The 243,793-nt window shown below is 44.2% G+C and overlaps 1 protein-coding gene, 1 long non-coding RNA gene and 1 other non-coding gene across 9 annotated transcripts; all 3 read right to left on the bottom strand.

Annotated features, from left to right (window-relative positions):
- Positions 1-1,480: 1,480 nt before the first annotated feature.
- Positions 1,481-118,394, bottom strand: LOC137464306 (ubiquitin-associated protein 2-like). Of its 7 annotated transcripts, none has more exons than XM_068175593.1 (17): positions 118,309-118,394; positions 104,578-104,717; positions 99,304-99,381; positions 98,328-98,438; positions 81,867-82,020; positions 79,420-79,497; positions 57,040-57,094; positions 55,744-55,847; positions 37,529-37,578; positions 23,010-23,077; positions 20,435-20,633; positions 19,273-19,477; positions 9,833-10,104; positions 8,577-8,740; positions 6,621-6,828; positions 5,391-5,430; positions 1,481-1,683 (listed from the first exon to the last, which is right to left on the bottom strand). In XM_068175593.1, the coding sequence occupies exons 2-17, from the start codon at positions 104,674-104,676 to the stop codon at positions 1,496-1,498; spliced, it is 2,073 nt and encodes a 690-aa protein (XP_068031694.1). In that variant the 5' UTR covers positions 104,677-104,717; positions 118,309-118,394; the 3' UTR covers positions 1,481-1,495. The 7 variants fall into 7 exon arrangements, with proteins under 7 accessions (XP_068031694.1, XP_068031698.1, XP_068031700.1 ...); XM_068175597.1 differs by having other exon boundaries at positions 8,583-8,740; XM_068175599.1 differs by having other exon boundaries at positions 9,992-10,104.
- Positions 9,049-9,131, bottom strand: LOC137464329 (small nucleolar RNA SNORD121A). Its single transcript, XR_010994191.1, has one exon. It is a non-coding gene; the product is annotated as a small nucleolar RNA SNORD121A (small nucleolar RNA).
- A 51,404-nt stretch (positions 118,395-169,798) lies between the features above and the next one.
- Positions 169,799-171,965, bottom strand: LOC137464296 (uncharacterized). The gene is made up of 3 exons (XR_010994161.1): positions 170,982-171,965; positions 170,533-170,618; positions 169,799-170,233 (listed from the first exon to the last, which is right to left on the bottom strand). It is a non-coding gene; the product is annotated as an uncharacterized lncRNA (long non-coding RNA).
- Positions 171,966-243,793: the final 71,828 nt, after the last annotated feature.

The raw sequence follows: 243,793 nt of genomic DNA, 5'->3' as shown, positions 1-243,793 counted from the left end.
TGAAGACCCAGACTTCGAGGGACCAAAACAACTGATTTACAGGATGAGGGGGGGAGTTGAAATTAAGCAGAAAATACCCTTAGTTTGAAAAGAATGTTTGAATTATGTATGAGATATATGAATATGCAATGGGCTATTGCTTTTAAGGAGTAATCCTTTGTTAGCAAGGTGTGTTTTGTGGCAGAGTGCAAGGCACCCAGATGTCCATAATTCTTTGCCTTTTATTGTCTCTTATTATCCTAATTTTCATTACTATTTTCATTACTATTAAACTTCTAAAATTTTAACACAAGTGAATGGCGGTTTTCACAACCAAGTTCCAGCTGCCAGAGTGTGCCAGCCACCTTCATCAATGGAGCTGCTGCCACCACTGGAGAGAAAAGAGGGGGGAGGGTTGCTGTTATCTTTGTCTTTCCACACATGGCTGTCTGTGGAGGGTGCCATCTTGGGGGAGGGGTTACTCTGCCATTTAAAAATTTTTCCTTGTTCCCAGGGAGTCTGCGAGATTCCAGCAATTTTCTAACTAGTGACTATTACTATTATTATGTTTGCCTGTTTCTGTTTTGGTTTTTTAGTAAACTGTTGTTTTTTCACTTACATCTACTCATATTTGTGAGAAACGACCTGTCACTTTTAAAATTTTAAAGGTTTATTAAACCTTAACAAAATACAACAAAGGACTGAATAAGGAAAAAGGACAGTGCACTGGGAATGTGTGACCGTCTGCCATGAGCTTGTCTACAAAACGGCTGCTCCGCCTTTTATACCCCCTGGGGTTGCATCAGGCAACCTTGGCCTCTCCTAAAGTTTCTCAGTCAACTCTTCTTCACCGTCCATTGGAGGAGACTACTTTCTTGCAACTTGATTGGAGGTGAGGTGTTGTCATGCCGCACCCCCTAGCAACAAGCTTTTCCCATTCCCAACTGCCCCATGCAAGAGGCACATGTACATGCACTCCCTCCACATGTCTCGGACAACCCTGACAACCCAGGCTGTCTGGTGGAAACAATACAGAGGGGGGAAAAGAAGACTATGGGGAGAACAGAGGATGTCTAAACAACAAACTACAATAACATAACTAGACATCAATAAAACTTCTCTTAACATATACACAATGTTCATCCCTTAACTGCGAGAGCCAATTAAGTAATGGTTAATTAATTAACCATTACTCATCGATAACAATATTCATCTCTCCTTATTGGTGGAAATGTATTGGTTAAAACTAAAGAGGAGGTAACTTATTTCAAAGTGTCCACCTCATAACTTGTCTTAAACCAAGACAACCATGGGCAGCAGCTGCTCTATCATTAAGAGGCAGCCCAGAGCTCATACTTTGTAACCAGAAACATCCTAGCCTATTCTGAATCTCTTTCCTATTTCTAGTTAATGTCAGAAAAAGAGACCCTGGTGCCTGACAGCCTCATACACAATCACCCTTATGTCTGTCCTTTCCTGACAATTGAACCCCTTTCCGTTTATCACAACTCCTACTTTACCTGCTTAACTGTGAGAGTGAACTGCTGGCCAGATCACTGGACTGAGGCAAGCTGGGTAAAGAGCCTGCATGCTGCGAAGCTGAAGGCAGAAGTGAAGCAGTAGTGGACACCATGCTGGGCAGAGAATCAGCAGAAGGTAGCGAGGGAGAAGGCTCTGTCTTAAGTGCAGGAACTGATGAAGTAGCTGCAACAAATTAAAAAAAGACATTCAAAGACAAATTCCAGCATACTTGACATCCTAGCCTGGATTCAGGAACATAACAGTGTTCTCCCCTTGGTTTACAAAAACCTGACCAGTAAGAACCAATAACAGTATCACGAATCAGGCTATTAATGAAAATTCAAACAGCAACATAACTATCATTTTTTCCCTTTAGGCTCTTTACCTACAGTAGATTTATAATTTTCAATGCTACGTGTGTAGCAAACTAGTCTTCTGCACTTAAACTTCCACTATCTGGATTACTGCCTTTTGCTCACAAGTCAATCCTCACTTTAAAATTCCTTGCATTTGGTTCCACAAACAGAAGTAATTTGTGCTGTACAAATCTGCTTTTACCTACAGCTCTGCTTCTTCATTGCAACCTACACAGCACCATTGATGTTCAATACTTGGATCGCTGGAGTACAAGGGAACATATAATTTATCAGTTTGGAGAACTGAGTTAAATGCTTAATGCAGTAGAATAAAAGAAGCTATGACAAAAGGCCACAACTGGGTACAGCATTAAGCACTTTTGATGGCTAAAGAGTTGTCAAATATTGTTTAACTTTATGTGACCTAGATAACAAAAAGCTTTAAGCATGAATAGTGCTTTTTCAGGTACACAGAGTAGAACTTGTTTACCATAGATGTACCTTTCCAAATGATCACTATACTAAGACACTGAACAACTTTACTGCCCAACAGAATACCCAGCTGTTTCTACACTTATCTCTTGTTCTCTGAAGATAATACGCAGAATTAGAGGCACTCATTTACCAATAAAAGCAAGAGAGAGTTGAGCCCTGCCTTCTGCTGGACCATGCTTCCATACCACATTAGAGACCACTAGCCAGTGGATCATCATTAACTGGCAATGCATGTAAAGACAATCTTAGAATGGTCACAAAAGAAAATTCACATATACACTCAGAAGGTACACATCACATTTTGTTCAAGTTACTGGTTTGCTTTCCTCGCTAAATGACTCAAGTCAGGTTGCTGGATTGCTATACAAACAGAAATCAAGAAGTCTTGGCCTTGGGAATAAGCATGAGGGTACCTGACAACAGAGAAGGAAATTCTATAGATCAGGTTCAAGACCATTTAAGGAACCTGAAATCCATGGGATCTAAAGACAGACATCTGTGGGTCTGGAGGGAACTGGCAGAGGAAGTGGTTAAGCCACTATCCATCATGTTTGAGAAGTCATGGCAGTCCAGTGAAGATTCCACTGACTGAAAAAGGGGAATGTGGTGGATGAGAGAAGAGTGACTGACATCATCTTCCTGGACTTGTGCAAAGCATTTGACACTGTCCCGCACAGCATCCTTGTCTCTAAACTGGAGAGACATGGATTTGGTGGATGCACCACATGATGCATAAGGAGTTGACTGGACAGTTGCACTCAAAGAGTTGCAGTCAAGGGCTCAATGTCCAAGTGGAGACTAGTGACAAGTGGTGTTCCTCAGGGATTGGTGTTGGGACCGGTGCTGTTTAACATCTTTGTCAGTGACATGGACAGGGGGATTGAGTGCACCCTCAGCAAGTTTCCTGAAGAGACCAAGCTGTGTGGTGCAGTCGACACACTGGAAGGAAGGGATGCCATCCAGAGTGACCTTGACAGGTAGGCCTGTGCAAACTTCATGTAGTTCAACAAGTCCAAGTGCCAGGTCCTGCACTTGGGTCAGGAAAATCCCAAGCACACATACAAGGTGGGTGGAGAATGGACTGAGAACAACCCTGGGGAGAAGGACTTGGGGGTCTTGGTGAATGAAAAAATTAATATAAACCAGCAGTGTGCACTTGCAGCCCAGAAAGCCAAGTATATCCTGGGCTGCATCAAAAGCAGTGTGACCAGTAGGTCGAGGGAGGTGATTCTGCCCCTCTACTCTGCTCTTGTGAGATCCCCACCTGGAGTACTGTGTCCAGCTCTGGAGACCCCAACATTGGAAGGAGGTGGACCTGATGGAGTGAGTCCAGAGTAGGGACAAGATGATGATCAGAGGGCTGGAGCACCTCTCCTGTGAAGACAGGCTGAGAGAGTTTGGATTGTTCACCCTGAAGAAAAGGCTCCAGGGAGACCTTGTAGCAGCCTTCTAGTACCTAAAGGGATTCCAAGAGAGCTGGAAAGGGACTTTTCACAAGGGCATGGAGTGACAGGACAGAGGGGAATGGCTTTAAACTGAAAGAGGGAAGGTTTAGATTAGATATTAGGAAGAAATTCTTCCCTCTGAGGGTGGTGAGGCACTGGTACAAGTTGCTCAGAGAAGCTCTGGCTGCCTTATCTCTGGAAGTGTTCTGGGCCAGGTTGGATGGGGCTTGGAGCAACCTGGTCTAGTGGAAAGTGTCCCTGCCTATAGCAGGGGGTTGGAACTAAAATTGAAATCCCTTCCAACCCAAGCCATCCTATGAACTAAGAATATTATCAGCACATGCAGAAGGGAAAATATCAATACTTTCAAATGTTAAAAAGAGAAAATACATAATAGTTTGGATTCATGAAATAGATACATGGAAGAAGACTGATTCCAGTTTATGTGCTTGAAATACAGAAAAGACCAAAAGTGTTCTCAAAGGGGAACTGGCTCAGAAAAAGGGACTAATAAAGCTGTTACAGAATAATTACAAAAACATTAGGAATTCTCAGATCTTTGTTTTCCATAACAAAAAACCCAAGTCCTGCAGTGAATTTCATACATTATTCATTAATTATGTACACAAGAGTAAGAAACTTTTCCACTTGAAAAGTTGTTTTTATATATAACAATCTTTCAAGTGGTAACTCTTTGGGCATATACACTCCTCCTGCTCATTTAAATTTAACTTAGCACTAACAAAACATTGTTTATAGGTTTCAATGCCCAACTTCTTTCTACTCAGAAGTATAAAAAAACCAGTCTGCCCTATTAGTGACCTACCTGAAGACATGCTTAAGAGGAAGAAAGACTTAGTGTTGGAATTCCAAAATATGTTAATTCACACTGCTGCCCTTGAAAATTTCCACAGAGCAGCACAGGTCAGAAGATTGAATACTAGAATTTAATTTAATTATTTTAACTCCAGGAATAGAGATGTAGGGATGCTACAAGTAAAATACCACATTAGAACCTGGCCAAGATGAAGATAACAGTAATGCCCGTATCAGAGCCAGTATTATGTTATTCTTACTCCACTGCAAGAGAGCAAGGTACCTGGCAGAGGGAGCATGTTAGTCACCCTTATTCCCCATGGGCTTCTAATAGGGCACAAGTAGCACTACACCCAATGAGAGGTGCATTCCAAGAATGTCACTTTGTATCATTACAGCTAAATCCTATTCATAGCTCCCCAACTGAGAATTGGAAGAATTACTAATACATTTTATATGAATTTTTAATTTTATATTTTATTTTCTCCTAATTTTGGCAGATAAATTCCAAAGAAAGCAGCAGCAAATCAGCTTCTTTAATTCTAAGATTGCTTAGGTTTGTAGATTTAATAGAGCTGCTTTCACACTTCCGTTCTAGTCAAGCAGCAAGTATTATATCCTATGGAAATAGAAAATAAACTCAAAAGAGTCAGTAATAAAATAAACAGTGAGAACAATATAAAACCTTAAACCAGACATCACTGCTACAGTTGTGCACACAGCAAGTAGTAAGGAAGGAACAGAAAGTCCTCTGCACAACCAAGCTTTGGAAACTTACTGTCAAGAGTTGCCTGTGTTCTAACACTGCTGTGCCCATTCTGTAAACAAAGAAGAAATTGATAAATAAATTATCAAATAGGAATATTAAATTTTCAGACCAAACCACACACAGAACTTGCTTTATACAAAATTCTATATTCATTCTAAATTGAAAGACCAAAAAGACAGAAAATTGCCTTTTTTATAGCCTTTAACAAAACCACATAATAAAGTTGTCTCGAGTGTGAGGTGTACTGAACATACAGAATCCCATATACTGCCCATAATACACCCATCAGCTGGAGACCATCCCATCTACTGTATATAACATAAACTTCAGGTTCACACCGATATGAAAGAAAGAATTGCTATAACATATAGGAAATTGTTGTGTTTTTGATCTAATGCAACTCACAATTTTAACTATCCAAGTTACACAGAGATGCCAATCTTTTTCCACTGAAAGATAAGACTTGAGATGCATCAGTTGTTTTTTTGGATAACGCTGGAGTACAGAAGTGGATAGTCTATGCTTGATCCTCACCAGTAAATACGAGCTAGTGCTCATTTCAGACAAGTGTGACTGAGCCATTATATAACAAAGGCCAGGAGTAAATAAACTTACAAACTCTCACAAGTTCCTTAAATATTTGATAAAATAAATTATCTTAAAAAAAAACCTACATTCCATATACAAATAGAGTAGGTGCTTTTGAATATCTCCTGAGACTCTCTCTGTCCTAGATTAGATCTCTCCTTATGCTTTTTAAAATAAAAGATGAAACTAATTTCAACTGCAGTTTAAATCCAACAAAAGAGTAATGTTGGAAGGGCCACAAACAGTTTGGGATTCATTTTCTAGGTGCCATATTAATTTAATAAATAATATACCTTTGGAAAGAAATAGTCAAGTTATGGCAAAATACCATGACTGATATTTACATACAGAAATAGTTCCTTTTTTAAAAACTAAGCTTCAGGGAAGGAAACTCAACTAGAATGTTAAGTGTTACTAAGAATAAAGGTCAAACAGCAATTTAAGATGTCAAAACCCATAAAAGCAGAGGCTCTTATATCCCATATACAAGAAATGGCTACAAAATAGGAAAAGAAAAAAACACATAATGTACTTGGGAATCAAAAATAGCACTTGGCTTGGTTAAAATATTAACATATTTGGGTAATACAAGTCTAGCACCGATAAGAATATTTCCCTTTTTTCAAAGTCTTATTTCAGAATTTCACTCACTGTAACTGCAACAGGGGTTGGTTCAGACAGAGCCATGGAGCTTTTGTACACTATCCTACTAAGCACAGAAGTCTGCTCATAGGAGGAAGTTGTTACTGGGTTAGTGCTCTGGGATGAGCAGGTCAGACTGGAAGAGCTGATGGCAGAGGTTGTATAGGTGGACTCCTGTACTGTATTGGATATTGGCAGAGAGGTATTCAAAGGATCACTGGAAAAAGTAAAAATTATTTATCAACATGGCAAACTACATCTCAAATACCTTTGAAAATATCAGCTCCTATATAGTTATCTAGAACTACCTCAAACATGGAGTCAAATATACATTATTTATACTAGAAAATCTAATAATGAGGAAAAGTATATAATTTTACTTTGGTCCCCAGTAATCACTGCTTCAAAACCATCCACTGCACTAAGCACCATTCATCTTCCTTTTGCCAGCCCAACCAAAACAAGAATTTACACACAAGCACTTTTTTTGGTCATGTTATTTTCACCTTCTCAAAGGATATATTAATGAACATAAACTCTTTTTTAAACAAGTAGATCCATAAAGTCTGGTATGTGACAAGAAACACACAGTCTCTTTTAACAACAGAATTCTGTCATTAAAGTAGCAGTCTAATAGAACTATGCAAAGAGGAAAAATACTTTAAAATATGCAGGATTGTTTTACTTTCTAAACAGCTTGCTTTTTTTTTTTTGTTTACAGAACTAGAAATTAATGTGAAAGTTCATTTTTAATAATATTTCTGATTTAACTTTGGGAAAGTTCTTACTGAAGCCAATTTTTGAATGAATAAGGAAGAAAAAAAGGGTTACTAGTATGTTGGCATTTATCATCATTTATCATTGGCCATTTTAGTATTTCAGTAAGAGGTTCTGCATAATGAAAGACCGGCTATTTTTCTCATCCCATAGAAGCATCAGATTTGTAATCTGGTGCCAATCTACTAATACACATTATATGGCCCAAAGGTCATCTCTCCTGGACCAAAAAGCAGAAAAAAAAATTGCGTTGTGAGGAACAAACCCTCAAACAAATTTGAAAATCAGGAAAATTAAACATAAAATAGCAATTTTATAAAGGGTAGCTTAATTATAAGGTTATATACATTCATGTCATCTCCAGCTTCATACTGACCCATCCAGGGAGATTTTGATTGTAATTAGAAAATAAATTTCTTCTTTAAGATGTCATCCACAGAAAAGACTTCACAGAATCAATTAGGTTGAAAAAGACCTCTGAGATCATTGAGTCCAACCTATAACCAAATACCACCTTGTCAACCAGACCTTGGCACTAAGTGCCATATCCAGTCTTTCCTTAAACACCTGCAAGGATGGTGACTCTACCACCATCTGGGGCAGCCCATTCCAGTGTCTAATCACCCTTTCTGGGAAGAAATTCCTCCTAATGTCCAACCTGAACCTCCCCTGTCACAGCTTAAGACTGTGTCCTCTTGCCCTGTCCCTTGTTCCCTGGGAGCAGAGCCCAACCCCCAAGTGGTTCCACCCTCCTGTCAGGGAGTTGTAGAGAGTGAGAAGGTCCCCCCTGATCCTCCTTTTCTCCAGGCTAAACATCCCCAGCTCCCTCAGCTGCTCCTCATAGGACATGTACTCCAGACACTTCACCAGTTTTGTTGCCCTTCTCTGTACTCACTCCAGCACCTCAATGTCCTTCCTGAATTGAGGGGCCCAGAACTGGACACAGGACTCAAGGCTTGACCTCACCAGTGCCAAGTACACGGGAAGAATCATTTCCCTGGCCCTGCTGGCCACATTATTGCTGATACAGGCCAGGATACCTTTGACCTTCTTGGCCATCTGGGCAAATGTTCGCTGTACATGTCATCATATTTCTCCCGCTCATTACATGGCAATTGTGCCTTGACGTTTTTGGCACAAACTTGACCCCTTAAAGAAGACATGCAAGAATGCAGGAGGGGAACTCACATATACTTGACAGATTTTGAGTACAAGCTATTGTTGGTTGCCTGGCTGGTATTCTCACTGCTTGAAGTTGATCCAAATTCTGTGAGCATAGGCTCTGATCCAAACTGAACATTTAATCCTATCACATCTGCTGATCCAGGCATCTCCACTGCAGAGGCAGGAATCTTAAAGGAGGAAAAAACCCAACATAATTCCCTTGCATGCACTATCTGTATTAAAGATATAAGTAACTGACAGTCTTATCCCTTAACTACAGGCTTCTTCAGCTACTGGCTCAGCCTTTGCTGCTAACTAGATCTGTGACAACCCCACACTTTACATAAATTAACTACAATATTGGAACCTGAAATTAATTCATTGATTCTGTGCCCTGATCTGGAGCTGAAAGAGTATGCCATACTATTCTACAATATCAAAGTGTCATCTGTGATCATCCCCGTCAGCCAATATTCATCTTGTGGCTACTAAGTCAATCCAAAAATCATATAGTAATAGTCATTTTCCACACAGAACAATTAGATATGTGCTTGCAAAAGACATCACTGTATTTTGAACCTAAAACCTATTCAGCTTTGAATTTCCTGCTTTACAAACAAGAAACAGACCATGGTCTTTGCTCTCCTTCTCCCTAGAAACTTAGATATAGAATTATTAAGGTTGGAAAAGACCCTTAAGATCAACTCCTACCATTAATCTAAGTCCACAATGAAACCATGTCTCTAAGCACCACATCTACATGTTTTTTAATACCTCCAAAGAATGGTGACTCAACCACCTTCCTGGGCAGCCTGTTCCAATGCTTGACAACCCTTTCCGTAAATAAATTTTTCCTAATATCCTGTCTAAACCTCCCTGGACGCAATTTGCGGCCATTTCCTCTTGTCTTGTCAATTGTTACCTGAAAGAAGAGACAGACCCCCACCTGGCTCCATCCTCCTGTCAGTTGTAGAGAGGGAGAAGGTCCCCCTGAGCCTCCTTTTCTCCAGGCTAAGCCCCCCCAGCTCCCTCAGCTGCTCCTCACAGGACTTGTGCTCCAGCCCCTTCACCAGCTTCATTACCCTTCTCTGGACTTGCTTCAGAGCCTCAATATCCTTCCTGAATTGAGGGGCCCAGAACTAGACACAGGACTCGAGGTGTGGCCTCACCAGTGCCAAGTACAGAGGGAAAATTGCTTCCCTGATCCTGCTGGCCATACTATTGCTGATACAAGCTTTTGTATGCTTATATGTTTACTATGGACAAACTCGATTACTCACCTTGGATGCTGGAGTTATCCTCCGTTTTGGTGGTTTTATCTGCTTCTGCTGGGTTTGGTGGGCAGTCACTTCTGGGTTATCCATAGATATAGTGGGGAGCTGTAACATTTTGCTAACAGCGGTAGAGGTGTCTACTGGTAATGGCTTGTGGAGTTTTACCTGGGAGAAGGACTGCAGCCCAGGAGGAGGAACAGGGGCTGTCTGTGTTTGTTGTTGCTGTTGCTGGGTCAGATGGATTAGAACTGGGGATGGTTGAGGCTGTGATTTCAAGTCTGGTCAGTGTTGGGAAAAAGAAACATCAAAATTAAAGTATCGAACTCTGCTCTTCATGCTTCTACCCTTTATGAAACAATTTGGGTGACCTGACACACTGGACAGCTATGATTTTATAGAGCATGCAAGTCTTTTTCAGACATCACACAAGTTTCATACTGAACATTACCACTGTAATAATAAAGCTAACACTTGATATTCACTACTTTAAACAAAAACAGCTGTGGGCAAGCATTATTTAGAATCATTGAAATGTTTAGGTTGGAAAAGACCTCTAAGATCGAGTCCTACCACTAACCCAGCACTGCCAAATCCAACACTAAACCATGTCCCTAAGCACCACATCTACACAGCTTTTAAAATACCTCCAGGGATGGTGACTCCACCACTTCCCTGGACAGCTTGATAACACTGTCCGTGAAGTAATTTTCCCTAATATCCAATCTAAACTTTCCCTGGCACAACTGTTTCTTCTTGTCTTGTCATATGTTACCTGGGAGAAGAAACTGATTCACATGTTGCTACAACCTCCTTTCAGTTAGCTGTAGAGAACAATAAGGTCCCCCCTGAGCCTCCTTTTCTCCAGGTTAAACACCTCCAGACCCCTCAGCAGCTCCTCATAGGATTTCTTCATTGCACTTCTCTGGACACACTCCACCACCTCAATATCTTTCTTGTAGTGAGAGGCCAAAAATTCAACACAGGATTCGAGCTGTGGCCTTACCAGTGCCCAGTACAAGGGAATGATCACTGCCCTGGTCCTGCTGGCCACACTATTGCTGATACAGGCCAGGATGCCATCAGCCTTCTTGGCCACCTGGGCACACACTGGCACATGTTCAGTTGGCTGTTGACCAGCACCCCCAGGTCCTTTTCTGCTAGGCCACTTTCCAGCCACTTTGCCCCAGCCTGTAGCACTGCAGGGGGTTAGTATAGGTACGCAGTTTGTGGTAGTTGGGAATGGGGCTGCTGCCGAGCTTCATCCCTAATGGGCTACAACTGAAAAGCAGGTGAACAGTATTGAAAGCAATGAGACATGGGATGCCGAGGTGTACTGACCAATCATGAAAGGGAACAGAAAGCACACAGGTGCAATGCATGAACAATGAGGGGTATAAAAGGTTGGGCTAAAGAACACAAAGGGTAGATGCTTGCAGCCTTCTGAAGTGATATGATGTTACTCTGTATGGGGATACTCTGTGTATTGTGGCCATCTCAACTGCGGCATGTGCTGTGGCATATGCTGCGACAGGTTGGTGTGACCTGGCACTTGGCCTTGTTGAACTTAATACCATTGGCCTCAACCCATTAATCCAGCCTGTCCAGAGCCCTCTGCAGAACCTTCCTACCCTCGAGCAGATCAACACTCCCACCCAACTTGGTGTTCTCTGCAAATTTATAGACCTAGCCAACAGTATACCCATTCAAGCCATGAGCAGCCAGTTTCTCCAGGAGAATGTTGCGGGTGACAGTGTCAAAGGCTTTACTGAACTCCAGGCAGACAACATCCACAGCCTTTGCCTCATCCACTAGGCAGGTTGCCCTGTCATAGAAGAAGATCAGGTTGGTCAAGCAGGACCTGCCTTTCCTAAACCCATACTGGCTGAGCCTGATCCCTTGGTTGTTCTGTAGGTGCCATGTGATGGCACTCAAGGTGATCTGGTCAATTACCTTCCCTGGAAACGAGGTTGGCTGACAGGCCTGTAGTTCCCCAGATCCTACTTCCAACCCTTCTTGTGGATGGGCATCACATTTGCTAAACTCCAGTCTTCTGGGACCTCCTTGGTTAGCCAGGACTGGTGATAAATGATTGAAAGTGGCTTGGTGAGCACTTCTGTCAGCTCCCTCAGTACCCTTGGGTGGAGCCCATCCAGCCCCAAGGACTTGTGTGTGTCTAAGTGGTGTAGCAGGTTATTGACCATTTCCCCTTGGATTATGGGGGCATCATTCTGCTACCTGTCTCCATCTTCCAGCTCAGGGGGCTGGGCACCCAGAGAACAAACTGGTCTTGTTATAAAAGAGTGAAGCAAAGAAGGCATTGAGTACCTCAGCCTTTTCCTCATCCTTTGTCACTATGCTTTCCCACACACACAATTAAGGATATTCTCCTTGTCCTGCCTTTTGCTGCTGATATATTTATAGAAACATTTTTATTGTCTTTTATGGCAGTAGCCAGATTAAGTTCTAGCTGGGCTTTGGCCCTTCTAATTTTTTCCCAACATCCTTGTATGCCTTGCAAGTTGCCTGCCCCTTCTTCCAAGGATGACAGACACTTTTTTCCTCCCCAAGTTCCAGCCAAAGGTCTCTGTTTAACCAGGCTGGTCTTCTCCATCAGCTAGTCTTCTGGCACATGAAGACTGCCTACACCTTTAGAATTTCCTTCTTGAAGAATGTCCAACCTTTCTGGGCTCCTTTGCCGTTCAGGACTGCCTCCCAAGGGACTCCATTAACCAGTCTTCTAAACAGGCCAAAGTCTGCCCTCTGGAAGTCCAACATAGCAGTTCTGCTGACCCTTATCCTCGCTCCTCCAAGAACCCAAAACTCTATCATTTTGTGATCACTGTGCCAAAGATAGCCTCTGACCACCACATCACCCACCAGTCCTCTGTTCACAAACAGCAGGTCCAGCAGAGCACCTCCCCTGGTTGGCTCAGCAGCTGTGTCAGGAAGTTCTCTTCCACACACTCCAGGAACCTCCTAGACTGTTTTTTCTCCACTGTGTTATATTTCCAGTACACATCTGGTAAGTTGACATCCTGGACAAGAACAAAGACTAGTGATAGTGAGACTTCTCCCTGTTGCTTATAAAATATGTCATCTGCCTCTTCATCCTGGTTGGGTGGTCTATAACAGACTCACACCTGGATATCTGCCCTGTTGGCCTTCCCTTGGATTCCTCCCTATGAACCCTCAACTGTATAATTTCCATCATTAAGCTCCAGGCAATCAAGACACTCTCCATAACATACAGGGCTACCCCACTGCCTCTCCTTCCTTGCCTGTCACTTCTGAAGAGTTTATAGCCATCCACTGCAGCTTTCCAGTTGTGTGAATCATACCACCATGTTTCCATGATGGCAGCTATGTCATAATTTTCCTGCTGCACCATGGCTTCCGGATCCTCCTGTTGTCCATGCTGCGTGTGTTGGTGTAGATGCACTTCATTTGGGCTATTGATCCTGCTGCCTTTTTGGGGGGAGAAGAAGCTCCAATTCCTGTGTGACCATTCTCAGGCACTTCTGGGATTTCTAACAAACCAATAATCCTTGTGTCTTTGCTGCCTCATGGATCTCCATCTGATGTCATTTAGGTTTTGCCTTTTTTTCTTTTATAGGTTCTCTGTATTCTTCACACATATATTTGTATCTCTGTAGTCTGTTTTATTAGTGACTAGTTTTCCCAGTACTTTTCCATGGCCTTTCCTTAGGCAGAAAGACAAAACAAATTCCACAACTCCAAGCCCAGGGAGGTACAAGGCTCCATGCTGTCTTGGTTCTTCCTGGGAACCAAGGCCAAGAACAACTCCTTGAGATACATTCTCACGGACAAAGTACAACTAGTGCTGAAGGGGGGGCTCCAGAGAAGGGGCTTGACCTGGGGGGGAATTGCATCACCACTTGTCCTCCTAACTGGTGCTTTTTATCAATTATGCTAATTTCCTAAAACATATAAAAATGTACTCACCTCTGCAGGGGGTGGGCTTTTGTGGACATCTTCCCATAACTGCCTCTGAAGGCCTTCAAATAAAGATCCCCTTTTATATTACCTCCTTACTAAAATTATCTCGAGTTTCATTTCCAGGTTGGGCAAAAGGCAGCACATCCCCTACCTCCACTGAGATGGCAGACCTAAGGACCTCACTGGCACAGTGTCCCTCAAACACTGGTGTGCTGCCCAAAGGCTTCTCTCTAGTGAGCATGGGTTTATCCCCTTCCCTCTTCAAATCTAATTTAAAGCTCTCTCAACAATCCTTGCTAACTCCTGTGCAAAGATCCTTTTCCCTTTTTGAGACAGGTGGACCCCGTCTGTTGTCAGCAGGCCTGGTTTGTGTAAACTCACCCATGATCACAACGAAACAAAATTCTGCTGGTGACATCAGGCTCGGCGCCAGGTATTGATCTGCTGGCTTTTCCTATTTCTTCCCTCATCATTCCCTGCAACTGGAAGGACAGAGAACACTTCTTGTGCTTCGGATCCCTTAACCAGTCACCTCAAGACCCTGAAGTTTCTCTTGATTGCCCTCGGACTTCTTGTTGCAACTTCATCACTGCCTACCTGAAAAAGCAATAATCCGAGTGTCGTGCCAGCATAGAAAGCTTTCTCTTCACATCTTTTACCTGGGCCCCAGAGAGGCAGCAGACTTCTTAAAGAAGTGGGTCTGGTCTGCATGTGAAGCCTTCTGTTCCCTTCAGAAGGGCCTCTCCTATGACAATAACCTGTCTTTTTTTCTTTATGGAAGCAGTTTTGACACAGGGTATAGGCTGACTTAACCTTGGTGACATCTCCATGCTAGATGAACCACTGTGCTCATTATTGTTCAGCTCCACTTGCAGAGCCTCATACCTATTATGCCAGGGCACCTGGGGAGGTGGGGTAGTCACAGATGAGATATACCTGCTGCATTGGGTAGGAACTTGTCACCATTACCCCTTATCCTTTAAGTCACCATGTTAAGCCAAGAAGAAAGAAGATAGGGGATCTTCCCTGTCATGTGCCTTGTCTGACTGGTGGCCCTGTCCCAGGAAAGGTAGGGTTTGGTTCCAGTAGCCTCTCTCTTGCACTCCCTGATGCTCCTCAACCTACTCACTTCCTCCAGAGTTCTGTCACTAAGCAGAGGAATTCCTCTAGTTGGGCACACCTCCCACAGGTGTGTTCACTACTGCTGTCCAATACTGGTATAAGGGCAGGGCACACCCTGCAGCCTGACACATGGGTGGCAGCATGTTCCCACCAGAGCTCTGTTTAGGTAGCTGTTCCAGTCATGGTGTGCGCAGAGCTTAGAGAGGTTGGCTGTGGCTGTCTGCCAAGTGAATATGATTGCTCCCTGATTGAGCTGGCAGGGCCTCCTGCACAACCTGCTGTACCACTACCTGTCTTAAGCACCACAGGGGGAGGTCACCATTACTCCTGGCCCTACCCATGCCTCGTAAGTCACTCTCATGCAAGCTCATGGCTCCTGATGGGCCTCTGTCTTGCTTTGAAAAGACAAGTGTCTGCTAAGGAAAGCAGAAGCCTCCCTTCAAATTAAAAATGTAAACCCCCTCTCTCCGAATTATTATAATTTTGAAATTATGGGCCTCTCAGGCAAAGATATGGGAGTAGGAATAACAGTTCTTTATTAGGAAAAAAAGAAAAAAAAAAGAAAGAAAAATGCAGTAATACTAAACAACATTGACAGAGTCAGAATACGACCTGACACCTTGTTGGTCAGGTTGTTGGTAGCAGTCCGATTAAATGGTGGCTGCAGTCCTCCTGGAGTGACAAATGTGGTTCTGTTGAAGCAGTGATCCTGTAGAAGGGTGTAGTTTTCTTCTGAAGGTCCAGTGCTGGTGTAGATGGGCCTGGACTTCCTCTGGGAATCCAGTGGAGAAGAAAGCTGCTCCTCTGGGAATCCAGTGGGAAAAGGCTGCTTGTGGTGTTCCAATTCTCAGATTATATCCATCAATGCTTGGCTCCTCCTCCTGGGCGGAGCATCTCACAATGGGATGATGTAATTTTATCAGTCATGCAGTGACACTCAATGGCCCATTAACAGAAGATATCTTACCAGAGGGAGAATTGGTCATGGAAAAGATAAAGAAAACTGCCCCACTTGGTTTTAACAGGTGGCCCAATTAACAGAAGATAACTGTCCCACCTCTAACAGATGGCAATAGAATACACGCCCCCAGCCACATCTTGAAACCGAAGACAGTCTTGATGCTCTCCTTGGGTTTCCCCAGTTCAGGACACCATCACCAACCACTTCCCATAGATGCCCTGCTCTGCTGCAAAATGCATCTGCACCTGAGCTGCTTGCCTTGGCTTTCTTAAAAAATATAAAAGCAAACCTATTTGTACAGTGATGTAACATTATCATACATTAGGCCCCAAAAAATGTTTTTGATTTTTTTAGTCAAACACTGCAAGTTTTATGGCAATTAATTGTGACAATAAAATGTGATTACTTCTGAGGGGGTCTAGAGTTGCAACTTATTGGTATTATGCATTAGGATTCCCCTTCCCCTACAAAAGAAAAAATTTTCAACAGAAATAGGAAGTCATCTACCATCTCAATATGGCTGAAAGTCAAGAGACACTGGATGTTGGCAGGTTTTTTCCCAAGACTTCCCCTTTGATATTTTCAGACACTGAAAGTATCTCAGAGCACTGGTCAACAACTGTAAGAGATGCACGCATTTGCAGTGTGAAAGTTTTTTTATCCAGTTGAAGTGTATTAGAAAGCAACTTAAAATGTACATAAACATTTTCTCAGAATTTCTGCATGTCAAAGATTATAACTGCTACCAAATTGGCTGCTTATCTGTCTAGAAACCTACACTCACACAGCAGAGAGATACAAGAGCTATCACTCTTCATAGTGAGAATATTGCTAGGAAGTACACTGTAAAACCAAGTTTGTGTCATTTTTGCGGTTTCTACTAATTTTACTCAATTAAATGAAAAATACATACAATTATGAATATAAAAAAATGGGTAACCTGCATCATTTTCAGCACACATAAACTTTACACTGGGAAGGAATGCTGAGATGTAATGCACATTATGAAGAAATTATGTAGTACTCATTCAAAATTCATGCAATGATGAGAAGAGAAAAAATTGGGGAAAAAGACAAAATATGATACAACCTAGAAGCAGCATAGGCACACTGAAAATAGGTATTTTCCAGGATTTGTTGAGAAAAAAAGTGTACTGTTTTTGGCTGGGTGTCATGGTTTGACAAGGAAGTGAATTTTCTCAGGAAGTTGGGGTCAAACCAATCAGTGTTCAGGTTTGGATATTGGCACCTGGAGTGACCACTGAAGGCATTGGACGCACCTCTGAGAACACAGGGGGTTAAAAGCAGAGAACTCCCAGGGGAACCCTCTCTTAGGTTCCGGTCAGAGTGCAGTGCAGAGTTCCCCCGCCCAGCCTGTGGCTGGGTGGGGGAGGGGAAGCCATGCAGCCTGGGAGAGGTAGGCCCAGGGTGTGAAGGGACTGGAACCAGGCTGGCCCCTGTGGACGGAAGGGTGGAGAAAAACTGAGATGCCTTTGTTTCCCCCCCCCCCCCCCCCCCCCCTTCCCGAAGGAAAGAGACAGAGAGCCTGAAGGCACCTGGAAATTTGCCAGCAGAGGAGAAAGTGAAGCAGAGTGGGGGGGGGAAGGTGCCCAGCCGTGGGAGTTGGAGTTCTGGGCAGCTGAAATTTCAGCCGTCCTGGGAGCCCGAGACTTTTAACCCCTTCTTGGACAGTGAAAGCTTTGCAAAATGCTACTCCTCCTCGATTTGAAAAAGAAAAGAGAGTCTGGGACCTGAGATGTTAGAAGAAGAAATCCTAGATGGGAGGAGATGATGGAGTGGCTTTTGGCTGGACTTTCTTGTATAGCCATAGACTGAACCAATTTCTCCTGCAACAGACACTGCATTTTTAGGGGGATGCAATGGTTGGAGCCAAGAGAGTGACCTGCTGCAGTGATGAGGAGGGTGTTGTGGTGCCCTCTGTCTTCAGGAAGAAGATTTCTGTTCTTGAGACCCTCGGCCCCAGGGGAGGAGAAAATGGGGGGGGACTGTTGTCCCGAAAATGAGAAACTGAACTGTTGTTCTTTTGGTCCTTGGCAAAGCATCCTTAAAGGAGCCCTATGAGCAGTCTCGGTCCATGCATGGTGGTGAGAGCACTGTGACATGGAAAGGAGGGTGTCACAATGGCAGATTTTCTCCGGGTGGTGCCATGTGTGACATGGAAACACAGGAGGTCGAAGCTGTGTTTCCTCGAGGGGTCTATGGTGCAAAAGAGACTCCTCTCTCCCTTGATGGACTGAGCATTGATTATCTGAAGGGTGGTAACTTGATTGAGGGTCCAAGTTGTGTCTCACTGTGGTTTGTTGGAGTTTGGGTGGGGGGAGGAGGAATGTTTTGGAAAGTTTTCATTCTAGATTCAGTGTGTGTCTTTTATCATAGTAGTAGCTTAATAAAGTTCTTTCCTTTGTTTTTAAGCTTGAGCCTGCTCTGCTCTGTTCCTGATTGCATGTCACAGCACTCATTTGGGGAAGGTGTATTTTCATGGGGACACTGGCAAACCATGACACTTGGGTAGAGTTAATTTTCTTCCCAGTGGCTGGTATGGGGCTATGCTTTGGATTTGTGCTGAACACAGGGTTGATAATATAGAGGTGTTTTTGTTATTGCTGAGCTTACACAGAGTCAAGGCATTTTCTGCTCCTTGTACGGCCACGCTGGGGAAGAGGCTAGGGGTGTATGGGAGGTTGGGAAGAGACAGTTGGGACAGGTGACCCAAACTGACCCAAGGGATATTCCAGACCATGAGACATCATGCTCAGTATATAAGATGGGGGAAGAAGGAGAAGGAGGAGGACCTTTGGAGTGATGGCATTTGTCTTCACAAGTCACCATTACACATGATGGAGCCCGGATTTCCTGGAGATGGCTGAACAGCTGCCTGCCCATGAGAAGGGGTGAACAAATTCCTTAGTTTGCTTTGCTTGAGTGTGTGGCTTTTGCTTTCCCTATTAAACTGTCTTTATCGCAACCCATGAGTTTTCTCACTTTTACCCTTGCAGTTGTCTCCCCAGTCCCACTGGTAGGAAAGGGAGTGAGCAGCTGCACAGGGCTTGGTTGCTGGTTAGGGTTAAACCACGACACAAAGTCACAACAAAATTCAACTTAAATATTCAAGCATATTAAATCAAAGATGTCATTACATGAAAGTTCAAGAACCTCTAAAGATTGAATGACATTTATAGATAGACTTAAGCCTCTCAAAACCTAGTTTGTGATATACTTATAATGTCTATTACCAGCAACTAAGTGTAATACAATGCTGTAACCAATTATATAATTAGGATTATGTTTTTTTACAAAAGCTTTTCATTTAAGGCCATTTTAAACTGCTACTGGCATTAAGACATCTTATAGGCTAACAGAGAGAAAGCTATATCAAAGCACTTACCAAACTGACTAAGAACTGAAGCCTGGGTAATGGGGGGGTTTTGATCCCAGGATAATGTGGTAGTGGTAGTAAAACTATTATTGTTTTGTTGAGAGGTAAACTGACCCAAACCTGGAGATTTCAATTGGTCCAAGATTTGGGATCCAATAGAGTTTGTCAGTTTAGGAGACCCAGGTTCTCGAAAGCCAGGACAAAGAACTGCAGACTACCAAGAGACAAAAAAAAACAAAGAAAAAAAAAGGGGGAGTGGAGTTGAGTATTTAATAAATAATTTGAACATAACCATAGGGTCAATGCCTACAGCTGCTATTTGGCAGCAACCAAAACCTCTTCAGTCCTAGATTACTAATAAATCACAGAATTGTTAGGGTTGGAAGGGACCTCTGGAGATCATCCAGTCCAACTCCTTGCCAAGGCAGGGTCACTCAGATCAGGTGACACAGAAGCAGGTCCAGGTAGGTTTTGAACATCTTCAGAGAGGGAGACTCTACATCCTCCCTGGGCAGCTGTTGTAGTGCTTTGCCATCCTCAGTGTAAAGAAGTTCTTCCTCATGTTGAGGCGTCACTTCTTGTGCTTTAGTTTATGACCAATAACAAAATCAGCAGTTGGAGCATATGACCAGACCCTCTCTGGTTATCACTGATATAACTTCATCACTGACTACAACAATACTGATTTACTTTAATCCATGCATCTTAAAATAGCATGCATTTACTAATAGGTGCATTTATTCTGTGAAAATCAGTTTAAGTTCCCAATTTCAAGCTCTCACTATTGACTCAGAAAAAATCAGGTTTCCACAAAAAGCAGTCAGATATGTGTTTGCAAATAACAAATCAAAGTTTTCTGGCATAGAGCTCTTCACTATAAGCAAGTGATTTCATCCTAAATCAGCATGCAGTAAAACATCCACTCTCTACTCAAAAATTAATACAAGTACTTCATGTGAAGTGAGAAACAACTACTTGGCAAAACCAGAAAAAAAGTAAACTTTATTTTGTGTGTGTGAATGGAAGGAATGAAATTAAGAATTCCTTCAACATTTCCAACCTGAATTTTATAAATACCGAACCATCTCATTAAATGGCCAGTACTAGAAAAGTTACTTAACCTGAAATATTTACTCATTAGGAATATTTAGAAAGCATAAGATATTTTTACCAGACTTTGAGGAGAATAAGAGTCTACAGCACTGGAGCTGCCCGTTCCTGATGCCATCTGGGTGCTATGCTGAGAATTTGTGAAGACTAGGGCTTGGCCAAAGGTCTGTTGCTCGGGAGCCTCAAATGAGTTGCCTTCTGTCTCTTGGGTAAGGGTCACAGGCTTTTCAGGCTTTTGAAGCAGTGTTACCAAATCAGTGCTGTAAGACAAAGTAAAGTTTGGCTGGAATAAACACAATGATTAGATTGTGCTGAAACTGAAGAAAGCATGAATACTAAAGCTGCCATATGTCCTGGCTAGTAAGATAAGCATATATTCTATTTGCCATCTGTTGGAGGTGGGCAGTTTTCTTATCTCTTCCAAGAATAATGTCTCCCTCCGGGAAGATATCTTCTGTTAATGGGCCATTGAATCACTCACTGCATGACTGATGGGGTTACATCATCCCATTGTGAGATGCTCCACCCTGAGGGAGGAGCCAAGCATCCCTACCTGCATAAAATCAGCATTTTTTGGGACATGAACGCAGCATCTTTGCTGGATTACCAGAGGAAGACCAGGCCCATCTACTCTATCACCAGACCTTCAGAAAAAACTACACCCTTCTACAGGACCACCGCTTCAGCAGCATTTCATCTGCCACTCCAGGAGGAGCAGCCACCATTTAACTGGACTATCACCAACACCCTGACTCCTCAGGGTGTCAGGTTTCTGACTCTATCAGTAGTTTTGTTTGTACAAATTACTTTTTTAAAATTTTGTTTTTTTCCTAGTAAAGAACTGTTATTCCCATTCCCATATCTTTGCCTGAGAGCTTTTTTATTTTGAAATGGTGGTAATTCGGAGGGAGGGGGTTTACCTTTTCCATTTCACGGGAGACTCTTGCCTTCCTTCACAGACTCCTGTCTTTTCAAACCAAGACGTCATACCAGCAACAGAATTATTCTGCTAGCTGAAACTTACCACTACAGCTAGAATATAAATTCTTTGGTCTCATTTAAAACATTATCAAATGTATATCATCATGTATCACATAAATAACCTATATGATTAATATAACCAACTAACTGGAGACAAGTCATAAAAGATACATTGTGTTTAAGCCGATCCCTTCTGCCAACTCTTTATATATATATTGATACTCCACATTCTCTGTATAACACAAAGAGCAAGGGATCAAAGTCCTACCTCTGTATGGGGTAGGTATACAGACAGTTAAGAATTAAGTCACATGCAGCAATTGCATATGTGATGGTATGGAAGTCACAAGAGCAGTGGAAATATAAGCTATGTTTCTTAGATAGTAGGCACATATCCAAAATTACCATACATACCTGAGCAGGATGAGAAATGTGACTTTTCTTACATTTAACATGGCCTACTAACACTTACACATTTAACACAGGTTTATCCAAAGAAAGGCAAAGCTTTCAGACAATAAAATAAATCTACTCAAAAAATTGACTTAAGTTTATCCTAAATATACCACAGGCTTGGGCTGAAGAGCTGCTTCCAGCACTTTGATTAGCATAGATTTTTTAATGTCCAAGCCTTTCTTATGGCAAGTAAAAAACCAAACAAACAACCAAAACAAAAAAAACACAAACCACAAAACAATTCACCAGAACTTGAGCTGATGAACTAAAATATTTTCTAAGATAAATTGAGGGACATCCACTGGAAGAATATTTGCATTAAAACAACGAACATGTGAGCATATCACAGAATAGTTAGGTTTCAAAGGGACCTGTGGAGATCATCTAGCCCAACCTTCCTGCCATATCACCTTTAAGAAGGAAAGGAATGGAATATACACTGTAAGCCAACTGACACCATGCCTCCTCCATGTCACGCCCATATTATAATGAAAATTTTGCTGCAGTCTGAAGTATAGCAGTACAGCTGTATCAGGATGCTTGGGACCATTAAGCCATCTAGTTTTCAGATCTCATGCTATCCAACTACACAAGTCTTCATCATACAACCTTAACCTGCTCTCTGAGGCTAATGCAGGCAGCTGATTCCACATAATTGGCCAGGCCAGGCATTTGGTGAAGACAAAGACAAGCAAAGGCAGCAACTGCCATATTTTTCATTCTCTAGCTGAACTCTATATCATCAGTTAAGGCAAATAATTGTGATGGCAAGGTAATTTTCCTGGTAAGCAACACAAGCTTTTCTGTCAACATATTTGTCAAAGCACTAAATTCTGAACACTTTCTACATCTACAAGGGCAGGGTTTTCATTTTCTGGACAGCAAAGCCAGAGCTTCCTTTTCAACAACAGCAGCACAGTTTTCTTACCAGCTATTTTTGTTCCTGCTAGTAAGCAGTCTTTGTGCAGAAGTCAGTATTATGTTCATGGATTTGCTAAGTTTGGCTCCACTTCTGTAGTAAATAATAGGTAACACAGGAACCCACGAAAGCAAGACTTTCACAATTTTGAAACTAGCTTGACCAATCTCTGGCCAAGGCTGCCCTGTGTTTTAGTCAACATTTTATATGTGCAAGCTAGCATTGCTTCAACAAGCAGAAAGTTTTTAAGGTATAGAGAAACTATGGAAGAAGATCTTACCTTTGCCTAGGAGTCACATGATTCTCAGCTGGAACAGAGGAAGCAGTGAAGACTTTTGTTTCAGAAAGCTGAAAAAATGTGTAGGGGGGAGAGTTATTTTAATCATACACATGCTCACACCAGTACTGTGACATCTTCATAAATTCCATCTTGGTCGCACACTTTTAAGATAAAAGTAAAGTCAAACTATCATTACAACCAGTTATGCTGCAGCTGTGCTTAAAAAGACAAAAACATGCAGTCGAACTTCAGCAAAGTTTTCTCCACAGAATTAAGTACCAATTTAATTAAAGTGTTAGGAAATTTGATCTACTGAACACTGAATGGTATACTAATGTAACTACAACAGTTTGGGAAATAGTTTAACTAAAAACTATACCAGTAGAAAGTAATTAATGTGACAGCTGGTATATCATCAGTGTGTGGACATAATTTAGGACTCCATAGAGCAGCTCTGATAAATCTCGTTGCAGAAGTCTAACACATTGCACTGTTCCCACTCATTTCATGTATCGCTGTTTTACATTTTAGCTCACATCATTAGTGGAAGCAGGTTTGCACTCAGGTATGTACAATACCTGTACAATACGTGCAAACCAGAATAAGTGTTAAGCTACTATAGGTTTGGTTTAACAAGGTAGAGATATGACTGTATAATGGTTATATTTTAAATTAAATTTGCACAAAATCACCCTTAACTACTTTGGTGTAGCTCTGTATTTAGATTTAAGAATAACTGACTGTCACGGTTTGACACTGGCGCGATGCCAGCGCCCCCATGAAAATGTACTTTTCTAAATAACTGCTGTGAGATGTGATCAGGAACAGAGCAGAGCAGAGCAGGCCCAAGCTTAATAACAAAAAAAAGAAGAACTTTATTAAACTACTGCTACTATAAAAACTACAAACACTAAATCCTGGATGAAGACTTTCCAAAACCCCCCTCCTCCCCCCACCTAATTTCCAAACAAACTCAACAGTGAGACACCACCCGGGATTTTGATCAAGTTGCCACCCTTCAGATAATCAAATACTCAATCTTTCAAGGGAGACAGGAGTCTCTCCTGTGCCACAGACCCCCCAGGAAACACAACTGCCACCCTTGTGTTTCCATGTCACACATGGCACCACCCGGAGAAAATCTGCCATGGTGACACTCTCCTTTCCATGTCACAGTGCTCTCACCACCGTGCATGGACAGACTGCTCATAGGGCTCCTTTAAGGATGCTTTGCCATGGACCAAAAGAGACAACAGTTCAGTTTCTCATCTTGGGACTACAGTCCCCCCCATTTTCCCCTGGGGCTGAGGGTCCAAGAATCACAGAATCACAGAATAATGAGGTTGGAAGAGACCTCTAAGATCATCAAGTCCAACCTATGCCCTAACACCTCAACTAGACTATAGCACCAAGTGCCATGTCCAGTCTTTTTTTTAAACACATCCAGAGATGCTGATTCTACCACCTCCCTGGGAAGACAATTCCAGTGCTTTATTATTCTTTCAGTGAAAATTTTTTTCCTAATATCTAACCTATACCTTCCCTGACGTAGCTTGAGACTGTGTCCTCTTGTTCTGTCAGTGGCTGCCTGGTGGAAGAGACCGACCCCCACCTGTCTACAACCTCCCTTCAGGAAGTTGTAGAGAGCAATAAGGTCACCTCTAAGCCTCCTCTTCTCCAGGCTAAACAACCCCAGTTCCTTCAAACGTTCCTCATAGGGCTTGTGTTCCAAGCCCCTCACCAGCCTCGTTGCCCTCCTCTGGACACGCTCAAGCATCTCAATATCCTTCCTAAACTGAGGGGCCCAGAACTGGACACAGTACTCAAGATGTGGTCTCACCAGCACCGAGTACAGGGGAAGAATGACCTCCCTGCTCCTGCTGGTTACACAATTCCTAATGCAGGCCAGGATGCCGTTGGCCTTCTTAGCTACCAAGGCACACTGCTGGCTCATGTCCAACCGGCTGTCAACCAGCACCCCCAGGTCCCTTTCTGCCTGAACACTGTCCAGCCACACTGTCCCCAGCTTGTAACGCTGTAGGGGATTTTTGTGGCCAAAATGCAGAACTCGGCACTTAGACTTATTAAACTTCATACTGTTAGACTCTGCCCATCCATCCAACCGATCTAAGTCTCTCTGCAGAGCCCTCCTTCCTTCCAATAGATCAACACAAGCTCCCAGCTTAGTGTCGTCTGCAAATTTACTAATGAAGGACTCGATGCCCTCATCCATGTCATCTATAAAAATATTAAATAGAACTGGTCCCAGTACAGACCCCTGAGGGACACCACTGGTGACTGGCCGCCAGCTGGATGCAGCACCATTCACCACCACTCTCTGGGCCCGGCCATCCAGCCAGTTCCTAACCCAGCAAAGAGTGCTCCTGTCCAAGCCATGGGCTGCCAGCTTATCCAGGAGTATGCTGTGGGAGACAGTATCAAAGGCCTTGCTGAAGTCTAAATAGACAACATCCACAGCCTTTCCTGCATCTACCAGATGAGTTACCTGGTCATAGAAGGAGACCAGGTTGGTCAGACATGACCTACCCTTTGAAAACCCATGCTGACTGGGTCTGATACCCTGGCCATCTTGTAAGTGCTGTGTGATAGCACTCAGTATGAACTGTTCCATTATCTTACCTGGTACTGAGGTCAGGCTAACTGGTCTGTAATTACCAGGATCCTCCTTCCTACCTTTTTTGTAAACGGGTGTCACATTGGCCAGTTTCCAATCATCTGGAACCTCACCAGTGAGCCACGACTCCTGATAAATGATGGAGAGCGGCTTTGCAAGCTCATCTGCCAGCTCCCTCATCACCCTAGGGTGGATCCCATCTGGTCCCATTGATTTATAAATATCCAAGTGTCCTAGCAGTTCTCTGACTGCCTCCTCTTGGATAACAAGAGGACCATTCTGATCCCTGGCACCATCTACCAACCACTGAGGACAGTTGTCTTGAGGACAAGCTGTCTTGCCACTAAAGATTGAGGCAAAGAAAGCATTAAGCATTTCTGCCTTTTCTTCATCTTTAGTTACTAGCTTGCCTGCTCCATCCAATAAGGAACCGAGGTTGGTTATACCCTTCCTTTTACCATTAATATATTTGTAAAAACTTTTTTTATTATTTTTAACAGAAGTTGCCAAGTTAAGTTCAAAGTGAGCTTTGGCCTCCCTAATTTTTTTTCTACATGCCCTAGCAGCTCCCTTAAATACTTCCTGAGAAATCAGTCCCTCCTTAAAAAGATGATACATCTTTTTTTTATTTCTAAGTTCCTTCAAAACCTCATTGCTCATCCAGACTGGACGTTTGCCTCGTCTACTCATCTTTCGGCACACAGGGACAGTCTGTTCTTGTGCCCTCAAGATCTCTGCTTTGAAGCACACCCATCTCTCCTGGACTCCTTTGTTTTTAAGGGCTATTTCCCAAGGAATTCTCCGAATAAGTCTCTTAAATAGGCCAAAGTCTGCCCTCCGGAAGTCCAGTGTAGAGATCTTATTGATATTCCTCCTTATTTCACCAATTATCGAGAATTCTATAATTTCATGATCACTGTGCCCCAAGCGGCCTCCAACCTCCACATCACCTACCAGTCCATCTCTATTTGTGAACAGTAGGTCTAACATAGTCCCTCCCCTGGTGGGTTTGCCCACCAGTTGTGACAAAAAGTTATCCTCCACACATTCTAAAAACTTTCTAGATTGCTGTTTTTCTGCTGTATTAAGTTCCCAGCAGATGTCTGGTAGGTTGAAGTTACCTACAAGAACAAGGGCTGATGATCCTGAAACATTGTTCAGTTGTTTATAGAATAAGTTATCCACCTCTTCATCCTGGTTGGGTGGACGATAGCAGACTCCCAGTAGGATGTCAGCCTTGTTGGCCTTCCCCTTAATTTTTACCCATAGGGACTCAACTTCATCATCAATAGTCTCAATACCTGTGACATCCAAAACCCCCCTAATATAAAGGGCAACCCCTCCACCTCTTCTCCCTTTTCTGTCTCTTCTGAAGAGCTTGTAGCCATCCAGTGCAGTGCTCCAACTATGTGAGTCATCCCACCACGTTTCTGTGATGGCAACTACATCATAGTTCTGCTGATGCACCATGGCCTCCAGCTCTTCTTGTTTGTTACCCATGCTGCGTGCATTGGTGTACATGCATCTCAGCTGGGCTACTGATTTCTCCCCTAACACAGTCTTACCACCCTTGGGCCTGCTTCTAGACAGCCCAGCTGCATCCCCTTCCCCCTTCAAACCTAGTTTAAAGCCCTCTCAATAAGGTCTGCCAGTTCATGAGCTAAAAACCTCCTGCCCTTAACAGAGAGATGTATCCCATCTGATTACAGTAGAGCAGGTGCCATAAAGGTTGCTCCATGATCAAAGAATCCAAAATTTTGCCGATAGCACCAACCCTTGAGCCATTTGTTAATGATATGAGTTTTCCTATTCCTTTCATTATTTTTCTCTGCCACCAATGGGACTGAGCAGAACACTACCTGTACACCTGTCCTATCAACCACATGACCCAGTGCCCTAAACTCCCTTTTAATCACCTTGACACTCCTCTTTTCAATCTCATCACTGCCAGCCTGGAGTATCAGCAGTGGGTAATAATCAGAGGACCGAATCAGCCTAGGAAGTCTCTCAGTGATGTTTCGTACCTGGGCCCCAGGGAGGCAGCAGACCTCCCTGTGGGATGGGTCAGGTCGACATACGGGGCCCTCTGTCCCCCTCAGAAGGGAATCACCTACTACGATTACCCTTCTTTTTTTCTTGACATTAGAGGTGGTAATCGATTTTTTAGACAAGTCATAATTGGGAGGCTCACTGGGTAGATAATTTTCTTCTAAATCATCCATCTGGCTGTCTAGATCCAGGGCCTCATACCTATTCTGAAGTGGCACCTGGCTAGGGGATGGGGGTCAGGAGGGATTTTTTTTATTACCACCCCGAGCAGGGATCCATTTCCACTCCCCTTCATCTACCAGGTGCCCCTCTATTGCCTGAGAATGAGAGACATATGAGCCCTCTGACTCCTGGTGGGCCTCCCTTAAAGATGTAAGGGCTGAACTCCACCAGTCTATTTCCCTTTCACTATCCCTGATACTCCTTAATCTTTCAACTTCCTCCCTAAGCTCGGCCACTAGCGAAAGGAGGTCATTCACTTGTTCACACCGTAGGCAGGCCTCCTCCACAACACCCCCTGAAGCCACTGATAAGCTCAAACACTCCGGGCAGGAATGGGTCTGTACAGACACATCCTTTTTGGAGGGCTCTACTTGGTCACACACACTTGTACCAACCACAGATTTTGACCGGGTTAGAACCATGGCTTAGGAGAAAGCCCAAGATCAATCAACCAATAAAAACAATACTTCACCAAACTAGCAAGAACCTGCAGCCCTGCCTGTTTGCCCTGCCTGCGCGAACTGCTGCGCAAACTGCTGTGACCTGGTTTGCCTGCTCCTGTTCGCCGCGCTCCGGGTCGCCGCGCTCCCCAGAGGTCTCTTATAATGAGTCACTCTGGAACAAAGGAAGCTCCACCTCCTGTTCCTGAGTGGCTCACAATGCAAGCCCCTCACCTGCTCAGCGTTTTTATAATGAGTCACTCTGGAACAAAGGAAGCTCCACCTCCTGTTCCTGAGTGGCTCACAATGCAAGCCCCTCACCTGCTCAGCCTTTTTATAACGAGTCACTCTGGAACAAAGGAAGCTCCACCTCCTGTTCCTGAGTGGCTCACAATGCCAGAGGTCTTCTTCTCCTCTTCTTCTTCCTCAAAGACGGAGGGCTTCTCCACACCTTCTCCAACTCTCCTCTGTTCTCTCTACTCCTCTGCTGGTAATCACTGAAACAGGTCTCTTGGCACACCAACGCACCCCCCTAAGTGCAGCTTCTGTCAGGAGAATTTGGTTCAGTCTATGGCTAACAAGAAAAGTCCAGCTACAAGCCACTCCATCATCTCCTTCCAACTCAAGAATTTCTTCTTCTATCATCTCGGATCCCAGACTGTCTCTCTTCTACTTCAAATCAAGGAGGAGTAATATTTTACAAAGCCTTCATTTCCCAGGAAAGGGTTAAAAGTTCAGACTCCCTGGATGGCTGAAATCTCTGCCCAGCAGCCGATTCCCAAGGCCAAGGCTGGGCACCTTCCCCCCACTTCCTTCTCCTCCGCGCCAGCAAAGTTACAGGTGCCGTCCGGACTCTTTGTCTCAACCCTCTGGAGGGGGGGAATGACAAACACATCTCCGCTTCTCTCCACCCTTCCGTCCACAGGAGCTGGCTCGGTTCCAGTCCTTCTACCCCTCAGCTCACCTCGACCAGGCCTCATGGCTTCCCCTCCCCCACCCAGCCCCATGGCTGGGCAGGGGAGGTCTGCACAGCACCCTGACCGGAACCAAAGAGAGCGAGCTCTTGGGAGTTCCTGCTTTTAACCCCCTGTGTTCTCAGAGGCGTATCCCTATCTTCAGTGGTCACTTCAGGTGCCAATATCCAAACTTGACCACTGATTGGTTTGACCCAACTTCCTGAAAAAATCACTTCCATGTCAAACCACGACACTGACCTATTCAAATATGCAGAAAGAATCCCTCTAGAATGTGACATTTTAATGTGGCTCTTCCAGGAAATTATGCATTTTTAATTGCTAGCAGTCCAGTTTAAAGGACATCACCGATATGAAGTAATATCATCTGCCATCCCACAGGCAGCTCTACTGAAAGCACGTATGTCTCTGTACATAGTCATCTAGGATTCTTCTACAAAACATTTGATTTAAGTAGGATGTGGAAGGTCTGACTGGGAGCAAATCACTTACTACTCAGAGGCAAAGTTCAAATGTTTCATGTGCTCTCCCCTAGCACTACACTGGGTCATGAAAAAATTAGTACCACCACAATTCCTCCCCTCCATTTCCTTCCCTTCCTGCTAATACAACATATTTTAATACCATCTTTCTGGAACACAACTCTGTCCTGAGCATAATGCTGCCAGTCTGCAACTCTATGTACTGACCAAAACAAAGAAGGTTCAGCTCAAGCATATTTCCAATTTAAAAGGCTGTTTCTCTATTGCTCAGCTCTTTTCCCACCATACATGTTATTTTATAACAATGTGTACTGTACTTTCTGTGGTGTTATGAGACTCCTGCATTATACGGCACAAGGAGGTCAGCTAATGGCACAAGCAGCAGCTTATGGTTTGCAATCTCTTGGGTAAACAGCATATTCTTTGTAACGTCAAAAGTTTCTTATGCTCACAATACCCAGGATAAGGCAAACCATGGCCAAAACACTGATGAATACTGAAAACTAAGCAAATCGAGGAGCCTGGGGATGTTTGTTACAATGCAAAAGCATGCCTGACGTGAGAGAGGAAATGTTCTCTTCAAGTGAACCAGCATGCAAAATAGACATCTCCAACTACCAGCTTGGCTACACTGAAGTCTACACTACACCCTGCATCAAATTCACTGCCACAAGCTCCAAACACCTAATTCAAAAGTCTGCTGGGATTACAGCATTTGTCCAAACACATACTTTGTGCAGCAGCAGCTGAAAAGCTTTATTACACAGATGTATTTAGTATTTCTTAGAAGTAATATCAGCTCCTAACAAAGTTATTTACGCTCACTGTAAACTGCACTCACAAATCTTTCACTGAGGCTCTGGCATTTTCCCAGGACTGAATGAACAGCTGTGAACCATTTGCAAGCAGTGGCCCCACAAGGGTATTTCCTCCATCTGTAGTGAAATGTCTGTGCTTTTAATCTCCTGTTTCTATGATAAAAATCATTCTCCAATCACCAGACATAGAATATATTTAACAACTAAGCTACCACGTCCTATGGACAGTTGATAAGTGAGGACCACAAGAAAATATACTCTGGTATACTCATAAACATTCAACAGCAACAAATCAGAAATAACAAAACCTGATTAGTGTTTTGACATGATGTACTGAAGTTAAAGAAATTAAAACAAGTTCTTGTGCTGCTTCCTGGTAAAGGAAACACTCCCACTAATTTGTTTTAAAGTGTTGCCATTGTTTCAAATAAAAATCAAAACTACCAATATGATATAAAAAATGTTTGCCTTCAACCACTTTCCAGCAATTAGTATGTATTCTATTTCTTCCCTTCTGATAGTTTCTGTAGTCAAACTTAATTTTATTTAGCCAGAAGAATATAATTGCAATTTTAAGAGGAAAACCCAGAGCCATCTATAGTACCTCAATATTTGTCTGGTCCTTCATTGTCCATACAACTTCCGATTTTCTCTGCAAAGAATTTCCTCTATTTAACAGCATACTGACAACATACTAGTGGCAGAAGCTCTCTGGCCACAGAGAGCAACACACAACTTTCCCAGGCATTGTCCTGGGGAAGGCTGTGAGAAGATCAGAGAAAAGAATGATAAACAATTCTTATCTTCACTTGCTGCACCTGTTTTTGTGAACATGTGGAATGTGTTATGGAGATTTGTTTAACAAAGGGTGGTTTCTTAATTGGCCAGTGGTGATGGTGTTTAGATTGAAGGACCAATTGGGTACACCTGTGTCGTGACTGTCTGTAAGGACGATGGGTTTCTTAATAAGTATAGTATAATAAAGTGATAGATAAGCCTTCTGAGAATCATGGAGTCAATGCTAATTATTACCTGGCTGGGGGCCTGCGACGACATATACTTGCTCAATACTCACTACTAAAGATAATTACCACTCCTGTCTAGTAATTAAATCACAGAAATCAAACTGTTCTCAGGTCAAACAACATGAAATTTCACTCACCTGCACCTAACTTGTACTTGACTAGGGAACACCACATTTAAACAAAAATATTCTTCAAAAAAACACCTGGTCTTTACCTGCAGACAGCAAATACATCAGCTTCCTTGGTTGTTTCAATCATTAGTCATGCTGCTAGAATTGTTTATAATACATTTAAATGCATGGATTCATTTTCCAGCCACAGGTTCACATTATGCCATTTTCTGCTAGACTAAAACAAGAACCAATTATATGCTAATAAAGTAACCTTTTCAGTTTCAGTAAACTAAAAATCTCACTCTCAAACACCAATACTATCAGTAAATATTTTCATCTATTTTCCACATGTTTTGTTTTGTAAAAGCAATGAATAATTGGATGCAGTATTTCAGAATCAAGATCAGGAGAGTCCACATACTGAAATATAAATCAAAAATGTTTAAGAGACATGGAAGAGTGCCTAAAGGCAAAAAGACTACAGTAGGGTTTTTCTTTTTGCCACAGCAACACCTCTTTAGGAGACCATGCTGAGCTGTTCTTTTTTCATCATCCGCTACAATGCTGAAAATTTTTCAGTTGCTGCTTTCCAGTCAGCAGCTCTTTGTTCTGGAGGTGTGCCTTTATTCCTATTAAAAAAAAAAGGACACTTGGCTATATTAAAGTATTTTTCATTTGCGAATGGGTCAAGTCTAGCAATGCTTCAGATTTCTGTATGACTGGCTTACTTTTAATGGCCATTCAAAAAAATTTTTTATTTCTCACAAATATTATTCAGCAGTGATCTTATTACTTTCAAATAATTGATAAAGACACTAGATGGCATCTGGCCTGGGACTGGATTACTTTATAGCACTCCTAGAAATGCCCTCCTGCAAAAGATTTATTGGCTAAAATTTTCATGGCAGCTTTCAATCCACCTAATGTGTTTCATGATAGCATGTAATTATATGTTCTGGTTTGAAAACAAAACCAGTGAGACACTCCCAGTCAGAAATACAATTTATTAGGAAAAGTGAAGAAGAAAACAAAATACATGCAATAATACAAAAGAAAAACCACTGACAGTGTCAGAATACAGCCTGACACCCTTTTTGGTCAGGCTGTTGGTAGCTGTCCAAATTGAAATGGCTGCAGTCCTTCTGGAAATCCAGCAGAAAAGCCTGAGTCTGGTGTCCCCAAAACCCAGATTATATCCAGTTAGGAATGCTTGGCTTCTCCCTCTGGGCGAAGCAACTCACAATGGGATGCTGCAACTTTTATCAGTCATGCAGTGACATTCAGTAGCCCATTATCAGCAGATGTTTCCCCGGCAGGAGAATTGGTTGTGAAAGGGGTAAGGAAAACTGCTCACTTAACAGAAGACAACTGCCATACAGATGGCAAATGGAATACATCTTGTCTTGCAATGTGGGACATATTTAGAACAAAAAATGTGGATCAAATCTCTTAAAAGGACATACTCTATCTTTGCAGTTAATTTGAAATTTACTTAAAGATCAATATCAGGTTTATTTGAAGTGGATCTATTTTCATACAACTACACTGAATGACACAAGGTGCATTCTTATGCTTCCTTTTTTTTTTTTTTTTTAATCAAATGAATACATTTTACTATATTTTTTTCCCCAGGGATGTTTTGGGCTAATTTGCCTGCAATTCACTATTTAATTCACTCTTTCTGAACATCAGCACATTAATAACTTTCTGCTAGGTTACAGGGACTTTTCCAGCACAACAAAATGAACAAAAATTAAGAACAGGCTAGAGATTTCATTTGCTGTTCCTTCAAGATTCATGCACAAATTACTTGGGTTTGACTGGGTGTCCTAGGTTGACTGTATGATGCTTTTACCACAAATCATCTGTTCTGTTTATGCTGAATAATAAGTTTTGCACCTTTAAGACTTGTTCCAGGAGTGAAGGGGGGGAGAAGAAGTGCGGAGTTTGTTTCCAGAAACTGCACTCACTCCTCCACATTCCTCCTCCTGGACTGTGTTGTCTGCGGACGGACAGACAGCAAGACAGAGTTCTCCTTTGCTTTTTAGTTAGTTTTAGCTAGCTGAGGCAAAGAAGTTCCCTGGACTGTGGCTTTTTCTTTTCTTTGGACCTGCTCAAACCTGCTCTGGACTGAACACCAAGAAGAGCACCAGCAGCTCGCACCTGTGGCTCAGCGGCCTGGGCCTGGGCCACAGCATTTCCAGCGCCGGAGGGACTGATAAGAGACTGAGTGAGCCAAGCTGCAGCCTGGGGGGGGGGGGTTTTCTGAGTTTGTCCCTCTTTTGGAGCAGCAAGAAGTTTCATTGTTTAATATTGTTTAGGCTTTCTTGCTTAATAAACAGTTTTTTCCACTTTTCTCCAAGGAAGTATTTTTCCCAAACCAGTTGGGGGGAGGGGCCAATTGAATCTGCCTTCTAGAGGAACCCCATTGGGGGTTCTCTCCCAAATTTGCCCTGAACCAGGACACTGGGGGGACTTTACGATGCTTGTATCCCAAATCGTCTGTTCTGTTTATGCTGGATATTAAGTTCTGCACCTTTAAGACTGGTTCCGAGTGCAAAGGGGTAGAGAAGAAGTGTGGAGATTGTTTGCAGAAACTGCACTTTCTCCTTTGAATTTTTTCTCCTTCTCACAGACTGTGTTGTCTGCAGCACAGAGAGGGAGAGAGCTCTCCTTTGCTTTTAGTTAGTTTTTCTTTTGCTAGCTGAGGCAGAGAAGTTACCCGGACTGTGGTTTTCCTTTTTCTTGGAACTTTTCAAACCTGTTCTGGACTGAAAACCCAGAAGAACATTGGGAGCTCACACCTATGGCCCACCAGGGCCCAGGACGCTGCATTCCAGCACTGGAGGGACTGATAAGAGACTGAGCGAGCCAAGCTACACCATACAAAAAGGACTTTCTGAATTTTCCATCTCTTCAGGACAGCGAGAGGTTTTATTGTTTAATATTATTATTATTTTTTTCTTTTATGCTTGTGATTACTTTGCTTGTTAAATAAACAGGGTTTTTTTCCCACTTTTCTCCAAGGAAATCTTTTCCCAAACCAGTTGTGGGAGGGGCCACTTGAATCTGCTTTCTAGAGGGACCCCTTAGGAGATTTTCTCCCACATTTGCCCTAACCCAGGACAGATAGTTGATTACCTAACCAGCATTGCTCAACACCCCTCCTGTATTACAAATGCTGCATTGTACCAGACAACAGGGGTAATACCAAGGCCATAAATTTTCAGTATCCTTAGCCCTTAGTTTACTTCTAGCATATACTGCAGAAATAGAGGACAGGTTTAAAGAAGGTGCCAGCTTTTGCTGACAGTAATCAATACAGAAAACCTATGAATTTTAGAACTTCATTTAATTTTCTTGATAGACATGTCTCTCTCATTAGGTAAGGATAGAGCTTTCATATCTGTTATATGAAACATTCACACATTTCCAGGAATTACACTGACATGCCACCCTAGAGGAGGATGCAAAAAGGATGACTTCCAAGACAATCGCTTCTGAAAATAAACTTGAAATAATGGATGTTCATATAAAAGATGAAAGACTTCTTAAAAGCTAAGTTTTCCTTTCCATGTTTCTTGCTATCTAGTTTCTTTTCTGAACTACTTAAGCTTTAATATAATAGCTGAAAACTTAAAATCATAAATGTGAATTTCCTGCATGATGATCACAAATGCCAAATATATTGCAGACATGAAGACATCTCCTGCCTGTTAAAGAATGAGAACCCAAATTCTTGTAAGTACTTTACACAACACATCATGATGAAACAACAGGAATGAAGCAATTAAGTGCCAACTTCAGCATGTTACTAGCTCCTTTTTTAAGATTATGAACATGAAATGGACTAAGTGGAACAATTATGCAGATTTAAAACAAAAAGCATCAAATTAGGAGTCGAAAGGTGATAGTAAACTTCAGCACTTAATTACATAAATGTCTTGTGGTTATGGTGTTATAGTTTTGACATGGGAGGAATGTAAGAAAGTGATTTAAAAGCTTTTTGTGTCACAGTCTATTGAACCATTGAAGAGCTGAACATGCCTCTGTTCAGCCCGGGAAGCCTGCCAGACCCTGTCCCAGGCTGGGCCGGGCAGGCTCTACTGCGGGGGGCCGGGCCCCTCTACGGGGTCTCCGGAGGACTCCGAGCCCCGTTCTGACCGGGCTGGGCCCCAGCAGCTGCCAGGCAGGAAGGTGGGGGAGGCTGCAGAACCCTGGCCGGAGCAGGGCTGGCTGCAGCTGTTAAGATCTTACCATCAGATCTCCTCCCCCCACTGCGGCTGAGACCAGAGGCAGCCCTACAGCCGTTCAGAGTGGCCCTGCGACTAGAATTAAACACAGAGAAAACCAAAAACCAAAAACCAACCATAAAGCCGATCCTGACAGCCCCAGCCGCAGCTCCCACCACAAGTTACCGGCAGGTCAAGTGACCATTTGAAGGGCCCAGGTGACATGTTAACTCTTTCAATACTTCAATCCTCCCTCGAGTGAGAGAAAGGAACAAGATGCAAACATGTAAAAAAACAACATGGAAACACCATAGTCAGTGAAGAAGTTAAGTCCCAGATGGGAGGCATGAGGAGATGCCTTAATTTTAAAACCAAAATCCTCTTATAAGTTATGGAAAAAAGACTCTTTTCCCTATAACACATGAAACTATAGGGAGATGAAGGGTTCAAATTGATATTGAGCAAAAACCTCCATACTAAAATAAGCAGATGTTAAATAATTATGATCCCATAAGAAGTTTGAACAGAAAAAGAGGGAAGAGCAGTCCTGTACCCCCAGGAGAAGATCTCTGTTCCCAGGAATGAAGATGATTTTAGAAATAAATAATGAGAAATTTTACCTTTAACCAGCTCATCTTTAAACCAATACCCCATAAGTCAACATAGCCCATAAACAAGCTGTGGGAAGGCTTGTGGCAAATGAGTAGAGGTTCACAATAGCAGATTTCCTCCGGGCGGCTACTATTCATGACCAAATTGAGAACCATGAAAAAACTTTTTCCTCTTGTGGAGAAGTCTCCATAACATTAACAAGAGGAACTTCTCTCCCTAAGTGAACTGAAGAAAAACTATTTTAAAAGTAGTAAATGAACTAGAAATTTTAAGTTTTGTTTCTTTACATTATCAGTGGAAAAGAAAAGGTTATAGGGGGAGGAGAAGTGTTAGGAAAAGTTTGTCTTAATTCTTACTACTTTTTTTTTCTTTTAATTACTGTTAATAAAATTTTCTTTATACCCTTTCAAAGTTTTAAGCCTGCTTTGCTTTTCTCCTAATCCCATCTCACAAGAAGAAGTGAGTACATTAGTATTTGACCAACACCGAAACATAGCACACTCTTTATTACATTAGACCAGAAAAGCTTAAAATTAGAGAAATCTTAAATTAACGAACCAAAACCACTACATATGGCTTTAAATCCTTAAATAATAGGGGGAAGTATGTGGTTAACACCCACCAGCATTGAGCAGTGCAGAATTATATTTCACAAATAAATAATTTGGGATAAAACTTAAAATTTTATTATCTATGTAGTGTCCACCAAGAAAAAAGTAAATATTTCTTGATTCAATTTTATTCTAAAAAAAAACCTGATATAAATATATTTTAAACAGGAATTGCAGCAAAAACACAATAAGAAATATCGCTACATGCATACAAAGTATTACTTCAAACATTTAGTTTTTGAAGACAACACAGAAAGTCTGAAAAGGGTAAATAATCAATTGGTCTACCTAACAAGGCACACTTACATCTTCATTCCAGTCTGCAGTCCATTCTTCTACTGAGTTTTTCCATGTTCCTATTGGAATTAGAGGAAGGAAAGAAAACAGTTACAAGCTAAAAACACAATGTCATTTCAATCATTCTGCTTTATAAGCAATCCTGTTTTCATTATTCGTGGAACACAAAGCAAGGAGATAGTGGTTGGAAACATGGGAAGCTCTAGAAAACTGTTTTGCAGATTTACAGTTTTGGGAAGTGGGTTTGTTTATTTTCTCATTTAATTTCTGATTTCAGGTATTTCTTAGCCACTATGGTACCAGACATAATTTGCATGAACGCATGTGTCTACCCAGTGATTAATTGCAAACATTGGAAGCACTTCCTCCTATGACAGTGAGAGGTTACTCAACCCTCCCATGAGATCTCCCAGTTTCATGCACAAATTCATACAAAGCTTGAACAAAACATGACCACAACATCTCCTCTACCATCCATAATACTACTGGCAACATACTCAAATTCAAGACGTAAACTACAGCTCTGGAGGCTCCTTTCCAACATCTTAACTCTCTCCTATGAGCAAAATAAGCCCAATACTCTCCCCTGAGAGAGGAATTTTCTTTTAAAACATATAATTGATATAATGACAGCAGAAGAGTAGCTGCAAAATGCTTTGTCCTGCAACTTGTCGCAGAGTTTTTTTGGCAAACACTGGAGGACAGCACACAGCCCACAGCATCGAGCAACAGGAAAACTACAGGAAACAATCCAACAAATGCAAAAACCTGATCCATCATGGTAGTTGTTTCATCGTAGAAGGCAATCAGGCTGGTCAAGCATGACTTCCCTTTAGTGAATCCATGCTGACTGCTCCTGATCACCTTGTCCTCCATATGTGTAGAGATGGCCTCCAGAATGAGGGCTTCATCACCTTTCCAAGGACTGAGGTGAGGCTGACTGGCTGGTAGATCCCTGGGTCCTCCTTGCTCTTTTTGAAGATTGGGGTGACATTTGCTTTCTTCCAGTCCTCAGGCACCTCTCCTGATCTCCACAACCTTTCAAAGATGATTGTGAGTGGCTTTGCTATGGTGCCTGCCAGCTCTCTCTCAGCACTCCTGGATGCATCCCCTCAGGGCCCATGGACTTGTGGATGTCAAGTTTGCGTAGGTGTTTTCTGGTCCAATCCTCCTTGACCAAATGAATGTTTTCCTCCCACCATTCCTTTACCCTGCTCTCCTGGGTCAGAGATCCCTGAGGGCTGGTCTTGTCAGTGTAGACCGATACAAAGGCGGTGTTCAGTAACTCTGCCTTCTCTGCATCCTCTGTCACTGGGATCGCCCCTGGATTTAGTAATGGGCCCACATTATCCTTAGTTTTCCTTTTGTTATTGTTGTATTTGAAGGAGCCCTTATTGTTGTCCTTAATATCCTTGGCCAGATTTAATTCCAGATAGGCCATGGTCTTCCTCATCTAATTTCTACTTACTCTGACAACCTCTCTATATTAATTCCAAATGGCCTGACCCTGCTTCCATCTCCTGTGTGTTTCCTGCTTATACTTGAGTAGTGACAGGAGTTCTTTATTCATCCATGCAGGTGTCTTGCCACCTTTGCCTGACTTCTTGCTGATCGTGATGCATCATTCTTGAGCCTGGAAGAAGTGGTGCTTGAATATTGACCAGCATTCTTGGACTCCCCTGCAGGGCCCATTCCCATGGGATTCTTCCAAGAAGATCCTTGAGGAGGCCTAAGTCAGCTCTCCTGAAGTCCATGGTTGAGATCTTACGTGCTGCCCTGCATCCTCCTTGCTTGATACTGAACTCCACAATCTCATGGTCACTGCAGCCAAGGCTGCCCCCAACCTTCACATCTCCAACAAGGCCTTCCCTGTTTGTCAGTATAAGGTCAAACAGCCCACCATTCCTTGTGGGATACTCCAGTACATGTGATAAGAAGTTGTCATCAACGCTTTCCAAGATCCTCCTGGACTGTTTTTGCTTCACTGCGTTGCTTCTTCAGCAGATGTCAGGGTAGTTAAAGTCCCCCACAAGAACCAGGGCCTGTAACTTTGAGGCTGCTTCAAGCTGCCTGTAGAAGGCCTCATACACTTCCTCCTCCTGCTAAGGCAGACTGTAGCACACACTCACAACAGTGTCACCCTTACTAGCCTGCCTTTTATCTTAACCTATAAGCTCTCAACTTGCTCATCATCCACCCCAAGACAGAGCTCCATACATTCCAAATGTAGCCTCACAGAGAGGGCAACTCTATCACCGCACCTTCCTGGTCTGCGTCTCCTAAATAGGGTGTGGTCCTTCATGACAACACTGCAGTCATGTGAGCTATCCCAATCACAATGAAAGCCTTGTGATTGCACACAGATCTGTAGTTCCTCCTGTTTGTTTCCCATACTGCATGTGTTGCCATACAGGCACTTTATAGAGGTATTTGAGTGTGCCAATATCCCAGTGGAGGTGCAAGGGAATGTCCTAAGTCTTGTCTTGTGGTTACATCTTTGGTTGCTTGTGCTTGTTCAAGGCATCCCCTCTTTAGGTCTCCTTTTGCTACTTGGGTGGTCACTATAGCTCTCCCCTTCCTACACTTTATCTGTCAAGCCTAGCCCTGTCCCATCCATCTCCCTTCCAACCTAGTTTAAAGCTCTCTCAATAAGCCCTGCTAACTCCTGAGCTAAGAGCCTTTTTCCCCTTTGAGACAGGCGGACCCCATCTGTTGCCAGCAGTCTCAGTGTTGTATAAACTGACCCATGATCAAAAACCCCAAAATTCTCCTGGTAACACCAGTCTCAAAGCCACATGTTCATCTGGATGATTTTCCTGCTTCTTGCCCCATCATTCCCTGCAACTGGCAGGACAGAAGAGAACACTACTGGTGCTTCAGATCCCTCGACCAGTCATCCCAAGGTCCTAATATCCCTCTTGATGATCTGCAAACTTCTTGTTGGGAATTCATCAGTACCCACCTGGAAAACCAGTAGCAGGTAATAGTCAGTGGGCCATACCAGACTGGAAAGTTTCTTGGTGATGTCCCTTACCCAGGCCCCAGGGGGACAGCACATCTTCCTATGGGTTGGGTCTGGTCAGCATATCAGGTCCTCCATTCCTCTCAAAAGGGAGTCACCAATGACTACTAACTTTTCTTAATTGAAGAGGTCATGATGAGGGGGTAAGCTCCCTTGCCCTAGGTGACCCCTCCATCTCAGAACCACCTTCATCCCCATTCTCCTTTCCATGGTCCTCATATTCCGGGTTCTTGCACCTATTTGTATAAGGGCACCTGGGAAGGTAGGGTAAGTCGGGAGGGGATTTACCTGCCACCCCGAGCAGAACCCTGTTTCCACTCCCCTCCATCACTAATGTCCCCTCCTCCCGCCTGGTGGTGAGAGGGTAAGGGATCCATTGCTTCCCCACCACCTTTGGGAGACTGAATCTACTTAGAATAATACTTGGGATATTTTCCTGATATTCAATTCAAACATTTATCTGTTATTCCTACTTATGATCATGGTTCTGTGAGTTTATTCTTTTTAAATACTGAACATAACCCATCACCCTTTTATTAGTTTACTTAAGCTGCTATGTTTATTACTTTAGTTTATTAACATTCTACCTTTCCAACGCAATCCTTCCAGTTTCAGTTATTTCACTGCTCTTCTTTGCACTAAATCTAGTTTACTAACGCCTTCCTCCTATTGATGGGATTCCAAGTCTGATCTTGCCACAAGTGCAATTTCCTTTTAGTCCAAAATCCACCTTGGCATTATTGCAACTCCATATATCCTCTTCCCAACCTTCCCCCAAGGCTTGCAAAGCATCGCAATTTAAGAATTCTCTGGTTTGCACTAAAATTAGGCTATGTATTTTCAAGGATCCTTGTCATCGCAATTCAACCTAGATGGTCATCTATGACTCTTTCCTGTTTCCCTTAGTAACAAGTCTAGTTTAAAAAAAGTTATAAAGCCAATGAAATGTATACTACATATTTTTGGTAATTCTTCAGCTATTTCTCCAATTCCTCACTTCCTGTCACACTATTTGATTGTTTTTTTAATAATCAGCCATAGATATTATCTCAAAAATAATTTTATTTTGGTCTATCCCAAACTTATGTAATAATCCTTTCCTTCTGGATTGCATTCACATTCTAGAATAACCTGTAAGTTTCCTAAAATGTTCCTTCTGACTTTTGCAGCAGTCCTAAAAAAATTCCAACAACTTCCTTGTAACTTTTAAGCTACACAATTCCCTTCTTCCCCCACTATAATTTTTTTTCTTTCATGTTGTTCTTCAGTTTCAAAGTTATTTAAGGCTGCTCATAACCAAGATAATAACAAATGAAGTTTTTCTGTTAAATTTATGAAACTATTAAAGTAGAAGTATCATTAAATTGCCAGAATATAATTTTTTATAACTTACTTTGAGAAGCGACCACCTCCAACATAATTTATTTACAAGAACTGTTGTGATTTGAGGTTCAGGATCTCCCATGGATTTGTACATTACAAAAAAGGCTTAGAGACCGAACTCTCAGCATGCCTGTAAGTAAATATCAATCATTCTATTCAAGTTTATTCCCTTTTGAATAAGGACTGGTGGTTTTGTTTCATCCTACTTGTCCCTTCTCTTTACCTTTCAGTTGTACATTACTTCTATAAAAATTAGGATGTAGAAAACCCAATGCTGAATTATTTAAAATACAATCACACTTAAACATTATGAACCATTAAAGATTTGCCCTTTACTCTTTCTTTTTTTTTTTATTTCAGCCAACAACACTAAATTTTACCTCCACAGAACCAACTAGCTTTTCTATAGGATTATACAATGGTGCACCTAGAAACACCTTTCATTCAGGCTACTGCAATTCCTCTGGCACCTGCAACAATTCAGGACAAGAGGTGCTAGAGTGCTTTCATAGAAGGTATGGGGGCAAGTACATTTTGGAAACAAATAGTGTAATTATTTTTAGTTGAAAATGTTAATGTTGATAATTTCCCAGCAATGGCTTAAAGAGGAAATAGCTAGTAAATACTCAAAACTTCGCAGAGTTTATATTTGCGTGGTATCTTTAGAAAACATTTTAATATGCAAAATTGGTTTTGTTTCCCCAGGTAGTTGCCCAGTAATCTCCTTTTCAATGTAACTGCAGATGTAAGATACTAATTCTCCATGTAGCCAGTATGTGCTAATTTCTTTTTTTTAAGATTAAAGAAGAAATAAGACTGAATAATAAGGAATAAAGACAGGGATTTACATCCTGCCCTTCCTCTCACTGTATATACTTATCTGAAATCCTTTGCAAGCCCACTGAAGGTTATATGGGTTTCCACACAAACATTGCCCTCATTCACATCTTTAGTAACTCCACATTGGTAACATAATTATAATCGAGTCTGTTGTTTTGTAACTAACTGTCCTGGCTTGTAAAATAAGCATGTATTCTATTTTTGCCATCTGTTGGGAGTTAGGCAGTTTTTCTTATCTCTTTCAAGAACAATGACACTGCCAGGAAGATAATCTCCTGTTAATGGGCTATTGAATTACTCACTGTGGCTGGTAAGACTAGTTACATCATCCCATTGTGAGATGCTCCACCCAGAGGGAGGAGCCAAGCATCCCTGCCACCATAAAACAAGCATTTCTGAGACAACAGACAGCCTTCTTCGCCGGATTTCCCAGAGGAATCAGGAACCAGGCCCAGCTGCTCCTTCGCCGCATCTTCAGAAAGGACCTACACCCTTCTGCAGATTGCCGCTCCAGGAGGAGCAGCCACCATCTGGCTGGACTACTGTCAACACCCTGACTTCTCAGGGTGTCAGGTTTTTCTCACTCTGCCAATTTGCTTGTGCTAAATTGCATTGTGATTTAGTTTTTTTCCTTCCTAGTAAAAAACTGTTATTCCCATTCTCATATCTTTGCCTGAGAGCCCTTTTAATTCTGAAATTGTGATAATTCAGAAGGAGGGGGTTTACCTTTTCCATTTCACAGGAGGCTTTTGCCTTCCTTCACAGACTCCTGTCTTTTCAAACCAAGACAGATTTTGGCGCCCAACGTGGGGCTCGAGGGCATTGAGAAAAAAAGGGATTAACAGTTCTTAGGTAATTTAATTTTTAAGTACCACCATGTGGTCTAGTTTTCCCTGGTTTGGGTGGCATGTGGTCGCAAGTGTATACTTCCCATTTACAGGCCCTTATCTAAATATGGGTCCTATAACTAAGGCTACTGTGTCTGTTATCAAGTTTGTCCTCTGGGTGAAGGATTCATGGATCTTTAATTTCCTCTTGATGGCAGGTACATGGATTCAGAGCTATCACACACTAACTGCATGTTTTTGGAGTTACTTTAATAATGGTACCTACTGTGAGGAAATGACACGGGGGGAAACTTTCTCCCAACCTTTTAACCATCTTTTTGGGTCTGCTCCACCAGTTTTCGAAGGGTTAAGATCCACTCTAAGTGCTAATGATATCATACAATGGGTGGTGTTGCTGATATGCCTGTTATGTTTAGCACTCAGAGATAAGAGAAGATTAACCTGGATAACTACCCTGACACCTACACCAGAGACTAAAGATGCTGCTGCAGAGACTGACACTACCCCAGAGACTGGAGATGCTGCTGCTCCAGAGCCTGACCCTGCCCCAGAGCCTGCCTCAGAAACGAACCACCCAGATTGGGTGAGGGTGCTGGTTAAGGAGATGCAGGAGATGCAAGAGATGCTGAAGGAGTGCATTTCACCAGCTGGTGAGAAACCCGCCCTTTGCCTTGAAGAGGGACAGTCTAATAGTACAGCTGTGGAACCCACAAATGTTACAACTGTCCAGGTTCCAGCTGAACCACAAAGGCAGTCACAGCCAGCAGCAGTTGCCCCGGTAGAAACAAGGAGGTCTAAGATGAAAGCAGAGCACCCAGATAGGGGAGGGCCCTCACAACCCACAGGGGAGCCAGAGGTTGCAATCATCACCGAGTCCCTGACGTACAAAAGTCTCCGTAATCTGCACAAAGACATTGTGCGACGAGGGCGTGAGGCTTATACTACCTGGTTACTCCGGGTCTGGGACCTTATGGGTACAGGCGTGCAGCTGGACGGTGGTGAGGCAAGGAACTTGGGACCCTTAACCCAGGACTCAGGTATGAATCAGATTTTTGTAAGGGAGCCAGGATCCCTTTCTCTCTGGGAGCGGCTTTTAATGAGTGTCAGAGAGAGGTTTGTCCACAGGGAGAGAATGCAGAAGCACCACCATAGAATGCGCTGGAAGACCCTGGAGGAAGGGATCCAACAGCTGAGGGAAGTGTCAATATTGGAGGTACTCTTTGGGAGGGATGGACAACATAATAATGACCCCGACAAGGTCAGGTGCACAGGGCAAATGCTGTGGAGTCTGGCAAATCTTGGGCCATCTCAGTACACCACTTTCATTGCAACAATTGATGCTGACACTAACCGAGAGACAGTGGGCTCTGTTGCCAAAAAACTTAGGAATTATGAGAGTATGATTAATGGCCCAATGCAGGCTCATATCTCAGCTGTGATTAAGGAGTTCAAAGAAGAGATGAGGGAGGAAATGAGGAAGGTTAATGCAGCACCCATACGAGTCACAGGCCCCAAAGTCAGACCCCAACATTCCCCAGCTAGAGAGAGAGGGTACACCCCAAGGGCTAATCTGTGGTTCTTCCTGCGTGACCACGGGGAAGACATGGGGAGGTGGGATGGGAAACCCACTTCTGTCCTGGCAGCACGGGTCCGTCAACTCAAGGAGGGAAACTCTAACCGGGGGAGTTCCACCAAGGTGAAGGTAGCCTCAACCTCCCATGACCAAGCTTTTGGGTACGATCTGTCAGATCCCCTTGAAGGGACCTCTAGTATGTATACCCAGGAGAGGAATAATAACCAGTGTTAGAGGGGCCCTGCCTCTAGCCAGGGAGAGGCACGGGAAAACCGGATCTTCTGGACGGTGTGGATCCGATGGCCTGGCACATCAGAGCCACAAAAATACGATGCCTTAGTTGATACTGGTGCACAGTGTACCCTGATACCATCGGGACATGTGGGGGCAGAGCCTGTTTCCATTGCTGGTGTGACAGGGGGATCACAGCAATTGACCCTGGTGGAAGCTGAGGTGAGCCTGACTGGGAAGGAGTGGCAGAAACATCCTATTGTGACTGGCCCAGAGGCCCCGTGTATTATGGGCATAGACTTCCTCCGGAACGGCTATTACAAAGACCCGAAGGGACTCAGGTGGGCTTTTGGCATAGCTGCTGTAAAGGCAGAGGACATCAAGCAATTGAACACCTTGCCTGGACTGTCAGAAAACCCGTCTGCAGTAGGACTCCTGAGGGTAGAAGAGCAACTCATGCCAATTGCGACCTCAACAGTGCACCACCGGCAGTATCGGACGGATCGAGATGCCGTGATCCCCATCCACAGGATGATTCGTGAGCTGGAGAGCCAAGGGTTGGTTAGCAAAACCCACTCACCCTTCAACAGCCCCATCTGGCCTGTGCGCAAATCTGACGGAGAATGGAGATTGACTGTGGACTATCGTGGCTTAAATGAAGTGACTCCACCGCTGAGCGCCGCTGTACCGGATATGCTGGAACTGGAGTACGAGCTGGAGTCCAAGGCAGCGAAGTGGTATGCCACTATTGATATTGCTAATGCGTTTTTTTCCATTCCTCTGGCAGCAGAATGCAGGCCTCAGTTTGCTTTCACCTGGAGGGGCGTGCAGTACTCCTGGAACCGACTACCCCAGGGGTGGAAACACAGTCCCACTATCTGCCATGGACTGATCCAGACTGCACTAGAAAAGGGTGAGGCTCCAGAACACCTGCAGTACATCGATGATATCATTGTGTGGGGGAGCACAGCGGCAGAAGTGTTTGAGAGAGGTAAGAGGATCATCCAGATACTGCTAGAAGCTGGCTTCGCCATCAAGAAAAGCAAAGTCAAGGGACCTGCCCGAGAAATCCAGTTCCTGGGAGTGAAATGGCAAGACGGACGGCGCCAGATTCCCACTGAGGTCATCAACAAGATCACCGCTATGTCCCCACCAACCAGCAAGAAGGAAACACAAGCTTTCCTAGGTGCCATAGGTTTTTGGAGGATGCACATTCCCGAGTATAGCCAGATTGTGAGCCCTCTTTACCTGGTTACCCGCAAAAAGAACGATTTCCACTGGGGCCCTGAGCAGCAACAAGCCTTCACCCAGATCAAGCAGGAGATCGCTCATGCTGTAGCCCTTGGCCCAGTCAGAACGGGACCAGAGGTCAAGAATGTGCTCTACTCTGCAGCCGGGAACAATGGCCTGTCCTGGAGCCTTTGGCAGAAGGTGCCTGGTGAGACTCGAGGTCGACCATTGGGATTCTGGAGCCGAAGTTTCAAAGGGTCCGAAGCCAACTACACCCCAACAGAGAAGGAAATCTTGGCTGCCTATGAAGGAGTTCAAGCCGCCTCGGAGGTGATTGGCACGGAAGCACAACTCCTCCTGGCACCCCGACTACCAGTGCTGGGGTGGATGTTCAAAGGAAAGGTTCCTACTACCCACCACGCCACCGACGCCACATGGAGCAAATGGATTGCTCTCATCACACAGCACGCCCGTATTGGAAACCCGAATCGCCCTGGGATTTTAGAGATAATTACGAACTGGCCAGAAGGTGAAAACTTTAGTCTCACTGACGATGAGGAGCAGGTACAAGCGACAAGAGCTGAAGAAGCTCCACCCTATAACCAACTACCAGCAGAGGAAACACGTTACACTCTTTTCACTGACGGTTCTTGTCGCATCGTAGGGATGAACCGGAAGTGGAAAGCAGCCGTATGGAGCCCCACACGACAAGTTGCACAAGCTACCGAAGGAGAAGGTGGATCGAGCCAACTTGCTGAACTCAAGGCCGTTCAGCTGGCCCTGGACATTGCTGAAAGGGAGAGGTGGCCAAAGCTCTACCTTTATACTGATTCATGGATGGTAGCCAATGCTCTATGGGGCTGGCTGGGAAGGTGGAGGAAAGCCAACTGGCAACGTAAAGGAAAACCAATCTGGGCTGCTGATATATGGAAAGACATTGCCTCTCGGGTGGGGAAACTAACAGTGAAAGTCCGTCATGTAGATGCCCATGTCCCCAAAAGTCGGGCTAATGAGGAACACCGAAACAACGAGCAGGTAGATCAGGCAGCGAGAATAGAAGTGTCAAAGATAGACTTAGATTGGCACCATAAGGGGGAGTTGTTCCTGGCTCGATGGGCTCACGATGCCTCGGGTCATCAGGGCAGAGATGCCACCTACAAGTGGGCACGAGACCGAGGGGTGGATCTAACCATGGACAGTATTTCTCAGGTTATCCACGACTGTGAGACATGTGCTGCCATCAAACAGGCCAAGCGGGTAAAGCCCCTGTGGTATGGGGGGCGGTGGTCCAAGTACAAGTATGGGGAGGCCTGGCAGATTGACTACATCACACTGCCCCAGACACGCCAAGGCAAGCGCTACGTGCTGACCATGGTGGAAGCCACCACTGAATGGCTAGAGACCTACCCTGTACCTCATGCCACTGCCCGGAACACCATCTTAGGCCTGGAAAAGCAAGTCCTGTGGAGACATGGCACACCTGAGAGAATTGAATCTGACAACGGCACCCATTTCAAGAACGGCCTTATCAACACCTGGGCCAGAGAACATGGTATCGAATGGATATATCATATCCCCTATCATGCTCCAGCTGCCGGCAAAGTTGAACGGTGCAACGGACTCCTTAAGACTACCCTGAAGGCACTTGGTGGGGGAACATTTAGAAACTGGGAAAATAACCTGGCAAAAGCAACCTGGATGGTCAACACCCGAGGATCCATCAATCGAGCTGGCCCTGCCCAGTCTGAACCCTTGCACACAGTAGATGGAGATAAAGTCCCTGTGGTACATATGAAGGGTATTTTAGGGAAAGATGTTTGGATTAATCCCACCTCAGGCAGAGACAAACCCATCCGTGGGATTGTTTTTGCTCAAGGACCTGGTTACACTTGGTGGGTAATGCAGAAAGATGGGGAAACCCGTTGTGTACCACAGGGAAACCTGGTCTTAAGTGAGAACTGAGTATAAGATTTCATTGTGACACAGATGGAAATAGAATAAGGGGTGGATAATGTCCTGGCTTGTAAAATAAGCATGTATTCTATTTTTGCCATCTGTTGGGAGTTAGGCAGTTTTTCTTATCTCTTTCAAGAACAATGACACTGCCAGGAAGATAATCTCCTGTTAATGGGCTATTGAATTACTCACTGTGGCTGGTAAGACTAGTTACATCATCCCATTGTGAGATGCTCCACCCAGAAGGAGGAGCCAAGCATCCCTGCCACCATAAAACAAGCATTTCTGAGACAATAGACAGCCTTCTTCGCCGGATTTCCCAGAGGAATCAGGAACCAGGCCCAGCTGCTCCTTCACCGCATCTTCAGAAAGGACCTACACCCTTCTGCAGATTGCCGCTCCAGGAGGAGCAGCCACCATCTGGCTGGACTACTGTCAACACCCTGACTTCTCAGGGTGTCAGGTTTTTCTCACTCTGCCAATTTGCTTGTGCTAAATTGCATTGTTATTTAGTTTTTTTCCTTCCTAGTAAAAAACTGTTATTCCCATTCTCATATCTTTGCCTGAGAGCCCTTTTAATTCTGAAATTGTGATAATTCGGAAGGAGGGGGTTTACCTTTTCCATTTCACAGGAGGCTTTTGCCTTCCTTCACAGACTCCTGTCTTTTCAAACCAAGACACTAACATAACAGCACTGTAAGTTAAGGGAAAAAAATTGAACACTAATCCTTGTGATTAATAAGCCAAATCAAAAGCTCAAATTTGTACAACCTGCTTCCAGTCCCACATCTTGTCTGCCACTCCTTCCCCCTACCTCTATTTCCATCTTCCTTCCCAGCACTTTCCTCTATTTTAAAACTATTACCTCAGCTGCAGCATCCTCTAATAACCCCCAAGATGCTTTCCAACACAAGGTTGAAATTGTTTCCGACTTGGACAAAACTAAATAATTAAATTTTAAAGCCTACTCTTTTTCAAGAAAACTTTTTAGCTCAGGGACTTATTTCTGACATTCCTACAGTTTGTCTAAAGAAAAAAACACAAACAAAACACTCTCCCTATAGTCATATATAGAGAGATGTAGAAACATGGAAGATAAGGGGCTAATGTGTGTGCCTTAAACACCAATAGCTGGATGTCTGTGGAACCAACCAAGGATTGTTGGTAATGACACACTGTGAGAATGAACAGGATGTGGCTGGAAAAGGGGCCATATGGAGGTAGGGCAACACTTTCCTGGGACAAACCTCCTTGTTCTAGTTCCTGGAGATAAGCACGACACAGTCCAGCACAAGCACAGGAATGAGACTGAGAAGAGGCCATGGACGGGGGGGGGGGATGGGGGGGCGATGGGGGATTCAAAACACCAAAGACCCCCGGAAGCTGCCTGATCCATTTCCAGAAAGGTCTAGAAGAGACTGTGCATGAGAACTGATTTGCATAGAAACAAGAAACTTATCTCCAGGATGGGGAAAACTTATCTATAAAAAGGCACCCCCACAAGTGCCAGGGTGACTGGTGATTTCTTTCTTTCTCCTCCCTCTTTACTTCATCTCTCTCTTCCCTTTCACCCTACCCCTTTATCCAAAACCCACTGCCGTGTGCTTATATAGGAGATTAGGGACTAACACACCAATTTCAAGCCAAATGTGTAATTTACAAATAAATCTCTCTAAGCTTTTGCAGACCTTCTGATTTTTGTTATTCCTTTCAACCATGAACATTAACAAATCTTGGGTGCTCCCTTTCCCTTAAGGGTGGGATGTCACAAGAGACATTTTTGTTTTGTCAGTTATGGTACCTTTTCCCTTTGCCTGAAAGTAAATTAAGATTAGCAGTAAAAAGGTACTTTGCACCCCAAAAGAACATTCATGTTTAACTAGTTTACTTTCAATTTCCATCAACCAAATGATTTTGCAGGAACTCCTCACACTGACACTCACTCATTCATACCCTTAAGAATCACTAATCTGACAAGGACAGGGAAAATTCCCAAATGCCTTCTCACACCTTCTCCGTACCATGTTCCCCAACTTTTCATACATACCTCAAATTGTGTTACTGAAGTTCAGAGCAGTTCTCAGTGACATATGCACAGCCTAACAGCAACAATGCACTTGGCATCCAAACTGAAGTTCCACATGTCACTTTGGATTCCCACTAATCTATTTTCTCAGTAGTACACTCTTCATGTAGACACATTTGTACTTTTACTAGGATCTGTTTACCAACACCAAGATACTCTTATTCCTAGGCATAATTCTTCCATTACTGAAAACTGAGGAGATGCCTACAAGAAGGAACAGTTTGCCAAAGGGAACACACATGAAAGCTACCTTGAGTTAACAGAGAGAGTCACAAAACATTTGAGCTCACTTAGGAAGTGAAACACAAGTCAGTCATGTATAAGCCTTACAGTTGCATTCATTAATAACTAATCAGTGAATCTTCTACCTCTGGTCCAGTCTCCTCATGCCTTCCTTCTCTATCTTCTTTCTTTAGCTAACCTTATTGCTTCTGCAATACTTGTGACAACATACTTTGTCCTCTGCTACCATATAGCAAACAACATTATCAGTATTCCTAGGTGGAATTTACAAGTCATTAGGCATTCTTCTAACTTATCTGTTAAACTTATTTGAAAAATTAACATCAATGACAGTAAAAGATGTGTTTCTGTTTGCACTATAGCATCAAGTAATTTCAAAAGTAATTCCTAGGAAAGATACCATAATTTGGCTAGTGCTCCCTTTCAGCAGCTATTAATATACTCAAGGCCACTCTCCCACACTGGACTAGAAGGGACTCAGAGTGACAAAACAGCTGCATCATAGGCCCTCCTAAATTCTGGGCCTGTTATTGTCTTCTCTGGTTAAGTGAAAACTGGCTTATATGAAGTTTAGAAAGCTGCATCTCAAAAGGCTCAGCTCACAGCAGAGCCCAACAGAGCACACTCTGGCCTCCAGTCTTCTTCCACACTTGACACAGGTTGATGAAAAATCATCTGAGTAAGCTTCAGCAGTAAAGAGATCAGAAGTTACCCTTTGCTGGGGTTAAAAAAATTCTCATATTACTCGATGGTTCCCAAGTGTGGACAATAACATACATAAATTTCTCCATCCTGATGCAGGGTTTCCTGTGTCTTTATCTCCTGTAACAGAATACAGGAAGCAGAAAGGTATCCTGTTTTACCAGTCACAGAGAAGCAGGTTGTGGACATTCTCAGAGAGAAACAGTTTCCCAGGCATCATCCTGGGGAAATTGTGAGAAGCTCAGAGAAAAGAATTAAAACAATTCTTATCTTGGTCTCTGCAGCTGGTGTTTGTGAACATGTGGAACATGTTCTACGTGATGTTTATGGAAAGATGGTGTTGTTCCTAATTAACCAATGGGGTGACAGGTGTTATTAAGAACCAATCAGGTTCCGGGTGAATGATGTTGCTTATAAAAATGTGAAGTTTTGTGATAAAGTGAGCTTTTATGCCTTCTGAAAATGCATGGAGTTGTGTTGCCGTCATTCCCATTCCTGACTCAACAGTGACAGCAGGTCACATTCTTCATTTCTGAATTGCCACAAGATCACTGTTAAGCAGTTCCTTTCTAAACTAGGCCCGTCTCTTGTCTTTAGCCAGGAGTGTGTACTTCACATTTGAAACTTCATACAGAAACACACAGCTGCTTCTATCTTCAGACAGGCTGATTCCTCTTTTGGCTTTCATTCAATTGCTTACTTATGCTTTAATTAACAATTCTCTTCAAAGGTAGCAGATCTTACAATTCTTCTCCATCCTAGAGACTCACATTCTTATATTACACAGGTGGGGCTGCCAAAGCCATCCCAGTGTCACTGAGTGAATTCATATTTGTAAATGTTTTTTCTTTTTCTACTTAAATATTCACACCCTACTGTTCAATGCCCATGGACCAATCACTTTTAGTAGGACTTATGTGAGATATGAGTTGTTTAGCTTAATAAGTAAGTTTTAAATAAGAAGGAGTCATTTAAGAGTTATAATATTGTGTGATTTAGTATGCCGTTTGCTTTGCTTTACTTGCTTACCATGAGTAGCTGTATTTGCTGAAGCCTTAGGCTGCAAGCTGTATTTTCACCATAGATATTCTTTTGGCTAGAACAGAGTTCACTTTCTTAGTAATTTTCCTAGTAGCTGGTGCAGTACTGTGTTTTGAAGGTATAGAAGCCCAGAGATTTCTTTGTTCTGGGTGCCTATTCAGAGACAACCAGCTCCAGCTGACCTGCTGCTATACCACTCTATTAAACTACTTATTTTTATTAAATCCAGCACCTGAGACTGCTGTGGAAAACCTAAGGTTGAGCCTGAAAAAGAAGGAAGTGCACCCAAGAGTAGGTGTGTATTAAAATTCCATTTGTAGACTTATTGGAAACAGAGAGGGGTGTGTGGCCTGATCAGTGTAAACTGCACAAGGAGACAGGGCTGGTACTTGGCCTGATCAGAGTAAAGTGCAAAAGGATAAATAAGTGATGGGAAATATACCCGACACAGAAAAGAGGATGCCCTTGACTAAGGTACTACAAAACTGGAAAAGAATTTTGGTACAGCAAATTATCAAAAAGAAGTACACAGATATTTTATATTGAGAAGACTGGCCATTTATAACTAGAGATGGAACCCTGGCAGAACAGTGGCCACTGCAAGGGACCTTTGATCAGCACAGACTTACCTTTCTGCAACATAGACTAAAGGATAGGTTCCCAGGACAAATGGATTACTGATACATTTGGCATGGTTGGGTGTGAGAGAAAAAACACCCAAGTCAGGTGGGAGATGAAAGAGGTATCACCAAAGGTAATGCTTGCAGTAGCTGAGCCTACTGGCCCAGACAAGCCTCAGATAATTGCTCTGCTGGCTGCCAGACTCTATCCTATGCTTTCTAGTGTCTTGCCTAATCCTGCTGCCATGTAACAGAGGGTTGTGGTTGGAGCACCACCTGTATTGCAAATATTTACTAAACCACCTTGGAATCCTGGTGACTTGGCTCTATGTGGGAAGTAAAATGCCAAGACTAAGGAAGGATGCTGAGAAACGTACTCAACTATTTTCCAATATATGCACTAGATACAATCCAAGCTAGGGAGATACTGAGGTGTTGCTTAGAAAATTATTCCAACCTGATAAAAGATAACATAAATAATAAGGATGCTAAATTGGCTCAACAGGCAAGAGGTGACAGAAACCCCTGGGCAGCAAATAATCCAAACTGGGACTATAACAACTACTCACTTTTTCATCTACCAATTCCCTAGGGCTGCTCTCAGTCCATTCTCCACCCACCATGTATGTGTGCTTGGGATTTCCCTGACCCAAGTGCAGGACCTTGCACTTGGACTTGCTGAACTACATGAAGTTTGCACTGGCCCACCTGTCAAGGTCACTCTGGATGGCATGGATACAGCTCAAAATCTAACTTTGATAGAGGCAATCAGCAAGAGAAAAGTTAATTCTTCCAATGCTACTAACTGTTGTTTAACAGTCAATTCCAGTTGTTGTGTATGGTTGGACATGGAATTTCAAGTAAATAGAATATATGTTAATGTGACATGCAAAAAAATTCACTTTCAGCTAGGTATGCTCTTGACTAGAATAGACTTAATTTTCTTCTCAGTAGCTGGTACAGCGCTGTGTTGTGGATTCAGTATGAGAATAATGTTGATAATACACTGATGTTTTAGTTGTTGCTACATAGTGTTTACTCTAAATCAAAGACTTTTCAGTTTTTCATGCTCTGTCAACTGAGCTAGTGCACAAGAAGTAAAAATGCAAGTGTTGAATGGTGGATGCTGCTGCCTATTATCTGTTCCCAACAAACCTCTCCTGTAGAAAAACAAGTTGGGTTAATATTCAGGCAATGCAGTCAGACCCCCACACAACATTCACCACAGCTGGCTCAGTGAGAGAGGCAAGAAAGGCTCTTTTTACAAGGTTTTATTCCAGCGAAGTAATCACATGAGGCTGAAGGGGACCCAGTGAGAAAGAGAACAACCATATGGTGCAGGCAGCTTAAGAAGGGGAAGGGGTGGGGGGCAGAGCTAAGGGCAGGGCAAAGGGGATTAGTCTCCAGGGGAGGGGAGGCAGCTACCAGTGGTATCAAGCCAGTGAGGCGACAGGGAAAGGGGAAACCAGTGGAAGTTGCAAAACACAAGTCCATGTGGAAGTCTGTCTTTTCCCCCCAGGAGGACTAACTCTATGGTAGGTAGTTACTGCCGTTGCCAAGGCAGAGAACTTGGGAATTGACTGAGAGGAGAGAGTTCATGGGATGCTACAAAGAAGTACAAACCAGAAGATAAAAAGGCTACAGCCATCAGCAGAAGTTGTGACTTGACAAGATAAGAACAGTTAGTGGCCTGTCTGTGTGGACACAGAGAAAGAACAGAATAAAGGGTTATAAGACCCCAGACCAAAAATCACCATTGGACCAAGAGGTGTGTGCAAGGTATGTGAAGAATGGGTGAAGAACATGTGCATAGATTACGTGGGCATAAAAGTCTAGGGTTTTCTTTGTTTGGGGTCCCTCTCCAAAAGCACTCAGGTCGAGTTGACCTGCTGCTATACCACTCTTAAATTATTTTTATAAAATCAGATGCCTGAGACGCTGCTGTGGGAAACCTAGGGTCAAGCCTGAAGAAGGAGGAAGCACACCTGAGAGTGAATGTGTGTTAGCAAGGAGTCGAAAGGGGCACCCATTGGTTCACTGGAGCTGCCTATTACGAAGGAACTCTGGTCTAAGCAGTTAAAGTCTCAGGTGGTATGTGTGTGACTCCTTGAATGGTGTGAGAATGCCCAGGCATTGGCTTCTTTAACACAGTTCTTCACATACAAGACTCTTCCAATAACTCTTCAAATCCCTTTGTCTTTCAAGGGTTTGTTAGCATTAAAGCAAAAAAGTTGCAAATTGCCTTCCCTTCATTCTAACAAGAGAGTCAGGCTAGAGCATGTGCTCTGCACATTAGTAGCAATTAAGCTATAAAAAAGAACTAATATCTGTGTCATGTGAAATGTATTCACATTTTCAGAAGTTAACTGAACACTAACAGAATGGTTATTTCAACTGCAATTTGCTACAGGTCTTAATTCCAATCCTTCTACTTCTTGAAGCATCTTACCAGTTCCATCATCTGCATCATTCTGACCAGTCTCCCAGATCTCTGATTTTGTCCCAAAGCCATCAGTGGCAGAAGACTCCATATAGTCTGCAGGGTTAAATGTCCTAGATTTTTAAAAGTTTAAAAATGGAAGAGAACACACGGGTCATTCAATGAACATAGATGTCATCATTTTTATCTGAAGTTGCATTAGGTTTAACTTATTGATTTCCACATAATCTATCTTGATAGTTTTAGTTTCAAAAAATTTTCCTCTGTGAGCAGACACAGATAAAAGAGGGAGAAAAGGGGAGAAAAAAAAAGTGAAGAGACTGAAAAAAAATTACTGTAGAGAAACTGAAACAAACCAACAATTCCTGAAATAGCAGTTAACAGCATACCTACTCCTCCAGTCTTATAAAGCATTAGTTTATATGCACAATGATAAGCCTCTCTCAGGTGATAGTTTCTCAGAAGGTGGCTTACTGATGAGAAACCAGTATCATGTCCTTTCAGTGCACCAGACCTGTGCAGGACAGGAGTCAGAACATCAGTAAGACTATTTCAGAATGCACTCTTGACACCAATGCCAAAATACACAGATGAAGCTAAAAGGTCAAAAAGGATCATTGAAGAAAAACCTCTTTTCAGTTTATCATCTACAAGTATGAACAGGAAGAATTATCAGAAAAGTAGAATTAGCCTTCTGTTCATCATGACATCAATGGTGTTACATGAAATGTCATTAAAGGCAAACACTGAGTGAAAATAGTGGAGGCTACACTTCATGAAGCAAGTTATTCCACCAAAACTGAGAACAAACTTTAGAGCTGCTGAGTAACTTCTTTTGATTTTGTCTTAGGGTCAATGTACATCCAAACAGCTAAAGCATGAAACCTCAAAAACAGGAGAAAGTTTAGAACCACTAGTCTTCCTGGTTTATATAGAACTTGAAAGTTCTACATTACATTGAAACAAATATATATTTTAAATTGACCTAGAACTATATGCACCACACAAAACCTTTAGTCTCCAAGACATGACTGATGGCTGCTACTGAAAGGTACAAATGGGTTCCCCAAGTTTGAGATATTAACATTGAGTGAACTCACATTAGGTTTGTATAGGTGTGTCTAGGTAGAAATACTGGTTTAAGACAAAAATAATCCATTAATAATCTAAGACATTTTAAATTTTTGTATCTATACAGGTTTATCAAACATACAGCAATATTAAGACACTTAGTGGCAACACTGTCATTTAATATTGCCAGTGAATTTGATCCTTGCCAAAATATGTGCTCTGTGTGTTTCTTACCCCATGCCTTGGGCTGAAAACCTCCCTGCTCCTCTCCCTCTGCCACGTCCAAACCCTAGGAGAGAAAACACCATTTAATAGCAACAGCAGAGGAGCCACCAATTTCTAGTCTGTCACATTAGAAAATATAATGGTTGAAAAAAAAAGTACTGTGGTTAAATATAATTTACTTGCCAAATTTCCCTAACACATGCAAGTAAGCCACAGTTCATATAACATTTTGTGTTTCAGTAGGACTTGCAATTCTTTGCTTCCTTTTCTGTATCTAGTGAAGTAGCTCCAAATGCCAAGAAAAAGAATTTACCTAAAGAATCATCCCATGAGACTGCTATTGCCAAATCATTAGACATTGTTCAAAATTTCATTTAATTTTTCCCTCTTGCCTAAATGCTTTAAAATTCCAGCCTCCCTGCATACCTTGATCTCTCAAGAAATTCTATCACTTCTTATCTGTGAGAAGAAAGCTTAAATATTCCATTTGCTTCCTTCTCTGACTCAGCCCATCCCTACCCTCCTGTGCTTTCACCAACCTCTTCCAACACATTCCTTCTGTTTCCCCTTTAAGCATAACTACTGGCATTATAATAATCCAATTAAAATTACTCAAACTTCCTTGTTATTACCCACAAGAATATTAATTTCTATTTTAACAACAACAAATATTTGTTGCCTCCAATTTTGGTAACCAACCTCAGTTTACAAGCTTCTTAATATAGTGAATGACTTTATTTTTGCATGTTGCATAGGGCCAAGAAAGCATGAAAATTTTTGTATTACTTAACCATCCATAAAGCACATGTCTATGCAAACTGTTAGAAACTATTTCTTACATGCAGCATATTTCTACATAGTTTTGGTGGATTTTTTTTATTTTTTATAACATCAGTATCTGAGGCTTTTTCAGTTTGTTGGGATTTTTGAGGGAGACCATATATATTATTTGGTATTACAAGAGTTGCTGCTGAGAACAAAGTGATGTTTATTTTAATGACAAAATTATGTGGTTATAAAAAGTCACTGAACAACTACAAGCTTACCAGAACACAAAAGTTATAATCCTAAGTCACTGATATACTGGTTGTCCAAACATCAGAATTACCTATGAAAGGCTTCACATTTGGATCAAAATTACCCCTTATTTTGAGGGGACCATCTAAACTGAATAAACAGTAGCTCCAAGACATGGCAAATTCAGTTTAGAAAGTTCCTATTTTAATGACTTTCCTTTTCATTCCCTTACCACTTGTTCTCCTCCTTGCCCTAGTTCACTATCCATGTTTTAAAAGACATTTCTGGACTGCTAAAATACTGTGGTTGTTTGACCTTGGCTGGAGGTCAGGTGCCCACCAAAGCTGCTCTTATCACTCCCCTCCACAAATGGACAGGGGAGAGATCACTCACCAATTACCATCACAGACTAAACAAACCTGACTCAGAGAAATTTATTGAATTTATGATCAAAATCAGAGTAAGATAATGATAATGAGAAGTAAAATAAATCTTAAAAACACCTTCCCCCCACTCCCCCCTCCTTTCCAGGCTTAAATTTATTCCTGATTTTCTACCCCCTCTCCCCCAACAGTGCAGTGAGATGAGGAATGGAGGTTACAGACAGTTCATCACATGTTTCTGTCGCTACTTCCTCTACAGGTAAAGGAGTCCTTCCCCTGTTCCTGCATGAGATCCTTCCCATGGGAGACAGTCCTTCATTAACTTCTCCAGTGTGAGTCCTTCCCACAAGCTGCAGTTCTTCATTAACTGCTCCAGTGTGGATCCCTTTCATAGGGTCAGTCCTTCAGGAACAGGCATGGGTCCCCCACGGGGTCATAAGTCCTGCCAGCAAACCTGCTCCAGCGTGGGCTTCTCTCTTCATGGGGCCACAGGTCCTGCCAGGACCCTACTCCAGCAGAGACAACCTTCTTTTGGGCATCTACCTGCTCCAGTGTGGGGTCTTCCACAGGTTGCAGGTGGGTTTGTGCTCTCCTGTGGACGTTCATGGGCTGCAGGTAGACATCCTGCAGGTCTTCACCATGAGCTGCAGGGGAATCTCAGCTCTGGCACCTGGAGCACCTTCTGCACCTCCTTCACTGATCTTGGAGTCTCCAGCACTGTTTCTCGTGTATTATCACTCCTCTCTTCCTTGGATGCAATTACTTCTGTGCAATATTTTTTCCCCATCCTTAAATATGCTATCACAGACATTACTACTGCCACTGATTTGGCTCGGCCTTGGCCAGTGGTGGATTTGTCTTGGAGCCAGCTGGCATTTGCTCTGTCAGACATAAGAGAAGCTTCCAGCAGCTTATTGTAGAAGCCATCCCTGTAGTCCCCCCCTCCCCTTGCTACCAAAACCTTGCCATGCAAACCCAAGGACTTCTTAGAAATATCAAATTAGAAGGATAGCTTTATCCACATTTTGATGAAAGGGTTTACCCCTATTCTATACAGGATGACAACCATGTAAACCTGCAGAGGAAGGATTTCCATCTAGCAAGGCAGAACAACAAGAACACGGAAGAATGAAGTCTGACACTAGGCCATTTCCCCCTCTTTAAACCCTTCACAATCATCTGGAGAGAAGAGACAGAGATTAGGAAAGGGGTAACAACTGCAACCTGGCAGTTGCCATCCCTCTTCACTGAGCCCACACATGGAGCTGTGCTCTTTGCTCTGTCATAAACAGTGTCCCAGACCCGGCTGTACCCATCTGATAACTCAGCCTTCTAAACCTCCTTGCTCAGCCTACCTCTTCTACTGCTCTTCTCTCCTTCACCCACCTAAAATCCACAATCTGGGAAGCTGATCCATGGTATTACAGGGTTGCAGCTTTAGAAGTGAGTGCACGCTGGATTATCTTTCTGCCTAGTAAATATTGGTTTTGTTGTGAATTGCGGTGAAAAATCAAGACCCCACAATTCTAATAGAGATTTGTAGGGAACGGCATGTTTTTATTTAGAGCGCTGGGCACACACAGGGATTTCCCTTCAAAGGGCATGCGCGCCCCTGAGAACTCCCGATCCTTTTTTATTACTCTTACGAATTTACATATTCATAGAATTTCACAATAGGTTTATGTATATTCATTCTGCTGATTTTACGTTACACTTACAGCTAGTTACACTTATACTCAGTTTTTGTCAGAAAGTACAGAAAGAACTCCTGGGTCACTCTGCGCTGTCTGTTTCAAGGTCCGAGGAGTTTTTCTTATCTCTTTAGCTTGGAAATTTGCATTCTTTCTCCTTAGCTGGGGCAGTTTTGCTAGTGCTGCAGTTACTAGACTAAACAGCATATTTTACTTATGTTAGCAAGCTCAAAGCGGCACATTTCACCTAAATCCAAATGGATTTTCTACCCCATTAAATTTTTACTCTGTTTAATCCCCCCCTTTCCTGCATGTAAGTAAATTCTTTTACTTAATGCAAATCACTACAATAAGTGTCCCTTAATGCTTTACCATATACATTTGATAAGGAGTTTAAAACAGCTACTTCTTGTAGTATTCTCCAATTCCAAATTAGCAATATGAAGGATAATCCTAAACTTCAATAACAAAATTGCAAATGCCAAAAATTGGAATGATTTTTAGTAGACAAAATAAAATCACTGTTATGGATTTTTTAAAACATTACAAGCAATTCTCAAGCATACACAACTTTTACTAGTATATACAAGCACAGTTTTCTGATCAGTGACTGGATGAATCTCAAAGTGGCAATTACTTTGTTCAGTGTCAAGACACACATCTTGAGTATTAATGCTATTGCCTTCACAAATGAATCCTTGTTGTTCTCTAGTAACACAAGATTCTAAGTTTACTGTTTGCCACTTTTCATTCACTTTTCGTGCCCACACCCTATGCTCTGATGGGTAGAGCACTGTTTTTTATTATTTAATCCTAGTGCAATGATGGGGTGGATCACATGAACAGTGGCATTACATATAGTAAGCACAAAGGCAGTGGCCACATTAGAAGCAGGATCATAGGTAAAATTTACCATAGTCCACCAGGATTGAAATTTCCTTTCAAAATCAATCACATTATCCCAGACAATCTTTTGAATTTCAGCTGGAAAATCACTTTCATTTCCTTCCCATATGATCAGGGCTGCTGTTGCCTGCATCCATAACTGTGCTTGTATACAGCTGAAAGCTAAAGACACATTATCTTGAACTGTACTAAGCACTTCTACTATTAACTTGTGGTCTTGGTTCCTGGCCTTTTCCCACTTTGGCAGTACCTTTGAAATCTGCCACTGGCTGGTTCCTAATGCCAATGGAGATGACTGCTTCAATTCTGTTAAACTACTTGTTGCAGTGGCTAGCTTGTTCATCAGTATTTCTGAATCAATTCCATTTAAAACTCCTAATCCTGTCCCTAATATCTTAGATCCCTTCTTATTCTGCTCCTGAGGTGTATTTGTCTTTGTAACCACATTGTCCAGCCCTCAAAAGATGTTCTTAGGAAAGAGGAGAAGGCTGGCTGGATTTCTGAGATGTTAATTTGCATTAGCAATTCAACACGTTTGCGAGACCACTCTGGATTGAACAACAGTTGCTGTTGACCCATATTTATCACTACGTATGGGCCTATTTCATATACCTTAGGTTCAAGTGTGGTTTGGATCTGAGCTGCCTGAGTACTGGTGTGAGTTGTATGTGGTATAACATCTATTTTAAATTTAAATGAGAGTCCGACTTCATCACGAGCCCACAGACAAATCACTTCTACAGGCTGAATTAATGTGAAATTACACCAACAATCTAATTTACTTGGGCTATCACAAACCTCCCGGTGCCTGTATACAGGAGAGGCGGAGACACTAACTTCCACAATTCTTGTTACTCCTGCTTTTCATATACCTGATTCTCGTGGATTACTACAGTAGATAGGTTTAAATCTTTTCTCTCAAAAGGTTCCCCCATGGATCCAGTATACTGATTAAAAGCCTGGGATCAAGGCCATTCAATATCAGTTTGGATAGAGGTACTTTCTAATTCTGAGACTTCAATTATGATTATATACAAAACAATTCTGTAAATGAAATTACAATCTACCCCTGGCCGCAATATACTCATTTTGCCCGAGTAAGTTTTACTCTCAGTTCATTGTCTCTTGGTGTCAATTTTCAAGGGGGTTCTGGGGCCTGCTTCATTCGAGCGTGGTGGATCCAGGTATTTTGCTTCTTAATCTTGATTGCGGTGAAGGTGGTGAGAAGCGCCTGGAATGGTCCTTCTCACTGTGGTTCCAAAGTCTTTTCTGTAAGAGACTTAATGCTTCTGGCCACCCTGAAAATGTATTTGTAAATACTGATACTCCCCTTTCCTTGGGGGTCTTGAAAAGCCAATTTACCACTGCTGTCCAGATCTATGGCCCCTCCCAATCTGACCAAGTTTTGTCTGGGTGTATTCTTGGGGTTAGTTTGGAGGCAAGGATCACACTGTCAGTTCACCTGAGTGATAAATTCCTGGTAATGATCCTTTCAATCAGATATGTGTTCTAAAAAGCCTGTGGAAGTTACCACTTAAAAGTCAACACTTCATTTCGATGCACTCTGTAACACTGGCAATCTTGGTCATTCTGGGAAAGGAGCCACGCTTTATAAAAGTTTTTAAGTAGTTAGGCCCCAGTGTGTTTTCTGGTGTTCCTCCCTTACTAGTGACCACACGGGAAGGGATTACCAGCTCCCTTTCAATGGTAGCCCACCCCTCTTGGTTATATGTCCCTTTTGATTAGTATTATTATATTCTGGCTTACCTTTAAGGGAAATCTGTCCATAATTACCTCACCTTTTTTTGCTTTCTTTGCCTTTCCATCCACCAGCTCATTTCTTTTCCCAATTTTGAGCTCACTCTCTGGTGTGCTTTTATATGCATACTTCCAGCATCCGGATTATCTCTTCAGCAGTCCCCTCTCTCTCCAGATAGCTCCATGTGTGTGCACAGCTCTGAATGCATTTCCAAGGCACAGGTCAGTGTGATAATCTCAGCCTTCTGCACAGAGGTGCCTGTTGGTAAGGGTCCAGATTCTATTACCTCTCTGCAGGTAGTGACTGCATATCCAGCATGTCGCTTTCCACTGGCAACGTAGCTACTCCTGTCAGTGAACCAAGTCTCTGCAGCATCCAAAGGAGTGTCCTTTAAGTCTGGGTGGCTGGAGTAAGTAGCTTCAATAGTCTCCGGGCAATCGTGGTGTACTGCTTCTCCCTGATTTCCACTGAGAAAAGTTGGGTTGACAATGTTAGTTACCACTCTCTCTATATCATCTTGTTCTACCATGATGGCCTGGTACTTCAGGAACGTCTGTGATGAGAGCCAGTGGCTACCCTTTACTTCCAGTACTGCGGACACTGTGTGGGACACTAGTAAAATCAATTTCTGTCCCAGGGTAAACTTGTGTGCTTATTAAATATTCAGCACTACTGCTGCTACAGCTCTGAGGCAACCTGGCCATCCTTTGGCATTGCATCTAGTTGCTTGGAAAAGTAAGCAACTGCCCTCTGGTATGAATTCAAGTCCTGAGCCACATGGGAGAATAGGAAGAATAGCTTACTTACATCTGGAAGTCCCAAAGTTGGAGTTGACATGAGGGCACTCTTTAGCTGGTAAAAGGCCCATGTGACTTTTTTTGTCCACTGGAGATCTCTATCTGAAAAACAGTCCATAATTATAAACCCTCAGCTGGCACCACCCTGCCATGCCTGTGCCTTTTCTTTAATACTCTGTATCCTTGGAGTTCTAGGAAATTTGAAAGTCTTCTTTCTTCCTGTGGAGTTTCCCAGGATTCTGGATCTTTGCAAGTTGTTCTCAAAACAGAGTGGGGGATTTTGAATCCTTGAGGCACATGGACCATGTGAGCTGGGTTTTGCACCTGCTTTTAGGGCTTTGCTATTCAAATGTAAAAATTTTCTGGCTGACTTTGTGGATAGGGAGGCAAAAGAAAGCATCTTTCAGATCTAAAACAGTAAACCAGGTTAGTTCAGGTGTTAAACAAGTTAGTAAAGTATATGGATTTGCTACCGCAGGATATAAATCCTTTGTTATCTTATTGACAGCCCTCAATCCTGTATTATCAATTATTGGGCTAATTTCTCCCCTATCTTCTTTTTCGGGGGGCACTGCTTAATTCTCACTGCTTGTTTCCCTTCCTTAAGCTTGATTAGTATGGGGGGCATTCTTCGCCCTCCCTGGTACATCAGAGGCCCATACCCCTGAAAAATACTTGTCCTAATATCTCTTCACTAATTTCCTCCTTATTTTCAATGGCTGTTAATGTTAAACTTAACACCTCTATGTACTTTTGATCATTTACCTCCAAAGTAACCTCCCCATTTTGGAATGTAATGGTTGCTTGTAACTGCTCTGACAAGTCTCTCCCTAAAAGTGCCTTTGGAGAATTGGGCATATACAAAAACTTGTGACTACTCCATAGTTTTCCCAATTTATATTTCAAAGGTTTGCAAAAATATGCCTTCTCAGATTGGCCAGTTGCTCCCCACACCACAACATAATCATTTTCCACAGGTATTAATGCTTTATTTAAAACTGAATATATGGCCCCTATATCTACTAAAAATTCCACCCTTTTCCTTTCTCCTGGTCCCACTGCCTCTCGCAGAGGGCTGTTACCTCCTAGTTCTGGATGAGATTGGACTGCCAGGAGGGGGATAGGTTCGAGTGGGTATACTTTTGGAGCCTGAGTCATCTTCCCTTTTGGGGAGGTCCTCCTCATCCTCCCTTACCTTAGGAGGAGCCTTTAACAAATCATGTATTTCATTTTTGTGTCCCAGCATGAAAAATTTTGTCTGATTTCACACATCGCTGCCTTATACTGCATGCTGAACAACACGTTTGATTTGCCTTCTCTTTGCTCTGTTTTCTTTTTCAAGAGCTAACACCAGTGGGTCAGAGGGAACTCTGAACCCACAGTTACTCTGTCATTCTCAGTGATTCTTTAATGTGAAAAACATATCAGCATACAAGACCTCACCTTATTTGCTTTCCCATCTTAAAACAGCACTGATTGCAATAAGGTATTATAAATCTTTTTATTTTCCGAGCCGCCCCTATTGGTGGCTTTCTTCCAGCGAGTGCCCCCCCGCTCCCCCCCATCAAAGGGGCTAGTTCAGGAACCTCTTTGCTCTGGTTAGTTCTCATTCCTTATACTATTTTGCTTCCACCCAAGCCTCACAGTCTTTTCTCAGTTTTTCTCACACACAGACCTCTGGGCGGCAGATATCAGATGCGATCCTCCACACACAAGCTTTAAGATCTCAGGTTCTGAATTGGCTTGATCAGGAGCCTTCAATTTACACTTGGGGCATAGAACAGCAAAACAAGCCCCTTTCACAAACTCTGCATTGTTGCATCGCGGTTTGGGATTTAGGTTAGGGGTTCTGATCTGTTAGCTAGCTGTGTTCTGTGTACCCCCACGCACCCCCTGTGTCTGTTCCCCTTTCCACCCCCCCCACGGCTGTTCACTCTGGGTCCCTGGCTGTTAGAGCCACTCCTGTGACCACTCCCCGTCCTGCCTGGAGGGTTCAGTGCGCCTCACTCCGAATTCCCATCCCCCGTCTGCCCCAGAGCCTGGGGTCTGCCCCGGCCGTGTCCCGTTGGGTGCCGTGGTCCACGTCATCGCCACGGCACCTGCCCCCATTGGGCGGGAGGGTCCCTGCTCTCCTCGCTCTCTCCCCGATATAATCCCGTGCTTCGGAGTGCCCGAGACTGTGTTTCCTCACGCGCAAGCTGGGAACGGGTCGCGGCACCTCGGCACAGCTCCCCGCGGCAATAAAAGACTTTCAGCCTTCCAAGCGTGGGGAACTACAGACGTTCCTTCACTCTTTACTGGTGTCTCTCGCTCGCAGTGGCGAGAATCCACTGGCACCCCCACCCGGACTGCGGCACGAAGCCGAGTCTGGAAACACGCGGCAATCCCAAGTCCCGGAGGGATGCGGTGCTGCTCTAGGTGCCGGAGCTGCCCGGGGACAGGGAAAACACAGTGAGATGCTGCCCTGCATTGCAATAGTACTCATGCAAGGTGCCAGCCTCTTAATACACCAAAAACTTCCGGGAATTGCCTGCAGGCTATTCCGTTTATCACTTTGGCGTCTATCACTTAACCTCTATGGCGGGTTGTTTTTAATCCAGACTTACTATATTACCAGCTGAGGTCTGATAAAGCCCCTTTATATAAACTCATTTGTCTCCTTTATTTAAACTCTCTTTTACAAAATCTCAGTCTTTTCCTGTTCTCTTCCCGCATAATCTAATTAAAGCATTGTTTCTACTGACATTTATTTTGCTGCCTTGCAAAAGGCTGTGCCTGTTATAGTAAAAACTCTGATATGCCCACAAACACAGACCCCCCCTCCTTATCTCAAATTCACGAGAGTCAGGGCTTAAGTTGCTGTGGGAGAGAAATTCCTGGAATTCCTTTAATTTGCTTTACCACAGTTAAACATAAATCACCATACTGTAGCTTTTCTGCAGAAAATGCTACACTTGTTGCAAACAAAATCCTAAAATCTCCACAAACACAACCCTACAATCCCAATAATCAAATTACCACAATGCGGGGGAAAGAACCACACAAACTCACTGGGAAAGGTGGCATCTCTTAAAGTGCCCACTTTTCTCAACACAACACAGCATACAACACCTCAGCACCTATCCACATCAGCTTCCTCTGGTCCCCACACACTCTGGACACAATCAGAACAACACCACACAGTAAAATTCCAGGAATCAAGTCCAAACCACTGGGGCAGAGGAACCCCCTAAGTTTGTCTAGCTATGGTTAAAATGTGCACAGTCTACACAAATCTACACAAATCACCACCTTTAAACACAGTAAACATCCCCACCCACGTTTCTCCACTTGTTCCACTTCTCCGCGGGGAACTCCCTTCCCCCACAGCCTGCCCCAGCTGGCACCTCGGGCCTCACCTGGCCGCTTCAGATGCAAGTAAAACTTCCCCCCCCACGCCACGGGTACACTCACTCCTTCGTTCATTCACTCCCTTTATACAACATGCACTCACACGATTACAAACACATTAACCACTCAATGTCCGGACAATACAAGCATACAAACTTCGGGTTCACTCGACTCACCACCAGAGCCGCTCACTCGTGGTCGCTCTATCGAACAATGAACCCGTCTCCACTCCAGCCACCCTTATCAGCTAGACTGCCTGCAGGCATAGGATCGAGGCTGGGCACTCAGACATCTCAGAGTGACTTATCAGCAGTCCTGTCTCTCTCTCCCACGAGGGCCCTTTCAATACATACCGTTTATTCGCACACCAGCAGGTCGTTGTCTGTCTCTGCAGGGGGAAAGACGAGGCAGAGCGGAGCCCCCCTCAGGGAAATTCTCCGGGGCGCACCAAGGAGGTCCGTTCTCCCCTCTGCCCCTGCGAGGACAGAAACCCTCCTGCCTGGCTCGCCAAATGAATTGTGGTGAAAAATCAAGACCCCACAATTCTAATAGAGATTTGTAGGGAACGGCATGTTTTTATTTAGAGCGCTGGGCACACACAGGGATTTCCCTTCAAAGGGCATGCGCGCCCCTGAGAACTCCCGATCCTTTTTTATTACTCTTACGAATTTACATATTCATAGAATTTCACAATAGGTTTATGTATATTCATTCTGCTGATTTTACGCTACACTTACAGCTAGTTACACTTATACTCAGTTTTTGTCAGAAAGTACAGAAAGAACTCCTGGGTCACTCTGCGCTGTCTGTTTCAAGGTCCGAGGAGTTTTTCTTATCTCTTTAGCTTGGAAATTTGCATTCTTTCTCCTTAGCTGGGGCAGTTTTGCTAGTGCTGCAGTTACTAGACTAAACAGCATATTTTACTTATGTTAGCAAGCTCAAAGCGGCACATTTCACCTAAATCCAAATGGATTTTCTACCCTGTTAAATTTTTACTCTGTTTCAGTTGGTTTTCTTAAAAGAGCAGAACCAGCTAGAAAAGTTTACTTGGGGACACTGTACTTCCTACAGCTATCAATACAGTATTAAACACCATTTACTAATGATGCACAGGGGAGAGATCAAAAGGTTTTTTACAAACTCATCTACAAGACTGACTAGGAGCTGCAAATCACAGTAACAGTCAAGCAGAAATATTTTTGAGTGAGGCAGACATTAGGTACAAAGAGAGTAGCTGGAATAGCTAGCATGAAAGTAGAAATAGATTTTAGAAGAAGTCTCCCCAGCCTCCCAAGTGCAAAAGTCTGAAGTCTGAAAAAGTAACTTTAGCATATTGCACATAAAATGAAGTTTTAGCAAACAAGGCATATGTACAATATCATACCAGGATGGGCACAATAAACTACTGGCTGAAAACAGCAATAAGAACTTCTAACAATTTTAGAAACTGCTAGAAAAACATCATGTTGTTCATGAAGCTCCATGCACAGTCTAAGACTACTAGTCAGCAAGGCATTTTCAAAGTGATCTGGTATAAAAAGTTAATCCTGAACTTGAAGTTCAAGTAGATTCCCTTAACTTCATAAAGCTGTGTCTATGCCTTCTGTCAAAACTGAAATTAAGTTTAATCAACAAATGCAACAAAAAGTATTCTAGTGAAGACAAAAGAGCAGTACCAAACCAGCAGGGATAGCATAAAATTCAAATCTGTAAGACACTTATGAAGAACTGATTCAAAATATGGGACAGTGAGTACCCATTGCTGAAAGACCACACTGACACAGAATCTCATACATCATGGTCATTAATGCAAGATGCCGGTGGGAAGAGCTGATATTCTCTGACACAATTGAATCACTACTATAGTCTTAAATTCTCATGTTCAGAAATTTACTTCACTGCCAAAATTAAAACATGGCCTTAAAACAATTAAAAGGCACACAGCCTTCTAACATAGAGAAGTTAGTTAGGAAGCAACTGTGAATGACCATCAGGTATTTCCAAACTTTTGCTACTTTTAAACAGTCACTAAAAGGTCAGTGAGCAAACAGAGCTTCATGCAATTCAGAGCAGGAACCCATATTCTGAGCATGCAATCCCATAGTAACTTAAACCCATTTAAATCAGAACTACTACAACAGAAGTTTCTTACTAGTGATCACAATTCTGCTCTTTCCTGCACTAAGCTTTGCACATACTGTCAAAAAAGTGAGCACAAAACCACCACCAGAAAAAAAAATTATTAGGTCACTGTTGTATCGGCTCTTCAAACCAGTTTCCCACATGCTAAATGCCAGAAAACTAGTTACCTTTACACAAGGATAAACCACCAAAACCCCTGTTGTCCCCAGGTACCATGATGCCTGCCTTATTTAATCTTTTTTGGCTTGGTTAATTTTAAACTTAGATCAATCCTCTAATAAAGTGCAAATGTACCAAGAGGCAGACAAGATCAATTCTTCCCTGCAATAATGCCAGTTTGTGCTTTTAACATAAAAAGTATAGCTTTAACACTACTCTAAAGAGATGCATAGATATGATTTATATTACAACAGTCAATGTTAACTAATTATTTTTTCCTGTGGTAATTCACATTCAGCAATTTTTCTAACAACATTTTTATATACTGACAAAGAGACAAGTGATGTGGCAGTAGCTCATTAAATCTTCCACCAAGTCTGAAGAAATAGACTTTCTTACAATCAATCAGCATATTGAGCACAAAAGCAAATAATGGAATCAGGCAAATAACAAAATTACACACACCTCCCTCAGTTGACTAGGTTCACATTAGCCACCACTTATTCAATTTATCTTTTTTATTTCTGGAATGAATTATTGAGAAGTCAACCTAAGAAGGGAGTGAGATTTTGTTTCCACTAAAACACACTGGGAGTTAAAAACACTTATAATTACACAATCAAGACTTCACTCTGGTACCATCCATGCATAGAAAGAATTGTTCATCTCATACACAACTATTCTTCCCACAAAACAAATGCACACTACACGGAAGCATGAAAAAGGTGCGTAGCATCGCAACTCAGATTGGAACACTCCATTAACTTAATAACCTAATCTGTAAAAAATCCAGTTTGTTGAGCTTGCAGACCTAAATCTTTCCACTGCATCATAAATGCTTTATTTTGAAATTCAGATTTTCACAATGACAGGTTTAATGAGGTGAAGACACTTTAAGGTTAAGAAATAGGCTTAAGAACAGTAAGGGAACGCAGACTGTAAGTGCAGGCAACGCCTTAGATTTGTGCTTATCTCTGACTACACAATAATCAAACAGTCCTGGTCTCTGCTTTGGAAATACAGAGCCAGCCATCCTCCCAGCAGACACTAAGGTGACAGAAGTTTAAGCTTTGCAAAGAGATAAGGAGGCTAAGTATAGAAAATTCATATTCTCAGTATTCCATATTACCAAACAAACACTGAAGTTATATTCAATATATGATAATATCTTGATATTAATTATATATACATTATAATTCAAATCATTTTGTCTTGTTAGTTATCATAAACCTAGTAGCATTAAATCAGTTTCATAATATAATGCATGTACTCTAGTAACCATTTTTAGAATCAGAATAATTAAGGTTGGAAAAGACCTCCAAGATTAAGTCCAACTGTTGACCCAGCACCAGCATAACATCCCCAAGTGCCACATCCACATGTGTTTTGAACACTTCCACTTTCTTGTAGTGAAAGGCCAAAAATTCAACACAGGATTCGAGCTGTGGCCTCACCAGTGCCCAGTACAGGGGAATGATCACTGCCCTGGTCCTGCTGGCCACACTATTGCTGATACAGGCCAGGATGCCATTAGCCTTCTGGGCCACCTGAGCTCTTGTTCAGCTGGCTGTTAACCAGTACCCCCAGGTCCTTTTTTGCTGGGCAGCTTTCCAGCCACTCTGCCCCAAGCCTGCATTGCTACAGGGGGTTGCTGTGACCCAAGTGCAGGACCTGGTCCTTTGCCTTGTTGAACTTCATACGACTGACCTCAGCCCATTGATACAACTTCTCCTGATCCCTCTGTAAAGCCTTTAAACCCTCCATCAGATGAACACCAACTTGGTGTCATCTGCAAACTTACTGAGGGTGCACTCGAACCTCTCAACCATTCATGGATAAAAATATTAAACAGGACTGGCCTAAACACTGAGCCTTGGGGAACAGCACTAGTGAACGGCCTGTAGCTGGATTTAACTCTGTTCCCTGCCACTCTGAGCTCAGATATCCAGCTAGTTTTCTACCCAGCTAACAGTGTGTCCTGGGGTGACTTTATGATGCTCATATCCCCATTTGTCTGTTTAGCCCAGAAATAAGTTTTGCACCTCTAAGATTGGTTCCAAGAGTGAAGAGGAGGAAGAAGAAGCACGAAGTTTGTTATCAGAAACTGCACTCGCTCCTCCACATTTCTGCTTCTGGACTGTGTTGTCTGCAGACGGACAGACAGATGGCAGGACAGAGCTCTCCTTTGCTTTTAGTTAGTTTCTAGCTAGCTGAGGCAGAGAAGTTCCCTGGAGTGTGGTTTTTCTTTTTCTTTGGACCTTTTTAAACCTGCTCTGGACTGAACACCCAGAAGAGCACTGGCAGCTCACACCTGTGGCCCACTGGGCCGGGCTGGGCTGGGCCGCAGCATTTCCAGCACTGGAGGGACTGATAAGAGACTGAGTAAGCTGAGCTACAGCCCACGAAGGGGACTTTCTGAGTTTGTCTCTCTTTTGGAGCAGCAAGAAGTTTTATTGTTTAATATTGTCCATTTTTGTGTGCAGGTGAATTCTTTGCCTGTTAAAAAAACTGTTTTTTCCACTTTTCTCCAAGGAAATATTTTTTCCCTGAACCAGTTGGGGGAGAGGCCGCTTGAATTTGCTTTCTACAGGAAAACCCTTTAGAGGTTTTCTCCCAAATTTTCCCTAAACCAGGACAAATACAATTCTTGGCACCCAAGGCGTAGCTCGAAAAGTGGAAAAAACCTGTACTGATTGCATTTTGGTTGTGCTTACTCTGTATTGGGATAAAACAGTCAGTAGCCATGTTGCTTGAATTCATAATGTCTCTTGGGGCAGAGGACTTCATGTGTTTCTTGTCCCTAGGCTTTTTTGAGGTCTTAATACCTTTCTGGTCCCAAGGATAATTTTCTTATCCAGAAATAGCTCCAGTATTGTCCCTAACATGTAGTTATTACAGTAGAGAGGCACGGATTAGAATAGTTATTGTTCAGGGCTTGGTGATAAAGATTTAAAGGGAGTTTACAAAGGTACTGGAGTCTTAAAGAGAAGTATGGTTTATGGCTTCTTCGTCCTACCGTGCGTCATAGTTCCAGTAGCATGTATTGGAGGTTTATTAGTAATTGCACCCAGTTTGTTAGAGGAAGAGCAGGGGATGAGCCCTTTCCTTTCCTTTCCTTTCCTTTCCTTTCCTTTCCTTTCCTTTCCTTTCCTTTCCTTTCCTTTCCTTTCCTTTCCTTTCCTTTCCTTTCCTTTCCTTTCCTTCTTTGAATCTGTTAAGTCACTTTTGGAGATTGTTCAGTTTCCCCTGAATGCCAAGGTACCACCTTCCTGGTATTTCATCTGGTAAGCTTCCTTTATATGGTCTGCAGCTTGTCTAGAGTGAGGGCTGGTATGTCCAGAGGAGCTGATAAGACCCCTGACCCAGGAGTAGACCCAGGCGTGGAAAATTCTGAGTGGTGTGGAGAATGGGAGGATATGGGCCAAACCCTGAAGGAATTTTCTGACCCGATAGCCTCAGATTTTTTTAAGTGAACAAATACAGAACCCAGCTGATATGGGGAAATACCTGAAAGAGAAGTGCCATTATGAGTCTAAGGAGAAAAAGATCATTGCAATAAGCTGGGCCCTGGCTTATGCTTATCGCACACTGCTAGATACTGTAGAGCAGCAGATAGAGGCAGAGGGCAGGGAGATAAATCAGCAGCTACCCCGGTCACTCAGGCTGCAGCCAACACCCCAGCTACTCAGGTTGTAGCTAAACCAGACAGTGAGCCTAAGCCTGTAGCTAAACAAAACAATGAGCCTAAGCCCACAGCTAAACCAGACAGTGAGCCTCAACAAATGGCTGTTGCTCCTACCACGACAGGCAGAAAACACATATTTAAAACCGATCAGTGAGTGGACGATGGTAATGATCTGGGAGAAGGACCCTGAAAGCTAAGAACTGACACAAAATCAGAGGTCACTCTTGAGTCCTTTTCCCTGAAGGACCTTCATGGCCTAAGAAAGGATTACACTCAACGATCTGATTAATCTATAGTTAGTTGGTTAGTCTGTCTTTGGGATGCTACAGGAGAGGCTACAATTCTGGATGGTACTGATGCAAGGCATTTAGGATCCCTGTCACATGATCCCGTCATCGACCAAGGAATGATAAGGGGGGTTAACCCTCACAGTCTCTGGGCACAGGTCCTGGGAAGTGTGTCACAAAGATATCTGTGGGCAGATGATCTCTATATGCAGCAAACCCAGTGGAAGACCATAGAACAAGGGATTCAACACTTGAGAGAAATGGCAGTGGCAGAGATTGTCTTCTCAGATGACCTAGACACTGTAAATCCAGACTTGGTACCATGTACATCTGCGATGTGGTGAAAACTTGTACGACTTGGGCCACAAGAATACGCTTCTGCTTTAGCAATAATGAAGCGCGATGACTGGGATGAGACCGTGCTTGATATGGCGAAGAGGATTTGATCATATGCAGATGCCATGCATGGCCCACCACATGCAAGAATTGCAGCTTTGGAAACACATCTGCAGAAATTAGAAGACGAGATAGAGGAGAATCACAAGAAACTCAGGGAGGAGATTAAAGAGGACCTTCTCCAAATCTCAGCAACACAGATCAGAGGTTCTGGTACCAAATGTAGACATCTCCCAGATGGGGAGAGAATGTCACCCCACGAGCTCAGCTGTGGTTCTTCCTGCATGATTGTGGAGAAAACATGCAGAGACTTCAGCAAGGCCTTTGACAGTGTCTCCCACAACATACTCCTGGAAAAGCTGGCAGCCCACAGCTTGGACAGGAGCACTCTTTGCTGGGTTAAGAACTGGCTGGATGGCTGGGCCCACAGAGTGGTGGTGAATGGTGCTGCATCCGGCTGGAGGCCAGTCACTAGTGGTGTCCCTCAGGGGTCTGTGCTGGGGCCGGTTCTGTTCAATATTTTTATTGACTACATGGATGAGGGTATTGAGTCTTTCATTAGTAAATTTGCAGACGACACTAAGCTGGGAGCATGTGTCGATCTGTTGGAGGGTAGGAGGGCTCTGCAGAGAGACTTGGAACGGTTGAATGGATGGGCAGAGTCCAATAGGATGAAGTTTAATAAATCCAAGTGCTAAGTCCTGCATTTTGGCCACAATAACCCCCTGCAACGTTATAAGCTAGGGACGGTGTGGCTGGACAGTACCCAGGCAGAAAGGGACCTGGGGGTACTGGTTGACAGCCAACTGAACATGAGCCAGCAGTGTGCCCTGGTGGCCAAGAAGGCCAATGGCATCCTGGCCTGTATCAGGAATAGTGTGGCCAGCAGGAGCAGGGAGGTCATTCTTCCCCTATACTCAGCACTGGCGAGGCTGCACCTTGAGTAGTGTGTCCACTTCTGGGCCCCTCAGTTTAGGAAGGACATTGAGATGCTCAAGCACATCCCAGAGGAGGGCAACGAGGCTGGTGAAGGTCTTGGAACACAAGCCCTATGAGGAACGACTGAGGAAGCTGGGGTTGTTTAGCCTGGAGAAAAGGAGACTCAGAGGTGACCTTATCACTCTCTACAACTTCCTGAAAATTGGTTATAGTCAGGTGGGGGTTGGTCTCTTTCTCCAAGCAGCAACTGAATGAATGAGAGGACACAGTCTTAAGCTGCATAAAGGGAAATTTAGGTTGGATAGTAGGAAGAAGTTTTTTATGGATAGAGTGATAAAGTACTGGAATGGTCTGCCCAGGGAGGTGGTGGAGCCACCATCCTTGGATGCGTTTAAAAAAAGACTGGATGTGGCACTCCGTGCCATGTTTTAGTTGAGGTGTCAGGGCATGGGTTGGACTCGATGATCTTGAAGGTCTCTTCCAACCGAGTCATTCTGTGAATTCTGTGAGATAGGATGGAAAATCTACTGTTGCTCTGGCACAACTGGTGCCTGAAGTGAAGGAAGGCAAGGCTCAGAGAGGAAGTTCCACTAAAAAGGAAGCCAGCTCCAGTAGCCCGTAGCCAAAATGCCTGGTATGATGATGATGATGACATGTCTGATCCCCTTGAAGAAACCTCCAAGACATATGCCCAGGGAAAGAAGGATAACCAAGCTTAGAGGGGCCCTGCCTCTAGGCAGGTAGAAGCTAGGGAAAACCATGTTTTTTGGACTGTGTGGATTCGTTGGCCTAGCACATCTAAACCACAAAAATAAGAGGCCTTGGTTGTGTCCCAGATTGAGATGCAAGATGTATTCATTTGCCATCTGTATAGCAGTTATCTTCTTTTAAGTGAGCAGTTTTCCTTATCTCTTCCACAACCAGTCCTCTCTCAGGGGAGACATCTGCTGATAATGGGCTATTGAATGTCACTGCATGAGTGATAAGAACTATAATATCCCATTGTGAGATGCTCCGCCCAGAGGGAGGAGCCAAGCATTTCTACCTGGATATAATCTTGAGTTTCTGGAACACCAGCATGGCTTTTCCTGCACTGGAAGGACAGCTGCCTCTTCCATTGCAGGAAGACTACACCCCATTTTTTACAGGATCACTGCTCCAACAAAACCACACTTGCAACTCCAGGAGGACTGCAGCCATAATTCCCAATTGGACTGCGGCCAACACCCTTACTAATAGGGTGTCAGGTTCTATTCTGACTCTGTCAGTGTTGTTTTAGTTCACTGCATTGTTTATTTTATTTATTTATTTGTGATTTTTCTTCCCTAATAAAGAACTGTTATTCCTGCTCCCATATTTTTGCCTGAGAGCCCCCCTTAATTCCAAATTTATAACAATTCAGAGGGAAGGGGGTCTACATTTTTCCATTTCAGGGGAGGCTCCTGCCTTCCTTAGCAGACACCTGTCTTTCCAAACCAAGACAGGTTGACACTAGTGTGCAGTGCACATTAATCCCATTGAGACATGTGGGGGCAGAATCTGTTTCTATTGCTGGCGTGAGAGGGGAATCACAGGATTTTACTTTGGTAGAAGGTGAGGTGAGGTTGACAGGAAATGAGTGGAAGAAGCACCCTATTGTGACTGGCGCAGAGGCCCCATGCATTTTGGGCACACACTTCCTCCGAAGTGGATATTTCAAAGACCCAAAAGGATTGAAGTGGATGTTTGGGATAGCGGCTGTAGAGACAGAGGGCGTAAAGCAATTGAACACCTTGCCTGGACTATCAGAGAACCCATCTGCTGTAGGACTCCTGAGGGTGGAAGAGCAACGTGTACCAATTGCCACTTTGACAGTGCACTGCCGACAGTATAGAACAACTAGAGATGCCATGATCTCCATCCACAAAATGATCCGTGAGTTGGAGAGCCAAGGCGTGGTCAGCAAAACCCACTCACCCTTCAACAGTTCCATTCAGCTGTCTAGTGACGAGCAGTGTACAATAAATAGTAGCCAGGGCCCAGCACACTGCAACAAGTTGCTCCCTTGTGGAGCGGTCACAGCACTGTCCTTGCAAATATTCTGTCACTTTAACAGGATCCTATATTTGTTCAGGGGTGAACTTCCCAACCATTGGTGCAGAGAATTTCCCCCAAAAGTGGCTAATTTCCTCCCACATTCCATGCCACTCATGACTATCCATCTACCCTTATGGCAGATCTCTGAATAACCTCCCTAGATAGCTCTTTCTTGATTCTGAACATGGTGTAGACCACACTGAGGAGACCTGGCAGACTTAGCAACAAGAAGAGGCTTTCCTTAACATCCAAAGGAAATTGAAAATTCTCAAAAGCTGATGTAACAGGCCTAAAGGAGGAAGAGGGGGTAAAAAGCTGGGGAAAATCATCCTTCCCTGTTTCCCCCACAGGCTGGGTATGATTATTAATGAATTTCCAGAGGTAGCACCCAAGGCCATGACAGGAGAGCAGCACTGAAGACACATCCCTAATGGCCCTCATTGCCCTTGATGTTATAATGTCATAAACTGATATTACACAGTACAGCAACAAAGCAATCCTGATCCCTTATCCCTGCTCTGAGAAGGAGCACTGTGATGGGCACATAGTGCATATACAGAAACACATACAGGGTTAGGTACCACAACCATGTGAACAGACCAAGCAACATTGTGCCCAGTGGCTCCATACATAATATAACAAATTCTTAGATCAAAATTGCTTCCCAACAACTCTGGGCAAGTCTATTATCTCAACCCTTCATGCCTCACACTGGGTGTCAATTAAAGGCTGTTGTGGTTTAGGAGCAGCACTCCTTAATTCAGAGTGTGTCCCATTTCCCCTCCCCATTCGCTCCTCCCCTTCAGTGGGAGATAAGAATGGCAGAGATTACGGGTTGAGATAAAACTATTTACTGGAAAAAGCAATGAGATAAGAAAATGAACAGTAACAGCAACAATACTACTAACAAAAGTGTACAAAAAGGGGGTGGTTTGCATGCAAAAAACCCAAAATATCCCCACATTCATCAACCAACCCAGTACTGCATAACTCCCAATACAATGAACAAAATGGTGGGGGGACACTCCATGTGCCATCTTTTTCTTCCCGACCATAAACCATGTCCCCCCTCCTTCACAGAAGTGAGAATCCCTTACTTCCACTCCCTGGCAGTGATATGAGTAGTATAGAATAACAACCTAGGCATGCCCAGATGGCTCCAGGCTCTTCTCCCTCATGACAACTGCAAGAAAAATAACTGTCCTGGCCAAAAACCACAAGAGGTTTGCATTAAAATTTAATTAGGTATTTCCTACCACAGAATACACATGCTTGTAATATAGTAATACTGAAGTCAAACAGCTTATCCCAGACAGTTGAAAACATTTCATTAAGATACTTTTCTCACATGAATGCAGAGTCTAAATACTTGGTAGAGAGATACAGTAATACTTTGTACACTAAGCCAGTGAATGAAAATTGGTTGAAGTTGTTCCTATTTCTTCAGTCAGATAGGTCAGTGTTTTGGCTTAAGACATGATATTCATCTAGAGAGCTACAGTGTTGACAACAAAAGCAGTGTATTGTTGATAAGGTTACAAAGCAAAAAACAGACTGCATTTAAAGTTAACCTCTAAGTTTCACTCAACAATTTAAAAAAAACTCCTTTATATTTATAATTTGAGTATAAAGGATTATTTTATAAAACAATTAACTGAAATACTTGCATTCCATCTATTAACAGTGCTAACATACCAAAAAACTATACCTGTGATCTATACCACACCTTCCCCCGCAAGTCTACCACTCTACACACACCATTTGGTATTTGCTGATTCACGGGTACAACTGAGTCATTTTTGCAATCCTTTAGAAGCTACATGTCTTTGCATGTTTCCATTCCTTCAAGATGCAGATCTGGAGACAATGAAGCTGGATATGCCTGTCTTTGAATGCCTCATTACTGAATATTCCAAAGAAGAGAGCCTTTTGAAGGCATAATTTTTCACCAATCAGACATTACTTAAGTACATTAGTTCTGCTATGCACTTTCTCAATTTAATTCACTTAATACCCACTTCCTCACATAATCTGCACTGTACCCAAGTTATTCATTTTCATTCCTCCTGCTCTTAGAAGAAACAAGCCTCTTTCCACTTCAACCTATGAAAATCAAACCAACTACACATCCCTTGATTCCACATCAAATCCATTATCAACACCTTTCCTATCTCTTCTACAGGATAAGACTGTTGTACCTAAGACTCTGCAGTATTCTTTTTCCGCAGATCTCATCAAGTCCTCTATGCTGAATTCCTTCTCATACCAAAAAGCCTCTAAGGTGGCTTGTACTTTCTCCGATTGGCTACCAAAAACAGAAGGCAAGCCTGACAACCAGATCTACCCCAAAAAAACAACACAAGTACACATCAAATCCTTCCCTGAGAGCCATACAGATGGAATCTTGTGCTCTCCTGCTGCCAAGGTACATCCTGCAGAGCCCAGCATACTCCCACTCTCAAAAGGCTGACATGAGTCAATCTGGGAAAACAGGTCTCCATAGCCAGAGCACACAAGCCTGCTACATAGGAAATTACCATAGAAGTCATCTGTGTCAATTCTTTTAAGTTGTTCTGAGACCAAGACATAACAAGGGGCAAGGGAGAGGAATGTACCTAAATTAAAGGTGGATGAAATGCTTATGGAATCAAAGGATAACCAACAAATGCTTAAAAAGAAGTGCTTAAAGAAATAAATGGGAGAGTTTGATTTCAAGATATGAAATCATTGGTGCCAGTCCTGCACCAATACTACCATCTCACCTCTCCCACAGCTACGTTTCCCACGGTCTGAAGGCCTGTCTCCTTGACTGTTGTCCACTCCATTTTCTTCAGCTCTGACTGTGGAGAGAAGACAGCTTAAGAGACTCACGCATGAGACAGTATAGCCGTCTGCTTAACCTAAACCTCAAAAAAAAGGGCAAGATTATAATGTGGGCTGGTTAAGAGATATCAGTCAGCCCTCTTCTTCTGCAGCCTAGCTACAAGCAAGTTATGTTTACTTTGTGCTACACCATTAGGAAGAAAAATATCTAAGAGGAAAATGTCCTTCAGCAGACACATTTCTGTTAGGTTGGGGTTTTGGGGGAGGGGAGAAAAGCAGTGTTTTGCAGCCTACACTATTAATTATGGCCTCACATCTTTAACAATGTAGGAAAAAAAGCTGCCTCATACTATGCTTCCTCAATAACAGGCTGTGCGGCAACAGTCAAAGAATAAAGAACAACCAAGAACACCAACTCTTTTGTCTGCCCATACCATATACCTGTACAACCAGGGAAACTTAAAACAACTCTCCTTTGTATTTAAATCAGAAGGATAATAACCAGGTGAAGGTGAGGCACTAGAAAAGCACACTGCACCTTAACTATTTCACAGGAAACTCCTGAGGAAGTGCTCCAAAAGATGGCTAGCTCTTTGAAGGAAGGGAAAAAAAAAAAAGACTGACCATCTAAAACACTGTTGAGATTTTGTACTACACAACTTTTCCTAATGGCAGCAACAAAACCAGTAATGCTTGCAGTGGGAGGAGATATCAAGACTTGGTAACAACTTGAAACAAATCTTTAATTCCAGTTTCCAAAAAGAGACAAGCAGCATCTGGCTCTGTCAAAACTTTTGCCCTTCACTGTTGGGAAGGATGAAAGTTTGACAAGAAAGTCTCACAGATATGTATGCTGGGCAGAAAGATTTTTGAATGTAGAACCTGAGAATGAAATAGAGATGGAAGCAAGTTTTGATATAGAAGAAAAGAATTGCTGAGCCAGTCTTACTGGATAACTAAGAAGGCAAAGGGTATGTTAGTTAGAAGGGGTTTTTATGGCTTAGAGCAAAGGATAAACCCACCACAAACAAGATGTTTTTACCAAGCAGAAAGATAGCACAGGCAAAAAAGACTGCCAATGTTGCAAGTAGAAAAAAGGTCTCAGAATTTTCCACTGCAAGAAAACTGAAAAACAACTTCTAGCTTAAACTGTAATGCACTAACTTTTAGTGATTGGAGAATAGTAACGTGAATATGGTAATTATAGTAGCTATGATAGACTATAGGTAAAAGTTAAGGTATAGACTGGTTCTTCTGTATTAAGATGCTCAGCAAAGAAAAGTATATAATGCATTGCAACCAAAACTAAAGAGTCTTCGGGCTTGCCTGCAGCTGGAGCTGACAGCTGTAAGCACAGGCTCTGTCGCCCATGACCCTGGACTTCTGTAACATCTTAGACGTAATAAACTGCATTTTGAAGAGCCGCCTGGAGTCCCGCATCCCTCATTACGGCTCTTACACTTCACTTTCATTTTGATGGATCAGAATTAATTTTTTCTAAACATAGCTACAAGTTTTATTACTATTTTTTCCTAACTTTGACATTATTTTACAAAGATTCACAATGTCTTCACTGGAACAATATTTGAAGATATTACAATAATTAAAAGAATTGATGAATATTGCAAATTTTTTTTCCTGCTTTTAAGTCAAAAGCTAAACATATTTTTTCATTGGTGTTTCTCTGCTCATCTATCAGTGTGTATGGCCCTTACAGGCAATTTATATAGCTTTGATACTGCTGATAAAACTTAAATAGAAAAAAGCAATGTGCATCCAATGGTGATCTAATGTGATGCTACCTAACTTGGAAACATCAGTTAGCTTTTGTACAATGTATTTTTGCACCTGTATAAGCTGTAGAAAAAATTTTAACATTTCAACCCACAAAGAACTTTCTGTGTTGTAGAAACTCACATTTGGTTGGCTTATGAGTAACATATGCTAGAGAGTAATAATGAGCCCAGTCTTTTCATTCCCCTTTATAAAAAGATGAGAACATCTTCAGGTTCTCCCACTCATAAAAGGAGATGTAATCAAAACTGCATATTTTTTTCATTAAAAGAAAAAAAAGTGTATCAGCTGTGCAGCAACATACTTGCTTCTCAAGCAGTTTTACAGAGAGTCAATTCTCAAACTTAAAAAAAGAACAGCAATTTGTACAAGATCAATTAATCAAAAAAGGACAGAAATTTAAATTTAGTGTCTCTAAATAAACACAGACAGAACCAAATCACAGACAGATCGAGCATACCTGTTGCATAGACGATCCCTTCAGTGCTGAGCTATAGCTCGGACAGACTTTATTCCATTAAGCATTTGCTCTTAACCAGTTTCAGCTGCAAAAAAAAAATCTGATTCTTTAAAAATGAACCCAAATACATACACTCTCGGCCACGGCTGCCTCCTCTTCCCCATCTGTTGGAACTTCCCCATCCACGGCTCATTTCTCTGTCTCCTCGTTTCTCTCTGTTGCCTTTGTTTTCCAAAACTTCTTTTCCAAGGTTTTTCTTCTTTCCCCCTACAATCTCCCAAGAAGTCTATTTGGAAAAAAAAAAAAGAGATACAAAAGTCAAAAAGGAAGAGACAGCTCTCAATGTATGCTTCTACTTCACATCCCTCCAGTTCATGGGAAAAAAACAGCCATACATACATATTACACTGATACAAATGGAAACATAAGTTGCATTTTTTGAAAGAAATAAAAAAGAAACAAGTTTTAAGAGTTGGATTTTCTTATGGAATGTGAGAATCGCAAATATTTCTGGCTATAATGGACTTTTACTAGTTGAAGGAAGCCTAGATATGACCACAACACAGAAAATCTGCAAAGCAAGCAACAGTTTCCCTCTCAACTACCTCCATAAATCTAGCAAGGGAGTATGTACAGAGCTATTCTTTTCTCCAAAGGAAATGCAAAAATGTTTATAAGTATCATTGAACAATAGACAGTAAATACGTGGCCAGGGGGAACCATTATGCAGATGTACTAGAATTCAAGCACCAAGATACAGAATGGCAAAACAATAACTTGGGAAAACTGGAGCTTTAGCTTTAATATTAAATTCTACCCTTAAAATAAATTCAGAGATCATATCAGCTCTATAGAAATTGAAAATAAAACAACTAAAACACTTATCAGGAATAGCACAGCAACTCATATTACGCAAAAGCACAGTCTATTGAGCTGTTAGCTGCAAAAGAAAGAAGAAGTGTATTACGTGCAAACCATTAAGATGGCAGATAAGTTTATGTATATGCCCCCATCTCTAGGGGCTTTTTGTCTAGGTAAGTTATTTGAGAGGTAAAATTGCACATGCAAATGAGATGGCATCAACTGTGAAGCACTACAAAAAGCCATGACCTCTGACAGGCACCTGGATTCAACAAAAAAGGTTGGCTATCAATAGTCTCAGGTTCTGTCCTATCTCTTCTCAATTCAGACAACAGCAACTCAGCAGCCCTCATAAGGTAGGCAATGATCAGATAGTCCAAGATGCCTAGAACTGAGGAAACTAATTCTATTGAGAAAGCAGGTAACAAAGCAGTTTACAAGTATAAACTCAATGTTTCAGTATCTCCTTTGAGACAATAAGTACTACAAGAATAGTTTGTTTGGTTTTTTTTTTACATGATATAGGTGAGAAAGAAGGCTGAAATAACTTTTCAATTTTATCCCCAGTATAGAAGACTATATCACCATAAACCAACTTAGGTGAAGTACAGACAGCACAGATTACAAGTACAAAACTATGTGTTTGAGCAACACCACATTATTTGTGAGGCAGAAAACTATTTCCCCCAGTAACTATCACATGGCTTCATCTGCCATAGCCTGTGTAACTGTATTATGTATTAAAATACTCCTAAATATTTAGTTATTTCACAGGAGCAAAAAACCCAACCTGCACTGACAACTCAAGAACCAAATCTATACATTTCAGAATGCACGACTACTTTACTGATGGGCATGGTGCCAAAAATCTTGAACCATTGCAAGAAATACCCAAAACTGGGTGAGTCTGCAAAGCTGAAGAGGAAGAGGTGACCGACGACATGTGTTGCACCGATCAGCCCCTCGTGAACAGAGGCACCTGGGACCTCCGCTGGGACCCCCGCCAGGACCCCACAGCGCCCGCACGGTCTACCCGCATTTGGACACGGTCTATTTCCCCGGAGAGGTAACAACCTCTCCCCACGTCCTTCTGAATCGGACTGGGTCCGCAGTTTTGCCCTGGTAGCTTGGGCCACCGGGCAGGGACGGATCCCCCAGCGCAGCAGACAGTTTGTGCTTTGCTGGGGTCAGGTGCCAGTGATTCCATGATGGGAACAATGCTTCTAAAGAGGAAGCCGCGATTTTCTCCGTATGGAGAGACCTGATTTAAGGGACTCTCTGTGTTGGATGATTCACTCTGTGAATTGTTAGTATGGGCCAAGGCTCATGATTTTCCGGTGAGTGTGGCTGCTGCTTTCAGCCAGATCCTGTGGCGGGCGTTGGGTGACTGGCTCGCGGAGGCATTTTTTGAAGGGGATTTTGTTGCACCTCAACTTATGACTGTGTGGAGACCCTTGTTTGCTGCCATTCCGGCCTGGGACAGTGCATCAGAGAGCAGGAGTTCAAAGGGCAGGGATGGTGCCGGCGTGTTGGGGAGAAGATCACAAGACTGGCCAGTGGTCAGCTTCTCTCTGACTCTGCGTGGGCTGGCGGGGGGCTTGGGGATTCTCTGCGGAACCCATCTCTCATCAGAAGATTGTATTCCACCGGCAAGCCCTTGTTCATATCTTTTTGGGAGGTCGCTGTCTCCTCTTTCTGCGATATTAACACCACCGAGAGCGATAGCCACATCTCAGCTGTGCCTGGGAGACGGCGGTTCTCCGCCTGTGCCACAATCGACCCCTCCATCCCTGACGGTCCAGCTCTCCCCTTTCCTGCGAGAAGTGGCTGGGGGGTCGCGGCGGTGATCGCTTCCACTTTTTTCCCCCTGCACACTAGGGACTGATTTTCTCGTGGCCGGCAGAAGCCGCAGTTCCAGGCTCACGGTTCCCCCCTGATTCGCGGGAGGGGGCGGGGTTGGCTTTGGCATCAGCGGCCACCACGACAACACTGGTCACTCCATCAACTTCCTTGTCATCAGCCACGGAGCCTGCACGGCTGTACTGGCCACGCCCATTGTCGATGCCTGTCGGCGAGTGCCCGCTCCAGCCAACGTCACGCCCCCAGCCGGTTTCCACCTCCTTTTCTATGGCGCCTGCACAGACAACAGCTACTGTGATGATGACTCCAGCACCGTCTCTCCGAATGGTAAATCCCACAGCGGGAGCTGTGTCTCCTTTTGTTCCCCTGCCCTTGGTTGCGGGGCGGCTGCCTCCTCCTCGTCTCAGTGGCCAACTTGGTTGACTTAATGCCATTTACACCTTTGCCAGTGCAGCCTGCGGCGGCGGCGGTAGTGCCACCGGCCACACCGCCCATCGGCCCGTCTTTGGCCACACCATCCGCAGCTGGGTCCCCGGCCGCGGCACCACCAGCAGCCGGTCCCCCTGCGTCTGGTCTTGTACCTAGCCCTTCGGTCTCGCAGCCCGTGGTTGGCCTCTCGGATCCAGGCCTTTTAGGTGATCTGCCACCCCCTGTTACCTGCTGGCTGTCCTCCGCTTCCCTAGATGAGGACTCGGACAGCGATGACGACCAACGGCCAGTCCCCCGGCTGGGGCGTGCTCCAGTGGTAGACTGCCAGCACCGACAGGTGGAATCATTGTCCGCCCATAACCTCTGGACTTTGCCTCCCTGTTGGGTGACCGTGTGCCCCAGGAATCCCCGCAGCTTTTCGGACGCAGTCAAGGTGCGAGCTTCAGAAGCTGGAGGTGGGGGTCCTTTGGACAGGGTGGGGAGGCCACGATGGGCAGCTGATGACACCCCACTTGCCTCGGGGGGTGGGGCCACAGGTGTTGATCAGGCGATTTGTCCAGCATCTGAGGGAGGGGCACAGGAGGACCGTGTTCTTCCATAAGGCAAGGTGAGCACTCCTCCCATGTTTAAAGCTGTCTCAAGTTCGGGACTCGCCAACAAGCGTGATGTATTTGCCTGGCGGGCGATACAGGATCTGTGGGACCAGGTTGCAAAATATGGCCTTGGCTCTGAGCAAGTTATACAGGCTCTCAGAGTGATAAACAGGGACCTGCTTGCTCCATTTGATATTAAACATATTGCTCAGGTGCTGTTCTGGCCTGTGCAGTATGTGATGTTTCAGAAGTAATGGACGCAGGCTGCTGCAAAGGTTGCGGCAAGCAATAGGCTTCTGCCTCAGGCTGACCCTAGGTATGGTGTGGGGGTGGATGCTCTCCTCAGGGAGCATGCCTTTTCCAATCCTGATTTTCAGGCTACCTGGGATACTGCTGTTCTTGAGCAGTGTCAAAGGGTAGGATTTGGTGCATTGGTGAAGACCACTGAGGCGGCCTCCCCCACACCACAATGTACAACGATTGTACAGGGACCAGATGAGCCTTTTATGCAATTTGTTGAGAAGGTTTTTGCTGCCCTGGAGAGGCAGGTTGAGGATATTACCTTAAGGGAGAGCTTCTGCAAAATGTTGGTCCGGTTCAATGCGAACAGTAATTGCCAGAAGATCATAAATGCTCTTCCAGGTGACCCGTTGGTGAAAGACATGGTCAAAGCATGCGTTAAGACGGGTGCTGTGAACCACAGAGTGTCTACTCTGGAGGTTGTTACACAGCCAGGTGCCTTCAGGGGGCAGACGACGGAAAAGGGACAAAAATAAGGGCAAGAAAAAAACAAGGTGCATATGGATATTCTCAGTTCAGTCAGAGAGAAAAAGAGAGGCTTTTTCTAACCAGGCGAGAGCCTGGGAAACAGTTGGGAAAGAATGTAAATAATTCTCTAATCTCTCTTCTTGTACACATTGTTTATAGATATGTTCTGCCACTGTGCGTCACTCACTGCACACCAATAGTGTGAGATGTTTTTACTTTAAGACCAATGAAATTAGTCTGCACTATGTTCTCTCTCTATATATAGCGGTGCATTTGAAATAAATCAGTTCATTTCTTTGCCTTCTAACTTGGAGTCCTTCTGTTCCCGTCCTGCTCAACAGCAACAGGTGCACCCAAGCCGACAGGTACGGGTGGCACCTTCTTGTGCTCTTGATGCCTAAAGGCAGGTCATTGTTCAGACCAATGCAAGTCTAAATATCATGCCAATGGCCAGCCTTTGGCAGGCCCGGGAAATGGGAAGAAGAGCACTTAGAGGAATTGCGCCCTGACACAAGTGATTCCTCAGAGCACAGTGCCGGCTCAGGCTTGCCTAGCCAGCTCAGAGGCATCACCCACGGCTCCACTGGTGTGGATGTATGTACTGCTGGCACAGTCGCCCTAGAATCCTGTTGTGAGCATAAGGTACCTTTGGACGTGCTTGGACCTTTGGGACAGGGACTGGGCGCGCTGCTTGTGGGGAGGTCTAGTGTCACCCACCAAGGAATCTGTTGACCTGGGAGTCATTGACTCTGACTTTTCAGGTCTGATTTTTGCCATGGTTTTCACACCCTCCCCCCCCCCCCCCCCCCCGTTGCTATTCCGGCAGGGAATCAGAATGCTCAATTTGTGCTTTTTCAGTCATGTGTCCCCAGGTCTGACCTGCAGACTCGTGGGAGTGGTGGCTTCGGATTCATGGGACTGCCACGAGCCCTCTGGTCTGTGTCCATTTCTGCTCAGCAACCCCAGATGGCGTGTACCCTGATCCTACTGGGTGCCCACCCGCCAAAGATCGAGCTGCAAGGCTTGATCAACACGGGGGCAGATGTGACTGTCATCTCCCTCTCCGTGTGGCCTCCTGTGTGGCCTTTGGCCCCTGTGGGAACACCCGTTGTAGGGGTGGGAGGTCCAGCATGTACCTTGATGAGCCAACACTTCGTGCTCATCGGCAACGCAAAGGGGCAGGTGGCTGCAGTTTGACCCTATGTCGTTTCAACCCCGATCAAGCTGTGGGGGCGGGATGTGTTGGCTGCCTGGGGGGTGCGAATAGGGACGCATTTTTAGTTGGGGCCACTGTGTTGAAGGGTGAAAGATATCCAACACTCCCTTTACTGTTGCCCTGTTCTTTTGAGAGTTTTAAAGTTCTTCTAAAAGTTCCTATGCCTTCTGATATTTACATATTTCAACTGAGTTTTCTCAAGCATGTTCACAAAAATAAGGATTGTTTTACATTCTTCTTTGTGGGTGGAGATAATTGATGGAATGTTGGTTTGACCAGTGTGGTAGGAGAGGTGGCAGTTTCACCCTCCAATCCACTGTCACTTTTGCTATTGTATATATAGAGGAGTCAGAAAATAAAATTTGCTTTTTTGGGTTCTTTTTCTTTCCTTTTACATCTAGCCTGCTTCTGTGAGTTATTTCATGTCGCAGTGTGACATTTGGTGATCGCCATGTGCAAGATAGCCGTGGGTGAGGTCTTTTAATTCTCTTTTTCTTTTTTCTCTCTCTGCCTGCAGTGCTTGTGGTCAGGACAGCCCTTGTGGTTTCTATGGAGGACTTCCTGGTCTTGGATGTCTGGGAAGCTTTTCTGGAGAGAAAGAGGGCTTCTGTTCTTTGGGATGGCTTTAAGCAGCTGTTATACTAGGGCAGAAATCATGGGCTCTATTCAGCCCCTGAGGAGGCATTCTCCAGGGAGACGTGGGGTCTCCTGGGAGAACACCTCATGGGCTCTCTCTCTGTTGGTTATAGTGCAGGCGTGGTGGCAGTGCTCCTGAACTGGAGACGGACTGATAAACTTTGGCAGGACTCCAGAGCCCCAGCCTCTGAACAGGGTGACGCTGAAGTCTTTTTGGAGGCAGAGGTGAATGTTGAGTCTTTGCACGGATCAGTGCCGGCCCCGTCCCTTTCCGTGCCCAGGGGGCGGCGGAGCGGGGTAGGGACACCTCCTCTGTGTGCCTTTCTGGTGCTCAGGGGCTGTGAAGAGCCCCTGGCTCAGCCTCTGGCTCTGCTGGAGCCTGATTCAGTGACAACACTTTGCCCGAACTCTGGGGTTTCCACAACGTATCCCTTGAGGGTGGTGGGAGCAGAGTCAGCCGTTTCCCCCGCACTCTCCCGTTCGGGGTCCACATCATTGATCGAATCTGCACCTGCACGCCCTGCCGGGAATGCACAGGCAGAGGAAGCCGCCGTAGGCGGGACATTGATCGACTTTCTGTCAGACCCCACCCTGGCCGGTGGATGGCCCGACCTGCTCCATCCCCGAGAGCCGGTGTCTACTGTCGGATTGTGCATCCCCGGGCAAGACTCTTTTGCGTGTGGTGCCTGATGGCCCCGTCTCCGGGCAGCCTGTGCTGGGTCCCGTGGCTGGGGTATCGAGTCATGGCGCGGCTCTGCGAGCTGCGTCTCTCTCTGTGCAACGCTCTTCCCCCGTGACAAGAAAGGGTGGCCCCAGGGGGGCCCTGGCGGGGGCTGGCCCATCTCCACCGCCCATCCCTCCTGCGGCTACCAGGGCGGCAACAGGTGCGGGCACTGCGGTGGTTACCTTTGCAACAAAAGGTGACATGGCCAGCGGGAGACCCGTGTTGCCCCGGGGCCGTGGGTCTTCTTCCTCAGACATGTGGACGCTTCCGCCGTGTCAGGTGACTGTACGTCCGAGGGAGCACGAGCAGTTTTGGTGAGAAGTCAAAGCTAAGGTCGAGAATGTGCTTGATTGTGCCTCTCTGTGTTGCCTCCCGTGGTGCGCAGATGCCTGCTCTGGCCCTGCTGATGCTGCAGGGGAAACAATATTGGGGGCTGTTGAGCTGACTCCCAGTCAGTCATCTGCTTCTGTCCCTGCGGAGTCCACAAGGTGGGACTTAGCAGGTGCTGCCACCTTACCAGGGGGTCTCCAGGCTTTCCCTGTGCTCAGGGGCATTGCTAACAATGCCAATCAGCCTTTACCATTGAAACCTTTGATGGAACTCTGTGATAAGGTTGGAAAATATGGTCTGGGCGCTGTAGAAGTTATGCAGATGCTTCTAGTGTTTGCTGTGATTTGCTGACACCTTATGATATTCGAAGCTTGGCTCGTGTTCTTTTTCAGCCTGTAGAATATGACCTTTTTGAGTCTAAATGGACTCAGCTGGCAGCTAGAGCAGTGGAACGAAATGCTAGGTTGGGCCAACGGGATCCCAGACGTGTGATTGGTACTGATGTGCTGCTAGGCACAGGCAATTATGCTGATCCTCAGGGGCAGGCTGGCTTTGCTCCCCTGGTGCTGGATCAGTGCCAGACAACAGGCATGGCAGCGTTGATTCAGACCATAAAAGTGGCTGCTCCAAAGGAGTCATTTGTGACTGTTGTCCAGGGAGCTGATGAGTCTTTCCTACGATTTGCAGACAGGCTGTCTGCTTCTGTGGAGAAGCAGGTGGGAGATCCTGAGGCAAGGAAGCTTTGGATTAAACACCTTGTGAGAAACAATTGCACTGCTGACTGTAGGAGAATCATAGAGGCTCTTCCTGGTGATCCTTCTGTCCCTCAGATGGCAGAGGCCTGTACAAAGGTAGGCACCTCAGGTCATAAGATGGCTGCCTTGGCTACTGCTGTGCAGCTGGTCTGGGTAATGTTGCAGAGCGGGCAGCGACAGCAGGGGAATGCTCAGGCCAGCAAGAAACAGAGAAAGAAGGGACAGCAGGTCGCAACTCCCTTGTTTTTGTGTGGTCGGTGTGGAAGGCCAAACCATACTGCAAATGTCTGAAAGGCGATTGTGCATGCTAATGGCCAAGTGTTGCCAGGCTCAGGGAACGGGAAGCGGAGCGCGATGGAGAGACGCGCCCAGACACAAGCTTCTCTCCAAGCCCTGGAGCCGATGGAGGTCTGCTTAGCCGGCTTGAGCCAGCACCCGCAGCTCAGCAGGTGTTGATGTCTGCACAACAGCAACAGTTGTCATAGTTTCGTGCAAAATATACAAGGTTCCCCTGGATGCTGTTGGTCCCTTGGGTGAGGGCATGAGTGCTCTCCTTATGGGGAGATCTAGTGCCACCCTTCAGGACATCATGGTGCACATGGGACTCATTGATACAGATTTTATGGGACAGATTTCTGCCATGGTTTTCACACCCACTCCCCCGTCACTATCCAGAAAGGGACACAAATTGCTCAGTTTGTGCCTTTAAAGTCTTCTGTTCGCAGGACAGTTGATCGGTCACAAGGTGACGGCGGCTTTGGATCCACTGGGCCGCCTCAAGTTCACTGGTCTGCTGTCCTGACCGAAAATCGTCCCGAGATGCTGTGTACCCTGTCCATCCCTGGCGCGACGCTGCCAGAGATTCGTCTCTGCGGGCCTCTTGACAGCGGCGCAGACGTCACAGTTCTCTCCCTTGCTGCCTGGCCCCTGGAGTGGCCCTTGGATCTGGTGGAGACGCCTATTGCGGGATTGGGAGGAACAGTGCATTGCTACATGAGCCAGCAGCCCGTGATGATCACGAACCCAGAGGGACAGACGGACATGATTCGGCCTCATGTTACTTCAACTAGTGTTAACCTCTGGGGGAGGGATGTTCTGTCCGCATGGGGGGTGCACATTGGAACGGATTTTTGGTGGGGGCCACTGCGATGAAGGTCGCAGACTGTCCCATGCCTCCTTTATGGTGGCTGGTGGACAAACCCGTCTGGGAGAACAAGTGGCCCCTCCCTCGAGACAAATTAGTTGCCCTTCGAAACCTAGTGCAGGAACATTTGGACCAGGGTCATCTGGAGCCTTCTCCCAGTCCCTGGAACACTCCTGTCTTCTGCATCAAGAAAAAATCTGGGAAATGGAGGTTGTTACAAGACCTCCGAAAGGTCAATGCCATGACGGAAAGTATGGGAACATTGCAGGCGGGCATGCCGTCACCTACCATGCTTCCTGCAGATTGGCCGATCCTCATCGTGGATTTGAAGGATTGTTTTTTTACAATTCCTTTGCATCCTGATGACAGACCAAAATTTGCCTTCTCGGTGCCAGCAATCAACAATGCTGAGCCCGCACAGCAATATCAATGAAGAGTCTTGCCCTAAGGAATATGCAATTCTCCAGCCATATGCCAATGGTATGTGGCCCATGCCTTGTCTGGAGTTCGCAAGAAGTTTCCTGGTGCACGTCTGTATCATTATATGGATGACATTTTGGTGGCTGCATCCACCCAGGATGAGCTACTGAGGATACAGCTTTGGTTGCTTAATGCTTTGCATTCTCATGGGCTGCAGGTGGCCCCAGAAAAGGTTCAACAACAACCTCCTTGGAAGTATTTGGGGGTCAAAATTCTGGAACGGACAATCCGACACCAGGAGGTGCAATTTGTGCATTTGGTGAAGACACTGAATGATGCCCAGAAATTGGTACGTGTCATCACTTGGTTATGTCAGTACTTCGGACTGACCAACGCACAACTGTCTCCTCTGCTTGATTTGTTAAAGGGAGACTCTGATTTAAAGTCGCCTCACACACTGACCCCTGAGGCACGTCAGGTGCCGGAGGAGGTTCAGCAAGCTGTTTCTGCTTGCCAGGTTTATCACATTGATCCTTCTGTTGATGTCACAGATTCACATCCCACAGGCATCATTGGCCAATGGAGTGACAAATGGTCCGATCCCTTAAACATCCTGGAATGGGTTTTCCTGCCCCATCAGCCGCACATAATCAAATACCGGCAACAGTGTTTGCAATTGATGGGTGCATATCCCGCAAAGATCGCACTGCTGGTACAGCTGGAGAATTTGGACTGGAGCTTTGCACACAGTGTGTCCCTGCAATGTGCTCTGGAAAACTTTTCAGGGCAGATCACTTATCATCTGTCCAGTCACAACCTACTGCAGGTAGAGAAATTCACACAAATCTCTTTGCGGCCCAAAAATAGTCAGGAGCCAGTGCAAGGACCCACTTTCTTCACTGACGGTTTGGGGAAAACAGGAAAGGCCATTGTTACTTGGAGGGATGGATCTGAGTGGCAGGTTCTAGAAGGTCATGAGGATGGATCAGTCCAATTGGTTGAATTGAGGGCTGCTGTCATGTCATTTGAGAAATTTTCCCAGGAACCTTTCAGTTTGGTCACGGATTCTGCCTATGTGGCCGACATCGCACAGCAATTGGGTTATTCAGTTTTGAAGGAGGTCAGTAATCCTGCCTTGTTTCATTTATTGAAGACCTTGTAGTGTGCTATTCAAGCCTGGGTTCATCCGTACTATGTTCTGCATATAAGGAGTCACACCAATTTGCCAGGGTTTGTAGCAGAAGGTAACGCGAGGGCTGACAAGTTGGCTAACCCAGCATGGGTAGCACCTCAGCCTGACACACTCGCGCAGGCCAAGGCATCGCATGGGTTTTTCCATCAGAATGCACATACCTTGCAGAAGCAGTTTCAGCTGATGCCAACTGAGGCTTGGGACATTGTCAAGTCGTGTGATGACTGTCACGCGCTTGCTGCGCCTTTGCCAGCAAGGGTAAACCCCAGAGGCCTCAAGACCTTAGAGCTTTGGCAGACAGATATCACCCAGATTGCCAAGTTTGGCTGGCTCGCATGCCACTGTGGACACATTCTCCTCTGCGATGTGGGCTTCTGCTCACAATGGAGAGAAGGCCCGTGATATCCTTGCCCACTGGAGGCAGGCCTTTGCCGTTCTGGGCATACCTTCTGCTGTGAAAACCGACAATGGTCCTGCTTACGCATCGCAGAAGGTGCGGCAGCTCCTGTAGTCATGTGGTGTGTAACACAAGTTTAGTATCCCTCATTCTCCGACTGGTCAAGCTATTGTAGAATGTGCTCATGGTACTCTGAAGCGGGTTCTTCAAAAACAAAAATGGGGAAGGCAGGGTGAAACCCCGCACAGTCGGTTGGCAAAAGCTTTGTATACCATCAATCATCTTACTGTGCCGCAGAATTCAAATAACCCTGTCATTTTGAATCATCGCCTCTCATTGCAGGCTTCGTATGAGACACATCAGCCTTGAGCGAAGGTTCGGGTGCAGAATTTAGTCACCATACAGTGGGAAGGTCCCTATGACCTTATCGCTTCAGGGTGTGGGTATGCGCATATATCCACAGATACCAGGGTACACTGGGTACCCTCGAAGTAGCCTGGTATGCCCTCACCCATAATGATCCCTGCGGGATGGGAGATCTTGGTCATTGATCTGAAGGATTGTTTTTTTTACGATTCCTTTGCATTCTGATGATAAGTCAAAGTTTGCCTTCACAGTGCCTTCAGTCAACAATGCCAAACCTGTGTGGAGATATAAATGGAAGGCTTTGTCATAGGGCTGATGCAATAGCCTGACTATCTGTCAATGGTATATGGCTCAGGCTTCGTCCGAGGTTCGCATTCAGTTTCCTGATGCGTGTTGTTATCATTATATGGATGACATTCTGGTGGTGGTACCCGCCCAGGATGAGTTGCTGAGGATAGGGCCTCAGCCGTTTGCTGCTCTGCATGCTTACGGGCTGCAGGTGGCCCCAGAGAAAGTTCAGCAGCACCCTTCCTGGAAGTATCTGGGGGTCAAAATTCTTGACCAAACCATTCAGCATCAGGAGGTGCAATTTTCAGATTTTATTCAGACCTTGAATGATGCCCAGAAGTTGATGGGTGTCATTGGCTGGTTGCATCCTTATTTGGGACTGACCAGAACAGAACTGTCCCCGTTGTATGACACTTTGAAAGGGGACCCTGACCTGAGGTCGCCTCAGGAATTGACCCCTGCAGCGCGACAAGCGCTGGAGGAGGTCCAAAGGGCTGTTTCTGCTCGTCAGGTTCATCAAATAGATCCTTCCATTGATATCACTGTCTTCATTACCAGTCCAGATTTTCATCCTACGGGTATCATTGGCCAGTGGAGTGACAAGTGGCCTGATCCCTTGCATGTTTTGGAATGGGTCTTTTTGACCCATCAGTTGAAAAAGACAGCGCCCTCATTGTTCGAGCTGATTGCTCGTTTGATAATCAAATGCCGTCAATGGTGTTTGCAACTGATGGCTGCCAATCCCGCAGCAATCATTCTTCCTGGTGAACAGGAAGATTTTGAATGGAGCTTTGCTAACAGCACTGCTTTGCAGAGTGCGCTGCAAAACTTCTCGGGGCAGATTGCTTATCATATGCCTCGCCATAAGTTGCTGCTGCTGGCAAAGACAACGGGTTTGTCGTTGCGGCCGAAGAGCAGCCAGGTGCCAGTGCAAGGGCCCACTGTCTTCACTGACGGTTCTAGAAAAACAGGGATGGCCATTGTTACTTGGAAGGATGAATCTGGATGGCAGACACTAGAGGGCCATGAGTCAGGCTTGGCCCAACGGGTTGACTTAAATGCCATTGCCATGGCGTTCCAGGAATTTTCAAGTGCCTCTGAATTTGGTGACTGATTCCACCTATGTTGCGGACATAACCAAGCGTTTGGATTGTTCACTTCTGAAGGAAGTCAATAACGCAGTTTGGTTTCAGTTAATGAAAGCCTTGTGGAGTGCAATTCAAACCCGAGTCCATCCGTATTACATCTTGCACATTCAGAGTCACAGCAATTTGCCGGGTTTCATAGCAGAAGGGAATGCCAGGGCTGACAGGTTGGCCAACCCTGCGTGGGTAGCGCCTCAGCCTGATAAGATTGCGCAAGCCAAGGCATCGCATGATTTTTTCCATCAAAGTGCACATACTTTGCAGAAACAGTTTCATTTGACGCCAACTGAAGCTCATGACATCGTCAGTTCTTGCGCTGACTGTCATGGATTCGCTGCACTTTTGCCAGCGGGGGTGAACCCCAGAGGCTTAAAGGCTTTGCAGCTTTGGCAAACAGATGTCACTCACATTGCTGAATTTGGCCGACTCAAGTATGTGCACGTGTCTATTGACACATTTTCTTCCACCATGTGGGCCTCTGCTCACACTGGGGAAAAGAGTCGCAACGTGATTGCCCATTGGAGGATGGCTTTTGCAGTCTTGGGAATACCTTCTTCTGTGAAAACTGACAATGGCCCTGCCTATGTCCCGCAGAAGATGCAGCAGTTTCTACACCTATGGGGAGTGTCACACAAGCTTTGTATCCCGCACTCTCCAACGGGCCAGGCCATTGTTGAACACGCTCGTGGTACCTTGAAGCATGTTCTGGACAAACAGAAAAGGGGAATAATGTCTGGAGAAACGCCACATAGTCGATTGGAAAAAGTTTTATATACAATCAACCATTTGACAGTGCCATAGAATTTGGAGAACCCTGTCATTCTAAATCACTTTCTCTCATTGCACTCTTCAGGTGAGACGCACCTGCCTCGAGCAAAGGTCCGGATACGGGATCTAACCACTAATAAGTGGGAAGGCCCATACGACCTTGTCACTTGGGGTTGCGGGTATGCATGTGTTTCCACAGATACTGGAGTGCGATGGGTACCTGCAAGGTCTGTCCGCCCTGACTTGCAACACTAAAACTGGAATGTGGCCAACAGGCAACTTTTGCATGATGACCAAGATGATGTCCATCAATCAGATGGCCCCTCCACGAGTGGGGAGTGAACATTTCATCCTGCTTCTGAAAAAAGAACTGTTTTGTATTAAAATAAGTACATGATTTAGGATTGTTAGCGCATTTTTTTAAGAGAAAATCACAAGATCCAATCTCTCTGACCATTTTTAATCAGCATCCGATTAAGGAACCTCTGGAGCTGTGTTTGTCCTCTTTCCTGCAAGGGGCCCCGCAGAGGATTACAAACACCGTCTCCATCTTTAAACAAAAAGGGGGACCTGTGGATGTGACAGCCTGGTCAGAGAGCAAGAAAATGGAATTCATTTCCTCACAATGGACTTGTGAGACTTTTTAGGGAGTTGTAGAGAAACAATGATAACTTGTTAGTATAAACAACCTGCAGGTGGTGTTTTCCTACTCTGTTTTTCTGTTCCTCTCAGGGACTGTTTGTGAGAAAAATGGTTTTGTTAATTAGCCAATCAAGTAGAATGTGTCAAACCTAGTTATAAAAGAAGAGAACTTTCGTATTAAAAGTGCTGTTGTGTGAACCAGCCTGTTTGTGGATTTGTGTAATTTCTTGCTCAACAGTAACACAACGTTACATCAAATCCACAGTTAAAGTGTTCTGGAGTATAATGGCCTTCAAGTTGGAGGCCCACAAATTTGCATGAAGTTTATACACACTCTGATGAGAACCCCTTCTAATTAATACTCCTTCCTTCTTGAGTCCTTCAAATTGTCTGTATGTTTGAGTTGCATTTTGTCTACAAAGTGCAGTGGGTTCAGAGGGACTTGTCAAAAGAACAACATATGGATATGATGCTTCTAATTGATAAATGAGTTCAGAAAGTTTCTTCCATGCCATGATCACTTATAAAAAATTTGCTAGAGTAAGGAAGCATTTAAAATTCTCTATCAGTCAGAAAACTATTTTCAACTAGAAAATGGCAAATATGAGAAGTACAAAAGAACAAAAAACCAGCACATTACCAACAGATTTAATCATGAGATGCTCTCTTTTATTCCCAACTTGACAGTTTCTTCAGTATTATATATTTCTGTGTTTTAGATGACCTCAACTCTGATAAACAAAAAGGGGATAGGAAAGAAAGTCCTCTCAGTCAGAACAGTATATGTTCTAGATTTAGGGTGTGTGGGGGTGGGTTTCCTCATTAACAATAAGACAGACCACACATCCTGACAAATCACAGGAAATACATAATGTTCAGCATTAAGAAAGGAAGTCCAGGTTTCTTTCCCAATTTAGATGAGATGGAATCTAACTTACTGTCTTGGACAAACTGTAAGAAGTCCTTCCAGCAAAAGCTTAAGCTTCAGCAAGACATTTTCCTGGTATCTCTTGGGATAGAAAATTGCTGTGTAACATTCTAAACAATATTATTTGTTGTTATATACACATTGTTTAGTCTCCTCTTTCTGGTTTTCAATGAAGTTATGCAAATGAACAACAGTGAAAGGATACTTGTATCCTCTTTTGCCATTAGTAGTGCTGTCAATGCAACTTTCAGATGTGGAAACCTCCTCCAAATTTAATACTGACAATGCAAACCTACATAAGCTGCACAACTTAAAATATCTACCTGCACTTTAGGTTTATAAAGATTATCCTTTGAGGCAAACAGACTCAGGTCTCATGGTTGGGAGGTGCTACTGATGCTTAAAGTTTTAGCTTTCATATTTTCCAGATTCTGTACTGCCTTAGTGTGTGACTAAAGTGTTAGTAAGTTCGCCTCACAGTTTAATTAGACAAAACAATCCTTTTCCAGCCTGAGAACCAAGGACACCGTTGCAGCTTCGGGCCCAAAAAAGTATAAACAACAGCAAATTGAGGAGAGCAATCTGGGAGGATGGGACTTCATAACCTGAAGCTGTAATTGGACAATTAACCCCAATGAGTAAATAGACCAAAACTTATAAAAGTGTAGAAAACTCATGACTGGTCATCCATCTTGCGTCCATCTTGGGTAGAGCCATGGCTGGGCTCTTGTACTGCCCAAGGTGTATCCTTTTAAGGCCTTTTAATACTTACTTTATTCCTTTAACACTGTCTAGGCTCTGTTCCAGGTAGCCTCTCTAGGCATCACTACAAACATTGCAGCAAAAAACAGGCCTGTGTCTGACAGAGCAATGATTTCTGCTGCAGAGTTAAAATTATTGTATGTAAATGAAAACCAAAAGATTCTGCAAGAAACCAGCTAAACACCTACAACATTTTCAAGGTTCAGCCTAGTCTATGGTATGCATGCAGCAGAAAAGCTGTCCCGGTCTCCATTTCCTTCAAAAGAATTTGGAGGCATGGAAATTGAAAGCTTCTAAAATGTGACTTTCCCAATCACTTCTAGGAAGTGGAAACAAAAATCAGCTTAATAGGAAAGTGTCTGAACTTACCGTGTCTGAACTTCCTTCCAGCAATATGTTAATTGCTCTGTTCATGTCCCCATTACAATCATGTAGTGCCACTATGCACTCATCCTGGTTTTTCCCCGTCACTTCCATAAGCTGGCAGTAAGAGTCAGACATGTTAAAATATTCAAATTATCTTTGTAAGAAAATAAGAGTTAGTATCACCACAGATTCAAAAACGTGCATAAGCTACTGTGTCAGAGCAAACTAAAATCCTAAATAAAGGTAAACACAAATTAAATTATAAACAAGAAAGCACTCTCTCACTTTTTTTTTCCCTTTAACTTTATGCTTGGAGATTTCCTATGCAGAACTTAATTCTTGTCCTTCCCACCAGCACAGCTACAGCCATTATTGATGAGGGTACTATGGCTTCAGGAAGTACAAAACTTCACTTCTGGCACATCACCAAAACAAGTTTATAACAACAAAACCACTTAATGCTTCAGAGGAGGTTTTACGAAGGAAAAGTCAATAAAGCTGCATACACAGCTCTGAGAGGTCAAATTATTTTTAAAAATAATATCTCAATTTACCTTTAAGCTATGATTCTATGATTTTTACTTTTCCTGAAAAACAACCAATATATTGGCAAACTCAGTTTACACAGGTGACATTTTTCCCATGTGTGTGTACACATGAACAACCTGAATGCACTCTTTATTCTGACAATTATTCAATTGTGACCATACTAAAGAGATATAGTCTGTAAGAGATCAGCACAGATGAGTTTTGGCTTAAAGGCCAAAGGAAAATACACCAGGTATAACCATACAGTCATAGCTATATTACCACACAATTTCTTGAAAACAGACTTTACAGGGCAATAAGAGCACCTTTTTCTAGTTAAACTTTTATCCTTGTGAAAAAGGTTTAATCTAAATCAGAAACATGCTCTACCTCCAAAACACAAGTCAGCATTGTTACAGAGTATAAAAACTCTGTATCATAAGAAACATACTTGTTTCACTTTATCTTCAAAATCTGTGTCATTCTTATCGTAGATCATCTGAGCAAGGCGAATTTGTTCTGCTGTTGCCTGAAAAACAAACATCCAATAAAGTACACAACATTTAACTATATTTTTTAAAGTATCTCCTAGTTATCACAATCACAGAATACACAGAGTTGGAAGAGACCCACAAGGATCATCAAAGTCAAACTCCTGGCCCAGCACAGGACACCCCAACAATCCCACCCATGCCTGAGAGCATTGTCCAAACCCTCCTGGAGCTCTGGCACCCTTGGGCTATGACCATTCTCTGGGAAATCAGTTCAGTGTCCAACCACCCTCTGGGGGAAGAATCTTTTCCTGATATCCAGCCTAGCCCTCCCCTGACACAACATCAGGCCATTCCCTCGGGTCCTGTCACTGGTCACTAGAGTTTCACTTTTTTTTTCTCTCAAGATTCTCAAAAAGAATATACACAAGCACAGCAGTGCTACAGGGAAGGGATTAACATCTCTATGCCCATTTTATAGTTAAAAAGTTAGCTAGAACAGAAGCAATTTCAACATATTCTAATATGTTTGAACCACAGTTATAGCTCACCACATAGACAAGACAAGCATATAATAGAATTTACCACAGAAGCTTACACTTTGATATTTCTTTTATTTAGTATCTACCACTCCAGAGATAGTTTTATCATAACATACTGACAATGGTATTTCTACATTTACTACATCTCTGATGATCCCTGTTCACATCACCTTCCACACCTCTCCCAATAACCACCTGACTGTAGTTTTATGAGCACAAGACTGAGTCATGCCTCAAGATTATGCTCATAAACGGCTGAACTGCCTTTTTTAATAACTGAATACTAGTCTCTGAAAACTGCTAAAAAATCTTGCTCATGACAAAATATTTGGTGCTTTTGTAACATTTCTGGACAACAAATCCATGCTGGCAACTTCTCCAAAAGCTGAAAGACTAAAATGGATGGATGCAGTAAAGAGCCATAAACCCAAATAGGCTATGGCTACCCTAAAGAGAAAACTACTCAAAAACATTAACGGCACATCATACGGGCCACTCTTCATAGTGCGGCATCTGCAGCCTACTTAACTGCATTCCCATGAAAATACCGAAGATAACTGTATGCTACATGAACTTGGACCTCATTTGATTTCTGCCCAAACAGAAGAGGCTACTATTTCATGCTAGAGAAGGCTGATACTGAAGAGAGCCAGGACCCAAAATGCAAGTTGATGTATTGCAGAAGACTTCATTACTGAGAAGGGCACCACATCATCCTCTGAAATCCTTGACAGAAAGGATTAGGACTAGGCAGTCTCACTTCACAGGATACCCACATGAAATTCTGTACCTCACAAGTTCAGACTTAATCAGTCTCAAACTGCTTCATTTATTGAGTTTACCACAAATGCAAGCTTTAGAGAAGATCACCAAGTGTAAATCCTGAGTTTAAAAAATTATTCCACCATAAAACACCAGCTGCTTATTGGCTGAGAAGTTACTGCAGCTGTCCCAGTTCCTTGAAGGAAGTAATATTTGCTTTGCTCAGAGTCAATGTTCCAAGACAATCAGGATTTGTAACTGTCCTAGGTGACCTAGATGACCCAAAAAACCTCATGTATTTCATATCTTCTCCATGCCAACCTGCCAAAGATTATTATTCTCTAAGACCTGACAACCCAGGAAGTGAAATTTGTGTGTTTTACCCCAGTTCAGGGAAACGAGGGGGGCTGGGTCCTTTTAAAAACAGGGAATGCACACCAATGAGCCCTCTTGTTCTCTCTGGGCTCCCAAAGGGGTTGCCTTGGGCAGGTTTCCTAGTCACAACCCACAAAGCTGCATTTCGCAATCTGAAGCTACTTCAGAGCAGATTTTGAAACACCTTTGCCACTGCTGCCTGCTGTTTCACGAGGAGGGGTCGGGATCCTTTCTTCATGAGTTTTTCAGCTGCTACTCCAGTTCCAGCCACCTGCCATTCGCCAAGGAGGAGTCAGACCCATTCTCCACAAGTTTTCCAGCTGTTGCTCCAGTTCCAGCCATGCCAAGGAGGGAAGTTTCTTCCAGCGTTTCAGCAGCATTGAAACCTTTTGGACAAAAATAGGATTTTTTCCCAGGTTTTGCTTTGTCCCTGTCCCCTGTTGGTTGTTGATTGAGGGAGAAGGGAGTTGTGGAACAGCAGACTCAGTTGCTGTGCTGATTTTCCTTTGTTTTCTCTCTCTGCCAGTGGTCCAGAGAAGGGGGCTTCTCCACTATCTTGTCTTTGTCCTCTAGGCTATGTGGGCTGCTACGGCTGCCATCATCTTGGGAGGAGGGGGCTTCTCCACCATCTTGTTTTCTTTGTTCCCAGGGGGACGAGGTGACTCAGCATCTTTGTATCTAGTGGTTATTGCTGTTTTTTTCTTTTTAATAAACTGTTATTTTGTCACTTATATCTTCTCATGTTCATTTCTCCTTATTGGTGAAAGGGGAGTGATTAAAACTATGAGAAGGTAACTCATTGTGGAGTCTCCACCCCATATAATTGCCTTAAACTAAGACAGTAACAGAGTTAAATACTCTGCACTACTTCACATTTTCAGTATCATGCTGACAGCTTCATATGTCAATCAGTAACACAAGAGGAGAGCCTGCTCTGGAATTCCCTGTGCCAGCCCTGGTGCCGCCCTCCACAAAACCTTCCGGCATCAGTGCGGTGCTCTGTGTAAAGGAGCTTGCTCTTGGTATCTATTGAGAGCTCAGCAGAGAGCAAAAATAAAAGGTCTGCTGGTTTCAGAAATTAAGTCCTGATGATCCATCTTCTTGCTCTGACTTAAGCCTCCTCATGCCCACAGCAACTTTTTAGCTAGTGAAGAGATTTCCTTTAAAGATATCCAGAATACAAACATTCAATGTAATTTCTATAGAGACATGATGGGATATTTGACCAGAAACAGGAAACCATTGAGATTCATTGCTTCTGTAAACCAACTTTTTTCAAGTCCATGTTAGAAGACAAAAATATACAAACTTTATAACACTATCAAATGAGTAACAATATCTTTAGTTTTCCTGTGTAAGGAGAAAGCTTAGAAACACAAGCAGGTGCAATATCACTAACATTTATGCCAGTGGATTGCACACAGATAGAATTGAAGATTCAGAAGAAAAAAAAACTCAACAAAACCCCACAAGATGTGTTTACGAAACAAACACCAAATTAGTGTCACAAAAAGTTTTGCACTTTTTTCCCCAGTGTTTCTTCTTCATTTTTAAGGCACCATTGTCACAAGTGTCATTGTAATATCCTATAAAACAGTATAATTAAGTTTTAATTGCAACTAAGAAAATGGTAGCATCTTAAGACAGCTAGAACTTCACTCAACCTTACAAGATACATTATCTTTGCAGCATAACAGAGTAAAGGAAATTTTTAACAACTTTGAACTACCAGAAAACAGAAGTATGCAAAACACAAAGTGACAGTAATAGGCCCGGATCTTAAAATAAAATAGTATATTTATTATCCAGAAACAATGAAAAAGAATTGTGATGTAATTTCTTAAATAACTTAAATGATGATCAATGTGACTATGACAATGAAATCTCCATTTGAGAAAGTAACATAATTCTACATTCAAAAATGAATCAGTGGTAATTGAATAGTATCATCCCACATGTTGCTGTTGATCTGTAAAGCCTAAGGAGGGAGGTTCATCTGATCTAAACAATAAAAATATACGGTGCACTAAAACATATCTGCTGTATATTAAACAATCATCTTTTCCACTGAAATGACCAAACCAATATCTATTATGCAAGAGGTAGAATAAGTGGAAAAAAAATGCAGAAAAAGGTCTAAGACTTAATGCTTAAAATCAATGAATCACATCAGTTGCAAATATACCCTAGTGATAGTCAGTACAACCTCCCACTGAGAACATGTCCCATCAGAGTAGCTGCTTGAGGCCAGATAGAGATCCCACAAACTCTCTAATCTATGACAGTGTTTGTGGTAAACAATTTTTTTTCCCCATTTAACAGCTGGAATTTCTAGTGTTCCAACTTGTGCCATTGTCTCTGAGGCTGGCTTCATCTTTTTTATAGCCTTTCATGAGGTATCTGAATAGAAGACAACCTGGCCTTGCCTTCTTAGGAATGAACAAATCCAGTTCCCTCAGTCACCACTCATTCATCCTGTGCTCCAGTCTCTCAACCATCTTCACAGCTCCTTACTGGGCTTGCTCCCATTTGCCAATGTCTGCCTTGCGTTAGGGAACCCAAAACTGGGCAGAGTACTCCACTGTCTGGCAAACATCAAAAAATGGGAACCCATCACTTCTGTCAACCTGCTTGTTATACTCCTGCACACTTACTTGTTATAAAGCAAAACCAAATTCAATTTCATTTGTTGAAAGTCACTTTCTAAACCCACACATTAGCATGAACCACCACTATGCAAAGCACTGTAACACAAGGAGATAAGAGCATGAGATCACATAATTAATATTGTACAGAGCAGAAGAGCCCTTCCATGTTAAAGATCAGTCTAGAAAATAAGACAATTTCCCAGGGGATCACCTCTAGATTGAGAACTGAGGCAATTCTTGAATTGAATCAAATTTTGAAAAGTACCTGACAAAAGAATAATGAGTTGCCAGGAACAGAGACGTTTTGCACTTTAACCCAGACAAGCACACAACTTAACTATTCTGCAGCTGAGAATACAGACAATGGGGTAAGAGCTTAATTTAGATCTTGCAGATACTCAAAATAACTTTAGTCTGCTAGTGGACAACCATCTTAATTTCACTTTGTGAAGGCACTGCACAAGAAGTTTAGGATTTTGTGACTTCTAAATATGCTGAATCATGCTGTAGAACACAACATGGATCTAACAAAGCTTTTCCCACCCACCCACCCAAATTCCTCTATTGACCAGAAATTTTCTAGCATCATGAGGCTGGCATATGAAAGAGCTGAACTCTGAAGACACTAAGGTAACAGGACAGAAATCCTGACAGGGATAGGCATAGAATTCCTCGCTCATGGGAAATGTTGCTGAAGAACACAAAGCTCCTTAAGAGACAAGAATACAGGGACAACTTAATGCTGTGCTGGATAACTAAGCAATTAAAGCAAGATATCAAACAAACATACTTTTCCAAATAAGACCATAGCCCCGCCCATCTTTTCCCAGTTTTTACTGACTTAGGGAAGAAACAAATCATTGCATGCTCACTTTCAACTCAAAGAAGATTATATAGTAGCACGTACCTGTACTACTTGTTTCTGTGGTTGTGTTGGCTGAGAGGTTGAAATTTGCATTTTGTCCCTAGTACCCCGGGTACGTTCACTGACCACCGAAGTCATCATATACAGTATATACAAAACAATGTATGTACAAAATAGAAAATCTGAAAGGAAAAAAAGAGTTAAGGCAGGGTATTGATTCCATACTCCGATAATATACAAATGTAGTAGATTGAACTCTTCCTGCCTTTACCACAAACTCTATACAGAGACTCCTGAGAAAGCAGCTTCAATACACTATTTTTTTTATTTATTGCAATCTTTACAGTAAAGGGGTAAATGAAGTGGATAAAAAGCATTTTTGTTAACTGACTTTGATCTGTCTAGATCTCTACTTCCAGACAACATCTGGATCTCAGAGCTTTTCCCAGTTATTTAACATATAGACATATCTGCTACTCTGCTGAAATTCCAGCTCCAGCTGGATCACTCCTTAGATTTCTTTAATATCTGCTGTCTTGTTTTGATGCCTAGAATTTAACCACTCATACCCACTCAGAATGCTAACAGAAGTCACATTCACAACTCAGGCCATTCCTTTCGTCCCTTTCATTAAACTGCTTTCCTGCACACATACATGAAGTCATAGACAATGTCCACTCTACTTCCCACTCTCTCATTCTCTCTTATAAAAAATCATGATCCTTACCTTTAAATACAGCCTTTGTAGCCAATATTTTTATGTTCTCCCTCACACTTAAAGAAATTATTTACAAAACTACCTATTACCCTGCTTTAAACATACATTGGTTGTATGGCAACAAAAGAAAACAAAAGAAAACTCAAACCACACACACCTACCAGTGCTATCCCATTTGTGGTAGTCAGCTTTCATTCTAATTCATTCTCTATCATTACAATTACTTTGAAACAAGAAATTTTTTATTCCCCCTGTGTTTTTACAGCATCTGGCACAAGGTTAATTGACAAGTATGGCTTATAGTTACTATGATAACTGGAAACAGATCTTGTGACTAGTCAGGTCAGAGTTGACTACCTGGTTTCTGTCCCACGACACTGGGAAGTAAAACCTGCAAATTTAGGGAACTAAGGACAACCTACAAGTGGTGTACCTGGGCAGGAGGAGATGTGCAAACAAGCAGCAAAGTGCTTTTACTGCAGCCCAGAAGTATGAATGTGCCTCAGCACACAACTTGTTAGGGCAGCAGCTTTGGTGCAAGCTGCTCACTGGCATTCACAAGGAATGGGTACTCAACAAATAAAGTATCAATCAACTCATCACAATTTGAGCATACCACAATAAGCAATGAAAAAAATAAAACCAAGCACCCTTAATAGAGAACATGACAGAGAGCACTAGCCTCTCTGAAAGACAAGCTAATAACTTCACCTATGATAGTCTGGAGTTAGCCCACTGTGATTTAAGATATGTTAACTCCACTAGGTCTCAATTTGTTGTTTAATCCATGCTTGTTTTTCAGGACGAAAGGATACTTAAAGGAAAAAGACATGCACACAAATATTTGAAACACTCCTGGGGGGATGAAGCAGCACAGGAAGATCAGCTTGCTGTGAAAACAGCCCAAACAACCTGAATATAACAAGATCTTTAGAGAATGTCCTCATCTTGCTGACTGCAACTCATGAGCAGCACAATTTGGCAACAGGTCTGAAGCAGAAAACTAGTGATGGTAAGAGCATCTTCCTGGCAGCAGTATGAACTTGCACTTGCTTCAGACAACTGTGGAAACACACCCCCAGTTTGATGATCTCCATCAAGCCAACATGGGCATGTTATAATCTATTTCAGATGTAATACAGTCATCTTAAAGCACAATTGGCAGTAGACACAACAACCAGCCCAGCCCCAGCACAAGAAGCAGGTGAAGGGCCCTGCTCCACCACCAACAGTGCACTGACCAGGGCAACATTGCACCTCCCTGGCACGGACATACCTTCACCACACCTACTTTAAAGTACCATAGCAACAGGAAGGAGGAGGGCAGTTAGCAACTGCCTTCAAATTACCATAGTAACTATAATTTTGAGCATTAAGTGGGATATTGCTAATAAGATGGGGATGTAGCAGGATGTTCGGTCTGGAGTGGGGGTAAAACAACTTGCACAATACCCTATTTGCAAAGATGCCACTGGTGAATGAAGAAGGGGGGGTCATGCAGCTTTTGGTGTTGAAGAAATGCTGAAACCAGCCTGACTCATCAGCCCCAAAGGTAAACATCCTGATAGTGAGGTAAAAATATGGCAGACCTGGTAAAGTACCTGAGATAAAGGAACCAACAAGTGATAGTACTGATAACTTAGCTAAAGTTGCTGAGCTGACACAGCTGGCCCAGAAACACGACTGACAGTCAAACACTAGCATAAAAGCCCAGGCAGGGTCTTCTAACATATCCTTTCTTGAAGTACACGTGGAGATTCCTTCCTTGAGTGGGGATGCCCCCCAAGGTTATTCCTTGAGACTGAGCAACAGATTTGCCCACAGTCATTGGTATGGGTAATATCAATCTCTACTTAATAATTGTTTTTTCTAGCTTTAATATAATTGCTTTAAAGACAGTGCACCATACTAGTTAAGAGTGTGGTGGTGCATCCCCTCTCCACCCTCAGGCCACACTATGATCTGAGAAATGCTCATTAGGCCTTGGCTTTGACAGCAGCACCTGGGCTGAGGTCCTCTTGAGCTTATCAGAAACATGGTCTGCTCCCAGAAAGCAGTGCTGTTTAAAGAGCTCCTGCTTTTTAACAAACAGCCTTGGAAACTTATTTTTCCTGCCTGAACAACCATCCAAGTGGACTAACATTTGTTATTGAACTTTCAAAGAAAGTTACCGCTCCAAATTGTGGCCAGGATGGAAAATTACTATGACTAAAGCCCACTCTCTTGAAGCCCTATAAACAGCAGTCCAAAGTGAGACCCTTTGAGCTCTCCTGGACCACAGCCAGCTGTGACCAGCAACCTCCCTCTGAGTGGGGCCTCTCAGAGCCAGCAAACTCTCAAGCTTGCTATACTTGGAGGATCACTGAATGCCAATGACAGATCCCAGGCTGATACCCCCACTCCTCAAGGCTCAACCCTTCACCCACTGAGAAGATGCAAAGGCATCCAATGTGAGTACATCACTGATTTCAAAGGGAATTTTTCACAGGTATATACCTTGTACATATTCTTTAGGTCTCTGTGTGTGAGTATGCTATAGTAAATGGACTAGGAATGTTGCTCTCATACATTCTCAAGTACTTTAGATTTGTAGGTAAATTGGCTGGTGAGTTACTATTCTGCTATAGTAAATTCTACATTAATCCTTAGTTAAATTGTTTAACTTCAGCTATCAATTAAGTGCGGTTAAAACCTTTGGGCCTAAACTGTTCGTCAAGTCTGGGGCACAGTTTAGCAAGGGGGTCTACTCTCAACTTAGAGACTCAACAGAAGAGTCTTATTCCTTTTTATCCTTACCACTTGGGTAGCACAGGTTTCAAGCCAGAGGGAGTGGTCAGGGTGAGCATTTTGCATGTAAATCACTCTCTTTTGTACACTTTTGTTATTAATATTGCTACTGTTACTCTTAATTTTATTTCTCTCATTGCTGTTTCCAGTAAATTTTTCTTATCTCAACCCTTGATCTTTACCTTTCCTGCCTCCAATTCTCCTCTACAGCAACCCACAGGGGGGAGAGGGGAAAGGGAGGGGGGAAGAAGCAGCAGCATAGTTTTAGTGGGAGCACTAAATTGGAGAATACCATTCCTAAACCACAGTACTCTAATCACAAAGTTACTCAGGATTTCTCTCAATGACAGGGCTGGGAAAAGGCTGCAGGATACTGCTTCATGATGGCATGACTACTGTACATGTACAATGAGTGTAGATTTTACTGCTATGCAGTAGCATGATATAAGCATGAGAAAAAAAGTGGAGGAAAACAAACATGTCCTATAGCTGTTGTCTAAAGCATTTCACCACCTTTATTACTGTGTGGGAATCCAGAGCATCCCTCTGGCTGCCCTGGAAGGTCTGGGACCCTGGCAGGGGGTCAGGAACCCCCCTGTACAGAGCCCCGAGAGACACTGTCTCTGATCTCTATCCATGGAAAAGATTTTTCAGTCTTTCAGGATGAATTACAAGTTCTGAGTGTTTAAGTAGTAATTAGTGTGGCACGGGTGCAAAAGTAGAATTTTAGGATTCTAGGTAAGGGGTTCAAAGGAGGCAAGATGGAGGAAACTGGGCGTGCCTTGTCCTTTTTCTTCTTCTTCATGCCCTCCAGGTTTCACTGTGGTGTTGGCATTTTTCTATTGGTTTAGGCTGGGGGAACACTGTTCAACATGGGTGATAGGTATTGGCACATTATTGTAAATATACCACACATAGTTTTTGGTATATAATGTTTGTAACATCCCACTGAGGGGCAGAGCCCCGCACACTGTCCTGCAAGACAGACCTGCTGCAGGTCAGAGAGAAAACATTTTAGATAAGAAAGAATAAACAACCTTGAAAACCAGCACAGACGAATAACGACTCCTTCTTTGGCAGCGGGGCTGAAAGACAGAGACTTTCTACAATCTCGGGAGCATCTAAATATCACAGATCCCGACATTACTGCTTGAAAGGGAAAAAGTTTCCAAGAATCAGATGTTCCTCATGAGTGGTGCTGATTACTCAGTGTCTGTAATGTCCCAAGCCAACAACACCAAACCTGAGCTTATGGATCCTGGGAGGATTTCTGTCTCATCTTAGTTTTCTGTGGTAAATAGGAAGAATATTGATGGCCAGGAGTAGACCTGCATCACTGACAGAACATCACTGGAGGGAGAAAATGTATTATCAGTACATTTTCATGTTTTACCAATAAAAGAAGATTGCTGGGAGTGGCCAGAGTACTAACACAAACATATAAACTAACATATACACTTCCACTTATGTTAGCAAAGCATACTGAATAAACAAGTGAACACTTAAAACCCATTGAGTTGTTAGCCAAAATTATTCTGTCAATTCAATCTATAATGACCTAAGAACACCCCCAATCTACAGAAATCAATACTTTTTCACTACCAGCAAAAAAAAGTTCATTTCAAGGATTACTATTCCTAAATAAATGTTATACAGAGTGTGAAAAATGTTTTTGTGATTCGTGTCCATTGGCAATGGAATAAGCAAATGCTTGTATCTGCTGTGTCGAAAGTGGATGTGTTCCCTGGGATAACTACAAAGAACGGTTTTGAAACTTTCTGACCAAATAGCCAAATGAAGCATTGAAATAGAAGAAGTATAGTAAAGAAGTGAGGTAGCCAGACGACTGATGCTTAGAATAAAATAGAGGAAGTTGTGGTAAAGCTAAGGGATATTGCAACTAAATGCTTATGTATAATAAAAAGCTTGATGCACTTGACAAAATCACATAGCAGACACTGGTGTAAGGCCTCCCTCCAGATGACCACAAGAAAGACAGGAAGCCAATAACCACCTGGAAAGATTATGAAATTGCTGATCCCAGCTTATTGATATTTGCTCATTCGGACTAACCAAGCACATTGGAAAATGTTTTGTAGGCTTAAAAACAGTATATATACTTTGCCGAACTTGTAAGCGGTGTGTGCTGTTAGTAGAGTGGTGACTCCCCAGCCACCTAGAGCTGCTTGCTTGCTTTCTTTAAAATAAAAGACAGAAATAAAATTTGGTTTGGCTATCGAAATTTTATATCAATTGGAAGACAGAAATATACAAATAGGTCTTGCAAATAAAGAAAAGACAGCATTGTTTTGTAAGAGAAAGAAATGTTCACCATCAAAAGACTGGAGTTAGGCAAAGGCTGGTTACACATCCAAAGCCCCTCTCAAAAGCATGATGTGGAAGGGGGACTGAACAGGACATTTTTTCCACTAGTAGAGCAAGTTTCAAGCACGAAAGTCAAGCAATATGATTAGCATTATTTAAAAAATAAAATTTTCTAATCTCACAATATCTATCTTTGCTATTATCCCAGTGTCTCTGCCTAACAGATGCTTTACATTTTAGTATACACTACCGATGATTATCCTTGTTTTAATCAAAATCTGCCAGCTACACCCAATAAACATCCAACAGACTTGCCCTCAACTTCTTCATAAACATTCAAACTTCAGATGCAACAAGTACCCTTATTCATACAGAAATTTCTGAAGGAGGAATCCAAACTTCCCCAAAATCAACTTTCACTGGTATTTAAAAAAAAATAACAAAGGACAATTGCACCAAAATTGGAGAAGCCTAAATAACTTCAACCTAGGGCTTTATCTTTCACGCAACTAAGGCAAGCTTCAGACTACTAAAAACCTGCTTAGCAAAACCCACCTAGCTCTGCTGATGTCAGAAAACAACATTCCTCATTTGCCCTGATTCTGGAAAATCAATAGAGAGTGAATGTCCTAGAAGATTCAGAGGACTCAGCCTTATGTTTCAAACATCAATATCTACAAAGTCACTATTGTCATCTTTTGATGCCTTTCTGCAAGAACACCACCATTTTAGATAGCAACCAGCTGACCTTCCACATGCAAAAAGAATAAAATCCTAATCCCTGTCCTAATTATAAGCCTCATGTTTGCAAGGACCTGCAAGATGCACTAGTTACCAGCACTTACCATTGACTGTAACATAGCTTTAAGGAACACAGTTAGAAAATAACATGCAGTTTGTCTATATGTCTATGCACCACTCTCCGGACCATCAGAATTAGAGGATCTTACTAGACCATAACACAGACCAGACCACAGCTATTGTCATGAAATAGAGAGAGGAAAACAAAAAAAAAAGCTGAACTGGTCCACATAGAAATATATAGAAAATAGGAATTCTCTTTGAGAGGCAATCATCATGGGGAGCATGTGAGGAAGGGGCAACAGCAAGTTCATTTTTAAAGTATGTTTCTTTGCTGAGTAATAATTGAAGAAAATGTCTTGGCTGTCTGATATTCTAAAACCTGAAGGAAAAATTAAATACATCTTCCTGTCATCTTTGATAGAAGGACCTAATTTCTTGTTCTCTGTAATAGAAAAGGCTTTTCTTATGCAAACCCTCTCTGAAAGGAGGTTGTAGCCAGGTGAGAGTCAGTCTCTTCTCCCAGGTGACCAGCAACACAACAAGAAGACAGTCTTAAAGGTATACCAGGGGAAGTTTAAGCTGGACAGTAGGAAGAAGTTCTTCACAGAAAGAATGATTGGGCATTGGAATGGGCTGCCCAGGGAGGTAGTGGAGTTACCATTGCTGGAGGTGTTTAAGAGAAGACTGGATGTGGAACTTAGTGCCATGGTCTAGTTGACAAGGTAGTGTTAGGTCATAGGTTGGACTCTATGATCTCAAAGGTCTTTTTCATCCTAGCTGATTCTGTGAAAAACTACCAAAGTAGAAGAGAGAATGTATTCCAATCACTCAGCACACCATATGCTGTCCTGAACTGACTCAGTATCTCGGGTCAGGAAACAGAGAAACCACAGTGGCTCAGAGGTGAGCCCTGGTGCTTGCACAGCCATGCACACATTCTACTTCCTCTTGCTGCAGGAGGAAAGGAACACCTCCATTTCCAAGTCCTCTGCTCTCTTATTTTCTAGCCTAAGGAGATAAAAGAAAATACTAGCCAAGTCAATACACAGTATAATTGCTGTTTATTCCATCACTGCTACATTCACTGGTGAAGAACCATCAGTATTGCAAACTTCTTCATACCTGTTTCTCAACAAAGAAAACCAGAAATGGTAAAGCCCTTGGTATTTTCCCTCCTAGGGTTTCCTTAGTAGCATTCGGTGAAAGGGCACTACAGTGTCTACAACTTCCAACAAAGAAGCAGCTAGCAGAACTACAGCCTGGTCATCCACTGCAACAAATATTCAGACTGAATTATACACTGCATTAACTAGGAGGCTTGTAAAAAACATTAGTTCTTCACAAAGGAAAGGTTTTTCTAGCTGAGGGAAAAAAAAAACAACCAGCAGGTTTTTCAGGGATGAAAATAATTACCCTCTCTCAACCAGAAAACATCCTTCCTGAAGTCACACACAAGTGAAGGATGGCTGAGCAGAGTTTGGGAGAAAATATCATGACAAAAGTTTTAGTTCATGTTTGGGACCTGGTTGTATATTCATTCAAAGTTCAATCCATAGCACAGGTAGAACCCAAACAGTTTATTCTGTTAAAATCAAGTTTCAGCTCATATCTAATACAGCACAACTGCAAGCTGTCACCACAGAAACAGTACCAAGAACTCAAAGCTGTAAGAGATCATTTTTATTTATCTGCCAACTCTGGACAGCTCCTTCTGTTGTCACAACCATTGTTAGCATTTTGTCTAGCTTTAAACAAAGTGGATTTTATTAATTTCTTTTGATACTAAACCTCATCTTGACCTGCTTCAGTCAGAAAACTTGATTTTACTCACAGGTTTTCCTACTTTATTTTTCTCATGATCACAACTTCTCAACTTGGTGTCACGTGTAAATTCACTTATTCTTGTTATGTTGCCCTTGAATTTTCCATGAGGTCAGGTCTATCCAATTTACACCAAAATGATACCAAACTATCCAAAAGAGATGAAGGATTAACAATCTTTACAACTTCAAACATACTACACACTAGAAAGGAGCAGATAAATCAAGTGCCCTCCATGCAATCTTATCAAAAAAAGTCATCCAAGCTGTTCTTGTGTGTTTAGCATAAAAAAGATTAAGAAACTAACTAGGAAGTGGGAGATAAATTTCATTTTGCTTTTTTAAAGATACCAAAGAGACAAGTTACATATGATGTCAAATTGCAAAAATTCTTATCCTACATGCTGTATGCACATTAAACCATCATTTACAATCCACACAATTCCAAGATAGAACATACACATGACTTGGGCAAATTTATCACTATCAGACAATTAAATGTTTGACCTGTTTCTTTCCTTACAGAACCACCAAATTATAGTCTTCATTTCAGCTAGAGCAAAGACAGCCAATTACTCATTATTTGCAATAACAGAAGTTATTTGGATTTGAAATATGCATCTTATTGCATTTTCACAGCATTTTAAACACACATCCCAAACTCACCCACCTCTCCACCTATCAAGAGTCAAGAATTACTGTTACCACCACCCCCTACACTAAATTCAATCATTAATCCACCTCCTTCTCAAAGACATGTAAGAGCATATGGCCTTGAGTTTGTCTGAAAGACTACAAACTTGACTATGTCAAGTAGCTTAACCTAGAAAAAAAGAAAGCTTTGAGGAGGGTGTCTCAAAGCATATAAATACCTGAAAGGAAGGTGCAAAAACAGAGCCAGGCTTTTTTCAGCAGTACCCACTGACAGGACCAAAGGCAATGGGCACAAGTGTTTTATGATAAAAAAACATAATTCAGTTAATATTTGAAACAAAATAGAGGAAACAAAAGGGTTTTCAGAAGCCATATGCTTCATTCTATATTATTATATCCACCATCCTCAAAACACTTAACAAAATAAACACAGTTGAAAATAACAAATTATTTCCTTTGCTCAAATAAAGTTGCAAATAATAATTCATTTTCTTTGCTCAAAAGCAATCTCAATATGGTCTCTAAAACATCATCCTACTTCCAGGAACAGTATTTTAGTCATAAGAAATACAACTGAAATGTTCTAGATGAAGCCTATACCACACAGAATAAAATTGCAGAAAATCTTCCTCTCTCTACAGCTAACCATTAAAAATGTTTAGGAATATGATCATAGCTACTGAATTTAAATTTTACACTTTCAACCATAGGGCTGCCTAACAGATCGACTCCCCCCCATTAAACCAGGTTAAAAAAAGTACAACCTAATAATTTAAATCTAGAGGTTAAGAAAGTGTTTGTGTTTTCTCCATTTAACTTTGGATTCAAATAGTGAATGATCCTGTAACACAAATTCCACTCAATCTGCATCTTTTGCAGATCTGTAATAACCAGTGGTTTCTGTACAATAAAGCAAAAAAAAACCCACCCCAACCATAAAGTTTACAATAGAAATATTACTTTGAGCAAACCTTAAGTCTTGAGAAAGATCAAAGATCTCTCAATATGGAAAACATTTCATCGTTTTAATGCAAAATGCTACACACATGCAGGTTAAGAACTCCTCCAAGCTCATCTATTGGAGGACTGATTTAAGAAGCTAGGGAGGGAGGGGAAAAAAGCTTGGCAATTTTACCTTCAAAAGAAGCCACAGTGTCTTGCAGCTTTCACAAAGACAGCTGAACAAAAAAACAAAAATTCAAGAGAACTGTGAGTAGACACAACTCCAAGGCAGCTGAGCAAAGTTGTTCACATAAGCTATCTTACAAGCTTTAGTCTAGCGGGAACATAAATAAAACAATATGCTCAGCAAAATAATTATGCTATAGTAAAAGCAAGCTGAGCAAGCCATGAGATCTTAGGCATCAGACTGCATCACCTCTAATCTTTCTTTAGTCACTATTTACTCTTTGCAGCATTGCAAAGTAGCGGGAAGAAAAGGGCTGATGGTACCACACCTGAAACAGCCTGCAGGAGCCCCAGGCAGATTGGTAGTTCCAACAAACTCCCAATTTGGATGGCCAAAATTAAGGAGTATGGACTTTCACGTCAGAGCAAAGCAGAAAAACCCTCTGTATTATTTGTAAATTAAGAACCTGAGGCAATTATAAAGGAGCTACTTCACCTTTCATCCTGGCACTCACTTTAATGAGCATAACCTGATTAGGAAAGTTATATGAAAAACAGTACAAGTCGAAACTAGGTCTCTGAGAAGCAAAGAAGACGTAATGGGCTACAAACAAGCAGATTGTATCAGGAAAAAAAAACAAAACACAACAATGAATTCAACAAAATGCTCCGGCAGAATAACAACACATTTCCTCTAGCACCTTCCATTCAATAATTTTGAAGTCTACAAATACAACACTAAATTTCTTTAATCTGTCAGCTTACAAAGGGGATAAGTCACTTGGCTTCTCTTTTACCAAGATCATATGAGCCTTTTGCAAACCCCGGCACAGAAAACAGGTATTCAGAGTCCTGCTCATGTGCTTTAACCAAATAAGAGTCAAAGATAAATTAAAAAATATAATATATTTATATAATTAAAATATGTTCGCTTGTATTCCTAGTCTTTCATTAAGTACCTATTCAAGTACTGGTACTAAACATCACTGAAATTGCAAGTAAATATTACTGTCATTAGCAATACTGTCAATGGCAATTATTAACAGAATATTAACACTCCATGATACATAAATTTCTCAAGCACTATTAATCAGCATACTATTCTGCTACAATCAGTATCACTAGGAGGACACCAACAAATGTAAAACATACCAAGAAATGGCATTCTATGAGGAAAGTATCACAGAAATGCATGAAAGAAATGTAAAACACCAAAAATCTACTCCTAAGTTCTGTAAAGGTAGCTTAAAAATTGGAAAAACTAAAAAAAAAAAAAAACAAAAAAAAAACCAAAACAAAGCCAAAAAAGCCAAATCAAAAAAATAACACACCACAAAAAAAAAAAAAAAAGCAACCAAAAACCACACACACACTCCTGATAACAAACAAGATTTTTTGGTTGGGTTTTCTCTTAGCTTCCTTAGATTTTAGTGGCGAGTCTATAACTCCAAAGCCCTCCTGAATTGTCAAATCCTTTTGCAATTCATGGCACCAGGAGCTTTTCTGAGGACTGGCCAAATCAATGCAAGTGAATCAGTCTAAATTTCTGAATTTACATGCCTTTGTTTTTATTGCTATAAACACTTTTTTTAAAAAATCAACTTACTGATAAAACTGCAACTAGAACAGAGCTTGCCCCATTCCCACTCCTCCCTACCTCCTTTAAATTGCTGAGGTCATAAACACAGCTGCCTCATTTTCCACAAAATTGATTTACACTAGTTAATCCAGTTTCTCGGTGTAACCTTCCAGGAGTCCCAAACATCATTAATGCTACAAAAATATTTAGCCTTGCTTGCTTTCAAGTTACCTAGTGTAAGGTTAAAAATATATTCTCAAACAAGTTAGATCAGACCACCACAGAAAGATCAGGCCCAGGTATCAATATTGAGGGAATTACGAAAAGGCCCTAGTTAATATTAAAAAACCAAAGCCTCAGAAGATTGAATTGCTACCATTTGTTATAAAGAGCTCTGTTTCAATGGCAAGTGCTACTTCCCCTCCCCTCACATCCAGCTCCAATTTCTCTTCTTGAAAACAGCTGCTCTCACACCAGAATAGCCTCTCCATTTCACTAGGCACTACCACTACCCCAGAGGCTATCACACATTGATCTGCTGCTGTATTATAAGCATTCAGTATTCACTCAAATTGGGATTACTAAGGACCAATTACTTCTTGGTAGCTAGAGACAAAGCAAGCAGACCCTTATGAGCTTCCCCTTACACAGCTCCACACCAAACCAGAGGTTTCTGTTCCACTAGACCACATGTTCCTTTTGAAGGTAACCAAGCTATATGTCCATGCACCAAGCTGAAAGGTGTACCAGGTCCCTTTCTACATCCAGTTTCCTGCAGAAGAGTTTCTACCAGCTCACTTTTCTGCTACAATTTTCTTCAGCAACAATAGCAGACACAGAAGAGCTTTTTTTTTTGTTGTTGTTTTTTTAATGAAAAAAGCCAGTCCAATAATAAAGCCCTGCACTGACTTGCAATTCTCAACAAGCACACATAGTCAAGGGTGAGGAAAGACTAAGTAGAAATGGTTAACAGAAATCTCGAGTAACCTAGGGTTGCTGCCAATATGTTACCGTTAGTGAATTCTGTAGCTGTGACAGCGACACAGCTACCCTACCGCACCAGTGAGGGAGCACTGGGGAAGGAGATAAAGAAAACATGAAAGTAACACCCTACACAAGGCACAAATCAATAGTTATTCACCTACTTGCTCCCTTCCCATTATGCCAGCCCTCCTTTGGCCCAACTCGAGATTAGAAAGAGACCCAAAGACGCTTCCCTCCAACAGATGCACTTATCTGAAAGGTCCACTGCACCCCCCGCCCTTTCTTCACACCCATAAGCCCAAAGAACCAGGAGAAGCACAAATCCTTCAGGAGAGAACCCCCCCAGCTGTAACGATATGAGAAGGAGGTGTAAGACCTCCTCTCCAGAACAGAAAATTAATCCACCTCTCCCGACACCCACCAGGTGGGCTTCCCCTCCCCACACGAACCCGGACTGGGGCAGGAGCTACCCGCACCCGCGACCTACTCAGCGGCTCCTAACCACGCCCATGAGAAAATGGGGGGAATGGGGAAAGGTGGTAATCTAGAGCAGGAGGAAGCTTCCGTCGGGTGGCCGCCAGCATAAGTAGGGCAAAGCCATCTCCCCTCACGCCACCACCCTCATTCCCCCCGCAGCTGGGAAGGGGCAGAAGGCACGGCGGGGAAGGGCGGTCCTAGTAGACACCCGCCGCAGGACAAAAGCTCACACCAGAATGAGGAACCGGCCCTAGGCGGCAGGCCCGTCCCAGGGCCTCGGACCGCTAAGGGTCCAACAGCCGCCCCCACACTGTTAAGATAGGAAAGGGTACCAGGCTTCCCTTGGGCGCACAAGTCCACCACAGCCACTGCGTGCACGGGGCAAGCAGCGAAGAAGGGGGACAGGCGCGCGCCTATTCCCGTCTCATCCGTTCCCCCGTCCCCCCCCCCCCCCCCCCCTTCCCGCAGGAGGCAGCCCCGGCCCCCCTACGCGATACCTGCCCAATGTGCTCACAAAGCAGCAGTGGCGCTCACCACTGTCACGTGACCACCTGCCTGGCTCCCCCCCTTTCCCCACGCACACACAAGACCCCTCCCCTACCACGCGATATCACATGACATCACATAACACACTCCCCTTCTACACGCTCCACTCCTCACCAGCCCGTCCGCCTACTCTGGCACGCATATGACCGGGGCTTTGCCCCTCCCCCAAAATGCCCGCGCAGAGGAGGGGTTGGCTAAACCCCTTCAAAGCTGCGCTGAGGGGAGGTGGTGTAGGGTGTGTTTCCGTGAGGGGTCTTCCCTGCACTGGCTCGTTGCCGGCTGCTCTGCGGACGGCTCTGAGGGAAGGCCGCAGCCGTTCCTAGGGTCGCTCCGTGGAGGGTTTGACACGCGGAGCCAGACTCTAAAACTCAGAGACAGAGTGAGTTTTAAAGTAGGTATGTTTATTCGGCCGGACGCATGTGGGACATTTCCCCGAATACATGCGTGCCCCTTGCTTAAACACGTGTTCTTTTATCCTCTGGAGTGTTACATACGCATTAAGTTTCCCCATGGGTCATTTCCTGGCTCCCCTCCCTCTCCGCTCTGTATGCTAATCAGCTTGTCAGTCCTCTGCGCCTGCGCAGCTGTCTCTGGTGGTTGTCCCAGGCTTCGGGGGTCGTAAAAGGGATGAAGTAGGAATGGTCTTCTTCAGGCTGACTTTTCGACCCCACTGCTTTGCACATGCCCATTGATTCCTTGGCCACGGTCCAAGCCAGGGGCCAGGATCCATCTGTTTCCAGAACATAAGGGGCCCCATTTTCAGTTGTCTTTACACCCTGTATCCTGTTTTCCATATACATTCCTTCTCCTTATCAGGTCTCTCCTTACTGCTCTGCACGTAGTCTCTTCCTTTCCCATAGGCCAGGATACGGTATATTCTCACGTAACCTAAGGATGTGGCCCTAAGCAATATCCATTATTTTATATGCCTATTACTATTCAATACCTTCTAATTTCTATGATTAATATCTTCTAGTTCTAACCCCATGTTTCATAAGGAGGTGTGGTTTCGCTTGGGGGAGCACCTTGGGGGCTTTCTCGCTGCTGAGGGTTACAGTGCAGGTTCTGTGCGGATGCTCCTGCTCTGGAAACGCGTTGTCCGGCTGTTGCAGGGGTCGGAGTACCCCAGTCGCCCCGGTTCGGTGTTGAGGGCTTTTCGGAGGGGGATGCGGGGATTCCCCCCCTCCCCCCCTTTTCCCCTGGGAGGCTACGCTGCGTGACGGATCTGGCTCTCCCGGGGTGGGCCGGTCCCTTGTCCAGCTGGATTCGAGCGGCCAGCGACTGGGCGGGGCCCCGCGGCTCCCCGCGGGCCCCTCGGAAGTGGCCGGGCCAACCCCGCCTGTCCTAGCGCTGCAGGAGCGGCGGAGCGGGCGGGATTCGCCGTCCCTCTGTGCCTTTCCGGCTCTGGTTCAGCCTCCGCCTCTGTTTGAACAGGATTCGGTGACAATGCTTTGTCCAAACTGTGGCGTGTCCACTACATTTCCTCTGGGCGCGGGGGGGGCCGGACTCTGCCGATCCCTCGCTGCCCTCTAGCCCGAGGCCAGCGTCACCGGCCGCTTCTGAGCCTGCGCAGCCTGGAGTGCAGTCGCGGGCGGGGGAAGATGCCGGGGGCGGGTCGTTGCCCGACTTTCGGTAGGAGCCCGCCCTGGGCGGCGGGCGGCACGGCCCGCTCCGCCCGCGTGGGGCGCTGCCGGCGGTGGAGCTTCCCGTTACGGGCGGCACCCTTTTGGGGGCCGTGCACGGCGGCCTTCTCCCCCCGCCAGCTGTGCGGGGGTCCGGAGCCGGAGCGCGGAGTGATGACGTGGCTCTGGGAGTTGCGCCCTCTCTACCCCCGCGCTGGGGGAGGATGGCGCGGGGAGGGGGCCCCGGGAGGGGGCTGGCTCGACTCCGCCGCCCGTCTCTCCCGTGGATACCGGCGCTGCAGCGGCTGCGGGCGCTGCGGTGTTTAAATTTGCCGCGAATGATGCCGCGGCCGGCGGGAGACCTGTGCTTTCCCGGGACCGTGGGTCCCGGGCTGGGGGTTCCTCTGCAGCTCTATGGACACTCCCTCCGTGTCAGGTCACTGTACGTCCGAGGGAGCACGAGCGGTTTTGGTGAGAAGTCAAAGCTAAGGTCGAGAATGTGCTTGATTGTGCCTGTGTTGCCTCCCGTGGTGCGCAGATGCCTGCTCTGGCCCTGCTGATGCTGCAGGGGAAACAATATCGGGGGCTGTTGAGCTGACTCCCAGTCAGTCATCTGCTTCTGTCCCTGCGGAGTCCACAAGGTGGGACTTAGCAGGTGCTGCCACCTTACCAGGGGGTCTCCAGGCTTTCCCTGTGCTCAGGGGCATTGCTAACAATGCCAATCAGCCTTTACCATTGAAAGCTTTGATGGAACTCCGTGATAAGGTTGGAAAATATGGCCTGGGCGCTGTAGAAGTCATGCAGATGCTTCTAGTGTTTGCTGATGATTTACTGACACCTTATGATATTCGAAGCTTGGCTCGTGTTCTTTTTCAGCCTGTAGAATATGACCTTTTTGAGTCTAAATGGACCCAGCTGGCAGCTAGAGCAGTGGAACGAAATGCTAGGTTGGGCCAGTTGGGCCAACGGGATCCCAGACGTGTGATTGGTACTGATGTGCTGCTAGGCACAGGCAATTATGCTGATCCTCAGGGGCAGGCTGGCTTTGCTCCCCTGGTGCTGGATCAGTGCCAGACAACAGGCATGGCAGCGTTGATTCAGACCATAAAAGTGGCTGCTCCAAAGGAGTCATTTGTGACTGTTGTCCAGGGAGCTGATGAGTCTTTCCTACGATTTGCAGACAGGCTGTCTGCTTCTGTGGAGAAGCAGGTGGGAGATCCTGAGGCAAGGAAGCTTTGGATTAAACACCTTGTGAGAAACAATTGCACTGCTGACTGTAGGAGAATCATAGAGGCTCTTCCTGGTGATCCTTCTGTCCCTCAGATGGCAGAGGCCTGTACAAAGGTAGGCACCTCAGGTCATAAGATGGCTGCCTTGGCTACTGCTGTGCAGCTGGTCTGGGTAATGTTGCAGAGCGGGCAGCGACAGCAGGGGAATGCTCAGGCCAGCAAGAAACAGAGAAAGAAGGGACAGCAGGTCGCAACTCCCTTGTTTTTGTGTGGTCGGTGTGGAAGGCCAAACCATACTGCAAATGTCTGAAAGGCGATTGTGCATGCTAATGGCCAAGTGTTGCCAGGCTCAGGGAACGGGAAGCGGAGCGCGATGGAGAGACGCGCCCAGACACAAGCTTCTCTCCAAGCCCTGGAGCCGATGGAGGTCTGCTTAGCCGGCTTGAGCCAGCACCCGCAGCTCAGCAGGTGTTGATGTCTGCACAACAGCAACAGTTGTCATAGTTTCGTGCAAAATATACAAGGTTCCCCTGGATGCTGTTGGTCCCTTGGGTGAGGGCATGAGTGCTCTCCTTATGGGGAGATCTAGTGCCACCCTTCAGGACATCATGGTGCACATGGGACTCATTGATACAGATTTTATGGGACAGATTTCTGCCATGGTTTTCACACCCACTCCCCCGTCACTATCCAGAAAGGGACACAAATTGCTCAGTTTGTGCCTTTAAAGTCTTCTGTTCGCAGGACAGTTGATCGGTCACAAGGTGACGGCGGCTTTGGATCCACTGGGCCGCCTCAAGTTCACTGGTCTGCTGTCCTGACCGAAAATCGTCCCGAGATGCTGTGTACCCTGTCCATCCCTGGCGCGACGCTGCCAGAGATTCGTCTCTGCGGGCCTCTTGACAGCGGCGCAGACGTCACAGTTCTCTCCCTTGCTGCCTGGCCCCTGGAGTGGCCCTTGGATCTGGTGGAGACGCCTATTGCGGGATTGGGAGGAACAGTGCATTGCTACATGAGCCAGCAGCCCGTGATGATCACGAACCCAGAGGGACAGACGGACATGATTCGGCCTCATGTTACTTCAACTAGTGTTAACCTCTGGGGGAGGGATGTTCTGTCCGCATGGGGGGTGCACATTGGAACGGATTTTTGGTGGGGGCCACTGCGATGAAGGTCGCAGACTGTCCCATGCCTCCTTTATGGTGGCTGGTGGACAAACCCGTCTGGGAGAACAAGTGGCCCCTCCCTCGAGACAAATTAGTTGCCCTTCGAAACCTAGTGCAGGAACATTTGGACCAGGGTCATCTGGAGCCTTCTCCCAGTCCCTGGAACACTCCTGTCTTCTGCATCAAGAAAAAATCTGGGAAATGGAGGTTGTTACAAGACCTCCGAAAGGTCAATGCCATGACGGAAAGTATGGGAACATTGCAGGCGGGCATGCCGTCACCTACCATGCTTCCTGCAGATTGGCCGATCCTCATCGTGGATTTGAAGGATTGTTTTTTTACAATTCCTTTGCATCCTGATGACAGACCAAAATTTGCCTTCTCGGTGCCAGCAATCAACAATGCTGAGCCCGCACAGCAATATCAATGAAGAGTCTTGCCCTAAGGAATATGCAATTCTCCAGCCATATGCCAATGGTATGTGGCCCATGCCTTGTCTGGAGTTCGCAAGAAGCTTCCTGGTGCACGTCTGTATCATTATATGGATGACATTTTGGTGGCTGCATCCACCCAGGATGAGCTACTGAGGATACAGCTTTGGTTGCTTAATGCTTTGCATTCTCATGGGCTGCAGGTGGCCCCAGAAAAGGTTCAACAACAACCTCCTTGGAAGTATTTGGGGGTCAAAATTCTGGAACGGACAATCCGACACCAGGAGGTGCAATTTGTGCATTTGGTGAAGACACTGAATGATGCCCAGAAATTGGTACGTGTCATCACTTGGTTACGTCCGTACCTGGGACTACCTAATGCACAACTGTCTCCTCTGCTTGATTTGTTAAAGGGAGACTGATTTAAAGTCGCCTCGCACATTGACTCCTGAGGCACGTCAGGTGCCGGAGGAGGTTCAGCAAGCTGTTTCTGCTTGCCAGGTTTATCGCATTGATCCTTCCGTTGATGTCACTGTGTTCATTATCACTCCAGATTCACATCCCACAGGCATCATTGGCCAATGGAGTGACAAATGGTCCGATCCCTTGCACATCTTGGAATGGGTTTTCCTGCCCCATCAGCTTCAGAAGATGGCAACCACATTGTTTGAGCCATTTGCTCGCTTGGTAATCAAATGCTGGCAACGATGTTTGCCATTGATGGGTGCGGATCCTGCAAAGATCATACTCCCGTTACAGTGGGAGGATTTTGCCTGGAGCTTTGCACACAGTGTGTCCCTGCAATGTGCTCTGGAAAACTTTTCAGGGCAGATCACTTTTCATCTGTCCAGCCACAAGCGACTGCAGGTAGAGAGATTCACACAAATCTCTTTGCGGCCCAAAAATAGTCAGGAGCCAGTGCAGGGACCCACTGTCTTCACTGACGGTTTGGGGAAAACAGGAAAGGCCATTGTTACTTGGAGGGATGGATCTGAGTGGCAGGTTCTAGAAAGTCATGAGGATGGCTCAGTCCAGTTGGTTGAATCAAGGGCTGCTGTCATGGTATTTGAGAAATTTTCCCAGGAACCTTTCAGTTTGGTCACGGATTCTGCCTATGTGGCCGACATCGCACAGTGGCTGGGTTATTCAGTTTTGAAGGAGGTCAGTAATCCTGCCTTGTTTCATTTACTGAAGACCTTGTAGTGTGCCATTCAGGCCTGGGTTCATCCATACTATGTTCTGCATGTAAGGAGTCACACCAATTTGCCAGGGTTTGTAGCAGAAGGTAACGCGAGGGCTGACAAGTTGGCTAACCCAACGTGGGTAGCACCTCAGCCTGACACACTCGCGCAGGCCAAGGCATCGCATGGGTTTTTCCATCAGAATGCACATACCTTGCAGAAGCAGTTTCAGTTGGTGCCAACTGAGGCTCATGACATTGTCGAGTCATGTGACGACTTTCATGCACTTGCTGCGCCTTTGCCATCAAGGGTAAACCCCAGAGGCCTCGAGACCTTGGAGCATTGGCAGACAGATATCACCCAGATTGCTGAGTTTGGCCGTCTCAAGTATGTGCATGTCACGGTGGACGCGTTCTCCTCTGCAATGTGGGCTTCTGCTCACACTGGAGAGAAGGCCCGCAATGTCCTTGCCTACTGGAGGCAGGCCTTTGCCATTCTGGGCATAGCTTCTGCTGTGAAAACCGACAATGGTCCTGCTTACGTATCGCAAAAGGTGCGGCAGTTGCTGCAGTTGTGGGGTGTGTAACACAAGTTTGGTACCCCTCATTCTCCGACTGGTCAAGCTATTGTAGAATGTGCTCATGGTACTCTGAAGCGGGTTCTTCAAAAACAAAAATGGGGAATGCAGGGTGAAACCCCGCACAGTCGGTCTGAAAAGGCTTTTTACACCATCAGTCATCTTACTGTGCCGCAGAATTCAAATAACCCTGTCTTTTTGAATCATCACCTCTCATTGCAGGCTTCGGACGAGACACATCAGCCTCGAGCAAAGGTTTGGGTACAGAATTTTGTCACCAAACAGTGGGAAGGTCCCTATGACCTTATTGCTTCGGGGTGTGGGTATGCGTGCGTATTCACAGATACCGGGGTACGCTGGGTACCCTCGAAGTGTGTCCGTCCTGACCTGCGACCGCAGAGACAGAATCCGGCTGACAGGCAAGGTGGACACTGTGACCAAACTGAAAATCATCCAGTGGATGGATCATCGAGTGATGACTCAGATGCAGACGACGCGAGTGATCACTCCGATGATTCCTCCACAAGTGGACACTGAATATTGTTCATTTTTCCTTTTAACATTGTTCATTTTTCTTTTTAACATTGTTAAATTTTCCCTTTCAATATTGTTCATTTTCTTTTTTTCTCTTTTCTTTTTTAATAGAAAAAGGGTGAGATGTTGCCCTGATTTTTAAAAGTGTTAAGTTTTCTTTTACAGTTCTTTTGAAAGTTTTAAAGTTCTCATAAAACTTCTTTAGCCTTCTGATAATGTTTACATATTTGAGAGTCAGAGTTCCCACACAATTTCATGTATAAATAGAATAGTTTACATATTTCTCTGTGGGTGGAGAGAAATGATTGATCTTTGGACCAGTGTGGTTGGAGAGGTGGTAATTCCATCCTTCAATCCACGGTCACCTTTGGAATTCTATCAATACCAGATGTTTGAATAAAACTGGGTCTTTTTCTCTTTTGAACTTAACAAGCTTCTGTGTACTCATTTCATGTCCAATAGCGACAGGATACAACAGTTAGTCAACATGATTTTGGGGCAGTCTACGGGGGGCATCAGACGTAAACTTCAAAAGCTTTGGGGGGTGGATGGGATGAACCATGAGATCTTGTTGGAGGAGGCATGGAGAGTATTCAGTAATTGGGAAGAAGGATACTAGCAGTGAATGAAATAGCTAGGGGCTTTAGTAAGGGAAGAAGAGAAAGGGAAATGCAGAAAGGGACCAACCAGGCAAGGCCCACCCCAGTTGGGCAGAGACCAGTGAGTGATTTGCAGGAGAACTGGTCACTCGAAGAACCAATGTCCAGAGCGGAGGTGACGTGACCATCAGGAAAAGGGGGTGGTGGTCACCCATGTGAAAGAAGACTGAGGAGGACCGGGGGATTACACCCCTGTGGATCCACTGGTTATAACAATGAGGCTGGGGGAAGAAGGGAAAAAGCTGGAATTTTTGGTTGACACAGGCGTGACATATTCGGTTCTAAATAAAGCTTTAGTACTCGTGGGGAATGATTACGTTGTGGTACAAGGGGCAACTGGTCAATCTGAAAAGGCATATTTTTGCAGACCACTAAAGTATAAGCTTGGGAAACAATGGGGCATTCATAAGTTTTTATATATGCCTAATTCTCTAAAGGCACTTCTAGGGAGAGACTTATTGGAACAATTACAAGCAATCATTACATTCAAGAATGGGGAAGTTACTCTGTAGGTAAATGACCAAAAGTACATAGAGGTATTAAGTTTAATACTAACAACTGTTGAAACTGAGGAGGAAATTAGTGAAGAAATAGTAAGCCAAGTGTTTCCCGTAGTATGGGATTCCAATGTACCAGGGAGGGCAATAAATGCACCTCCCATATTAATCAAACTTAAGGAAGGGAAACAGATAGTGAGAATTAAAATTACCCCCTGAAAAAGGAAGATAGGGAAGGAATTAGCCCAGTGATAAGGAACTTTTTGCAATTAGGATTACTAAAAGAGTGCCAATCTGACTTCAACACTCCCATTCTACCTGTTTGAAAGCACTTCAACACTCCCATTCTACCTGTTCGAAAGCCTGATGGGTCGTATTGAGTAGTGTAGGATTTAAGGGCTGTCAACAAGATCATGGAAGATTTATATCCAGTGGTAGCGAATCCATATACTTTGCTAACCTATTGTCTTAGGTTGGAAATGGGATGTGTATTCTCTTCCTATCTCTTAGAGGTGGGGCAGTTATCTTCTGTTAATTGGGCAGTTTTCTTTATGTCTTCCACAACCAATCCTCCCTCCGGGGAGATATCTTTTGTTAATGGGCCATTGAGTGTCACTGCATGACTGATAAAATTACATCACCCCATTGTGAGATGCTCCGCCCAGAGGGAGGAGCAAAGCATTCCTACCTGGATATAATCAAAGATTTGGAACACCACAGCCAGCTTTTCCCACTGGATCCCCAGAGGAAGACCAGGCTCATCTATACCACCACTGGATTTTCAGAGGAAAACTACACCCTTCTACAGGATCACTGCTTCAACAGAACCACATCTGTCACTCCAGGAGGACTGCAGCCACCATTTCAATTGGTCTGCTACCAACACCCTGACTACAGGGTGTCAGGTCATATACTGACTCTGTCAGTGTTGTTTTGTATTACTACATTGTTTATTTTTTTTTTGTTTGTTTTATTTTCTTCCCTAATAAAGAACTGTTATTCCTGCTCCCAGATCTTTGCCCGAGAGGACCTTAATTTCAATTCAGAGGGAGGGGGTTTACATTTTCCATTTCAGGGGAGGCTTCTGCCTTCCTTAGCAGATACCTGTCTTTTCAAGCCAAGACACCTGTTTAACACCGGAGCTAATTTGGTTTACCCTTCTAGATCTGAAAGATGCCTTCTTTTGCCTCCCTATCCACGAAGCCAGCCAGAAAATCTTTGCCTTTGAATGGGAAATCCCTAAAAATGGGCGTAAAACTCAGCTCACATGGACAGTGTTGCCTTAGGGATTTAAGAACTCTCCCACTTTGTTTGGAGAACAACTTGCAAACGACCTAGAATCCTGGGAAATTCCACCAGAAGAAGGAAGGCTATTGCAGTAAATAGATGATCTCTTAATAGCCACCCGGACGAGAGAGGCATATGTGGCCTGGACGGTAAGCCTCTTAAATTTTCTAGGACTCCATGGGTACAGAGTATCAAAGAAAAAGGCTCAGGTGATGAAGCAGAAAGTAATCTACCTGGGTTATAAGGTTAGTGCTGGACAGCGGACTTTGGGGCAAGATCACAAGGAAGCGATATGCCAAACCCCAAAACCTCAGACAATAAAGGAACTGCAAACTTTTTGGGGAATGACAGGATGGTGTCGGTTATGGGTTTATAACTAGGGTTTACTTGTAAAACCTCTGTATGCACTCATTACAAATGGAAACAGAGACCTCCAGTGGACAAAGGAGGCCACACAGGCCTTTGACCAGCTAAAGAAGGCCCTTATGTCAGCTCCGGCTCTGGGAATCCCAGACATGAGTAAACCATTCTTTTTATTTTCCCATGAGAAACAGGGGATTGCCCTGGGGATAGCTAGCCCAGGAACTGGGCCCATATCGAAGGGCAGTTGCCTATATTTCCAAGCAACTAGATGCAGCAGTCAAGGGACGGCCAGGTTGCCTCAGGGCTCTTGCAGCAGTTGTGCTAAATATCCAAGAAGCACGCAAATTTACCCTGAGCCAGAAAATGACTGTACTCGTGTCTCATACAGTGTCTACAGTACTGGAAGTAAAGGGCGGGCACTGGCTTTCCCCACAAAGGTTGGTTCCTGAAACACCAGGCCATCATGGTAGAACAAGATGATGTAGAAATAGTGGTGACTAACATTGTCAATCCAGCTTCTTTTCTCAGCAGAAATCAAGGGGAAACAGTCCACCATGACTGCTAGGAGACTATTCAAGGTACTTATTCCAGACACCCGGAACTAAAGGACACTCCTCTGGATGATACAGAGACCTGGTTCACTGATGGGAGCAGCTACGTCATCAGTGGGAAACGACATGCTGGGTATTCAGTTACTACTTGCAGAGAGGTAATCAAATCGGGGCCTTTGCCAATAGGTACCTCTGCACAAAAGGCTGAGATAATTGCCCTAACCCGTGCCTTAGAGATGTCAAAAGGAAAGAGAATAAACATCTACCCAGACTCAAGATATGTATTTGGGGTTGTGCATGCACATGGAGCCATTTGGAAAAAGAGAGGATTGCTGAACTCACAAGGGAAAAACATCAAACATGCACAAGAGATAATGCGACTATTGGAAGCAGTCCAGCTGCCTGAAAAGGTAGCAATTATGCACATTAAGGCACACCAGAGACTCCAGGCCAGGCTACATCCATTAATACTGGCACAGGTGAAGGAATTGGGACTGCAGGCACTGTTTAAAGTAACTAACATGGCAAACCCAACCCAAACATATTCCACAATCAGACAAGGGGTCAAAGAACAGTATCTACAGTTTATAGAGAGATTACAAGATGCTATGGAAAAACAAATTGTTAATGCTAAAGTCAGAAATAATTTAATTTTGCAATTGGCAAAGGATAATGCCAATGAGGACTGCCCAAAGGTCATAGAACTGCTACCTGATGAAAATCCATCACTAAATGACTCAATAAATGCCTGTGCTAAGGTTGTATCTAATTCTCATAACATGACCATGTTAGCAGAGTCCATAGCAGCTGCTATAAAGGTAACACCTCATTGCTATGAATGTGGACAACAAGGCCACATGAATGTAAACTGTCCCCAAAAGTCCTTTCCACAGGAAACGTTTCAAGGACAGAAGGGAGCAAATGCAAGCTGCAACCGATGTGGAAGGACCAGACATGCGACCAAGGTATGCAGGTCCAAATTTCATGCTAATGGTCAATCTCTCAAGAACCAGGGAAACAGGAAACCGAGCACAAAAGGGGAACGCATGACAACACAAGTGATTTCCCACCCTCCAGTACAAGCCTATGTGATCAGCTCACAGGAAGGACTTGAGAAGCAGCTGGAATGGATGTATCCACCTCCATTGCAGCAACCATAAGCACCTCAAAGGTACATAAGGTCCTCCTCAAGGCTCGGGGGCCTATTGGGAAAGGATTGAGTGCACTGTTAATTGGAAGGTCCAGTGCCACAATGCAAGGTATCGTTGTGTACCCTGGTGTTGTTGACACAGATTTTACCGGACAAATACATGCAATGGTTTCCACCCCTACTCCACCCGTGACTATATGTTACGATCCGCTTGTTGCGGGGTGTCGCGATGGTTCTTTTCACCGATCCCAAAAGTGCAAAAAGGCAAACAACAAGGGACTATCAGTTAATCACAACAAATGCACCTTTATTAAGGGCCAAAACAGTAAATGCGATAGCAGGGATCAGAAAGGAGATAAAAGGATAGAGAGAGAGAGAGAAGAGGGGGATGGGTATTAGCTACCAACACAGGCGAGATCCTCAGTGGTCCGGACAATGGGGATCGGTCTATCATGTCGGGGGAGTCTCCTAAGTTCTGGTCAACTCAGGGGTCCAGTTATAGTCCACAGAGGAAAGGGGGGGAACATGCAGGACAATGAGAGTCTATTGTAATTGCTGCGGGGGAACAGGTGAGTCCACTGAAACCACCAAAGCAAGGCAAACACAATGAAGAATAAGTCCATTGAAATTACTGAAGGGAAACAGGTCATGTCATTAGTGGTCAGACCACCATTTTCCCCCCCTCCCTGTAGTAGGGGTCTCAGTCTCAGTCCATGGGAGGAGGGTTTTCAATCTCCGTCCGTCTGTCATGGTGGTAACAAGGCAGATGAGGGTCTTCAATGAAGGACCATGGGAGTCACCCCAAAAGTTCATTTGGCTTAAAGGAGGAGAGTGGGCAAAGATGCAGTAGGCCGTTCCTTGATGGGTCCATGCCAGGTCCTTGCCAGTTCCTTGCCAAGTTCTTGCCAACTCCTTGCCAAGTCCTTGCCAGGCCTTGTTTGGAACAGCTAACGTAACGGTACAGCAACTGCACCTGCATTGCTGCTCTTTCCAAGCTGGAACTGTAGTGGGGGATGGAGTTTCTTCTCGTGGCAATCGGTAGGCAAATGTGGGAGCTTCAGACGGCCTCTTACACTATCCCTGAAATAAACAGAATTGCTCAACTCATCCATTTTAGGTCTTGTTTCCCCAAAGCAGATTCTAGGGAGGGAGGAAACCAAGGCTTTGGATCAACAGGACAGCCCCAGGTGAACTGGACTCAGGTTGTAGGACATCAAAGACCTAATATGGTTTGTACTGTTATGATGCCTAAGGCAAAGCCTTCATAGATAAAGGTCAGTGGGATGATGGACACAGGGGCAGACGTCACCATCATCTCTGCCAACATGAGTCCTCCATCATGGCCTACCGGATCCACCTGCAGGATCTGCCATTGCTGGCCTCAGAGGGACCACACAGAGCTGCCTGAGCAGCAATCCTGTGTTGATCAAAAATCCTGAGGGCCAAACAGATACAATCTAGCCATACATCACTGCTGCACCACTGAACCTGGGTGGGGGGGGGGAGATGGGGGATGTTCTGGCAGCATGGGAAGTCTGGGCGCATTTTTAACAGGGGACACTGTGTTAAAGGGCGTAAGGTGTCCCACACCAGCTCTGTAATGGCTTACAATTCAGCCTGTGTGGATACCACAGTGACCCCTTGAGAAAGAGAAGCTAGATGCCCTAAAATCATTAGTACAAGAACAGCTAGCTCAAGGACACATAGAGCCATCTATGAGACCTTGGAACACCCCTGTATATGTTGTAAAAAAGAAATCTGGTGAATGGAGATTGCTCCATGACCTAAGAAAAATTAATTCGGCGATGGAGGGCATGGGGGCTTTGCAGGCTGGTATGCCTTCTCCTACAATGATACCTGCCTCCTGGGACATCCTGATTGTGGACCTGAAGGATTGCTTCTTCACTATTCCACTGCATCCAGACAATATCCCAAAGTTTGCTTTTACAGTGCCTTCCATCAATAACACTGCACCAGTGCAACATTATCAATGGTGAGTTCTTCCCTAAGGCATGAGAAACAGTCTCACAATCTGTCAATGGTACATTGCATAAGCACTCTCATTAGCAAGAGAACAAATTCCAGGGGCATACTGTTATCACTACATGGATGACATTTTGATTGCAACCCAAACAAAAAAGGAACTCTCACAGATTCAGCCAAACCTGTTGCAAGCAATAAAAACATTTGGGCTGCAGGTAGCACCAGAGAAGGTGCAGCAGCAAGCACCCTGGAAATATTTGGGACTCAAAATAGTGAATCAAACTGTTCAGCCACAAGCAATTAAATTTCCAACCAAAATTCAGACTTTAAATAATGCACAAAAACTTTTGGGCACTATCAACTGGGTTAGACCGTATCTAGGATTAAGCAACTCACAACTGGCACCCTTATTTGACCTCCTAAAATGTGATCCTGAATTAACTTCCCCCAGAAAATTAACCCCAGAGGCAAAAGTTGCTCTTGAAACAGTAGAGCAAGCTATCACAGACAAGTCCACTGGATATGCCCAGAGGTGTGTGTCACTGTGTTAATTTTCATTGTTCACAGTTAATCATCAAATGTTGTCACAGGTGTTTACAACTGAATGCTAGAGATCCCTCGCCAATTATTATTCCGGTGACACAAGAGCAGCTTGAATGGTGTTTTGCTAACTGTACAGCCTTGCCAAGTGCTTTGCAAAAATTTTCTAGACAAATCACTCACTACTTACCAAGCCATAGATTGCTGAAGTTAAGTGGCAAAACTGCACTATCTCTGAAACCTCTAAATAGCTGAACATCCTTAAAAGGTGTTACAGTGTTTCTTGATGGTTCTGGGAAAACAGGAAAGGCTGTTGTGGCCTGGAAAGAGGAAGGTGAGTGGCAAACGTTGGAGGGATATGAGAGTGGATCACCTCAAATAGTAGAACTACAAGCTGTAGCTATGGCTTTCCAACATTTTTCCCACACTCCTCTAAATGTTGTAACTGATTCTGCATATGTGGCTGCCATCACACAAAGATTAGACCAAGCACTACTAATGGAAATTGATAATGCACAACTATTTAGCTTACTAAAATCTCTGTGCCTTACTATCCAAGCCAGAACTTGCCCTTATTATATCCTATACATCAGGAGTCGCACAAATTTTCCAGGTTTTATCGCAGAGGGCAATGACAGAGCAGATATGATAGCTAGTCCTGCTTGGACGGCACCACAACCAGATACACTGGCACAAGCAAAGGCATCACATGATTTTTTTCGACCAAGGTGTTTGAGCCTTACAGCGACAATTTAAGCTGTCAAACACAGAGGCTTGTAATATTGTTAGCACCTGTGCTGACTGCCAAGGCCACACTGCACCACTGCAGATGGGAGTAAACCCTCGTGAACTGCGTGCTTTGCAAATCTGGCAAACTGATGTCACACATATCCCCGAATTTGGCAATTTAAGACATGCACGTCTCAATTGATACCTTTTCATCAGCAATGTGGCCTACAGTGCACACAGGAGAAAAAGGTCGGGATGCCATTGCACACTGGCAATCAGCTTTTGTGGCTTTGGGCATCCCTCACATCACAAAAACGATGGCTCTGCATACATTTCAAAGAAAACTAGACAATTTATACAGCTCTGGGACGTGTCACACCAAACCGGTATTCCCCATTTAGCAACTGGACGAGCCATAGTGGAAAGGGCACATGGTACTTTAAAAGGTATACTTAATAAACAAAAGGGAGGTATGTATGGTGAGACCCCACAGAGCTGAATAGCTAAAGCTATATATATATACTTAATTATTTAACAGTATTAGAAAAGTCCCATAACCCAGTTATTTTAAATCACTCCTTATCACTACAATCATCCTGTGATGTTCAGCTGCCCAAACCCAAGGTAATGGCGAGACACCTCCTCACCAATACATGGCGGGGGGGGGGGGGGGGTCCTTGGGATCTTATTACCAGGCGTCAGGGATATGCATGCGTTTCAACAGACACTGGGACACGTTGTGATGCCTTAGGTTTTAGCTTTTATATTTTTCAGATTCTGTACTGCTTTAGTGTGTAGCTCTGAGCTTCATATTAAGGGATGGTAAGCTCTCTTCACAGAGTAGCTAGACAAAACAATTCCTTTCCTAGCTTGGGACCAAGGACAACTGATCCAAATTTCAGGCTCAAGAGCATAAACAACATGGGCTGAAGAGAGAAAAACAAGAAGGATGGGACTTCATAACCTAAAGCTATAATTGGACAATTAACTCCAATATGCTAATGGATGAGAACTTATAAAAGTGAGAGACCCTGTGACCGGTCATCCTTTTTTGTGACCATTTTGGGTTCATCTTGGGTGCAGCCCTGGCTGGGCTCTTGTACTGCCCAAGGTGTATCCATTGAGGCCTTTTAATAAATACCTACTTTATTCTTTAACTCTGTCTAGCCTCTGTTCTAGGTCAGCCTTCACAAGGCATCAGTTGGATACCTGCCAGATGTATCTGGCCTGTACTATGTTCTGCTCGGGACCACAGGCAGCAGCCTCCTGATGACGCCTCAACAGACATCACAGAGCCATCTATGGAGCAGTAACCAGAACAATTTTTCACCTACCTCATGGAAATCTGGGAGCCTTGAAGTGACAGTTCATATAAGCACTTCATTTGTTTACAAATTATTTTTTCCTGTTTACCTACTATTTTTTCTGTTTAGAGATTGCTTTCTAGTAGTTGGGCTTTTCTCTAACAGTTCTAAGGGTTAAATGGTTTAATGTTTGAATGGTTTCTTGTTTTTAGAGTTAAGTTGTAACTTGTAAATATAAGTAGGTAACCTGTGGCATGTTAGCCTGAAGGATCATGATCTAGCCTAACAGCTCCTGGAAGTGAATGCTGCAGCTCCAGTGATACATGGCCTCATGCAAATTAAACCCATGCTGTCTTCTGTCACCCTGTTTGCAAAGGGCCCTTGCAGATAGGTGACAGAGAAGGTTGCAATTTTTAATAAAGAAAGGAGATGTTACAGTACATGCTGGCTTGTACTGGGCATTAATTCAGTTATAAATAAGAAACCCAGACCAGTTCCATAAATCGGCCTTTGGGTTGACATACCGGAACTTCAACCAATCACGTTCCATCCTAAGCTGCAGACATCTCACTGGTCAGAGAACTGGGAGGTGTTAAGATCAGACCAATGAGCGCTTTAGACCGGGATGTTTCAAACCCCCTATATAAAGTTGGGTTCAAAGAATAAAGCCCTCTGTTGTCACATGGATTTGAGGGTGTGTGTAGCCCCTGTCTCCAACCACCGACCCCACAAAACATGTGGCCCTCCACGTAATACCTCCACCCCTCCCTCCTTCCTAGCTCTACCTCCTACCCCAGCAGTGCAAGGAGACAGGGAATGGGGATTACAGTCAGTTAATCATCCATGGTTTCTCCCACTGCCCAGGGAAAGGAGTTATTCCCCTGCGCCACCATGGGGTCCCTCCCATGGGAGACAGTTCTCTGCAAACTTCTCCAACATGGTTCCATCTCATGAGCCACAGTTCTCTGCAAAATGCTGCAATGTGAGTCCAGCCCATGGTTATCACCTCCCATTGCCTGGGACTTTACTCCTGAAGAGGTAAACAACCCTAACAAACTGGCCCATCGACTGATAGAAGGGTGTCTTTTTTACCCCCATGAATGCGAGCAGCTTCTCACCCTGTACTGGGGCCTGTACTGGGCCTACTGAGCCTCTGTTCAATACTCTCAGAGGACTGTAGTTGAGGCAGGAACCCAAATTGTGTTTAAGGACACCATGGATGAGGCAGGGACACAAACCACAACAACTGTGGCTGAGATAGGGACTCAAACCACAGCAACTACAGTAATTGCCCCAGTAGCGAAAACAAAAAAATTGACAAGGCAAGTTGCAGGCCCATACCACTGATTAGGGAGGAAGAAGAAGAAGAAGGACAGGAAGTAATAGTGGGAAAGGAGGGATTAGATCAAGAGGTAGGCCCTTCAACGATGAAATCGAAGGGAGTCAGGCAAGTCAAACAGGAAACCAAAGTTACTCGGTCAGAACTTCAAGACTTGCAAAAAGATTACAGCCACCAGCCAGGTGAGTGGATTTCTGCATGGCTGCTGTGATGCTGGGATAATGGAACCAACAGTCAGCAGTTAGAAGGTCATGAAGACCAACAGCTGGGATCCCTTGCTAAAAATTGAAAGAAGAATTTGAACAGAAGGAGCAATTTGCAGCCTTTGGAAATGGCTTCTCTCAAGTGTGAGGGCAAGATATCCATTTAAGATCTTGGGAAATCCCCAGGGAAGTGGACCACTGTAGATGAAGGTATCCAGTACTTGAGAGAATTAGCAGTGCTGGAAGTTGACTTTAGTGATCTAAAGAATGATAGTGTCTCTAAAGATCCAGAGGACATCTCTTGCTCAATGGCCATGTGGAGGAAGGTGGTTCAAAGCACCCCTGCATCATATTCCAGCAGCTTGGCAGCACTGTATTCCCCACAAATGGATAGTGTATCCAACTGTAGAGATGACATCCTCCTGGCTCCGATATGTAGAAGAAACTCTGGGTACTTCCTCATCCCTATGAGCCAGCACTCCAGCTTTAGGGGCAGCCCAAGAGATAGGTCGTCTCCTGACGCTGTTGAGCCAGGGACAGGCGAAATGACTCGCACAATTTCAGAAGGCAAAATGAGCATTTATTCAAAAGCACTTCTCTCTTTTATAGACAACATCATGAACATTAATTCCATTCGTCTTAAAGTAAAAACATTTCACCTGATTGGTACACTGGACTTAGGTCAGTGTGGTAGAACAGATCTATAAACAATATGAACGGAAAACAAGATAATAGATTGTTTACATTCCTCTCAGACTTTTCCCCAGGCTTAGCCTGGCAGAAATCTTTGTCTTTTTCTCTCTGACTGAACTGAGAATATCCACAATTCCCCCTTTTTGTTTAAAGAAGGAGGCGGTGTTTGTTGCCCTCCTGCGGGGCCCCTTGCAGGAAAGAGGACAAACACGACTCCGAGGTTTATCAGCTGTCAATAAAAACCTCCATCGGACATTGACTCAGAATGGTCGAAGAGATTTCAACTTATACTATAAATTCTCTTCCATTACATTCCCTTTATAGACTTAACTATTAATTCTAAGAAATCTGTCACCAACCCCAAAACATTGTTAGTCTGCTCATAACACAGGCAGTCTAACTCGTCAACAGTCGGTTTCCGGAAACAAAAAGCATAAATGTTCATTCCCCACTTGTAGAGGGGCCAGCTGGATGATGGTCGGTGTCTTTGTCATAGTCTGAAGACTGTGATGGATGGTCGGCACCATGGTCACCGTTTGAAGGTCGTCTGCCCGCCACATTCTGTTTCTGATGTCGCAAGTCAGGGCGAACACACCTCGCAGGTATCTGTGGTGCCCCAGTACCTGTGGAGACACATGCATACCAGCGGCCCCAAGTGATGAGGTCACACGGGCCCTCCCACTTATTAGTGGCAAGGTCCCACACCCAGACCTTTGCTCGAGGCAGGTGCATTCACCTGCGGGGTGCAACAAAAGAAAATGATTCTAAATGACAGGGATCTCTGAGTTTTGCAGCACTGTCAAATGGTTAATTGTATATAAGGCTTTCTCAAACCGTGTGGGGTCTCTCCCGAAATTACCCCTTTTTGTTTTTTCAGAACATGCTTTAAAGTGCCGTGACCACATTCAACAATGGCTTGACCTGTTGGTGAATGTGGAATACCAAATTTGTGTGAGACTCCCCACAAGCGTAAAAACTGACGTGTCTTCTGTGAGACATAGGCAGGGCCATTGTCAGTTTTCAAAGAAGAAGGTATTCCCAAAACTGCAAAAGCCATTCTCCAATGGGCAATCACGTCGCGACCCTTCTCCCCTGTGTGAGCAGATGCCCACATGGCAGAGAAGAAGGTGTCAATAGACACATGCATGTACTTGAGTCGACCAAACTCGGCAATGTGAGTAACATCTGTTTGCCAGAGCTGCAAGGCCTTTAGGCCTCTGGGGTTCACCCCTGCTGGTAAAGGCGCAGCAAACCCATGACAGTCAGCCCAAGAGCTGACAATGTCACGAGCTTCAGTTGATGTCAAATCGAATTGCTTCCACAAAGTATGTGTGCTTTGGTGAAAAAAATTGTGTGACGCTTTGGCTTGCACAGTCCTGTCAGTCTGAGGCGCCACCCATGCAGGGTTAGCAAACCTGTCAGCCCTGGCGTTACCTTCTGTTATGAAACCTGGTCATGTGGTGTGACTCCGAATGTGCAGGATGTAGTACAGATGAACCCGGGCTTCAATTGCGCACCACAAGGCTCTCAACAATTGAAACAAAGCTGCATTCTTGACCTCTTTCAGCAGGGAGCAATCCAACTGCTTGGTTATGTCTGCAACATAAGCAGAGTCAGTGACCAAATTCAAAGGCATCTGAGAAAATTTCTAAAATGCCATAGCAACATCTTTCAGCTCAACCGATTGGGCTGAGCTGGACACGTGGCCTTCCAGCACTTGCCATCCAGACTCATCCTTCCAGGTCACAATGGCTTTTCCCGTTTTCCCTGAGCCGTTGGTGAAGATGGTGGGTCCCCACACTGGCACTCGACTGTTTTTCGGTCATCAGGACCGACTGGTTGTTTTGGCCTGTTGCAGCAATTTGTGACTGGGCAGATGATAAACAATTTGCCCTAAAAAGTTTTGCAGTGTGCTTTGCAAAAGAACGCTGTAAATTAAACACCTATCAAAAGTGTCCCGCTCCACTGGAAGAACAATCCTCAAGGGATCAGCTGCCATCAATTGCAAACACCAATGACGGCATTTGATTATCAAATCGGCAAACAAATCAATCAACAAAGACGCTTTTTGACTTGATGGGGCAAAAAGACCCACTCCAAGATGTGCAAAGGGTCAGGCCATTTGTCATTCCATTGGCACCTGTGGGATGATTGTCTGGACAGGTAATAAAACCAGTGATATCAATGGAAGGGTCTACTCGATAAACCTAACGAGCAGAAAGAGCCTGTTGGACCTCCTCCAGCGCTTGTTGCGCTTCAGGAGTCAATTTCCGAGGTGAATTCAGATCTGGGTCCCCCTTTTTAAAAGGTTGAACAGCGGGGACATCTGTGCTGTGGTCAGTCCCAGATAAGGATGTAACCAACTGACGACCCCAAGCAATTTCTGGGCATCATTCAGGGTTGCAATAGACTTTGGGAATTGCACCTCTTGATGCTGAATAGTTCGCTCAAGAATCTTGACGCCCAAATATTTCCAAGGAGGATGGCTCTGAACCTTTTCTGGAGCCACTTGCAGTCCATAAGAATGCAAGGCAGTGAACAAATGAGGCTGTACCCTCAGTAGTTCCTCCCGAGTGGGTGCCGCCACCAGGACGTCATCCATGTAATAATAACAATACACGTCAGAGAACTGCTCGCGGACTCTGGACAAGGCCTGAGCTACATACCATTGACAGATAGTCGGATTGTTCTTGCAGCCCTGTGGCAAAACTTTCCATTGATATCTCCGCACAGATTCAGCGTTGTTGACGGAAGGCACGGTAAAGGCAAACTTTGGTTTGTCATCAGGATGCAAAGGGATTGTAAAAAAACAATCCTTTAAATCAATTATCAAGATTTCCCATCCCACAAGGAGCATGGTAGGTGAGGGCATACCAGGCTGCAATGCCCGCATACTCTCTATGACTGCATTAACTTTCTGGAGGTCCTGTAACAGCCTCCACTTCCCCGACTTTTTCTTGATCTCAAAAACAGGAGTGTTCTAGGGACTGGTAGAAGGTTCAATGTGTCCCTGGCGAAGCTGATCCTGAGCTAAATCACGAAGGGCGACTAATTTCTTACGTGGTAGGGGCCACTGGTTCTCCCAGATAGGTCTGGTTACTAGCCACGATAAAGGCAGCGTAGGATATTCTGCACCCTTCAGCGCAGTGACCCCTATCAAAAATCCATCCCAATCTGTACCCCCCAGGCCGCCAACACATCCCGTCCCCAGAGAGTGATCGGAGCTGCAGTAACATAGGGCCGAACCTTAGCTGTCTGCCCTTCTGCGTTTTTGATCAACACAGCCTGCCAGCTCATAAATGTCTGTGCTGCATCCCCCAACTCTTCGATGGCCACTCCCATAGAGTCCAGAGGCCACTTAGGAGGCCACGCAGAGGAGGAGACTACTGTCACGTCGGCTCCAGTGTTGATCAAACCTTGCAGCTGAATCCGAGGTGGGCTGGCACCTGGTAAAATCACGGAGCATGTCATTTGCAGACGGTGGGCAGAAATGACCGCGGACCAGAAGACTTGCGGTGGTCCCGTGGATCCGAAACCACCATCTCCATGCGTCCGTTGATCTGCCCTGGGAACACATGACTGGAAAGGCACAAGTTGAGCAATGCGGGTCCCTGCCGGAATAACGACAGGGGGTGAGGGTGGGGAAACCATGGCACAAATTTTGCCCATAAAATCAGAGTCAATGACACCCGGGTGCGCAAAGATTCCCAGAAGGGTAGTACTAGATCATCCTACCAACAATGCACTCAACCCATGGCCTAAAGGCCCGAATGCATTCAGAGGAGCCTTATGCACTTTACTAGAATCTAAGATGACTGCTGCTGCGGTGTGTACATCCACCCTGGCAGAGCCATGGGTGCTTGCGCTGAGTTGGCTGAGACACCCTGTGCTGGTGCCATGCCCTGGGGGACCACTTGTGTCTGCGCAGTTTCCCTGTGTGCTCTTTCCCCCATTTCCCGAGCCTGTCAAATGCTTACCATTGGCTTGGTAAGTAGACTTGCATTTGTTTGCAAAATGACCTGGCTTCCCACACCTGGAGCACAAGAAATTAGAGTCTGGCCCTTTCCTTACTTTCATCCCCTGTGCCTGCTTGCCTTTCTTTTTCCCCTTCTTGCGTCGACCAGTCCCTGAGGACGGCAGGCCTGCCTGCAAGGTTGCTGCCAGAACAGACATTTTATGGTCCACCATACCAACCCTGGAACAAGCTTTGACCATGTCTGTCAATGATGGGTCACCTGGCAACGCATTTATGATTTTTCTGCAGTCATCATTTGTGTTGTCCCTTTCCAATGTCTTGCATAAAACCTGCCTCAAATTGTCATCCTCAATCTGCTTTTCTAAAGCGGCTGCAAGCCTTTCAACAAACGGCAGGAACAATTCTGTGGCTTCCTGTGTTATCTTCACATATCGTGGCCTGGGAGCGGCTGTCTCCATGGTTTTCAGCAATGCCACAAAGCCTACCTTATGTCCCTGCTCAAGTATGAGAGGGCTCCAGGTAGCCTGAACATCAGGATTAGCAAAGGCATTTTGTCCCATAAGCGCATCCACCCCCACATAGGCTCTAGGGTCCATCGGAGGGTAATTTCAGCTGTGACCCTTTCGGCTAGCCTCCTCCAATTGTTCATAAAAACGTCAAACTGCACGGGTTGGAACAACACAGAGGCCAGATGTTTGATATAATAGGGAGCAAGCAGGTCAGTGTTTATCACTCTGAGGACCTGCATCAGTGGAGCAGAGCCCAGCCCATATTTTGCCACTTTGTCTTGCAAATCCTGCACAACCCGCCAGGCCATAACTTCGTGCCTGTCCTGCTGCCCCAAATTCAGGACAGCCTTGTGCAAGGGAAAGGCCTAAAGCTTACATTGCAGTGAAGAACCGTCACCCCGATCCCCCTGTGCCACTTCCGGAGAGGGCAGAGGGACCAACTGACCACTAACTATGGTCTCCATTTCCTGGATCGGTGGGTTCAAGACCGCACCACCAGGCTTGCCCACCCGCTCTATCAAATCCCAATCACAATTTTCCAAAGCCCGTTCTCTGACTGCTTCCCAAAAGCGGTGGGGATTTATTGGCCGCACAGACACCCGACAGAGGTCAGTGTCCACAGATCTCTCTGAGATGCCAGTCACCTCTGTTGGTGCCTGCGTTCCGACATTCGGTCACGCCCCTGTGGCGGAGTCAAGCAGGGCAGATCATTGCTGTCACGGCCTGTCTCCTAGGATGGGGGTGAGGGGGACAGTCTGCGATCTTCAAGGGAAAGCGGGCTGGTGGGAGGCACTGAGGCAGGAGAAGCGGCTGCTGACCGCAAAACAGAAGAACCAGTCACAGCCTTCGAGCCCACAGCCCCCAGGATGAAGGGGGCAGTCACCGGTGATGGGGCGGGGACTGGAGCCACGACTGGCGGCTTGGCAGATCCTCCCATCCCAGGCGGCGGCACGAAGTGATCAACCGGAGCCTGCGACACAGAGGGTGGAGCGTGTGCCGAAGCTGCAGTCATCGGAGACAAACGGCGCTGGCTGCTGGAACGCAGCAGGCAGTATGGGCACCGAAGCCGCAGCGGGCGAAGCGAGAGGCAGAGCTGCTGCTGCTGCAGGAGCAGTGGGCAGAGCAATGGGCAGAGCACCGAACCCCTCTGTTGGCAGGGGTGGCTCCATGGCAGGCGGTGTGGGGAAGGCAGCTACCGCCTGTGGCATGGGAGTCAGTCCCAGAGAGGGCAGGGCGGAGAACGACATGGAGGTCCCGCCCAAGACGTGATGTTGCACGGCAGGCGCCGGCACAGCAAAAGACATCAAATCAGCTGGTGCACACGGCGCGCAGGGGGGCGGACCGGGAGGCAGTTGCGCCTGCCCCGTTGGCAAAGCCGGAGCCCCCGCGGGCGGCGGGGGCGTGCCAGGGCATGGAGCAAAGGCTCCATTGCTGATCCCGGCAGTACATGGGGGCAGGACCCATACATCTGCGCAGGTTCCATAGTTGAAAGTGAAAGAGCTGGGGGGGGCAGCTGCACCCACTGCGTTACGTGCCATGGGCTGCGCCAAAACTGATAGTTGTGACAAAGGCACCCCGTCTGCCGCCTAAAAGGCAGATGACGTCACCGTCACCGTGCTCAAGGCGGGGTGAGTCTGCCCAGGCGAGCGTGGCGCGGGCTGCTGTGCGGCCAGCGGCCGATCATTCGGCAAAGGATATTTCGGCTGAACATAGTCACAGGGATGGGGATACTTGGGCTTAAGGTAACTTCATGGTGACATATAAAGTGCGCAGGGCATCTCGCTGTCTCTCACGGCCCCGTGCTGCGCTGGGGCGGGGCTGGGCACCGCCCTGCCCGCCTCTTGCCCGCTGAATCCCGAAATGCTGCTATATTCTGAAACAGCATCTTTAAGGAATTTAGATATTTTAGAGGAGCTAAGATTTTAGTTAGAGATAAGCCTTACTAGAGTTAATTAAAATAAATGAGTAGGCCTTGATGAAGTTAAGAGTTAGTAGTTAACTAATAATTGATTGCTTGTCAACACAATGTTTAGTTAGCTGGGTTTATAATGAAGAATATAGAAACTGACAAATAGCTTTTAGGAACATAAGACAATTGTGGGCCTCCTCTGTTCTGAAACCAATTGAAGACAGGGAATGGGAGTTCTACCAAGAGTTCATTTGTCATATTTGCATTGAAAGGGTAGAAAGGTCAGAATGAGGAAGACTTCATTTACTTCCTCATTTTGGGACCCGTCCCCATGAAAGGCACCACCGACCCATTTCAAGGAACAAACTACGCATGCTTAATAGCTTTTGAAATGATTAGCATACAAAGCGAGGAATGGGATGTACCAAAATTATGAATATGTGTTTGTATTTTGGGTATTCAATACTTGTATGGATAGAAGGACTCTGTAATAATTTGAAAGGCGCGGTGTGTATTTGGGAGCTATCCCGCATGCTGCCTGGCGTCGCAATAAACATACACTTTCTAACTTTAAACTGTTAGAGAGTTTTTGTCCATCACAGTTGGATATCGGTACTAGATCAATATCCATATTTCTTTAATAAATCAGTTTGGCATCCGCGGCAGGACCTACTGCTCTCTCTGGCCATGGGGCCAGTGGGGGTCCGGGACCCCTCTGGGTGCCCATCCAGAAATTTCTGGGAAGGGGCAATCATGCGATTCCACTGACTACCCGGGGAAAGACCAGAACCTGCTGGAACTACAGACAAAATGTATGTTTATATTTGGGGAAAGGTACCTTATTATATGAGCAGTTAATAGGGCACAAGAGACGTCTCGTATCAGTGGTCTGGTAACCCGTGTCCCATAGTGGGGACCCAGGGGTTTGGTGGTCCGAGTGTTGTAGTGGAGATGGCGGCACCAGGGGTTTAGGGGTCCGTGTCTCGTAGTGGCGATGGCGGCTGCGGTGTTGTGAATGGGGATTGGAGCAGGGGTGACTCTGGTTTCACCTTGTAATTAAAAGGTGCACCTTAGTAATCCATAATTTGTGTGGCTAGTCCTGTTATGAATAAGAGACTACTCAGAGGTTACAGAGTGTTTACTTATCAGCCAGCGTTAAGTGGTCGTTAATTACCCAAAGTGTTTACTTATCGGCCAGCGCTAAATGGCTGTTAATCACCCATCGTTCACCCCAGTTAACTACCTCAGGTTCAGCCCTTTTTAATTACCCCACGTCAATTCCCTGTTAACTACCGATGGTTCATCTCTTGTTAAAAATCCTTTTTCTGTTGGGTCGGGTTTCACACCTGCTGCTTCCTAGAAAATGGCGCCCGGACCGTGAGGGGGAGGTGACATCAGGAGCAACATGCAAATGAAGAAATACACCGCATGCAGCACTAAAAACCCCTAAAAACAGCGAGCCACAACAGAATGGGAAGACTCAAACTACAGCAAAGGGTGAGCAACCAGTCCTAGTGTCCGCGGGAACCCCTCTAATGTCTTGCTCTAACCAACAGAGACACATGTTAGTATGAGGACCCCTGACCAGAACTCCAACTTCGGAATCCTGCCGCTCACGTGAGGACGGAATCCCCAGCTCTGACTGCGTGTCAAGCGGGCAAAGCTGCGCTCCTCCTCCTCCGTGCCACTTCAGGAAGGAGCGGCGGCGTGCGCGTGACCCGTCGGGCCCCCACCCGAGCTGATCACTCTAATAAAGGCATTTTTAAGGAGAACGACCGCCTGCCCTTTTCATATCAGTCCGAATTTTTTTGGACACGAAGGGTCCCGAGCACTGTGTGTTTGTAATCAGTTCCGTGTTTGTTTGGTGGGTTTGTGATTTTGTGTGTTTAGGTTGTGGAAAACTATTTGTGTATCGTATTTGTTGTGGTTTGCAAGAGTTCGTGTTGCGAGCATTATAATTTGTGTGATTTGGCATGTGTTACTAACCTTTGTAAGTGTTTTTAGGAGTTTTGTGAGCTTAAAGTTGCAAAAGGTTTGTGAAATCCCTGCCTGCTTTGCAGAGGGACACTGACACTTTGTTTGGGAGAGCAGACTGATTTAAAGTATTTGCATTGTGCTTAGATTGTGTGTTAGAGGGGAATTAGGCTGTGTGTGAGCCTAGACAGCATGCATTTTTGGCTGTAAAATTTTATTTGATATGTTGTTGTCTGAAAAATGCTTTGTGAGTTAAATTTGTTTATTTTATAGTTAGAGAGCAAAGTGAAAAGCCCAAACTATTCCTGATATAGACATGGCGATTGGGGAGTAATTTGTTTCCTGGGTAACCAGAGGGGAGTCCAGGCTCTGTAGCCTCGGGATACATTTTTCAACTAACTCCCTGGAAAACCTTAAGTTTGGCGAGTGAGTGTCTGTTGGTGGCTTACCCCCCCACACTTCTTGTGGAGGGATTTGTGCTGTGCTCCGGCTGGAGTTTGTGTGATTTGTAGCAAGACCTTGTTAAAACTCTTGTTGAATGTGTTTGGGATTGTGAAAAACCCCTGACTGTTTATTTGATTTAATGGGTGATTAATAACCTGCAACTTGGGTGGAGTGCTTAACTACATTGTGTGTTTTTTTATCTAATGAAAGAGAGTTTTCTCCCCCTTTTTCCTTCAGTTTAACAAGCTTTTCCCTAACAGATTCTGCTCTGAACCCTGTTTTAGAAGGACTGCTAACCTTTTTTTAGAGAAGAGGATTAATTAACAAATTGCTCCATCCCTTTTGTTTGCTAGCACAGCTATATGACCAGGACCAGGAGGCACAGGAACCGAGAGCCTGGTTCAAGGGTATTCCCCGGCCCAAAGAAAGATTGCTGCTGTAATCCGTGGATTGTGTTTCAGTGTGCAGTCTGTCAGGACTCGTGGGTCCGAAAAGGGTATAGGTGGCTAATACCTAAGACTGGAATTTGTGCTCTCTGTTGTACAAAGGAGCAAGAGGCTACCCAGAAAGTTATATGAATTTTGTTGGCAACTGGTCAAGAGGTCCCCGGTAGCAGTAAAATATTTGAGTTGTTAGAAAATGGGGTTTCAGGAACCTTGAAGAAACCAGTGGAAATTCTTAGAGTTGAGTGCAGCCAGTATATTTTTGTACCAGAGGAATACCAGGTGAAGCTTAAGAACTGGGATAAGATCAAAAGGCATTTTGAAAAGGAAAATCCTAAACATGGGGGCAAATGAGAGCAAAGAGATTCCCAGAGGAAGCCCTTTAGGGTGTATCTTAACACACTGGAAAGAGCTGGTGGGCTACGGTAGTAGTGAAACTAAAAGGGAGCTTGTCAAATTTTCTACGCAGTGGTGGCCACTCTATAGGCTTGATAGGGGAGTGAAATGGCCAGCAAATGGTACACTAGACTATGAGACTATTACAGTTAATGTTTTTCCTTAGGCATGAACAGAAGTGGCAAGAGGTGACTTATGCTGATATGTTTTTCAGTCTTCGAAATCACCGAGTGGCAAAGAGATTGTGGGATTAGGCCACCATCTGATCCACTGGTACTGGCTCTTGAAAAAGATAATAAAGCTAACAGGGAAAAGTTCAAATGGTGTTGTAGCACATGTTCAATAAATCAAAGATGCTCGCACCCAAGTAAAGTGTATCCAACAGAGATCTTAGAACAAGAGACAATAGAGGCACTTTTACCACCCCCCTAGAAACCAGGAAGGAAGGGGGGTAGGGGAGAGGGTAGAGGAGAGGGTAGGGGAACGAGTAAAATCGGAACCCTCACCAACTTTAGCCTCCCCTAACTTATCTTCTGGTTCATCTGCCCTGGGAAAAACAGTAATTGAGGTAGGGGTTTCCCCACCAAATCCTAAATCAAGGGAACCCCCGGGGCTTTATCCACCACTGCCTAGTAGCGATAGTGAATGGGATGAATCTGGACCAAGTCCCAAGCCTTCCCCACAAGGTCCAATAGCATCAAGGACCAGAAGGAAACCAGAATGAACCCACCCCCACAAACAACTAAAAAGCAAACTAAAAGAGTCATACAAGCTCCCTTAAGGCAGGCTATAACCTCTGATGGGGAACCGAGGATAATTAAGGTCCCCTTTTTCTTAGTGGATTTGGAGGCCTGGGAAAAGACTGCTAAGGGTTATCGGAATGACCCGATAGGGGTTGCCAAGAAGTTATAGTTTATGGTTAAGCAGCATTTACCTGATTGGGCAGACATGCAGTTACTACTTGATGCCTTAACAGAAAACAGAAAAGCAGTTGGTTTTGAAGGTAGCCAAGGACTTAGCTGAAGATGCTTGTGTACCAGCACAAGAGGATATTAAAGATGTATTTCCTCTTCAGGATCCGATGTGGGATCTCAATGAACCCAATGAATTAGCACAGCTGAAGAGATATCAAGACTTTATAGTGAAAGGACTAGAATGAGCAATTCCTAAAACCATAAATTGGTCAGCCTTATATTCTGTTAAACAAGGTCCCTCTCAAACACCTTCTGAACTTTTAGATCACCTGCGGGATGCGATGCGGCGATATACCACCCTGGACCCTGGATCGGATGAAGGAATACAACTAATAAATTTATTTTTAGGACAATCCACAGGAGATATCAGGTGAAAACTTCAGAAGATCTGGGCCCCAAATAGCCGAGACTTGGAGACTCTATTGGATGAAGCATGGAGAATCTTTAGTAATCGGGAGGAAGGATATAAACAAGGGATGAAGAAATTAGTAGCAGTAGTAAGGGAGGAAGAAAAAGAGAAACATGAGCAAGACCACCAAGACAAGGACCACCCCGACTGGGAAAAGATCAATGTGCATTTTGCAAGAAATTTGGACACTGGAAAAACCAGTACCCAGAACGAAGAAGGGGTGATGAACAGAGAAAAAGTGATCGGGGGGGAGAAAGGGTGGTTGCTCATGCAAAGGAGGACTGAGGAGGACCGGAGGGTCCTACCCTAGGGGACCCTCTGGTTATAGTTAAACTAGGGAATAAAGAAAAGAAAGTGGAATTTTTAGTGGACACAGGGGCAACATTTTCAGTGTTGAATAAGGCCCTAATACCTCTAACGAATTATTATGTTATGGTAAAGGGGGCTACTGGTCAATCTGAAAGAGCATATTTTTGCAAACCACTAAAGTATAAATTGGTAAAGCAGTGGGGGATTCACCAATTTTTGTATATGCCTAATGCTCCATCTGCACTTTTGGGCAGGGATCTGCTAGAACAGGTGGATGCAAAAAAAATATTTAAAAATGGAGAAAGTAGCTTGGAGGTAAAGGAACGACAATACTTGGAGTTGTTAAGCCTAATGTTAATAACCAAGGAAATTGAAACTCTAAGTGAAGAAGAGAAAAACTTCAAGAAAATAATGGATCAAGTATTCCCTGGGGTATGGGCTTCTAATATACCAGGGAGAGCAAAGAATGCATTACCTATACGAATCAAGCTCAAGGAAGGGGAACGACCAGTGAGGGTTAGGCAATACCCCCTGAAGAAAGAAGATAGAGAAAGGATTAGCCCAATTATAGATAACTTTCTGCAAATAGGACTGTTAAAAGAGTGTCAATCTGATTTTAATACTCCCATTTTGCCAGTAAAGAAGCCTGATGGGTCATACAGGTTAGTACAAGATCTAAGGGCTGTTAACAAAGTAACTGAAGACTTGTATCCAGTAGTTGCTAACCCTTATACCTTGTTAACTCGTTTAACACCTGAACTAACCTGGTTTACCATTTTAGATTTGAAGGATTCTTTCTTTTGCCTCCCTCTCCACGAAGCCAGCCAGAAAATTTTTGCATTTGAATGGGAGAACCCCAAAACTGGATGGAGGAACCAGCTCACATAGTATGTATTACTACAGGGATACAAGAACTCCCCCACTATATTTGGGGAGCAGCTTGACAAGGATTTAGAGTCTTGGGAACTGAAACAGAGTAACATTTAACAGGGTAGAAAATCCATTTCGATTTAGGTGAAATGTGCTGTGTAGTAACTTGCTAACATAGGTAAAATATGCTGTTTAGTCTGTTAGCTATGCTGTACTTGTAAAACCATCCCAGCCAAGAAGAAAAAATGTAATCTCCAAGGTGAAGAGATAAGAGGGGCCCCTTGAACTCTGAAAACTAAGAAGAAAAAAAACCAAAACTAAGTCTGCAAGAAATGAACAAAGGGATTAAGGAGTTCTCTGTACAAAGGGCCAACTGCAAATTGTGATGCAAAATCAGCAGAATGAATATGCATGAACCTGTTGTGAGATCCTATGTATATGTAAATTGGTACGGGGTAATAAAAAGGATAGAGAATCCTCAATGGGCGCACATGCCCATTGAAGGGAAAACCCTGGCGTGTGCCCGGCACTGAAAATGCATACCAAATCTTGCAAATCTATCGGAATTGTAAGGTTTTTATTTTTTTGCTGCAACTCAGAACCTCCACCAGGAGAAGGGCAGTGGTTCCAGTACGTGGATGACCTCCTGATAGCCACCCAGAACCAGGAAACATGCGTGGACTGGATGGTAATCCTCCTAAACCTTTTGGGCCTGCAGGGGTATCGACTATCCCAGAAGAAAGCCCAGATGGTGAGGCAAGCAGTCATTTACCTGGGTTATGAAGTGCGTGCTGGACAAAGGACCTTGGGCCAGGATCGCAAAGAGGCAATATGCCAGACCCCGAGACCTCAGACAGTGAAAGAACTGAGAACCTTTTTAGGCATGACAGGGTGGTGCAGGCTATGGATCTATAACTATGGGTTACTTGTTAAGCCTTAATATGCCCTGATCATGGAAGGGAGCAGCGATCTCCAGTGGACAAAAGAAGCAACCCAAGCCTTCGACCAACTAAAGAAGGCCCTCATGTCAATTCCAGCTTTAGGACTTCCAGACGCGAGTAAACCATTTTTCCTGTTTTCCTACGAAAAGCAAGGGATTGCCTTGGGAATATTAGCATAGAACTTAGGCCCGTATTGGAGAGCAGTGGCTTATCACTCCAAACAGCTGGATATGGCAGCTAAAGGATGGCCAGGGTGTCTCAGAGCCGTTGCAGCAGTGGCAGTGAACATCCAGGAAGCACGCAAATTCACCCTGGGCCAGAAGATGACTGTGCTACTATCCCACACAGTGTCTGCAGTCCTTGAGGCAAAAGGGGGACATTGGCTCTCTCCACAGAGGTTTCTGAAGTACCAAGCTATACTAGTAGAACAAGATGATGTTGAAATTGTAGTAACTAATATTGTGAATCCAGCTTCCTTTCTCAGTGGGAGTATGGGAGAACTGTCAGAGCCCAGAATGTCCCTTGGACACTCTTGGATGTTCCGGGCCCAGGTCAAAAGCATTTGAGACCCTGGAATGCAGCCACAGACCCCTGTGGCTTTGAACTTGATCCATGGAACAATTTACCAACTTGGCAGGAAGAACAAGAAATCACAAAAGTTTAGATATTATAGTAGAAGTAGTCATAAAGTGAAAGGAAGAATTTTTGAGTGCTGTACAGGGGGGTTTTAGGCCTTGTACAGAGGGGTCTGAGTTTTGTACATGGGGGTCAGAAGTTCTAAGATGGAGGGATTTGGGTATGCCCTGTCCTCTTTCTTTCTTCTTCCTAACCTCCATGTTCTTGGTGATGTTGGCACTCACAGATTGGTTTAGAGTAGAAAGTCACTGTTCAATATAGGTGATGGGCATTGGGGAAAAACTATAAACATCTAATACGCAATGTATGATATAAAAGAGGGCACCAGCCCCCTGGGTGTGGGAGTGTGCCTTTGCCTGACTGCTGAACAGACCGCAGCAGCTCAGGGAGAAATCTTTTAGATAACATACAATAAACTACCTTGAGACCGGACAACAGATGACTACTGAGTCTTTCTTTGGAAGCTCGGGTTGGAGGAGAGACTTTTCCACCTTTCCGGGCCACCCCAATCAGGGAGTGAGGCCCGACAACAACAACAGACCCCGCAGAGAACCAGTGATCCATGACTGTCTGGAGACCATTGAAGTCACCTACTCCAGCCGCCCGGATCTGAAGGGCATCCCACTCGAAGGTGCTGAGACTTGGTTTACTGATAGAAGCAGCTATGTCATCAGTGGAAAAAGGCACGCTGGATATGCAGTTACCACAAGCAGAGAGGTAATAGAGTCTGGACCCTTATCAGCAAACACCTCTGCACAGAAGGCTGAAATAATCGCCTTAACTCGAGCCTTAGAGCTGGCAAAAGGAAAAGAGATTAACATCTACACAGACTCTAGGTATGCATTCGGGGTGGTTCATGCACATGGAGCCATTTGGAGAGAGAGAGGACTATTGAATTCACAAGGGAAGAATATTAAACATGCACGAGAGATACTGAGACTACTAGATGCAGTGCACCTACCTGAGAATGTAGCCATCATGCACATTAAGGCACACCAAAAAGTGAGCTCTGAATTGGAAGAAGGGAACGTGCTGGTGGACAGAGAGGCAAAAGACGCAGCCAAAGGTGAGGTATTTGAGGAGACAGTGGAGGCAGCATTGGTCCCAGATGGAAAGATTTCTATTGAAGGTAAGCCAGTGTGCAATAAAAAGGATAAGAAACTTATTAAGGCAGAAAAAGCAAATTATACTCAAGAAGGATGGGCTGTAACAGAGGAAGGGAGACTTGTAGTGCCTTCTTATTTGTTGTGGTCATTAGTGCAAAAAGAACATGAAAAAACACATTGGGGAGTAGATGCCCTGTATAACCATCTGAAAGGAAAAAATATAGCTAGGAAACTACAGGGCACAGTAATACAAGTAACTTGTCAGTGTAGCCTTTGCCTCCGAACTTATCCTAAAAACATCCCAAAGCCTAAAGTTGGACAAATTGGGAAAGGTTGCGGACCTGGGCAGCAGCGGCAAATCGATTTCACAGAATTACCCAGGAAGGGGGGATATTCTTACCTCCTGGTATTGACTGATACCTTTTCAGGTTGGCCAGAAGCTTTTCCTACTAGGACAGCTAAAGCTCGAGAGGTAGCCAAAGCACTGTTGCAAGAAATAATACCGAGGTTTGGAGTTCCAGCCACCATATTCTCAGATAGAGGGCCACATTTTATTTCCAAAATTGTGCAACAAATTAGCCACCACCTGGGGATAGACTAGGAGCTACATACCCCATATCATCCTCAATCAAGTGGCCAAGTGGAGAAGATGAATCATTTTATTAAACAACAAATTTTGAGATTGGGACAAGAGGCAAACCTACCTTGGCCCCAGGCTCTCCCATTAGCATTATTGTGAATTCGGACAAAACCAAGGACAAAAGAAAAATTGAGCCCCTTTGAAATATTATATGGGAGACCATATGCGGTTCAAGAAGGAACCACACCAGCACAAGTAGGAGAGGAAACCCTACATAAGTATATGGTAGCCCTGAATAAACAGCTGAGGGAAGTTGAAAAATATGTGGCTGGAGCTCAAAACAGAGAATTAGATGGACCAGTACACGATGTACAACCTGGGGATTATGTATATGTTAAGTCTTTTGCAGAAAAAACCCTGGAACCGCAGTGGGAAGGACCTTTCCAGGTGCTCCTCACTACCTTTACTGCAATCAAGATGAAAGAACAGAAGGCCTGGATCCATCACTCCCAAGTGAAGAAAGCCCCTGAGGGAGTCTGGAGAGTGACACCAGGTGACAACGAACTGAGGCTGAAGCTCACCCGGAACAGCAAATAAATGGACCTATAGAAATCATGGGCATAATGGAGAAGGTCGTAACTATTATAGCCACTGCCATAGTTGTAACAGGAGCCAATACAATACCACTCAAGTACAACGTAACTGGAATATACCAGTGCCAAGGAAGGGCCTACGATCCCCACTCTTGTAGGGCCCTAAATGAGATTCTAAAGGTCACAAATGCACGTTTGTGGGAAGGGAGAAATATTTGGGGATGTAACTATGCATTTGTGCAAGATGGGTTCCATGAGGCTTACCATCCACCCATGAAACTCATTTGGATTAGCCCTGAATGCTGTGACAAATGTTTGAGTACATGTCCTGAGTTTAGACTAAAACTAGAGGGATGCGCATCAAGAGGGCATGATCTTGACTTTAATATCACTCAAGTGTGTGCTGAATATCATAAGAACAGGACTAGAACTACGCCACCAACACAAAAGAAAGCTGTTACTACCCAAAGGCCAATTGTCCCAGAAGTAGAAGAGCAGCCTATAGCTCCTACGATTACTAGAATTGGGCCGTATGCTATTAAGAAAACAGGAATCCAGAGACTGCTGGTCAATCCAGAATGGTCTCTGAAGCGAGTAGAAATGGGAATACAAGTAAATCTTTCGGACATCCGGCCAGGGCGTGCCCCCTTTCTCAGAAATCATTTCATGGACTGGACCACTTGGCTTCAAAAATGAATGCCCTCTAACTTTAGGAGTAAAAGGGATCTCACTGGGCTGCTAGGGACTGGACTGGGAGTGCTAAGCACCATAGATTCAGAAGGATTGATGAATAAATTAAACACAGTGGGGAATGACTTGGTTAAATTACAGCAACCTTTGCAATCCTCCCTACTAGCACTAGGTGAAAACCATTGGAAGTTATCCAAAATATTACCAGAGTGGGAGAACACCGAAGAGCAGGACCATGAAGTAATAATTAATGCATTAGGCACAGCCAGTGAAAACATTTCACTAGCTCTTGGGTGTACTCAAGCACAACTATGGATGCAGTCAGTAACCACTGCAGTCATCAGGGAAGGCGGAGAGGGAATATTCCCTGCTGAATTCCATAAAATTGTTTGGGATAGTGTATCCAATATAGAAAGGGAACTGCAAGCTTGGTGGACATTGGTCAATTTCACTTATAACCCTATGACTAGTAAAGTAAGTAACAGCCTTTGTTTTAACAATACATAATGCATCAGTGAGCTTAATTCACCCAATATTTCCCCTGGGATTAAACCATGAGGGGACTGTGTTGTATCCTTCTGAACATAGAACATGGGCACAAGAAATTAGAGGAAAGTGGCAAACCATCAACCTAGAGCCCTGTTCTATGAGGAAACAACTGAGGTACATATGTGAGGGGACATTAGAAAGTGATAAAGACACATGTCTGGATACGGACCAAAGCATTTGCCACTTTGAAATGCATTCAGGCAATCAAACAACTTTGCTTGTATATATGGGACAAGGTTGTGTGTGTCTCAGGACAGCATGCCCCACTGTAATGATAGACAATCTAAGTATGAATGAGACTCAGTTTAATTTATGTGCCTGTAACTTTGTCAAAACTGAGGGATGTGACTTCTCCTATCAGGCACCTGTAGTATCACACCAGTATAAAAAAGCAAATTTAATTACTGTACAAGAAATAGTGCCTGTCCTCATAGGAATGAATTTGACTTTAGTTGCTCAGTCATTAAAACTTCAAGAACTGAGAGAAATTTTGAAAGGGATCAGAGACGCAGGGAAAAAGACTTTAATCACTATACACCATGACACAGAAACCATCAAAGAAGTTTTTAAATGATTTGAGGAACACTTGTCTCATCATTGGTGGGATGTACTTTTTGGATGGTCACCAACAGCAACCGACATACTTAATGCTTTAATTCATCCTATCATTGTGTTGCTTATTTCAGTTAGTATAAGATTGATTTTGTCTATTGTGATACTTGTTTGGAATTGGAAGATGATACAACAAATGACAGCCCTATCTTCGCTATCAAAAGCATATGGCTTAGTCTTGAGAGACACTAGACACATGTCTCGGGCAGATGAAGAAGAATCTATGTATTGAGTAAAAGAATTTACTCATTCCAAAGAAGAAGTGAGGAATGAAACATAAACTTTAAGGAATTTAGATATTTTAGAGGAGCTAAGATTTTAGTTAGAGATAAGCCTTACTAAAGTTAATTAAAATAAATGAGTAGGCCTTGATGAAGTTAAGAGTCAGTAGTTGACTAATTGCTTGTCAACACAATGTTTAGTTAGCTGGGTTTATAATGAAGAATATAGAAACTGACAAATAGCTTTTAGGAACATAAGACAATTGTGGGCCTCCTCTGTTCTGAAACCAATTGAAGACAGGGAATGGGAGTTCTACCAAGAGTTCATTTGTCATATTTGCATTGAAAGGGTAGAAAGGTCAGAATGAGGAAGACTTCATTTACTTCCTCATTTTGGGACCCGTCCCCATGAAAGGCACCACCGACCCATTTCAAGGAACAAACTACGCATGCTTAATAGCTTTTGAAATGATTAGCATACAAAGCGAGGAATGGGATGTACCAAAATTATGAATATGTGTTTGTATTTTGGGTATTCAATACTTGTATGGATAGAAGGACTCTGTAATAATTTGAAAGGCGCGGTGTGTATTTGGGAGCTATCCCGCATGCTGCCTGGCGTCGCAATAAACATACACTTTCTAACTTTAAACTGTTAGAGAGTTTTTGTCCATCACAGTTGGATATCGGTACTAGATCAATATCCATATTTCTTTAATAAATCAGAGCTGTGTAGATGCGCCCCCAGACTGTGAACAGTGAGGACGCTATTGCATCCCTCTTGTTCAACTCCATCATGAGGTAACGACCCAAGTCACGCCAAATTCTCCGATCCAAGGCGCATCTGAGATCCACAGAAAATCCATGGTCCCGAGCCCAACCCAGGAGTCCAACGAGCTCGGCATCAGACACTGGGACCCCCAGCTAAGGGATATAACCCTGCCAGGAGAACAGAACCCGCTGTTCAGCCATAGAAAGTTGGTTCCCCATTTTCAAGGAAACCCACCCTCAGCAGACATCCAGTTCAAGAGACAGACACTCTGCTATTTTAGGGTAAACCTGTCCCCCTCAGTTCTCAGCTTCTAAGAGCTGACTCGCGGTCCAAACAGGACCAAGTATTCTCCGGAAGACATGGGGTTTCAGCGTTACCTCACTCAAGAGTGCAAAGCTGTCCGACCAGAGCCTCCAGGCTGCTGGCGTCCAGCCTTGGCCGCAATGTCCCCCCCAATGTTGTTGGGGTCTCCACTCTTCAGCCTAGGCTGCAGTACCAGATGGGTTCACCAGATGATGCTGTTGAGCCAGAAACAGGCGAAATGACTCGCACGATTTCAGAAGGCAAAATGAGTGTTTATTCAAAAGCATTTCTCTCTTTTATAGAGAACATAATGAACATCAATTCCATTGGTCTTAAAGTAAAAACATTTCACCTGATTGGTACACTGGACTTAGGTCAGTGGGGTAGAACAGATCTATAAACAATATGAATGGAAAACAAGATAATAGATTGTTTACATTCCTCTCAGACTTTTCCCCAGGCTTAGCCCGGCAGAAATCTTTTTCTTTTTCTGTCTGACTGAACTGAGAATATCCACACTCTCCTACCCCAGTCAGAGGGAAGGGAAGCCCCAAGAACAGGCCACGTAACCAACTCTGGTTCTTTCTGCATGAGCAGGGGGAGGACATGAGGAAGTGGAATGGTGAACTCACCTTTAAGCTGGAAGCCCATATCCGTGAACTGAGAGGGAAGAGACCTGTTAAGAAGGGACTTCCCAAGAAGACTGTCAGTGTAGTTGCCACAGAGAGAGCAGAAGACAATCGGTGATCTCCCAGATATAAGAGAACTAAACTATTCCCTCAAACCCTGGTGAGGGAACTTCTGATCTGGCGTTGCAAAGGTCAGATAGTGAATACTCTGACCAGGAACAGGAATAGAGTGGCCCTACCTTCGGCCAGAAGGAAGAAAGGGATGACCGGGTATACTGGACTGTGTGGATTCAATGGCCTGGCATATCAGATCCACAGAAGTATAAAGCTTTAGTAGATACTGGTGCGCAGTGTACACTGATTCCATCAAAGCACAGGAGTGCAGAACCCATCTGGATCTCTGGAGTGGCAGGGAGATGCCAGCAGTTGTCTGTAATAGAGGCTGAGGTTTAACAGGGGACAGATGGCAAAAGCACCTCATTGTGACTGGCCCAGTTGCCCCTTGTATCCTTGGCATCGATTACCTCAGGAGAGGGTACTTCAAGGATCCAAAAGGGTATCGATGGGCTTTTGGTGTAGCTACAGTGAATACAGAGAAGATCAGTTGTCCACCCTGGCTCGCCTCTCAGAAGATCCCTTCATTGTGGGGTTGCTGCCAGTGGAAGACCAACAAGTACCAATTGCTACTAGGACAGTATACCGGCGGCAGTATCGCACCAACCAAGACTCTGTAACTCCTATCCATGAACTAATTCACTGACTGGAGAGCCAAGGAGTAATCAGCAGAACCTGCTCCCCCTTCAACAGCCCCATATGGCCAGTGCAGAAGTCAAACAGGGAATGGAGGCTGACAGTAGACTATTGGGGCCTGAACAAAGTTACACCACCTCTAAGTGCTGCTGTACCAGACATGTTGGAACTCCAATAAGAGCTGGAGTCAAAAGCAGCCAAATGGTATGTCACAACTGATATCACTAACATATTTTTCTCAGTCCCTCTGGTGGCAGAGTGCAGGCCACAATTTGCTTACACCTGGAGTGGTGTCCAATACACCAGGAACCAACTGTCCCAGGGGTGGAAACATAGACCCACCATCTGCCATGGCCTGATCCAGACTGCACTGGAACAGGATGGAGCTCCAGAATGCCTACAATATATTGATGATATCACTATGGGGGGCAATACAGCAGAAGACGATTTGGAAAAAGGAAAGGAAATAATCCAAATTCTTCTGAAAGCTGGTCTTGCTATAAAACAAGTGTGAGAAATTATACTTCCAAAATTTAAAAGGTTTATTAAAACCTTATCAAAAATACAACAGAAGATTGAATAGAGAAAATATTACAGCACCAGAAGCAAAGGAATTTTCCCACCAGGTGCTCAACCACACAATGGAGGTTTTGCCTTTTAACCCTTTAGCCCCTCCCAAAGTTCTGTCCATCAACTCCTTCTTTGCTGTCCAGTGGTGGAGTTTGCTTCCTTAAATCTTGATTGGAGGTCAGGTGTTGACATAGTAACAAGCCTACCCTCCCAAATGTCCCAAACCCAGGTCACCCAGTGATAACAATGCAAGGGGGGGGGGTGGGTAAAACATAACTATAAGTCTGTAAAAATTCTTTAAACATATATACATTATATTTGCCTTTTAATTGTGAAAGTCAACCATTGCATTACTCATCTATCACAAAAGAAAGGTAAAGGGACTGGTTAGAACCCTGGTTACTGAGAATTTTAGCCTTTCTGTGCTGACAGGCACAGACCCCCAAGAGAACACTGCATTTGACCTGAGGCCCATGGCAAAAGCTTCCAAATTTGAATGATAGAACTGGGATTATGGGTGTGTAGTTTGAATAGAAATGTGTAATATCACATGGTGGAAAACTTAGAGTTTAAGGTTTTAGAATATAGCAATATATATAAAGCAAGATGGAGGTTTTAGGACAGAGGCTAGTCCTTCACTTTCTTCTTCATGGGTTTGGGTGGTATTGTGCAATTGCATAAAAAAGTCTGCATTGCAGGCCACGGGTGGTTGGTTATTGGGTTAAAAGTAAAAATAATTTAGGTGTCATTTCTTAATTGGACAGTTTATCCTTAAAAGGCCTTGTAGAGAGAGAGATACGGCTCAATTTTTTAGTTTGTTAGCATGAAGTGCTGTCGAACTCACAGTTTATGAGACTGTGATATAGTTAAGAACTAATAAACATCTGAGTCCGAACAAGAAATACCCTCTCGCACATTTAATCCTGACCCTGGCAAAAAGAAGTTAAGATCTCCACACAGTGGTGCCAATGTGTGAGAGCACCTGTCAGGGTTGGGACCTCCCTGAAGAAACAGAGATAATGAAAGCAGCTGGAAGCTGTAAAAATCTCCCGGGAAGGAAGAAACAAGAAAAAAGGAAGAAAAAGGAACTCGGAAATCCCTAGAGGCTGGTGAAACAGTGGAACCAGAAATCGTGGCTGCAGGTCAGTCACGGAACAGGGGAACTGAGGAGGAGAAACAGATGGCAAAAAGTCAGGTACACTTGAGGGTAAATCAGATATAGTTATGGGAAACGTAATGATCAGGGAACATCCTATGACAGTCCCAAAGCACCAACTAAGAGACCTTTTATGCTGGGTGTACGAGCAATTTACTGATATAAAATTTTGATAGCCAAACTGAATTTTATTTTTATATCTTTTATTTTAAAGAAAGCAAGCAAGCAGCACTGGGTGGCCCGGGAATCACCACTTCACTAATGACACACACCACTACAAGTTCACCAGAGTATATATACTGTTTTTAAGCCTACAAAGCATTTTCCAGTGTGCTTGTGTTAGTCCGAAGGAGCAAATATCAATAAGCTGGGATCAGCAACTTCATAATCTTTCCAGGTGGTTATTGGCTTCCTGTCCTTCTTGTGGTCGTCTGGAGGGAGGCCTTTCACTGGTGTCTGCTACATAATTTTAGTCTGGTACAAGTGCATCAAGCTTTTTATGATACATAAGCATTTAGTCACTTTGTTGCAATATCCCTTAGCTTTACCACAACTTCCTCTATTTTATTCTAAGCATCAGTTGTCTAGCTACCTCATCTCTTTACTCTACTATACTTCTTCTATTTTCTTGTTCAATGCTTTATTTGGCTATTCGGTCAGAAAGTTTCAAAACCGTTCTTTGTAGTTATCCCAGGGAATGCGTCCACTTTTGACACAGCAGGTCCAAGCATTTGCTGATTCCATTGCCAATTGACATGAATCACAAAAACATTTTTCACAATCCCTCCCCTTTTCCTTTATGTTAAGGATTCATGTCTTTGCTTCAAATCAAGCTAATGCTTTTTCAGTTGCAGTTATATTTGGTTCTGCTTTGGCCTTGACTATCATAAGGGAGTGAGTTTTTTTTCCCGTGGTTGTTATTTTAGGGTTTATGGGCATTGCTGAAATCTGCATTCCCCGGTTTACCGAATGTATTAGCTTAATAAAGCATGGAATCATACATGGTATAAACAATAGCCCTAATATAGAACAAAGCAACATGAACCCTAACTTCTTCCACCAGGCTCCTTCAAACAAATTAGTCCAATTGTCAGTTAATATGGAATTACATTCCTGCACTGGAACATGTGCAACTTGTTTAAGTTTGTCTGCCAAATTTGTAATAGCCTCTCCATTATCATCAATCTCTAAACAGCACTCAGATATATTTAATTTTCCACAAAACCCCCCTTCTTCAGCTAATAAATACTCTAAGGGTAGCCTATTCTGATATACTGCTCCTCTGGTCTGAGTTAGTTGTCTAGCTACAAGCCTCAATGCCACTGATGTTTGATTAGAAGTAATTTCTAAAACAGCTTGTAATCTAATAATTCAGTTAAGCATATAAATAAGGGTTCTATAACCCCAGCTGCCATCCTGTGCCCTGGAGGCAGGATCACAGTAATCTATGATCCGTTGGGAAGTCCATTCTTCATTATTCCAGGTCTGTTTTCCTCCTATTTCAGTTTGTTTCCTTCTGCGCAGAGTTTCATATAAAGTAGTTCATTATATGCCCTTTTACCATATATCCAAAATAATCCATCTGGAGCTTTCCAATTTTCAGCCGCCTGCCTTAAGATCTCTTACCTCCTTAAAAGGATTAGCATGTGTTACATTTTTTCAGCAAAGAGTTCCGTTGGTACAATTGATAGAACAATAACCTGTTGGTGGTTTTGTTAGCGTTCAGGAACACATAATCACAGAATATGATTATATGCAGGTGCTTTTATTTGAAGAGCTCTGGAAGTCAGGGGTGTAGCATAATTTCTGAGAGAGGACACGATTTGTATGTTTAGGGTGAAGGTCGAGCTACCCCAGCCTAGGCCCCAGATACAGGCCTCAGTGAGGCCTTGAAGCCTATGACGCAGTTAGAAATAAGTCTGTGGCGCAGTTAGAAATTATGTTAAGGTGTAATCACAGTATAATAGTCTTTCTGGGTGTGAATTAGTATAGGTCTGCAGTGTGAAACTTTAACCACCTTAAGACAAAGACAAACAATGTTTGCTTGCCAATGAGAGTGTGCTCACAATTGTAAACTATATTGAAGTGTACATAAACTGCCATCGTATAAACAATAAAGGAGAATGTATGATTAACCTCATTGGTTTGGATCTGCATTTGGTCCTGTCCAGCTTCCCTATTTTATATGAAGTCCCTGCTTCATTTGGCGCCTATGAACAGGGACCTGAAGTCTCTGATAAGCCTCCGAATCACCTCTATGATGGTGATGGGAGGCGGTCTCCAAATCGCGTGAAAGTAGGGCGCGACAGGGGAATCAGATCCCGAATCGCTTTTATAGTGACGGGGATTGGGATGCCAGAGCATTGAAGCCTCCACACTCCAATTCACGAGAAAGGTTTCCAAATAGTTTGTTTTGTGATGGGAAACCGACGGTAGCCTCCGTGGTTCACGCATTGCCTGTGCGGCAGAGGTGGACAAGACGGAGCAGGGGGCTGGAACGGTGTTGCCACTGTGTCGTTTGGAAGATACGGAGCGCCCGGCACTTGTTGGAAGGTAAGCCGCATGCAAAGAGAGTGAAGGAAACATGGATAGCGATTGGCAAGCAGCACTGTGGCTCCTTTTGTATATTCTCTCTAAGAGAGGTGAAAAGGTGAAAGAGGCTGATTTAGACCAGTTGACCCTATGGGCCACAAATAAGGGGAAATTGCAGAAGCCCTCACTCCTCTTTAGCAAGACCGAGTGGTAAGAACTAGGGCAGCTACTTTGGGATTCTCCCGTTGAAGGCGGAAAAGATAAGAAAACAGTATTAGAATTTGGTGCGGTTTTGAAGAAAGCTTTACGTACCTTGCAAAGTATGTCCGCCGAAAAACGGGCAGCGGAGGCCGCAATTCAGGCATTTGAAGGGCCTGTGACAGAAAAAACAGAAGTGCAGAAGCCATCTCGGGTCGCAAAGTTTTTTGGTGTTTATAATATGCGGCCGATGGGAGGACAAAGGGCCCAGTCAGCTCTTCAGTGCAGGAGGTTGTAGCCCACATGGAGAGTCATACGCAGGCAGCGGAAGTGACTCGGCCAGATGCCGGACAGAATGAAGGGCAACAGGAAGTGGGCCAGCCGCCCCACTCTTTGGGCGGGGTGAAACCCAAGGAGACAGGCAGAGTTGATGACGAAATGGGGCTGGCTCAGGTGACAGAACACTGGGGCGGAGACCAAGGCGGAGACCAAGGCGGAGACGGGAGCGAGGAGGCACTGCCCCTACATCCCCTTGGAGGCGTGGCCGCAGCGGCAACGTGTGCGCGGTGGGGAACAGCCCTGCATTGCCCAGAGCTGACAGCAGAGACCCATGCACGGGGGGGGGGGGGCGGTTTCGAACATGGCCGTAGCGGCGGGACGGCAGAAGCAACCACACAGACAATAGCGATACAACCCGCAGCAGTCAGTTCACATCACACCGATGCAGTGCTGCAGTGCCCTCTTCCATTGAACTCAGATTCGGACAAATCAGAACCAGATCCTCCTGATTTTATTTGTCGCAAAAAGAAGAGATCACAGAATAAGATACCGAGAACAAATACCTTACAGCAAAAAATAGCTCAGCTTGCCAACCTTTCAAATCAGCAAATTCAATTAGAGGAACCTTCATCTGAGCAACAATTGACATTACCAGCTGTTTTAAAAAATCCAATGCAGTCCTGGTGGGCTTCAGTGGTGAAAAATGCTATTTTAGATGGAGACTGGGACGCTGCCAAATTTTTAGTCTGTCCTGTCATTGTAAGAAATAATAGTGCAGTCTGGGAACCTCATGAATGGAAAATTCTCCAATCAGCCAAACAAACAGTCACAAATTATGGGATCAGATCAGAGGCAGCCAGGAACATAATTCAATATATATTTACAGCAGATGTGCTTTGTCCTGCTGATTCATCTAGCATTGCATCCTTGTTGCTGACACCTTCACAGTTCCTCATATTTGAAAGAGAGTGGAGATGGTTGGCCAATGAAGAAGCCAACAAACATACAGTTGTGGGAAATCCAGCCAGATATGCTGACTGGGCATGGACCGTATGCAACAAACAAGGTACAACTCACTTACCCGATTGAAATGCATCAACTGTCGCAACAGCTGGCCCAACAAGCCTTGCTTTCAGTACCAGATAAGAAGAAACCAGCACCTTATGCAACCATAAAACAAGGAACCACAGAACCATATGGACAGTTAATTGACAGGTTGTCAGCCGCTTTGAAGGATGCTCCTGATGTACCAGAAGATGTTCAAGAACATTTGTTTTGCTCACTTGCCTTTGAAAATGCTAACTCACATACAAGAACTATTTTGGCCACCCTTCCTCAAGGCTGTCCGGTCGACGAGATGCTTGTCAGAGCCACATGAGCAGAACAAAGCAATCAAGCTGCAGCATTCACAGCAGCCATCCAGGACGCAATGCAACAACAAGGACACATCACTGCAGCTGCTTTGTCGAGCAACGACATCAATACCCCTCTTCATGGCAGCAAAAGTCAACCTAACATCAGATCAACTAACTTCATCTGCTTTCGATGCGGTGGAACAGGCCATCTTCGATGAAACTGTCAAAAAGGTTGTGTGGTGCCACAAGTGCAACAATGACAACCATGCAACAGAAGCTTGTCACAAGTCGGGAAACTCCCAGTGCAGTGCATCGAGGCACCGTGCAAAGAAATAAATCAATGCCTTGACTCCACAGACTCCGAGAACAGCTTCCTGCTGAAAAATCAGCCTGCCACATGGGGAACCCTCGGAGTGGATGTGACCACAGCAACAGAAGTCACTCTAAATGATAAAAAGGTAACCTTAATTTCTACCAGTGTATATGGTCCAATGTACAGCACAACTTCTTTAATTGGACGTTTGTTGCTGGGAAGATCCTCCACAAGTAAACAAGGCGTGATCGTGATCCCAGGTGTCATTGATGCAGATTACACCAGACAAGTGAAAATAATGGTCTATGCCTTGCAACCACCTGTGACGATTCCAAAAGGAAGCAAGATTGCACAAATTATAGCAATTGGAAATATCCTGCCACATCGCCAATGTCCAAAATAACCAACCGAAGTTGAAAGACAAGACAATGGCTTTGGATCAACTGGACACGATGTCTTTTCCCCAATTAATATGAAAGATCGCCCACACAAGAAAATACAATTACAACGTGGTTCCCACTGCATCCCATTAGAACCAATCCTTGATACAGGTGCAGATGTCTCAATTATTAATCAGATGTACTGGCCATCCAACTGGCCTTTGCAAGCTCCAAGTTCCCACATTGTAGGAGTGGGTGGAATGAAAATTCCTTCAGTAAGCAGAGACCCCATCAGCATCATCTTTGAAGACAATCAAGTTATTGTAACTCAATTAAACGTCATGCCTTTGCCCAAATTGCTTCCAGGACTGATAGGCAGAGATGTGCTTTCCCAGCTTGGAATGGTTTTGACCACAGACCAGCATTTTCCTTAGTGGCCACTGCAGAGCAGCCGCCCATCCTCAAGATCACCTGGTTGACTGAGACACCCGTGTGGATTGAGCAGTGGCCAATGTCAGGAGAAAGGCTGCAAATTGCTGAACAATTAGTCCAAGAGCAACTTGAAGCTGGACACATTCAACCCTCTGTAAGTCCATGGAACAACCCAATTTTTGTCGTCCCCAAGAAATCAGGAAAATGGAGATTGGTGCATGATCTAAGAAAAGTAAATGAACAAATGCAGGCAATGGGTGCATTGCAACCTGGTTTGCCAGTGCCAACCATGATACCACAAGGGTGGAACATTGTCGTCATCAATTTAAAGGACTGTTTCTTTACCATTCCGCTTCATCCACATGATACCCAGCGATTTGCCTTCACTGTACCATCTATCAACAGAACAGCACCAACAAAAAGGTATGAATGGATTTCTCTCCCCCAAGGCATGCACAACTCTCCCACCATGTGTTAGCTGTTTGTTGATTGGGCCCTGCGACCGATTCGTCGACATTTTTCCAACACAATGATTTATCATTATATGGATGACATTCTTATTTCCACCAAACAGCCATTGGCCGATGCAGATTTAAATTGGCTCTTTTCACAAATGAAGCATCATGGACTGACAGTATCTCCAGAAAAAGTACAGCAATCAGCTCCTTGGAAATATTTAGGCTGGCTGATCACACATGCACAAATTCAACCTCAAAAAATTACCTTACACGCTGACATTTCTACTTTACACGATGCTCAGAGACTCTTTGGAGACCTACAGTGGGTCCGTACCATTGCAGGAATCACCGATGATGATCTACAACCATTTCTGTTGTGGCTCCATGGCAGTAATGCCAACAGCCCTCGGATTTGTACCCCTGAACAACAAAGAGCTCTGATTCGAGTTTCAGAAAAATTACAGCATGGTTGGAGTGCTCGTCGCATTGAACATTTGCCGTTGTTACTGTTCCTCTCCAACGCTGATGCCTGTCCATTTGCCATTGTTTTTCAATGGCAAAAGAAAAAGGGGGAGTCCCAACCTGGTGCAGCAGTGATTCTGTTTGAATGAGTGTTTTTACATGTTCAACCAAAAAGTCATGTGATGAGCAGGACAGATGCTCTCGCTGCATTGATACGAAAAGGCAGAGACAGAATTCAAGAAACAGATGGAAAAGAACCAGCAGACATCAGTGTTCCTGTGAAGAATGAAGATCTAGAATGGCTGCTCAGACACTCCGTTGCACTGCAAGAAGCATTGTTAGGTTTCACAGGAGTGGTGCACAACAGACAACCGAAAGGCCCAATGTGGTATTTCATCAAACGCTATCAGTGATTGGAAAGACCCTTGTGTTCAGAGAAACCAGTTGAGGGAAAAACAGTTTTTACTGATGCCGGCCGAAGAACAAAAAGAGCTGTGTGCGTTTGGCAACAACGAGGGAAATGGTTAAAACATTTAATCAGAGGTGATGCAAAAGATAGTCTACAAACCCTTGAATTGAAGGCCGTGTGTTGGACTTTCCAAACCTGGAACAAACAACCACTCAATGTCGTTTCTGACTCATTATATGTGGTTGGAGTTGTGCAAAGAATTGAAGATGCACTTCTCAGAAGAACTCAAAATCAACGTCTTGGAGAACTGTTCCTACAGCAGCGGAGTGTGCTGAAACAGCGCAGGCATGTCTTTTGTATCGTGCACATTCAAAGCCATCAATGTAACAGCGGTTTAGGAGAAGGCAACGCATTGGTGGGTGCTGCGGTCAGTTATGCAGTCCATGTTCCCCTACAGAATAAATTTGAGAGAGCTCGCAACAGTCATGCGACATTCACCAAAATGCAAGAGCCATGCACCGACAATTTCAGATCCCCCTGAATGACGCTCAAGGGATTGTCCGTGCCTGTGCTCAATGTAGTCATCATGGGCCTGGCCTCGGACTTGGCACAAATCCAAGGGGACTGAAAGCTTTAGAGTTGTGGCAGATGGATGTCACTCATGTTCCAGAGTTTGGTAGGCTGAAATATGTCCATGTCACTGTAGATATCTACTCATATTTCATTTGGGCAACAGCACAGACAGGGGAAAAGGATCTCCATATGAAAAGACATTTGTTTGCCTGCTTTGCAGTTATGGGTGTACCTGTAGAAATTAAGACCGACAATGCTCCATCTTATGTTAGTCAGCAAATTGCTACATTTATGCAGAAGTGGGAGGTGAAACATACCACAGGGATCCCTCACTCATCTACAGGTCAAGCTATTGTGGAGAGAGCCAATCGCACCCTGAAAGAATATCTAGCGAAACAAAAGCAGAATGACGAGACTCATGTATTTAATAGATTGTCAAAAGTATTGTTTACCCTTAATTACTTGTGTTTAGCAGAAGGTAGAGAAGAATCTGCGGTTGTAATACACCACCAAGCAGTGAAAGAGGGAAGACCGCAAGCAATTCCAGGACTTTATGTTTATCACAAGGACATGCGAGCAGGTGAATGGCAAGGGCCAAGTCCTGTGTTATTTAATGGTAGAGGTTATATGTGTGTCTCAACAGGTACTGGTCCAGTTTGGGTGCCGAACAGATTTACATGTGCGTGTCCACAGGCAGAGATTCCAGCCAACAGTGATAACAATGTTGACGACACCAATTTGCCTGGAACATCCCGTGACAAATCTAGTTCTGATGAAAATTAACTTCTTAGAGTACCAGAAATAAGTTAAATAATCATAAGCATAATATTAAGTTTATCATAAGTTATAGTTTGTATTTAGAATTAAGTTTGTTCCTTTCATGTTAAACAGGGCATTCCAGAACGTGAGCAATATGTGGTGGATCAAAGTGTTTCTATTAAGTAGTGTTTTAGTAATTAAAGTATTTGAAATTTTTGATATTGACAAGAGACAAAACATGGGGATCACTTGGGCCAAACAAACTGGGCAGGATTCGTTCTGCCTGTCGTTAACCACACCATCAAACCCTTTTCATACTTGTTTAATTGGAGTTCCACTGGGTTCCATGGCAGAGTTCAAAGCTTGGACCCAGGCCAAAATAGATCCAAAAAGTGTTCTGGGGGCGCCAAGCTGTTGCAGTTGTGCAAAATCTTAAAGTTGCTAGTGTCAAGCTTCAAGAATTCGATCTTTTGGGTACTGTCCCAGGAAATTATTGTTTGATATTTGGACCTCATGCTACAAAACCAACACAAAAAGAAAAACAGCCAACAGATGACAACACTTGCTTGTCTCCCAGATCTCCATTGTATTATAACTACTCAGAATATTGTAATAATTGGACACAATCTATGATACCATCAAAAAGTGCCGCAAGAAAACTGCCACCAGGAATTTTCCTCATTTGTGGGGATCGAGCCTGGTCTGCAGTGCCTCAAAAAGCTATGGGAGGCCCATGTTATATTGGTAAATTAACACTGTTTGCTCCCACCATTCATCAAGTTCTAGGATTGCCTCAGAAGCCTCAACGAGCCAAACGGAGTGCTCTCCAACTAGACCCTAATAGCAAAGACCAAGTATCACTTTGGGGGCGCACATCTGTAATACTAGCCTTAATTTTTTCACCAGGAGTTGCTTCAGCGCAAGCTCTCACACAATTGAGAGCCCTGGCCTGCTGGACAGGAAAGCAAATTAATATTACATCTAAAATGTTAAGTGAGCTTGCCACAGATGTAGATAGCATTCATCATGCAGTTCTGCAAAACAGAGCTGCCATTGACTTCCTTCTTTTAGCACAAGGACATGGGTGTGAAGAATTTGAAGGCATGTGTTGCATGAATTTATCTGACCACTCTCAGTCAATTTGCAAACAGTTGATGCAACTGAAGGACAAAATGAAGAAACTCGTCGTTGTAGACTCTCCGTTTGCCAACTGGCTCAACTCTTTAGATTTTATGGGTTGGATCAAAGATTTAGTTTGTTTTAGTATTGTACTTTTTCTTCTTATTATAATTATTATAGTTTTTATACCTTGTTTACTACAGTGCATGCAAAAAATGACTAACTGCGCTTTTGAGTCAATCTGGGTTGCTCAAAAAGAAAAAGGGGGAATTATAGCAGAATTTCTGAGAGAGGACACGATTTGTATGTTTAGGGTGAAGGTTGAGCTACCCCAGCCTAGGCCCCTGATACGGGCCTCGGTGAGGTCTTGAAGCCTATGACGCAGTTAGAAATAAGTCTGTGGCGCAGTTAGAAATTATGTTAATGTGTAACCACAGTATAATGGGCTTTCTGGGTGTGAATTAGTGTAGGTCTGCAGTGTGGAACTTTAACCACCTTAAGACAAAGATAAACAATGTTTGCTTGCCAATGAGAGTGTGCTCACAATTGTAAACTATATTGAAGTGTATATAAACTGCCATCTTATAAACAATAGAGGAGAACGTATGATTAACCACATTGGTTCGGATCTGCGTTTGGTCCTGTCCAGCTTCCCTATTTTATATGAAGTCCCTGCTTCACAGGGGTTTCTGACCCAAATCTGACTCTGACATGGTTTCGCGCTGAACATGTTTTATGTTCTATTGTTATATAACTACATATTAATTATTAAACTTATATAATTCTATTGTATACATTGATTTTATCCAAGCATGGATTTCTCATGATCCCTCCCAAACCCCCCGAACATAGTTCTCATGATTCTTGTTACGATCAAACAATAATTATATCTAACAATAATTATATCTAATTACTAAGCAAACATTACATCTAACAATCATATCATTTATCATATAATAATTACACAGGTGCAGTGCAGTTTCACATGATCTAGCAAAGATAAGGCCTAACATTTTCCCAGGGCCTACCAAGCTCAACTCCCTAAATTCCCATGATTTTAGAAATCTTTTACTATCAGTTTTGGCCACCAGGTTGTAAAAGTCGAGTTGGTGGTATATATCATCTTGCAGGGGATATGTCCTACATATGTAGTAAAATTGTTTCCTTCCCTAGAAATACAAATTTGGCCTACTACTTCGTGACTCAATATCCACCCCTCAGGTCGAATTTAATTAGATTTATGTGTCCTGTTCCATAATATCAACTGATCAGGTCCTACCCCTTCCCCTCTCCATGGCCATTGCTCAGTCATTTGGGATCCCCCACAAACCCAACAGTTAGTCACATTCAATTCCTAAACTCCTTTTTACATCAAATCAATAAACAATTATATTCCTAACGTGGGGAGGTCCCAATCACTGAGTTTTTTTCTTAATTTTTTCATACAGGTCACTTCCTGCTCTTACTCTTTTTATGGTTTGAATTTCCACTAAATTCTTTGTGACGTTTTTCACTAATTCTTCCTTGAATTTATCTTGCACTCCCCCTTTATCTGAGTATCCCCACATTCTGCCTTTGGTAAAACAGAGGAATGGTTCTCCCTGGGGTCATAATTGATAGCTTCGAGGGGCCCATTCTCCCATTCCTAAATTTCTTGCCACCCAGTAACTCTTCTCTCCTGTTGCACAGGTTTCAAGTTTTCCTGGGTCATAACATCCTGCATTAATATGAGTGTGTGCTGCAAATGCTCATGTCATGGTCCGGCCGTACTTCACATTTTGGCAGCACTTTCAGCAGGGATCGGTTATCCCATTCTGTGGAAGACTCAGCAGTACCGTAAGGCCCCACAGTTTTATTATTCCTCTGCCTCCTTTGCCTACCAGGGTGCCTCCGGCAGCGAGGGGTACCATCTTCTCAGCAACAAGGATATTCTTCAGGGGTTCCATATGAACTTTCCTGGATTTCGTGCTGTTTCTTAAATACTTCCCAATTCTTTGCTTTGACTGGCTTGGATCCTCAAGGGACTCGATTACATTTGCGACACTCAATCTTTTTAATATTTGCCTCACTTGATAGTCCCCCTCTTAATCTGTATTTCCACAACATCCACCACTCATAAGAATCTAGTTCTAATGTTCCTTCCTCTATTCTCTTTTTTAAAATATATTCAGTTAAAATCTGTTCAGTGTGTTTACACTCTGGACACAACCCACTTGGAGGATAACCCCTGCGACAATGATAATACCACCTTGTCGCCCTGATTTCTTAGGATTTTCTAAAGCCTTCTGAATTTACATTCTTGTAGAGAACTTTCTCACGCAACTTTCTGTAAACAACCTATTGTTTTGCATTCTTTCATAGAGGTGGAGAAATTTGATAGACTGGTAGTTTGTCCAGTGTCGTTGGAGAGGTGGCACGTTCACCTTCCAATCCACTGGCACCTTTTGAGAACTATAAATGATTGGAGTCAGAAAAAATAAATTAGTCTCTTCATGGTGACCAAAGCTGTGGTGCGTCATTTTTCCTTGTGTCCTCTGGTGACACCACCTCTCCTTGCAATAGTTGCATTCAGTGCTTACAAAGGGATAGGAATTACAATCCTTTTCAATACAGGTTATTTTATCTCCTGGCATCTGATTTTTGTGTTATTTTCACCTTCACTTCTCCTGGCTGAGAGGTAATTTTCCAGTCTGCTTCCTTTGTTGTTATAGGTCCTTTTACTTGGGAGATATGTGTCCACCCTTTCTCTGCTGTCCAGATTGCCGTATCTGTGGTCAAGAGCACAAGGAAAGGTCCATCCCAACGGGGAGTCAAGCTACTTTCTTTCCTACTACGAATCAATACTTGATCACCTGGTTGTATTTTATGAATTGCAAATCCTAGGGAGGAGTTTGGTTCATTATTCCTATCTTACGAAGCTCTTGAACATTTTTTCCCAAAGTCATGACATACCCTTGGATTGACATATCATCTACTATAGGATTTCCCACCAGCACCTCTTGAGAATATGGCATCCCATATAACATCTCATATGGGGAGATCCCATGCTCTGAGTTCAGCATTGTTTGAATATTTAACAACGCCAATGATAAGCACTTAATCCAAGATAGTTTTGTTTCAACCATTAGTATTGCTAGCTGATGCTTTAGGATCTGGTTCATTATTTCTGCTCTCCCCGAAGTCTGAGGGTGCCAAAGGGTATGATATTCCCAAGAGATCCCTAGAGCTTTCATTACTTCTTTTAACACTTTTGAGGTAAAGTGGGAACCCTGATCCGAATCAATCACTCTAATCATCCCAAATCACTGAATTATTTCTTCTAAAATAATCTTTGTAACAAAATGTGCTGTTGCTCATGCCACAGGGTAGTCCTCTACCCAATGAGTTAATTGGTCTACTATTACTAACAAATACTTATATCTTCCCACTTTTGGTAGTTTGGTAAAATCCACTTGTATCTTTTCAAAAGGCCTATACACAGTTTTTCTCCCTCCTTGTGGGGTCTGTCTAGATGTCTTCTTGTTAATTTTCTGGCAAATAATGCATCCTTGTGTCTCCTGTTTTGCTATATCAAATATTCCTATACACCCAAAAAACTTTAAAAAGTGGTCGCTTCGTGCTCGTGTTCCCCAATGAGTTTGTTGATGCAACTGATGAATTATTCTTCTAGCATAACTTTTAGATAGCATTTCTCTACCATCTGGTAAAAGCCACTTATCCCCTTCTAGCTTAGCCCCTAGTTTCTCCATCTCTTGTATTTCCTTTGAGGTATAGCATTTTTGATACTTTATCTCATCCTCACTTTTACTCAAATTATTTAAAGACATGGGTAAGCACACTGCTGCCCTTTGTGCTTCTGCATCAGCCAAATTATTCCCATGAGTCAGATAATCTGTTCCCCTCTGATGTCCTCTTACATGGACAACAGCTATCGCTGATGGACCCCTCAAAGCTTCTAATACTCTTACAATCAATTCATGATGAACAAGTCCTCTCCCTTGAGTATTTACAAGTCCCCTTTCTTCCCAAATCTTCCCAAAGGTATGTACTACTCCATAGGTGTACTTTGAATCAGTATATATAGTTCCTTTTTTTCTTTTTAGTGTTTCCAGTGTTCTGTAGAGGGTGTACAGTTCACATGCTTGGACCAACCATGCTGTGCTAAGTGGCCCGGATTCAACTATTTCCATCATTTTCCATCGACAATTGCATATCCAGACTTTCTTTTTCCCTCTACCACTCTTGAGGATCTATCTATAAACAGTCTCATGCCATCTTTTAATTCTTCTTCTTCTAAGTCAGGTCTGATCTTAGTCTGTAGCTCAATAACTTCTACACAATTATGCTCTATTTTCCTCATTGGGTCTCCAAACAAAAACTGAGCCGGATTTTGGGCTCCGGTCATTCTAAGCTCTAAATCTTGTGAATTTATCAAAATTGCCTCATATTTAGATATTCTGCTATCGGTGAGCCATTTTTCTGCCTTTTGCTGCAATACTCTTCGCACATCATGAGGAGTGTACAGTTAGTGACCCACCATAGGAGACTTTTCTAGCCTCCTCTACTAATCAAGCTACTGCGACTAAAGCTTGTAAACATGTCGGCCATGCCCTACTTACGGGATCCAATGATTTTGAAAAGTATCCTATTGGTTTTTTGCTTCCTTCCCAATCCTGGGTCAATACCCCATAAGCGGTTTGGTTCAACACATCCACAAATAGTTGAAATGGCCTACTGATATCAGGCAAACTCAAAACTGGGGCTGTCATTAAGGCATCATTCAGTTGTTCAAGCTGTCTTTCATTGTCTAGGGCCCATTTTAAAGAATTTAGTGTCAATTTGTGGTATAAAAATGAAGCTTTTTCACTATATCCTTCTATCCACTGTCTACAATATCCCAATAGTCCTAAAAACTGCCTAATTTGTTTCTTTGTAGTTGGTGCAGGTAATGAAATAATACCCGATACTCGATCTGGGTCGAGTTTCTTTTTCCCTTTGCTAATCCAATGCCCCAAATAGTTAACCTCTGGTTCTGCAAATTGCAGTTTTGATCTTGATCCTTTCAACCCTTTTTCTCCAAGTAAGTTTAATAACTTAATGGTTAATTCCTGGACAGTCTGCTCTGATTCTCCCGCTGTAGAGCAATTTCTGAGAGAAATGGGTCACGATCTAGATGTCCATGATTTATATGTTTAGAGTGAAGGTTGAGCTACCCCAGCCTAGGCCTCAGATGTGGGCCTCAGAGGCCTAAAAGCCTGTGGCGCAGTTAAGAATAAGTTTGTGGCGCAGTTAGAAATTATGTTAAGGTATAACCGAATATACTGAGCTATGTAGGTGTGAATTAGTATAGGTCTGCAGTGTGAAACTTTAGCCACCTTAAGACAGGAACAAACAATGTTTGCTTGCCAATGAGAGTGTGCTCACGATTGTAAACTGTCTGGAAGTGTATATAAACTACTGTCTGTAAACAATAAATGGAGAACGTATGATTAACAACATTGGTTTGGATCTGCGTTTGTTCCTGTCCAGCCACCCTTTTATTTTTAGCCCGTTTCATCCTGCTATTAATGTCATCTACACACTGTAATAACTTAATTCCATCCGGAAGTTCAAAAGCTTGTAAAAGTTTCTCCAAGGCCTGTCCAAACAAATTTGGGGATTCTGCAAATCCTTGAGGGAGCACAGTCCACCTAAGTTGCTGTCTTCATTTGGTTTCTGGATCCTCCCATTCAAATGAAAGGTAATCCCTACTTCCTACTTCCAAAGGACAGGCACAAAAAGCATCTTTCAAATCTACTATGCTATACCAGGTGTTCTTTGGGGATACTTGGTTTAATAATGTATAGGGGTTGGCTACTGCTGGAAACCTTGTTATGGTTCGCTGATTTGCAGCCCTTAGGTCCTGCACTAGCCAGTATGTGCCATCAAGTTTTCTTACTGGCAATATAGGAGGCCACATGCAGGGTTCTAAGGTCCCTTGTTTTACCAGATCATCAATTATTGGCTTCAATCCCTTTCTTCCTTCCAAAGATACAGGGTATTGTCATACTCTTATGGGAATGATTGGATTGCTTATTTCTATCTTAATGGGTTCATTTTCCAGCTTTCCTATTTCCCCTTTATGGTGCCACACATTCGGATTAATTTTGTCTTCATCTTCTGACATTAAAGTATAAAGCTGACCTGTAGTTCTCCTTGTTTTACTTTTTTTACTTTTAAATTTACTCCTAAAGCTATAATTAAATCTCTTCATAGCAAATTATTGTCTGCTTCTGGTACCAATAACAAATCATTCAAACGAATCTTATTTTCTGATTCAATTTCAACATTTTCAAGTATGGGTACTTTAAATGGTTCCCTGTTGGAATCCTGGATGCTGAGAATTTTAAACTTTCTGTGCTGAAAGGCACAGACACGAAAGAGAGCACTGCATTTGACCTGAGGCTGTGGAGAAGTCTTCCAAAATAGATGAATAGCACTGGGATTATGGGTGTGTAGTTGGTTAGAAGTGTGTAATATCGTAGGGTGGAAAACTTGGAGTTTGGAGTTTTAGAATATTGAAATAAATATGAAGCAAGATGGAGGTTTTAGGGCAGAGGCATGCTATTCTTCTTCACCTTCTTCTTCCTTTTTCTTCATGGGTCTGGGTGATGTTTTGTAATTGGACGGAAAAGTCCGCATTGCAGGATTTGAGGGATCAGTTATTGGGTTAAAAGGGAAAACACTCTAGGTGTCATTTCTTAATTGGATAGTTTAGTCTTAAAAGACCTTGTAACAAGAGATACTTAGCCATTTTTTGCCTTGCTAATGAAAGGCTGCAGAACTCATGGTTGTGAGGCTGTTTCACTGATACCTGAGTCCGAACATGAACTACCATCTCAAGTGCCTTCAATCCTGACCTCGACAGAGGTAGAAAAAGCAAGCAGAGAACCCACAGCTCTCCTTTTGCTCCCACTAGAGCAGTTTCTTTACTAATTTTACATCCTTTGGGGAGGTGCTGTGTAGTTGATCTTTCTGCTCCAGTGTCTGCTAAAAAGGTAGCTTCTTTCCTGTAACTGCGAGCTGTGGTCACAGGGAAGATGTTCTCCAGCCAGCTCACTCCCCGAGACCGATGGGCAGTCACGAGAGCGGCCGCCCCCGGATCTCTACTGAGACCTCCCAGGTGGCAGTGCTTACAGGGGCTTGCAGCTCCCTGCAGCAGATGGCTGTGGCGTGGGTGACACGGCAGCAACCCAATACGAGGGACCAAGGTGAAGGAATAGAGAGGGATCACTTGTTTGTGTCCCAAGGAAGGTTTTTTTTCCCCAGAGGAGCCAGGGACAAGGTGACAACAGCTGAGGGCAAAAAAAACTGCTTTTAAGGAGGGGAGGGAATGGGGGGGGGGGGGGGGGGGGGGCACAACCTTTTAGCAATAGGAAGGCATTAGGGGAGGACTGCAGGGTAAGGGCTATCCAATAGAAGCCTACAAGGGGAAGGAGCAAACCTTGCAATCCAATCTTGCTTTGAGGAAGGGATGAAGGACAGGGAACATTCCAGAAGGGAACAAGGGAGGTACAAGGAGACTGACAGGGGGATTGACATACACTTGGCAGGAAAATCTTGGGGTAGACAACTCAGGACTGAACCATTAGGGAAACCAAATGGGGTACATGGAGTGAACCATAACAAACTTATAACAAGGAATGTTTAAAACCTACTACAGAAGAACAAACTGTAAAATATCAGACTACCACACTTCCCCTTGGGGACCTATTTTTAGTTTTATTAAGGGCTCTTTTGATGTTCTGGTCCCTAAGATGTACAGCCCCTGACACCCCTATTTGTCTTCTTCAAACATTTTTCATCTTTTCATTGTTGCTTACAGCTTCACTTTTTGTGTCCTCTTCTCCCACAGTAATAGCAATGATAAGCTGCAGGACCATCCCCGGGGTTTCTACTTTGGGGAGGTTTCTTATAATCTCCCCTAGGTCTTTGTCCTTCTGTTCTAAATGCTTTCTTTTCCCCCTTCTGAGTTTCCCTCACAGCTGCTACGAATATCTTGGCTTTTGCCTTTTGTTTTTCTTCATCTCTCCTCATGTACACCTTTTGGGCTTCACACAATAGCTCTTTGAGACCCCAGTCCTGCCACTCCTCTAATTTCTCTAGCTTTTTCCATATGTCTCCCCATGATTTTGCCACAAATTGAGTTTTAAGCAATGCTGCTCCTACTGGGGGATCTGGGTCCACTCCTGAATATATTTGCAGGCTCTTTCTGAGCCTCTCAAGCCAATCTGTAGGTGATTCATCTTTTTCTTGGTGCACACTGAAGGCCTTGTTAATATTTCACCCTCAAGATACGACATTCCGTATCCCTTGTATAATGATATCTCTAAGGTCCCTCATATTTTGTCTGTCCTGCTCGTTCTGGCGATTCCAATCCAGTCCCGGATTAGGTCACTTTTGATCACCACGTGGACCCTGCTGGTGTCTCCTTTCCCAGTCTCTCATTCCTGCTGCCTAATCATTTCCCTTTCCTCAGTAGTAAATAGTATTCCTAATACAGCTTGAAGCTCATCCCAGGTGTAGGTATTTGGGCCTAAAAATTGGTCTAACATCTCAGAAACCCCTAAAGGGTCCTCAAGCAGCAGCCCCATTTGCTTTATAAATTCTCTTACATCCCCAGTATTAAGTGGGACTGTTATAAACCCTATTCCCCTTTCACTTCCTCCCATCGGTACTTCTCTCAGGGAGAATAGTCTCTTCTTTTGATCTTCCTCCTCCCCACTAGAATTATTTTCCTTGCGTTGTTGTCTCCTCTTGCTCCAAGTCCTACTAGATGGTGGTGATAGTGGTGGAGCTGTCAAGCTCCGGGGCCTCTCAGGGGAGGAGGGAGTTTCCTGCCTGGGATCAGCAATTTCATAATCTTTCCAGGTGGTTATTGGCTTCCTGTCCTTCTTGTGGTCATCTGGAGGGAGGCCTTTCACTGGTGTCTGCTACATAATTTTAGTCTGGTACAAGTGCATCAAGCTTTTTATGATACATAAGCATTTAGTCACTTTGTTGCAATATCCCTTAGCTTTACCACAACTTCCTCTATTTTATTCTAAGCATCAGTTGTCTAGCTACCTCATCTCTTTACTCTACTATACTTCTTCTATTTTCTTGTTCAATGCTTTATTTGGCTATCGGTCAGAAAGTTTCAAAACCGTTCTTTGTAGTTATCCCAGGGAATGAGTCCACTTTCAACACAGCAGGTCCAAGCATTTGCTGATTCCATTGCCAATTGACACAAATCACAAAAACATTTTTCACATTCTCAGTGGAGACCCAGAAGCTCTTTTCAATCCATTTCTCTGTGACTCTGTGAATCTAAGATTGTATAACGCTGCTATGCTTAATAACACAGCAAAACTTCTTCCTGCATGCAGAGTAGTTTATGAAGTCATAGCCAGTAGGTGCAATGCACAAAAGCATGCAGAAGATGCTAGTGAGGTGATCGCTGCATTACAGAACCCCAAGCCTTAGCCCGCTCAGCCAAAAGCAGTGGAAGGGGCAGCCCCCCCCCCCCCCCCCACTCTAGTAGCATCAGCAGAGCCTGAAAGATCGCTGACCACAGCTCAGCCAGGGGACAGGGGACACTCTAACCCTGCGGAGGAGCTCCCAACAGACAGGGGACCCCCTGAATTACTGGGGACCAGTCCGGGAGCAGACGGACCCCTCCTCTGCGCACAGCAGTTGGCAACTGCACAAACTGCGCACATTATGTCAACTGCCCAGTCGGCAACTGCACAAATTACACAAGTTACGCAAAATTCGCAAGCACCACAAACAGCGTAAAATACCGAAGCAGAGCGGCCCTGGCGGCTGCACCGTTGTTTTTAAAAATAACAGACATGGCTTTGCCTTCAGCTAGTTTGCAAACCCCGGCTGGGACGAGCCAGGGGCAGATGGAGGTTGCAAAAGAACAGGAATCGCTTGAAACGAGCAAAGGGGAAGATGGGTCGGATCTTGGACTGGGGGTTGCAAACACAGACCCAGAAATTACAAATGGTGGCTCTTTAATGCTGAAATCTGTGGTGCAGGGTCTTCCTTCCCTGCCCGCTCTCTCTGAAATGCCGATAGACCCCCCTGGCACGACGCCACTCTTCCTGGGTCCCTGGCTCCCCTCAGCCATTTCAGCAGCGCCAATGACCCCTCCCCTCGGTCAGTCACATACCATGGCACGATCCCACAGGAATTCCTCAGAGACCTTTTATTACAGCTCAGAAACTGTGCACAAGACCTGTGCTTGTCACAAAATGGCGGCTCCCTGCACACGTCTTCTGTAAGAAAAAATGACAGTGCCCTGCACACTTCTTCTGTGCAACAAAATGGTGGCACCCTGTGCACTTCCATAAACAATACCTATGTACTTCTGTTGATGCCATTTTGTGACCAACAAGATGTCCAACCTCCTGCTGCAATGCTACCTCTGGCTGCTTCTATTATTGCACCCTCCAATACTTATGCAACAACAAATGCAACCTCCAATTCTTTATACAGAAGCAGGAGAAATGGATACAGCCTCGAAGCCTGAAGAAGGAGCATTTTTGCAGGACATAAACCCACAGAATACAAACAGAGAATTGGTCCCATTTCCTCATGTTCCAGAAGTTATCTCAAATAATAATACAAAAGATCCTTCAATAGACATACCAAATTTTACCAGTTGGGCAGAGATTAGAAGAAAGGCATTAAAGGAAGGGGATTTTGACATGGCATCAACACAAATAATGGCCATGGCAATAAGATATGGCAGACAAAATGCAAATCCCAAATGGATACTGAGACAGAGTGGAAATTTACCAGGACCGTTCTGTAACTTGCTTAAAAGCATTTAATCTGTGCTCAAGGCCCCGTTCCAAGATAAGCAAGGGCCCCTTTACAGGAGCAAGGGCTAAGGCTGCAGCAGGGACGAGGTGACTGGAGAAGCTCTCTGTATGGAGGACAAGGACTGCTAAAAGTTAATTGCAACTTGTATCACGACACCAATAAAATAAATATGCATGAGCGGGGGGGGGGGGTAAAAAGTTCAGGAATTCTCAGAGACGCACATGTCCTTTGAAGGGGGAACGATCCCCACATGCGCCCAGTGCTGCAATAAACATACTGGCTTTACAACTTTTACAAAGTTGTGGAGTTTGATTCTTTTTTCTGCAATTCAATACCACTGACACACAACATAATCAAAGACTTGAGACAGGCAATTTAAGAGAGTGGCTTAAGCTCTCCCTACTTCAAGCAACTATTGAAAGGTACTTTCAATAATTATGATCTGGTAACTTATGAATGCAAATATATTGCCACCACAATCTTAACAGATTCACAATACATGCTATGGGAAGTCAAACGGAGAAGAGCTCTCACCAAATTAATAGAGACTTATGCTGGAGGTTCAAATGCAGCCCTCACAATGGCCCAAATAGAAGGAGATGCTCCTCATCATAAACCTGAGGACCAAGCTGTGGATCGGCCTTGAGATGTGATTTCAGATATCAAGGAAGCAGCTCAGAAAGCCATTCTGCAAATCCAACCTTCTGGAATCCCAGAGGGCATTTATACAGCAATAAAGCAAGGAATATCTGAGCCATTCACCTCTTTCATAGATCACCTTACTCAAGCAGTGGAAAGGCAATGCAGTGATGAAGTGGCACATCCCCATCTGCTTTGAAGCTTGGCTTTCGCGAACGCATAATTAGTGCCTTACCTGGTTCACAGCCAACCTTGCCTCAAATGATAGAGGCTTGCGGCAAGATAGGCACTCCTCAACATGCAGCAGCAATCCAAGCAAACGTCTTGGGGGAACAATTCGGGAAACTTCTAGAAGCATCAGATCAAAGACTCAAAAAAACCCTCACAGCTTTCAATGTAACTCATCAACAAGACAACTCCACAGAAGTAATAGCAGCAGAACTTGCCAAAAGGCCATGTTTCAAGTGTGGAAAAATTTGGACATATAAGAAAGTATTGCCCAGAGTCTGCGGAAAATGAAAAAGCACCGAATTGTTACCCAAGATGCAGAAAAGGGAGACACTTTGCAAATCAGTGTTGTTCCAAAGTGGATGTGGATGGAAGACCTCTACCCCTGCCAGGAAACTCCAAAAAGTGTGTGGCACGCCAACACTCTACAACACAAGTAATGGCAGTGGTTCATCAGCCCGGGACCCTTCAAGACACACAATATGTGGGGATCCCCAATCAGACTCCCTACGCAGGACCATCTACTGTTTTCCCAGTGACCTAGAATTATTACCCCCAGGGGCACAATGCGAATTGGCAAATTCCAAATTAACATTTTTCATGAATGAGAGTCATACAGTGATATCCACAGGAGTCAATGAAACATCATGGAAAAGGCAAGAATTTTTAATTATAGGTAAGGACAGAAGCAGCATTTTAGGGCTCATCATCTATCCATCAGTCATTTCAGCGAACCATAATGAAGAATTAACAGTTCTGGCTCAGGCCTTACGATCTCCATTGATTGTTCCGGAAAATACTCCAAAATAGCCAAGGCCATTGCTCTACCATCCAATGCAATAGAACAACAAGTCATGCCAGTAGTGAGTCAGCAGGCATCATCTGAAAGTGAAGGCATGGAGACTGATGTCTTCTGGGTAAAACAAATAGACCATGATCGACCACAAATAACCTGCAACTTGACACATAATAGCAAAACAACCACAATCACAGGCATATTGGACACTGGTGCAAATGTCACAGTCATTTCTCATGTCTTTTGGCTCAGAGAGTAGAACTTGATTACACCTTTGAAATCTTTCCCAGAAATTGGAGGAACCATGTTATGCATGCAGAGTGAAAACTCAATCATCGTTACAGGTCCAGAAGGAAAGGCAGCAATCATTCATCCCTTCATTGTGCAGAAACCCATCACAGTATGGGGAAGAGATGTCCTGTCACAATGGGGAACAAGAATAGAAGTGGATTTTTAATAGGGGTCACTGAAGCACTCACCACCCCGAAGCTGACCTGGAAGACAAACAATCCTGTCTGGGTGTACCAGTGGCCCCTGGAACAAGAGAAATTGAGTGCTCTCAAAAAATTAGTAAAGGAACAATTGCAGAAAGGCCACATCAAGCCAACAAATAGTCCCTGGAATTCTCCAGTGTTTGTTATCCACAAAAAAACTTCTAATTCATTGAGATTGCTCCATGATCTCAGGAAAATCAACAAGGTCATTGAAGAACTGGGACCACTTCAACTCGGACTTCCTTCTCTCTCGATGATCCCAAGGGAATGGCCACTTATAATTACAGATCTGAAAGACTGTCTTTTCAACATTCCACTTCATCCAGAAGACACCCTTCCATTTGCATTTTCTGTTCCAAGAATCAACAGACAAGAACTTTTGCAAAGATATCATTGGGTGGTTCTTCCTCAAGGACTTAAAAAATTGCCAACGATTTGCCAATGGTTCGTGGCACGGACCTTGTCTCCAGCTCGAGAGAAACATCCGCAAGTGATGATCATACATTACATGGATGATTTGCTCATTGCAGCACCAACACACAAAGAAATACAAGAGGCTCATGACAGCGTGATTGCAGTAGTTCAAAACGCAGGACTGGAAGTCTCTTCATGAAAAGTCCAAGAAATCTCACCATGGACTCACCATGGAAATACTTGGGATGGAGAATCACAGAGCAAACAATTAGGCCACAGAATATACAACTCACAACCAATGTCAACAATTTACAGGATTTACAGCAGCTTTTAGGAGAAATCGATTGGATCAGGCCAATTTTGGGGATCACCAATGATGAACTTGCACCACTTTTCAACTTATTGAGAGAAGACTGCAACATTAAATCTCCCAGAACCCTCACACCTGAGGTCCAAGAAGCCCTTGAGAAAATTGCTGAGGCCCTTCAACAAAGACAAACACATCATTGTGTGATATCACAGCCGTTTCTTCTTGCACTGTTAGGAGAAAAAATGCAATTGTATGGTCTCATATTTCAATGGGCCACCTCAAAGAGAGATCCTTTGCTAATAATCGAATGGATTTTCTTATCCTACAGATCTCCAAAACCAATTTTTGCAACATTAGAAATGACAGCTCAGATCATAATCAGAACCAGAGCGAGATTGCCGACAACGGCAGGCAACGATTTTGCAACAATTTATCTGCCATTGAAAAGGGAATATTTTGATTTGACATTGCAAAAATCAGAATTGCAAATTTCATTGCTAGACTATTTAGGTCTCTGTTCGATTCACTTTCCAAGCCACAAGCTGTTGCAAACAAAATTAAGTTTTAGAAAAAAGCCGATGCTGAGTGAAGTGCCATTGGATGCAATGACATTATTCACTGATGTTTAAGGAAAGACACACAAATCAGTAATAACATGGCAGAACCCAACAACAAAACCATGGGAATCACACATTCAAATAGTGGAAGTTTATCCTCAAATTGTGGAGTTGGTAGCAGTAGTCAGAGCATTTCAATTATTTCAGGAACCCCTCAATCTAATTACAGACTCAGCTTATGTAGCCAATGTAGTCAAAAGACTAGAAGGATCACTCTTAAGGAATGTTGATAATGATGATCTGTATTGTTATCTTGCATGCATGCAAAATGTTTTACAATACAGAAAAACCAAATACTTTATCTCTCACATCAGAGCACATTCTTCACTTCCAGGATTCTTGGTAGAAGGAAATGCAGAAGCAGACAAATTAACGATGCTCACTGCAGGCACCTTTGTCAAACATTTTTGAACAGGCAAAACTGAGTCACACATTTTTTCATCAAAATGCATGAACACTTATGCAAGCATTTCATATTTCCAAGGATCAAGCAAGAGCAATCATGAGTGCTTGTCCTGATTGTCAGCTCATGCAACCTCCTGTATCCACCGGAGCAGGGAATCTGAGAGAATTGCAGAGTCTGCAATTATGGCAAACAGATATCACAAAATACCCATTTTTTGGGAAACTCAAAAATGTCCATGTATCAGTAGACACCTTTTCAGATGCAGTCTTTGCCTTCTTGCACATAGGAGAAACAGCAAAACAAGCATGCCAGCAAGCATTCACTTCACTAGGTGTGCCTCAAGAAATAAAGACATACAATGGCCCGGCCTACAAAGCAGAAAAGCTTGAGACATTCTTAATGAATTGGGGTGTGCATCACACCTTTGGCATGCCTCACTCTCCCACAGGTCAGGCAATCATTGAGAGAACACATCACACTTTAAAATCCCTTTTGAATTTTAAAAAGCGGGGAGGCAAAGGCTATGTCTCAAATGCGCTTGAACAAAGCGCTGTATGTTTTAAATTTTTTAAACAGCTCTTTTGCAGAACCCAATCCACCAATCATCAGACATGTTTCCAACACCACACAGGTAAAATTAAAGGAAAATCCTTTAGCTTTGATCAGAAATCCAGAGACGGGAAAGATTGAAGGTCCATTTCCACTAATAACCTGGGGCAAAGGATATGCTTGTGTCTCCACAGGTTCTGGTCCAAAGTGGATTCCTTCAAAAAATGTGAAGCCCTACTGACCACAGACATGCAGATGAAACTGGGAGCAGAGAAGCGAGCACACAGATGTGAACTGCATCAAGACTGCAGTTGATGATAAACATATTTTGTCCCACGTGCAGAAGCTGTGAACTTTGGGTTTTATGCCAATGCAAAAATGTGGGAATCATTAGTATCGTAGAGCCTTGTTGACAAGAGTGTGGTGTGGATCATGTTATGATTCAGAATTTCCTATGAGGTATAAGGCCATTGAAATTTTAATTGTATCAAGTCATGAGAAACAAAATAGTCCTCGTCTCCACAGTTTTTGGAAAGAATGAAAAGAGGTTCAAATTTGCGGAGCTGAATGCAAAAGAAATAACTTAGTGCCTTACATTTGGCCTGTCCCAGAACAGAATTGGGAAAAGAAAAAAAAAAAATGGTGTCTTGAATCAGAAAGGAAACCAAAGAGGAATATGAAACTAAATCAGATATCATACTCGTGCCTTATTACTTTGTTGTTTGCCTTAAGTAATGCGATTCTGCCCATGAGTCAACCAAAAAACAGTATTTGGGTGACCTTGGCCAATGCATCAGGCTTGAATACCATTTGTTTTGACTTATTCAAGTCCAGAAAAGCCATTCTCAACCTGCTTGGTCGGCTTACCAGTAGACAATTGGCCAATGCCAAAAAATATCTCTCCGGATCTTTCACGATTCATTATGAATCCCACTGAGGGATGGGGTGCTTGGACCAAATTTCTCTGTGAGGCACCCTGTGAACCTCAAGAATTGGAAATCTTTGGCTCAGTGAAAATGGATTTTTGTATAATATTTAACATTCCTAGGTCAAAACAAAGTAAAGACAAAATTACAAATGTCACTCCAAATCACTCCTTGTACAAAAATGCAACATCTCGTTGCAATTTCACCTCAGTCTTGCGCACAGCACCCAATCATATCCCTTTGCTGTTGCCGCAAGGGACCTTTCTCATTTGTGGAGATACAGTTTGGCCAGTGTCATAGTTTGGAATGGGAGGAAATTCAGGGAAGTGATGCAAAGCTTATTGTGCAACTGACAATTCCATCAAACGTCGAAGGTGGTCCATGTAGCACTGGGAGAATTAATTTGCTGACACCTAACATAAAAATTATAAAAGACCATAAACGTAGAGAGACAAAAGTGGGAATGTGCCCCCTGTTGACAGAGTGGCCAAATTATCCTTTGTCTCCTTAAAAAGGGAAAAAAAAAATTAGCCATGTCAATGCAGAATACACTTCCCAATGTTTTCGAACACGCCAGAATGAGCCATGTCTTCTATCATCAAAATGCACCTGCCTCAGTAAGAATGTTTAACATCTCTCAGAATCAGGCTAAAGTGATTGTTCAATCATTTCCATATTGCCAAAAATTAGCCATAACAGCAATAGCAACAGGGGTTAACCCTCAAGGCTTAAATAGCCTGCAGATATGGCAAACTGACATAACTCAATATCAGTCATTTGCATGTTTTAAACATATATACTTATCAATAGATACGTTCTCAGGAGCAATTTTCGCTTCCGCACATCAAGGAGAAAAGAGTAGAGATGTAATTAAACATTTCTTACAAGCATTTGCATCCCTAGGCATTCCTCAAGTAGTTAAATCAGACAATGGACCAGCCTATGTTTCTAACAAACTACAGGAGTTTTTCAAAATCTGGGGTATCAAACACACCACAGGTATTCCACATTCTTCCACAGGCCAATCTATTGTAGAAAGAGCACACAGATCACTGAAAATGATCCTTGAAAGGCAAAAGGGAGGGACAGAAGTGCTGTCTACCATAGGGAGACTGAATAAAGCTATATATGTTTTTAATTCCTTAAATAACTCTTTTATGGAGCAGGTACCACTGATTTCCAGACATTTCAGCAATACCAGTCAAGCGAAGCTCAAAGAAAGGCCACCAGTCTTCATAAAGGATCTGGAGACAGGACAAGTTTCAGGACCTCATCCTTTTGTGACATGGGGGAGGGGGTTTACATGCGTTTCTACAAATGCAGGTCTTTGATAGGTCCCCGCAAAAAATGTCAAACTACAGGTACAGCCGATCCAAGAGCAGCAGAAGACGCCAGAAGAACACGCAAGCAACTGAGCGACAGCTAGAAGCAGAGACTGTGTTTTCTAAGTTTACACTAGTTAAATTTTTTTAAAAAATAGTTTTGCACTGAAAAGGTTCTGTAAGTTATTGCCGTTGTGTTAAAAAGTTATTAACCTACCTCTAAATCATATGTTTAAAATGCTTTAAAGTTCTATATGTTCAAATCATATATAGCCAGAAACTTGAGACTTGCTTGGGAAAGCACTTCACCAAAGTTAAGATAGAAAAATAATTTACAAGTAATAAAATTATAACCAAATTAAAAAATTTTTAGCATAACTACAAATTGCCAACAAGGGTGAAACTTTTTCAGATCATGTTCCTTTCTCCTCTTTCCTTTATATATATAGAAAATGTGAGATGTAGCAATGTGCCCCCTGTTGACCGAGTGGCCAAATTATCCTTTGTCTCCTTAAAAAAAAAACAAAGCCCAGAAGTTTCTCTCCTCAATTTGGTAAAAAGACACCACATAGGACCCTTAGGACTTCACCTCAAACATAGGGCTGCCAATTGGACAGAAGCCAAAAGGTCCCACCTCGGTAATTCACTAGAAAAAGAAGAGAACAAAATAAATAATCGCTTTTGTGGAGTGTTTTTAGCAGGAGCAAGAACCTCTTGCCCCTGGCTTGGGTTTTCTCTGTAAGAGTTTTATTATTTTGCCTTTTATTAAAAACTTTTCTGTTTCCAACACTACCTCAGAAGCCATCCTGCTAATTTTATGCCATTTGAGGTAGCTGGGTTATCTCGGGTGTGATAAGTTCTCTGAGAGCTCATAAGACCTGGCTCAAGGAGAAAATATATCAGAAGAGGTTCATCGATCAATATAAACCTGACTGTGACCATAACTTTAGGGCCTGGGATTTTGGAAGGAGGTTTACAGCAGCTTTCCTTCTGCCTCAAGCTGCTTCAGGGGCAACCTTGAAACAATTGAATCAACTAGGCTGTTAGTTAAGTAAGCAATCTCATGCCATTTCTCTCACACTGAGCAATTTGTTAACTGATGTTCAAGATGAGAGGCATGCCACTCTGCAAAACAGAGCAGCGATTGATTTTCTTTTGTTAGTGCATGGACATGGGTGTAAAGACTTTGATGGAATGTGTTGCATGAGCCTTTCCAATCATTCAATATCTATACATAAGAGGATACAATTGCAGGATGGTATGACCAAACTCAGAATCAAAGAAGGATCATGGTTAAATAATCTGTTTGGTTGGTTGAGCCTTACACCATTGTGGAGAGAACTTTTGAAAATAGGCATGTATGTGTTGATTGTCATCATAGTTATCATGGTATTTGTGCCTTGTCTACTTCACTGTATCCAACAGAGGTTTGACAAAGCTGTCAAAGCAGTGCTGATGGTTCAAACAGAAGGGGGAGATGTTGGAACCCTGGTTACTGAGAATTTTAGACTTTCTGTGCTGACAGGCACTGACTCCCAAGAGAACACTGCATTTGACCTGAGGCCCGTGGCAAAGGCTTCCAAAATTGGATGATAGAACTGGGATTATGGCTGTAATATCTGTAATATCACATGGTGGAAAACTTAGAGTTTAAGGTTTTAGAATACAGTAATGTATATAAAGCAAGATGGGGGGTTTAGGGAGGAGGCTAGTCCTTCATTTTCTTGTTCATGGGTTTGGGTGGTATTGTGCAGTTGCATAAAAAAGTCTGCATTGCGGGCCACGGGTAGTTGGTTATTGGGTTAATGTGGCAAGCACATTTCTCTCTCTCTCAGGATTTTTATAAAGGTGCACAGAGAGAAATGAAAGTGAAAACAATTTCTATTTCTGCTCCTTGTTTTTCTCTTGTGGAATGTGTTTGGAGAATTGTTTACCTAGAGCGAATGCCTGGTTGGATCACAGTGGATTGTTTGGGCCTGATGGCCAATCAGATCCACCTGTGTCTGGACTCTGGAGAACAGGGTCACGAGTTGTGGAGGGAGTTAGATATGATAGTTAGAGAAAGTAGCATGTAGTTTTTAGTATCCTCTTTTATATAGTATATTAATGTATCATAGCATAATTATAATAAAGAAATCATTCAGCCTTCTGAAATAAGTCAGACATTATCATTCTTCCCATTGGGTTCACCGACATCTACAACAGGTTAAAAGTAAAAATAATTTAGGTGTCATTTCTTAATTGGACAGTTTATCCTTAAAAGGCCTTGTAGAGGGAGAGATATGGCTCCATTTTTTAGTTTGTTAGCGTGAAGTGCTGTAGAACTCACGGTTTGTGAGACTAATATAGATAAGAACTAATAAACATCTGAGTCTGAACAAGAAATACTGTCTCATGCATTTAATCCTGACCCTGGCAAAAAGAAAATAAAACTCTGCAGGGACCTGCACAGGAGATCCAGTTCTTGGGAATAAAATGGCATGATGGACACCATCATGTGCCTACAGAGGTGGTTGACAAAATTGCAATGATGACTCCACCAGCTAATAAGAAGGAAACACAAGCTTTCCTGGGCCTTGTGGGGTTCTGGAGAATGCACATTCCAGGTTATAGTCAGCTTGTGAGCCCCCTCTAAGAAGTGACCCAGAAGAAGAACCACTTTGAGTGGGGCCTTGAGGAACAACAGGCCTTTCAGCAGATCAAACAGGAAATAGCTTGTGCAGTAGCTCTTGGGCTTGTTTGGACTGGACCAGCTATGCAAAATATACTCTACACTGCAGCTGGGGAGCAGGGTTTCACCTGAAGCCTCTGGCAAAGGACCTCAGGAGAAACCCAAGGTCAACCATTAGGGTTTTGGAGCCAGAATTATCAAGGATCAGAAGCCCACTATACTCCAACTGAAAAAGAGATACTAGCAGCTTATAAAGGGGGTTCAAGCCGCCTCAGAAGTTGTTGGGATAGAAGTGTGTCTCCTCTTGACACCACAATTGCCCGTCCTACACTGGATGTTCAAAGGAAACATCCCCATAACACATAATGCAATCAGCGCTATATAGAGTAAGTGGATAGTATTGATTACACAACGGGCCCAAATGGGAAAACCCAATTTCCCAGGAATCCTAGACGTGATTTTGGATTGGCCAGAAGCCAGAGGAAGGCCACAAAGATGGCTCCTGTGAAGAGCTGCTGGAAGCTTCCACCATGTCCAGCAAAGCCAATCCTTGATGGCTCTGAAGATGGACATGCTGCTGGCCAAAACTGGGCCAATAAGAGAGGTTGGTAATGCCTTTGTGATTACATATTTAGGAAGGAAATCAATACAAAGTCACAGGTTTTTGCTTCCAGTCAGAGAAGAGGAGGAGGTAAGAACATGTGAGGGAAAACAACATGGCGACACCAAGGTCAGTGGAGAAGGAGGGGGAGGAAGTGCTCCAGGTTCCGGAGCCAAGGTTCCTCTGCAGGCCATGCTGAACACCATGGTGAAGCAGGTTGTCCCCATGCAGCCCATTGGGATCCACGGGGGATGCAGAGATCCACCCACAGCCCATGGGGGAGGTGCCCATGCCGGAGCAGGTGGATGCCTGGAGGAGGCTGTGATCCAGTGGAAGACGCTGGAGCAGCCTGTCCTTGGAGGACTGCACCCCATGGAAAGAGAGACCCACGTGGATGCAGTTTTGGGAGGACTGTTTGCCTGTGAGAAGAACTCATGTTGCAGCAGGTGCAGTAGGGCTACTGCTCGTGAGAGTGGACCCACGCTGGAGAAGTTCATGAAGAACTGTCTCCCGTGGTCGGGACCCCATGGTCTCACAGGGGAAGGACTCCTCTCCTGGAGCAGGGGAAAAAAATCTTGGTGATGAACTGATCAAAACCCCCATGCCTTGTCTCTGAGCTGTCGCTGGAAAGGAGGGAGGGGTGGAGGGAAATGTATTTTAAGGGCTTATTTTACTTCTCATTATCCTCCTCTGATTCTGTTATTAATAAATTCACTGCGCAACTTTAAGTTGAGCCTGTTTTTCCCTTAAAGTGTTTTCGCCCAGTCCTTATCTCAACTCAAGAACATTTTGTTAACTTTTTTTTCCTTTTCTCTCCTCTACCTAGCTGTGGCAGAGGAGGGTGAGTGAGTGGCTCTAGTGGGTACCTGGCGTTGGGCCAGTGTCAAACCACACACCATATTCTCGGGGTCCATGGTGTCGAGGTGACCCCAAGATTGCAAAAGTCCTTGTTGTCACAGCCTGTGCAGCCAAAGAAGAAGTCTGAAATGCGTAGGGTCGACTTCTCAAGGTTGTTTATTTTTCCTTATCTATAACATTCTTTCTCTGACCTGCTGAGCTCTGTCTAGCAGGTCAGCCATGGCCTTCTGTCTGCCCTTCAGGGCGGTGTTTACATTTTATACTAAAAACTACATGTACTATGTTTACAATTATGTGCCAATATCTATCATTTGTGTTAGACAGTGTGTCTCTACCTTAAACCAATAGAAAAGTGTCACGATCACAGCAAGACATGGAGGACAAGAAGAAGGAGAAGAAGGTCAGGACACGCCCATATCCCTCTATCTTGTCCCCTTGAACCCCATTCTAAAAAGCCCCAAAATTCTACTTTTTCACCCTGTGTTAATTCAATTATCACACTACTCAAACCCTTGTGGCTTGTAATTCCTCATACAAAGTTGGCGGTTTTTCCCACAGGCTATAATCGAAGCCACTGGTGTTTTTGACTTCATGCCAAGGTCTCTGAGCCCCCTGCCAGGGTCTCAAGACAGCCAGGGCAGTCAGAGGGATGTCCTGGATTCCCACAAATATGACATCAGCTTAGATATAAAAAGCTAAGGGAGAGAGGAGGAAGGGGGGACATTCGTTATTCTTCAGTGTTTGCCTCCCAAAGGAACCATTACACATGCTGAAGCCCTGCTTCCCAGGAAGTGTTCGAACATCACTGCTGATGGGAAGGAGAGATTGATATTTTTCCTTTAGCTTTATGCATGCGCAGACTCTCACTTATTTCTTTCCTCTCACTGTAATAAACCTGCCTTATCTCACCCACTGATTGTTCTCCATCTTATTCTCTCCCCTATTCCATTGGGAAAGGGTGTGATAGAGCATCTGAGTGGACATCTAGCACCCAGCCAAGGTCAACCTGCTAAAGGATGGCATCCTTTCCCTCCACTATCTTGACCACACCACACAGCTTGGTGTCATTGGCAAACTTGCTGAGGGTACATTGAATCCCAGTAATATCTTTGTCGGCCATATGGAGAAACAGTGCCGGTCTCAGTACTGACCCCTGAGGATGCCATTCACCACTGATCCCCACTTGGGATATTGAGCCATTGATCACAACTCTTTGAGTGCAACAATCCAGCATATTCCTTATCCAAAAAGTGGTCCACCTGTCAAATCTATGTTTCTCCAGTTTAGAGAAAAGGAATGAGACAGAGTGAAAATTTAACAGGGTAGAAATCCATTTGGATTTACGTGAAATGTGCCGCTTTGAGCTTGCTAGCATAAGTAAAATATGCTCTTTAGTCTGGTAACTTTGCAGCTAGTAAAACTGCCCCAGCTAAGGAGAAAAAATGTGAATTTCCAAGCTGAAGTGATAAGAAATAAGAGAAGTTCCTCGAACCTTGAAACAGACAGGGCAGAGTGACCCAGGAGTTCTCTCTGTACTTTCTGATAAAAAACTAGGTACAAGTGTAACTAGCTGTAAGTGTAACGCAAAATCAGCAGAACAAATATGCATGAACCTATTGTGAAATTCTATGAATATGTAAATTAGTAAGGGGCAATAAAAAACGATCGTGAGTCCTCAGGGGCTTTGAAGGGGAACGATCCTTCACACGCATCCAGCGGTGTAATAAGCATACTGTGCCTACAAATCTTTATAGGAATTATGGGGTTTTGATTTTTCGTCCGCATTTCATTATGGCAAGCCAGGCAGGAGGCTTTCTGTCCTCGCAGAGGCAAAGGGGAGAACGGGCCTCCTTGGCACACCCCGGGGAATTTCCCTGGAGGGGGGTCTGCTCTGTCTTGGCTTGCCACCTGCAGAGACAGACAACGACCTGCTGGTATGCAGATAAACAGTGTGTATCAAAAGGGCCATGGGGGGAGAGAGAGACAGGACTGCTGGTAAGTCACTCAAGAGACGTCTGAGTGCGCAGACTTGTTCCTGTGCCTGCAGGCAGCCCAGCCGATGGGGCGGCTGGAGACGGATTAATTGTTCGATTGAGCGACCGCTAGCGACTCTGGGGGTGAGTCGAGTGAACCCGAAGTTTGTATGTTTGTGGTGTCCGGACATTGAGTGGTTAATGTGTTTGTAATCGTGTGAGTGCGTGGTGTATAAAGGGAGTGAATGAGTGAACAAGTGAGTGCACCCATGACGTGGGGGAGGGAAGTTCTACTCACATCTGAAGCAGACGAGTGAGGCCCAAGATGCCAGCTGGGACAAGCTGTGGGGGCAGGGAGTGCCCCGCAGAGAAGTGGAACAAGTGGAGAAACGTGGGTGAGGACATTTATTGTGTTTAAAGGTGGTGATTTGTGTAGACTGTGCACATTTTAACCATGGCTAGACGAACTTAGGGGGGTTCCTCTGCCCCAGTGGTTTGGACTTGATTCCTGGAATTTTACTGTGTGCTGTTATTCTGATTGTCTCCAGAGTTTGTGGGGACCAGAGGAAGCTGATGTGGGTAGATGCTGTAGTGTTGTATGCTGTGTTGTGTTGGAAAAGTGGGCACTTTAAGAGGTATCACCTTTCCCAGTGAGTTTATGTGGTTCTTCCCCTACATTGTGGTAATTTGATTCTCAGGATTGTAGGGTTGTGTTTGTAGAGATTTTAGGATTTTGTTTGCAATAAGTGTAGCATTTTCTGCAGAAAAGCTACAGTATGGTGATTTATGTTTAACTGTGGTTAAACAAATTAGAGGAATTCCAGGAATTCCTCTCCCACAGCAATTTATGCCCTGACTCTCGTGAATTTGAGATAAAGAGGGGGGGTCTGTGTGGGCATATCAGAGTTTTTGCTGTAACAGGCACAGCCTTTTGCAAGGCAGCAAAGTGAGTGTCAGCAGAAACAATGCTTTAATTAGATTGTGCGGGAAGAGAACTAGAAAAGACTGAGATTTTGTAAAAGAGAGTTTAAATAAAGGAGATAAATGAGTTTATATAAAGGGGCTTTATCAGACTTCAGCTGGTAATATAGTAAGTCTGGACTGAAAACAACCCGCCGTAGAGGTTAAGTGATAGACGCCAAAGTGATAAACGGAATAGCCTGCCGGCAATTCCCGGAAGTTTTTGGAGCATTGAGAGGCTGGCACCTTGCGTGAGTACTATTGCAATGCAGAGCTTGTGAGAGGGGCTGGTATTGCTGTTCTATGCCCCAAGTGTAAAGTGAAGGTTCCTGATCAAGCTGATTCAGAACCTGAGATCTTAAAGCTTGTGTGTGGAGGATCACATCTGATACCTGCCACCTGGAGGTCTGTGTGTGAGAAAAACTGAGAAAAGACTGTGAGGCTTGGATGTAAACAAAAAAGTTGAATCAAAATTTAATAATCTTTACTTTGTTCTTTCTCCTTGTACAAGGATTTTGTAAACCCAGTTAGCTAACAACTCCCAGAGGGCTATCTTGGGGTGTCTCTGTTGGTACCCTTTTATCCCCCTTTTTTTTCCTGTACTCAGCTTACTGGTTTTCTCTTCAATTTTTCAAGATCTTATGCATTTGTCCCCTGCCTCTGTTTCCCACTTTCTTTAATAACTTAAATACCACCTACTTCCCACTAAAAAAAAAATCCTTTCTCTCACAATACAATTCAATACAATTGTCATGGTTTGACCCTGGCATAATGCCAGTGTCCCCATGAAAATACACTCTCCCCAAATGAGTGCTGTGACATGCAATCAGGAACAGAGCAGAGCAGGCTCAAGCTTAAAAATAAAGGAAAGAACTTTATTAAGCTACTGCTGTGATAAAAGACACACACTGAATCCAGAATGAAAACCTTCCAAAACATTCCTCCTCCTCCAACCCAAACTCCAACAAACCACAGTGAGACACAACCCTGGTGACAACCCTGGATTCCTGATCACGTTACCACCCTTCCGATAACCAATACTCAGTCCATCAAGGGAGAGAGGAGTCTCTCTTGCACCATAGACCCCTCCAGGAAACACAATTGCCACCCTTCTGCATTTCTATGTCACACATGGCACCGCCCGGAGAAAATCTGCCAGTGTGACACCCTCCTTTCCATGTCACAGTGCTCTCACCACCGTGCATGGACCAAGACTGCTCATAGGGCTCCTTTAAGGATGCTTTGCCAAGGACCAAAAGAAAACAACAGTTCAGTTTCTCATTTTCGGGACAACAGTCCCCCCCCCATTTTCTTCTCCCCTGGGGCCAAGGGTCTCAAGAACAGAGATATTCTTCCTGAAGACAGAGGGCACCACCACACCCTCCTCATCACTGCAGCAGGTCACTCTCTTGGCTCCAACCATTGCATCCCCCTAAAAATGCAGTGTCTGTTGCAGGAGAAATTGGCTCAGTCTATGGCTATACAAGAAAGGTCCAGCCAAAAGCCACTCCATCATCTCCTCCCACCTAGGATTTTTTCCCCATCTTCTTCTGACATCTCGGGCCCCAGGCTATCTCTCTTTTATTTCAGAACAAGGAGGATTAATATTTCACAAAGCTTTCATTATCCAAGAAGGGGTTAAAAGTCTTGGACTCCCAGGATGGCTGAAATCTCGGCCCAGAACTCCAACTCCCACGGCTGGGCACCTTCCCCCCCCCCCCCCCCCCCCCCCGCCCCTTTCCTGTCTGCCAGCGTACTGCCGGCACAGTCTCTGTCTCTTTCACTGTCTCTTCCTCTGGGGGGGGGAACAAAGACATCTCAGATTTTCTCCACCCTTCCGTCCACAGGGGCAGGCCCAGTTCCAGTCCCTTCACACCCTGGGCCTATCTCTCCCAGGCCACATGGCTTCCCCTCCCCCGCCCAGCCTATGGCTGGGCAGGGGAGAGTCTGCACTCTTCTGCTGACCGGAACCAAAGAGAGAGGTCCCTTGGCAGTTCTCTGCTTTTAACCCCCTGTGTTCTCAGAGGCGTGTCCAATGCCTTCAGTGGTCACTCCAAGTGCCAATATCCAAACCTGACCACTGATTGGTTTGACCCCAACTTCCTGAGAAAATTTACTTCCCTGTCAAACCATGACAACAATACACCTCCCTACAAGGAGATAAAGTGAGGCTTAAAATAAACAATCTACATTACATATACTTTCATTCATCTACTTTTACCTTTATTTCTCACTCATTCTCACACACATTCATTCACACCCTCATTCATACTTCTTGACTCCTGCTTAGCCGAGTTTTTGGTTCTTGGTGCCTCACCCACCCAGACTATGTAAGGTAATTTTTTCGACACCCCAGAATCTTAAGTACTGACACCCCTAAGTTTCTCCACTGACTTAGGTTCAGCACTCCGTAAATTTCCCTTTTCTTTTATTGGACAGAGGAAGGAAACGTTAGCAAAACTCTTAGACTTACATGAAGTGGACTTCTGTTGCTAGAGAATTACTGGTCCATGTAGGTGCCCACCCTGACCCCTTCCACCTCCCCGAGGTTTGGCTATCCTTCTTCCCTAGAGATAACCTCAGAGTCAGGGGTTCGGACTTCCACACCTTGCCTGATCTGGACTTCCCACCTCCAAACCTGAGAGGACGGGCCACAGGACTACCCCTCGCAGCCGCGGTGCTAAAAAGTTCTACAATACTGTAGCCCCCTGGCCTTGGGGTCAGCCTCTCTGGACTTCAGTATTGCCAGGCCTCTGGGAAGGGCCCTGAATTTGGTCACCTCTGGTGTTAGTTCACCTGTGAGGCTGTCTGCTTGTCACTCGAAACCCTTTGCCAAAGCTCCCCACATGCCCGGGAAGCTGAACTTGATTTTGCATGTGACTCGCAACAAGATAACAATAAGGTACCTTTTACTTAAAATCTCTAGGAGCCCCTCTGTCACAGTTTGATGCTGGTGCAATGCCAGCACCCCCATGAAATTACACCTTCCCAAATAAGTGCTGTGAGATGTGATCAGGAACAGAGCAGAACAGGCCCACACTTAATGACAAAGGGAAACAACTTTATTAAACTACTACTACTATAAGGGACACACACACTAAATCCAGGATGAAGACCCTCCAAAACACTCCTCCTCCCCCCACCCAATTTCCAACAAACCACAGTGAGACACCACCCGGGATTCCTGATCAAGTTGCCACCCTTCAAATAATCAATACTCAGTCCATCAAGGGAGAGAAGAGTCTCTCTTGCACCACAGACTCCCCCCAGCAGACTGCTTGTAGGGCTCCTTTAAGGATGCTTTACCATGGACCAAAAGAGACAACAGTTCAGTTTCTAATCTTGGGACCACAGTCCCCCCCATTTCTTCCTCCCCTGGGGCCGAGGGTCTCAAGAACAGAGATCATCTTCTTCCTGAAGACAGAGGGCATCACCACACCCTCCTCAGCTTTCTCTGTTCCCTCCATTCCTCTGTTGGTAATTGCTGAAGTAGGTCTCTTGGCTCACCATCCCATCGCATCCCCCTAAAATGCAGTCTCTATTGTGGGAGAATTTGGTTCAGTCTATGGCTAGCAAGAAAAGTCCAGCCACAAGCCACTCCATCATCTCCTTCCACCAAAAATTTCCTCTTCCAACATCTCAGATCCCAGACTGTCTCTCTTCTACTTCAAATCGAGGAGGAGTAATATTTTACAAAGCCTTCATTTCCCAGGAAAGGGTTATAAGTTCCGACTCACTGGATGACTGAAATCTCTGTCCAGAAGCCAATTCCCAAGGCTGGGCATCTCCCACCCCCCCCCCCCTTCTCCTCCGCCGGCAAATTTACAGGTGCCGTCAGACTCTCTGTCTCTTTCCTGCTGGGGGGGGGGGGGGGGGGGGGGGGACGACAAAGGCATCTCCGTTTCTCTCCACCCTTCCATCCGCAGGAGCTGGCTCGGTTCCAATCTTTCAGCCCCCTCGGCTCACCTCAACCAGGCCACATGGCTTCCCCTCCCCCGCCCAGCCTGTGGCTGGGCAGGGGAGAGCCTGCACTCTCTGACGACCGGAACCAAAGAGAAAGTTCCCCTGGGAGTTCTCTGCTTTTAACCACCTATGTTTTCAGAGGCGTGTCCATACCTTCAGTGGTCACTCCAGGTGCCAGTATCCAAACCTGACCACTGACTGGTTTGACCCAACTTCCTGAGAAAATTCACTTCCGTGTCAAATCACGACACCGTCCCTTTTGTCCCGTTTCCTAGTGGATTGTGCTAGGAAACTCCTCTGCACCCTTCCTCCGAGGGGTCCAACCCCTCCATGGGACCCCGTCCCAGTCACCCCGGGGGATTCTTTCACTCATTTTATCTCTCGCTTTGTCTCTTTACTGGCCACTTTTCTTGCGAAAAGATGAAACCGGGGCGTAGGAGACTCATCACTCACTTGGCAGGTCTGGGATAATCAGCCCACCTCTCATTCACACACATTTGTCCCCCTAGTACCTGCCATTCCGAAAAAGTACTTACAATCCTTTTTCCTTTCCGGGTCTTCGGGTACTCTTAGTCTTAGGGGCCCAATTGCCGTGGTTTTAGGGAGCCGTTTCCCTTGTCTTGGTTTTATTGTCTCTTTTTGTCCACCAGTTGGAACCTGCATCTGCCGATCACGCCGGAAGAAATAGAGCGAGGCTGCCAAACTTGGCAGGGTGCCTTCCTCACTTGGAATCCTCTGAGGCCCTGGCAGCGAGATGTTAAATCTGAGTCACGGCACCAAATAGTTAAAAATGCCAATCACTTGTTTTAAAATTTTAAATGTTTAATAGTAATAAAATAGTTATAAAAATAATAATAAAAATTAGAGCAATAAGAATTTGGACAATCAGAGTTAGGACAATAAAGGACAATAAAAAGCAAAGAATTACGGATGTCTGGATGCTCTTGGTCAATAAGCCACAAAAGCATACCTTGCTAACAAAGGATTAACCCTTAAAAGCAATAGCCTGTTGCATATTCATATATCTCATACATGATGCAAACACTCTTTTCATGTCTTCTGCTTAGTTTCTGCCCCCCCCCTTCATGTTGTAAATCAATTTCTTGGCTCCTAGAAATCTGGAAGAAGTCTGAACAGTTCCGATAAGGATGTCGTAATTCTTCTCTTGGAATTTTTGCTGATTTCTGGGTTATCTTGTCCATTTCTTGAGCTAGTTACAAAAAGTATCTTACACCACATAGTTTCTATTTTAATATTATACTATAACTTAAGAACTATATTTACCACACTACTTAAAAGAGATTAAAAGAGATTAATGCAGCATAACTTTCCCAACATATCACATATAGTATTAATTTTAATATTTGCAAAAAGTCAATCATATAATATGCATCCATAACATTATATGATTGGCTTTTTGCAAATATTAAAATAAATACTATATGTGTTATGTTAGAACGTTTATGCTGTGTTAATCTCTTTTAAGCAGTGCTGCATATACCAAGGGTATAAAAGGTGGAGCAGCCATTTTGTGGATGACCCAGTCACGTGGTTACCAGGCCATGGCGGGGGGGAGGGGGAGGGCGGGGTGCTCCCAGCACTGTAATTTTTCCTTCTTTAGTTCTTTTGTTGTAATTTTTGTTAAGGTTCAATAAACCTTTTAAAATTTTAAAAAAGGGGGGTGGTCATTTCTCACAATATTAAACAGGACTGGCCACAACACTGATCCCTGGGGGACACCACTAGTGAATGGCCACCAACTGGATGCGGTGCCATTCTCCACCACTCTCCAGGCCTGGTCATCCAGCCAGTTCTTGACCCAGCAAAGAGTGCACCTGTCCTAGCTGTGGGCTGCCAGATTTTCCAGGAGTATGCTGTGGGAGATGGTGTCAAAGGCTTTGTTGAAGTCCAGGTAGACAACATCCACAGCCTTTCCTGCATCCACCAGGTGGGTCACCTGGTCATAAAATATGGGCTACCCCAGACCGAGTCCCACAGGGTGACCCTCAGTTAGCTGGTCAACGGGTGCCTGGATAGCATAATTAAAATCCCCACCAGGAAGACAGAAGGACTCTTGAGCTGCTGGAATCCGAGCGGGTTTATTGAGGATTGATCGAAGGAGTAGGGAGGCAGAAATAGGAGCAGGGAGACAACCACACTCAGGGAAAGCAGACTCCGAGAGCCCCGGGGAAGGAGGGGCCAGAGCATATAACTTGGGAGGGAAGGAGTGCCTAGGGTACAAATGATCCAATGGGAAGAGGGTGTAAGGGAGGAACAGGGATGGGGTAACATAAACTGGGCCAAGGAGGTTAAAGGGAAGGAGTGGTTTACAGAGGGGAACCATTAGGAGCAATGAGAACGGGGACCTTTCCAGAACTTGGGGAGATGACAACCACAAACTGACAGGTGATGGGCATGTGCTCATTTGCATTGGGGGGCAGAGGACTCTGGGGAAATGCCTTATCCTAAACGACTGTAGTTTCCCATGGCATTCCCACACTGTCTTCCCCATGGACACATCCCACAATAAAAGGAGATCAGGATGGTCAGGCAGGACCTGCCCCTCCTAATTCCATGCTGACTGGGTCTGATCCCTTGGCGGCCCTGTAGGTTCTGTGTGATTGCACTCAAGATGATCTGTTCCATAACCTTGCCAGGCACCAAGGTCAGGATGACAGGCCTGGAGTTTTCCAGATCCTCTTTTCGGCACTTCTTGTGGATGGGCGTCATATTGGCCAGCTTCCAGTCATCTGGGACCTCCCCTGAGGAGGATCAGAAATGGGACATCACGCCATGATCAATGTGATCAAGTGAAGCTGATTTATTTCAAAAAGTAAGCTACATTTATACTGTGTTCTATTGTTCACACGCCTCAAGCTAATACATGATTGGTTAAAGCCTTCTGTGCACGCATTTTAAGCTTTCAGTTACTTTAGTTAGTTTTTCTTCTTCATGCAGCTCGCTGCGGTTTTCTTGTCTGCCTTTATATCCTGAACCATCTGCTGCTGAGCATATTCTTCCTCTTTCGTGTCCTTCAAGGGCATTGTGACCTTCGACTCTGTTGTAGATGCTGGCGAACCCAATGGGATGAATGATGATGTCTAACTCCAGTTAGGCTGAATGATTTCTTTATTATAATTATGCTATGATACATTAATATACTATATAAAAGAGGATACTAAAAACTACATGCTACTTTCTCTAACTATAATATCAAACTAACTAACAACTCGTGACCCTGTTCTCCAGAGTCCAGACACAGGTGGATCTGATTGGCCATCAGGCCCAAACAATCCACCATGATCCAACCAAGCGTTCACTCCAGATAAACAATTCTCCAAACACATTCCACAAGAGAAAAACAAGGAGCAGAAATAGAAATTGTTTTCACTTTCATTTCTCTCTGTGCACCTTTATAAAAATCCTGAGAGAGAGAGAAATGTGCTTGCCACACTACTCAGTCTCAATGAAGACTGGGTTGTGCATATATCCATTTTTGTGCAGAAATCCCTCAACGCTCCCCAGTGTAAAAAACAGAATTCACTGCTTAGAAGTTTTAAAAGTTTAATAATAATAGGATAAAAAAAGGAAAATATTTCCAGCGCTGGGGTGCTCCTGGCCAATAGCCAAATAACACACCAGTGTATTCAGACAATGTTATCTTTATACTGTTACCTTGCTGGGATACATGCATATTCATGTGTTTCATGCATTATTCAAACATTCTTGTGAACTTTCTGATGTTTTGGGAACTCCTTTGTTTGACTTCTTTACACTCTGGCTTCTCTGCATGACATGCTGTGTGTCAGGTCAATATATGTTATTTCTTCTTGTGTCTCCATCCTGCTGTTTCACATCCTCTGATAAGGATTTAGTATGTCCTCCTTAAATTTAACATGGTATTCTCTAATTGTCCTCTGGTGCTCTGGTTTGTGTCATGGTTATCTGTGGGAATCCAGGGCATCCCTCTGGCTATCCTGGAAGGTCTGGGACCCTGGCAGGGGGTCAGGAACCCCCCTGTACAGAGCCCTGAGAGACACTGTCTCTGATTTCTATCCATGGAAAAGAGTTTTCAGTCTTGCAGGATGAATTACAAGCTCTAATTTGATATAAGTAGTAATTAGTGTGGCACGGGTGCAAAAGTAGAATTTTAGGATTCTAGATAAGGGGTTCAAAGGAGGCAAGATGGAGGAAATTGGGCGTGCCTTGTCCTTTTTCTTCTTCTTCATTCCCTCCATGTTTCACTGTGGTGTTGGCATTTTTCTATTGGTTTAGGCTGGGGACACACTGTTCAACATGGGTGATAGGTATTGGCACATTATTGTAAATATACCATACGTAGTTTTTGGTATATAATGTTTGTAACATCCCAATGAGGGGCAGAGTCCCGCACGCTGTCCTGCAAGACAGACCTGCTGCAGGTCAGAGAGAAAATATTTTAGATAAGAAGAAATAAACAACCTTGAAAACCAGCACAGACGAATTACGACTCCTTCTTTGGCAGCGGGGCTGAAAGACAGAGACTTTCTACAATTTCGGGAGCATCTAAATATCACAGATCCCGACAGTTATCTTATCACTTGGACAGGTTGGTCAGTGGATGGCCTTACACGGTTTTTAGTTACACAAAAGCCCTTTTTTTCTTATGTTTTGCTAAGGTCTATATCACAATACATTCATCACACTATTATTTCCAAAAGTGGTACATAGATATTGTATTCATTTCACTACTATTTCTATGAGCAACACAGGGCATACTTAAGCTGATAGATTATATTATATTAACAAACAGCTAAAAGAAGTTATAACTGATACTATTTCTAAATACTTATAATCACTAACAATGTGCATAAAGTAATACATAAATGTGAAAGCCAATATTATCTGGTCATTTTTCACACCAGTGAGCCAGGACAGATGATAAATGATGGAGAGCAGCTTGGCAAGCTCTTCCACCAGCTCTCTGATTACACTAAGATGGATCCCATCTGGTCCCATAGACTTCTGAGCATCAAAGTGGCTCAGCAGGTCTCTGACTGCTTCCTCCTGGATTACAACGGGGCTATTCTGCTCCCCATCCCCACCTACCAGCTTAGGAGGCCAGTTGTCCTGAGGATGACCTGCCTTACTGTTGAAAATTGAGGCAAAGCAGGTGTTAAGCACCTCAGCCTTTTCCTCATCTTTAGTTACTGTTGGAATGCAGGCCTCTCTGAGTTCCTCAGAGAGAGAGAGATGAATGCAGGGATTGAATTAAAGCCTTTAGAGAAATTAAGATATATTAAGCCACATAGATATAAAGTAGATGAATAGGTTTAAGTTTTAAGTAAGTGGAAGTTATAGTTTTAAGTAAGTAGAAATAGATTTTAAAGTGCCTTAAGAAACTGTGTTAGCTAGTAAAGGCCCTAAGGCCTAGTTTAAAGTTCAGTAACTTAGTTCCAGACAGAACAAAAACATAACAGAACTTTGCTTGCATCTCTAGAACAGATTGAACTATTCAGGTAAATAGATAAACTTATATATGCTAATTTTAAGTAAGAAAACAGTATATTATAGATAATATTATATATGTAGTTTTTAAGGTAAGAACTGACATTACTTTTGTACTACTTTCATACATTAGAATCAAGCTTAGATTGATTTAGAAAGCATATTTTAGAATTGTGCTTTTAGCTGTATAAAAACCCACCTGTATTAGAAGGAACAAGAAGAAGAAGAAAAGAAGAACGAAGAAGAAAAGGCTGAGGTTCCTGCTGCTGCTCGAAACATTGGACTATATGCCAGGGAACAAACGCTGCTGCTTGCGAAAAATGCATATTTTATGATTGGCTTTTCACAAATATTAAAATGAATATTATATGTGTAATGTTAGAAAGTTAAGCTGTATTAATTCTCCTAAGTAATGTGTTAAATATAGTTCTAGGTTATAACATAATGTTAAAATAGAAACTATGAAATGTAAGATATTTTTTACTAGCACAAGAAAAGAGATAAAATAATCAAGAAACTCTTTGCACAGAGATAACAGCAACAGGGCACATAAAGAGTTACTGCCTCCTTATTGGAAAAGACAAACATTCTTCCACCTTCTCTCTGTCTTTATGGAACCACCAGGATTAAGGGGAAGAAGTTAACAAAAACCAGAAAAATTCTTAATTTGCAAGGAATTTATGCATCATGTATGAGATATATGAATATGCAACAGGCTATTGCTTTTAAGGGTTATTCCTTTGTTTGCAAGGCATGTTTTTGGTAGCTTAGTGCCCAAAAACATCCAGACGTCTGTAATTCTTTGTTTTTTATTGTCTCGTAGTGTCCTAATCCTCATTGTCCAAATTTTTATTACTCTAATTTTATTACTATTTTTATAACTATTTTATTACTAATAAACTTTTAAGATTTTAAAAAAAACGTGATTGGTGTTTTTCACACTGCTGCTGCCACTGTTCCTGCACAGAACCTTGGACTCTATACCAGAGAGCAGCTGCTGCAGCTGCAGCTTTTGCTTGGGACTCTATACTAGAAGATTTTTAGCATGGATTTTAATACCTTGAACTCTTTGCCTTCTAGACTGATGTAGTCATGCAATAAACAACTTTATAACAACTAACAACTGCTCGTGTCTTTTTGAAGACCCAAGGCCCAACAAAATTTCGACACATTACTATATTCCCCTCTTGTCCAATAAAGAATGGAGGTTGTCCTTGCCCCTCTGCTTGCTATTAATGTATTTATAAAAATATTTTTGTTATCCTTCACAGAAATGGCCAGATTAAGTTTTAATTGGGCTTTAGCCTCTCTAATTTTCTTCCTACATGACTTAGCGACATGCTTAAACATTTCCCGAGGTACCTGTTCCTCATTCCAAAGGTGATACACCCACTTCTTTTCACTTAGTTCCTTCAAAAGTTCCTTGCCCAGCCAGGCTGGTCATCTTCTCCATTGGCTCATCTTTTGGCACATAGGGACAGTCTGCTCCTGTGCCTTCAAGATTTCTTTCTCGAAGTATGTCCATCCTTCCTGAACCCCTTGTTTTTAAGGGCTGTTTCCCAAGGTACTCTCCAAAGCAGTCTCTTGAACAGGCCCATGCCTGCCCTCTGGAAGTCTAGAGTGGAAGTGTTGTTGATGCCGCTCCTTGTTTCATCAAATACTGAGAACTCTTATTATTTTGTGGTCACTGTACCCCAGACAGCGTCCGACCACCACACCTCCCACTAGTCCTTCTCTGTTTGTAAACAGCAGGTATGTTGCTGTTGAGCAGGACGGGAACAGAAGGACTCCAAGTTAGAAGGCAAGGAATGAAACTGATTTATTTAAAATGCACCACTATATATAGAGAGAACATCGTGCAGACTCATTTCATTGGTCTTAAAGTAAAACCATCTCACACCATTGGTGTGCAGTGAATGACGCACGGTGGCAGAACATATCTGTAAACAATGTGAACAACAAGAGAGATTAGAGAATTATTTACATCCTTTCCCAACTGTTTCCCAGGCTCTCGCCTGGTTAGAAAAACCCTCTCTTTTTCCTCTCTGACTGAACTGAGAATATCCACATTTCCTCCATTTTGTTTACAAAAAAAGAAAAAAAAAAGAAAAAGGCGGTGTTTGTGCCCTCCTGCAGGGCCCTTGCAAGAAAGAGAACAAACACAGCTCGAGAGTTTTATCAACTCCAATCAATCAAAACCTCAATTTGGATATTGACTCAGAACGGTCGAAGACATTCCAAACTCTTATTATAATTTTCAAGAAATCAGTCACCAACTCTAGGACAGTAACAACTCATTGTCAGTCCGCCAAAGGACTGGCAGTCCAACTTGTCAAAACCCATTTCCCAGTGTGAGCAGATGCCCACATAACAGAAAAGAAGGTATCAACAAACACGGCGCACATACCAAATCAGCCAAATTTGGAACCTGGCAAGATGAGTAATATCTGTCTGCCACAGCTGCAAAGCCTTTAGGCCTCTGGGATTTATCCCAGCCAGTAAGGTGCAGCAGGTCAAGCCTTGGTTGGCATTCATCAAATTGCTTTTGCAAGGTGTATGCACTTGATAGAAGAATCATGCAAGGCTTTGGCCCATGCAGTCATGTCCTCAATGAACAACTTGAGTGACAAATTTGAACTCAGGTCCAACTTGCATCCTCAAAGCTTTCAAAGCAATTGAGTGAAATTGACCCAATTCAGAAATTGACCAAATTCAAAAATACTTGAGAAATCTCTGAAATGCCATGGCCACAGCCCTTAATTCAAACACTTGGGCCGAGGTTGTCGTGGCTTTCCAGTACTTTGAGCTGTCGGTAAAACACAGCCCTTTCCGGCTTTTTTTTTTTTTTCCTCAAAAAAAAAACAGCAGCACCTGCGGGCTCTAGGACCCTGCAGTGCTCGGAGAGGCAGAGGACCCGGTCCAGGAGGACGAGCCAAGAGTCCCAAACCTGGCCGGGGGGGGCGGGGAGCCCAGGCTCCTTGCCGAGCCAAGATCCACTCGGCTCGATCCCTCCCCCCAGCTTCTCATAGGTATCACTTGGGGCCCCTGAATCTGTGGTCCCTGGGACACTCCATGGCCACCCGCAGATGGGCGACCCATTCCAACCTTATATTTCGGTGCACGCCCCCACCAGGCTGCGAGGATCCCGGTAATTCCTCTGGCTTTTCGCCCTCCCCCCACCCCACCCGGCCACGGATCAAGCCACACCTTCTCGGGACTCCGCTCCTCCCGCTCTGCGAACAGGAGCAGGACGCGTGGGGCGCGGGCAGGGGAGGGTTTCCCGGGAATATAAAATTCCACCCTGGTTTTGGGGATCTTGGCACCACTCATGCTCGCCCAGTAGAAGGGGCTGCTCCTCACTCCCAGTGTATTTGCCCTGCCGCGGGATACAGTGAACTGAATCGCGGCCCCACCCCCATCCCCAGCCACGGTAGCAGCAGCAGGGACGCTGCTGCGGACCAAGCCAGTGCTCCCTCCCGCTGCCTCTGCCTCAGTGAGGCAGAGCACGGGACAGTCTGGGGGAAGCAGAGGGAGTGGTGGGCTGGATGCAGGTTCTGAAACAAACAGGCTGGATGTGTTGTCCAGCACTGGGCTCTCGGCCGCTGCCGGCAGCGGATCACAGAGCGAAGTCACTGCTGATGAGTCGGCTTCAGGCGGCACGGCGGCGGGAGTCGCGGCGCCCTGCGGGCGCTGCCCCCCCACGGCGAGTGGCGCGGGGGGTGCAGTCTCCCCCGCGGCGTGGCACGCCGCCAGCCCAAGCGGAGCGGGCGGCGCGACTGCGGCGGCTTCTCTCGGCGCTGGCGGTCCCGGGGTCGGCGGCGGCAGTTGGCTCGCTGTCGGTCCCCGGTCGGGGGGCCGCGGCGGCCGCGGCGGCGGGCTCGCTCCGGGGGGAGCGGTGGTAGGAGCGAGAGCCAAGGCTGCTGCTGCCGCTGGGACGGCGGGCGGAGCGGCGAGCAGGGCGGCGAACCCCACTGCCGGCAGGCGTGGCGCCATGGTAGGCGGGGCATGGAAGGCAGCCGCCGCCCCTGGCGCAAGAGCCAGTCCCACAGAGGGCAGGGCGGAGAACGACATGGAGGTCCCGCCCAAGACGTGTTGCTGCACCGCAGCCGCTGGCATCGCAAAGGATATCAAATCCGCCGGTCCGCACGGGACGCAGGGAGGCGGACCAGGAGGCAGTTGCGCCTGTCTCCTTGGCAAAGCCGAAGCCCCCGCGTGCGGTGGGGGGCGTGTCAGGGGATGGATCAGAGGTTCCATTGCCGGTCCCAGCAGTACAAGAGGGCGTGACCCTATATCTGCGCAGGCTCCATTAGCGAAGGAGTCGGGGGAGCTCCAGCCCCCACTGCGTCACGGACTGCGGGCGGTGCCAGCCCCCCCCCACGAATGTTGTCCGGAAAGAGGGGGGCTGCGGAGCCGCGGGCGGTGGCGGCGGCCGCCGGTCCGGGGCCGCCCCGTGCAGTCCTTGAAACGCTGGTCGCGGCGCGGACTGCGGCGCGGTCATTGTCCAGAATCCCGAAATGTCCCAGTCGGAACCGCTGCCTCTCGGGGACTCGCCTCGCAGGGCTATGTAGATGTGTCCCCAGACTGTGAACAGTGCGGACACTGTAGTGTCCCCCTTGCTTATCTGCTTCATAAGGCAGCGTCCCAAATCGCGCCAAACTCTACGATCAAAGGCGCGTGCAAGGTCCGCAGAAAATCCATGGTCCTGAGCCCAACCCAGGAGGAGAACGAGCTCGGCCTCAGAGACCGGAACCCCCAGGTGAGGGAGAACGCTTTGCCAAATGTTGAAGACCAACTCTTCAGCTGTAGATGGCTGGTTCCCCATTGTTAAGAAACCCTCCCTTAGCAGACGTCCACTTCAAGAGACAGACAGTCCACTACTTCAGGGAAAAGCCGTCCCGCTCAGTTCTCGGCTTCTAAGAGCCGACCCGTGGTCCAGACAGAACCAAGCCTTCTCCAGAAGGCACGCGGTTTCAGCGTTACCTCTCTCCAGAGGGCAAAGGTGTCCGGCCAGAGCCTCCAGGCTACTGGCGCGTAGCCGCGGTCGCAGAGCGATCCCCGCAAGACGCCGGGGCTCGGGCCTTCAGCCTAGGCTGCACTAACAGTCGGGGTCCACCAGATGTCGCTGTTGAGCAGGACGGGAACAGAAGGACTCCAAGTTAGAAGACAAGGAATGAAACTGATTTATTTAAAATGCACCGCTCTATATATGGAGAACATTGTGCAGATTAATTTCATTGGTCTTAAAGTAAAAACATCTCACATCATTGGTGTGCAGTGAATGACGCACGGTGGCAGAACATATCTGTAAACAATGTGAACAACAAGAGAGATTAGAGAATTATTTACATTCTTTCTCAACTGTTTCCCAGGCTCTCGCCTGGTTAGAAAAACCCTCTCTTTTTCTCTCTGACTGAACTGAGAATATCCATACAGGTCTAGCGGATCCCCACCCATGGTAGACTCGCTCACCAGCTGCAACAAGAAGCTGTCCTCCATACACTCCAAGAACCTCTTAGACTCCCTCTTCTCTGTTGTGTTGAGTTCAAATACAATACAAATATATGTGTAAAGAATATAGAGAATACATAGTAAAATGGCAAAAAATGAATTTGGCATCAATATCCTGTACGTGGGCCCCAGGGAGGCAGCATACTTCCCTGTGGAATACCACAAGGGACATTTCAAGGACAGCCCCAAATGTACTGGACTCAAGTTGTAAGCAATCAAAGACCTAATATGGTCTGTCCTATGTCCTGCTCAGGACCACGATCAGCATCATCCTGATGTCCCATCAATAGATGTCGTGGAGCCATGTGTGGAACAGTGGTGAAACAACTTGATCATCTGCCTCATGGAAATCTGGGACTCTTGAAGTAACAGTTCATATAAGGACTTTATTTGTTTACAAATTGTTTATCTGTTAAGTTGGTTTTTTCTCACAGTTCTAAAGTTGAATGTTTCAAAGTTATAATTTCAACTTAGAGTTAAGATGTATCTCTGTTTACAGATTGTTTTCTAGTAGTTGGTTTTTTTTCTAACAGTTCTAAGGGTTAAATGGTTTAAAGGTTAAATGGTTTCTTGTTTTTAGAGTTAAGTTGTAATTTGTAACTATAAGTAGTTAATCTGTAGCATGTCAACCTAAGGGATTGTGATCTCTCCTAACAACTCCTGCAAGTGAGTGCTACATCTCCAGTGGTACATGGGATACATTGTTAGCTGAGGGGAGCTGGGTTTGTTTTTTGGGTGGAAAAAACTCATTCAAATTGGACCCATGCTGTCTTCTATCATCCTGTCTGCAAGGAGCCCTTGCAGGTGGAATAATGGAAAGAACTTTGCATTTTTTACTCTAACCAAAAGGGTGAGCTGTAGCATTGCAGTGCCTGGGTGGGCAAGGATAGGTTGGATTCAAACCCAAGCAAACATCTCAGCCAACCCTGTTCTAGCTGAGATGTAGATACACCACTGGCCTGAAAGAGCTGGGGAGAGAGGTCTCATCCAATCAACTATCTGAGCCCAGGAAATTCAAAGCCTGATAAAAGGGACAGCCATATTAAACTCATTTCTGTTTGCTGATGATCGACTGGTGTTGTGTCTCCGACCCCCAATCCCACGATAACAGCTGAGCAGAGCTTACATAGTGTCAAGACCTTTTCTGCTTCTCACCCCACCCCACCAGTGAGTAGGCTGGGGGTGCACAAGAAGTCGGGAGGGGACACAGTTGGGACAGGTGACCCCAACTGACCAAAGGGATATTCCAGACCATGAGACATCATGCTCAGTATATAAAGTGGAGGGAAGAAGGAGGAAGGGAGGGGACATTCAGAGTGATGGTGTTTGTCTTCCCAGGTAACCATTATGTGGGATGGGGCTTTGCTCTCCTGGAGGTGGCTAAACATCTGCCTGCCCATGGGAAGCAGTGAATTAATACCTTATTTTGTTTTGCTTGCACACGTAGCTTTTGCTTTCCCTAATAAACTGTCTTTATCTCAATCCATGAGTTTTCTCACTTTTAACTATTTTGATTCTCTCCTTCATCCCACCAGGTGAAGGAGTGAGCGAGCAGCTCTGTGGGGCTTAGTTGCCAGCCAGGTTGAAACCACAAGAGACTGTACATTGCAAAGCTGCTCTTAGTAGCTTGCTAAACCACATGCTGCCAAAACAAAGAGTAGTGAAATACGCACCAACCAGGATCAGTGCACTGATCTTCATTTCCACTGAAATTAGCAATGAGTTATCAATTATTAAAAGCAATGAAACATTAGGAATACTTACTTAATAGTTACTTAAAGGTGTCTACATAAGTCTAGAAGGCAGATAATCAGTCTGCTGAAATACTTTTTATCAACACCTTAAATAATGAACTGAAATACCAATGAGAAGGCATATCTTGCCATTATAAACTTACTGTGGAAAAAAAAATCTGGACCGTTATACATTCCCTCATAATACGAGGTATTCTTAACTTAGATTAACTTCAAAATGTAGAAACTGCACAGATGAAAAACAGGTTCTTAGAACAACAGAAGAAAACTACATTAAAAAAGTAAACTGCATGACATAGATCACTCCTGAATTATTTGCATTGACACATCAACTCCACTTTGCCAGATTAAAAAAAAATTAGCACATGAACAGTTCATATTCATCTTATAATTTTCAAGAACACAGTAGTATAGGTGTCCTGGGTAACCCAAAATGTTATTGTATTCCATATCTATCATTCCAAATTTGTTACTATCTCTTTAATACCCTGTGGCCAGAAAACAGAATGTCAGGGAAGGAGCTGGGGGGTGCCTCGAGATTTTTAAAAGTCGAGTCACCCAAGCAGAGGTCTCTTGCCTCTTGGCTCTACTGGCAACAGTAGCAACCAAGAAGTTGCATTTCACAATCAAAAACTGTTTCAGAGTGAATTTTGCAATACCTGTTGTCAGCAGAGAGCCAGAGCCTGTCAGGGCCTGGGGGTGTGGTTCTCGGTGCTTGGGGAGACCATTACCCCCCCAAATAGCTCAGAAACAGCAGCACCAACACCAACAGAGTTCAGTGGGTGGCAGAAGGAGGAGGCCAGATAGCATTGCCTGGCCAAAGCAAGAATGCATAGTCCAAGTCACCCCAGCCCAGCTACTTTGTCTTGCCATCTTCTGCTGAGAGGAAGGCAAAGACCTTCCAGGAGTTCTAGCCCTTGGAAATACCAGCAGCCAGTGTGCTAGTCTTTGCCAACTGAGCTGCCACCACCAGAGAGATAAGGAGGATGGGGGGAGGGGGGAGAAGGCTGGCACCATTTTCCCCCTTTGTTTCCCTACATGTGGTCGGCTACAAAGAATGCCATCTGGGGGGGGGGGGGGGGGGGGGGGGGGGAATTACTCTGCCATTTTTTTGAGTTTCTCATTGTTCCTAGGGAGTCAAGTGAGATTTCAGCAACTTTGTAACTAGTGACTATTACTGTTACTTTTGTGAAAAACACATTCACTCTCCTGTGAAATTTTTAAAAGTTTAATAAAGGACAATAGGAGACAAGAACCATATAGCAAAGGTTATTACGGCCAAGTGAATCTTGGCACTCAGCCAAGACCACATTGTTATCTTCCAGGATACCCCTTAAATACCTTTTCCATTACATCAGTCCGTTGCATATTCATAGACCCTTATGCATAGTAAACTTTTTCCCCAAACTAGTTTACATATTCCAAGAACTATTTAGCATGGTTCCTCCTCGGTTCCACCTTTTTAGAGAATGCGTATTCCTTGGTTGTAGTTTCAGTCCATTCTTATAATCTCCAGTTTTTGGGCCTTGGTCCACACTGTCTTCAGACTGTGAGTCCTGATAGTTGGCATATCTGTAGCAGGTGTCTTCATTGTATGTTCACTGGATGTTATCCCATACAAGCAGGCATTTTAACACAAGCATACGTAGCTATTTTACTAAGCTTAATTAACAACAGAAACAAAAACTATATCTTTATAACAAAGTTACTTTAGCACTACACATATAGAATCCATTTTAATATTTGCAAAAAGCCAATATTATAATATGTATCTATAACACTTTTTTGCCTGTTGCTATTTTGTTTTTTTAGTAAGCTGTTCTTCTCTCACTTGTATCCACTTATATTAGTTTCTCCTTATTGGTGGAAAGGGATTGTTTAAAACTATAAGGAGAGGTAACTCATTTTAGAGTGTCCACCACCTTAAATTATCTTAAGCCAAGACAATATGTTTCGACTGAAAATGTATCTTAATATATAAGGTAAAAACGTAAAAAATAACTGTTTCTTTGTAATACCAAGTTTATGCAGTTACTATTATGTTGAAAAACATGCTGACTGCTACGTCAGGTAGACATCTTCTATGATTGCTGTTAAAATTTTTTTATCACACTTGAATCAGTAAGGTGCAAAAACACTTTCCACTGGTGCAGTAGGACACATAAATGTTGCCAAAGAATTCTCATACATTGTGTCAGAACCCAGAATGTCCCTTGGACACTCTTGGATGTTCCGGGCCCAGGTCAAAAGCATTTGAGACCCTGGAATGCAGCCACAGACCCCTGTGGCTTTGAACTTGATCCATGGAACAATTTACCAACCTTCAAGGAAGAACAAGAAATCACAAAAGTTTAGATATTATACTAGAAGTAGTCACAAAGTGAAAGGAAGAATTTTTGAGTGCTGTACAGGGGGGTTTTAGGCCTTGTACAGAGGGGTCTGAGTTTTGTACATGGGGGTCAAAAGTTCTAAGATGGAGGGATTTGGGTGCGCCCTGTCCTCTTTCTTTCTTCTTCTTAACCTCCATGTTCTTGGTGATGTTGGCACTCACAGATTGGTTTAGTGTAGAAAGTCACTATTCAATATAGGTGATGGGCATTGGGGAAAAACTATAAACATCTAATACGCAATGTATGATATAAAAGAGGGCACCAGCCCCCTGGGTGTGGGAGTGTGCCTTTGCCTGACTGCTGAACGGACCGCAGCAGCTCAGGGAGAAATCTTTTAGATAACATACAATAAACTACCTTGAGACCGGACAACAGATGACTACTGAGTCTTTCTTTGGAAGCTCGGGTTGGAGGAGAGACTTTTCCACCTTTCCGGGCCACCCCAATCAGGGAGCGAGGCCCGACGACAACAGACCCCGCAACATTGTGCATTAAAAAAAAAAAACACCACAATGTATTACCAATCTTAAATTGAACAATTGAGAGCATCCCTTGAAAAGTACAGAATACTGAAACCAGTGCTTTCTGCAGATCGCACCTCGAGATTTATTTAGTTTGAATCCTATAGCTTCCATAGGTGAACCATACATAAAGCATTTTTTTAAAATATGACAGAGAAGGTCCAGCAAACCACATTCAGGAAAAAAAAGGGGCTAAGAACTCAGATTATTTATCAGTCTTGCTGCTTGCTTGGTAATAAGGAAAAAAGCATACTTCCTCTCTTTCATTGCAGTCAGCAAAGAAAGTTATAGAACTGTTCTTTCTGCCTCCATCAGGTAGAAATTAACCTTCACATTTACAAAAATATCTGTTAACTAGAAAGTAGTACAAAAGACCGCACATCCAAGGTAGGATCCAGGAATCACTAGACCCTCATAAAAAGAGAAAGTCTTGTATCAGGATTACATGTAGGAGTGTCTTGGGGATGGTTTATTATCCCATACAATTTTGGGGGGTTTTGATCTGTTTTGTTTTGTTTGTGCCTGGAGTGTCTGCTGTCCCCACCCCACCCCCCATCCTCCTTGGCTCTGGGGCTATTGCAATGAATAGGAGCCAAGCTGGGGTTTCCAGAGGGAGTTAGGGTGGGGCAAGAGGAAGCCCTTCCTTTTCTGGCGCAGGCTGTTTGACTGGACACACGAGGCTGGTATCTCTGACCAGGGATCCTGCTGTTTCTGTGGGTTTTGTCTGCTTCTTTTTTTGTTGCTTTTTGTTGTTGGGGTTTTGATGTTTGTTTTGGTTTTTTGTTGTTTTATTTTTTTGCTTCGGCACTGTGACTGAGCTTGCCGGCATAGCTTCTTTTGCTGCTCTGCTGTCAGGAAGCCCAGAGCCAGTGCATACCCCACCAGGACCTGAGACTGCGCTCGTTTCCCTCTGGGGGGGCTGCCCCCTCCTACGCACAGCCCAGACCTAGGGACCAGCCAGCGCCGGTGAGAAATCCTGGGGAGTCTCTCTCTGCCATGTTTGGGAACCAGCCTGCTGCTGCTCAGCCCCTGCCGTGCCTCTACTGCTGCTCCAGGGTTTTTTGCTACACTAGCTATTTTGCCCCTGCCTGCTGGGAGGTCAAACTGATGCCTTGGGAAGGCTGACCTTGAACAGAGGCTAGACAGAGCTAAAGAATAAAGTAGGTATTTATTAAAAGGCCTCGATGGATACACCTTGGGCAGTACAAGAGCCTGGCCAGGGCTACACCCAAGATGAACCCAAAATGGTCACAAAATGGACAACCAGTTATGAGGTCTCACACTTTTATAAGTTTTGGTCCATTTGCATATTGGGGTTAATTGTCCAATTACAGCTTCAGATTATGAAATCCCATCCTTCTTGATTTCTCTCTTCAGTCCACCGTTGTTTATGCTCTTCAGCCTGAAACTTGTATCGGTTGTCCTTGGTCCCAAGATAGAAAATGAATTGTTTTGTCTACCTACTCTGTGAAGAGACCTTACCAACACTTAATATGAAGCTCAGAACTACACACTAAAGCAGTACAGAATCTGAAAAATATAAAAGCCAAAACTTAGGGTATCATCATGGCCCAGCTACAGCTGCAGAGTTTCTGTTGCCTCTTGCTTGCTGCCCTGGGGGAGCCCCCCCTGCTGTTCCAGCTTGCTGATTCACAGGTTCCCTGCTACAGCCTCTTTCACTATCCAGAGGGGGCACCAAGATCAGCTGCCCCTGTGAGGTTGTAAAGAGAAGCCCCTTCTCTATCCCCCTCAGCCAGCTGCATCCACCATTGTCCAAGTGGAGAACGACGGCCAGACTCGCACCACAGCGCCCCCTGCAGCCGTGGGAGAATCATAGCACCTACCCTGCCCAGCTGGGGAGCTACCAGCACCCCTGCCTCTTGCAGCCTGAATAGCTGCTAGTAAAGTCCAGGGAAAAAAAGAAAAAAGGGCCTTTGCATAATATCCACAGATGTTTAATTCAGCCGCGCGGTGAGATGTTCAGAGTCCCAGAACACCCACATGTCGAGGGTCCAGGTTTCTGTCTGTCCCCAGAGGTAGGGGCTGAACTGTGCTCTCGGGCAGTACAAAGATGATGGCCAATGGGGAAATAGGGAGAGAGTGGCTCAGGGACATATGAACAGACATAGGAACAGGGGAAGGAGCCAATGGGGTCTTAACAGCTTTTTGAGGGAAGATTCTTGTGTCTCCCTAATTTAGGGGATACCCTCCAGGGCCTCCACAACTCCCCGTTTTGATATTATTAAGAAAGCTTCTCTGAAAGATCAAATGAATCAACACAAAATGACAAAAACAATCAAAAGCGCCTATAAGACAATTTTTAAAATGCAAACAATTCTGAGTCCCCAATGTCCAAACAGATTTCCTGGAGTGTCTTAGAGCTGGCAGGAGGGATGTGGGGTTTTCTTAGCACAGTCTACCAGGAAACTGTCAAGGTAAGATTTCTTCAGCAGGGGTTGGTTCTCTGTCACCTGTGGTAGAGTGGTCAGCTGCGATAGACTCTGTGCAAGGTAGTGTAGTGTGCCTGTTGGAAACTCCAAAACGAAATCATTAACTTTTAAGAAAAAGATGGTTATTTTAGGGAAACTTTCCTTCCTTTCCCCCCCAATCACCACCCCTCTGGTATTGAGAAGGAACTCTGGGGAAAGGGATTAGTGGAGGGAGGCCATGGAAGGGAGGAAAAGGAGGTCAGAATTTGTGGGAACGTAAAAAAGGGGTAATAGGTCAATGGAAAGGAAAAGGGGACAGTGTGAGGGAGGTAGGAGGGCCACAGGAATTGAGGAAGGGTATTAGAAGAAGTAGGACTTATCCAATTGGAAGGTTCAGTCATTATGGAGGTGGACTTTTGGATGCAGGACAACTCGTCGGTGTTCTGTGCCCTTTTGGCTTTCTCTTGTTGGGATTTGATGGTTGTTGGTTTTGGGTTCTATTTCCTTGGTAGGTGTGTGGAGGACTTCTATGATGTGGATAATATTTTGCAGGTTTGCAGTTTGGTGCATGCTTACTACCTTGCACTGGAACTCCACTAGGTCCTGTTACACTGGCTGCTTGGGGGCCTTTAATTCCTTGTATTATATTAAATTCCACAATTTCTTCATCTCCTAGACTGTGGAGGTATTTCCTGGGGTTATTCTTTTTTATAGCAGTCTGATGAACAAACACATCTTCTTTGTTATCATTCCAGGTGATGAAACTGTATCTGCTTTTTACATTGAACCATTACACTATCCCCAAAAGGTTCATGACTAGGACATTTTTACCTTTGCCAGTGGGTTTGTGTTTGTGTTGCTGGTGCTGAGGCACTGCTGTCTGAGCTTCGTCTCGCTCCTGGCGCTGGCGGCCGCGCTGGGACCTGGCCTTTTCCCGGGGTCTGTCTTGGCAGGTGCCCGTGGGCACTGCTGGTGCGGGGTTTCCAGAGCAGCAGCGGTGGACTGCGGCTCTGAGCTATCTCCCAGCGGGGCTGCCCGCCCGCCCAGCAACAGGAACGCCCTGGGCCCGCCAGTCTCACCCGCCCGCCCTCGGCCCCGGTGTAGCAGGCTGCAGCGACCCAGGCTGGGCAGCAATTACCGGCCGGCTCGCTCTGGCCATGCAGAGCATCAAGGGGGCGGCCGTGGGTTTTCCGCAGGGGGGAGAGCCGTGGTGGAGTGCGGAGTGACGGCAGCTTGGTGCGAGGGGAGATGGCTCTCGCCACCCGGGCCACATCTCGCAGTGCTATAGCAACTGAGGTAAACACATCTGTTCTTTTGTTTACTGTCCTTTCCAGCACTGCAAGCACACATGGGGTGTCTTTCGCCTTCGTTGTAAGAAACTGGTATAGCTGTGATTTGCCAATCAGGGGCCGCTCTCTGACCCCCCCTCCCTCACTCCCGGGACCATGGGAACTACGGGAGGAGGCATGAGGACCGGAGGGTGGAAGAGGGGACCCTGTGGCTCCTGCCATGCAGTCTCTGCCATCTCAAGCACGTGAAAGTGACCATGCAGCTGCAGTCATGCAGTGAGAGCTAACTTGGGCAGCAGGAGTAAAGACGGGAGAACCGGGAGGAGTCTTTTGTTGTGACAGGGGAGGGGGTGCAGGGGAACAAAGAGGGGAACACGGAGGAGGAGTTTTCAGCTGGCGTTCACCATTTTTTAAATGTTCCTCAAGATTCAGAACGCATTTCATCTTCATATTAAATAAAGTCTAGAATTCTTTATGAAATTTTTTACTAGTTGTTCATTTTTCCCAAACTACATTCAACAGTTCATCAGATAGGACTGAGTTTTGCGAAATATAAGGAAAATGCTTAAATAGCCAGTGTACAAAACACTTCAACTTCCCCTCTGAAAAACAAAAAAAAATCTTGAATAAAAGACTTTTTAAGGTGGAGGTAAACTTCTTGTTCTGCGTGGGTGAATGTTGTTTCCATCTTAACCCAGTCTCTTCCCAACACCCGAAAGTAAAAGGAGGAAGTGAAACATGGGGTTAGAACTAGAAGATATTAATCATAGAAATTAGAAGGTATTGAATAGTAATAGGCATATAAAATAATGGATATTGCTTAGGGCCACATCCTTATGTTACGTGAGAATATACCGTATCCTGGCCTATGGGAAAGGAAGAGACTATGTGCAGAGCAGCAAGGAGAGACCTGATAAGGAGAAAGAATGTATATGAAAAACAGGATACAGGGTGTAAAGACAACTGAAAATGGGGCCCCTTATGTTCTGGAAACAGATGGATCCTGGCCCCTGGCTTGGACCGTGGCCAAGGAATCAATGGGCATGTGCAAAGCAGTGGGGTCGAAAAGTCAGCCTGAAGAAGACCATTCTTACTTCATCCCTTTTACGACCCCCGAAGCCTGGGACGACCACCAGAGACAGCTGCGCAGGCGCAGAGGACCGACAAGCTGATTAGCATAGAGAGCGGAGAGGGAGGGGAGCCAGGAAATGACCCATGGGGAAACTTAATGCATATGTAACACTCCAGGGGATAAAAGAACACGTGTGTAAGCAAGGGGCATGCATGTATTTGGGGAAATGTCCCACATGCGTCCGGCCGAATAAACATACCTACTTTAAAAATCACTCTGTCTTTGAGTTTTAGAGTCTGGCTCCGCGTGTCAATTGGCACCCACGAAGGGACTTCTGTGCCAGCCGTGGGACCGGCTAGGGGGCGGACTTCCTAAGGCGCGCCCCAGGATTTCTCTGGAGGAACTCTGCTTCTCGTGTCGCTTACTGCAGGGGCAGAGAACGACCTCCTAACCAGCGGAGAAACGGTATGTATCTTTTAAAAAGGGGGGGCCCCGTAGTGACCGCTGGTAAGCTGATCAGAGACGTCTGACCGCACAAAGCATGGTCTTGGCTTGGTTTGGACTTGCAAGTAACCGGTAGTTGAAAGGGCAGCTATCGGTAAGGGCCGCTGACCGACGGAAAGGCAGCGGGGGTGGCTTGGTCTGGTTTGGACTTGCAAGTAACCGGTAGCTGAAAGGGCAGCTATCGGTTAGGGCCGCTGACCGACGGAAAGGCAGCGGGGGAGGATTCACTGAATCCTTGGTGTATGGTTGCTGTCTGGGTGTGTGATATGTGTGTGTGAGTTTTGTCCGTCTAGGTGTATGTGAGTTTTGTCTGCTATGTGTGTATGGGTTTTGCACTATCCAGGTGTGTGTGAGTTCTGTCTGTTTATGTGTGCGAATTTTGCACTGATGTGTGTGTGAGCTTTGTTGCTGTCTGGGTGTATGTGTGAGTTTTAAAGGTTTTGTGTGAAGTTACTCGTGTTTGGGAAACTGTGGCATATTTCTGATGCTTGTGTCAAAAGTTATAATTGGGGCAACTTTGTGTGGACTCTTTGAACTCCTTGCGTCGTTTTTGGATATTGCATTTTGTTTGAAGCACTACTGGTGCTGTTTGTTTTGATGCTTTTGCTGTGAGTATTAGGTTTGCTTAATGCTGTCTAAGGTTTTGTTGTGAGTATTTTGTGTAAAGTATTTCGTTGTGAGGCCTGCTCTGATAAATGTTGTTCTCAGCTACTGCTATTTGTTTGATGTTTTTGCTGTGAGTATTGTTTTTAGGGTTTGTTTAGTGTACTTTACTAGCCGTGGCAGGACAGCTGGAGGGGATCCTTTTCCCCCAGTGGTTTTGGATTTGAACCTTAGGACCTCTGTTTTGACAAGGGCAATATCTAGAGTGGGAGCTGGTTGAGTGCAGGACCTGCAGGGAGTGGTGGTATTGCCCGTCATGTATGAGACACAGTTACTGTGCTCAGTATAAGATGCAGAGTCAGGAGAATCCAGAGCTAGAAATTTTAAAGGGTGTTTTGTTTTTTAGGATCTATTTAATTCCAGAGATCTGGAGCTAGGAGAAAGGGATTAGGAAAAGACTGTGTAAGATTGTGAGAAAGATCTGGATAAAAGCCATAAGATAAGAAAATAACGGGATTGGGAGAGAGCAGAGAAATTCCCAAGGCAAGCCCTCTGGGCTGCATTTTAGCTAATTGGAAGAAGATTGCAGGTTCGGGGGGTGTCGAGTCCAAACGCACCCTGGTAAAATACTGTAGCCAGTGGTGGCCTTTGTATCGTCTGGAAAACGGAGCCAGATGGCCCCCGACTGGGAGCCTAGATTATGATACCTTATTGGAACTAATGCTATTTCTTAGACGTGAGGGTAAGTGGACTGAAGTTTCATATGCAGATATGTTTTTCTCCCTCCGAAATCACCCTGAATGGCAGAGGGATTGTGGGATCAGGGCCCCTTCTGACCCCCTGGTATTAGCCCTAGAAAGGGAAGGCAAAGCTAATAGGAAGCAGCCTAAACGATGTTGTAGCACCTGCTCAATAAACCAGCGTTGCACACATCGTGATAAGGTCTATCAAGCAGAAACACAAAAGCAGGAGTTGTTGGATTTATTTGTGTCACCCCCTGAGGAGCAAAGGGGACTAAGGGGAGGAACAGGTTCAGCCCCCTTGGAGGAGAGACAGGCTGGACCGTCTGTTCCCCCACCCACCTCTGAGTTACAGACTATATCGTATCCACCATTGCCTGAGAGTGATAGTGATGAGAGTGCAGGCAGTCCCATAGCATCTCGGACTAGAAAACAAACAAAGGAAATCATACAAGCCCCTTTAAGGGAAGCAATAGGACCTGAGAAGGAAAGGGTGTTGATAAAAGTCCCCTTCTCTACAACTGATTTAGAAGGTTGGGAAAGAGTTGCCAAAAACTATAGAAGTGACCCAATAGGAACAGCTAAAAGGTTAAGATACATGATTAAGCAGCATAACCCAGACTGGTCAGATATTCAGTTATTGTTGGATGCATTGACAGACACAGAAAGACAGCTAGTTTTAAAAGCAGCAGGAGACTTGGCAGAAGGCTTTTGCAAAGCAAAAGAAGTGGATGTTAAGAACTTCTTTCCCCTCCAAGACCCAAAATGGGACCCAAATGATGAGGAGCAAATAAAAAAGTTACGTCACTACCAAGAATGGATAGCAAAGGGGGTGGAGCGGGCCATCCCCAAGACTATAAATTGGTCAGCTTTATATGCAATTAAACAGAACCCCTCTGAAAGTCCTTCTGAGTTTTTGGATCGCTTAAGAGACACAATGCGCCGTTATACATCATTAGATTCTGAATCAGAGGTAGGGATACAGCAGCTAGCAAGTTTATTTTTAGGGCAATCTAGTCAAGATATCAGGAGGAAACTTCAGAGACTCCAGGGGGGAGAGGAAAGGAAGTTGGAGGTCTTGCTAGAAGAGGCATGGAGGGTTTTCAGCAATCGAGAAGAAGGATATAGGCAAGGAATGAGAAAATTAATGGCTGTAGTAAAAGAAGAAAATAAAGGAGGGCAGAGACAAAGACCACCTAGGCAAGGACCACCCCGGTTGGGTAAAAATCAGTGTGCAAATTGCAAAAGACTTGGACACTGGAAAAACGAGTGCCCTGAACGAAAAGGAAATGGGAAAGGGAACGGGGGAAGGGAGGTGGTGGTTGCTCACACAGAAAGTAATTGAAGGGGACCGGAGGACCTTACCCCAGGAGATCCGCTGGTTATAAAAATGAAACTGGGGGAGGAAGGGAAAGAGGTGGAATTCATGGTGGATACAGGAGCAACATTTTCAGTTTTAAACAAAGCTCTGGTGCCAGTAGGGAATGATTATGTCAGGGTCAGGGGAGCAACTGGCCAACCTGAGATAGCATATTTTTGCAAGCCACTCAAATACAAATATGGAAAACAGTGGGGCATCCATAAATTCTTATACATGCCCAATTCCCCAGAATCTCTCCTAGGGAGAGACTTATTGGAGAAACTGGAGGCAACTATTTCATTTAAAAATGGGGAAGTTATTCTGGAGGTGAATGAACAAAAATATGTAGAAGTGCTGAGCTTAATACTGACAACCATTAAGGCTAAAGAAGAAATTAGTGAAGAGATTCTGAATCAAGTCTTCCCGGGAGTATGGGCCTCCAATGTACCAGGGAGGGCAAAAAATGCACCACCAATACAAATTAGGCTCAAGGAAGGAAAACAACCAGTTAGAATTAAGCAGTATCCCTTGAGGAGAGAAGATAGAGAAGGAATTAGCCCGATAATTGAAAATTTCTTACAACTGGAGTTATTGAAAGAATGCCAGTCCGATTTTAACACTCCTATCCTGCCTGTCCGCAAACCTGATGGGACATACCGGATCGTGCAGGATTTACGGGCTGTTAACAAGATCACTGAGGATCTCTACCCTGTGGTAGCCAACCCCTACACCTTGTTGACATGTTTAACACCAGAACTAACTTGGTTCACTGTTTTAGATTTGAAGGATGCTTTCTTTTGCCTCCCTCTCCATGAAACCAGCCAGAAAATTTTTGCATTTGAATGGCAAAATCCCAAAAGTGGATGCAAAACTCAGCTAACATGGACAGTTTTACCACAAGGCTTCAAAAACTCGCCCACCCTGTTTGGAGAACAACTCGCAAAGGATTTGGAATCCTGGGAAGCCCCACCAGGAGAAGGCAAAATGTTGCAGTATGTAGATGACATCCTCATAGCCACCCCCACAGAAGAAGGGTGCGTGGCTTGGACGGTAAGCCTTTTAAACTTTTTGGGGCTCCAGGGATATAGGGTGTCAAAGAAAAAGGCTCAGGTGGTAAAACAGAAGGTGATCTACCTGGGGTATGAAATCAGTGCTGGACAACGGACTTTGGGGAAAGAATGCATAGAATCAATATGCCAAACTCAGTGGACAAAAGAAACCACACAGGCCTTTGGTCAGCTGAAAAAGGCCCTCATGTCAGCTCCAGCTCTAGGACTTCCAGACGTGAGTAAACCATTCTTTCTCTTCTCTCATGAGAAACAGGGAATTGCCCTGGGGATACTGGCACGGGACCTGGGCCCATACAGAAGGGCAGTTGCTTACCTTTCTAAACAGCTAGATGCAGCAGCGAAAGGATGGCCAGGTTGCCTCAGAGCAGTGGCCGCAGTTGTACTGAACATTCAGGAAGCCCGTAAGTTCACCCTGGGCCAGAAGATGACTGTGCTAGTGTCTCATACAGTGTCCTCAGTCCTAGAAACCAAGGGTGGCCACTGGCTCTCCCCACAACGATTTCTGAAATACCAAGCTATCATGGTAGAACAAGATGATGTTGAGATAGTGGTAACTAACATTGTCAACCCAGCTTCCTTTCTCAGTAGGAACCAAGGAGAACCAATTCATCACGATTGCCTGGAGACCATCGAAGCCACTTATTCTGGCCGCTCAGACCTGAAGGACACCCCTCTGGATGATGCGGAAACCTGGTTCACTGATGGAAGCAACTACGTCATCAATGGAAAGCGACATGCTGGGTATGCAGTTACCACATCAAGGGATCTAATCGAATCGGGACCATTACCAGCAGGTACCTCCGCACAGAAGGCAGAAATAATTGCCCTGACTCGGGCATTAGAGTTATCAAAGGGAAAAAGAATAAACATTTATACAGATTCAAGATATGCATTTGGAGTGGTGCATGCCCATGGGGCTATCTGGAGAGAAAGAGGACTATTAAACTCACAGGGAAAGAACATTAAACATGCGCAAGAGATACTACAACTATTGGAAGCAGTCCAACTGCCTGAAAAGGTGGCAATCATGCACATTAAAGCACATCAAAAAGGAAACTCAGAATTGGGGGAGGGAAACGAGCTGGCGGACAGAGAGGCAAAAGAAGCAGCAAAAGGTGAGGTAACAGTGGAGGGACCCTTAATTCCTGATGGCCAAATCTCCCTAGAAGGTAAGCCAGTGTATGATAAGAAGGACAGAAAGCTAATTGAAGATGAAAAGGGAACGTATAACCAAGAGGGATGGGCTGTTACAGCAGAAAAGAAACTAGTTATCCCCTCCCATTTATTATGGTCATTAGTAAAAGAGGAACATCAGAAAACACACTGGGGAATTGATGCCCTGCATAACTACTTGACTGGAAAAATCATTGCTAGGAACTTATATGCCACTGTCACTCAGGTAGCCAGGCAGTGTGAACTTTGCCTCCAGACTAACCCTAAGAATACCCCTAAACCAAAACTTGGCCAAATTGGAAAGGGCCATGGACCTGGTCAGCAGTGGCAAATTGATTTTTCAGAATTGCCAAGAAAAGGGGGGTATCGATATTTGTTGGTACTAACAGATACCTTTTCAGGATGGCCAGAGGCTTTCCCCACCAGGACTGCAAAGGCTCGGGAGGTAACAAAGGTGCTGTTACAAGAAATAATACCACGCTTTGGAGTTCCAGCCACAATATCCTCAGACAGGGGACCTCATTTTATTTCTAAAATAGTACAACAGGTCAGTCAGCTTCTGGGCATAGATTGGGAAGTTCACACACCATATCGCCCCCAGTCAAGTGGCCAAGTTGAAAAAAATGAATCATTTGATTAAGCAACAAATTGTGAGACTAGGGCAAGAAGTTAATTTGCCTTGGCCCCAGTCTCTCCCACTAGCATTGTTGCGACTCCGAACTAAGCCCAGAACCAAAACAAAGCTGAGCCCCTTTGAAATGCTCTATGGGAGACCATATGGTGTACAGAAGGGAATATCCACCCAAATTGGGGAAGAAAGGCTGGCTGTTTACATGGTGGCCTTAGGTAAACAGCTTAGAGAAATTGAAAAACACGTGGCTGGAACTCAGAGCAGAGGGCTAGATGGACCAGTGCATGACATACAGCCTGGGGATTAGGTGTATGTCAAGTCTCTTACAGAAAAGACCTTGGAGCCGCAGTGGGAAGGACCGTTCCAAGTGCTTCTCACCACTTTCACTGCGATTAAGATCCAAGAGCAGAACGCCTGGATTCACCACTCTCGAGTAAAGAAAGCTCCTGAGGCCCCTTGGAAAGTAACATTGGGTGATAATGAACTGAAACTAAAATTCACTCGAACAAAATGAGTATATTGTGGTCGGGGGTGTTTAGCAATTTAGGTTGCAAAAGTCTAATCAGGAGAATTGTTTTGTTAGCAACCCTAATCACAATCCTAGAACTAAAACCCACCTCTAGCCAGAGTAATGCTGAATGGCCTTGGTCCCAAGCCTTTACTTGTTACACTGGATCCATGGGAAAATACTCTGACATAAAAAGTCTGAATCTATCAACTGTAATCATGCACAGAAACCAAGCATACGAAAGACAAGAGTGGCAGAGACAAAGAATATGGTCACTTCAAGGAACCATAGGAGAAGAAAGTAGGATAGGGTGTCGGATGACCAATGGAACCGATCATAGGAGAGCAACCCAAATTAGTGTTTTAACATCTCCCACGGACGGAAACTGGGAGGTTTGTAGTCGTTCAAGTGAAATAGACTGTTGGTGTAACTTTACATTAATACAGATGGTTGAGGTAGTTTGTCTCTGGGCCCGGGATACCATTGGGCTCTCCTTCAAGTTTAAAATAAATGCCACAACTGAGCCCATGACCCCAGCCCAAACCCAAATCACACCTCTTGGGCCTGGACCTGAAATTTACAAAATCGGCCCATATGTAATAAGAAATACAGGCCAACAGCAGTTATTGTTTAACCCAGAATGGTCTCTTAAGCGTGTTGAATTACTAATGCAAACTAACATCTCTGAAATTCAACCAGCCTGCTCTCCCTTTTTAAAAACGTCCTTTGAGGGTTGGATGACCTGGCTGCAGAAACAAGCATATACTGGAAGCAGAAGGCAAAGAGATCTGACTGGAATATTAGGGACAGGGCTGGGAGTCCTAAACGGAATTGATTCTGAAATATTAATGAACAAATTGGCCACTGCAACAAGTGATTTAACTAAATTAAAACAACCTTTACAGTCATCTTTGTTAGCATTGGGAACCAGTCAGTGGCAGGTCTCGAGAATACTGCCAAGGTTGAAAAAGGCAGAGGACCAAGACCATGGGTCAATCATAGATGCACTTGCTGTGGTTCAGGATAATGTGTCTCTGGCCTTTAGCTGTATACAGGCACAATTATGGTTGCAATCAACAGCTGCCTCAATTATAAGGGAAGGAAGAGAAGGAGCCTTTCCAATTGAGATTCGAAAGGCCGTGTGGGACAGTGCTACGGATTTTGAGAAGAAATTTCAGTCTTGGTGGACTTTGGTAAACTTTACCTATGACTCGACTGACAACATAGTTACTGCCTTTGTGCTCACCATACGCAATGCCACAGTTTATGTTATTCATCCTATTATAGCACTGGGACTGAATCATGAGCAGTCAGTGCTCTACCCTTCAGAGCACAGGGCATGGGCACGGAGAGTGGGTGAAAAATGGCAAACTGTGAATCTAGAATCTTGCGTTACACGGGAACAACAGGGGTTCATTTGTGAGAGTAACACAATCGATGCTCAAGATATATGTCTTGATACTGAACAAGGTGTTTGTCACTTTGAGATTCATCCGGATACGAATCAAAGGACTGTACTTGTATATATTGGTCAAGGTTGTGTATGTTTGAGAACTGCGTGTACTTTTATAGAAATAGATAAGGGTAATGTAACTTTGCTCAGTAAGAATTATCTTAACTTTTGTATTTGTAACTTTGTTAGGATTTCAGGGTGTGACTTTCTGTATTTGGCACCAGTTGTGTCTCATCAGCTAATTAATGCCAACAATAAGATGTACCACAGGTTGTCACCCACGCCTATTGGAATGAACCTCACTTTAATTAGACAATTAATCAAACATCAGGACCTTGTCAAAATTCTTGAGAATATTCAAAAAACTGGGGAGAAAACCTTAATTACTGTCCATCATGACATAAAAGAAAAAAGCAAGGTTCTGCAAAGAGTGAAACAAGATGCAAGTTACAGTTGGTGGGATTCACTATTTGGATGGTCGCCCACTGCAACTGGAATCCTAAATACATTATGTCACCCCATTATTGTTTTACTAATAGTAGTGGGTATAAGTTTAACACTATCCTTTGTGATAGTCATTTGGAATTGCAAATTGTTACAACGAATAACAATACTAACCTCTTTATCCCAGATACATGGTAAAGCATTGGGAGACACATATCATAGAGATTGGAGCTTGTACTAAGTAAAAGAATTTACTATTTTGCTGAAAAGGGGGGACTGAAACATGGTGTTAGAACTAGAAGATATTAATCATAGAAATTAGAAGGTATTGAATAGTAATAGGCATATAAAATAATGGATATTGCTTAGGGCCACATCCTTAAGTTACGTGAGAGTATACCGTATCCTGGCCTATGGGAAAGGAAGAGACTACGTGCAGAGCAGCAAGGAGAGACCTGATAAGGAGAAAGAATGTATATGGAAAACAGGATACAGGGTGTAAAGACAACTGAAAAATGGGGCCCCTTATGTTCTGGAAACAGATGGATCCTGACCCCTGGCTTGGACCGTGGCCAAGGAATCAATGGGCATGTGCAAAGCAGTGGGGTCGAAAAGTCAGCCTGAAGAAGACCATTCTTACTTCATCCCTTTTACGACCCCCGAAGCCTGGGACGACCACCAGAGACAGCTGCGCAGGCGCAGAGGACCGACAAGCTGATTAGCATAGAGAGCGGAGAGGGAGGGGAGCCAGGAAATGACCCATGGGGAAACTTAATGCATATGTAACACTCCAGGGGATAAAAGAACACGTGTGTAAGCAAGGGGCATGCATGTATTTGGGGAAATGTCCCACATGCGTCCGGCCGAATAAACATACCTACTTTAAAACTCACTCTGTCTTTGAGTTTTAGAGTCTGGCTCCGCGTGTCACCTCCAGAGAAAAGGTGCCTGCATTCAGGCTTTGTCCCCAGACTACTAGTAGAACTTAAATGGACCTTTTATGTGCCAGATGCTATACCTATGTTGCAAACACCGGGCTCAACAGCTTCATCCTAAAATGATGACTTAGTAGGAAACAGCTGGATTTGTTTGGTGTGGTGTTCTTGGGGTTGGTTCTTGGAGCTGCTCTGGGCAGGGCCAAGAGTTGGATTTTATTGATTCCTGTGTGTCCTTTCCAACTCAGTGTGTTTTGTTGTTCACCTGCAGCAGATTTTGCCACTCACCTCTGACAGTATTCAGTGACTTTCAGGAGCTCCTATGCGTAGTATTTGTTCTAGAACAGGAGTTTTGTTATCTGTTTCTGGCATATTTTCTTCTGGTGCCAGATTTGCTCTTGTTGACAGTTGCACAGTTGACTGCACTGTGTTAGAAACTGCTGCTTTCCTGCACTCTGAGACAAAAGGCCTTCCCAATTTTCCTGTCAGTTCCTGTGCTGCATCATTCAAATGTGAGCACACTGTTAACTGCTGAAGGGACTAAACTGTGTTTTGGCATCTCTCTGAACTTAGGATCAGTGACCCTAATGTTTGAGGGGTCTTTATTATCTGACTTTGCAAAAGTAATTTGGTTTTCAGTGGTTTTGGTTTTTTTAGAAATGTGCTTATCCTTTTTACAGCATCATTCCAGTGAGGGTGAGGGGCTTCCAAATTATCAGATTGTCAGGTGTTTCTTGAGTACGTTCAGTACAAAATCATGCTCAGTGTGCACTGTGGTGGCCTTTTGTTGGGTCCATTGCATGTGGTGCTGCAGTCAGTAGACCTCTTCACTTTTCATGAGGCTTCCATCTGTGACTGGTTCAGGTTGGACCCACAAGGAGCGATTTTTGTATAAACAAATAGTGGCTTGCCCTTAATTCAGGATGAGCTTCACAAGTCAATGATACCTTTTCATAAGATTTTAATAGGCGGCTCTATTCTTTGTAAAGTACCTAATTGCAGTAATGTTTCTGCCTGTGGCTAGACTTCTAGGAGACTTCTTTTGTATCAGCAGGCTTCTCAGATGACCAGAAGCAGTACTGTCAGTAGTAGGACCCATTCTCCTTGCTTCTTCTCTCTTTATGGTGTTTTTAGCTGTGTTGAATTGATTCTGCACTATTTGAAGAGCATAATCACTTATCCTAAGACTTCAAATCCATCTCTGTTCTTCCATTCTTTAACTGTGCTCCTGTTGTCTGACATGTCTGCAGTTGTGCTTGTGTTTTTTTTTTTTTTTTTCTTTTTTCTTTTTAATGAAACATGAGGTGAAATCAAGACTGGTAACCTATATGTTGTTTTCAGTTTCCTCAAGAAATAAATCAAATTTCAAAAAAAAAAGACAATCTGTAAACTAATTTTAGAACTAAAGCAGTGGGACTTTTAAATTATCATCATTCTTCTAATTTTCTATTAGCATTATTCTTTTCTAATATTCATCTCCTTAATGATTATCTAGTGAGTTCTCAGGTGTCTTTCAGAGGCCTAAGCAGAGTTTTGTTATTTAAGGGCCCAGTCCATGAGCAGCAAGAACTGAGTTGCCTTAGGTTCCCTTTGTAGCTGAAAGTGCCAGAAGAGGAGTCATCAGAAAAATCTTACCTGGGCGCAGTCTCAGACAGCTCTGTTCTTTGCTTTGGTGTTGACTCTTGACTCTTGAATTTCACAGTGCTGGTTAAGACCTGCTGAATTGGCAGTCAAATAAAGGAGATCCTTGTACTTTGGCTCAGGGATTTTTAGTGATACACTTGGTGTATTAGTAACCTTGAAGAATTTGCTTATTGTAGTGTTATTAGAACTCATATCTTTGAAACCTCATGTGTCAGGTATTCCTATAGCCAGCTTTTGTAGTTTAGGGAAAAGGATAAAGGCTCCTAAAGCAGGGACTAATAAAAAAAAGGTGAGCTGGACAGGAACAAACGCAGATCCAAACCAGTGTGGCTAATCATACGTTCTCCCTTTATTGTTTGTAGACAGTAGTTTGTATACACTTCCAGATAGTTTACAATTGTGAGCACACTCTCATTGGCAAGCAAACATTGTTTGTTCCAGTCTTAAGGTGGCTAAAGTTTCACACTGCAGACCTATACTAATTCACACCTAGATATGTCAGTACACTGTGTTATACCTTAACATAATTTCTGACTGCGCCACAAACTTATTCTTAACTGTGCCATAGGCTTCAAGGCCTCACCGAGGCCCATATCTGAGGCCTAGGCTGGGGTAGCTCAACCTTCACTCTAAACATATAAATCATGAACATACAGATCGTGACCACTTTCTCTCAGAAATTCCTCTACAATTCCCCCTTTTTCTTTTTGAGCTACCCAGACTAATTCAAAGTCGTGGCTAGTTACTTTCCATACACATTGTAATAAACACGGTATAAAGACTAGAATAAGTATAATAGTAATAAAAATTATAATACCAAAACGAAGTAATTCTATGAACCATCCAGTGAAACCTAAAGAATTGAGCCAGTCGGCAAACGGAGAGCTTACAACAAGTTTCTTCATATTGTCTTTCAGTTGTGGTAATTGTTTATAGATTTATCAAGAGTGGTCAGAAAAATTCATGCAGCACATGCCTTCAAATTCTTCACACCCATGCCCTTGTGCTAAAAGAAGAAAATCAATGGCAGCTCTGTTTTGCAGAACTGCATGATGAATGTCATCCACGTCAGCGGCAAGCTCACTTAACATTTTAGATGTGATATTAATTTGCTCTGATGTCCAACAGGCCAGAGATCTCAATTGTGTGAGAGCTTGTGCTGACGCAACCCCGGGGGCGAAAATTGAGGATATTACTACAGAGGTGCGCCCCCAAAGTGATATGTGGTCATTACAATGGAGTTCTGGTTGGAGAGCACGTCATTTGGTCCGTTGAGGCTTCTGGGGCAATCCCATAACTTGATGGATGGTGGGGGCAAACAGGGTTGATTTACCACGGTAACATGGGCCTCCCATAGGTTTGTGAGGCACTGCAGAACAGGCTCGATCCCCACAAATGAGGAAAGTTCCTGGTGGTAGTTTTCTTGCCACACCTTTTGATGGTATCACGGATTGTGTCTGATTACTACAATATTCTGAATAGTTATAATTGTGATCTTGGAGACAACCTAGTGTTGACATCATGTGGCTGATGTCCTTGTTGTGTTGGTTTCATAGCATGAGGCCCAAATATCAAACAGTAATTTCCTGGGACAGAGCCTAAAAGATCGAATTCTTGGGGTGGGATACTAATAAATTTAAGTTTCTGCACAATTGCAACAGCTTGCACTCCCAGAACACCTTTTGGGTCTATTTTGGCTTGGGTCCATTTTTTGAATTCTGCCATGGAACCCAGTGGAATTCCAATTAAACAAATTTGTAGATACTACACAAAACCTTTCAGTATGGGCTTTTAGATTAGTGAAAAGTGTGTAGTATTTTCAGTTGAACATGAAAAACAATAATGTTGTATTGCTAAAAAAAAAAGAGAGAAAAAAAAAGGGGGGGGGGGCTTTTTCCTCTTTTCCCATAATCAGTCTTCAATTTTCCACACCGATGTTAGAGCTGTTGAACAGCTTTAGACTCCTCCCTTAGATGAATGAAGAGCACAACACTCCAGGTAGCATTTGTTGCTTGGTTCCAGTAATGAGCACAGCTGAGGGTGTATCTACAGTTTCCTTTGACCTCACCAGAATGGTCTCCAGAGAAGTGGGAAAACTGACAGGCTGTGCAATGCTCTTCTGAAGCAAGAGTGCTGCCGTGTTGCTGTCTGACAAAGGTTACTGTAGCATTTTTATAGAGTATTAGGACACATCTCAGTTGTGGTAGACAGAATTTGCTACCCCAGCCATAGGAAACTGAGTTGAACTAGGTAATAGCTGCACCTAGAGGATGTGCCAACTTACTCCTAATGATTTAAGCATTAACACATCACAGTAAAAGCAATGTAGATACATGTTCCTTTCTCGTTCTGTAAGAAAGGGATTTTAGGCTGTGGAGCAGATTGGCTCCCTTCTTTTTGTATGGAATGATAGGGTGGATTTTCCTACTGAAGAAAATAATGATTGTGGGTTCTCCAGAAACTGTTCAAGAAGAGAACTTTTTAAGGGGGCAAGTGGCAGTGGGCAGTTTTTGTTTTTTTCTTTACCAGCCCGAAAGCTTATAGTAGCTAGGAATCATCTTAGGTCAGACCCACAGTAGACAAGGAGGACAGCCAAAGAAGAGTGGGGGTATTCCTCCTAGAGGCCGCCTGGGTAATATGCTAGATGGCTGGAGTAAGTGAGAAAGGGCTGGAAGTTAGATCAAGTGAGGATGATTTGTTATAGGATAGAACATTGGCCAGAGAGGAAATTACAATAGGGGTTATTAAAGTGGCCCTAGTGTAAAAGTGGAAGTAAATGTTTGTGTAATTTATTGGCAGGTGTGTGGCCAGGGGAGCCCTAGTTCGGAGGAAGTGGAGTATATTACTTGCTGGGTAAGATTCTTGGAGGGAGATTCCAAGGTATACAAGAAAAGAGAAGGGGATTGGAGGTGTCAGAATCTAAGTTGTGGGTTGCTAAGCCAAAGGTCGGGTGTCTGGGGCACAGGATCATGAGGGGGGAAGAAAAAGAAGAGGACGGACAGTAAATTGAAGGGTATAGTGAGAAAGTGAAATTTCTATAAAAGTAGTAGAATTGCAGAGGCTTATAGAAGGGAAAAGGAAGTCAGAGTATACAATTGTAGATGGGAAGACAGGAAAACTTGTAGCATCAAGACCCCTAGGTGCCAGTTGTTCAGCAGCAGTTTGTGAACTGTATGCAGTTTTACAAACACTTAAAAAGTTAAAAAAAGAAGAGAGGTGCAATTTTTACTGATTCTAAATACACTTTTGGGGTGGTCCACACCTTTAGAAAATGTAGGAAAAAAAAAAAAAGTTTGATGAGCACCTGTAGACGAGGGTTGGTTCATGAGGAATTAAAAAAAAAAACAAATCATAGAAGCTACTAGCAGACCAGAAGCAATCCCAGTAGTAGATGGTAGTAGTCCCTTCAGCAGTTAACAGTGTGCTCACATTTGAATGATGCAGCACAGGAACTGACAGGAAAATTGGGAAGGCCTTTTGTCTCAGAGTGCAGGAAAGCAGCAGTTTCTAACACAGTGCAGTCAACTGTGCAACTGTCAACAAGAGCAAATCTGGCACCAGAAGAAAACATGCCAGAAACAGATAACAAAACTCCTGTTCTAGAACAAATACTATGCATAGGAGCTCCTGAAAGTCACTGAATACTGTCAGAGGTGAGTGGCAAAATCTGCTGCAGGTGAACAACAAAATACACTGAGTTGGAAAGGACACACAAGAATCAATAAAATCCAACTCTTGGCCCTGCCCAGAGCAGCTCCAAGAACCAACCCCAAGAACACCACACCAAACAAATCCAGCTGTTTCCTACTAAGTCATCATTTTAGGATGAAGCTGTTGAGCCCGGTGTTTGCAACATAGGTATAGCATCTGGCACATAAAAGGTCCATTTAAGTTCTACTAGTAGTCTGGGGACAAAGCCTGAATGCAGGCACCTTTTCTCTGGAGGTGACACGCGGAGCCAGACTCTAAAACTCAAAGACAGAGTGAGTTTTAAAGTAGGTATGTTTATTCGGCCGGACGCATGTGGGACATTTCCCCAAATACATGCATGCCCCTTGCTTACACACGTGTTCTTTTATCCCCTGGAGTGTTACATATGCATTAAGTTTCCCCATGGGTCATTTCCTGGCTCCCCTCCCTCTCCGCTCTGTATGCTAATCAGCTTGTCGGTCCTCTGCGCCTGCGCAGCTGTCTCTGGTGGTCGTCCCGGGCTTCGGGGGTCGTAAAAGGGATGAAGTAAGAATGGTCTTCTTCAGGCTGACTTTTCGACCCCACTGCTTTGCACATGCCCATTGATTCCTTGGCCACGGTCCAAGCCAGGGGTCAGGATCCATCTGTTTCCAGAACATAAGGGGCCCCATTTTTCAGTTGTCTTTACACCCTGTATCCTGTTTTCCATATACATTCTTTCTCCTTATCAGGTCTCTCCTTGCTGCTCTGCACGTAGTCTCTTCCTTTCCCATAGGCCAGGATACGGTATACTCTCACGTAACTTAAGGATGTGGCCCTAAGCAATATCCATTATTTTATATGCCTATTACTATTCAATACCTTCTAATTTCTATGATTAATATCTTCTAGTTCTAACACCATGTTTCAGTCCCCCCTTTTCAGCAAAATAGTAAATTCTTTTACTTAGTACAAGCTCCAATCTCTATGATATGTGTCTCCCAATGCTTTACCATGTATCTGGGATAAAGAGGTTAGTATTGTTATTCGTTGTAACAATTTGCAATTCCAAATGACTATCACAAAGGATAGTGTTAAACTTATACCCACTACTATTAGTAAAACAATAATGGGGTGACATAATGTATTTAGGATTCCAGTTGCAGTGGGCGACCATCCAAATAGTGAATCCCACCAACTGTAACTTGCATCTTGTTTCACTCTTTGCAGAACCTTGCTTTTTTCTTTTATGTCATGATGGACAGTAATTAAGGTTTTCTCCCCAGTTTTTTGAATATTCTCAAGAATTTTGACAAGGTCCTGATGTTTGATTAATTGTCTAATTAAAGTGAGGTTCATTCCAATAGGCGTGGGTGACAACCTGTGGTACATCTTATTGTTGGCATTAATTAGCTGATGAGACACAACTGGTGCCAAATACAGAAAGTCACACCCTGAAATCCTAACAAAGTTACAAATACAAAAGTTAAGATAATTCTTACTGAGCAAAGTTACATTACCCTTATCTATTTCTATAAAAGTACACGCAGTTCTCAAACATACACAACCTTGACCAATATATACAAGTACAGTCCTTTGATTCGTATCCGGATGAATCTCAAAGTGACAAACACCTTGTTCAGTATCAAGACATATATCTTGAGCATCGATTGTGTTACTCTCACAAATGAACCCCTGTTGTTCCCGTGTAACGCAAGATTCTAGATTCACAGTTTGCCATTTTTCACCCACTCTCCGTGCCCATGCCCTGTGCTCTGAAGGGTAGAGCACTGACTGCTCATGATTCAGTCCCAGTGCTATAATAGGATGAATAACATAAACTGTGGCATTGCGTATGGTGAGCACAAAGGCAGTAACTATGTTGTCAGTCGAGTCATAGGTAAAGTTTACCAAAGTCCACCAAGACTGAAATTTCTTCTCAAAATCCGTAGCACTGTCCCACACGGCCTTTCGAATCTCAATTGGAAAGGCTCCTTCTCTTCCTTCCCTTATAATTGAGGCAGCTGTTGATTGCAACCATAATTGTGCCTGTATACAGCTAAAGGCCAGAGACACATTATCCTGAACCACAGCAAGTGCATCTATGATTGACCCATGGTCTTGGTCCTCTGCCTTTTTCAACCTTGGCAGTATTCTCGAGACCTGCCACTGACTGGTTCCCAATGCTAACAAAGATGACTGTAAAGGTTGTTTTAATTTAGTTAAATCACTTGTTGCAGTGGCCAATTTGTTCATTAATATTTCAGAATCAATTCCGTTTAGGACTCCCAGCCCTGTCCCTAATATTCCAGTCAGATCTCTTTGCCTTCTGCTTCCAGTATATGCTTGTTTCTGCAGCCAGGTCATCCAACCCTCAAAGGACGTTTTTAAAAAGGGAGAGCAGGCTGGTTGAATTTCAGAGATGTTAGTTTGCATTAGTAATTCAACACGCTTAAGAGACCATTCTGGGTTAAACAATAACTGCTGTTGGCCTGTATTTCTTATTACATATGGGCCGATTTTGTAAATTTCAGGTCCAGGCCCAAGAGGTGTGATTTGGGTTTGGGCTGGGGTCATGGGCTCAGTTGTGGCATTTATTTTAAACTTGAAGGAGAGCCCAATGGTATCCCGGGCCCAGAGACAAACTACCTCAACCATCTGTATTAATGTAAAGTTACACCAACAGTCTATTTCACTTGAACGACTACAAACCTCCCAGTTTCCGTCCGTGGGAGATGTTAAAACACTAATTTGGGTTGCTCTCCTATGATCGGTTCCATTGGTCATCCGACACCCTATCCTACTTTCTTCTCCTATGGTTCCTTGAAGTGACCATATTCTTTGTCTCTGCCACTCTTGTCTTTCGTATGCTTGGTTTCTGTGCATGATTACAGTTGATAGATTCAGACTTTTTATGTCAGAGTATTTTCCCATGGATCCAGTGTAACAAGTAAAGGCTTGGGACCAAGGCCATTCAGCATTACTCTGGCTAGAGGTGGGTTTTAGTTCTAGGATTGTGATTAGGGTTGCTAACAAAACAATTCTCCTGATTAGACTTTTGCAACCTAAATTGCTAAACACCCCCGACCACAATATACTCATTTTGTTCGAGTGAATTTTAGTTTCAGTTCATTATCACCCAATGTTACTTTCCAAGGGGCCTCAGGAGCTTTCTTTACTCGAGAGTGGTGAATCCAGGCGTTCTGCTCTTGGATCTTAATCGCAGTGAAAGTGGTGAGAAGCACTTGGAACGGTCCTTCCCACTGCGGCTCCAAGGTCTTTTCTGTAAGAGACTTGACATACACCTAATCCCCAGGCTGTATGTCATGCACTGGTCCATCTAGCCCTCTGCTCTGAGTTCCAGCCACGTGTTTTTCAATTTCTCTAAGCTGTTTACCTAAGGCCACCATGTAAACAGCCAGCCTTTCTTCCCCAATTTGGGTGGATATTCCCTTCTGTACACCATATGGTCTCCCATAGAGCATTTCAAAGGGGCTCAGCTTTGTTTTGGTTCTGGGCTTAGTTCGGAGTCGCAACAATGCTAGTGGGAGAGACTGGGGCCAAGGCAAATTAACTTCTTGCCCTAGTCTCACAATTTGTTGCTTAATCAAATGATTCATTTTTTTCAACTTGGCCACTTGACTGGGGGCGATATGGTGTGTGAACTTCCCAATCTATGCCCAGAAGCTGACTGACCTGTTGTACTATTTTAGAAATAAAATGAGGTCCCCTGTCTGAGGATATTGTGGCTGGAACTCCAAAGCGTGGTATTATTTCTTGTAACAGCACCTTTGTTACCTCCCGAGCCTTTGCAGTCCTGGTGGGGAAAGCCTCTGGCCATCCTGAAAAGGTATCTGTTAGTACCAACAAATATCGATACCCCCCTTTTCTTGGCAATTCTGAAAAATCAATTTGCCACTGCTGACCAGGTCCATGGCCCTTTCCAATTTGGCCAAGTTTTGGTTTAGGGGTATTCTTAGGGTTAGTCTGGAGGCAAAGTTCACACTGCCTGGCTACCTGAGTGACAGTGGCATATAAGTTCCTAGCAATGATTTTTCCAGTCAAGTAGTTATGCAGGGCATCAATTCCCCAGTGTGTTTTCTGATGTTCCTCTTTTACTAATGACCATAATAAATGGGAGGGGATAACTAGTTTCTTTTCTGCTGTAACAGCCCATCCCTCTTGGTTATACGTTCCCTTTTCATCTTCAATTAGCTTTCTGTCCTTCTTATCATACACTGGCTTACCTTCTAGGGAGATTTGGCCATCAGGAATTAAGGGTCCCTCCACTGTTACCTCACCTTTTGCTGCTTCTTTTGCCTCTCTGTCCGCCAGCTCGTTTCCCTCCCCCAATTCTGAGTTTCCTTTTTGATGTGCTTTAATGTGCATGATTGCCACCTTTTCAGGCAGTTGGACTGCTTCCAATAGTTGTAGTATCTCTTGCGCATGTTTAATGTTCTTTCCCTGTGAGTTTAATAGTCCTCTTTCTCTCCAGATAGCCCCATGGGCATGCACCACTCCAAATGCATATCTTGAATCTGTATAAATGTTTATTCTTTTTCCCTTTGATAACTCTAATGCCCGAGTCAGGGCAATTATTTCTGCCTTCTGTGCGGAGGTACCTGCTGGTAATGGTCCCGATTCGATTAGATCCCTTGATGTGGTAACTGCATACCCAGCATGTCGCTTTCCATTGATGACGTAGTTGCTTCCATCAGTGAACCAGGTTTCCGCATCATCCAGAGGGGTGTCCTTCAGGTCTGAGCGGCCAGAATAAGTGGCTTCGATGGTCTCCAGGCAATCGTGATGAATTGGTTCTCCTTGGTTCCTACTGAGAAAGGAAGCTGGGTTGACAATGTTAGTTACCACTATCTCAACATCATCTTGTTCTACCATGATAGCTTGGTATTTCAGAAATCGTTGTGGGGAGAGCCAGTGGCCACCCTTGGTTTCTAGGACTGAGGACACTGTATGAGACACTAGCACAGTCATCTTCTGGCCCAGGGTGAACTTACGGGCTTCCTGAATGTTCAGTACAACTGCGGCCACTGCTCTGAGGCAACCTGGCCATCCTTTCGCTGCTGCATCTAGCTGTTTAGAAAGGTAAGCAACTGCCCTTCTGTATGGGCCCAGGTCCCGTGCCAGTATCCCCAGGGCAATTCCCTGTTTCTCATGAGAGAAGAGAAAGAATGGTTTACTCACGTCTGGAAGTCCTAGAGCTGGAGCTGACATGAGGGCCTTTTTCAGCTGACCAAAGGCCTGTGTGGTTTCTTTTGTCCACTGAGTTTGGCATATTGATTCTATGCATTCTTTCCCCAAAGTCCGTTGTCCAGCACTGATTTCATACCCCAGGTAGATCACCTTCTGTTTTACCACCTGAGCCTTTTTCTTTGACACCCTATATCCCTGGAGCCCCAAAAAGTTTAAAAGGCTTACCGTCCAAGCCACGCACCCTTCTTCTGTGGGGGTGGCTATGAGGATGTCATCTACATACTGCAACATTTTGCCTTCTCCTGGTGGGGCTTCCCAGGATTCCAAATCCTTTGCGAGTTGTTCTCCAAACAGGGTGGGCGAGTTTTTGAAGCCTTGTGGTAAAACTGTCCATGTTAGCTGAGTTTTGCATCCACTTTTGGGATTTTGCCATTCAAATGCAAAAATTTTCTGGCTGGTTTCATGGAGAGGGAGGCAAAAGAAAGCATCCTTCAAATCTAAAACAGTGAACCAAGTTAGTTCTGGTGTTAAACATGTCAACAAGGTGTAGGGGTTGGCTACCACAGGGTAGAGATCCTCAGTGATCTTGTTAACAGCCCGTAAATCCTGCACGATCCGGTATGTCCCATCAGGTTTGCGGACAGGCAGGATAGGAGTGTTAAAATCGGACTGGCATTCTTTCAATAACTCCAGTTGTAAGAAATTTTCAATTATCGGGCTAATTCCTTCTCTATCTTCTCTCCTCAAGGGATACTGCTTAATTCTAACTGGTTGTTTTCCTTCCTTGAGCCTAATTTGTATTGGTGGTGCATTTTTTGCCCTCCCTGGTACATTGGAGGCCCATACTCCCGGGAAGACTTGATTCAGAATCTCTTCACTAATTTCTTCTTTAGCCTTAATGGTTGTCAGTATTAAGCTCAGCACTTCTACATATTTTTGTTCATTCACCTCCAGAATAACTTCCCCATTTTTAAATGAAATAGTTGCCTCCAGTTTCTCCAATAAGTCTCTCCCTAGGAGAGATTCTGGGGAATTGGGCATGTATAAGAATTTATGGATGCCCCACTGTTTTCCATATTTGTATTTGAGTGGCTTGCAAAAATATGCTATCTCAGGTTGGCCAGTTGCTCCCCTGACCCTGACATAATCATTCCCTACTGGCACCAGAGCTTTGTTTAAAACTGAAAATGTTGCTCCTGTATCCACCATGAATTCCACCTCTTTCCCTTCCTCCCCCAGTTTCATTTTTATAACCAGCGGATCTCCTGGGGTAAGGTCCTCCGGTCCCCTTCAATTACTTTCTGTGTGAGCAACCACCACCTCCCTTCCCCCGTTCCCTTTCCCATTTCCTTTTCGTTCAGGGCACTCGTTTTTCCAGTGTCCAAGTCTTTTGCAATTTGCACACTGATTTTTACCCAACCGGGGTGGTCCTTGCCTAGGTGGTCTTTGTCTCTGCCCTCCTTTATTTTCTTCTTTTACTACAGCCATTAATTTTCTCATTCCTTGCCTATATCCTTCTTCTCGATTGCTGAAAACCCTCCATGCCTCTTCTAGCAAGACCTCCAACTTCCTTTCCTCTCCCCCCTGGAGTCTCTGAAGTTTCCTCCTGATATCTTGACTAGATTGCCCTAAAAATAAACTTGCTAGCTGCTGTATCCCTACCTCTGATTCAGAATCTAATGATGTATAACGGCGCATTGTGTCTCTTAAGCGATCCAAAAACTCAGAAGGACTTTCAGAGGGGTTCTGTTTAATTGCATATAAAGCTGACCAATTTATAGTCTTGGGGATGGCCCGCTCCACCCCCTTTGCTATCCATTCTTGGTAGTGACGTAACTTTTTTATTTGCTCCTCATCATTTGGGTCCCATTTTGGGTCTTGGAGGGGAAAGAAGTTCTTAACATCCACTTCTTTTGCTTTGCAAAAGCCTTCTGCCAAGTCTCCTGCTGCTTTTAAAACTAGCTGTCTTTCTGTGTCTGTCAATGCATCCAACAATAACTGAATATCTGACCAGTCTGGGTTATGCTGCTTAATCATGTATCTTAACCTTTTAGCTGTTCCTATTGGGTCACTTCTATAGTTTTTGGCAACTCTTTCCCAACCTTCTAAATCAGTTGTAGAGAAGGGGACTTTTATCAACACCCTTTCCTTCTCAGGTCCTATTGCTTCCCTTAAAGGGGCTTGTATGATTTCCTTTGTTTGTTTTCTAGTCCGAGATGCTATGGGACTGCCTGCACTCTCATCACTATCACTCTCAGGCAATGGTGGATACGATATAGTCTGTAACTCAGAGGTGGGTGGGGGAACAGACGGTCCAGCCTGTCTCTCCTCCAAGGGGGCTGAACCTGTTCCTCCCCTTAGTCCCCTTTGCTCCTCAGGGGGTGACACAAATAAATCCAACAACTCCTGCTTTTGTGTTTCTGCTTGATAGACCTTATCACGATGTGTGCAACGCTGGTTTATTGAGCAGGTGCTACAACATCGTTTAGGCTGCTTCCTATTAGCTTTGCCTTCCCTTTCTAGGGCTAATACCAGGGGGTCAGAAGGGGCCCTGATCCCACAATCCCTCTGCCATTCAGGGTGATTTCGGAGGGAGAAAAACATATCTGCATATGAAACTTCAGTCCACTTACCCTCACGTCTAAGAAATAGCATTAGTTCCAATAAGGTATCATAATCTAGGCTCCCAGTCGGGGGCCATCTGGCTCCGTTTTCCAGACGATACAAAGGCCACCACTGGCTACAGTATTTTACCAGGGTGCGTTTGGACTCGACACCCCCCGAACCTGCAATCTTCTTCCAATTAGCTAAAATGCAGCCCAGAGGGCTTGCCTTGGGAATTTCTCTGCTCTCTCCCAATCCCGTTATTTTCTTATCTTATGGCTTTTATCCAGATCTTTCTCACAATCTTACACAGTCTTTTCCTAATCCCTTTCTCCTAGCTCCAGATCTCTGGAATTAAATAGATCCTAAAAAACAAAACACCCTTTAAAATTTCTAGCTCTGGATTCTCCTGACTCTGCATCTTATACTGAGCACAGTAACTGTGTCTCATACATGACGGGCAATACCACCACTCCCTGCAGGTCCTGCACTCAACCAGCTCCCACTCTAGATATTGCCCTTGTCAAAACAGAGGTCCTAAGGTTCAAATCCAAAACCACTGGGGGAAAAGGATCCCCTCCAGCTGTCCTGCCACGGCTAGTAAAGTACACTAAACAAACCCTAAAAACAATACTCACAGCAAAAACATCAAACAAATAGCAGTAGCTGAGAACAACATTTATCAGAGCAGGCCTCACAACGAAATACTTTACACAAAATACTCACAACAAAACCTTAGACAGCATTAAGCAAACCTAATACTCACAGCAAAAGCATCAAAACAAACAGCACCAGTAGTGCTTCAAACAAAATGCAATATCCAAAAACGACGCAAGGAGTTCAAAGAGTCCACACAAAGTTGCCCCAATTATAACTTTTGACACAAGCATCAGAAATATGCCACAGTTTCCCAAACACGAGTAACTTCACACAAAACCTTTAAAACTCACACATACACCCAGACAGCAACAAAGCTCACACACACATCAGTGCAAATTCACACGCATAAACAGACAGAACTCACACACACCTGGATAGTGCAAAACCCATACACACATAGCAGACAAAACTCACATACACCTAGACGGACAAAACTCACACACACCCCACACACCCAGACAGCAACCATACACCAAGGATTCAGTGAATCCTCCCCCGCTGCCTTTCCGTCGGTCAGTGGCCCTTACCGATAGCTGCCCTTTCAGCTACCGGTTACTTGCAAGTCCAAACCAAACCAAGACCATGCTCTGTGCGGTCAGACGTCTCTGATCGGCTTACCAGCGGTCACTACGGGGCCCCCCCTTTTTTAAAAGATACATACCGTTTCTCCGCTTGTTAGGAGGTTGTTCTCTGCCCCCGCAGTAAGCGACACGAGAAGCGGAGTTCCTCCAGAGAAATCCTGGGGCGTGCCTTAGGAAGTCCGCCCCCGAGCCGGTCCCACGGCTGGCAGAGAAGTCCCTTCGTGGTCGCCAATTGGCTGGCAGAGAAGTCCCTTCGTGGTTGCCAATTGACACGCGGAGCCAGACTCTAAAACTCAAAGACAGAGTGAGTTTTAAAGTAGGTATGTTTATTCGGCCGGACGCATGTGGGACATTTCCCCAAATACATGCGTGCCCCTTGCTTACACACGTGTTCTTTTATCCCCTGGAGTGTTACATATGCATTAAGTTTCCCCATGGGTCATTTCCTGGCTCCCCTCCCTCTCCACTCTGTATGCTAATCAGCTTGTCAGTCCTCTGCGCCTGCACAGCTGTCTCTGGTGGTCATCCCGGGCTTCGGGGGTCGTAAAAGGGATGAAGTAAGAATGGTATTCTTCAGGCTGACTTTTCGACCCCACTGCTTTGCACATGCCCATTGATTCCTTGGCCACGGTCCAAGCCAGGGGTCAGGATCCATCTGTTTCCAGAACATAAGGGGCCCCATTTTTCAGTTGTCTTTACACCCTGTATCCTGTTTTCCATATACATTCCTTCTCCTTATCAGGTCTCTCCTTGCTGCTCTGCACGTAGTCTCTTCCTTTCCCATAGGCCAGGATATGGTATACTCTCACGTAACCTAAGGATGTGGCCGTAAGCAATATCCATTATTTTATATGCCTATTACTATTCAATACCTTCTAATTTCTATGATTAATATCTTCTAGTTCTAACCCCATGTTTCATAAGGAGATTCTGGCCAAAGGCCTTGTGTGATGTGCCTGACTAGCTGTGTTTTAGGGCTCTCCACTCGTCTGGGTATAATTAAAGTAGACTCCTAGGTGTGGTTTTGCCTATTCCAAAATGGGCTGAGAGGAAAATTAAAGTAAAAACCTCAAAATCATTACTCTTGAGTGCCAAGAGTTAAACAAAGTGTCCTGCAGTGCAGACTCAGTTAAACTATCAAGGTGGGGCATTTTAAAACAGTGGTATGCAGCTCAATCCAAGTAGGAAACCACAAAAGACTATTCCTGCTGCCAAGAAGATAGTTTACCATGCTGCTGGTAGCAGCCCAGTGGGCGAAGGCAGAGGCAGAGGACTTTTCATAGTGGGAGTCCCGATGATCCTGAGTCTAGCAATGTGCCTCAACATTAGTATGCATTCAGGTTACTTACCCTGCATGAATGTACGAGGCCCCAGTGGCTAAGACGTACCATGCATACAGACTGCCCAGAGAGGACAAGGGGAATCAGAGGCCCCGACCTTCCCGACCCCGAAGAACTGCAGCCAGGGTCAGATAAGAAGACATAGTCCCATAAATGGCACTCAACAAGGGAAGTGTAAGAAAATAAATTGTGATCTAAAAAAGGCGACCCCTAAGGACGAGCAGTCAAAGCACAAAATACGTAAGAGGAATGTTAAACAAATATCTGTCCCTATCTGTGATAAATGTAATCGCACAGTATAGATTGGGAGAAAAATAGAGTCGGTATTTGTAGCTTATTTTCAAGCTAACCCACTGTGTTATTTGTAATGAGCAAAGTTTCCAGGTATTCCCCAGAGAGGCCGGCAGGGCCTTCCTATTTCCCATGGCAACACTGGAATGACTGCTGGCTCTAGCTGAGTACTGATATTGAAATGTTAATTAGCTAATTGCTCTGTCTTTTTTCTCTAAACTACCTGGAGATAACCTGCCTCCCCCCACCACACTGACATTCTGGGATTAAAATGCAAATAAGAAAACCCCCATGGATCATGGGAGTATTTTTTCTGGGGATAAAGACACCCCTAAATAAAGAACAAAACACATTAGAGTGGGATAGACAAATGCCCTAGCTGAGGAAGAGGGAAGCACAACTGGTGATCGACTTTTGTCCGTCACCATCACCTAAAAGAAACTAGACTAGAGTAGGCTGTGGCAAGTGGAGACGTAAGAGACAGAGCCCCCTGGGGCTGCCACCAGGGAAGGAGCGCGACAGCTGTTGTTCTGGACTTCAGCAACAGATTCTGCACTCCATGCTTCCTCACCCTTTGGCCACTGGTTGTGCCACAGGGAAGAAGAAGGGACAGCTGCTGCTCTGGACTTCAGTGACAGACCCTGCATGCCTCCTTCCTTTCGGCCACCTTGGAAAGCTACAACAACGGGGGCGAGCTCTGTGTTGGGCCCCTGCCCAGCTGATCTTTTTAATAAAGAGCTGAACATTAATAAAGGCATTAGTCCTGTTCATTTCATTATTATAATAATCAATTGGGAATGTGTGTGATGGGTAGAAAGACATATTGGGTTTGAGGGAATTCAAAACATGAAAATTGTCCCTAAAAAAAAAAAAATAGTTATCTTTGACCTTTTAGAAGATCAAGATGACAGGGTCTGTCTGCAATACAATAGGACATTCTGCTTCTCAAAAATTAAAGAGGGGGTAGACCCAGAGAATAAAAGAAGACAGTTAGTTAGAAGATGTATTAAAAAAATACCACAGCAAAGGTAAAATAAAGGTACAAAATCTAAAGAAAATTAAGAGTTCTTAAGAGCACCAAATAAGTAGAGCATGGAATAGTTACACAGGTTCAAGGAAAAATTCACAGGTAGCTAAAAACAAAAATGTAAAGTTTTTAAGAGAAAAGCACGAATTAATGTATTTATATAAAAGGAGAGGGATTGTTATGTGTATTTTAGATAATTCGTGTTTGTGAGAAATAGATGTATGAAATATGTTATATTGGTAAGAAATATTCCTGTAAGTTTTTTAAGCACCCCAGCCAGGGACGGGAAGGTTGCTTCACAGTATTTCAAAACCGCAGCTGGCAGCAGGGAG

Source organism: Anomalospiza imberbis, chromosome W (genome assembly GCF_031753505.1).
Source record: "Anomalospiza imberbis isolate Cuckoo-Finch-1a 21T00152 chromosome W, ASM3175350v1, whole genome shotgun sequence".
Taxonomy (NCBI): domain Eukaryota; kingdom Metazoa; phylum Chordata; class Aves; order Passeriformes; family Viduidae; genus Anomalospiza; species Anomalospiza imberbis.
The sequence above is the reverse complement of the archived record's forward strand: the minus strand, read 5'-3'. Positions and strand labels throughout refer to the sequence as shown.

Coding starts and splice junctions, on each gene's coding strand:
- LOC137464306 (XM_068175593.1), bottom strand. CDS start 104,676: ATGATGACTTCGGTGGTCAGTGAACGTACCCGGGGTACTAGGGACAAA. Junction 79,498..81,866: donor AGGCAGCCGTGGCCGAGAGT/GTATGTATTTGG, acceptor TTCTCTCCACAG/TCAGAGCTGAAGAAAATGGA. Junction 5,431..6,620: donor CAACCCCTGTTGCAGTTACA/GTGAGTGAAATT, acceptor CTTTGTTTACAG/AATGGGCACAGCAGTGTTAG.